The sequence below is a fragment of the Tiliqua scincoides genome, chromosome 1, assembly GCF_035046505.1.
Source record: "Tiliqua scincoides isolate rTilSci1 chromosome 1, rTilSci1.hap2, whole genome shotgun sequence".
NCBI classification, from domain to species: domain Eukaryota; kingdom Metazoa; phylum Chordata; class Lepidosauria; order Squamata; family Scincidae; genus Tiliqua; species Tiliqua scincoides.
Window position 1 is genome coordinate 292,715,465 of NC_089821.1, and position 288,358 is coordinate 293,003,822.

Sequence of the window (288,358 nt, forward strand, 5' to 3'; positions counted from 1 at the left end):
CTCAGCAGTAGGAAAAGAGCATAATTTGTGGCCCAGTTAACCACATGCATAGACTCACTGCTGCTTTGAATCCATGGCAGAGAAGAAAGGAAAAAAGATTCCAAGCTGATTTTCGCTATATTTTAAAACAGCAAAAGTTGACAAGGATATATTAGCAAATAGTTTAGTGGCCCAATCCTATCCGTGAGATATGCTGGCATAACTCCACGCAGGGCCTAGAGGGGGGGGGGTAAAGGGGGTAATTTGTACCTGGTCCCAGGGTCAAAAGGGGGGCCCAGGAGCCAAAGGAGGAGGTCCAGAAATTTCCTGGGATCTTACGTTTTCCTATTACTCAGACTTGTTGCCCACATGGGATGCTTGGGTCACTACTGATGCCACATGGGTGGGTAGACCTGGGCTCCAGAGACTTTTCCAGCTGTCTGTACCATCCTTTTTTGCCCCTCCCTGCCCCTATTCCTCTTGCCCCTCACCACCCTCCCCCACACTGTTTCTCCCCTCACCCTTTGCAAAGGGGCCCCAAAGAAACTTTGTACCCCTGATAAAATTCCTCTCAGAAGCCCTGACTCCAAGTATGTCAGTGCAACAATAGCCCTGCTGGCACAGAAGCCCCTCTGCCAATGGCTGTACCATGGATGGCCAACCTGTGACATGTTGGATCTCCCAGGACAGATCTTTTGAGATGCAAACTGGATACACTGCCAGCAGAGAAGCAAAGATTTAGAGGAGAACAGAGCAGGGTGAGGGCAGGACAAGGGAGGAACTAGGAGGGGGGGTCAGATCCTAACCCCTCTCAGATGACTGACATGCCCCTGATGCCAGGAAACTGCTAGGCCAAAGACAGACCTGGTGTTTGTTGGAGGAACCCCATAGGGAACACTGGGGAAGTGAAAAATAGCAAAAGAATTCAACATCTCTCTTTGCCACAATGGAGCATAGACTACATCTGGCAGCCAAACACAGCACCCTGGATGGAGGAGGGAGCAAGTTGTCACCTGTGTGTCAGCACAGGCCCCCCCCCGCCTCCTGATAATTGGGCTCTCTAATATCTTGAAAATATGAACAAGATTTGCACATTTTCTCTTCTGTTACTTGCAGCTAATGAGTTCCTGTGTGAAAACAAGTGCTTATTTCTGGCCATCATCTGCTTAATGATGTCACTTCTGGCCCTTAGCATGTACCATGAATGCTAACTTTGGCCCTCTGTATGAAACAAGTTTGACACTCCTGTCCTAAAAGGCTCAAGACCAAGGTGCTTGATGTACCAGCTTCCATCTACCTGTATCTGCCAGGGAAGGCTTTCTGCATGTTCTGTCGCTGTCTGAAGTGCAACCTACTGGGACACATAGGATGGGGTTGCACCCCAATCTGTAAGACACTCTCCCATGGGAGGTGTGATTTGCTCCTTCCCTGTCATTATTTTGGGAATAATTTTGTTGCTGTTGCCGTCTCTGATTAATTCAATTGCTGTTTTAATCTAGCCCTTCTTGAGTTGATGTTTTTTGTCTCCATATTAGTTGGTAATTCTTTCAGTTTTTAACTGTGTGTTATTATGTTGTGAGCCACTTTGAATTATCAAGATAGACGAGACTGAAATTTTACAAATAAGTTAAAATCTATAAAATGAAACAAACCAAACTAGAGGGAAAGGTCTTTAAAGCCTGCTCATCGGGGTTTTTTTTTAAAGATCCTGGGGGAAATTTTCACTCAACAAGTGTATTTATTGGAGTCAGTAATATTACCTGCCCAAACAAGGGCAGGAGAAATGCTAAACAAATAAAATGAAATTATAAAAGTCAACACCCATAAACTGCAGTTATTCAATTGATGCAACTCAGTAATTTTTATTGCAACTGGAAGACAATACATCACAGAAACTTTATGGTAGGTTTTGGGAAAGTGTTATTTACAATAATAACTGATGAAAGAGTTTGTCTTTGGCAATATGATTACACATCAAGAAACGTAAAATGCAAGTATGCCTCTAGATCAACATTTTTTAAATATAATTTCCTAAAGATCGGCTGATTGCACTTGCCTTCCGACTGTTCATTTAGGTAAACACAAATACAACTTAATATCACTGTTTATGCCCCCATCACAGTTCTCATTTTCTGTTAATGAAACTGGCAGTTCCATACACCTAGTACAGCATAAAAACAAAAAAGGAAAAATAAAACCCAAAACAAAAAAAAGGAAAAAAAATTTGGCTTATTGCTGTACTAAATTAATCTATTGGCCAGTGAAGGTCTTATGACCCCTAAAGCATTGATATTGTACTTATTGGTCTTTTGATTGCTTCATCACTTTATTTTCTGCAAAACAAAAATATTTCAAAAATATTACAGAAGAGTATAAAAATGTACATGTTCAGAATGCTTTTCATACACAGAGAAATCATTCCTGACCCCCATCCCTTCCGACATTTGACACCAAGGCAGACTGAAGTAGTGAGTGTGTATAATACAGAAGTGAAACTGGTATCAACTCCACTGCCCCTCCCCCAACATGCTTGAGAAACATTTTTCTCAAGCTTTCTTTTTATTTTTAAAAACACAAAACACTGAATGCTCTCTCTTAACAGGAACTAGGAAAAAGCACAGGGGATTCAGGCCACAGTAAGAGAGTCCTGATTATCTACAAACATCAGCCCATTAGAAGTTCATATCCAGTAAAGCATATCAGCACAGAGCTCTCTGACAGTTGTAGCAGCTTTGATCCAATTTCTGCATATAGATCCTGAGTTGGATGGGAAACCATGCATGTAGATGGCTGCTATATGCATAGTTCCCCTTCCCAATCACAGCTTCTTAAAAAACTGAAAAGCCTATTTACTTTGGGGGCGGGGGGGGGCGGAAGCAAGGAGTCTGGATTCAGCCCCATGTGTGTCGCTTTCCTCACCAAAACGTGAGTGGTGGGATTCCAATTTTTGTTAAAATGGAATTTAAATACCTGGGCAGCCTTGGCTGCTCAATGTTGAATCAGAGCCAAACATTTAGTGGGGTTTTCACATTGCATTAATTTTAATAGAATCACAAGAACAGAACTAAGACGTATTCTCTACTCATTCTAGACACAATAAAGTGAAAAGAAAATGTATGTTAGATAAATACAGTTTTGTGTAGTAGTCAGCAGAAAATCAATGAGGACGTCTGTATTAACTTTTCTTTTGCACTTTTAGATGTAGACTAGAAAAAATACAGCACCCTAGACAGAGATTGTTGAGTTCTTTTCCTTTTGGGGGGGCAGTTAAACAAGTACTTGTTTGTTGAGCTGCAGAAAGACTGCATGGCGACGATAGTTAACATTGTCAACGATGCAACTACCCACCCCCCCAATTCAAGACAACCAGTATCAAAACAGATGCTACACATTTTCCCACCCCATTTGCCACTGATAATGAAATGACAGAGGCTTGAACAAATTGTACAAGAAAATTTCATACAGACAGTGGCACAGTATAAGGTGTGACTACTGATAAAATCCAGCTCAAATAAGAACCAATAGCAAAATGATACACTGATTGATGAATTGTCTGCAGAGGATAAATTAAGAAGATGGTAATTACAACTTTTTATTTCCTACAACAGAAAGCAAAAAGACAGTCAGAGGATGACCGAAGGCTATCATTGTAGCAAAGTGTAAATATACATTACACATCAGTATAAATAAGGTTATTTAAATTAGATCACAGTGCTACATTTATGTGCATAACAGTGTTTTACAAATTACAAAGAGGGTAGGGAAGAACACTATCAGACTTAACTGCTGCTCAGCTGAGTGTATGTAGGATTCTGATCTGGGAGGTGGAAGAATACTTTTTATTTTTTAACCAAACCTGGAACTAATTAGCTATTGTATTAGCAGGGCAACTGGGCCCAATCTAGCTAATTTTCTTAATGAAATTCATTACCTTTGTATATGAAAACCATAATTCATTGGTGACACTAAAGATGACAGTGCCTTTTTGCAGGGATTACAATGCTAAAAAAATCTGCTGGTGCAATGTGGTGTTGTCCCATTTATTTTAGTAAAAGTGCCTTAATTTACTCCAGTAAGTGACTCCGCTCCCAAACAATCTCTCTGTTCCCCAACTGGAAGGCAGACCATCTAAACTACTGAAACATCACTGGCAAGTATGTGCAATTGAGAATAGCTTCTCTGCGACCAATGCCCATGATCATCCATGCTAGCTGAATTTTCAGACAGGTATATCATCTTGCTGACCAACGAAAAGTCCATGCAAATGCCAAGGCAATAAGGACAATGCATGGAACAAGCTCTTCATGAGGAGAGGTACATGTATATAGAGGAGTCTCTATACACATGTACCTCTATGCAAGCAGAGGCTATGGTGATTAACTTTTGTGTGGGAGACAGCACAAACAGCGTGGTTTTGACCATTTGGGAGTGGGATGAGACAACCCTTGGTAGTAAGAATTTCAGCACTGCTGCATATAGGAGCCCTTGGGGAACAATTAGGGCAATTGTCTCTAAAAGGAAATCAGATCATGTGATTAAGCGGGACACTTGTGTAAGGTTAGCAGCAGGCCAGCTCACAGAAAGGTCTACCAAATGCTCTGCTTATATGCCATTAAATGCCAGCTACAAAAATAGACTTACTGAGAATGTTCAGCCAGAATCTGATAAAACAGGGAACCCCATAGAGATTGTAATACATTAAATGGTTTACTGTTTTTAAAGGCAGAAAGCTCTCAATCAATGTGATTTCATAAACAAAATAAAAACCAACTAGGACATGATTCAGCCCCCACAGAAGTGTGTGCAAAGGGTCTGTAAGCATCCAAGCTCACTGGAAGGAGCATGTGGGTGCATTTGTCCCAATCCAATAGTCAGTTACAATGCAGCTACAGAGAGACATTCTGTGCTGGTGCCCCTAAATAAATCACCTAGAACGTCCAAGTGAAAGAAGGCTGTAGGCTGGGTGTAGTCCTCACCTCACTCATGCCCCAAAACAGGAAGCAGGTATGACCAAACCCTCAAGAGCTAACTTACTGGGCTATTTCTAGTGCACTAGAAGGCACACATAGGAAGGGTCCAGGAAGATAATCTGCCTAGTGGCAGTTTTGATCCTGCACACGTGCTGGATGCAAAGCTCAGAGGTACATTGCATGCCTCTCTCCCCAATTCTCTTCTGCTCCCTTCTAGTCTCTGTGCGTGATCTAGTAAATCTGTAGCTTCCCAAGACCATTTCCCAAGCTCTTGCCTTAAAATACCCTCTGTGTTGGCATTGGGGGGGGGGGGGGCTGGATCATATCCCATGGTTTTCAGGACACAAACAGTGAATTCTCATCATCTATTTTCAGCTCTACTAAAATTTCTGGTTCACAGTACTTGCCACAATTTTAAATGGCTACACAAACAAGAATTGACAACCTATACCACCCAGGAAATGAACACGTGTCATGAATTCTGGTACCTTTAGAGTTTTTTTTTGTTCCCTATCTAAACACAAAGCATTAGCTTGATATTTAATAATATTGCAAAAATAGGAACACAGATATATTCCCATTACCCTCCTTCCTTCCACCGTTTTCAAAAATAGTTGTGGCACAAAGGTAAGGGACGCAATCCTCCAGGTACTGAACAGCAGTTCTAAAGTATCAGTGCAGCTGAAGACAATAGTTGGACCCAATGGCTTTAAGTTCGGTTTGGCATTAAGGAAAGAAATTGGCACCACAGAATCTAATGATAGTTTGGGGCTTTTTTAAAAAACCAAAGTGTTGGAAATGGCTAGGTATTTTGCAGTTACATGATAGACATGCCAAAATTTCAGCAGCCCTTTGATGTTTCAAAACCACTTCCAATAATAACACATAAGCAATATATCCCTTGCATCCAGAACAGAGTAACTTGATATGCTATTTTACGAGATCAACTGTATTTTACTTTCCTTAGGGATAGCCAAACTAACAAGGCATTCGGCATAAACATTTTTTTTTTAACTTGGCAAATGTGTTTTTAAATCATGAGCCAGGCGTAATTCAGCCAAAGTTCAGCACTTTTAAAAACCTCATTGATTTTAGGGAAAAAGAAGAGCACTGGTTTAATTCTCCAGTTTAGATCAATGGGACAGTGTTTAACTTTGGCTCCTTCATGTTCATGTCTCCTGTTTTACAAAATGCTTTTGCTGATGGTTATTTGCCCTAGTGGATTAACCAGCGATATCAACATTGCATATGATTAGAAGAAAAAAAATCCACACATAAACTTATATATTTACCGCTAAGTGTGGACAGCACAACTGAGAGCTCATTTAAATGTTCTTTAATGGAATGCAATTAGTCCCAAGCCTGGATGCATATATGGTTGTGTTGCATGAACAAAAACGTTAATTTGAATATTTCACAGGGAACAGTTTGTAAGGTCCAAGATTATTCAATGTTTCTGTAACTGAATGTTACAGAAATAATTATGATAGTCATTCACATGGTGGACCTTGAATTCTGATGGTTTTTAAATGTCTCCCTAAATAGTGGCCAATCTTTAAATTGTTTTGTGGGTAATGCTTTATCAGAAAAAAAGGTAACTAGTAACGTCAGCAATTAAAAATCCAGTATATAGACATACTTTTTTCTGCACTAAACCTCAACTGATTGCACATTCAGAAGAAACTACTCAAGAAAGCAAAGTTGTTCTGGGTTTACCCCTGTTTTACAGGAGTGAAATGCTTGAATGGCATGCTTTCAGGTCAAAGGAATATAACAACACTGAGAGTGACATATAAATGGTTTAAAATGCACTTAAGGCATGAACAGCCAGCTACTAATCAAACCTAATCAAATTGAAATACTCCTATAGAAACCTCATTGAAATGAATGGAACTTGGGAAAGAGCACAGCTGGCTTAAAGGTTTGCACACTTTCAGTTAATTTCACTGCAGCTTATGCAGGGAATTGTCCCAAGGTATGCATACGGAGAACAGGTAGGTGCAAGCAATGGTACTCAGATTTGTACCTGAACTTGCAAAAACCTCTGATTGCAATTAAGCAACTGTAAGCACATACCCACTTCCTGGATCTAGCCCAGTTCAACACCAGTAGTATGTGTGTGGTTTTTTTCCCCTTCCATTGTACCAATTCCCAGTTTTTAACAGTTCAATTAGTAATTCAGAAAAGATTTTGGGTCACAATATAGGCTTCAATATGCTGTATCATGTTGCACTCCACTGATCTCAGTGTACCAGGCATCACAATCTTGACATAATCAATAATACTCAGACTTCAGAATCTTTCCAGTTCTTGACCTACATGGTAGAATATTTATTTCATTTCACTCAACAGTCAACCACATCTCTTCACCCTTTGCAAGATATACTCATGCCTACTACACCTCCATACTCAAGAAAATAAAGACGTATACTGGCACGCTTGTTTGTGAAGGAGATTCTGACATTCATAGCACTTTCTTTTCTTTTTAATTGTTCTTGTTTCTTAGTCAAGTGCTACCTTTGTAATTATTTTTGCAGATACAGAATTTTTCTTGTACTGAAAATGTATTGACAGAAATGGTAACACACAGGTCGAACTTATGGACAGATCTCTGCAATTCAAAGACAATTTGGCGTTTTGCGTTTCTCAAGTCTGTTGACAGGCAGACCATTATTTGTTTTCTGGAGTATAACTCTAGTGTATGCCCCATATTTCAATTCCCTGCCTCCAATGTTCCAGTTGCATGTACAGAGCAACTGAAAGTTCATTGAAGCCTGTGGCTGAATCCACAGAGCCCTGACACACACCGAAGGTGTACACAGAGAGGATGTCAATTTGCTCTTCTGATGACAGCTCACCTTTGTGTGTGAAGAACTATAATGGGAACAGGAGTCCTGAAAAGACTTGAAGCACGTGGAGCCCTTTGGATGTGGCCTATAGCTCTGGAAGTAGTCTCAAGGTTATGGCCTTTGATACTAACAGTTTTGAAAGCTGGAAGAAGTAGCCTTATTGCAAAGTCTTCCATCTGTTTACAAGGCCATTTGCTTGCAAAGCAGGTATGGCCATAAACAAATCTTGTCTTTACCATCTAATTGCCCTGCAAAAAACAATAGAAGCCCTTCAGAATTTATTTTCTTGTGGTGGATTTTGTGGTCATGGTCTCCCCTGAACCAACATTACAAGTTGTTTGCACCCCATAGTTTTTTTGCGCCTCCTGGAGCCCCTAATCATACACACTCACTACTTGCCTTGCCCTCAAAATTATTGCGTAATGTTAATACATGTAAAGACAAAGAAAGGACAAACGTGTTCAAAAAACAGAGAAGTAGGAGGAGGGGGCTGAATGTGCAGACAAGGCAATATTAATTCAACCATCCAAGCCCTACCCGAGCATGAAGTTTTATTTTATTTTTTTAATATTGCAGAGTAAGTTCCCCAACAGTCAGTATTTGTCCCTGAAAAAGGTTAAACCTTAAAACCTTAAAATTAAAAAAGGAAAAAAAAAATCCAAAACAAAAACAAAATCCAAAAAACAAACTAAGCCTAAGGGCTTAAAAATTAGAGGCATAGCCTTTTCTCTATTTTTCTATATTTATATGAAAATAATTCATGCTTCATGCTAAATACATTATTTACCTTACAAGAACTTTTGTTATCTTTGAATTAAAAAAGGGTTTTATTTTATTTTTTTATTTTGTACTCCCGAGTCCCTCCCAGAAGGAATCCATGCAATGTGGATCACAATTTTCTGCTGGCTACACTGGTTAAAACTGGAAATACATTTGTCATTTTTGCACAGATGAATCCTGACTGACATGAACTGGGTAATCCATTTTGAGAAGCACTACAGAAGGAGCTCTAAGTAAGATTATGTTGTTTTCCCAACCAACGTGGATTTTTTTATTCTTATTTTAAAAAGCGACATAATACTAATGGCAGGTTCTGTAGCATTTGTGTGTTTTTTTCCCCCTAGCAAGATCAAATCTTTGTGACCTACAGAAAAGGTTTCCTTATTTTGATCCTCAAATATCTACTCATAATAGTTTTCTTTAGACTTGATTGCTTTTCACTCAGGCAGTTAAGAACTCATAGCTTGTTTTCCCAGAATATTTTTGCAGGCAGTGCCAATCTTCAGGCTTATGGCTTTTTAAAAAACATTCTTTTAATTTAAATATAGAAGACAATTATAATTGATTAAACAATATCACTAATCCCCCCCACCACTTTCTCCTTATTTCACTGACACTCATTGCATACACAGTTCGGTTTTCCACAATTTAAAAGTTATATTTTCATTTTATGAGCCTTATACAGGACATGAAACTGTAAGAGCTCATGTCTGTAGGAGCACCTGACTCCAGTGGCTATTCCAAAAACTTCTATGGCACAACTGCAAGTGAATGCCACTCTGTGATCCTGGGTTTGAGGACAAATGTGTGTGCCTCTTACTTCCCCTCAAATCTCTAGACACAATCACATAGAAACCCAATCATAAGGCCTTTAAATAAAATAAATTCTAAGAGCCTGGCCTGAATGATTACCAAATTATCTAATTATTTTTTCCTAGGTATCAGAAAACTTCAAATTTATAATCCTCTCACATTAACTGGTGACGTCACAGTATACTCAAACCATGCGTTTCTGACAAAGCTAGAGAAACCAATGGCAATTTTGGCTTTTATTCTTTTTTCTTTTGTCTTCATGTCATGAAAAGCTTTTGTAAAATTAGTTGAGTATCAGTATGAGTTCTATGGCTTCAATCTCCTTTAAAACAAAATATTAAGGGTTCCCCAAAAAAAAAGAATCAAAAAGAAACAAAACAAACAAAAAAAACATATAGGGGGGAGGAGAGAAAGAAAATTGAAAAAAGAAAATATCTGTTGATATTGCCACAAATCATTAGAATTCACCTGACGTGCTGAAACGAAATTGTTTTATAAGTTCAATCAATGGATTTGTTCTCATTTTTTGTGGTGTCCTTTTGCTCTTTCTGCCCCTTTGCCGTCCGATTGGTGATGTTGTTCAAACAAGACCGAATTCCTGCCAAATGCAAGAGGGATCCAGCGGCTTCTTTCATCTCCTCATCGTCACTCTCTGGGGGTTTCTCTGTACGTCTCTTTTTAAGAGGCAGTGTGTCACTCGGTACTTTTTTTGCCTTCAGTAAATGCGGGCGCTTCTTGTGCTGAGAGGCGTACCCACTGTCGGCTAAAGAATCCTTGGTCTCTTTCCGGTTCTGCCTTTTGTCCTCCTCCTCTGCCTCACTATGGCTCTCGTGGCTGTGGAAGCTGACTTCACTGCCCTCGCTACTGTCCCGGCTGCCTTTCGTAACAAATTCATAGTGGTCATCGGCAGAGGAAGAGGAAATTGAGTCACTAGTGGGCGATGTGCTCCTGTGGTTGGAAGATTTGGCACTGCTATAGTTGTGATCATCCTTTGGGTCACCACTGACCACTGGAGAGCCACAGGACTGTTCACTCTCTGTCCGCATCCGGCAGTTTGCTATTCCATTCCTGGAAAGAGAATAAAAAATACAAGATTAAAGACTCTTAAAAAAAATCACACCATATTTTTCAGGCCAAGGTCAGAAAGGGACTGGAAGAGCACCATGTGGAGTGGTCAAGATGGGGTAGTTTCCCTGGTGCTCTTCTAGAATCAATCTGCCTAATCTGCATTTTAGTGCCACTACATTGGCGGGGGGGGGGGGGGGAGAGGTATGGATAGGGTTGGGCTATGGATCGGGTTGGGCTCTCACAGTAAATTTTAAAGTGACTGAGCAAGTTGCAATTTGGGAAGCTGAGAGTGAAGGGTAGCTACGTGTATACATCATTTTTGCTCTGACTGATTTCAGAGCAAAACCAACCAGAATACAGAATGAAAAAGACTGGTACAGATTTATTATCTAACAAAATTTCATCTTCATCTAAATTTATTTTTTATTCAAAGTTTTATTCAAGTGGCAATCCTGCTTATTGTGTGCTCAGAAGCAGGACACTGGATGCTTTTAAATACTTCAATGTATTCACATTGAAATCAACTGAATGTGTACTGAGAGCAGCCAGGTCCAAGGACTGCTGTTTAAACTGGGTTGTGAATCAAGATTCAAAACACATTTTGAAATGCGACTTGCAATCATATGTTCGAAGTTTGCTGTGCCAGGAAAAGAGTGCCTCAAAAAGGGAAATTGTCTGCTGTATAAGCTAGCGCAGGAGGTCTAGTCTAGAGGGTAGAGCCTCCGTCTGCCTGAAGATAACATCCACAAGGTCGCCGGTTCGAGGCCACCGGCACCGTGCGACCTTGGAGCAGCTGACAAGCTGAAGCCGAGCAATTCCATCTGCTCTGAGCGTGGGAGGATGGAGGCCAGAATGTGAAGCCAGATCGGAATGAAACACCTTGAATGTAGTCGTTCTTGAAAGAAAGAACCTTCTTTGAAATTGTAAAAATCCCTATTTAATAGGGATTTAATAAAGCCTGCCTATGTAAACCGCCTTGAATAAAGTCTTGAATAAAGACCAAGAAAGGCGGTATATAAATACCTGTTACTATTATTATTATTTAGCGCAACATCACAAGATGTGCCTGCTCATTATACTGTACTATAACGTCATATGTTGGCCCAAAAATTAGATTGTTGGTATACTCTCTCTCTCTCAATTCAGCTTTATTTCCATATTACAGATACACTCTTCCGCATGCATGGACTTCCTATTCTAGGAGGGGAATGTTCTGCAGACTCACAGGGGACTTTCCATTGTACATGCAGAGTATTTTGTTGCTCACATGAGAACATGTGGACTCGCAGCTCCTGCACTCGCAGCTGCTCCTGGATTCCCAGGTGGCGGCTGTGGCTAGGGGGGCCTTTGCTCAGCTTCGGCTGGTGCGCCAGCTGCGACCGTACTTGGATCGTGCAGACCTGGCCACGGTGATCCATGCCACGGTGACATCAAGGTTAGATTACTGTAACGCGCTCTATGTGGGGCTGCCCCTGAAGACGGTTCGGAAACTACAATTAGTACAGAATGCGGCAGCCCGTGTGGTCACCGGAGCCAGGCGGTTTGACTCTGTCAGTCTGCTTCTCCGGGGGCTACATTGGCTGCCCATTCGTTTCCGGGCCCAATTCAAGGTGCTGGTTTTGACCTTTAAAGCCCTATACTGCTCTGGGCCAGGATATCTTAGAGACCGCCTACTCCCGTACAATCCGGCTCGCCCTCTCAGGTCATCAGAGAAGGCCTTTTTGCAAGTGCCGCCACCCAAGGAGGTACGTGGGGCGGCAGCAAGAAATAGGGCCTTCTCAGTAGTGGCACCAAAGCTATGGAACTCCCTTCCCCTTGACTTAAGAATGGCTCCCTCTCTTGAGAGTTTTCGGCGAGGCCTGAAAACACTGTTGTTTAAACAAGCCTTCTGATTTCTGGCCTTCTTAACATTTTTATACATCTTTTAGTTTTTCACAGGCTTGATTCCTTGGTGACTTGCTCTTTTATTCTGTCTTTTAATCTGACTACTGTTTTTATGGCCTCTGTAATGTGTTTTTAAATGTTTTTATCTGCTATGTATTAATTTTTTTAAAATCTGTTTTTTTATTATGTTGTTAGCCGCCCTGGGTCCCGTTAGGGAGAAGGGCGGGATAAAAATAAAGTTTTATTATATTATTATTATTAACAAAGACACTCCTGAGCATAAGGAGCTCAGTAGGCCATTCAGAAGTGCTGGGATGACAGGCTGTCTCTCCACAGGCATTTAATAACTAAGAGAGTTCTGAGTTTACTGGTCAAAGTTGCCCCTTTTTAAAAGTAAAAGCAGCACAAGTGTGCTTCACATTGCATGTACAACAATGAGCATAAAGTAAGGGAAAAATGCTATTTTGCTATCACATTATTATTTTACTTCTTAGATTTATCTCTCACCTTTTTTCCACTTTGAACTTATGTTGGAAAACAGTCACCCATCCAAGCACTCACTGAAACTAAGCCCTGCTTCGTTTCTGCACAGCGGCTGGATCGGCTGCCCTGAGATTATATCCTGGGACATAGTTCCATTGATGTGTTCTATTTTATGTTCAATAATTGTATCCTTGTTTTTAAATTTGTGTCATCAATCACCCTTGGTATTCTCTCCCCCCCCCCCCGTGACTGAACAGAAAAGCAGGATATAAATACTGTAAATAATTTTAAAAATTCTATTTTGAGAAAAGACATGGATTTCAGCTAAATATCAAAAGCATTATGAAGAATATAAGGACATAAAGAAAAGTGGCTCACCCCAAAAGCCCATTTAAGTTCTGCTTCTCAGGGGGAGGCCTGAAGGAAGGCTCAAAGGTCAAAGCCTGTCCTCCCACTGTTGATCCCCAGCAACATTCATTTATTAAATGATTATATCCCCAAATTCAGTAACCTGAGAGGTATCAATAAAATATATCATTTTTATTCTGTTGACATTAATGCAGAACTGTCTTCTGTTTACAAGTTTGCACCTAGAGACAGAAGGCAGTTCTGCATTAATAATTAAGGTGGGGCTTCTACCCAAAGCAGGGGTCCCACTGCTGTCCATAATACAAAATAATCCTTAAGGACCTGTTGATGCTTCAGTTTGACTCAGGAGGATTTTCCTTGCGCGCAGAGGAGAATATATGCTCTCTATCAAGTCAGTTTAATGAAGTGAGGCCCCATGATTTACAAGTGCCCTTAGTCTCTGCCACACTTGATTCTTCATTCTCACTAGACTAGATAACTAATCATTGAAGATATAAAAATGCAAGACATTTCAATGGCACTTGAGAAACCACTCCAAGCCCCAGTATCTCATTATCAAGAGTGTTGTTGAAGATGATTAGAACTACTGCACTAGATCAGAGCACCAGCTGGGCCTACTATTGTCTGTATCTAGAATCAGCCCTTACCAACAATCATAGGGCAACAGTAGAAGAATTCAAGAGAAAATTAAGGAGGAGCTACAGCTCAGTGACAGAATACCCACTTTGCTCTTTGTCTGGGTTTATCCAGGTAGGGCTGGGAAGCTCTTTAATCCTTCCCAAAGGAGAATAGGTTGAAGAAGTGAGAATGGCAGGGACATTGCATAATGCAACCATGTCAGCTTGGAATTCTCAATAATGAGGGCAAGGAAAGCTATGGGTAATCAGATGTGTACCTTGGATTTCAGGAAAGCTGATTTTAGTGGGCTCAGAGGAAAATTTAAGTCTTATCTCATGGTTTGAACTTCTATAGGAGAAAACAGTTCATGAAAAGTAGGATATTTCAAAAAGCAAGATAATGAAGGCAGAATCGCAAACAGTTCCCTTGAGAAGTTGAGAAACATCCCTACCTAAAAGAGGGGGAAAAGATAAGCTATAGACTGGTCAGCATGACATCAATACCTGGAAAGAGCATAAGTGGAATGTCTGTGAATACTTAGAAAATAATGGATGATTTCAGGGAGTCAGATGTGTTTGTCAAGAACTAGCTGTGCCAGACTCATCTCTTTTCTGAGTGAACAATCTAGCAGAACTTGGGAATGCCATTGATGTTCGCCAGCTGCGACCATACCTGAGCTGTGCGGACCTGGCCGCAGTAACCCATGCCCTAGTGACATCTAGATTAGATTATTGCAATGCGCTCTACGTGGGGCTGCCTTTGAAGACGGTCCAGAAATTAAAACTAGTACAGAACGCGGCTGCTCGTGTGGTTGCAGAGGCACGGCGGTTTGACTCTGTCGAGCCGTTGCTCCGGCGGCTGCACTGGTTGCCGGTTCTGTTCCAGGCCCAATTCAAGGTGCTAGTTTTGACTTTTAAAGCCCTTTACGGCTCGGGGCCGGGGTATTTGAGGGACCGCCTCCTTCCCTACAATACGGCCCGTGCTCTTAGATCTTCTGGGGGGGCCCTTTTGACTGTGCCACCACTAAGAGATGTGAGAGGGGTGGTGGCCAGGAAGAGGGCCTTCTCGGTGGTGGCCCCCGAACTGTGGAATATCTTCCCCTTAGAACTGAGAACTGCTCCCTCGTTGCTAACATTTCAGCGTGGACTGAAGACCTTTTTATTTCAAAAAGCTTTTAATTGTTGACAGGCTGGCTGGTGTTCTTGCTTTTTATATGAAAATCCACGGGGTTTGTTTTGTTTTTAGCTTTTTAATCATTGTAAATTGTTTTTAACTGTTTTTCATGTTGTATTTTTAAATTGTTTGTTAGCCGCCTTGTGTGCCCGTTGGGCAAAAAGGCGGGGTACAAATTAATAAAATAAAAATAAAAATAAAATAATAATAATAATAATGTAATGTACCTAGATATCAGCAAAGCATTTGGCCAAATCTCCCATGGTACCCTTCCAGATAAAATGGTAAATTGTGAGTTAGATGATACAGTGGGCACTCCATATCTGCAGATTCTGAACCCGCAGAATTCATTATCCATGGATTCTGAACCCAGGGAAAAACCCACTGAAGACCTCCCAGACATGATAGGTAATTCACATCTGGGAGGTATGTGGCCTCTGCAGGCCTCAGAATGCCACCCAAAGCAGTTTAAAGGCATCTTTATGTTTCTGACAAAAATACCAGGTTTTTGACCATGAAAGGCCTCTGCGGGCCTTGGAAGGGCTCCAGACATTATTAGAACCTTGTTCTGGTTGTGTTCAGACACTCCAGGTGCCCAAATCCACAGATTCCAACATTTGCGTATTTCAGTATCCGCAAGGATTTTGGGCACAGTACCCCTGTGGATAGCAAGGGCTGCCTTGTATCACTGTTAGGTGGGCTTAAAGGTGATTGAACAGCCATTCCCAATGAGTGCTAATGAATGACTCCATGTCAGCCTCGAGAGAAGTACTAAATGGTGCATCACAGGCTTCTAATTTGGGTTCTGTGTTGTTCAACATTATTATACATGACCTGGATGAGGGGATGGTTATTTGCAGATGATTGGAGGTTGGCAGGAGGGTGTGCTATGCTGTGGAAGTTTTTTTTTTTGGGGGGGGGGGGTCAATTATAAGTAGGGCTATTACGGGATGTGAGCCCCCCCCAGCAACATGATGTGCCTTGTCAATTGTCCAAAAACCGATGGTGTGCCCTGACAAATTTTAGCACCTTGTCAGTTTGCCATGAGATGAAAAAGGTTGAAAATTGCTGGAAAAGGTTGAAAATGTAATGCTTTTTTGTTGCAAATGTTCAAGCAGAGGCTGGATGGCCACCTGTTAAGGATGTTGTAGCAGTTCTCTGCCCTGAGAAGGGGGCTGGACTAAATTACCTCCAAAGTCCATTCCAACTCTTACATTTATGATTCTGATCCTGGAGAACTACTGCCAGTCACTGTGAAGTACAGGTTGAGACTAATTATTCGCATGGGTTCTGTTCCAAGCACTAAAAAAAAGTGCACTATAGCAAATCAATTTAAAAAAACAAAGTTTCTTTGCTCCAGTGATTGAAAAACAGCCTCGCTGACCTTTTCTCTAAGATAAGAGTCATTAAGAGGACAATCCGTCAGCACTTCACTCAGTCCCTCCCTTCACCAATGCAAAATGATCACTTTCACATTTCTTTCACTTGCTGGGGGAAGGGAGGGGTCCGAAGGAGAGAGAAGGATTGATGGATTGGTAGCCTGCTGCCCTCTCTCTCTCTCTCTCATTAAGGAGGCTGTTGTTAAAGGACTGTTCAGTTTTTAAAACTGATTTTAAAGGGATGCATTTTTCCCCTTCTCCAGGGATCAGCACATTCTTTCTCATTTGCAGGGGCCATTCATGTTGAGTCAAATCCGTGTATAAAAAATCTGTGTATAAATAGGCTAGACCTGTATAGGCAAGACTGAGCTGGATGGATCAGTGGTCTGACTTTATATAATGCAGTTTCATATCTAGGGAACAATCCATTCCGTGTTATCTACTTTCATCTTACAACTACCACTCATAAGGAAAAGCATGATGATGAAGCAATATTCAATTATCTGTCTAAAGTAACAGATATTACGAAGCATGTTTATAATGACACCACACAATGATGCTGCGGAGAAGAAAGAACATTTTCTGGAGAAGCAGTCTCTAGTGAACCGGATGCTTTACAACAATAAAGAAAGTAAATTCCAGCTGGGGAGCTAAGGCTGAGAGGAACTGGCTTGCCTAAGGTCACTAAGGGTCCAATCCTATCCAGCTTTCCAGCACTGATGCACTTATGCCAATGGGGCGTGTGCTGCATCCTACAGTTGGTGGAGGGGGTTATGGAGGCTTCCTCAAGGTAAGGGAACAAGGTAAGGGCTATGTTATGGCTGCATTGGTGCTGGAAAGTTGGATAGGACTGGGTCCTTAGTTAATGCCAAGATTCGAAGTGAAGAAGCCCCAATGCATCGTCTCTACATCAATTCTCAACACCTGCTATTAAGACAGGTACAAGGTATGCTACCTTGTACAGATTCCATCAAACGGAGTCCTAAGCTGTAGGGTTTTATTTCTGCCTATTTTTAAAGGACAGTACAGTGAGATGCACCTGATGTTAGAGGCAAAGCACCAAATGGTTAAGGAAGCTTAACTATGGGTTTGTGTGATGCTCAAAATCACAAATCATAGTTTGCAACCAGCATCAGAAACAAATGGTTTGCAGTGGACTTGTAAATGAACCACTGGTTATGACTTATGGCCTGATGTGATACTAAGAGCACAATCCAGATGTGCTCTTCATCCGGCACAAGGCCTGGAGGTTCGCAAAAGTGCCATAAAGGTGCCACCTCAGGAGTCGGGAGGCCAAATCCAGCACTCCTGCGCTGGCAGAATGGTGAGTTCACGCTGGCCAGGTCAGGCCAGTGCAGGAGTCTGGGGAGGGTGTTGTGTGAGTATTCTGGACCAGGGGGAAGGCAGGTGGCAGGCAAGCCGGTGGGATGACCAGGCCTGGGCGGGGGGGTTGAAGCCATGATCCGGCACTTCCGCTGGATCCTAACCCCCTCCCAGGTGGTCCAGCCTTGCAACAGGTCGCTTGGATCTGCGCCACCTCTTTAGATGGCTCAGATCCAAGTAGCTCCAGAGGGACAATATCTGCACAACACAGAGTAAGGGGAATGCATTCCCCTTCCTCCAAGTTCTGCTGCAACCCAACCCAGACCTGCTCTGGATGCAGTGAAGGCCAGCCAGCCTGCCTTCTCCAAGGCATATTAGGAGAGAGAAAGTAAACATTTAAAACCCTCACAAAATCTCCAAAATTTTCACCCTCTTTCACTCAATAAATTTTTTTTTTCCTGGATGCCAGGAAGTGGTTTATAATCCATAAATTATATGCAGAACCCAGCAGGAGAAAAAAAGACAAAGACAAAGCTCTTTCAATTATTAATAGCTAAATGCAATGTCATTCATGATTGTGCAGCAAGCCAGCTGCATTCACTCTGAGATGGTGTCACCACTGCAGGGGTTGTCATTAAACGATGCCAAATGCTTAAAAGAAGAAGTCATCCATATTCAAAACAGTTGTACGGTGAATTTATAACCAGCTCCTGAAAACCATTCATTAAGGAGGAAGCATGTGCTGCCTTTGAAGTGGCAAATTTTTGTAGTTTTTAAGCTAAAGCTTTACATTTGAAGAAGATGCTGAAGAATGCTACAATTTAGGGAAAGGACTTAAGTGATTTGATTCCTGCCCCCATTACTACTAATAGGATAGTGCTGAAGTAATGTAGCATTACTGTACATTCCCCTGGGGGCTGGGGCTAAGAATAGGCACTCAGTTTGGCTGTATTTGTTGTAAGAGGCGGCTAAACAGCCACCGGGTAGATGGGACTCAATAGCCTGGGAAGGCAGCTCATCTGAAAGAAGGAAAACTCTGATCCCAAACCTCCACTGCCTTGTGGTTGCATCCCGTTATGGAAAAGGCTTCAGGAGTCAACCTCGAGGCAAAATCCGGAGCCGGAGTCCCTAAGACAGTTCATGGCTGAACACAGTCACATTCTGGCAACTCCTGCGACGCCGCTGGGACCAACCGTATTGGCTTCTGCCTTTCCATTGGACCATTTCAGTGACATGGAGAGGGGGGATTTGCTGCATGGGTAACAGTCTATCCTCCATATATACTTTACCCAGGCTTTGCGCACTGGAGAGGACACTGTTCCGGAACCACTATTCAGAGTGCGATACCATAGTCTTCCGAGACTGAAGGATGCCAACAAAGAAATGTAGCTCAATCAAGTGCATGTGCTGCTGAAACCAGCAGTTGTGTGAAACTAGCAATAACAGAGTTGCTTTAAGGAAACAAAGAGTGAGCACAATAGGTGGGAAATCACACAGCATGGCAGAACTCTTAGCAAGCGAGGCACGGCAAGCTTTGCAAACTGATCTGCATATTTTTCTTTTACCAAACTTATTTAGACAGCAAGTAATTTTTTTTTAAGAGTGCCAACTGGCCTTCTTAAATCCAAAACTTTATAGTCTCTTTTTACAAAGGTGGATAATCTGGAGCAAGTATTTCGGCTGTTTCTACAAATGCTGAGCAGAGGTTGGAGAGATAAACTCTGATCCAAGGAGAGAGAGAGCAGTAGGAAGAAGCTTGCCTTCTGCCAAGCTCACAAGAGGTCCTTCCATCCTGTCCCCCATTGTGCTGAACAGATTAGGAGTCAGGCAGCAAGTATCACCTGTTAGACCATCAGGATGGGAAAAACAGGGTGACTGGACTGACAGCAATAATGTGTTGTGAGACATGAAAGACCCAGGTGCTTGATGTGGGGCAGTTCTCGAAGCACTCTTTATACTGGCAGTTTCTTCTTGCAGAGGACCTAGAGCAGGGAAATATGTTTGCCATATGAGTTATTCTCTGCTGAAGAATATCTACAAAGGAAGACAACTGAACAGCATCATGGAGGAACATGAAGAGCAAGCTGGTTTTGCTTTCCGATATAACATTTTCCTTGCACTGACACTCTTTCATAGAGGAAACCCATTACATTGAAACTAGAGTGCCTTACTGTCACTTTTGCAGTCCAGCAGTAAATTACAGTTGTATAATAAGAAGCTGTACATAAGAAGAGGGCTGAGGATTTCAAACAAAGCCACAGAGTGTATGGCAGGATCTTAAGAACTTCCATTTCTTCTAATCCTACTTCCAGGTGTGATGTTAGCCAGACAGGAGCTGAAGCACCTATAATGGATGCATCCTTAGAAACAGTGGATGGAGAGAATAAAACCTTTAACTCCAGGCTGTCAAGAGTTGGAAGTTTCTCAAGGTATAACAAGTGAACATCCAGCTCTGCTGGACCAGTCCAAAGGTCTGTCTAGTCCAGCATCCTGTTTCTTTCAATAGCCAGAGGTTACTTTTAGGAAGCTCATTAGGTCAGGGGTGTGAAACATAAGGCCCGGGGGCCAAATGCGGCCCCCCGGAAGCTTTTTATCTAGCCTTCAGGCTCTCAGCTACTGAGCAGTGCTGAGGTGTTACTGCTGAAATGGCAGCCCACATGAAAATTGTGCTTTCCCGTATCTTGAAATATGATCAAGATTTGCATATTTTCTCTTCTGCCATTTGCAGTTAATGAGCTTCTATATGAGAACGAGGTGCTGATTTCTGGCCATCGGCTGCTTAGTGATGTCACTTTCTGCTTAATGACATCACTTCTGACCCTCAGCAGGCTCCCTGAATGCTAACTTCGGCCCTCTGTATGAAATGAGTTTGACACCTCTGCATTAGCTTCTGCATGGAAGCAATTGTCACTATCGCCTTGTCACAAAAAGGGCTTGTTTGGGGTTTTGAAAAATATGGTGGCTTCTCATTGCTGATTTTAGTTAAGTGTGGTGTGCTGGAGCAGGACAAGTATTGCTATTCTGAAGGAAGGCATGAAGATTGCAGCTTTATTCTTCAGGCAAAATTGGGAAGTGTGTGGCTTTGCTACTGTGTCCACAGCCCACTAGCATAACTCGGTCTTCTTGCACCTGGGACCATGTCTTAAGATGCCACCCCCTCCCTGATATGGAAGTAATTGCGGTGATGTGATGATGTCACCACAATTACTTCTGGTATGCTTAGAGCGTTTGCATACTGCTCTAAGTGGCCATGCGCTTTCCTTGCTTGGGAAAAAAAAGTGGGTGGCCGCTCAGAGCAGTGGGCAACCACCCTGAGAGGCTGTGAGGGGTGGCAGGAGAAGGTACTGTGGTGGTGAGCCTCCTTGCCGCTGCTGCACCATTTCCTGCACCCCTGAGCCACTCTGAGAGGCCACCTGCTTCTTTTGCTTTTTTCCCAGCTTGGGAAAAAAAGGAAAGAAGCGAGTGGCTGCTTAGAGTGGTATGCAACTGCTCCAAGTAGCTACGAGAGGGGCAGGTTTTCCTGATGACCACGGAAGCAGGCAGCCTCAGAGAAGAGGGAGAGGAAGACACACAGAGAAGGATTTAAGGCAGGTAGGTCACGTGGTATGGTGGGATCACCACGGGACAGTGAATGCTGCCCAGGCCCTGTACGCCCCAGTCCCCTCCTTAGTTATGCTAGTGCTGCAACCCTCAATATTTTTCCTTAAATATTTCTGTATAGTGGTATGGAAAACCAGTCTATTCCATTTCAAAGCAGTAAAATTGTTTCTGAGGCACCTCTGCTACAATGGGAGTAATTTAATGCTAAGCAGTATTCCCTGGCATAATCAGGTCCTATCCGAGCAGGTCAAGGAGCGCAAATCAATGCAACCAAGTCCATTGTACTATTGGCAGGAACACTTACAGGAGGGATTTCACATCATAATTATACATGCAAAGCACCACAGTAAATGCAGGCTGTGTAATGATCTGCTAATACAACAGTGCTTGTCTATGATCAGAACAGATGTAGAATTAATGCAAAAGGTGTGTGCTGTCAATGAAGAAGTTCAACTCTGAGAACATGTGCATATTTCTCACATCTTATATTCCCAATGGTAAACTCCACATTGTAACCTAGATACATATTTTTATTGCACAAGGAAGGTCTTTTCATGTTCAGGCTTTATTTTAGATTTACAAAAATAAATTTTCTGGGTTTCTTGTTTGGCAAACTGTGGTCTCCCACAGATGGTACAGCACCAAAGACTGGCACCTAAGCTATGTGCTGTGATTGCTAATTTCGCTCCAGTACTACTGGATGAAGTGGACAATTTAAAAAAACCAGCATGTGACTCAAGGTCACAATAATGCCTTTGTTGTCAGAGCTATTTTCCTTATCTATGAACTAATGCTGAATCAGGGATGAACTGCCTCCATCTGGCTGCAGCAGAGGGATAGGTGAGACAGCAAAGCTCCCTCCATCAGTTCAACTGGGACTGATGGCAGAAAATTCATTTACAAATGTAGTAAATAAATACATTAAATAATATATAAGAATCTACTGTAGGCATCAGCTACTAAGACTCCCTTAGCCAAATATGTGCCCCTGCTACCAACCCACAGGTGAAACAGAAACACTACTGAGGCAAAGAGGCTTTCTGGCAAATTATTTTGATGTGAAGAAGTTGGAATTTGGGCTATCCAGTCATGCTCTGGAATAACTAATTGCTGACTGCAGCTCTGCAGTCTGGAAAAAATTGGACAGAAGATTTTGACCAAACTTCTGCTGGTTCAACCCCCTTAAGCAGGACAAACCGGATTCTTGCACAGCTTTTTCACTTGCATCATTATACGGGTTCAAGTTGAGGCTTAATGAAGTATAAGGTATTTTGGGGTACCCCCAGGATTCAGATAATAAAAAAGATGTTTTCCTAACCACACACCTGTGTACAGAGGTCCTCATTATAGCACTGTATCTACTGTCTGAAATTACAAAAAGATAGAGAAGTGTACAGTATGCACACATTCTGTAATTTATGACGAGTATATTTAATCAAGCCTTATAGGGGAATATCACAATGGGGTAAAAAAAATCCACACAGACATTTTGAGTTACTTGGTCATATTCTGCTCCCATGTTATTTTCATGTTTGATAATGGAGGCAATAGTAGGGATGTTAACAAACATATGATCTCATCCTGTCATTATTGGAATCATATGACATGTTACAACCATATCAAATTTGTCCAACAGAAGCTGGGGGGGGCACAATCCATTGAGGTTTACATATAAAGGTTTACCTAAAAAGCCTCAGTGCAATGAATGGAAATTGCATTAGAACATAAGTAGAACGCCGCTGGATCAGGCCAAAGGCCCATCTAATCCAGTTTTCTGTATCTTACAGTGGCCCACCAGAAGCCTCAGGGAGCACACAAGACAACAAGAGACCTGTATCCTGGTGCCCTCCATTGCATCTGGCATTCTGAGGTAACCCACTTCTAAAACCAGGACACTGCACATACCCATCATGGCTTGTAACCTGTGATGGACTTTTCCTCCAGAAACTTGTCCAATCCTTTTTTAAAGGCATCCAGGTCAAATGCTATCACCACATCCTGTGGCAAGGAGTTTCACAGACTTAACTACATGCTGGGTAAAATTATCTTTTGTCTGTCCTAACTCTCCCAACACTCAATTTTATTGGATGTCCCCTGGTTCTGGTGTTATGTGAGAGGGAAAAGAAATCCCCCTATCCATTCTATCCAGCCCCTCCATAATTTTGTATGTCTCAATCACGTTCCCCCTCAGGTGCCTCTTTTCAAAACTGAAGAGCCCCAAACTCTGTAGCCTTTCCTCGTAAGGGAGCTGTCCCAGCCCAGTAATCATTTTGGCCACTTTCTTCAGCACATTTTCCATTTCCACTATATCCTTTTGAGATGTTGCAACCAGAACTGCATAGCAACTCTTACAGTATGTACATGTTTTTCCTGTGAGTTTAGCTTAATTTTACTATGTAAAGTGCATTTTATAAGTAAGTAATTTCACAAGAATTGCAAGGACTTCAGTATGTACATTTCCCTTGTAAAAAGTGACCACAAATTCACTAAACTTAAATTGCGCTTGAAAATAATACAGCACAGTATTTCAGTGTTGATCTTCCAGAATCGAACTGAAATAATCACAGAAGCATATGCTTACCCTAATAAAAGTCACAATGGCTTAAAAAGAGAAAAATGGAACACAGGAAAGGAATGGTAGCAAATAAGAGAAAAGCAATGAGAATGTAGCAAAATAATCTGTTGGGCAGGTTTAGTGAGTGATCATGACGATTCACATGCTAAAAATAGTGTATTTCCATTTACAGATTAGTTTGGAACAAAAGACCTACTTATGTGGTTTAAACGAAACAGACAACAGCAACATAACGACATAATCTGTCCATGGCTAATCTTTATTCATGTCAAGTGGTGAATCTGTCCTGATTTTAGTATTTTTGAACAATGCACATTATGCAAACAATTCAGATCCTTTTGCATCTTGGGTTGGACATCTAAAGGTGAAATGATTGCACAAGATCACTTACTAATTGGTTCAAGGGCTGGCAGCCAAATGATTTTGTACACGAACTTGAAAACAATGCAATTCATTCATTCATTCAATTACTGTGTGAAAGTCTATAAATGGATGCAACTGTGAGATGTAATGCATTAAAACACACACACCATCCCAAAGTAGATTTCAGTGGGCTGGTCAAATACTTAGTGAAAAGCTAAAAACCTGCATTATTCATATGTTGCAAGTAAAGAAATCATTTGCAAATAAAATAAATATTCTTGTGATCAAATGAAACATGGGAATTCATCTGGCTAAATTCTTCATCAGGGCATTTCACAAATAATTCTGGAGCAGGAGAATGGCAAATACAGGCTCCAAATCTAAGGTAGGCATTAAGAATCCAGTTCATGTTTTACAGATTCACTGCAGCTTTGTACTCGTATTTAGTTTTTCCCAGAAGAAAATTGTTACCTTGGGAACTTGATAGACCCATGGTTCAAATCCCACCCTGTGACAAACATTTTTTTGTTGGGAAAGTTTTTTTTTAAAAATTAATCTGAAAGGCTGTTTTACTCATGTGCAGGCAGAATCACACTGAATAGAGAAATGACCTCTCATAGTCTCAAGGAAAAGAAAGTAAACTATGGTGGAAAAGCAATTTTTTAATCTGTCACTAGCTGCTAAATCTGTTGCAAGTTTTCAGAACCCAGTCGGAGTTTCAGTTCAGGGTTACTGCCATCTTGACTACTGCAGCGGCCATATGCCCTTGCAGGTAATGGAAAATATACACTGGAGGTCCGCCAAGATGGCCAAATGCTGTGCAGAACAGTTTTGTATTTCAGTATCCTTACCTTACTGAAGCAGCCATGCTTCCAATAGGGTTTATTGGCAGTGGTCTGACTCCCGGGAAGATCCCTCTACTCAGGATGCGAGCTCCATTTTGTATCACTCCAGGAGGAACTGAAAGCAAATCAGAAGGGGGAAAAAAAGACCAATTAGAAGGCCATAAAACTGAGCAGCTTACTGATCACCATATATAAAGAGCCACCATTTTTCTATCTACAGAACATGTTCATGTACATAAGTATATTATGATGATATAGCAGATTTCAGCTGATACACGTGATCTGCGGAATGTTAATCAAGAAAAACATATTTAATACATTCATAATTTGAGTCGGCATAACCCAAGAAAATATAAATGGTTTGTCCATAATTTTGTCATTTAAAATAGTCATCAAATATTGATACAATGTCTTCTAAAGTAGTGACATCCAAGTACACAGCATTGCTAGTCTTCAAATAATGATTCTGAGTACAGGTTGAGTATCCCTTATCCGGACTGCTTGGGCTGGGAAGGTGTCTGGATTTCAGAATAACTACATAATTGTGATGAGAAATGCTTCCTCTTGATTCACTGTTACTCATATGGGTGTCTGCTAGCCTCTTTTTCAACATCTGTACAGGTACACACCACAAAGTAGAGAACAGAACTTAAAGCCTGTTCCTGCACTGCACATGGGAACGAACACAAGACCTTTTAGTGTTCACACTAAGGAAGGCACTACACAAGTGCTCCTTGTGTTCACACTGTGTTCACACTTCATTTCAGACTAGCCCGGATTTCTGATGTCCGGATAAGGGTAATCTACCTGTACACAAAGACCACAGTAATTGACTCGACGTTCTGACAGATGTTATCTTCTCCCAGCCCAGGATCTTGTCAGTAGCAGAGGCTGCACCTGCTAAAATGCTATGCTAGGATCAAAAAGCTAAAGTTTTAAAGAAAGAATATGACTGCTACAAATTCACTCATGCTTCAGAAAGCATGGGCATTGTTAAGTTAAGGCTTTCACTCTAACTTGCACACCACACAGACAGTTAAAATGTTGGATAGTCTCACAAGTTGTGCTTGCTTATAATTTAAGCTCCATGCACCCATGCTTTGCTGCCCTCAAAGGTTTACAGTCCTGACCTGTCAGTTCTGACTTCCATTTGACCATCATGCATGGCACCCATGGCATATAAACATGACACCCGTATTCCTACATTAAATGCAGGAGGGGTGTCAGAGGTTGGCGGGGTTGGGCACTGACTAAGAGCCCATGTCAATGGTTGAATCCTCTCCACTTTACTCCCGTTTTCTGTTTCTGGGAAATATTTCTGGGAAATATTCCACCAATTTGATTTGCCTTTCTATTTTAGCATACTGGGAGTTCCAAAAGAGAGAGGATACTACATGATTTCAAATTGCATTGTATACCCAACAGCCCAGATGAGGGGGCAAGATACTCTCGGATGAATGCGATTGTGACTGCCCCTTGTCAGAACTTGAAACACCATCTTACATTTTTTTTTATCACCCAAAACATCAAATGGCAAGAGAGATTTCTAAAGAAATGGCTGTCAAAATATTCAACCCTTCCTGATGCTGCAAGGCTAAAACCTTTTAGTAGTCTTTGTAAAAACTGTACTGTAGATGTGGCAAACTTCTGTTACAATGTGTTTTCAACTTCTTAAAGAATGGCGCCTGGCCCATGGGCTATTAAACCAAATAAACTTGAACTTGAATCCTCTGCACTGATGTCAATGGATTGGTGTTCCCAATGCACCATTAAAGGATGGGCAGGAGGCAACATGGTGAGACCAGTGCAGGTGCTTTCCCCACAACCCCTAGGAAAGTGACACCAGCATAACAAGTAACAGTGTTCAAATGGAAATTGGAATCAGGGCTATAACAGTTTGTTTCTTTAACTCAATGGAACAAAGTCTAATTTTATTAACTATTTATTTACTAAATTTCTACCCCGCTTTATCTCACCAAAGGGCATACAAAGTAGTATTCAAATTATACAACAGTTATCTGCTTTTTTTCAGGCATTTTCCACCTAATTTATCTTTAGTTTGGATAGTTTGTATGGCTCACCCAAAAGACAAGTGGATGCGGGAGAACCCGTGGACATAATATATCTGGACTTTCAGACCCTCCGCGGCACACCAGTGTGCCGCGGAGGGTCTGGCTCCGCTGGGCTGACGCAAGCAGAAAAGGTAGGCTGCGGGGAGGAGGGAGGGAGGTGTTCCTAGGCGGGGGGAGGATGGGCGATGGGTGGCCCCAGGGGTGGGCAGGTGGGGAGTGGGAGGCGGGGCTGGGATCTGACCATTATGTTGGATCCCAACTCCTGTTCCCAGGGCAAATGGAGCAGCTTCACGCTCTCCTCGGACTTGCTCCACCTCCAGAGGTGGCACAAGTCCAAGGAAACCTATTGGGGCCAGCAGCCTTTACCCAGGGGTAAGGGGAAAAACTTCCCCTTGCCTCTGGCTAAGTCACTTATGGCCCCTATCCTGTGCTGGATACAGTGCAAGTCTCCTGGCTTGCCTGCTCCAGCGCAGGATAGGATTGCGCCCAAAATCAAATTTCCTACCTTTGCATGGTTAAATAATTATAATTTCATTTCATTAGATTCCATTATTCACCCCCATCTAAAAACTGAATGCGGTATAGTGTCTACTCTATACCAATGCATTATGGGGTGAAAAATGAGGAGCAAGAAACCGGGAAGTGGGTCTTTATAGCTTTTTTCCACTGATTTGGTATCCACTGAATTTTTTTATACACTGAGGGTTCCAGAACGGAACCCAAGTGGATAACGAGGCGTGACCTCTATACAAAATATTTGACTTGAGGACTAATACTCAAAAGAAACGCATGTACAGCGAAGGGAAAATCTATCAAAAGATTAGAAACATAAAGTGATAAGGTTGACATACAAGAAGATAAGTGAGGAGAAGAACAATTCTAGATAAACTATTTTAAGAAAGTTTACTGACAACGCAAGAAGAGACAGATCACCCAGGAATTTGTCTTTTTTCAAAAATACGAAGTTTCATTTCCTTCTGAACATTTAAAATTGTCATATTCATAGTGCTTAGCTAGGGGTGAACAACAGAAGGCTCTTGGGTCAAATGTGTTCCCCGCCAAAGAATGACATCTTAACCCTCACAGTCGCCTATATACGGGTGGATGAGGTTCAGAAGAGGCAGCATCTGTTGCAACACCACACACGGACAGGCCTCTCCAGGGGGCAATGGATGAAACACTGGCCCACCATGCGTTTTCTAAGTGGCTTCCTCCGCCAGTGCCCTAAAGAGACAATTCTGACATGCACACATGCCGAACATGGCACCATGTTTTTAAGTCTGAGGTAAATATCAAAAGTCTGTCACTGCAGCTCAATTTGAGAAGCCAAAGGAATCAAACTTTCAAGTCAATTTATTCTAATGTACCATTTTCATATATAGTAACCCATTTTATAGTATCAATTCTTGACACAGAAATGATAGAAAATAATTGATTTTTTAAAACAGACTAGCAGCTCCCATGCTTCTGACTTCTATTCCTCATCTCTCTGGAAGCTGCTCGGGTAGGGTCTTCTCTTTTGCTTATTCTACATTGTAAAGAACAAGAGCGCAGAGTTTATGATGGCAACTGATTATTACTAAAACCCTGAATCAAATCTTACATATTATATATGCTTTCCATAATCAATATCTTGTTCTATACTGCCGCCTCAACATTATACTATATCTAGGGGTAAAAAGAAAAGAGTAGGGGAATGAATCATATTAGGAAGCTAAAATTCTTTATAAGTTAGACTTGGGTAGGCTTTCCCCCCATAACTTTCAAAGAGAGGAAAATAAGACTTGCACAAGTGTAGCATTCTCATATATTAATTATTATTATTATTATTATTAACAGTATTTATATACCGCTTTTCAACTAAAGTTCACAAAGCGGTTTACAGAGAAAAATCATATAACTAAATGGCATATATAGTTATTTGCCATTTGCCACACACACACACACACACACACACAGCGCCACAGATAAAAAAACATATATACATGCACAGCCTGTGCGTAATGGTCCTTGGGACGACCCATCCATTTTCAACCTTGTTCATCTCACAGCACACTGAAAAGGCACTAAAATTGTCAAGGCACACCATCAGTTTTTTGACAAGGCACACTGCATTGACAGCAGGGGCTTGCATCCCCCAGTAGACCTACTAACAAATGCCCCTCCCCCAAATTCCCACGGGACACTTGCAGACCCTCCGCGGCACACCAGTGTGCCACGGCACAGTGGTTGAGAATGGGTGCATTAGGCACAATGACACGAGCTGCTGCATCAGTGACAGACTATGAGGGGAGTGAGAAGGTAGTGAATCTGGGGTGCTCTTTATCCCAAATCTGCTGCCGCCTTCCAGTCTGCTACAGAAACAATCTGCACAGATCTTCATTCTGCAGTTATAAGCAAGCAGAAAGTGGATCTCCCACCTCCTTATGCTCTAGGAGTAGTGCAGGGCTTCTGGTTTGATTTACAGGTGCCATGTGAACAAGGAGTGCCCTCATTCACACAGTTCCTTTAAATGAAACCTGAAATTTGGCATTTTTGCAACTGAAGAAACTGCACTAGGAGTGAGGAAAGCAGCTGACTTTTTTTCCCCCCAACTTTTCAGAGATGATGGACCCAAGATTGCATTGGGTGGTGTTCTGGGTCATGCTACTGCAGATGCTACTCATGTTTGCTTGTGAGAGGTTTCAATTTTCAAAATACGGCAACATAGTAGTATTCAGCCTCTCATCCATGGCTTGTTTTTTTACATATTAGTATGTAATATGGCATATGTAGTATGCCAAGCAAATTAGGTGCTGAACCTGATCTTTGGCACACAACATGCTATTTGACCAAAAATCTGAACAAGCAAACCTGCAAATTCAAATAAAAAAATGTGAAAGTGGGGGTCAACTCTACTTAGGAACAGCCATGAACAAAATTAAGAATTTAAATAAGGCAATGAATTAAGAATCACCATCCTCTCTCACATTTCCTTTGTAAAATTACGTACCCTGTGATTCAAACTGCTGTTTCACTCAAAGCAAGTTACAATTCACACTAAATAGTTTCACACTTTTTTTTTTAATTTTTACCTTGCCTTTTGCCCCAAAGGCAATGTACAGGATATGTACAAAAACAAAACAAACTCATTCAATTAAGTACAGCCTTGATTTACACACACACACACACACACACACACACACACACAGCGCCACAGATAAAAAAGCTAAAATAAAGTCAGCTTAATAACATATTCACTACAAAGTAATGCATACTTTAAAAATGAAACACAAACATACACTCATTGTGTTTCTTTTGCTAAACGCCAACAGATTAGTTCTAAGCTAGGCATTAGTTGTTTACCATCAGTGTAAGCAGCTATTGGAGCAATGATGTGACTCACACAATTTTTAAGTTCCATCTAGTATAGTTCTTATCTATTCTTATTAATGGCAGCTTTCCAGGGTCTCAGGCAGAGGCCTGTTGCCTAGTCATACCATCCAAGACCCTTTCAGCAGAAGTCAGAACCTGAGACCTTCTGAATACAAAGCACTTCCTTGACCACTATGCTAACACCTGAAGCCTAAAGGTAAAGACTGACCACCATTAGTGGTGAGGCAAGATGGTAGAAATTAATGCACTAGAAGTAGCAGATGATTCCAATATTTAAAATATTTCCACACCACTTTTCAACAAAAAGAAGCTCACAAGGCAGTTTAGAGAGCAAAAATAAACCTACTGCCTGCTTGCAATTGCTAGACATAGTGAGGTGATCTGGAACATTACATCTGCCCCAGACCACATTGGTGATGATGTCACTCACCTTAGGCATGCCAAGAGACTAGTGGAAAATACATTTAACATACTAACCCACATCTCAGTTGACTGCCATTGTGCTATCCCAAACTGGGACTTGTGCTACTAATACTCAATCCAGAGGTTCTCAATCAGGAGTAAACCTCCCAAGGTAAGTCTTTGTGGGGGCAGGGAAAAGCAGTGACACGATCACCAGGATTGCACCACTGTGGGGACAGTGGGGCTTTTTAAAAACACATCTTACCTTCTTCTGCCTGGGTCCGGGGGTGTGGAGAGCCCTACGGAGTACTCTGCAGTCTCCTCGCAGTGAAAATAGTGATTGTGACCCACTTCTGGGTTGCGATTGCGAAACCAGAAGCAGGTTGCAATCACTATTTTCACTTTTTATAAACTGCAGGGAGCTGCATAGTGCTACGGAGGCTCCCCGCATCTCCCGGACACTGGCAGAAGGTGTGTTTTTAAAAAGCCCCCCTGCCCCCGCAGTAGCACAGTCCTCGGGAATGCACAGCTGCCTTCCCCCCCTTCTGCTGCCCCTTAAGAGGGCAGAGGCCAGGGCTCTCAGGCTGGGGTGTCATGACACTCTAGTTAATGTCTGGAGACATCTCCCATAATCACCATTATTGCTCCTTTGCCCAACTCTACTTATTTTCTTGTTGCACCTTGCTTCAACTGCCTTTCATGTGCTTACTCCGTTAAATCCTTTTAAACTTATATCTTCCTTAGTTTGCCTTTGCCTTTGTTTCAACTAGCATCACTGTCACACCCGCCCCTCTCAAGAACCTCTGCATCAGCAACATGTTTACACACCTGTATCTTCTGCTTGCGTTTTGCATCTGTTTGTATCCTGTCTTCTCTTCTTTGGCAGTACGTTGTGAGGACAGGACTTTTAATGACTGCAATACCTCCCTGTTTCTGTTAACTCTTTGCCTACTGTGCATTAGTATTACAGATAAAAATGAATAAATAAAAAAAATACTTACTTTGGTGTTTAACACTGCTTTACATACCATTCAGATCTCAATACGTGAGCTAGTAGCTCCCCATAGTGGAGTAAATAGCAAGTGAAGTGGGCAGCCTGTTGAGACTTGGTAGACCCAACGATTAAGACCACAACCAAAGAAATACTGTGAGGGAGGCAAGTGTTGTTACCCTTCTGAACAGCTGCATCATTCACTCATCCCTGAAGTTGAGTTATAAGTCGCACTTACAGATTTCTTGCAATGCAGTGCATAGGGTAGTTGCTTGAATAGTGAGCTCCACTGCACAACTATAAGCTTGTGCATGTGGAAAAGGGCTTACTGGAAGGTAACCTTTAAGGTAATTTTTTTAAAGACATTGAGCTAAGCCAGCAGGATTAGAATCCTGATATAATAATGTTAAAGCAATTTCAGCCACATCCTCTGCCAATTATCTTGGGTCCTTCACAGGTCATGAGTTTTCGCGATAGAACTGTTAGTTTTGCTCACCAGCAATAACTTCCCTACTATTTTTTTTTTTTTTAAGTATGGTCATTACACTGGAATGAAAGATATCTCTGTGACTAAATGAGAGACAGGTAAGAGTTCCAGCTTACCAGAAATGGGTTAATCTCTTTCAACCGACTACTGTGTAAGCAAATGTGTAAATGTGTAAGCAAAGCAGGGACTGAAATGAGCTTTGGGGGTTTATCATATGGAAAATGATCACATAGACAATATGCTGTGAGAAGGACGTATTCAGAACTCCTTTGCCAAAATCGTTCATCTCTCTCAGTTTGCAGAAAATGTGATGCTCCTTCCGTCAGTCATTTCTCATCTCTAACACATCTGTACAAATTTCTTTAAAAGTCCTCCTTGGCCTAGTCAACTCCATTTCTCTGGTCCTCCTTTCAATATATTCCAGCCTACCTTCTTTCCTCCAACCAATGCCAACCCACCCGCAAAGACCTGAATCAAGCTTTAGCCACTTCATGAAAATGATTTAATTCTCAAAGAACAGATAAGATCTTGTATTATGAGAAATGTCTCCGATAATAGAGGCAACTCTTTCAACATACAAGGAGGTAGTACCAAGCATGGACATCCTGACCAGAACCTATCCAAATCAGGAGACAGGTTATACAATACCTTTCTTGATCTGCGGTTGTTTAATTGCTAGGGTTGAGAAACCAGTTCAAAGAACCTTGCATGAAAACACAGAGTTTTCATTCAGTTGAACACAGCATTCATATCAACCTGTCATGATACCAAGTGAATCAATATTTTCAAGCAGGCCCAACACTTTGACAAGGAAGACTCATCACCTACATAATGAACTCAAGTAACTTGCCTTCATTAGTCCAGCAGTGTAAGCTTAAGACCATGGGTGATTAATTACAGCTCCGTTTCACTGTCAAGTATGAACTCTTCCCCATCAGCTGTTTGGAACTTGATGCTCTCAAACAACGCCATCCATTCACCTTTGTTGTTCCTAATTTCTGAAACTTCCTCCCAAAACACTTCTGCCAAGAACGAGCAACTAGAGACCCCTGAACAATTTTGACATCTCCTCTAAAGAACATCATTTTCCCCTCATCCCAGTTACCAACCTAGAGTCAATCAGGGATGTAGGAGGAGTGGCATCTGTGACAATAAGACCAGCTAGCATAAATGTGTGGGGGGTGGGGAACCGGGGTATTCACCCTCTACAATTTATTTCTGTCTCAAAATGATCTGTTTGGATATTAGTTACAGGCCTACATGATGCTTCATCTCTTCTTCTACCACAATTTTCCCCCTTTCCCCCAGTCTCTCTGGATTATCCCTTAGTCCAGTGTTTCTCAAACTGTGGGTTTCTCAAACTGTAGGTGGGTCGTGAGCCAATTTCAGGTGGGTCCCCATTCATTTCAATATTTTATTTTTAACATATTAGACTTGATGTTACTGCATTTTTGGGAAATGTTACAGACCTGTACTTTTAACAAGCTATTTATATTCTTTTAACAAAGACAGTAGATGGGACTTACTCCTGGGCAAGTGTGGGTAGATTGCAGCCTAAGGTTGCTAAAAATTTTCCTGCTTGATGTCACTTCCAGTCATGACATCACTTCCGGTGGGTCCTGACAGATTCTCATTTTAAAAAGTGGGTGCTAAATATGTGAAAACCACTGCTTTAGTCAAATATTTCTCAAGCTCTTCGAACCCAGTCCCCTCTTCTAAAATTACCTTCCTAGTTCATCCTTGCCACTAAAATCCAAACCACCTCTTCAGCAGGCAAGGGTGTGCACTGTGGTTAATATGAGAACCTGTGGACTGAGGCACAAATCTAGTGCTGCCAGTTGAAATGAAGGAATAAAACCAGCTTGGACGCCTAAAACTAGCCAGAGCAAAGAGGCAAGAGCTGATATGGCAAGAAGCTTGATCATGTTCTCCAAGTCTGCAGTTTCCATGAATAGCCTAGAGATTTTGGAAGATGCAGTGCTAATTCATTGCTGTTAGGAGGAAAATACCTCCTGTTCTGCCTGATGCAAAGTTCTCTCTCACCCTAGAACTCTGCACCAGCATCCCTCCAGCTATCTTTGACTTTCCAGAGTTTGAGAGCCATTGTTTTCATTCATCTCTATTTGAAAAAGCCCAAGTTTGTGCAACTCTGTTATCCTCCCTAGTGTCAGCATTACACTGTGGACTTCTTGGGTCAGGAGCCTGCCTTCTTCACTCACTCATATTGTTCTCCAAAGCACCATGTTCACTGATGGCCAGGGGCAGATCTGGGGGAAGCATGGGTGCAAGACACTCCCCAACTGTGGCGCAAGTGAGGAAGAGCGTATGCTGGGATGGGCAGTGACCAAACACAGCTGAGAGCCCAGGTCTACCAGCCTGAAAGAGGCGGAATGGGAGCCCAGGTCTACTCAGCAGATAGATTTGGGTTCCAAGTCCGGGTGGGAGCCCAGGTCTACTTGCCCAGTAAATCTCTGCCATGGACGTCAGTTCAACCAGGAGCCCAGGTTTACCCATCCAGCAAACCTTAGCCAAAGTTCAACCAGGCTGTGAAGGTAGAGCTCATGCTCCCCCCAAACACAAACACTGGATCTGCCCCTGCTGATGGCACTATGTAAAATATAATAACAAATAATAAGCAGCAGTCCAGCAGAACTCACCCCCTCTAGGAAGCCTTCTGTAATTTGTTGTTGCCTTGCAACTGCGAGTTTCTATGCATCATAATTGAAAGTATACCTAAAGAATATTTTTGGTGCTTTGTCCATTTCTGACTTTTAAGTGACAAATGGTGTGAACTCTGACCCAAAACAGATGTGTAAAAGACAGTCTTCCTATGGACAGCTTAACTGCTTCTCCTTGATTCTGTAATCATCAACACAGCTCAAAAATTCCATGGCAGACACAGCTATGAGGGTTGAAGCCCTATTATAACACTCTTTAATCACTACGCACAAAGAGGTCAAGTGAGTTATGGTCTAATCTGTGTTGAGCAGTATTTTAATGTGTTAGAAAAATCAGTTCAGCTCACTTTTCATCTGGAGATTATCACAGAAACACTAGAATGTCAATGAAGTGTTGGGGGACATGATGGTGACTGTGTGTGTATATTCTATATAAGTATGCCTCTTAGGATATCTTTGGGGATGGACAGAGTGAATGCAGAGTAAGTTCTTCCTTATCTATCCTCTTGCTGTGATCCTGTGCATGAACCGAGGCTTATTTCATTTTGCAGATAAAAGATTCAGAGAACTATAGCCAATAACGGGGCGTTCCAACTTGTTTTCTGTCCTGCATTCCCCACCCAAGCCAATCCTGAGGTTCAGGGGACTCCTAGAAATAGCTGGGGGGACGGGGCTGCAGATAGAGAGTCAGCGAGAATTCTACCACCTTTGTGCAAACTATACCCACTTGAGTAAACACTACTTAGGATCCAACCCCATGTCTTGGATTGTCTTGGATTAAGAGTTCTGCTTGAGGAATGAAGATTTTCACTTTCTTACATTGTTCCCCTTTGCCCTCCAGGTTGCTCCCAAGGACTAAGGAGTTTTTTGGAATGGTGTGGGATGTGGCCATGGAGGCTTATGTGTAAAAGAACCAGAAGAAATTAGGCGTTCCCTCCTGCACGCGCACAAGTGTCTTTTACTAGAACTAATAAGTCTAGTTAGCTCTTAGGCAGTCTACTCCACGCCGAGTTTATGGATAAATGAAACCACATGAAATACCTTATTTCAGATTCAGAATGTTGGATCCCAAGATATTTTAACTCTTTCAGTTAATTGAAGGAATATATACAGATACGAAAAAATAAATGAGATGAATGAATATTGTGAAAGGGGAATAAGGGGAAAGATTTAAAATTATTGACAAAGTATACATTAAATTCACAGACTTCTTTCACACAACACAAAGTCAGCTCTTGGAAGTCAGAGCAGTGGTCCAAGATTCCTAAAGGAATTATTCATACCCTCAAAGGTAAGTAATTGTTCTTGATTTATTTTGTGAATTAACAACAATAAAACAAGATGATTAAGAATAAAGAAATAATTTCCTGTCCCACATGGGCTCACAATCTCAAAAGAATAAGATGAAGGGTATTTAAAAGCTGGTTTGCACAGCGTATTTATTCTAAAATCCAAACAGCTTCACAGCCTTCTTTCAGAACATGGGAACAAATGCAATGTGTGAACCAGGCAGTTCAGCAAACAACACACACTGGCACTTTTTCCAGCCACCATATTCACGACTGCCTGCTTCACACATTCTGTTCGTCCCTGTGTGCCCAGGGACAGTTGAGACTGATCATATGTAGAAGAAAATACATTGTAGGCCCTCATTCTTAAACTTTTCGATGTGTGAAAGAGCTTATATTTATAGTGTGATGAAGAGCTGTCTAGTACAGGAAGGTATTTTCCAAAAGAAGAGGGAGTAAGTGGTCTAGGAAGGTTGCTTCTCTCATTATGAAAAGAAAAAAAATCTGCTTGGATTTGCTCTAGACAAATCAAACTTTTTGATTCCCCACCCCCCTCTAGAATTGACTTAAACATGTGAGTTAAACTGAATGTTAAAGAGCTGAATATAAGTTAAATTCTTCCTCCCCAAGTTTCTGGTTCTTAAATGAATCTAATAAACCTCTTCTCCCAAAACCCCCAAAACTGAAACAAAAAGTAAATCATAATTTCTGATGGTGGCCTTGGGTATTATCTTACTCTGTCCTACAGAAGAAAAATGTCAGTTATACTACAACTTTATGAATAATAATTGTACATATCTAACACATTTCATCACATGTATATTAGATATATACAACTGCTACTCATTAAAGCATAAAATTGTATGAAGAGCAAACACCAAATTTATTCTTGGTAGAAAAAAATTAGTAATGGTCTGCTGAGAAATCATATTTCTCCATCAGGACCATGCTTTGATTTAAAAAAAACCTAGGAAGCTGTGTGCTTATGAAAGAAGATTAGGCTTACATATCTATGGTGCTATAGGCTATAGAAATATCTACTCACAACCTGCTTGTATCTCAGGGGGAGTATTCAAAAGCATCATGGCAGTGGCAGCATCAATGTCAGGATCTGGAAAAATCAACCAATAAACACATTAATTTACATGCGGGCCAATTTCTGTCCCCCCAGTTTACAGAATGAATTGAATCTCAGTGATGAACTGAACAACAGTGATAAGATTATGAAAATGTCAAATTATCAAAAAACAGGTTAGTGGGAAAAGAAACTTCTAGTATTTAGAAATGCTTGCATATGGTCCCCGTTCTACCATTAAGTATTCTGCACTCAGTTTGTCATCACTCCCAATTTTTGGGATAGACATGTTATTCTGTCATAGCAAAGAGTCCCATGTCAGCTTCAAGGCCTAATCTTCAGTTTTTAAGGTCCCACAATACAGGTGGGACGCCAGTATCCATTGATTTGACCTATCACTGATACCAAGGTTAATCTTCAGATGTAACAAGGAAGAAAGCACCAAAATCCAATTTCCTATCTTCATGCTGTTAAATAATTATACCATTCCATTAGATTCCATTATTCACCCCATCTAGTGGCAGAATGCTGTACAGTGTCTATACCAATGCATTCTGGGGTGACAACAAAGAGCAAGAAACCTGGAAGTGGGTCTTTAAAGCTATTTTTCCACTGATTTGGTATCCACTGATTTTTTAAAAATCCATTAGGGTTCTGCAACAGAACCCAAGTGGATAACGAGGTACAACCTGTACTATTTATTACATCCTTGTATGAATAGGGTGCTGTTTCATTCCTCTGAAGATGAGCAACTGAGAATTTTTGAGAACGCTTAGGATACGATCCATCACCACATGGATTTAATAGCCACACATGGCAGGATTATAGGATTCAACAGCCCTGTGTCCTCCATCCCCTGTGCTTAAGCAGTAGGCAAGCCAGCATTAGAATTGCACGGTCTCCGTCTTCACCTCTCTCATCTCCACCTAACCCTGTCTCTTGCCTGGATGCAAGTTACTTGAGCTCTACTGTAATCTGTCCAGTGTGGGTGTGCTAGTTCTGTAGGGGGAGTGGACCATGCCCTTAAGCTTTATTCCCAAGGATATGTGCAGCCGTTAGGTCACAAAGCACAAATGTAAAACAAAACTAGACTGGACAGTCCAAAGAACTGTACTCAGGTCGTACGTAAAATACAGCATTTGAACATTTTTTCCCTGCATCAACAGAATTTAAATTGTGCTTGCACAGGGAGCTCAAAAAATACATATTAAAAAAATAGACCCGGTGAAGGCATCAAAGCTGTTTGCTCCACGCCCATTGTTACTTTTCATACCAGGATCAGCACTCATTTGCGTTATCCTTAATCGGTTTCTGAATCCATCACAGGCAGTCAGTTGACAGATGGCAAGTAAAGGACACAGAGCAAAAGATGATCCTTTTATAACTATATTCACTTGTCTCTGAGAGGAGGCTACATGGCTGCTATGGAAATAGAGGTAGTCATGACAACAGTAAACAACCAAGGGCGGCCAGTGAATAAGCTGAAAAGAACATCTGCCCCAGCAAAGCGTCCCAGCTGCCCTAGGGCGAAACTTGCTAATCGTGTAGTGATGCTGCGTGACAGAGAAAGCCGCCTATGCCATGTCCAAATAAATGAAGTGTGCAATTGAAGCAGACATAAAAATGCACGCGCTTGCCGACTGCTGCCTCTGTGCTGCTAAACCGAATGACTAATGGACTTGTTTGGAGGGGAGGGGGCGGGAGAGAGACTTGTCACTATTTATACTAAATTACATACCACAAAATTCAATTTGCTGCTAATAGCTTCTTGGCACTTTATTTGGGATATTATATGTTGGAAAATTACATTTTAGTGTTAAAAATACATATTTCATATTTGTTATAAATGCTGTTCAATTTCAAGGATAATAGCGTAATGGAGTAGAAAGCCCTACAATCCGTTCATAAACACAGGCTATGCACAATGTGGGAGATCACGACGGCTACTTTTCCTGAGCAAACTTCATTCAATTTTTTGAGGGTGTTTCTCCCGAGACCCAGGCTACCCTTTAACTCCCTTTTCAACAATGCCATATAGTTTGGTTTGGGTGATCAGCTACAGGAAGTCTCACAATCACACTGTAGTCTCTCTGCTTGGTTTTGGACTCATTCCTGCTCTCAAAGGGAATGCAACTTTCCACTGTTAGCATGTATGCTCCTTTGCAGGTTCACTTTTGCTGTTCCGTCCAAAAGCAACCGAGAAGGCTGTTAGGGTCATTAGAAAAGATAGTTGGTCAAAGCTGCAATGGACCCAACAGTTAGCACCTGAAGTTCTCAAACATCACCCTGACCAAGAGAACCATTGTGGCAGCAGTGTTATGTGGACACATAGTACTTGATTTCATATGCATTTATTGTTCATCATGCTTTGTAAACCAGACTGGAAACTGTTGAAGAGCGATATAAAAATCACACAAAGTCACTCAAATAGCGCATAAACTCATTCATAGCTTTCTGCATGGGAGATCCGTGAAGGGTAATACATACAGTTTCACATAAGGTGAGTGGATTGGATTTGTCATTCTGCATGAACTTGATTCTGCACATGTGATATAGCAGATCTGTGCTCAGAATCCCATTTCTACAGCATTACCACCCCCTGTCATTTGTTAAATACAGGTGGGGCCTCCATAGCCATGAATTTGGCCCAACGCAGGTCCCCTGGACCCACATGGAGCCAGACTTGGCCCCACCTGAAACCTCTGGAGGCAACCAGAGCTGTGCTTCAGTCACCTCTGGTGAGCTTTCTGAAGCCCACAGAGGTAGCGTGCACCCACCTGTGTGGGCTTCAGAATGGCTGCTTCGGTTGAAAAAAGTGACTTCCGGTTTCCCTTGAAAAACTGGAAGTTACATTTTAATGCCATATAAGGCATTTTGAAGCCTGGAGAAGCCCTCCAGGGACAGATGCAGTGGGTGGAAATGCACTGCTTCTCCAGGCTTCAGAAAGCCCTCTGGAGGGGACAGGAGTGCAGATCTGGTCTCCTTCAGAAGGCTTATGGGGCTGAAAATCACAGATTATCTGTGATTTTTTGTATCTGAGAGGGGTCCAAGAATGGATTCCCTGTGGATTCTAAGGCCCCACCTGTTATTTCAAAAGTGCTAGGCACTGTACAAGAATAAAAGACAACATAGGACATAATCCTGCTGGCAAGGAAACACACAACACACAATGTACAGGGAAGGAGGAAAGAGACAAGAATGGAGAAAGGGGCTAGTAAAAAAAACCCTAGGTCAGAGCTATTCAAACTGAGGCATCATGATGCCCCTAGCATGACAGCCCTAGTCTTTGCCCCCTTAAGGGGCGGGGGCAAGGGGAAGCAGCGATGCAACCCCTGCAGGGCTCCCTGACGTTCCAAAAGTGAAAGCGGAGCTATCGCGCTTCACTTCTGCAAAACTGGAAGTGGAGCACGATTGCTCCGCTTTCACTTTTGGAACGTCAGGGAGCCCTGCAGATGCTCGTGCAGGGCTCCCCACACCCCCGACAGTCTGCTGCAGGGACTGGTGAGTACATTCCAGTTCCTGCAGCTCCCACTTAGCGATGTGAACCTGGGGATCACATCGCTGCCTTTAAATGTTCAGGTGTCCTATAACAATACGAATACCAAGGCAATTTTACTCAGAGGCTTTTGTTTGCTCTAAGGGCTAGGCTATTGTCCTCACCTGATGCAGCAAAAAAATAAAATGCTTATAGCATCAAGGAGTGATGCATTCATGACACTGAAGGTGCCCTACAAAACATAAAGAGGACACAGGGAATGAGAGAATATCCAGATATCTGGAGCATCATATTTCATTGCTCAGACCAAGCAAAATTAAGCTCTGTCAAACAGAACCAACACTGTACTTAAAAGTGATGCTTCTTCAAAAGCAAAAAACCAGTCAACCAACATGGTCCCAGCTAAGATATCCCCCACACTGTACACTTTGTAGACTGACTAATGATAGCCCAGATTTAATATTAGGAACTTAATATTAGGATTTAATATTACTGAATGAAATTTAAAGAATGTTCAATGTCTTTTGGGCTTGGAGATTCAAAGCCACCTGAAAACCATTCTTGTTCCCATTTAAAATTTTAATGCATGGAACAATTTTGATTTTATTAATCAAATAGCATAATATAATTTTTTTTTAAAGTGTTTGATTTCATTACAGCGTTTTTTGGGGTTAAAACCCAACAGAAACATACATTTCTTTCAAAAGAACAATCTCTTTAAAGGGATTTTCTGTTCAGATGTCAATACCTGGTGAAATATCATTTACAATTGCAGAAAAGTACATACACACTGAAAAGAAAATAATGCTTCTAATACACTTCTGATTATGAAGTTATTTTGAATTGTGGATGCTAAGCATGTAGGATACAACTCTGGTCATTCGTCTAGAGCAGCCCCCTCCAAACCCTGGGCCGCAGGCCAGATACAGGGGTCGGGAGAAGCCATCCGCTCCATGAGCAGAGTTTACCATTGTGGTGTGCTGCAACCATGTTCTCCATGTTCACCCATCGGGACAATGCGATGCTCTGGGCAGTTGCATCTGCTTGGAAATCTGGGCACAATGCCCACTGGGACACTGCACCATAGATGTGACTGCCCAGAGTGTCGTGCTGACCCTATTAGGGGACATGGAGAGTTGCAGTGTGCCAGAATGCTAAGCGCTGGTTGCACTAGGGAAGGTATTCTCCACTTTGGAGACCACTGGTCTAGAAATTTAAATGCAGACAATACCTTTAGGCTCTTTCAGTCATGTATACCTGTAGCTTTATATACGTATGCTTGGACATTTGGAAAAAAGTACAATCATTACAACTTGATGACCAGGATCCAAATAACTATTTTAGCTGCATGCCCAAATGACTTGCATGTGCCCCCTCCTATGGGAATCTCACATTTCCTCATACATATCTCAAACTGCTTCTGATAGACAGTAGTTTTTCTTTTTCCTAATAGTGATTTATCACGGGGTATGGGGGACTGTTATTCAAGAATCACGACACTTTGGGAGGGATTCATTGGATTTAACCAGCCCATGTGTTATGCTCCAACAAATCTACATGTTTGTGCTTACCTGTGGTGAAGATGCAACACTTTTAGAACTGTCCAAGACCAGCAGCCGCGGAAATTACAATCGAAAGGTACACAATATTTAATTCAGTGTTTACGCTTCTCAACATATTCATAAATCTATAACAATTCAGGAACTTTGGTTGCTTTATCCATGTACTATATGTGTAAAATCCTGTGCTTGGCACTTAGTGCATGTATATTTCTTTCCATGCTTGGGCTGGATTCTGGCTCAAACTGTATTTACTCAAACCACCAACAGAAGGTAGGATGTTCCATAAATAAAAGTCAGATTAATGAGCTGAGGTGGTTTTGAAATATGAAACACTTTGGTGCATGATATTTACAAAAGCTTCTCCAGTGGGCAGCATATTAGCAACTAAATGCAACTTTTATATACAGAAGTGCTAATGGTATATTGGATATTATTGCAAACTTAGTCCTTTAGAAAAAGAAATTAAAATGTAACTTATGCAAATATACAGAGCATCTAGCGGCAACATAAAGGACAATATTTTCCAATTGCCATTAATACCAAGAAAAATGTTCTTTTCTGGACTATAATACCAATTGGCCTCAAATTATGGCAGGTTTTACACATTTTTCATAATGATCTGCTACAAGACACTGTACTGAGAAGATACCAAGCTCGTAGACCATTAATCTTTTCTAGGACAGCAATTCCCAAGTTCAAGTGAGCCATTGTTAGTGTTTTCAGAATGGTTTTCATAAAGTTCATCACTGAACAATAAGCAACACTGATAAGAGAATTCTTTCTCCTAGTTATTTTCTCTGTTGTGTAGCAGAATTGCTGCTGAATTACATTTAGCTGGCAATAATGTTACTTTATTACTGAATTTAAAAAAGTATAAAGTTACAATGAGCACTACTAACTGAAGAAATTACCTCTCTTCCATCTCTACACTCCCTGCTTTCTCTACACTGAATTTTGCACCAGCTTACATTCACATCAACTGCCCCTCAATTATCTGGAAGGTCAAGTGAATAAAATAATCATACCAAAATCACAAAAGAAGGGATCATCACTGCTTAAGTAGATTGATGACAGATATAGCAGTGATTGGTGCATAAAATCTTTTTCAGAGAAGCAGATTGTTTAAAAATGTGGCAGATGTACGCTGAACAGAGTATATAACGAGGAATATAAACTATGGTTTTTGTAATAATCTCTACTATTCCTAACCATTTGAATTATAATACGGTTATAACCAGCCTCTTATTCCAACAATGACTAAACAGTGCATCATTTTGTATGTGGGTCATTAGGACAGTAATACTCCCTTGCTCCAGGACCCACAAACTCACTTGTATGTGCAAAATATCTAGTCCTGCTAACATAAAGTACTAGAGAAGACTGCAGTGGAACAATATCTTACTCTACCCACACAACAGTATGTGGTGTTGCAATGCTTAACCGTGGTTAGAACTAATTGCTTTAAACTTGGCAAAAGGGTTAGAACCCAAAAGATAAAGTACTAGTTCAGACAATATATTGTGAAAATCTTCCTTTTCTTTGGAAGGTTGATGGAGTTTAGTGCAGCGGTTCTCACACATTTAGCACTGGGACCCACTTTTTAGAATGAGAATCTGTCAGGACCCATTGGAAGTGATGTCATGACCAGAAGTGACATCAACAAGCAGGAAATTTTTTAACTATCCTAGGTTGCAATCCTACCTGCACTTACCCAGGAGTAAATCCCATTTACTGTTATTGTTAAAAGAATATACATAGCAGCTTGTTAAAAGTTAAGGTCCGTAACATTTCCCCAAATGCAGTCACATACCATGGTAGCATCAAGTTTAAAATATTAAAAATAAAATATTGACATGAATGGGGACCCATCTGAAATTGGCTCACAACCCACCTAGTGGGTCCCGACCCACAGTTTGAAGAACACTGTTGTAGCGAATAAGAGACTGTATAGTCAGCCCTGTTTAACTACAGATTTGGAACCTGTGGTTTTCACTATCTGCAGGTTGGTTCAACATGGACCCTCCTGAGGTGACTGAAGCTGTGCTCCAGTTGCCTCTGGAGGGTTAAAGGTGCTGAGACACGCAGATTTGATTATCCACATGTTTTGGCATCCGCAAGGGTTCTGGGAACTGAACCCCCATGGATAATGTGGGTCAGCTATACTACGAAGTACAGCAAACACTTGATTTAGCAGAACTTGATTTAACAGCCTTCGAAACAGAAGTTTTCTGCTCCATTAAAATTTATATGCGTTTTGTGCACGCGCTTCTTCACTTTTTCAAAGCATTCACATTTAATGGACTTTCAGCATTAACAGATATCCCTTCCGCACATTAGTCAGTTAAATCAAGGGTTCACAGTAGAAAGTCCTTATAATGAACTCACTTATCAGGTGCCTTTTGCAAGTCATTCTCCACCTCAGTTCTTCATCTGCATTATGGGGAAAATAATATGCATGTACCTTAAAGGATCATTGGTAGGATTATAATTATAATGCACTTTAAGTGCTTTGAAAAACTCTAAAAATGCTTATTGCTAACAAAAAGTACTCAAAATACTTAAAATGCATCAAAATTCTATTATTATAATTGTCATTATTATTCCAGCCAAGTCTATGGTCTCCTCTGCCCCTAGAAATTATCCCAAAGGGGCTGCTCCATGTTGGAGCAGTAACCACGGAGGGCCACACCACAAACAACCACTGAGGCCCAAGGGTTAGCTGCTTGAATATTTGATGAAAGTTGGCATGAGTAAAGACTCCCACTTTTCCCCATAGCTCACCAGTGCAGGCAACAATTGTTCTGAAGCCTCCTTCCCCTCACAACTGCTGTAACCTACGTTCTCATTGCCATTTCCCTTAATATGGACACTGAGCAATGACATCATCCCACTGCCCACGCCACTGTGGGTGGCTGCTAATGCACCCCAGCACTGTCTTGGAGCTGGTGTGGTGCAGTGGTTAACACAGAACCATTCAATAAGATGGCTGACTAGACACTGTTGTCTACTAATGAACTAATCCTATATTATGATAGCATATATTGTACTTAAACATATAGCAATTTCATCAAATGCATAAAGGCAGTTTCCTTTTCTAGAGTTTCAAAAACACTTGAAGTGCTTCAGACGTACAGACAAAATGGAAAGCCCTTTCCTCATTTGCAATTATGAGTAGCAAGTTCCAGGGCAGGCGATTTATTGAAACATTCCTGGTTTTATTTTTTTTAACTTTCCTTCTTCCTAAAGGAGTAGATTAAAAGCAATTAATTGCCAAAGAGTTCATCAACATAAGGTATTGTGAACTACTCTTTTAAAAGAGCCCCTACTAGCTTTATGTATAATAAGAAAGGCCAACATACCTACAGAACTTACTCCCATTGGTGACTTCACTCAAGCTTTTAAAAGGGTAATTTTAACCCATCCCCCAAAAGCCAACAGGATGAAACACAAAGTTCTTAGAAGAACAGGTACTAATGGATATTAAAGCCCATTTCCCACTGGGACATTCAACAATCCTTATATCTACGTTATGTTGGCATCCTTCAGTCTCGGAAGACTATGGTATCACGCTCTGAATGGTGGTTCTGGAGCAGAGCATCCTCTCCAGTGTGCGAAGCATGGGTAACGTAGATATGGAGGATAGACTGTTACCCATGCAGCAAATCCTCCCTCTCCACGTTGCTGAAATGGTCCAATGGAAAGGCAGAAGCCAATACGGTTGGTTCCAGCGGTGTTGCAGGAGTTGCCAGAACGTGACTGTATACAGCCGCGAACTGCCTCAGGGACTTTGGCTCTGGATTTTGCCTCGAGGTTGTCTCCTGAAGCCTTTTTCATAACTGGATGTAGCCACAAGGCAGTGGGATCAGAGTTTTCCTTCTCTCAGATGAGCTGCCTTCCCAGGCTAACAAGCCCCATCTACCCGGTGGCTGTTTAGTCGCCTCTTACGACAAGTACAGCCAAACTGAGGGCCTATTCTTGTCCCCAGCCCCCAGGGGATAATCCTCATATCACATTGCTGTAAAGCTGGTTCATGTCTGGAAACAGCCAGAGATCTTACACGTGCATTCATTTCTTGGGAGGACAGTTGCTGAGTGTTCTCCACAGGGAACAATGCTGAATAGTGCTATGATGAGTTTCATTTTTTTCTCTGTTCCTCTTAAAACAGATTAATGAACCAGAGGGGGAAGAGTGAGCAAAGTATTTTAACAAGATTGCATGGAAACACTTTCAGAGAATAGCTATCCAGTTCAGCTCAAAGATACTATTGACACAAATTTGACTTGTGAGTTGCATGAATTGTATCAGCTTCCGGTCCTACAAGGAGATTGTTCACTGGGGCTGCTAAATTTTTCATAAGGATTTTTACAAAGCCAGTTTAGAAACCCTGCAACAAAAAGCACTTTTCATTCAATATAACTTTTCTTCTTTGGTTCTCCAATGTAGGAGTCTTATGTTCTCATATGGACATCTCTTAAATTTTCTGTGGTGGGAACAAATATTAGCAATTACTCTAGTATTTCGGGGGAAAATGCAAAAGAAACAAAAAAATGATCAAAGTAATATAAAATTTATTTTTATCTGCTGTTTTTATTGATGGTATGTTCTTTCTACATAATAGCTTCAATATCATATGCAGCTTCTTGATTGGTTATTTATGGGCAGTTTTTTTTAAATCTATGTTTTATGTGAATAGCCTTGGGAGCACAAGTCAGTGCAGGACAGGCATAAATGAAGAAACAATAATTGACTTTTCTATTTATATTACAATCTGACTAGCTCACTTTTCAGATAGTAGGGGAAAAACAACTGATTTGAATGTAACTTATCCTTTCCATATATGACCGAACTATGAAGAAAAAAAAGTTTCTCCATTAATTCTAATCCAAATGTTTGACAATCATCTTGATCAAACGTATCTAACATAAAAGAATCAGAAAGCATTAAACCTTATACTTCTAAACTCACACCCTTTTGAATGCTAATCTTCAGTGATTGTTCTTTAGAGCAAATCAAATGCACTCTGAAAAGACCTCTGCACAATGGAGCGCTCTGCTAATCAGGTGACCGTTTCAGGCTATTAAAAAAAAATGAAAACTTCAATATTACTTAAAAACTATCTAAAGAAAGAAAGCAGGCCTATCTTGACAATGCCATTCCTTAGCTTCTTCATGTGTCCAGTAGGGGGTAGGAAAATCCCAAAGTATAAATAAAATATTTACATCAAGAAACTTACATTTGATTGTGCTAATTCAGCCTTTTCTCCTTTATAAAGCAAACCTAACCTGCTACCTGATACTGTGGAAGAGCAAGATGCTAAGGGAAATTACTCATTGTCTCCTGTGTCCTTTTCAGTACTCCAGAACTATTCTCTTAGTCCCAACAAATATGTTAGGAGTGCATTTTACATTGTCTTTGCCAAATATATCCCCCACTAGCAAAAGCTTCACTCTGGTATTCTTTAATTATTAAAATTATTGTTGCCACATTATATTGAAATTGATACATCTGAGGCAAAATCAGTATTGGAAGATGAAGATGATGATGATGATAACAACAACTTTATTTTTACCCCACCTTTCTCCCCGAAAGGACTCAAGGCAGCTTACAACACGTTAAAACAGATTAAAAACATAATTTAAAAACAGATAAAAGCATATTAACACATATCATAAAAACAGTAGTCAGATAAAAAGTAGTCAGGTAAAAAGAGCATAGAGCAGCAAATCATAAAAGAATCAGGCCTGTAACCAAGTATTTAAAAAAAAATTAAAAGATGTTGAAAAGATGTTTAAAAGCCTGAGAACTCAGAAGGCTTGTTTAAACAGAAGGGTCTTCAGGCCTCGCCGCAAAGTCTCAAGAGAGGGAGCCATTCTTAAGTCAAGGGGAATTCCATAGCATTGGTGCCACTACTGAGAAGGCCCTATTTCTTGTCGCTGCCCCACGTACCTCCCTAGGCGGCGGTACTTGTAAAAAGGCCTTCTCTGATGACCTAAGATAACGAGCTGGATTGTACGGGAGTAGGCGATCTCTACTGGTCTCTACTGCTGGTCTCTACTGCTCTACCCTGGCCCAGAGCAGTATAGGGCTTTAAAGGTCAAAACCAGCACCTTGAATTGAGCCCGGAAACGAATGGGCAGCCAATGCAGCCCCCGGAGAAGTGGACTGACAGAGTCAAACCGCCTACCTCCAGTAACTACACGGGCCGCCGCATTCTGCACTAGTTGCAGTTTCCGAACCATCTTCAAGGGCAGCCCCACATAGAGCACATTACAATAATCTAACCTCAATGTCACCGTGGCATGGATCACCGTGGCCAGGTCTGCACAATCCAAGTACGGCTGCAGCTGGCACACCAGCCGAAGCTGAGCGAAGGCTCCCCTAGCCACAGCCACCACCAGGAGCCACCAATCCAGGAGCAGCTGAGTCCAGGTGGACCCCCAAGCTGTGGACCTGCTCTTTCAGGGGGAGTGCAAACCCATTCAGTGCAAGCCGATAGTCCAGCACCTGCATCAAGGATTTCCGAACCAGGAGAGCCTCTGTCTTATCCAGATTTAATTTCAGCTTGTTAGCCCCCATCCAGATCCTCACTGCCTCCAGACAGTGCTCCAGGCCCTCAACCACCACCCTGGAGTCTGGAGGAAAGGAGAGATAGAGCTGGGTGTCATTGGTATATTGATGGCACCCCACTCCAAACCCCCGGATGACCTCTCCCAGTGGTTTCATGTAGATGTTAAATAGCATGGGGGACAGAATTGAACCCTGTGGCACCCTGCACCTCAAGGGCCAGGGCGTCGAACAGGCATCCCCCAGCACCACCATCTGGGACCGATCCTCCAAGTAGGAGCGGAACCACTGCAGATAGAAGGTTAGGAGCTGACAGCTAGAAGGCCTTGAAGACCCAGAGACCCATACACTGCCTGATCCATTTCATACCCATTACAGCATGTGCCAAGTAGCTCCCCATGTGATTCTGACAAACGCAAGCACATGACAGAAAAATGCTGCAAATTATGTTGCAAAAATGGCTGGAATCACACAGAATGCTGCTTCTAGTGAATAAGTTGCCAGGGAGCACAGGCTCCACACAATTGCTTGTTCCACCACCTCTACACCACTGCTTAAAGGAATGAATACTGTTGGTGGGTGGTGTATCTGACTGTGGAGGAAATGGTTTTCAACCTATTCTGCAGTGGACCAAGGATTAGGCTCACAGTCTGAGGAATACCCAGGGGCCTTTGTCTCCAGTGAAGGCTGGATGTAAGTGATCTCTGTGGCACCAAGAACCTTTCACTCACTATGGCTGATGCACTACTTGCAACCTCCTTGACAAAAGTAGCCTGGCCACAGGAATCCATGCTCTGATTACCTCTAGACTTGATTGCTGCAAGCCACTGTACTTGGGACTATCTTTGTAGATTTCTCCATAGCTTCAGTTAGTTCAGAAAACAGCTGCTAGGCTGCTAACTAGGATTGGCCGTAGGGAACAATCAATTCTGAAACAGCTTCACTGCCTGGCTGTCTAGCTTCAAGCACCGTTCTGTGACAATGATTATTTTTAATGCCAATAAGGTTTACCAAGGTACACAAAGTCATGGACAACCTCCAGTTCATGCTCAGAGACTGTAATGCAGGGAGGTGAGTCCACATCCTGAACCATGACCTGTGTTTTCTTCAGGCTGATTGTCAGTCCAAAATCTTGGCAGGCCTTGCTAAAACGATCCATGAGCATATATATATAAGGTTTATTGGGTGCTTACTCTCATGTTTTTTTTTCCAGTGCCAGACAAAGACCTTTTCATCCTCTCAGGACTTAGGTCAGCTAAATGGTTTTAGTTTGGCCCTGTTGATGCTGTTACACTTGAATCCGCATCTGCCAAGTTATTCTGGTTTTATATGATTGGTTGTTTTACTGTTTAAATTGTTTTCAAAAGATCTGCAATCCTGGCTTGGGAGTAAACATTTCACTGACAGTATGGGATAGAAATTGTGTAAGTACAAAATGAAAATGGGCCTATTTTAAATACTTTACACTGTTTCTGGATTGTTTGAATGTAAAATTTTCCACAGATAACTTTATACAGGTTTCCGCTATTTTCTGTTCTGAGGTTTCTAACAAAGGAATTTCTCTACCTGATAGTAGAATGTTTAGGTAAAGAGGGTGAGATTAGATGCCGCCCCCCAAGTTTTCCTATGGCCTCATTATGATGTCAAAATTAAGACACTCCAGCACATCTGAAAGCAATGACTGCACTTTTAGAAGCAGGCAGCAACAGTGGATCACTGTTTGGGTCACCGTTTCTTCAAGATTTCTCTGCCTAGTGCCTGCACAAGAAAACCAGGTATAATATGTTCCTGGGGATTGTGGTTAGGTGCTGCCAGGTGAAACCTCATGTTTTATACAACAAACCATGGGAAAACAAACACTGTTGCTATGTGAGTCAAATAAAAGTCAGAGCAACACAGTTGGGAATAGGAGATAATAGGGACTGTGGGCTCAACTTTCACCAACAGGTTGAACAGGTTTCAGAATTTTAAAGCCACTAAAATACACCTGCACTTGCCTTCAATTTGGTCTCATCTTGTTTAATCTCAGCACCTCATTACTTGAAATACTTTGTTTTGTAAAAGCAATGGTAGAGGAAATTCAACTTTTTAGTTACTGCTTTGCTGAAGTGTTTGTCTCTCTCAAAACACACACACAGGCTGAAGGGAAATTAACAAAATTATAAGAAGGGAAAGAAATAATGAAGAATGAATGCCTAAGTATTCATGAAACATATCAAACTTGCTGAAGTTGAAGAAAAATCCCATACTAACAAACATCAAGTAACTCATGAGAAGCTGCTGATTTCCTGGAGCAGACAGACCTCTTCCTAATACACCTTCCCTGTGCTGAAACTAGAGAACAACTAAAGCCCAATCCTACTGAGCTAATCTGCTGGCAGAACTAGCATTCCTGTTGTTGGCAACCTTCAGTCTCGAAAGACTATGGTATCGCGCTCTGAATGGTGGTTCTGGAACAGAGTCTAGTGTGGCTGAAAAGGCCAATTCAGGAGGGACACTCCCTTCCACACCGGGAGCAAGTGCAGTCTGTCCCTGGTCTGTCTCCCTGGCTATGGGCCTTCCTTCTTCGCCTCTTTGCCTCAGACTGTTGGCCAAGTGTCTCTTCAAACTGGGAAAGGCCATGCTGCACAGACTGCTTCCAAGCAGGCCGCTCAGAGGCCAGGGTTTCCTACCTGTTGAGGTCCACTCCTAAAGGCCTTCAGATCCCTCTTGCAGATGTCCTTGTACCGCAGCCTTGTGGCAGTTGTAAACACTTCTTTGGCTGCAAATGAAGCCGCACACTGCCAGAGTGCAAGCAGAGGTGCTGCAGCATCTCCACACATGGGGACATTTCGCTGAAGGTCCACTGACCTGGGTAAGGTGGAATGGGGGTGGGCACAGAGGAGGGCAGATCAGATCTGGGAAGGAGACTGGAAAAGGGTTACTGCTGCAAAACCTAACATGATTGTCTGACCCGGGTTCATGTGGACTTGTGCCAGCAAATTTGCTGGCACTGGTCCAAGTAGACCTGTCCAGGTCTCAGAGTCTGACCCCTGGGTAAAAGAACAAATGTTGCACTCCTGGACTGCCTCTTCCACAGGATGCAGCATGCAATCTCATGTCAGACAAGCAGCAGGGAGAGCAATGAGAGCTGAAAGTAAGCCAACACAGACAAAGTAGAGAGTCTAGCTGAACAAAATGAACTGGCATAAACAATAAGATGGAGAAAAAGTAACCAAAATAGGAAAGGAAATTAGAACTGGAACATACCTAGCCTCTTAGCTACAACCCAATTTATACCTGCTGAGCGAGCATCAGCCATCATGGGTTTGCCCCTTTCTCCACATATGAGATGAGTGAGCAATATTTCTGTAAAAGTGGTCTTTTCGCTACAGTGTGCAGCCTTCATTCACATGAGCTTGTCCATTATTAGCATATTGCATAATACATACTTTAATGTACCACTGTACTAAATATGGAGAAATATGTTGTTTTTCCAGGGTTGTGTAACAAATGTTTTGAGGCTAACTACTAGGAGATTTAAGATAAGCTTTTCACATTGGGGAAATCACAAGATTCCACAGAAAGTACCGTCTACTTTGCATATGTGAAACAGAACCAGAAATTGTCCCATGGCTTATTGGTTCACGGTAAGTTCAGTATGTGGCATTTCCAATAAGAGGGCCTTAAGAGACTCTCCAAAAGCTTCTTCTTTAGTCCTTGGCTGGCAATTAGCAGAGAAGGAAGCTGTCCTCTCAGCCAATATGCTGCTGTAGGTGCTGCTGGAGACCATGTGTTACTCATAATACGCTTCCACTCTTGGTGACTGGTGGCAATATTTCTAGCCTCGTCATTCACTTAGATCTTCCTCAACATGCCTGAGCCACATTTTCTTTGGAATTGCTCACTGAACCCTCCAGTAGGTAGACTGTTCTTGACAGGGAAGCAGGACTGGGAAGACCTCTACATGAGATTTAGGAGAGCTATTGCCAGCCATTGTGGACTATGCTGCACTATTTGGACCAACAGTCTCACTCACTATACAGCAGCCAGCCAGCATCTCTCTCTCTCTCTCTCTCTCTCTCTCAAATTAGAGCCACCCTTCAGGAAACAGAGAAACACCCACTAGGAAAATGACCATTTTCAACCTGTTGCAATGTTGTATTTAAATACAACAGGCTTTGCACAGCTGTGCACTAGTTTCAGCTCATGAACTCCAAATTAACAAGCATCGGGCAATTTAGGTTTGTTGTTTCACTATGTTGGGAGTTTATTTTGATTAGAATATTCAGAGCTTCAGCGAGAACTTTCAACAAATATGGAAACAGATAAATATTAAACCCCCTAAGAGCTGCCGAAAATTACAGCTTAGTTTTAAAAATAAACAACGCTAACACACATTTCAACACTAACCAAGACAGGCTCTATTTTGGGTACCGCAACAATTTTTTTTAAATTGCCACAGGGGACCGTTGCGTACCTAAATATAACCTAAAGGGAGAAGATGCTTCTTTCAGACCAGTTTATTTCCATCCATGTGCGAAAGTCACTACAATACGCCTGAGCATCCCTATGCATCATCCAGGATGTGAAAAGAAAACTATGCTTAGCCCAGGAGCAGAATGACTGGTACCTCTTCCATTATTTGGCCCTGAAAGCCCTTAACTTTCAGTTTTAAGCAATTCCTCCACTAAAACAAGTGGCGACCTGAATGCAATTCTGAATGAAGTCTTGACAAACAATGGTTGACTGTCACAAGTGACTTGGAGGTGCTTTACTACTACTGTTCCATTGCCAGTTTTTCTGGGGGAAGGGGGGGGAAGTAGCTCAGTGGTTGCCATAGGCGAGGGGTTTCCAAGACCCGGCCTGGGCACCAGATGCAGCCCGCGGCCAGCCTCTGATCCCCTGAGAGACTCTGGCCCAGTTGACCAAACACAACCAGAGTTGTGCTTGTGGTGTGGGGTAATGGGGGTCCATTTAAATGTGTGCTTTATTTCTTAGGATGTGTTGGTGCTTGGAGAAATCCTGGGCATTTGAACCAATTCATTTATTCATTCATCTAAGTTCCATCTCTAATGTATTTATTTAAATTTTATTATTTTTTTTTCCGGCCCTCGACACTGTACCAAATATTTGATGTGGCCCTTCGGCCGAAAGGTTTAGAGACCCCTGCCATAGGCCAAATTAGGCATCAGTTCCAATCAAGTCAAAAGGGAGCTACCCCCCTTCTCCTCTAGGATTGGAAGCCACTCCCAGTAAGTTGCAAGAGACGGAAACACACACAGCAAACCTCTCACAGGAATCACGTAAAATCCTTTTAATAGTATGTCAGTGCAATCCTATGCGTGTCTCCTCAAAAGTAAGTGCCATGGTGTTCAATGGGGCTTACTCCCAGGAAAATGAGCAGTGGGTTGCATAAGAACATAAGAACAGCCCCACTAGATCAGGCCATAGGCCCATCTAGTCCAGCTTCCTGTATCTCACAGCGGCCCACCAAATGCCCCAGGGAGCACACCAGATAACAAGAGACCTCATCCTGGTGCTCTCCCCTACATCTGGCATTCTGACTTAACCCATTCCTAAAATCAGGAGGTTGCGCATACACATCATGGCTTGTACCCCATAATGGATTTTTCCTCCAGAAACTCGTCCAATCCCCTTTTAAAGGCGTCTAGGCTAGACGCCAGCACCACATCCTGTGGCAAGGAGTTCCACAGACCGACCACGCGCTGAGTAAAGAAATATTTTCTTTTGTCTGTCCTAACCCGCCCAACACTCAATTTTAGTGGATGTCCCCTGGTTCTGGTATTATGTGAGAGTGTAAAGAGCATCTCCCTATCCACTCTGTCCATCCCCTGCATAATTTTGTATGTCTCAATCATGTCCCCCCTCAAGCGTCTCTTTTCTAGGCTGAAGAGGCCCAAACGCCGTAGCCTTTCCTCATAAGGAAGGTGCCCCAGCCCGTAATCATCTTAGTCGCTCTCTTTTGCACCTTCTCTAGTTCCACTATGTCTTTTTTGAGATGCGGCGACCAGAACTTGACACAATACTCCAGGTGTGGCCTTACCATCGATTTGTACAACGGCAATTATAATACTAGCCGTTTTGTTCTCAATACCCTTCCTAATGATCCCAAGCATAGAATTGGCCTTCTTCACTGCCGCCGCACATTGGGTCGACACTTTCATCGACCTGTCCACCACCACCCCAAGATCTCTCTCCTGATCTGTCACAGACAGCTCAGAATCCATCAGTCTATATCTAAAGTTTTGATTTTTTGCCCCAATGTGCATGACTTTACACTTACTGACATTGAAGCGCATCTGCCATTTTGCTGCCCATTCTGCCAGTCTGGAGAGATCCTTCTGGAGCTCCTCACAATCACTTCTGGTCTTTACCACTCGGAAAAGTTTGGTGTCGTCTGCAAACTTAGCCACTTCACTGCTCAACCCTGTCTCCAGGTCATTGATGAAGAGGTTGAAAAGCACCGGTCCCAGGACAGATCCTTGGGGCACACCGCTTTTCACCTCTCTCCATTGTGAAAATTGCCCATTGACACCCACTCTCTGCTTCCTGGCCTCCAACCAGTTCTCAATCCACGAGAGGACCTGTCCTCTAATTCCCTGACTGTGGAGTTTTTTCAGTAGCCTTTGGTGAGGGACCGTGTCAAGCGCCTTCTGAAAGTCCAGATATATAATGTCCACGGGTTCTCCCGCATCCACATGCCTGTTGACCTTTTCAAAGAATTCTATAAGGTTTGTGAGGCAAGACTTACCCTTACAGAAGCCATGCTGACTCTCCCTCAGCAAGGCCTGTTCGTCTATGTGTTTTGAGATCCTATCTTTGATGAGGCATTCCACCATCTTAGCCGGTATGGATGTTAGGCTGACCGGCCTATAGTTTCCCGGGTCCCCCCTCTTTCCCTTTTTAAAAATAGGCGTGACATTTGCTATCCTCCAATCTTCTGGCACTGTGGCCGTTTTGAGGGACAAGTTGCATACCTTAGTCAAGAGATCTGCAACTTCATTCTTCAATTCCTTAACAACCCTTGGGTGTATGCCATCAGGGCCCGGTGACTTATTGATCTTTAATTTATCAATGAGGTCTGAAACATCTTCTCTTTTAACCTCTATCTGACTTAACTCCTCGGTTAGGAGGGGCCGTTCGGGCAGCGGTATCTGCCCGAGGTCTTCTGCCGTGAAGACAGATGCAAAGAACTCATTTAATTTCTCTGCCATCTCTAAGTCTCCTTTTATCTCCCCTTTCCCTCCCTCACCATCCAGAGGGCCAACTGCTTCTCTGGCGGGTTTCCTGCTTCTAACATATTTGAAGAAGCTTTTATTATTCCCCTTAATGTTGCTGGCCATGCGTTCCTCATAGTCTCGCTTGGCCTCCCCTATCACCTTCTTACATTTCTTTTGCCACAGTTCATGTTCCTTTTTATTCTCTTCATTAGGGCAAGACTTCCATGTACGGAAGGAAGCTTCCTTGCCCTTCACAGCCTCTCTAACTTGGCTGGTTAGCCATGCGGGCACTCTCCTGGATTTAGTAGAACCCTTCTTTCTTTGCGGTATACACCTCTGCTGGGCCTCTATTACTGTTGTTTTAAGCAGCCTCCATGCACTCTGGAGAGATTGGACTCTTTATACCCTCCCTTTCAACCTCCTTCTAACCAGCCTCCTCATTTGAGGGAAGTCCGCCCGTCGGAAGTCAAGGGTTTTTGTTAGAGATTTGCCTGGTATTCTTCCCCCAACGTGCACGTCAAAACGGATCGCAGCATGATCACTGTTCCCCAATGGCTCAGTAACGTTTACATCTCTAACCAGGTCCTGCATACCGCACAAAATTAAATCCAGAGTCACCTGTCCTCTGGTGGGCTCCGTGACTAGCTGATCTAAGCCACAGTCGTTTAGCACGTCAAGAAATCCGGTTTCCTTATCGTGACCAGAACACAAATTGACCCAGTCAATATGAGGATAATTGAAGTCCCCCATGATTACAACCCTGTCCTTCCTTGTCACCTCCCTGATCTGTTTCCTCATTTCAAGGTCCCCATCAGATTTCTGGTCTGGAGGACGATAGCACGCCCCCAGTATTACATTGCTGCACAAGCCTGGTAATTTAACCCACAGAGATTCTACGGTGGAGTCGGACCCACCTTCAATCTCTACTTTGCTGGATTCTATCCCTTCCTTAACATAAAGGGCCACCCCACCTCCAACACGCTCCTGCCTGTCCCTCCTGTAGAGTTTATAGCCCGGGATTGCGGTATCCCACTGATTCTCCGCATTCCACCAGGTTTCCGTTATGCCCACTATGTCAATATTTTCCCTTGTCACCAGACATTCCAGTTCTCCCACCTTTGCTCGTAGACTTCGGGCATTCGCATAAAAGCATTTATACATGGAATGCCCCAGGATGGGCTGCTTATTCGCTCCTTTGTCCCCGCATCCTCTCATTGTGCCAAACCGTCTATCACATCCCATCACCCTACCTTTCCCAATTTCTTCTCCTACCCTGCCTTTGTCTTGTTGTTCTCTAACCTCCCCATCCTCATCCCATAGGGATGAGAAGTCCCGAACCGGATGCCCCTCGGCTCCTGTCGGCCTTCCCCCAGGGATCAGTTTAAAAGATGCTCTGCCACCTTTTTAATGTTATGCGCCAGCAGTCTGGTTCCATTCTGGTTCAAATGGAGCCCGTCCCTCTTGTACAGGCCCCGCTTGTCCCAAAACGTTCCCCAGTGCCTAACGAATCTAAACCCCTCCTCCCTACACCACCGTCTCATCCACGCATTGAGACCCCTGATCTCCGCCTGCCTAGCTGGCCCTGCGCGTGGAACAGGTAGCACTTCAGAGAACGCTACCTTTGAGGTCCTGGCTTTCAGCTTCCTGCCTAAAAGCCTAAATTTGGCCTCCAGGACCTCCCAGCTGCACTTGCCCACGTCATTGGTGCCGACATGCACCACAGCCGCTACCTCTCCCCCAGCACTGTCTACTAGCCTGTCTAGACGAGAAGTGATGTCCGCAACCTTCGCACCAGGCAGGCAAGTCACCATGCGGTCCTCACATCCGTCGCAAACCCCCCTCTCTATGTTTCTAATAATCGAATCCCCCACTACAAGAAGCCCCCGACCCCCCTCCCGCCGAGGAGTATCCCGAGTGCGCTCGGATATGGGCCCATCCCCTGGAGAAGGGGTCCCCCCTAGGGGATTGTTTCCCTCCTCTCCAGGATGACGTCCTCCAGTCCCGAGACTTCCCACCCGGGCACGCCTGAGGTTGGGACGAAGCCTGATCGTCCCCGGAAGTCTCCCCACGGTCCTCCTCTGGCTGCCTGCACTTCTCCAGGTCGGCCACCAAGACTTCAAGGGAGCGGACGCGTTCCCTGAGAGCCTGGAGCTCCTTGCACCGAGGACACACCCATGACTTATGCCCCAGAGGCATATAATCATACATGTGGCACTCGATGCAGAACACTGGATAGCCCCCACCCTGCTGCTGGCTGTCTGACTGCATAGCTTTTTTGTTGTTGTTGTTTTATTTAGGGGTCCTTTTAAAAACCGTACACTGGATAGCAGCCCTTTTCTCTAGGGAAGAGGAAGGGCAGTGTATGGGGCCCTGGCCTCCTCGCCCTGCTGCTGAACTCGCCCAGATGCTAAACTCTTGTGCCTTACCTGGCACTTAGTTCCCGAGGCACTGGGTTCCCAGAGGCCACACGCGTCTGCAGAGAGCCACACGCGATGGCCGGCCAAGCTTTATACTCCTGGCTGGCTCCTCCTCCCTCCTTCCTTCCTGATTGAAAGGGGGCTGGCCTTCCCAGGTGAGTTTACAAAAGCTCAGGAAGGCAAATGGCTGCTGATGGGCGTGACCTACTCTGCAGGCTCCTGAATGGACTGCTTGGATTAGCCTAATGGGGCTCTTAATGGGTTGGGAATTGACCCTTCCTAGGTCCTTTCCCTCCTAGTTCTGTTCTCTTAGGCTGGACTGTTTTTGTAACCTCAAGCTAGTTTTTATTTGGGTTTGTTTAATTATTTATTGCTCTCTAGATCCTGTGTCCCAATTTACTGACCTGTTTAGGTTATGTTCTAACTTAGATTAGGTTTAACCTGGGTTAAGTATAGGTTTAATTTAAACAAGTAGAAAACCTGCTTTCCACTTTATCCTCCTCCCTTCCTTCGATTAAGTGCTACCTTAGGTGCAGCTAACTTTCAACTTTGATTTAAATGCCTGACCCTTGGGCTCTTACTCACGAGTAGGACTCTGCTCCTGCTCAGAGTAGCCCTATGTACCTCCCTTAGGTGCTAACTTTCAATTTTGATTTAAGGTTGCTTTAAAGGTAAGGTTAAGGTTAGAAGACAGGGAGTTAGAAAGACAATGCGTTAGAATGAGTACACTTACCTCCTCCTCCTGCTCCTCCTCCTCTCCTTCTCCAAAACTCAGAGGTCTCCTTGCCTTCTCCTCGCCCAGATGCTAAACTCTTGTGCCTTACCTGGCACTTAGTTCCCGAGGCACTTGGTTCCCAGAGGCCACACGCGTCTGCAGACACGCGTCTGCAGCCTGTGACTGGGTAGGAACTCCATGACTTGTAGGGGAAAACTAGGCACCAGTGGTGGAGTCTGGCCCTAAACTTGTCTCCTTCTCTGAAAGCCAAACAGTCTGGCACAAGGAGCCAAGTATTCTGGCACTCCTCGGGGGCATCTAGGAGTGCCTGCTGACATCTCAGACAGAAGCTGGCAAAATTGTAAGGAGCTTCTGATACACATTCTGAGGAGTGGCACCTGAGACTTATTGGCAATTGTACACAAGTTGCAAGTGAGATGTTGGAAGTACTTGGGCGAAGGAGGAAGGAAGGTCAGACTCCATATGCACCTTTGTTCCACAAGAGGGTATTCAGAGGTGCCCACAGAGCTCATATGGAGAAGGTACAAGTTGAATTAAAGTGTGCTATGTATTCATGACAGCATCACTATGAAGATTTGAAATTTTTTAAAATCTTAATCTTTGCACTTGTTTTGCAGTACATCCAGCTCTTTCATATGGTTTCATATTACCTAGAAACCCAACAATCTCTTAGGACTCCCCCCCCCCCAAAAAAACTCTTTTCAGTCTCCCTAATGCACGAGGACACCAGAATAAGAAAAAACACTGTACATTTTGCTAGCCAGCACTAAGTGCTCTTTGGAAATTACATTTCTCACATAACTGCCAGAGGCCTTTGACTTCCTTGCTTTATGCAAGAGAGAAACTAAACCAATAAGAGCCTACCAATGCCTTCATTCTGCTACCCACTCTATTCTTTAGCTGGTCTCAATTCACTCATGACATTGTTTAGCTCAAATATAAAACTATTACCAAGATTAAGCTGCTGCAAGCATTCACTCCTATCTAGAAGTTACGTTTCTTACCAAGCAATGTCTGGAGCTATTCTGCAAATAAGAGGAAAGCTAAAGAAGAATCCATTACTAAGTTCCAAAACAAGTCCAAGTTACATTTTGAGAAACGTAATTGGATTCAAATACTTGCCAATCAGCATACGTACTTTATTTGTCCAACCTCTAATACCAAGTGCACAAGCAGGGTCCTGACCTACATGTCATCCATGAAAGAGAGGCTGATGCTGTTGAAAAAGGCAACAATCCTCCACCATAATGTTAAGAATTGCTTACTAAGGGCCCAATCCTACCCAATTTTCCAGCACTGGTGCAACTGCAATGCAGCCCCGAGGCAAGGGAACAGGTATCCCCTTCCCTTGATGAGGCCTCTGTGACTGTCCCTCCGCCGTAGGTTGCAGTGCACACCCCACTGGCACCAGCACTGGAAAATTTGATAGGATTGTGCCCTAATGATGTATTGCCATGACAGCACAGGTGAAACGTTCCTAAACATACTAGAGTGGAATTTTAGGGGAAAACTTTCTGTGGAAATTTCTGTTTATGGCAGCAGCTTGCACCAGGTGTAACATGTAGCTCAGCCTTAAGTCTTGGAAGGGGACGTATGAAGTCAGTTTAGATGGAGAGAACAGTTTCGTACAGTTTTGAGAGACACAGCAACTAAGATGCCATCTTAATTTTCTTTCATTATGCAAATGAACATATCTATTTTAAGCTCTGAAATATTATTTCAAATGAAAAAATAACTGAATGGGGGTGTGACCTTGAAACAAGAAAAACAGAGATCTTCTTCTGAATCAGGATGGTCCAACTCCAAACAGGCCGCATGACCCTGGCGTCACCCCTCAAGTGCGCAGACACGGAAGTAATTGGCAGTGATAAGATGACATCACCACCAACTACTTCTGGGTTCTGAGATGCCGAAGTTACCTGGCAGGCTCAGGCAGCTGGAGGCGGAAGTGGGTGCGGTGAGGCTTTTCAAAGGCCACCATAAAGGTCCTTGCGGGCCGGCAGCCTGTGGGCCTTGAGTTGGACTATCCTCTTCTAAGTGAACAGAGATTCTTATGCTCCAGAAAGAGCCTTGAGACTGTTAGGTACGATGCATCGTATATGATGCAGCAACTGTGCTGAAGCTAAGCTGGTCAGCACCTAGAACCCTATGTTTCATAACAGCTCTATATATGTGCAATAAATAAATTTATATCACAGGATCACAGATGTTCTTTGGAAATCTTCTGCAACCTTTTTTTAGTGCTCACCATTTCTTGACTTTTAAGATGTTTTTATAATGTATCCTATTATGCTACCCAACATCCTTTTACTGTTATTTAGGATGCTTCTGCATTGCTTCAGTTTCACTGAAATACCCATTACGCCTACAAAGCTGTGCAGAGAGACTGATCACCCCAAAGCTTTCATTCCAAGGGCCATTATTCTGCAACCTCAAGCACTATTTCTGAACAGCATGAACAAGGCCAAGCTTGGTGCTTTTGTTTGGCTACATTTTTCACACTCATTGGTCTCGCTGCCACAACAACTAAACAGCAAATAAGTGACTTGAGTTCATTTAACGGACTCCAAACTGGGAGTCTGCCTGCATCGTCTGTAGCAGGGAAATAGAAGGAGCAAACAGCTCCTTTGACTGAGAGGTTTCTGGCACACACATGTCAAGTTATGGCTGTGAAAACAAAGATACTCCTCAGAAGTAGTTTATGGTGATCTAGCTTGCCACAAGTCTCTTTGATACCATTGCTAATACCAGCTTAACCAAGGACTGGTCCACAAATCATTTGCTGAATTATCAAGGGATCATTTGCATGTGTGAATGAGCCACCACAGATGTAACTCTCATATCAATCTCAACTCAAACATACTACATTTTCCAATGGAGACACTTCACTGGCAGGAGATCATCAGGCGATGAAAGATTAACAGCACAATCCTGAAGATGTGCTCGACCGGCGCAGGACCCCTGTGCCAGCCCAAGCCTATTGTGAATGTGCTGTAAAATAGGCATTAGTTAATAAAATCTTGATCATCCTCAGATTGTTGGTTTGCATCCCTACGGTACAGTGTCAGCATAACATTCTGTAAAAAGTACTCATTCAGGTGAATGGCTCTTCTTTATGGCCACAAACCCACACTCAGTACAATACTGAAACAAGTCTTAATACCCACATGGGACAATCGGGACTCACATGTTTAGATACCAGATTTATCTGCAACGTACACAGCCTTCCTGATTTGATACAGCGATTCAGTCCTTCAAATACACAATGGATAATTTGAAGACCTAAATGTTAAATTTTACTACATTATCTACATAGCCTTCTTCTGTTCGATACATCAAGATGTTTATTCAAGCTATATTCAAGATGTTTCTATTAACAGAAATGCTCACTGTTAGAAAAGTGAAAATCCTAAGCATGCCACTGGGCAAGTCCAACATGCAGCTTGGCAAGAAGCCAGTGTAACATCACAGAAAGGAAGTGCCTATTTTCTTAAAGATATGCTGGTGTGAGCAGGACTTTAACATTTTGTTGATTTTAAACACTAAAACAAACTTTACATTAAACCATATCCTCTTTGCAAACACTTTGTGTTGGCATCCTTCAGTCTCGGAAGACTATGGTGTCACGCTCTGAATGGTGGTTCTGGAACAGAGTGTCCTCTCCAGTGCGCGAAGCCTGGGTAAAGTAGGTATGGAGGATAGGCTGTTACCCATGCAGCAAATCCCCCCTCTCCATGTCATTGAAATGGTCCAATGGAAAGGCAGAAGCCAATACGGTTGGTTCCAGCGGGGTCGCAGGAGTTGCCAGAACGTGACTGTGTTCAGCCATGAACTGCCTTAGGGACTCCGGCTCCGGATTTTGCCTCGAGGTTGACTCCTGAAGCCTTTTCCATAACTGGATGTAGCCACAAGGCAGTGGAGGTTTGGGATCAGAGTTTTCCTTCTCTCAGATGAGCTGCCTTCCCAGGCTAACGAGTCCCATCTACCCGGTGGCTGTTTAGTCGCCTCTTACGACAAGTACAGCCAAACTGAGGGCCTATTCTTATCCCCAGCCCCCAGGGGAACACTTTGTAAACAAGCAGAAAGGTTGTAGTCTCAGTACAGAAATTATATAACTCCTATACCTGGATATAGAAATTAATGCCAAATGTTTCCATCTAAACATTTTAACACACAGCCAATGTATAAACCTGTGATGCACGAATGACGTTTAAATAAAATTGCACTTAAAAAGTTGTCTAAAGTTTCAGGAACCACTCCTTTCCCTATTGTATACTCTCTGACAGCAATTAATGCAAATTAATGCTTTAAATTTGCTTTAACTACTGCTTTTAATCTGCTGCTTTAATTACTGTTTTATGATTGTACTTCATATTATTATCCCTTTATTGTTGTTGTGTTTGTCTTAATTTTGCAAGCCAACCTAAAACACTGCTGAAGGGCGGTACAGGGATGCTACAAACTATGGGTGGCACCCAGAGTAACACTTCAGTACACAGAACTGAGAACCATGAATGCAAACTCCCTCTGAGACTGGAATGCGCCTTCTGTCCTCAGTAGGATCTTGCCTTCCTAGCATTGAATCCTGAATGCCACTCGAACATTTTCAAATCCAATCTGTTTTATCCTTAACGTACAGCAAGTTTCCAATGAACTTTATCATTTGAGACTAACTGTGCACCACTTAAGTGATGTTGGGCAACAACAGTGGACACAACCCAGGCAAAGTTAAAACCATTTTCCAGTTATTTTAATGAATGTGTCTGCCTACCTGCTGGAGGCTCCAGTGTAAGTGAAGGTCTACTTGGGCCTTCCTGGGTTCACTGTCTATCAGCCCGCCAGTGGCCCTCCACCACTCAGCCTCTCTTCTCGGCCAAGCCTGCCCTTCAAGGTCTCAGAAACTGCCCTGGAAAGGGGGTTATACTCCACTATGAAGTGTTCTTCTGGGCTGGGCTCATGAGTCTCTAAGTTCAGCAGCCTGGTTGCTCTTCAGCTGGTGATTGTTCTCATCAGCCTGGCTCAGGTGTTTATATTCCCTGGATCTAATGGCTAGCCCCAACACTTCTTGCTCTTCCCCCCCCCCAGCCCTCTCACCTGCTCCTGCTTCTCCACTCAAGTGGAGATGGTCGAGCTGACTCCTTCTCCCTCCTGGTAAGTTTGTCCCCTAACAGGATGCATTCAACCTGAAAGTGCTGAAGTCCTCTTTATTTACCTCCGGCCAAATTGTTTCTGTCCAATGCAGCTCAAGAGCATGCCACTAGAGAAAGGAACTTTTGAGTGCCCCACATACCAAGGGATTGGTATGCCAAGGGATTCATCCTATGTTCTGTTCCTTCAAGACATTCAAGTGAACAAGAAGGGCCTTGTAGATTACACAGGTTGTTTCATACAAGGAAGTGGCAACCAGTCACTTCAGTGAGGCTCCACAGTTCGCATTTCAGAAACAAATCTTATTTGAATACTGCCCTTTATCTTTCTTATTTACTGCTATCCCACCTTGCCACCTTTATGGAAGCTCAAGCAGCCCACAACACAAATACAAGGCAACCCACATCACAGCCCACAACACAAATACAACAGGCAGCACACAACACAAATACAACAAAATATTCCAGAAAAACAATTTGAAAAGGCCTGTTGGAGATATTGGAAAATTTAGATTGGAGGGGGAAAATTTAGATTATTAAGATATAAAGCTGAAACTAATTAGAATATAGGTGTGCGCCACTTTACAACAGGGATAAGAATATAACAACAGCCCCACTGGATCAGGTCATAGTTCCCATCTAGTCCAGCTTCCTGTATCTCACAGCGGCCCACCAAATGCCCCAGGTAGCACACCAGATAACAAGACACCTGCATCCTGGTGCCCTCCCTTGATACGTTCTCCAATCCCCATTGTTATGCAGTTAGGTCATTAAGTGAACATTCAGTCCAATCTATTGTGTAAACAGACACTCCCTGCCAGATTGTAGCTGGCTATACAGGCTACTGGAGATAGATTGCCTCTTCTTTGCATTAAGAGTCTCTCTGTTGTGTAAACAGACACTCTGTTGCAGGCTATGGGAGATGCGATTGCCTCATTAAGAGCATCTTTATTGTGTTTTGACCACCATCATATATGCGCTCCGTAGTTAAGCGAATGGTTGTTAAGTGGCGCATACCTATATTCGACTTCACTCATGCTACACTATTAGAGGTTTTCTTTATCTATTTCTTAATGCTGTTTTTCTTTTCATTTTATTGTGTTTTCTTTTTCCTCTCTTTTTCTCTATTATAATTATAATTAAGGTAACAAGTAAACAAAAACAAATTCAACAAAAACTATCAATTCAAAATAAAACAGTAACAGCAGCCCAACATGCCAAACAGAGCCAAAAGAACACACATTAACCAAAAACTTGGTGGAACAAAAAACATACTCAAGGCTGTTACTGAAGGCCAGCAGAGAAAAGGCAGTTTTAAGCTCCAAGAGGAAAGAGTTCCAAAGGTCATGCCACCACAGAGAAAGCCCTGTTGGGTCTTTGCCACCTAAGCACTAAAAGTTGATGGCATCCACAAGCAGGTCACCTAAATTACTTTATGGAACAGGCAGATTCAGGTGAGGAGATGCAACCCTTCAATAGTCTAAGTCCCAAACCATTTAAGACTTCATAGGTTGTAACCAGCACTTTGCATTGTGCTTGGAAATCTATAAGCAGCTAATGTCTAGGAACATCACAATGTGGGAGAAATGGACATTAAGAGAAAGTCTTCCTCGAACATAAAAAATGTGAGCCTCCACAAAAAAAGAATTCACCTTTTCCTTGATTGTGTAGAGTTGGTCTATATCAGAATGATACCTAGAAATCTGACTTGCATCTTCATGGACACATGGTTGCACCATTCCCATTACATTATTTTTCTTTTAATCACTTCTATAGAACTTGTAATATTGACCATTTGCAACAAACCTCTAGGTTCACACTTTAACATGGACAGATTTCTTTTAAATGACACTTGGGGACTTGAAATTCCCTGAAATAGCCTGGAAAATAAATGCAGATACAACGTATATCATTTTTTTTTTTGGTTCTCCAAACCCACCACACCTTTAAGATGTGATGGTGGTGCTTTAGGAGAGCTACTACAAAAAGCTTTCCAAATCACACCAAGTTTACAGTACGTACTAAAAGTACAACCATGTTTAGCACTCTGCTAGATAATCACAGTTTCCATCTTGTACCAGTCAGTCCCCCAATGTGTTTATGTGAGGCAGTTGGGCAAAATGAACATAACATCTGTATTCTGTTCGCTAATGAGCAATCATCATTTCTACATTTCTCCAACCAGGGATTTTGCTGCTTGGAATACTAATGCCATTTAACAAAATTGCTCCTCTCATTAGCCCCATAGTTAACAAAATACTCATGCATATTTGGCAGAATAACCATGCCTCTATATACACACTATTTTCTAATATTTTAAGAAGCTTGGGCTACAGTCCTATACACTCACATCCCACTGGGTTCAATAGGACTTACTTCCAAGGTGACACGCATAGGATTGTGCTATTGGATTTGCTAGAACAGGTATAAATATTATGCAGGTATAAATATTCATGAAATGAATTACAGAGTTACAACACGACAGCACTTTTTCCTACATTTTGGCTTCTCTGGAAAACAGAATTGGAAGCTTTGATGGCGCAAGGCAGAAGGTTCAGTTGTTAGTGCAGCACACAGTCCATCCTTAGGAAAATTCCTATTAAAGTTCGCTTTTCGAATTGTGGAAGCGGCCAAAGCATGGCTCAGTAGAATGCAAGCACACAGTCATGGGACTCTACACTATTTCCACAATAATTTTGTTTGTTATGCAATAGATGTTAGAGACACCATTCCTTATAAGCTACTCCTGAAACATTTTTCTATGATTTCAGGTTGTTCACCCCACTCTACTCATTTTGGTTGGGCAAGTCCAATGTCTCTAAGGCAGTGTTTCTCAAACTGTGGGTTGTAACCCTCTGGGTGGGTCACAAGCCAGTTTCAGGTGGGTCCCCATTCAATATTTTATTTTTAATAGATTAGACGTGATGCTATCATGGTATGTGACTGCATTTGAGGAAATGTCACAGATCTGTACTTTAACAGGTTACTATGATATGCTTTTAACAATGATAGTCAATGTGGCTTCCTCCTGGGTAAGTGTGGATAGGATGGTAGCCTAGGAATGTTAAAATTTTTCCTGCTTCATGATGTCACTTCTGACAATGACATCACTTATAGGTTAATGACATCACCTCTGGTGGGTCCCAACAGATTGCCATTATAAGAAGTGGGTCCCAGAGCTAAAAAAGTTTGAGAACCACTGCTCTAAGGATTTATAAATCATAGAGCAGAAAGCAACATCTAATGTCAAGTACAAAAAGCAGTTTTCTTGAAAGTTTGTTCCCTTTTGTAATAAAAAGAAACTTGGGAAACTAAAAATACAGTTAGACTAACAAAATCCTGTGCAACTGCCATTTACTGTTTTGGGATACTCTAATCTGAGGTTTAGCTTCCCTTTAATATGAAGTATGCATGTGACTTGCAGTCAAACTGTCTAAAACCCTGTACCACCTCTCTTACCTATGTACAAAACTGGGCTGTTCACGATAGATACATGAACAAATACACAAACTGAAGTGCCACAGACCACTGGTTCATACTACATAAGTGCACCTGATTTCACATGTTGGATATCCATTACCTGGGCTGTGTTTAAAAAATAGAGGTCCTGCCTCGTTATTCATGGGGGTTCCATTCTGGTACTCCCAGTGGATTAAAAAGAAATCAGTGGACACCAAATCAGTGGAAAAATAGCTTTAAAGACTCACTTTTGGGTTTCCTGCTCCTCCATTTTTGCCCCAGAATGCACTGGTATAGAAGCTTTACCACATTCAGTCACTAGATGGGGTGAAGAATGGAATCTAATGGAATGAAATTATAATTATTTAGTAGCATGAAGGTAGTAAATTAGATTTTGGTGCCTTTTTCCTTTTTACAGGCATTTAAGGGTGGACCCCGGTATCAGCGGTGAGTCTAATCAGCAGATGCCAAATCAGTGGATACTGAGGTCCCACCTGTATTTCATAGCATTTTTGTAAACATTAGTAGGCAAGTAACTGGAGCCATGCAGTGAGCTATCAGGATGGGGCCAGGACAAACACAAATTTAGCTACAGTTTGGAAACGCAATATTGCTCATGTGAGCCAGAGTGTCACAGCGAGCTATTGTGTGAGCAGTTATACTCATGTGCAAGGGAATTCAGGAGTCTAGAAACTTCAGCATTGGAAGAGGCTGGTGAGCTGCAGCCTGAGAGACTATAAACCAGAAGACGGTTGCACCAGTCCAACTGTTCAGTTACAATATTTACTTTACACCAACCTAATGCTGATCTTCCTTAATTTTGATTTCTTGGGGGTGGAAGTGTTATAGCTCAGTTGCAGGCATCTGAAGAGGGTACCTGGCTGTTGCTCCATCCAGATTCTGAGTAGTATGACAAGGAACAGCTATGAAACATCTGGTGCATCTTCTACCAAGGATGGAAAGGGGGGCATGCAAGTGCATTTTGGTTTCAGAGATGCAGGCAGGTATGACAAACCACAGGATCACACAAAGCGCATAAGATTTCATCCTCACTCCTTCAACCAGTGTGGTTTCTGGGCCTTCAACAGACAACCAACACTTTTCCTTCAAGTTTTACTCCACATGAATGAAGGCTAGAAAAATATTTATTTAAAACAATTATGAACTACATTTCCATTCAATGTACCAACAGCAGCTAGCAGTAGAAGTTGAAGACACGACAAGAGAAAAAAGTAGAAACACGTTAATAGGAAAACAGCATCAAAATAATGAGGAGGTCAAAGATTTTGTCAGATTAAAATCCTGGCAGTAAAGGGAAATCACTTTGCATGTGGGGAAAAAAAAGCCATCAGAGAGTTTACAAGGTGGGCTTTACTTAGAAGAAATTGTCACGGCTAAAGAAAAGACTTTTCCCAATACACCTTTAAAAGCAAGACACAAGTTCTAAAAAATCTTTGTCCATAAACTCCATACGGAGCAGTTTAGCAAAGAGGACTAAATTCACCCTGAGAACAAGAATCTCTAAGGCCAGACTTCTACACAGCAACGATTTTTGCCCAGAGTCCATTGTGGAGTCAGGCTATTGTCTTTATTGTGAGGATATCAATCTTGACAACAGCTGTCACCCCAGACTGACAACTTTCCTTTTGTGGTGTATATGCATGCTTGCTTTGAATCTTTACAGTGAATCACGAAGCAGAATCATTTTGGTCAAGTGGATGAACTAAACAAAACTATTAAGTCCACATTAGACCAATGACATCCACCTGCTTATAAAGAATACTGGTTTTAACCTTGTGAACGACCTACTAGAAATTAATTATCAGGAACAAGAAACTACATTAAGTATTATGTGTGTGTGTGTGTGTGTGTGTGTGTGTGTGTGTGTGTGTGTGTGTGTGTGTGTGTGTGCGTGTGCTGTCGGCCACTGCGCAGAAAGCACAATGTTCTCTTATGTAAACAACAGAAAATAATACATACTGGCTAAATGCCAGAAATGTGGTCTATTAACAATTCATTTTTTTCCACAGTAAAAGCAGAGAAGTGTAACCTGCAAGGCTTGCAGTCCTTTAAAATCTAAAAATAGAACATTTAATGCACCACTTTAGAGCATGCTAGGTTGAGAAATTAAACTGGACTGGCTAGATGCGCAGAGGAGATTCTCCAAAGGACATTCTACGGTCCAATAATGTGATGCTCTGCTACAGTTTCAGTCGTTTCGCAGTTCAAGAGATCTTTGACGGTAGCACTTCCTTCCTTCGTGTAGGCCAGCTTTCTGTTGCCATGCCAACCAGTAACATTTCGCATACCACAAGCACTATATCATGTAAAACAGAGGCTGAACAGGAAATGCCACACTATACTTTCAAAAGCCACCTAACTAAAGATTACACACACACACACAAAATGCTCCACTCATATTATGGGTCCAGAGTTAGACATTACTGTTTATGTGCAATCTGCTGCTGCTGCATTTACGATCAACATTTTGTCTGCAGATCCTCAAAATGTGCTCTAATCACTTCGAAGTGTGTACTCTGCAAAAATATATAATTTTGCCTCTCTTTCCAAACAAGCAGTTGCCCCACAAGGCTTTGCTCATAAACCATTCACTTAGTTTTCCTAGCAGTAAACAGCAACGGTGACAACAGCGAAAACCCATTTTCCTCTACTGCAGCGGTTCCCAAAATGTGGACGGGGATTTGATTTTGGTTAGTCTCATAGCAGTTGAATTGTTACATACTTATTAGTGGAGAGGTTTGAAAAAGTTATTTTACTCAGAAGTAAGCCCATTGTGTTCAGTAAAACTTGTGCTATAATCCTAACTTACTCACTGGGAATAAACACCTTTACTTATTACTCAAAGGTGCACAGGCACAACGGCATTAACCCAGAAAATTCATTTGCTGGCAACCTTCAGTCTCGAAAGACTATGGTATCGCGCTCTGAAAGGTGGTTCTGGAACAGTGTCTAGTGTGGCTGAAAAGGCCGATTCGGGAGTAACAATCCCTTCCACACTGGGAGCAAGTGCAGTCTGTCCCTGGTCTGTCTCCCTGGCTATGGGCCTTCCTTCTTTGACTCTTTGCCTCAGTCTGTTGGCCAAGTGTCTCTTCAAACTGGGAGAGGCCATGCTGCACAGCCTGCCTCCAAGCGGGATGCTCAGAGGCCAAGGTTTCCCATCTGTTGAGGTCCATTCCTAAGGCCTTCAGATCCCTCTTGCAGATATCCTTGTATCGCAGCTGTGGTCTACCTGTAGGGTGCTTTCCTTGCACGAGCTCTCCATAGAGGAGATCCTTGGGGATCTGGGCATCGCCCATTCTCACGACATGACCAAGCCAACGCAGGCGTGTCTGTTTCAGCAGTGCATACATGCTAGGGATTTCAGCTCGTTCCAGGACTGTGTTGTTTGGAACTTTGTCCTGCCAGGTGATGCCGAGAATGCGTCGGAGGCAGCGCATGTGGAAAGCGTTCAGTTTCCTCTCCTGTTGTGAGCGAACAGTCCATGACTCACTGCAGTACAGAAGTGTAGTCAAGACGCAAGCTCTTAGACCTGGATCTTGGTATGTTCCATCAGCTTCTTGTTGGACCAGACTCTCTTTGTGAGTCTGGAAAACGTGGCAGCTGCTTTACTGATGCGTCTGTTTAGCTTGGTATCAAGAGAAAGAGTGTCGGAGATTGTTGAGCCAAGGTACACAAAGTCATGGACAACCTCCAGTTCATGCGCAGAGATTGTAATGCAGGGAGGTGAGTCCATATCCTGAACCATGACCTGTGTTTTCTTCAGGCTGATTGTCAGTCCAAAGCCTTGGCAGGCTTTGCTAAAACGATCCATGAGCTGCTGAAGATCTTTGGCATAGTGGGCGGTGACAGCTGCATCATTGGCAAAGAGAAAGTCATGCAGACATTTCAGCTGGACTTTGCTCTCGGTCTGGAGAGGTTGAAGAGCTTTCTGTCTGATGTGGTCTGGAGATAGATGCCTTCTGTTGCAGTTTCAAAGGCATGCTTCAGCAGGACAGCAAAGAAAATCCCAAACAAGTTTGGAGCAAGAACACAGCCCTGCTTCACTCCGCTTCGGATGTCAAAGGGGTCTGATGTTGAGCCATCAAAGACTACAGTGCCCTTCATGTCCTCGTGGAAAGACCCGATGATGCTGAAGAGCCTGGGTGGACATCCGATCTTGGGGAGAATCTTGCTGTCCCTGCTGACCAGGTCGAAAGCCTTCGTGAGATCTATGAAGGTTATAAAGAGTGGGTGTCGTTGTTCCCTGCATTTCTCCTGCAGCTGTCTAAGGGAGAATACCATATCAGTGGTGGACCCGTTGGCTCGGAATCTGCCCTGCGATTCTTGATAGATGCTCTCTGCAAGTACCTGGAGCCTCTTTAGTACAACTCGGGCAAACAGCTTTCCTACAACGCTAAGGAGAGAGATGCCGCGGTAGTTGTTGCAGTCACCCCTGTCACCTTTGTTCTTGTACAGCGTGATGATGTTTGCATCCCTCATGTCTTGAGGTACTCCACCTTCTCTCCAGCAGAGACAGAGGATTTCATGCAGCTCAGTGACGATGATCTCTTTGCAGCATTTTAGGACTTCAGCAGGGATGCTGTCTTTTCCAGGTGCCTTGCCAAAGGCAAGGGAGTCCAGGGCCACGTGAAGTTCTTCTAGGGTTGGTTCACTGTCAAACTCCTCCAGCACAGGCAGGCACTCAATGTTGTTCAGCGCTTCGTCGGTAACTACATTTTCTCTGGAATATAGCTCAGAGTAGTGCTGCACCTAGAGTTTCATCTGCTGCGCCTGGTCCTGGGTGACCTCGCCTGTGGCAGACTTCAGAGGGGCAATTTTCTTCTGTGTTGGACCTAGGGCCTGCTTCATACCATCATACATCCCCTTGATGTTGCCTGTGTCAGTTGCTATCTGTATCTGGGAACAGAGTTGGAGCCAGTAGTCATTAGCACATCTCCTGGCAGTCTGCTGGACTTTGCTGCGAGCAGCTCAGAGGACCTGCAGGTTGCGCTCATTGGGACAGGCTTTGTATGCTGCTAGAGCTCTCCTCTTTTCCTCAATGACTGGTGTCCACTCTTCAGAGTGGGCTTCAAAACAGTCTGCTGTCTTGTTGTTCTTGCAAAATATGGACAAGGCGGTGTTGTAAAAAACATTCTTGAAACGTTCCCATCTGTTGGATGCATTTGCATTGGCCGGGCCTGGAAGAATTTCCTCAAGCACTCGTGCAAATTCCTCCACTCTTCTGATCCAGGGTCTTGCTGGTGTCACTGTGAGGTCTTCCTCCCTTTTTGTCATGATACAGTCGCAGTTTCACTCTGCTGAACACCACGGAGTGGCCAGTGTCACAGGGAGCACCCTGATAACTGCGTGTGATCTTGATGCTGGAGAAGCTGGAGCATCTGGTGAGAATCAGGTCGAGCTGGTGCCAGTGCTTCGATCGTGGGTGTCTCCAAGAGACTCTGTGTTGGGGCTTCGTGTTGAAGAATGTGTTGCTGACACAGAGACTTTGATGACAGCAAAACTCTAGCAGGCGTTGGCCATTTTCGTTCATCTTCCCAGTGCCAAACTGGCCTAAGCAAGTGGGCCACGAACTGTGATCAGCACCAACTCTAGCATTGAAGTCGCCAAGGATGAACAATGACTCTTTCTTGGGGACTTTCTTGATAGTGGTGGCCAGAACGTTGTAGAATTTGTCTTTATCTTCTGCTGGAGATAGTAGAGTCGGTGCATAAGCACTGATGAGAGTGACAAATCCTGCAGATGAGTGGAACTGCAGGGACAAAATTCATTCACTTCCTGCAGTAGGTGGGATGATGGATTCCAGCAGGGTATTTCTGACCACAAAGCCAACACCATGTTCCCTGGTCTTGTTTGGTGGTTTTCCCTGCCAAAACAATGATAAATTTCTCTCCTTGACAGATCCTGAATCTGGCAGTATCGTCTCTTGGAGGGAGACAATGTCCATCTACAGTCTGTTCAGCTCCATGTCGGTGACAGCTGTTTTGCGTGCATCGTCTATTTCTTGCAGGTCGTCAGAAAAGCCAGGTGTCATTGTCCTAACGTTCCATGTGCCCAGCTTTAGGGAAGGAGTTTTCTGTTTTCTGTTGCCTGGTGCAGAGTTGTCGATCTGCTTGTTGGTTTCCACCCTAAACCCCACGCACCCCGTGAGGTTAATGGACTGTGGTGTGGCAGCACCTTACTGACTGGGGACTGCCCAGCTTAAGACAGGTGGTAACTGCCCAATGAGATGCAATGATCTCTCCCACCGTTGGAAGCAGCCCCTGGTGTCACGCTCTGCACCAATCAAGCAGTTTACTTATAACCTGTAAACTGCTGCTTCCCGTGTTGTGCCGACACGTATGGCGAAGTTGGAGTGTCCTCTCCAGTGCGCAAAGCCTGGGTAAAGAAGGTATGGAGGATAGGCTGTCACCCATGCAGCAAATCCCCCCTCTCCACGTTGCTGAAATGGCCCCATGGAAAGGCAGAAGCCAATACGGTTGGTTCCAGCGGCGTCGCAGGAGTTGCCAGAACGTGACTGTATACAGCCGCGAACTGCATCAGGGACTCCGGCTCCAGATTTTGCCTCAAGGTTGACTCCTGAAGCCTTTTCCATAACTAGATATAGCCACAAGGCAGTGGAGGTTTAGGATCCTTCCCAGGCTAACGAGTCCCACCTACCCGGTGGCTGTTTAGTCACCTCTTACGACAAGTACAGTCGAACTGAGGGTCTATTCTTATCCCCCAGCCCCCAGAGATACCTATACCCCAGGGATACCTAAACAGAATACCTAAACGCAACTACAGTATTCAGAACACCTGGCACCCCTCTCCCCCAAATACTGAGTACAGGACATGGAACTCTTGCCTAAAATAAGCAACAACCAGTGTCTGTCCTTGTGTGATAAGGTTCCCAAACCCACTTCACCAATTTGTGCTGGAAAGGATATTCCAAAAAGTCTGTCAATATACTACAAAAAACTCTTTTCATGGATCTCAGAATTCAGATTCTAAATTCTCCAGTGATTCTCTTAGTACACAGCTGCCTGAGTCAAGAGGTCTCCACAATATTGGAGACATCAGAAAAATTAAGCTAATGGTAGCCATGATTACTCTGCTGCCAACACCTGTCTATTGCAATGTCACAACCACTATCAGTGGCATTGCTATGGGGTGCAGGCCACAGACGCGATGGCCTCCTGCACTGGATGGTGCAAACCCTAGTGATGCCATTGACCACTATCATCAAGGCAAGAGGAGCAGAGATAGATTTCTTCTTAAAATGAGGAGGGAATGAAGGAGGCTTAGGAGGGAAGCTGAATCATGCTCAAGCTCCTTTGTACCAACAAGCTCTGCAAATTTGTTTACAAGATGCAGAGTGCATTTCACAGATTAGTTACTATTACACCGCTATTTTTAAAAGGCAGTCACCACATATGAAGGGCAGAGACAGAAAGGAAAGTTTCTTACCAGTCTTCACAGATTTTTTAATATATATTTTTAAAAAGTCTTGCACCAAAAGCTTCTCTCATGAGGTAAATACGCTCATATAGTTCTCAACTATGAAAAGAAGATTGTATTCCAACATTGTTTTCTCAGCCACAAACATTATTAGAAGAGGCAGCCATACTAGAAAATTCTCAGTACTGTACTGTTGACATTCTGTAATTGAATTAAAAGGAGGACATGAAAAACAAAAATTCTAGGACATTATGTAACTGACAGTGGTTTTATAACAGAAGTAGTGATGATGCAATGTTCATAGCAGCATGGCAACTACTACTTGGTAATAAAGGGTGTTTCCTTTAGCATATTATATATACACATCTTGGGCAAGCAAATATGATCTTTCCTGTGGCAGGATACCAAATGCTGATTTGACTAAGTTAACCCTGTGGGAGGGGCAAGGGTTTAGGGATCAATTTAAGCAATGACAGATTTGTAGCCCTCAAGTCCAACTTCACAAGCTTTTTTTTTTTTCCTTAATCCAATGAAAATCTTTAGAAAATAATTGTACCCAATTAAAAAAAACAACTATATGGTTTCTCTGACGGAAACAGTTTTCGCTCACTGAGTCTGTTACAATAATTTCATAAAGCTGCAGTATCTACTATTGCCGTGTCAAAATGGCAGAGTGATGATGATCTCTGACAGGAGGCATTTGTAACTAAGCTCTTTTTTATAAAATGCAGTACAATATTTCTTTGTGTGAAGGAGCTGAGCAGTAATAAAAAAAAAAACACCACACAACCCGCTCTTCTGTGTGTACTGCCAAGCAAAATGATCCCAAGAACTTGCTCTCTATTCTTTTACTGAAGGAAATACATTAAGAGAAATCCAGCACAAAGGATGTTTGGGTAGTGATTGAGCCTTTTTATATTAAATTGCACACACACAAAAAACCTGAGACATACGTTGACTGGTCTACAAATCTGTTTTTTCATATACTGTCTATATTTTGCTATAATCAAAACTAACTCTGCACTTCACATAAGTACACTGACACACACACACACACACATGAATTTATTGGACAATGAGCATTTATATACAATATCCTGCTTAACTGAATGCATGACGTGAGTTCAGTGAAGGAGAACACATTTTGAGTGGACAAGGTTCCAGGTTCAATCTCTGGCCACTCTTAAAAGAAACTCAGGTAGTCGGGAGATGATAAACTTTCACAAACCATTGCCACTGGGAGGAATGTCAGTGAGAACTGGCTGTCCATAGATGGGATCTCAGCTCAGCTCATAAGGTTGACAACTATATAATCTATCCCTATCATACTGCCAGTAACTGTACCCATTAGAGCCTGAAGGGGGAGAGGCAGCAAGATCCCTGTGGCAACTCATTGATGAGTGGGAAGACGGTAGTGAGCCGCCTCCGGAAAAATCTATGCTACGATTGTGTTCTCAGGCTCAGTCATGTTGTGATAATGGATGATGGCCGGATCCCAAAGGATCTCCTCTATGGAGAACTCGTGCAAGGAAAGCGCCCTACAGGTAGACCACAGCTGCGCTACAAGGACATCTGCAAGAGGGATCTGAAGGCCTTAGGAGTGGACCTCAACAGGTGGGAAACCCTGGCCTCTGAGCAGCCCGCTTGGAGGCAGGCTGTGCAGCATGGCCTTTCCCAGTTTGAAGAGACACTTGGCCAACAGACTGAGGCAAAGAGGTGAAGAAGGAAGGCCCATAGCCAGGGAGACAGACCAGGGACAGACTGCACTTGCTCCCGGCGTGGAAGGGATTGTCACTCCCGAATCGGCCTTTTCAGCCACACTAGACGCTGTTCCAGAACCACCATTCAGAGCGCAATACCACAGTCTTTCGAGACTGAAGGTTGCAAACAACAACAGCTGTGTTCTCAAGAACTGGTGAATTAGGATCTTGTCCCGTTTGTTACATGTGCAAGCATTTAAAAAAAATTACCCTGAGTAGATATAATTGTTGGACCCTGAAGATACTTGCAGGTTGCTGAAATAGCCTGTATCTTCTCAATTCCCTTTATAGACCTCCTACAGCATGCCATAATAAGCTATATAGGGCCCAATCCCATCCAAATTTTCAATGCTGATGCTGTAGTGCCAAGGGGGTGTGCCTGCAGCTGGGGTAGTAATGGGGGGCTCCTCAAAGTAAGGGAACATTTGTTCCATTACCTTGGAGATGTATTGTGGCTGCACTGGTACTGGAAGGCTGGATAGGGCTGGGCCATTAATCAATATGGAGCCATCAGAGTTCTGGTGTCACTTTGCCATAGTGGACCAAAGCATCCATTCTTCTGGAACAGAGCAAGAACAAATTCCAATTTGCCAAGGCTAAAAGATTAATGCTGTACCCATATACCAATGCCAGGTAGCATGAAACTTTTGGCTCTGTGCTGATTTCACTGAAACCAGATGGAGTCTTATAAATGAAAGCAGGTGTCTCTCATTGCTCCAGGGAACATCCCTTGCCAGTACTTAAAGTACTACAATGGTTGCCAATTTACAGGCACAAATCAAAGTGCTGTTTTAAACACCTAATGTCCCTTAAAAAAAGCTTGCAGCTAGGACACCTGAAAGAGTGCTAGCTCCTCTATGAACATGAACATAAGACAGCCTTCATTGTGTTCCCATCTGCTAAAACAAGGTGGGTAGCAACAAGGATCAGGATCTTCTCATTCATGAGCTCTTGCCTCTGAAATCCCCTTCCTCTGTTTGGCTGACGGGATCCATCCTTGTTGCCTTTCAGGAAGAGACTGAAATTAATGCCATTTCTCACTGCTGATGCTGATGATGTTTTTATGCTGTCAAATTTGAGATTTGGCTGACGAGTCCCATCTACCCGGTGGCTGTTTAGTCGCCTCTTACGACAAGTACAGCCAAACAGAGGGCCTATTCTTATCCGCAGCCCCCAGGGGAAGGTTTCTTCTATACCACTTTAGATAAAAACAGCTACAATTGAGGGGAATGGTGTACTAAACTGTGTCTAGATATCTCTCTAACAGGTGTGGGCACAGAAATACTACCACCAGAAGTCAATTCTCACATCTGCCTACGGTCAATTTTCTCCACTCAAACTTGAGGTTGACAATCGCTTCCTCATCTGATAATTACAAGAGAATCACCGATATTAATAAGCATTTGTAAAGTGCTTTTGACAGTACAAAGTACAAAATTCATACAGTGCATTGGGCTCTGTGACATGTGAGATCCAGTCCAGGGCCCCCTGCAGATTCCAAATTCAGCAGATGATTAAATCTGCCATTGGGCCTCAGAAGGCCTCCAAAAGTGACCGGAAGTCTCTATACAAACCAGAAGGCACTTCTGGTCACATCTCGGAGGTCCTCTGAGGCCCTCCAGCCCATAAGCTCAGCATTCGCAGATGCTGAGCCCATGGATAAGGAAGATCCATGGTATAGTCTTCTTGAAAACCTTACCATCACCCTGGATAGTATTATTATCCCCACTCTGCAGATGGAAGAGGGAATGAATGCTGAAAGAGAGTGGCTTGATCCAGGGTCACCTAGCAAGTTCATGTCAGAGGCAGCATCCAGACTAAGGCTCCCTGAATTGTAACTTAGCTCCCTTTTTAGTCACTATGCAAAACCATCTATCAGTCACTTTGCAGGGCTGCAATCCTTCAGCCAGTCCCAAACACTTGGGTAATGCTAGACACATGTAGCTGCCCATTTCATTTCCCACTGTTGTTCCATAGCCAGGTCACTCTGACACAGGCAGCTTCAACCAGCAGCCAATTCACTAGGAATCTGTTTAGAATGATAACGTGGAAGGAAGCAGGAAAGAGACAGAACAGGCTGCGAATTCATCCATTCTTATTAGCAAACGATGCTGGGGGGAAGATGGTCACTGACCTCATGTTAACATGCACAAATGGGCAAAATCACGTATTGGCAGCACAGGGTTGACTGCTGCAACAGATGTTGCAATTAAATTAAAAAGGCTGCAAAGCTACTCTTCATGTCCAGCTCAAAAGTTAATTGTTAGACTGCATTTAATGATCAGTTTGTTAGATAAGGATCAAGCCGCTGATGTCATAATAACCCTAAACCCCTCATCATTGCATAATATGCAAGGGAGAATTTATAAAGCTTACTCTCATTCAACAACACAAAAAAATCTAAGAGACACTTATTCAGTTTGCCTTGCAAAGGGACAATACTTTCCTGTATGGATGCCACTATGTACAAAAAGAGGGTTTAATATTCCAGAGTTGGGAGAGATGCCTCCCAGATATTTTGAATGGCTTTCTCTCCCCCCCCCCCCACTATATTACCAAGCCACATAGTTTGGACATCTCACAAAAATTATTAATACTCCTCAGTTATTCTGGGTATTTAATTGTGTATTGTTTTTTTTTAACAGTCTGACTTCAGTGACCTTGATGCTGTTAGTCTTAAAGAACCAGTCATTAGAATGGCTGATACTTTCTCTCTGCTTTCCAATGAACTGAGCAAACTTAGACATCCTATAGTGACTGCTGTCTGCAAACAACTATGCCACACAATAATGAAATTACACAGTTTTCAGCAGCATAGCAGAATTCTTCCACATGATTATTAGATGCGAGAACAGGGGGACATCCACTAAAATTGAGTGTTCGGAGAGTTAGAACAGACAAAAGAAAATATTTCTTTACTCAGCGTGTGGTTGGTCTGTGGAACTCTTTGCCACAGGATGTGGTGATGGCGACTGGCCTGGACGCCTTTAAAAGGGGATTGGACAGGTTTCTGGAGGAAAAATCCATTACGGGGTACAAGCCATGATGTGTATGTGCAACCTCCTGATTTTAGAAATGGGTTATGTCAGAATGCCAGATGCAAGGGAGGGCACCAGGATGCAGGTCTCTTGTTATCTGGTGTGCTCCTTGGGGCACTTGGTGGGCCGCTGTGAGATACAGGAAGCTGGACTAGATGGGCCTGTGGCCTGATCCAGTGGGGCTGTTCTTATGTGAAAACATAATGGTGCAAATTATGATAAGGAGGCCATGTTGAAAATCAGCTAGATTGCAAGAAAAACCATTTACAGTAGGTACTCCTTATCCATGGGCTTGGCATCTGTGGGAGTCAAGCCTGTGCTGTAGAGGGCCTCAGAGGGCCTCCTAGACGTGAACAAAGTGGTTTTCATTTCATCCTCCATTGACTTCTGTATCCACAAGGGGTCAGTGGATACTGAGGACTCACAGTATATCTCAATCCTAAGAATCAGCAGCTCCCAAGTCCTCCAGTAGAATCTGGGCTGCTATAATTCCTTGTGGGTAAGAGGCAGCAATGGGACTTCTGTGATCACACTGCTACCAGGGACAAATGGGCTTTACAGGGGGCAGCACCAGCCCTTTGGAAGGTGGAAGGGGCCTGCGCTCCCCTCTGCAGACCTCCCCATGCCTCAGAACTGCTCAAAAATGCAGGTGGCACCCAAGGAGAGAGACTTCCTGGTTCTGGTGCTTCACTTGTGCAACTAACTCCCCAGGGAGGCTCACTTTGTGCTTGACAGCACCATGGGCACTAAGAGAAGACCTTTTTACTATTTAGAAGGCCATTTAGAAGCTGCTGTTCTTATTGCTGTTTTAGTCAGATGGGCTTAACTTTCTCATTGTGACATTTCAACCACAGTTGTTTTTCCTGTATGCTGCTCAGTGTAGGATTCAAACAGAAAAGCAGCTCAGAAATATCTTAAACAAACAATCCATGTATAAAAAAAAAGAGCATGTCACCATCTAAACCAACAGTTCCTCTTGTAAGTTTGGATGTTGTCTTTGATGAGGAGAAAAGCCAGCAAAGAGATAAACATCACCGGCAGCTGGGTGCTGTCACTGTAAAATAAATCCCTTCATTTGAGTTTGGACAATTTGATTTGCTACAACAGCAACAGTTTTTGAAATCACTCTCTTAAAGCTCTAATTACCCAACTGCTACTGTTGTAGGTGAAGGTATTTAAGCGGCAAGTTCTTTGGTGGAGAAGAAAAGGGTGGGATGGGACCATGTTTTTAATAGCATACCCAGGCTTATGATCCAGGCTCATGGCAACCACTGTAATAAATACAACAATCATCACCCAAGATCTGATCTGAACCTTGTCTGAACTATTTCAGTCTCATTACATTACCTGAACCGTCAATTAGCTAACACTGGGCACTGCTGGCAGTTTGCTTCATAAGCTGTTTCTTTTTCTTCTCATGCTCTAGTGTTCGTCAAACTGTGGGTAGGAACCAACTAGGTTAGTCACGAGCCAATTTCAGGTGGGTCCACATTAATTTCAGTCCATTTTATTTTTAACCAATTAGACTTGATGCTACCATGGTATGTGACTGCATTTGGGGTCTTTTTAACAGGCTACTATATATATGCTTTTAACAATGTCAATGGGGCTTACTTCTGGGTAAGAGTGTAGGATTGCAACCTTTGGGATGTTTGGGGAATTTAAAAAAAAACAGATCAGTAACTACTTGGGCGAATTCCTCTTTTAAATAAATTTTTAAACCTGTACTTATTGTAAACTTTCATTTACTTAATTGATTGATTTGATTTTGTCATATGAGGGTGGTAAATGTTTTCCTGCTTGATGATGCACTTCTGGCCATGACATCACTTCCACATTAATGACCTCATTTCTGGTGGGTCCCGTCATTCTAAAAAGTGGATCCTGGTGCTACAATGTTTGAGAACCACTGCCCTGTACTAAAGAGGGATGTTTAAGGCACTTGTAATGCCACCATTCCACCTTTGTTACCTAAGGGTTTTGAAAATCTGTTGACGATTTCAGATTATTATTTTACAAGAATGATTCACTTAGTAGCATAACTACACAAAGGGCAATTGAGTTGCTATCCACAGAATTTAGGTGCAGGTTGGTCTCTCTCTCTCCTTTTTCCTTTTTAAAAAAGCCCCTCTGAAGCATCAGCCAGAAAAAATCCAGAACAGTGGTTCCTAAACAGTGTGCTACTACACCTTAAGGCAGGTGCCCCTTAATCGCGATGCCCCAGCCTGTGGACCCTGGCCTCTGCCCCCTTAAGGGAAGGGAGGAGGCAGCGGCACGATCCCCAGGATTGCGCCGCTCAGGGGGCTGCAGGGGCTTGGGTGCACTTACCCAAGCCTCCTGCAACCTCCCCCCCGGGGTGCAGGGAGCCCAGTGTGACCTTCTGCAAGGCTCCCCGCAGTTGTGAAAATAGAAGTGGAGCGATCATGCTCCACTTCCGCTTGGGAGGCGGGGCGCGATCGCTCCGCTTTCACTTTCACAGCTGCGGGGAGCCCTGCAGAAGGTCACACCGGGCTCCCAGCACCCCGGGAGGGGGGTTGCAAGAGGCTTGGGTAAGTGCACCCAAGCCCCTGCAGCCCCCCCAAGCGGAACAATCCTGGGGATTGCGCTACTGCCTTCCCCCCGCCCCCACAATCCCTTACAGTGGCTCAAACTCTGCACAAGAATTTGAAAACCACTGCCTTAAGGCACCACAGGATGTCTCTGGTCATTCCTCCCACCAGCTCTCCCAGGCACCATCTTGCATCTTATTAAATCTTGTGAGATTTGGACACTACCATCTTGGACCTCATGAGGTTTCAGGAGATCCAAAATGGTGGTGCCTGGCTGAGCCAAGAAGATTGCAGGAGTGCTGTGACCCCAGTAAGATTTGAAACCACTTGTTTAGGCTGTTGCCACAAACTATTTTAAAAGAGACAATTTTTTTCCACACACATGTGCCATTTCACACTTGTCTGAGCTCATACTTGTATATGCACAACTAAGTCTAAAACATAACTGTAAGCTTTGCTGCAGGGCTGCTTGAACCCTGGCCCGGGGGCTGGATCTGGGCAGATCTGTCTGCCTGGTGAGTGCACCTTACTGTTCCACCTGGGTGTCGTGCCAAGTCCTCCACATTTGGGGGATAGGTTAGTCATGTCTGCCCAGATGTCCTGTCGCACAACCTTCTAGGACACCCAGCAGCAAACGCCCAGAACATCCCTGTTTCCTGAATGTGGAGGACTCTGCGCTGCGCCTGGGCGGAATGGTAAGATGTGGTTCAAAAGTGGTCTGCATTGTTGTAATGCAGCGGTTATGACTTTGAGGGCCACTGCTTTACTGCATCAGTAGTGTAAAAATTGAAAAAGCTACAAATGTTCCCCCCTTCTCTTTAAATTCAGTAGCAACCATTTGTAATTCGGATTGAGTTCAGTTTATGGAAAACACCAGGGATAGATGTAAACTTACACACATTTTGAAACCACTTAGTCAGTGAACAATATGGAATACCTATCATAACTCAAGCTTCCTGATCAGAATGTTGGATATAAATTCCCTAAAACAGTGTTTCTCAAACTTTTAGCACCAGGACCCACTTTTTAAAATGATAATATGTCGGGACTCACCGGAAGTGATGCCATGTCTGGAAGTGACATCATCAAGCAGGAAAATTTTTAACTATCTTAGGCTGCAATCCTACCCACACGTACCCAGGAGTAAGTCCCATTGACTATCATTGTTAAAAGCACATACATAGTAGCCTGCTAAAAGTACAGATCTGTCACATTTCCCCAAATGTATTCACTTACCATGGTAGCATCAAGTCTAATAGATTAAAAATAAAATATTGAGAGAAATGGGGACCCACCTGAAATTGGTTCATGACCCATCTAGTGGGTCCAGACCCAAAGTTTGAGAAACACTGACCTAAAATAATAAAAGCCCCAATTAACTACAGGTCAAGAGGGCTATTATTGAAAAATGCTAGAGAGAAAACATGGTGCAAGATCTCTTTCACATGTTCCTTGGTTCCAACAACAGGTGTCAAATGGCCTTTAATTTTCTTTTAAGATCATTTTCCTCATGCACAGCAAAATATCTATTATGCAGCTCTGACTATCTGACTGCATCCCCCTCTTACTACGTAGTTGTTATTCCAAGATACAGCTATGTAAAACAGTGCTCCTGTTTAATGAAAAACAACCACATGCTCAGCTTGCACTAATTGTTTTGGCAGTTCTAGTCTTGTGAACAGATGTAGATAAATGAATGACGGGGAAAGATCGCTTATCCCGAAGGAAACACTGTTTTGTTTTTTGAACACAGTACACAGCTTCCACTTAAGTGACATCCAGACACTCCTGACTCAATATCCTTTTATAAATGAAATAGAAATAGCTTTTTCCTGTGGGGGCAAGCTATTCTTTCGCTTCCTCCGAATTATCTGACAACAGCACCTATTTGGTCCATTGCTTGTGATAGGAGGAGCTCTGCACTCTGATCTGAGATTTCACAAAGGGCAATTGCTCTAAAATTCAGCACTAAGTCCCCAAGATATGTACCGGTTCCATTCCAGAGGTATGCCAGAAGTTGGAAAGTACATGGGTCAAAACAGGTGTTTCAGATAGAGAGACAGAGAAAACAGGTGGTTGTTGCTGGCCCAGTGCTACTGCACTTGTGCAAAAGCACTATAACGAATAGATAGCGTCTGCCCGAAACTGCCAACTTGGGCATCCATAACTTGGGCACCCCGTAAATTTAAAAACAGTGTTGTAATTGTTTCCTTATGAGAAGTTTTGCAAACACACCACAGAAAGCACCAGCAGCCCAAGGCAACAACTTGTTGCACTGTCCAACAACTGCTTCAAATTGGACCCACTGATGGCACTAGTACAATATCACAAACCATAATGCTATGTTGCTCTTATAGACTCTTATGCCAGGACAAACGTTTATGAATAGAAGTGCCGTAATTTTCTGGGTTAATGGTGTTGTGCCTGTGCACCTTGAGTAATAAGTAAAGGTGTTTATTCCCAGTGAGTAAGTTAGGATTATAGCACACGTTTTACTGAACACAATGGGTTTACTTCTGAGTAAAATAACTTTTTCAAACCTCTCTAGTAATAAGTATGTAACAATTCCTCACATATATTCAAGTGAGGAACTGTCAGAATCAAAATTGGTCCTCACATACCCAAATAATCTAATTCTCAATGATAGAGACTGGTTTAGGTACTTCCAATTCCTAAACATGATACAGAGGCACCAAGCGTGCACCAGTGGCTCCTTGCCGGAGTAAATAAGTTGGTGTTGGGAGTGGTTCAGGGAAGAATCGAGGTGGTGACTAGGCCAAAACAGAGGAGGAAGAGGAAGAACCAAGTCATCAGTGGCCACCTTCAAGATCCTATCCTATCCTTTTTCCAGGCTGACATGTACCCTGAAGTTCCTCACGCCAGCTAAATAGTTGGCACCCAAAAGGACCCATTGGAGGCCAGCTCCATTGGTGGCAATACATACTATGGACTGGTAGAAGATAGGATTGAACCATAAGTTGTCTAGTCTGCTGCAAACACTCTAATGATATCAAATTATAGGACCAGGAAGGATGATCTCTTCCTTTGACTTCAGAGTTCGAAGGAGTTGGTTTTTTGAACTACAATTTTGGATTTGTGAGGCCTTAAGCACTTTGCTGTTTATGTATATTGTTAAGAAAATTTATAATAACATTTTCAGCAACAGTGACAACGAAGTTCTCAAAGTCATTTACATAGCAAATAGCTTTAGAAGATAGTTCCCAGTTCCCAAAAACTCATAACTTAGAGTGAGAAACAAGAGAAGCACATGCAACAGTGACTCATCTGTGAGGAATAGTTTTTCTTCGTCTATTAAATATAAAGAGAGCCACCACATTAAATGGGCGTCTGTGAATACTCAGTAGGGGTTCATATTGCTGCTCCAACTATCAATTTATCAACAAATACAGTTGGAGGGGAGAGTCTGGTCCAACAAGAAGCTGACGGAACATACCAAGATCCAGGTCTACAGAGCTTGCGTCCTGAGTACACTTCTGTACTGCAGCAAGTCATGGACTCTTTGCTCACAACAGGAGAGGAAACCGAACGCTTTCCACATGCGCTGCCTCCGACGCATTCTCGGCATCACCTGGCAGGACAAAGTTCCAAACAACACAGTCCTGGAACGTGCTGGAATCCCTAGCATGTACGCACTGCTGAAACAGAGACGCCTGCGTTGGCTCGGTCATGTCGTGAGAATGGATGATGGCCGGATCCCAAAGGATCTCCTCTATGGAGAACTCGTGCAAGGAAAGCGCCCTACAGATAGACCACAGCTGCGATACAAGGACATCTGCAAGAGGGAACTGAAGGCCTTAGGAGTGAACCTCAACAAGTGGGAAACCTTGGCCTCTGAGTGGTCCGCTTGGAGGCAGGCTGTGCACCATGGCCTTTCCCAGTTTGAAGAGACACTTGGCCAACAGTCTGAGGCTAAGAGGCAAAGAAGGAAGGCCCATAGCCAGGGAGACAGACCAGGGTCAGACTGCACTTGCTCCCGGTGTGGAAGGGATTGTCACTCCCAAATTGGCCTTTTCAGCCACACTAGACGATGTTCCAAAACCACCTTTCAGAGCGCGATACCATAGTCTCTTGAGACTGAAGGTTGCCAACAACAGGTGGAATAAACAAGAAGCTGACAGAACATACCAAGATCCAGGTCTACAGAGCTTGCGTCCTGAGTACACTTCTGTACTGCAGCGAGTCATGGACTCTTTGTTCACAACAGGAGAGGAAACCGAACGCTTTCCACATGCGCTGCCTCCGACGCATTCTTGGCATCACCTGGCAGGACAAAGTTCCAAACAACACAGTCCTGGAACGTGCTGGAATCCCTAGCATGTATGCACTGCTGAAACAGAGACGCCTGCATTGGCTTGGTCATGTCGTGAGAATGGATGATGGCCGGATCCCAAAGGATCTCCTCTATGGAGAACTTGTGCAAGGAAAGCACCCTACAGGTAGACCTCAGCTGCAATACAAGGACATCTGCAAGAGGGATCTGAAGGCCTTAGGGATGGACCTCAACAAGTGGGAAACCCTGGCCTCTGAGTGGCCCGCTTGGAGGCAGGCTGTGCAACGTGGCCTTTCCCAGTTTGAAGAGACACTTGGCCAACAGTCTGCAGCAAAGAGGCAAAGAAGGAAGGCCCATAGCCAGGGAGACAGACCAGGGACAGACTGCACTTGCTCCCAGTGTGGAAGGGATTGTCACTCCTGGATTGGCCTTTTCAGCCACACTAGACGCTGTGCCAGAACCACCTTTCAGAGCGCGATACCATAGTCTTTCGAGACTGAAGGTTGCCAAAACAAACAATCTGAAATCTTTAGGGTGGCCCTCCCTAAGGTAGCTCAGAGGCTGTGCATGTTAAGAAAAAAGTCACATGGTCAGAAGGGTTTCATCATGGTCTTCCCTGGTGTCACCAGGACAAGTAAAGACCCACGTCACCTCTGCCACAAACATGTACCCACCCACCCTCAGTCGTATTCCCCAGCACTGAGGCTGCGATCTCCTACTTGAATTGTTGCCCTCTTGCTTTTATTTCAAGTCCTGTATTTCAACAGAAAAGTTGTGGCCAGTTTTTATCACAGTGGAACGTAGTGGTTCATCCTTATCTGTGCAATAGCAACAGGACATTTTTACAGCACTTCTGAATGTTCAAAGTGTTCGTTGTCTTATAGCTGTCCTTACAACAACCCTGCAAGGTTTTATTAGCTCCATATTGCAGCTGGGGTACCAAGGCTGCAAAAGGAGTGGCTTGTCTAAAGCCACTTAAATAGTTCATTGAAGAGGCGAGATTCAAAGCAGGGAGTCCTCCTAGTTTTGCAGTTCAAGTCTCTTAGCCACTTCACTGTGCAAGCTCTTTATATAACTACAGAGTGTAACAACAGCACTTAACCAGTGTCTAGCATCTGAAAAGCAACACAATCCTGGCTAAAGAAGAATAAACCCTGCATAATGTTGCTATATCTAATAATAATAATAATAATAATAACTTTATTTTTATCCCGCCTTTCTCCCCAAAGGGACTCAAGGCGGCTTACAACATATTAAAAACATAATTTAAAAACAAATAAAAACATATTAACACATCATAAAAAACAGCAGTCAGAGTAAAAAATAGATAAAAAGAGCATAGAGCAACAGCAAGTCATAAAAGAATCAGGCCTGTAAAAAATATTAAAAGATGTTAAAAAGATTTTAAAAGGCCGAGAACTCAGAAGGCCTGTTTAAACAGAAGGGTCTTCAGGCCTCGCCGAAAGGTCTCAAGAGAGGGAGCCATTCTTAAGTCAGGGGGAAGGGAGTTCCATAGCGTTGGTGCCACTACTGAGAAGGCCCTATTTCTTGCAGCCGCCCCACGTACCTCCCTAGGCGGCGGCACTTGTAAAAAGGCCTTCTCTGATGACCTAAGAGGACGACCTGGATTGTACGGGAGCAGGCGATCTCTAAGATACCCTGGTCCAGAGCAGTATAGGGCTTTAAAGGTCAATACCAGCACCTTGAATTGGACCCGGAAACGAATGGGCAGCCAATGCAGCCGCTGGAGAAGCGGACTGACAGAGTCAAACCGCCTACTTCCAGTAACCACACGGGCCGCTGCATTCTGCACTAGTTGCAGTTTCCGAACCGTCTTCAAGGGCAGCCCCACATAGAGCGCGTTACAGTAATCTAATCTCGATGTCACAGAGGCATGGATCACCGTGGCCAGGTCTGCACGATCCAAGTACGGCCGCAGCTGGCGCACCAGCCGAAGCTGAGCGAAGGCTCCCCTAGCCACAGCCACCACCAGGAGCCACCAATCCAGGAGCAGCTGAGTCCAGGTGGACCCCCAAGCTGTGGACCTGCTCCTTCAGAGGGAGTGCAACCCCATTCAGTGCAAGCCGATAGTCCAGCACCTGCATCGAGGTTTTCCGAACCAGGAGAGCCTCTGTCTTCTCTGGATTTAATTTCAGCTTGTTAGCCCCCATCCAGATCCTCACTGCCTCCAGACAGCGCTCCAGGCCCTCAACCACCACCCTGGAGTCTGGAGGAAAGGAGAGATAGAGCTGGGTGTCATCGGCATATTGATGGCACCCCACTCCAAACTCCCGGATGACCTCTCCCAGCGGTTTCATGTAGATGTTAAATAGCATGGGGGACAGAATTGAACCCTGTGGCACCCTGCACCTCAAGGGCCAGGGTGTCGAACAGGCATCCCCCAGCACCACCATCTGGGACCGACCCTCCAAGTAGGAGCGGAACCACCGCAAAACAGTGCCTCCAGCTCCCAACTCGGCCAATCGGCCCAGAAGGATACCATGGTCGATGGTATCGAAAGCCGCTGAGAGGTCCAGCAGGACCAACAGGGACGCAGTCCCCCTGTCCAGTCCCCGGCGTAGGTCATCCACCAAGGCGACCAAGGCGGTTTCCGTCCCAAAGCCCGACCTGAAGCCAGATTGAAAAGTATCCAGATAATCCGCTTCATCCAAGACCCTCTGGAGTTGGGACGCCACCACCCACTCAATTACCTTGCCCAGAAACGAGATGTTGGAGACTGGCCGGTAGTTATCCAACACAGTGGAATCCAGGGAGGGCTTCTTCAGGAGGGGGTGAACCACTGCCCGTTTCAAAGCAAGTGGTAACATCCCCTCCATCAAGGAAGAGTTGACCACCCTCCCTGTCCACTCAGCCAGCCCACCCCGGGCAGCTCTTATCAGCCAAGCTGGGCAAGGGCCGAGCAGGCAGGCAGATGGCCTCACACTCCAAAGGGGTCTGTCCACATCCTCAGGCTGTACAAGCTGAAAAGAATCCCACAACACAGGACAAGCAGTTGCCAAGGGGACATCGTCAGACACTGTCAATGTGGCATCCAAGTTGTGACGAATACGATCGATTTTATCTGCAAAATGTTGCGCAAACACGTCACAGCGGCTGACCGTGTATTCCTCCTGGTCTACTAGCCTCTTTGTAATTTTCTTAATGACAGATGTCTTCTCTTATTATGGTTGAAATGTGGTTTATTTCATTTTATTTTTACTTACACTTTACTTTACTATGACAAATCATACCCAAGGCGGCAGACAAAAAAAATATGTCTCATTATAGCAAATGCAAGTTAAGAGTAACCAAAAGTATGAACAATGCCTACCACCACCACTGTCTCTCTGGCAATGCAGGCTGGTTCCTTTGTTCTGGCTCTGCAGCTGACCTTCGTACTGCTTAGGAAGCAGTATAATTAATTAAAACACACATGTGTGCCACTGGTTGAAGTTTTGCAAAGCATCACAAACTCTGAGGAAGGCTGAAGTAAATGAAGCCCAAAGCAAAGGGTATGAGAGGAACTGAACTGTGTTCACCAAATGAAGCTGCCCTGCTGCATCCATCACCACTTTGCAGGGAGAACCCATGAAGGAAGCATGGATTCATCAGCGTTCTCTGACAGAGCCTGTACTATGCCTGACCAGTATTGGGAAATTTTAGAAGTCATTGTCCAGAAAGCACAGTTCCATCAGAACATCAGCAATAGGAAATTGATTATCCTACAGCTGCAAGGGCAAAGGATGGCCTTCTCATTGCTTTGGGGTCTAGTCAAGTATATTATATAATTTTTTGGAGGGGGGTAAATGCAAGGGTAATGAATGCTTCCAAGTCACGTAGCAAAAGGACAAAGAAAACCTGGTTATTAGGAGTTTGGGAAACGTGGATCTAAGAATGACACAAACAATTGAGTTAACAAGATTCTGAAAAAATACTCAGAATTGATCCGAGATGAGCAATGAAATTGCAAACACATACCCCACACCAAGGTTCTCCAAACCCTGACCCAGGGTCCACATCTGCCTTTCTGGATGATTTTATCCAGCCCACATGATTCCCCAGCCTCTCAGGCTAAAAACAGACCAAAAGATGAACTTGTGGGTATATATTGCATTCAGCCACTAGAGGCGTTGAATGTAATGCAATGTAATGGAAAGGAGTTACAGTATTCCATTACAATGCATTACATTCAGCACCTCTTGTGGCTGAATGAGACATATACTGATGCTTAGAGACCTGGAATATTAATATAAATTATTGTATGTTAAATTTATATGAAGTAAAAACTGAGACAAAAAAAGTTTGTGATTTGCGTTGTAGGTTTGCTTGATGCTTTTTCAAAATCCATTCCCCCATTTTCCTGCGCAAATTAATTTTGCCCTCTGCTTCCCCCCTCCTTCCACCCCCACCCACTTATGGTATTCAGTCAAACTCAGCACATCGGTTCTCCATGTATCTATTATTTATTTTCCGGCCCTCAACACTGTGTCAGATATATGAGGTGGCCCTCATGTCCAAAAGTTTGGAGACACCTGCACCACACATATGTGCATGTTAGCACCATTTTCTTCAAGTCACATCCACCGATAGAAAACTGAAAGACAAGGTAGCTACCTACAAATATGGTTCAGTAGGATCAATTATCTGCAATGGAAGTTAAAAAGCATGCCACAGGTGTAACTATAAATCACATACTGTTTTAAGCACAAGTGTGATGCAAGTGAAACTGCTTAGAGAAGGGGTTAAAAATACAGTTTAAAGAAAAAAGAAAAGGAACTTGGCTCAAAAGTTTTTAAAACCAAACATCATTAGCCAATCAATACATTAAATATGGTATTTCAGATTTCTTTGAGGGCACCATTCTTCACCTTTCCCATGATCTAGGTATATAATTTTGCTTGCTTTCCAATGTTCCCTTTAGACATCTAAGGGGCTGGGCAAGGACTTGCAGAGAACAATGTTGCAATCAGCAATGCTATTTTTCAGAGTTGATTTCAGCAAAGCAAGTATTTTTCTGCTGAATGCTTCATACAGGAGTTCAGGCTTAAGGCAAACTATAGTACAAACACACCCCTACCTAATGTTTGCTGTGCACCCTGACCTGCCCTGAAGTACTGGACTACTCCCATCAGTTGCCAAGGCAAAGTAAACTAAGGCAGTAAACTGTGCCCTGAGTCATTTACAAGTGGATGTTTTATTCCTTTGATAAACAGGTTAAGTGTAAGCTGTTTTGAAATGAGCATTATGTTTTGTCTTCTACTCCAAGTGAGTACCAATCACTACCAGTGATTTTCAACCTTTTTCATCTCACGGCACACTGACAAGGCACTAGAATCGTCAAGGCACATCACCAGGTTTTTGACAATTTTTGGACAAAGGCACACCATGCTGCCAGTGGGGGCTCACATCTCCCACTGGCCCTATTAATAAATTACCTTCCCCCAATTCCTGAGGCACACCTGTGGACAACTCACGGCACAGTGGTTGAAAATGGCTGAGCTATACTATATAGACGCAACTGGTTCCAAAATGCTCTAAGCCAAGTACATGCAAAAAAGTAGCATTGTTTTTATCAGTACATTACATTCATATGATATCACATGTGAATACAGCATTTTAAAATTTGAAGACACATCCCATGACCTTGTGGTAATTCATCCATCTTCCGTATCACCTCTTCCCTCTTCAGTGAATTCAAAATTCCACTACTGAAAATTACTCCTCCATCATGACAACACCCTATCTTTGCCCTGTTTTAGTGTATAACATGATGTCCCACAAAATGTTCCTAAAAATTGTTGTGGCACAGGAAAACTTGACAAACTGCAGCTCAGGCAAACAAGAGTACATTATTCTCCACCAAACAGTAGGTACACAGGTATAAACTGCCTGCAGTAGCCATCACTCCGACATGAAATTCATTAGACGGCATTGGACCAGTCACCAAATGACAAGCCTGCATGTCTGTTTTGCCATATGGGGGTGGCGTCTGTGCTACACATACAACTGACAACAGGATCCTAAAATGTAGCAGAAAAATGCATGCTTATGATATACATACAGAGTGTTGACAGTTTCCTATACAATCCTACAATAAACCAGTGGTTCTCAGATGTTTAGTACCAGAACCCACTTTTTTAGAATGAGAATCTGTCAGGACCCACGAGAAGTGATCTTATGACCGGAAGTGACTTCATCAAGCAGGAAAATTTTTAACAATCCTAGGCTGCAATCCTACCCACACCCAGGAGTAAGTCCCATTTACTATCATTGTTAAAAGCATATACATAGTAGCCTGTTAAAAGTACAGAGCTGTAACATTTCCCCATATGCAGTCACATACCATGGTAGCATATTTAATATATTAAAATAAAATATTGAAATGAATGGGGACCCACCTGAAATTGGCTCACGACCCACCTAGTGGGTCCCAACCCACAGTTTGAGAAACACTGCAATAAACCCCTATAGAGTGAGGCAACTCTTAGGCCTTGAGTTCTTTCCTGTCACCTTTGTATGTATGCTGTTCAGCAATGACCGCCATCAAAATGTTTCACAACGGTAAAGATATCAAGAGTGCTCCAGGAAAAGTTCACACATGTTAAATGAAAGTCTGCAGTATCCCAAGGATCTAGAACAATTTATTTGAAGCATCCAATGTATTTTCTCTTGATTATGTTTGAACAATTAATGATTAAACAGTACTCAATTAAAAGTAATGAACACTGGCTGAAAAGGACAGGATATGAAAATATTTTTATATAATTTAATCATAACACCACAATTCTGCTCGAAATGGAAAATGAAACTGGGAAACGATATACTGATGAATAGAAAGAAGAGCAAGATATCCAGCTGACAGTGCAAAATTTTTTCTTTTTTCTTTTTTAAAGTCTGCGAGTGCCCTGGGCCTGATCCAGCAGGGCTCTTCTTATGTTCTTAATTCAATGTCTCATCTACAGTCACACACAATGGCAGTTATTGCAATCAAGAAGAACATATCACTGCATTTCTGTTAGTGTTAATCTGGTTATTTGAAGGCTAGAGCTTACCTGCTGGTGCTGGTAGTTGTTGAGAGACCTGCTGGAGCAGATACAGGGGCATCCAGTGCAGGGGCCGAGGAGGGCAGGGAGGGGGGGCCAATGAGGGCAGGGAGGGGATTGAATGGGGCAGTGGGAGGGCAAAATGGGGCAGGGTAGACGAAGGGTGAGATCAGTGACTCTGGCATGTGACTCATCCAAACCCCCTTTCTGGGCCTGAGCAGAGCAACACAGACTTGGGTCAGTGATATCGCAGGTGCAGGTCCAAGTCGATCCGTTGCAGCTGCTGAGGTTTGCCCACAGCCAAGGGAACAAATGACTCCTTAATCTGAGGAGACCTCCAGCAGCCAAAAATCCCCTGTGGAATGCAGCGTAGCCTGTGCTGGTGCTTCTGCATTGCTGTGCAGAGGTTCTCATTGAACGGAATTGTTAGCTATGTAAATCTGTAATTTTATCATTTTGTGGGCATGAGATTGCATAATGATATGTTGCAAAAGCAGTACAGTAAGAGATAGTACACCTAATTTTTAAGTGCACTTTAGCAATCTTACCAACATTCCTGGACGTCACTAGTATGATTTAAAGATTTCCGTATTTTTTTAGTTTTTGGTATGTCCGTTTAAAAAACAAAAAATTCTATACTTGTGCAATTTGGGCTCATTCCTAGAAAAAATACTGATGCACCACATTCCATGACACAGTACCCTGAATGAATTACAGGCATACCTCGCAAATATGGTGGGGTAGGTTCCAGACCACCGACAGAAAGCAAATACCACCTTAATGTGAATCAAAGCGTTTCCCCCCACTTGCCTTTGTATATAAAAGCCTAAAAACATATTTATACTATCATTTATTAATTGCGCAACAGTTCTAGACCTAAAAAAGATGCAAAAGTAAAAATAATAGATGCCACAGTACATGAGTGTGGGTAACAAAATAGCACCGGTCGACTCATTCAATTCAGCTCCAAGTCCGTTGGTGTGTGCGTCACTGCCGAAAACCCTCTTAAGGTAATAATAACCCCCATAAATAAGCATGAATACAATTGAAAAGTGCCATATTAGCAAAGTGTTCTAAAGTGAAGTGCCTGAAAACGAGATATGTCCGTAACTATACAAGGAGAGTTAATGCATTTTCTACTCCAAGAATTAGTAAAGACTATCCACACATTACAACTAGTTTCTGCTATGAACTTTCCAGAAAGGTCAAATAAGATTGTCAACAGGATCACCAAAATAAGACCCAATACAAGACCAGGCTTCTCTTCTCTGCCCTAATCTGTTGTGTTGAAAGGAGATCTTTGGTCCAGACAGATGTACGAATTTCACAAAACTTGCAGTGACAGTGGAAGCTACAACTGCTAAAAACCTGAGTCTTCTTTACACCCTCTAGTCCAAGTGGACCAAAATTCTGCAGTAAAATGTCCCAAATGTATTTATTCCATTCAATGAACTACTACAGAGTCATTTGTTTACATTTTCCAGATTCCACGACACCTACTCAAATCCTTACCTAGCAGCCCAAACTTTCGCTCAAATTCTACCTGCAGCTTTCATTACTTCTAGTTCAACACAGGATAAATCTTAGAGCTGTTACACATGCATAAAATACTAGTCAAAGTTGTTCTCAGCAGAAAATAAAAGTCCCAGAAAAATACACAAGGGCAAAAAAACCTTCAAAAGTCTTTTTCTTAACCAAGAATGTCTTTCTTCCAATACTGAAAAGGATGGAACAAAGATTCAAATATAAACAAAATTTAAAAAGGCAAGACTTTCTTATACATTAACCAACCAGTTGCTACTTTTTCTTGCTCTAGACCTTGCACAAAATTGTTGCAAGATGCTCAGCAGCGATGACACAACAGAGAGTAACATAAAACAGTGCTATTTTATTAAGGGCGCAATCCTAAGCAACTTTTCAGCACTGGCATAGCTGTGCCACTGGGGCATCTGCTGCATCCTGCAGTTGGGGGGTAGTCTTGGAGGCCTCCTTAAGGTAAGGCAATGTTTGTTCCCTTTCCTTATTGTTGTATTACCCTTATGTCAAAGCTGGAAAGTTGGTTAGGTTTGCGGCCTAAGCAACATAAATTGTAAGTTACGATAAAGCTTGTGTAGAATATCTTCTACTAGAATACAAATTACTCCAGAAAATTCTGCATAAATGCTGTGGACTTTGCTATAATGGGAAGGCAGGATATAAATGTATTAAATAATAATAATGAGAGGTAAAAAATAAACAATGTGCATCTTGAGGGAGGGAGGGAGAGAAAGCAGAGAACCACCTGTACAGCATATTTAACATTTTGTGATAAGTTATAAATGTTTTTTGGACAAATCCGGGCTCAAGGGAAAAAAAATACAAAGTAGAGTCAACAAGAGCTCCTTTCAAGAAAGCCTGAGAAAATATGTCAATTGTCAAAACAATTAGTGGGGGGGGGGGGAGACACAGAGAGACAAGAAGTAGATTCTATGACCTACCTTGCAGAAGGGCTCCATTTCTCTTGAAAAAGGTGCTTCCTGGCCAAATGGGTGGACCTGATGTGCTAAAAGTAATTAAAAAAAATGTGTAAAGAAAATTTCAGTCACATGTAATGATTTACAAGTCATTCCAATTATACAGCCTTTAAATTTGGTATCACTGTTGGTATGTGAACAATATGACACTTTAATTATGAAGAGCAGAGTTTATTTCCCCACTGAATAGATTTAACAAATCAAATTCTGTTCACAAGAAAATTCAGCCTCATCTCTGCCCACACACATACACTATAGCCAGGAAGAGGAAGCTAGAAACAAAAATATTTCTCCCACACATAAAATTTTTTAGTAAATTCATAGCACAGCACCCACTAAGTTTGCAAGAATCTTCAGAAAAACCAGGTGTTTCAGGCAGAGGAGGGCAGGAGGAAGGAGTTCCCGGGGGCAGGAGAGCGGGGAGTAGGAGGTGGGTCTAGGACCTGGCAATTATGTTGGTTCCTGACCCCAGTCCCGTGAGGCCCAGGGCAGTTTCGGGCTGCTTGGATTTGCACCACCTCCGGAGGCGGCACAGATCTGAGTAGCCCCATTGGGACTGCAGTGGCTCTCCTCGTTTCCCCTTGCCCCTAGCTGAGCCTCTGGCTGCCTGAAACTTGTGCTGGATACAGCGCAGGAATTGGCCTGTCTGTTCCAGCTCAAGTTAGGATTGTGTCCAAAGAGGTTCTCTCAATAGGCCAAATCACACAAGGTCCAATACATACGGCACACCACTGATGTTATACAGTAAAATAAAACACTCTTTAAAAGTGATGTCTTAATGTAATTTACCATTCCACCATTGCTGTGAAGTCTTATTTAATACAGAACAAAAATATGGGATACACTAGAATCGAGGTCATAGCTCTGACATCACATGCTCAAGAAAAAAAAAAGAAAAAAGACTACTCAAAAATTCAACACCACACACCAAACTTGCTCATGATTCTGTCAAATACTAAAGTGGTTGGTCGTTATAACAATCCTGCAAGGTAGCAAAATAAGAACTTCTACATATTACCAAATTAGGATAAAAAATAAACACAAAGAAGATAAATGGCAGCAAATTCACAGCTAAGAAGACTTGAATGGTGGTCCTCTCTGTTCATTTCATTGCTGTTATGTTATACTGGTCATAGTTTTAATCGTTGCCAGCTATGAGAAATCAGTAGCAATGCTGTTGTCTTGTAAACTACAATGAAGTCAGTGGTTCACACCTTTATTTACCCTGCTCAATTACTTGAATGTTTCTAAGTGCATTGCAGAAGGTAATTGGCTCTATCTCAGAATAGCAGTACTGATAGTGAAAGAGGGTGCGCCAGCAGAACATGTTGCATGACCAGTAGTGCAATCTGTTGCACAAAACCTCTGAAGACAAAATCCTATCCAACTTTCCAGCACCAACGCAGCTGTGCCAATGGGAATCATGCTGCATCCTGTTGTAGGTGTGCAGCCACACAGTGCTCCTCAATGTCAGGGAATATATGTTCACTAACCTCAGGGCTTCTGTAGCGACACTGGAAAGTTGAATAGGATATATGTTCCATGTGTTCCATTTTATTTAAATATAAAACATTTAAATAAAACTCTGATCCCAAACCTCCACTGCCTTGTGGCTACATCCAGTTACGGAAAAGGCTTCAGGAGTCAACCTCGAGGCAAAATCCGGAGCTGGAGTCCCTGAGGCAGTTCATGGCTGAACACAGTCACGTTCTGGCAACTCCTGTGACGCCGCTGGAACCAACCGTATTGGCCTCTGCCTTTCCATTGGACCATTTCAGTGACGTGGAGAGGGGGGATTTGCTGCATGGGTAACAGCCTATCCTCCATACCTACTTTACCCAGGTTTCGTGCACTGGAGAGGACACTCTGTTCCAGAACCACCATTCAGAGCGTGACACCATAGTCTTCCGAGACTGAAGGATGCCAACACACACAAAACATTTTTGCCTCAAAGGCAACCGGCACGCACAAAATGAAACAGGAATGTGCATTAAGTATGGATAACTACAGAGCTATATGTGCTTGTTCTGTGCTGTTATTTATGTACAATAAACCCCATTTAAGACAGGAACCATGTCCAATACTGTTCTTGAGCAGCCATGAATATCACTGGTGCTTTCTGGTTATTTGTTAAACAGATTATTTTTATTGCACACAGATACAATTCATGTTAACTGTCTCATGGCTCAAGTCTAGCCGAGAAAGCAAACATTACACTATCCCTTATTTATCACAGCCCTTCAATGTGCTTCCTGATGATTGTGGAAGATCCATGCAGCACCTATAGTTTCCAAGAATGATTCTGTAGCCAGTATTTTGTTGTTGGCAACCTTCAGTCTCGAGAGACTATGGTATCGTGCTCTGAAAGGTGGTTCTGGCACAGCGTCTAGTGTGGCTGAAAAGGCCAATTCGGGAGTTACAATCCCTTCCACAATGGGAGCAAGTGCAGTCTGTCCCTGGTCTGTCTCCCTGGCTATGGGCCTTCCTTCTTTGCCTCTTAGCCTCATTCTGTTGGCCAAGTGTCTCTTCAAACTGGGAAAGGCCATGCTGCACAGCCTGCCTCCAAGCGGGCCGCTCAGAGGCCAGGGTTTCCCACTTGTTGAGGTCCACTCCTAAGGCCTTCAGATCCCTCTTGCAGATGTCCTTGTATCGCAGCTGTGGTCTACCTGTAGGGCGCTTTCCTATAGCCAGTATTCCTGCACTACAGTATTTCCTGTAGCCAGTATTATTAGTACCGCAACAAGTAAATTGGCCTAAAGAATATTATTGGCCATAACTGTGGACTCAGAGGACAGAGAAGCTGCTTGCTGCCTTTCCTACTGAGGTGGCAACACCAAAATGCATTCCTCATTACTTTCGGAAATTGTGCCTGAAGCATAATCCCTGTGTGAAGCATGTCTGCAATACTGCTGCATTAATGAGCAGTAAAGTTAAAATGCTAAACAAATAACAGCATACATTATCTGCAATATTATCTGCAATATTATCTGCAATAACAAGTGGGAAACCCTGGCCTCTGAGCGGCCCGCTTGGAGGCAGGCTGTGCAGCATGGCCTTTCCCAGTTTGAAGAGACACTTTGCCAACAGTCTGAGGCTAAGAGGCAAAGAAGGAAGGCCCATAGCCAGGGAGACAGACCAGGGACAGACTGCACTTGCTCCTGGTGTGGAAGGGATTGTCACTCCCAGATTGGCCTTTTCAGCCACACTAGACGCTGTGCCAGAGCCACCTTTCAGAGCGCGATACCATAGTCTTTCGAGACTGAAGGTTGCCAATACATATCTGCAATATAACTTTCTGTAGCACCTGAAAATGGCAAGACCGTAGTATATTGAGAACAAGTCTCACTTTTGCTTGCAATTCCTGGTTCACTAGCAATTGAGCAATACTGACTTAAAAGAATTCCTTATGCGCATCACTGTGGATACAACTCACTGAGTGTATCAGAGTTATTTCTTCAGCTCAAGAAAAGAAAACTTCAGCTCTAAATACTTGCAGCTCCAAAGACCCAAGATAACTGGATTTCCTTCAGTTGTCTTACAACAAAGAAACAATTGGGGGAGGGGCAGTAAATAAAGATCACTAGTTCAGTAAGAAAAAGAGAAAAAGCAGAGCTGTGCGTTCAAACCCACTGGAAATGTATTTACAAAGAGTGAGTTTTAAATATGAATCTCTAAATATTGTTTTCAAAGCAGTCATGTCTTTCCTTTCAATGTATTCAAAGGACAGTAAGACATTTTGGATGAGGGTCGACAATGATAAGAGACAACCTGGACCAGTGACCAAGAACATAGCAGCAGCTTCCATAGGACATCAGGCTCGCTATGTTGGTTACACTTTCATAGAATTTCACACACAATTATTTCACATACACAATCCCCTTAATAATAAGCATTCAACCTCCATTCCATTTGACAATACCGAAGACTTAGCTTAAATTACAGCAATTTAAATTAATATATTGGAAAATATATTGTTATATTGGAAGATATATATTACTGCTTCCAAGACTTTTGCAATATTCTACAAAATATACAAGACACTTACAAGATCTTACTCCTCATATGAGAATTAAGTTGGTTCGGTCTTATGTTTATTTCTCCAGCTTGGCAAAAGACTGTGTATGGAGTAGTGAATGATTCAGTGGTTTTGTGTAGATACAATATGTAATTCAGGTTAAGGTTGCAGGACAACAAGATGGCACCCACAGACCTTTTTCACATGCAATCTGCCTTGCATCCAATCTATTTAAGTTCACTGCCACATGTGACCACCAACCATCTTGGTTTCAAGAAATCATGGATGCTCCAAAACTCCATTTCATAACACAGACCAGCACACATTTTACTTCCTTAAATGTTACACCAATTCCTGGGTATATTTGGGATGCCGATTCCAAAAATGGCATCTGTTTTGCCCTAATGTCCAGTTTTGGAGATATGGTATAGCCTCAGTGAAAGGTTCAAGCAGCTTCCTCATGAGGAAGCCTAGACCATGGCTTCCTCATGAGGAAGCTGCTTGAACCATTCACTAATGAGGTTATACTATATCTCCAAAACTAGATGTGATAGGACAAAACGGATGCCATTTTTGGAATTGTCACCCCAAATTCATATCAAGCCACCATAAAGTTTGAGAGAAACTTTTGACCCTCAATTTTGTAGGCCTGTGATCTGTCAAGTTCTAACATTCCAATTCAGAGAGGACAGTATAAAACAGCACTACTGGACGAGGGAGGGAAGTGAGCAATAGCACCAGGGATTACACTGTCAGATAAATGCCTGATACTATCAATAACTATCATGGTGGGGGGGAATATGGGAAAAGTTAGAATTCCATCCCCTCCCCCAAAAGGTTTTCAAGCTTTGATCATGATGGTCACCTCTTCAGAAGGGGAGATCATTGCGTGCAGGTGCAGAAGAACAGTCTAATTTTATATACAAAAGGTCTCTGCATAAGGGCTGCTGTGTGTCAATAAAAAAGCAATTGTCTACAAAGTGTATTGTAACTAGCAGTGGCTCTGTGTAAATGCAATGCTACTCAAACAATAAGTTTTTTTTTTACATTGTCACATAACTGGATGTAGCCACAAGGCAGTGGAGGTTTGGGATCAGAGTTTTCCTTCTCTTAGATGAGCTGCCTTTCCAGGCTGACGAGGCTCATCTACCCATTGGAGAGAGAGAGAGCAGTGTTCAGACACTGCTGAGACAAACGGTTTTTCCTGATACCCACAAACCCCTCTCTTTCCCCTCCCCCCTGCATCCCGTTTGTCTCACCACTGCTCCCTCTCCAATTTCCTGATACCCACAAACCCCTCTCTTGCCCCTCCCCCTGCATCCCATTTGTCTCACCACTGCTCCCTCTCCAATTTCCTGATATCCACAAACCCCTCTCTTGCCCCTCCCCCTGCATCCCATTTGTCTCACAAACTGCCTTTCCCAGTTTGAAGAGACACTTGGCCAACAGTCTGAGGCTAAGAGGCAAAGAAGGAAGGCCCATAGCCAGGGAGACAGACCAGGGACAGACTGCACTTGCTCCCAGTGTGGAAGGGATTGTCACTCCCAAATTGGCCTTTTCAGCCACACTAGACGCTGTTCCAGAACCACCATTCAGAGCGCGATACCATAGAGTCTTTCGAGACTGAAGGTTGCCAACACGTGATGTCACATAAGGTGGCCAGACCTTGGCCAAATCCAAATAATTTTTAATAGATAATTTCATACACTCACTTCTTAGATACCCATGTTGGAACTCAAGACAAAACACACAGGAAGTCTCCTATTCATATACTGACCAGACCTATTTAGCTTCAGCAAGATTTTTGCATCACACTTCCGGCTCTGACATCACCGTAGTTAGGAAAACTAAAATTTGTGAAAGATTTTAACTTAACTGCAGGTTTGCGAAACGCTATTAGTATTAAATCAAGTAACTAAAGATGTTTGATCCAAATGATAAACACGGCCTTGATCAGTTACTTCCTTGGCTTCACTGACATACGGAAGTTTGAAAGTTTAATCGAGCAAGCTTTATGACCTGCCACATTCCTGTTCCTATTATCTATTAATAGACAGAATAAATTGCAGTTGAGCACAAACAGTCATCAGCTTCTTAGAGAATGATCATCTAATTATTTCCAATTTGCACAAAGATTGATGATTCAGTCCTACCATTACATATCTTCATATCCTTGCTGAGGGAGCCTAATCTTCACAGCCTTGCTGAGGGAGAATCAGCATGGCTTTCTGTAAGGGTAAGTCTTGCCTCACAGACCTTTTAGAATTCTTTGAAAAGGTCAACAGGCATGTGGATGCGGGAGAACCTATGGACATTATATATCTGAACTTTCAGAAGGCGTTTGACATGGTCCCTCACCAAAGGCTACTGAAAAATCTTCACAGTCAGGGAATTAGAGGGCAGGTCCTCTCATGGATTGAGACCTGGTTGAAGACCAGGAAACAGAGAGTGGGTGTCAATGGGCAATTTTCACAATGGAGAGAGGTGAAAAGCAGTGTGCCCCAAGGATCTGTCCTGGGTCCGGTGCTCTTCAACCTCTTCATAAATGACCTGGAGACAGGGTTGAGCAGTGAGGTGGCTAAGTTTGCAGACGACATTAAACTTTTCCGAGTGGTGAAGACCAGAAGTGATTGTGAGGAGCTCCAGAAGGATCTCTCCAAACTGGCAGAATGGGCAGCAAAATGGCAGATGCGCTTCAATGTCAGTAAGTGTAAAGTCATGCACATTGGGGCAAAAAATCAAAACTTCACATATAGGCTAATGGGTTCTGAGCTGTCTGTGACAGATCAGAAGAGAGATCTTGGGGTGATGGTGGACAAGTCGATGAAAGTGTCAACCCAATGTGCAGCAGCAGTAAAGAAGGCCAATTCTATGCTGGGGATCATTAGAAAAGGTATTGAGAACAAAACAGCTAATATTATAATCCCATTGTACAAATCTATGGTAAGGTCACACCTGGAGTATTGTGTCCAGTTCTGGTTGCCACATCTCAAAAAGGATATAGTGGAAATGGAAAAGGTGCAAAAGAGAGCAACTAAGATGATTGCTTGGCTGGGGCACCTTCCTTATGAGGAAAGGCTACGGCGTTTGGGCCTCTTCAGCCTAGAAAAGAGACGCCTGAGGGGGGACATGATTGAGACATACAAAATTATGCATGGGAAGGATAAAGTGAATAGAGAGATGCTCTTTACACTCTCACATAACACCAGAACCAGGGGACATCCACTAAAATTGAGTGTTGGGACAGTTAGGACAGACAAAAGAAAATATTTCTTTACTCAGCATTATTATTATTATTATTATTATTATTATTATTAAACTTTATTTATATGCCGCCATTCTCCCCAAAGGGACCCAGGGCGGCTCACAACATATTAAAAACAGATTAAAAACATAATTTAACCACAAATAAAAACATATTAAAAACACATTAACATATACCCATAAAAACCATAGTCAGATAAAAAGTCAGATAAAAAGAGCAAAACGTAGCAAAGCAGAGGAATCAGGCCTGTAAAAATACTAAAAAGATACAGAAAAGATGTTTAAAAAGGCCATGCACTCAGAAGGCTTCTTTAAACAAAAATGTCTTCAGGCCTCGCCGAAAAGTCTCAAGAGAGGGAGCCATTCTCAAGCCAAGGGGAAGAGAGTTCCATAACATTGGTGCCACTACTGAGAAGGCCCTATTTCTTGCCGCCGCCCCACGTACCTCCCCACGTACCTTCTCTGATGACCTAAGAGGACGAGCCGGATTGTATGGAAGTAGGCGATCTCTGAGATACCCTGGCCCAGAGCAGTATAGGGCTTTAAAGGTCAAAACCAGCAACTGGTTTGATCAATACCAGCATGTGGTTGGTATGTGGAACTCCTTGCCACAGGATGTGGTGACGGCATCTGGCCTGGATGCCTTTAAAAGGGGATTGGACAGGTTTCTGGAGGAAAAACCCATTACGGGTTACACCACATGATGTTTATGTGCAACCTCCTGATTTTAGGAATAGGCTATGTCAGATGCAAGGGAGGGCACCAGGATGCAGGTCACTTGTTATCAGGTGTGCTCCCTGGGGCATTTGGTGGGCCGCTGTGAGATACAGGAAGGTGGACTAGATGGGCCTATGGCCTGATTCAGTGGGGCTGTTCTTATGTTCTCATCCACCTCTGTACAGGTTTTAATGACAATTACTGCAGGTATGTTATACAGCAGTAGTAACTTCTACAGCAGAGACATTCCATACAATCACACTGACTCCCCCTCCCCCCGCTTATATGTGTGCAGGTTAAATACTGCCTTCTACACAGAAACACACTCAGAAGATTTGCATAAGGCAGCACATTCTAAGGTCAAGCAAATTGTATTAATATTTCTCAATATGTATCTATACAGCCTAAGCTTGTAAAAAGTAATTTTATATAGAAATATATTTTCTATATTTATATAGAAGAACACACTCTACCCATCACTTAGCACGCAGAACTACAACTTGCTATAATTCAGTACCTATTGTTTCAAGGCAAGTAGCAGGATTGCTGACTGAATGTTTAAGTGCCCAGACTGATGGCAGCTACGTCGCACCCCAGAATGCCTTATGGCAGCCTTGCTGCACCCCAGAATGCCTTGCAGAGCCAGAAGGCAGAAAGCAACACAGCTGTGTTCCTTCCTGAGAAACTGCAAGTGGAAAGCATGCGGAAAGCACACAAATGGTTGAGCCAGCAAAAAAGGTATTAAGAAAGCTAGTTTGGTGAGTTCTGCAGGACCACAATCATTCAGTAGTCGGTCAGTTACTGGAATGTTACTACACAGTGTGTACCTGTATACAAATATTATTCCCTTCAATGCGATTATGCAAGGGCAGCAGATTACAAATCTATATTACTTTGGGTTTGCCCATCTGAGGAAAGCAATGCCTATGTTCAAAATGCACACATCTCTCATCAAGCGTGAAGGATGCACATGTTTAAAATAGGGTGCATGCTTCTTTAAACTAGAAGCAGAAGCCCTACTGGAGCTCCAGTTCTGGTTCCATGTATTTTAAGTGACACGTCCACAGATTGGCACAAGGTAAAAACAATTCTAGATTGTAGCTGCAGGCACTTAACCAAAAGTTGTAAGAAAAATTTTAAGTTTTTCTAAGCTATTTTTAAAAAAAAACAAACACACGACCCCAAATACTGGAGGAATATTGAGATCATTTTTCAGTATAAGGGTATCTTGCAGGGGGTGGGAACTCAAGTCAGGTGACTCGACTCAGAGTCGCCAAACTCAGCATTTTTCATTGACTTGTTTACACTCGAGTCACACACATGGAAGACTTGGAAAAACACTTGAATCAAGGGCCCTCTGACTTGGCACTTGTCCCCATGCACACTGCCTCAAGTCTATCTGGGTGTACTTGCTTACTGTTTTCGTGGCGTGAAAGACCTTCTTAGGGCCAGCATTCCAATTGGGTGAGCAGGAGGGAAGTTTCAGTAGGGAGGCAGGGAAGCGTTAATGTTTGCTTTTGCCTCTGAGAAGGAGGGGGGAGGTGAGAGCAGGCTGCTTTTCCCATCCATCATAGGAAGGAACCAATGATCATTGGAGAAAGGATGGGTATTCTGATATTTTCTTTGGCTGAGGGAGGGCAGGAGGGTGAGCCCAAGGGAGTTCCTGCCTTATGACTGGCTGAAGAAGCCCAAGGAGGGAGAAGGAGGCGGTCTGTAGCTATCGCACTTGCCAACCATATGGCATGGCTGCTGTAAGCACTGTTTTTACTTGGGAAGAGGGAGCCTCATTGAATGACTGGCTACAGTGAGACTACTTCCAAGTAGAACTACCAAGGATTGGATCATCTTGGTAAGCCTCCCAGAACACGACCCTTCTCCCTCTTGCTGCTTCTATTTCCGCTCTCAGTCTCTCCCACCCTCCTGCCTCGTTTACAAATGTGCGGGGACAGCAGAGTGATACAAACACACCAGCAGCAGCCTTGTTTTCCTCTGCAGAGCCATGACGGGCTTTTTAAAGGGGGCGACAACTCGAGTCTTTTAGAGTCGCGAAAAGGTGACTTGGAAAGTACCCCTGCTATGATTCATTTTTGAGTCGCAGGGGACAGTGACTTGTGACTCAACTCAAGACAAGCCACACTGGATTTGCCCTTCCCTGTTATCTTGCCAGCAAGCTGTAGATCTAATGTATTTTGTTCTTGACCAGAACTAATTACACAAGAAGCTTTTACCAATTGCAGTGTGCACACATGGGTCTTGCAACATCCAAAAGAGTGTCTAAGTTAATATTTAGCAAATAGAGTTCACTTGCTCATAATGAACCTCTATTTGTCCAAACTATTACTGTTACTCTACTGAGTTTTGGTTATGATGTTCAGAAAACATGTATTTATTCAAACACTCAATTACAACATAAGAGTTTTCCTTTGTTAAATAAAAGGACCTGATTATGTGACCCAAGTAGCTGTACTCAATGAGCAACTTTCAGCATTCATGGAAATGACACAAATAAAATCACAGCTAGAGTTGGAAAGTTAGTTTTACTATCCGCTGTAGTGATGCAATTTAGTTACTTCAGCCCAGGTGTGGCTTTATTTTTCATTTTCCACATTTATCTCAGAGAGCAAGTTATAATTGCCAGATTAGTTCAGGATTTGCCACTATGAAGAAGCAGGAAGAACATCCATTCCGGGGACGACGACCCTAAGCTTTTATGAGCTCACAGCTTTTTGTGAATTAAGGGTGGGGAGTAACGGACTAGGTCATCCAAGAAAGAACAAAAGTAAATACCACATTGGAAACACTTGACAGACAGATCTTTATTGGGCTTAGAGGAGGGGAAAAAAAAACTAGAGTTACCACTCTTTCTAAGAAGACCAAAACTCACCTCTCTTATCCCATTTCTGCCCGGCCCACAGGTATTCACATTAGGTCTCTGCTTCGTATATCAACAGGCAGAAATTCAACCCAGAATTGGTCAGATTGTCCATGCACAGGTACAGCACCCAATACGTCACAGCTGAACCATGAGAATGACAGTTTCACAACATGGGAGTGAATAAGGCTGTAATCCTAACCAACTTTCCAGCTCTGACATAAGGGCAATGCAACTCTCAGGTAAGGGAACAAACATTACCTTGCCTTGAGGAAGTCTCCATGACTGCCTGCCAACTGCAGGATGCAGCACATACCCCACTGGCATAGCTATGCCAGTACTGGAAAGTTGGTTAGCAAACGAACCACCTCCGTTGGGATCCTGATGACATGTCCTGAAGCATTTTTGAAACATTAACCTCAACATATATATCTTCTCGAAAGCATGAGTGTGTCATAATCACATGGTCATGTTTCAGCTCCCAATTCAGAAATCTATCCCGAGAGTAGCATGCTAGTCTGCACACAATGGTCTCTCTACTGCAGACAATTGGTGCTGTCAGGACTGGAACTTATTTGAAAGAGTAGTGGAAGGGGATAACTAAAAATGAATTCCCTCCCTGAATATCCAAAACTGTCAAAGCTAGGTGACATCCAAAACAGTCATCTGTTTAGGTGGTTGTGTGTATGGCCCCGTTCAACTAAGGACCCCAAGCTCAGAATGCCAAGTGCAGCATTTCTCTCCCGTTGCACCCCACAGAATCATTTTGCGTCTGCTGGGACAAATGCAGAAGGATATCTGTTTGCAGGAGTTGGGGGAGCTGTCATTTTCCAAACAAAACAGACAGTGACAGCTCAATTCCAGGTTTAGATATCATTATACACTCGGTATAATGATACTTTTGCACACAGTAGGAACAGAGGTATGGTTGCAGGTACAGAAACTAAGACACAGCTTCTCCACGTCAGGTTCTTCTATCCCAATGCTGTGATCAGTGCCGAGCACTTCCGTCAGTCATTTTAAAATCTGGAAAGACTTTGCATAGGAGAGAATGGGAAAGGGGGGGGAGTATGAGAGGTAGGTAGCAATTCTGCCTTCTTGGATAAGCCAATTCACAGATAGCAAATTCGCATATAAAGAGAAGTGACTGTAAAAGTTCTCTTGTATGCCGTCCTCCTTAGAGGGAGGGTGGAATATCAGTGTGAAGAATAAATAAATAGACATTCAGCAATCAGAAGAGACACCTCAAGACAATACAATACAGCCCAAAACTATTCCCCGGCAGGCTGTAGCATGCAGCTGCATCAACAGAGACTGCATTGCATGATAAAGGGGATGCTGACTAGAAGGTATAAGGATGGTAAATAAAAAAATCTTACTGCCACATAGCCTATCTGGCTGCCTATCAGACTCCAGCCAGCTATGGAGCTGGTGCAAGTCCAAGGAGGCGAAAGGAGCAGGATGGACCGGGGAAGAAGAAATAGGATCCTGGCACAAATTACTGCCACCAAGATCCACCCCCCTTCATCCCCTGAACTGCCCCATGCCCTCTCTGCTCCCTTAATCCCTGCCCACGACATGCCTCCCACTGCCAATTTACCAGAGTCGGCACAACCCAGGCTGTGCTACAGCAGGACTACAACCAGCCCAGCAGTAGCACGATTTCTGCACCATCACTGACCTTATATGACAGTGTATCAGGATATTTGGGCTGAAAATGCGGTTATTTTTAAGCCTAAAGGGAGACAGACCAGGGACAGACTGCACTTGCTCCCGGTGTGGAAGGGACTGTCACTCCCGGATTGGCCTTTTCAGCCACACTAGACCCTGTGCCAGAACCACCTTTCAGAGCGCGATACCATAGTCTTTCGAGACTGAAGGTTGCCAATACAAAGGGAACTAGTTGGAGCATTAGAAAATTTTAGGCAGGAGTCCTGAAAGGAATTGTTAATGCAGAACTGGGTAACAAGACATGCTATATTGCAGCTTTATAATTTTTAAATTAAAGATGAATATTTATGTATCGCTATAGCGTCAGTAAATTTTGTTAACAAGATAAAAGAATTTACCATTCCTCCTGACAGCTGCTGGCAGCTAATATCACAATTAGGTGTTACCTAGCAACAGCTAGCAGTAGTCTCTCTTCATTCTTTCCTTGATTTTGGAAAAGTAACTAGACTAATTAAAATTTATTTCAATATTTTTAATGTATTTATGCCAAGACATTTAGGGCACAATCCACTCAAAGTTAAGAACTATAAATAGAAGGCATTTAAGTACATGCTTTACTCTACACTGAAATTATTGGAGCCCAAAAGTGCTCAACCCAAGTTGAATTGTGCCTTGCAGATTTTAGGACATTTCTCAACTTTGCAAAACAAAACAAAAACAAATCAGATTAACAAATTCCTATAACTTGACAAAAATCAATTCAACAAATATATGTTGTTTCTTCTCCAGTTTTATAAGAGTTGACACAATGTTAAACATTTACCTTTCCTTTTCAATTTTTAAAATCTAACTCTCCTGCTGCATGACAGACCAGAGGTCCAAGCCTACTTTTCTTTGAACAACAACAACCATCACTTGTGTTACGTTTTGAACTTGTCTATTCCAAGTTTTATAAAAGGACAGCAAGACGAGACTCGCAAACAACCATTTGTCTAATCATTTAAGCCAGGCAGTTACGTAGCAAAGCAGTCAGAGGCAAACAGTTTACATCAGCGAGTAGTCCTACAACACTGAGGATGGGAGAGACCCTCTTGGTGGGCTTGAGAAGGAGGACTTTGCCAGAGACTTGCATGGGGGATGAAGACACAAAAATCATCTCCAAGGGGCTGCAGTATCTCATCTCCAAGGGACTACAAAGACATCAGTTCCGTAGCTACAGCTTGAGAACATTCTAAAGTCTGTACTACACAAAACCTGGACCTTTATGTGGGACTGCAGAGACCATCAAGAATCATCCTTCCAAAGACTTGCATGAGCAAGGAGTAGGAGGGAAAATCCCAAAGAACTATAATTTCTCGATCCCCTGCTTCCAAAGTCTTCTTGATTTTCAAATGCAACTCAGAAAAATAATCACACTATGAATACTGGAATAGATATTAACATCTGACATTAGCAAATATCCAGATAAAATCTGCCAACAACACAAACAGTGTTAAGGGTAGGTGAGTATTAACAATGTCCAATAACCAGTAAATCTCAGGGTCCAATACATTATCTCTTTTTTAGATTTCTCTTCCTTACACTCTATGTTGCAAACAATTAAAACAATGATAAACTCAAATAAAAATGTGTTTAAAAAACTAGTTCATGGGTTTTTAGCAGGCTGTCTAGTTCAAACAGTATTTGAACTAAATCTGTCAAATCTCTTCAACCTGTTCCCCAAGTACGGTTAGCTTTTCTTTGAAATGTTCCCCCCCCCGTCCCACCCTCCTTTTATATTCACTATAGAACAGAAGTATTCACAGAAAAATTGCCAAGGGAAAATTAGAATGCAAGAAGCGTTTAAAAAGGCCACGGGTTAAGTAAATGATAAAAATGGTTTTCTTCTGGAGATGTAAAGTGCAGCAAAACTTCTGCACTCTTCTACACACAAATGTGAGTGTGTTGCACACTTCATGATCTCACTCAAGTGAGATCCTTCTCCAGTCACACAGCCCTCCCCCCCTTTCCAGAATCCCATTTTCCTACTTATTCAGGGCAATGCACCATGCCTCACTCCCACTGAGAGCCGGCCCTGCCCAGCAGCTCTGTACGCTGTATTTTCATCTCTGTATTTTCAATGGCGGCTGAGCTAGGTACTACGTGACCCACCTGAAATTGACTTATGACCCATCTAGTGGGTTCTGACCCACTGTTTGAGAAATTCTGAAATAAGGAATGAGAGTAAGGGCAATGGAATAGTTTGCCATAAGAAAAAGCCACTGCTGGTAAACATTAAGCCTTGCTGAAGAAGAATCAGAATGAATTTCACACATATATGGTATTGAGAAACATCTCTCTATTTGCATTTCATAGCCATCTGGTCCCACCTACAACAGGAGTTTCAAACATAAGGCCCAGGAGTTGGATGCAGCCCGTGGAAGCTTTTTATCCGGCCCTCAGGCGCTGAGCAGTGCTGAGATGTTACTCCTGAAAGAATAGCCCACATTTCAAGATATGGGAGAGCCCAATTTTTATAAGTCAAGGTTCGAGTATTTTCTCTTTTGTCATTTGCAGCTAATGAGTTCCTAAGTGAGGAAAAAAGTGCTTATTTTTGGTTATGACCTGTTTAATGACATCACTTCTTGCCTAATGATATCACTTCCGGCCCTCAGCAGGTATCATGAATGCTATTCGGCCCTTTGTATGAAATGATTTGACACCCCTGGTTTACAATGTCAATTCCCTATCACCATGCACATACTATTTACCTATCTGCCAGCTGAGGATAACAGTGTATGTATCTGAAGAAGTGAACTCTAGTCCACAAAAACCTATGCAACAAACAATAAATATCGGTTTTTCAGATACCCCCCAGACTCCGCTAAGAAACGTATAGAAAAGAAAGAGCAGGCAGAAAAGCTACTGTTGGAGTTGTGAAAATAATGGGTTCCCTACCAACAGGTTCTAAGCAAGTTTTGCTGTCTTAGGATAATAGCATTAAGACCTGTCACTGCTTTAAAGAAAGCCAGGAAGAAAAGAGGAGGAACAAACAACCCCTCAAGATTTGTAATATGATGGATGTAATATGTAATATGATGTAATATGTAATATGATGTAATATGATGGATGCTATATTTTGAAAAGCGGTGTGCCCCAAGGATCTGTCCTGGGACCGGTGCTTTTCAACCTCTTCATAAATGACCTGGAGACAGGGTTGAGCAGTGAAGTGGCTAAGTTTGCAGACGACACCAAACTTTTCCGAGTGGTGAAGACCAGAAGTGATTGTGAGGAGCTCCAGAAGGATCTCTCCAGACTGGCAGAATGGGCAGCAAAATGGCAGATGCACTTCAATGTCAGTAAATGTAAAGTCATGCACATTGGGGCAAAAAATCAAAACTTCACATATAGGCTGATGGGTTCTGAGCTGTCTGTGACAGATCAGGAGAAAGATCTTGGGGTGGTGGTGGACAGGTCGATGAAACTGTCGACCCAATGTGCGGCGGCAGTGAAGAAGGCCAATTCTATGCTTGGGATCATTAGGAAGGGTATTGAGAACAAAACGGCTAGTATTATAATGCCATTGTACAAATCTATGGTAAGGCCACACCTGGAGTATTGTGTCCAGTTCTGGTCGCCGCATCTCAAAAAAGACATAGTGGAAATGGAAAAGGTGCAAAAGAGAGCGACTAAGATGATTTCGGGGCTGGGGCACCTTCCTTATGAGGAAAGGCTATGGCGTTTGGGCCTCTTCAGCCTAGAAAAGAGACGCCTGAGGAGGGACACGATTGAGACATACAAAATTATGCAGGGGATGGACAGAGTGGATAGGGAGATGCTCTTTACACTCTCACATAATACCAGAACCAGGGGACATCCACTAAAATTGAGTGTTGGGCGGGTTAGGACAGACAAAAGAAAATATTTCTTTACTCAGCGTGTGGTCGGTCTGTGGAACTCCTTGCCACAGGATGTGGTGCTGGCGTCTGGCCTGGACACCTTTAAAAGGGGATTGGACAAGTTTCTGGAGGAAAAATCCATTATGGGGTACAAGCCATGATGTGTATGCGCAACCTCCTGGTTTTAGAAATGGGTTATGTCAGAATGCCAGATGCAAGGGAGGGCACCAGGATGAGGTCTCTTGTTATCTGGTGTGCTCCCTGGGGCATTTGGTGGGCCGCTGTGAGATACAGGAAGCTGGACTAGATGGGCCTATGGCCTGATCCAGTGGGGCTGTTCTTATGTTCTTATGTTCTTATTTGCAGCCATATCTGCAGCCAGTGGTGACACTTGCTAACGGTACCAAACGGATACTTTGAGAGCCCAAGTGAATACTAATAAGGTGGATATGAATGTTAAACACGATTTGTTTGCTAAAATCCCAGGCAGACAAATAGCTCAAAAAGAACTCTCCGAATTGAACAAAGGACTCTATGAAACATACTTGCATACACAAACTTCCCCTTTTCTAGCCCCACCTCAGTCACAAGATCTTTTGGTCAGTATTTCTCAAACTGTGGATTGGGACTCACTTGGTGGTTCATGAGCTGATTTCAGGTAAGTCCCCATTCATTTCAATATTTTATTTTTATTATATGTATTAGACTTGATGCTTCCATGGTATGTGACTGCATTTAGGGAAACGTTACAGATCTGTCCTTTTAACAGGCTATTATATATGTGCTTTTAACAATGATAATAAAGGGAACTTACTCCTGGGTAAGTGTGGGTAGGATTGCAGTCTAGGATTGTTAAAAATTTTCCTAGTTGATGATATCACTTCCAGTTATGACATCACTTCTGGTGGGTCCTGAAAGATTCACATACTAAAAGTGGGTTCTGGTGCTAAAAGTTTGAGAACCACTGCTTTAGGTGGTTTGAAGCAAGCTACTCTCTCTCAGCCCCAGTTTGAAAACCCATGTGACTACTGCTACTTACTGTACGAGGTTGTTGCAAAAAGTGACAACAAGATGATACAAGTGCAGTGCTTTGTACACTCAGAAAACTATACAAATTTTAGGTAATACACAGTCTCCTGGCTGGAGCCACCCAAGAAAGGACTTGAAAGTATAGTATAAAGTTGACCTTACCTCAGTATGCCTCAGTAATGAAAAAGCAAAAAGTATTTAAAATAAGACATAGAAATAAGTTTTCAAATTTGGTCCTATAATTCTTTGGCACACCCATATTTAGTACAGGCATGCACCACTTAACAACAGACTGCATATACGTATGACGGTGGTCAAAGCACAATAAACATGCTCTTAATGAGGCAATCATGTCTCCCTCTGAGCAGTTCGAGTCACTCCAACTCCAAAGCGATGTAAAAATGGTAGAGAAGATACAGAAGAGAATAATTAAAATCATCAGTAAGGTTGAGGCATTCTCCATGAAAAGAGAGAGCAAGAACAAAACGGTAAATTATTCTCTTCCGAAGAAAACCCAACAGAAAAATCCCCACACGAAACAAGCATCAGATTTGTCCAATTAAGCCTACTGTCTGTCAATTTGAGTCAAACAAAAGAAATACTTCTTCACAGGACAGATAATTAGCTCACCTAATTCACTGCCACAAGACAATGGCCTCCAGTTTAGATAGCTTGAAAAGAATTAGACAAACCAATGGCATATAAATCTATTTTATTATTTGTTACATTTAACCTGCCCATCTTTGGAGCTCAGGGTGGCATACATGGCCCCCCTCGCCATTTTATTCTAACAACAATCCTGTAGATTAGAATGAAAGTCTGATCCATGCTAGAATCCATGGGGGTTGGTGTGGCGCCACAACTACTTACCTGGAAGATGCACCCAGTCCTCCAGAGGTTGTCTCAGCCTCCCTGCCTCCTCAGAAGACCACCAGAATGCTACCAGAAGCCACTTCCAGTTCATACTGGTGAATTCTGGTCACTTCTGGGAGGGATTCTGAAGTTCAGGAAGGCAGTATGCAACCTCCCTGAGCCTCAGAACACCTGTGGATGCAATAGGGAGTAGCCAATGCAAACTAGAAGCAGACCCAGGAGGCCCTCTGAGGCACGAGCTCAGTGTCTGCAGATGCACAAATCCGCTGATGCCGAGACCACAGATAAGGAGGGCCGACTGTACATGGCTGGGTTATCTCTGACAGACAGAATTCAGAATTCCACAGAGAAACACAGTGCCTAGTGTGTTTGGATGTCAGGGGCAAACCTCAGGTTGGAGATTTCCGGTCACTGTAAGTCCATCCCTCACTTCTTGGTTCTTGTTAACTATCAGGGAAGGAAACTCAAGTCAGATGACTGAGTCCAAGTCGTGAAAATCAGCGTTTTTCGCTGACTCATGGAGACTCGAGTCTTGTCCATGGAAGATTCTGCAAAATTCTTGAGTCAGGGACCCTTGACTTGTGAGTCGCCATCCACTTGGGCAACTTGAGTAACCTGCCAATGGCTACCGCTTACGTCACCTCCATCTCACCCAAAAAAACCTCTTTTGATTATCCGGAAGCCGGGTTTGCACGTACAAGGAGCAGCAACAGCAGCAGGATATGCAGCGTTCAGAGACAGGGACTGGGGGGAGGGGAGTGAAATGAAATGGTTAGTTTTGTTTGCGCTTATAAAAACATGCAGGGTCTCATGATGCAGAACTTGTAGCAGGTTTTGCAAAAATATTGATTTTACCTAGCTCGGTAATCCACATGAGGTGCCTGCATGTCTACAGAACCTGGGGGAGGGAGTTGGCTCCTCTTGTCTCAGATCATCCAGATGGAGGATGTGTCTCCGGGAGGGGGGGGGACAGGAAGAGCCTTTTCCCCCAATATGGACAAGTCATGGGTCAAGCAAACCCTCCGACACCTACGGTCCACAGTACAGGTCAGTTATGTCTCTGAGGGCACAATCCTAACCAGGTCTACTCAGAAGTAAGGCCTATTTTGTTCAATGGGGCTTATTCTCAGGAAAGTGTGGTTAGGATTGCAGCCTGAGTGGCACAACACATGCTGGCCAAGCAGCTTAGAGGAAACAGGCTGCAGAACTGGTTGTTCTCACTGCCTGTATGCTGCTTGCTTGACATGCAGAGGGTTAATCTCCCAAGTTAGGCTGCCGTTATCATGGGACGCCTGGATGGATAATGGGTACCTGAGCCCCCAAAACCCCTCCTTCTAGAAACATGCCTGAAAGTAACTGTCTGTGTCTGAGCAGGGTGTTCCCTCTGCAGCCTCCCTTGATTCAGCCTTCCTGTGCTGCTGTGTCCAGTGAAGTAACGAGCATCATCTCCCCTGGCTTACCTGTGGGCTTCCCCATGCTGTCCTGAGCCTTGCTGAGCCAAGATGCATCCTGATCACATCCAGCTGTGCCCATGATGTGAAGGGCATGGGTTTCGTCGCAGCTGAGGTGGGACAGGAAGGGATTGGTGCGTTCTTCATTGCTACCTGACAGGTGGGAAGGACAGGGACAGTAGGGGAGTGTTTAAAGGGAACCCTGAAGCACACACAGAGCCTGGCAGCCGCCCCCTTTTCTACCACGGAGCTGCAGTGAGCTTTTTTAAAAGCAAGAACTCGAGACTTGAGTCTTTGAACTGTGAAAATGTTCCAGGTGACTCGGAAAGTGCCCCCATTATGACTTGTTTGAGTCGGGTTGCGGAGGTGGAGACTCTACTTAAGCCACGCCTGACTTGCCCATCCCTGGTAACTATAGTTTGCTGCTCTGTCTGAATTAGGTAAACTCAAGATTTGTGGTTTCCACAAATCATAGCTGGTTTCCAGTTCTGACTTGGAGACAAAATTACAGTTTGTGGAAAACGGTTTCCCTGAGCCAGACAGGCATAATGACAAACTATAACAACTGGAAGCCCAAAAATGAGAAAGGAATTGGAGCATTGTGAAGAGTGGAGGGACTGTATGAGACCAGTGCAGGCTGTACCACCTGATGCAGGCCAGTGACTCAGTTATCCAAGATCATTATCAAGGGCGCGTGGCTGAAACTCCTTGGATTTATGTACTTGTGTTGTATACACCAATTTAAACTACGTAAAAAGCCCATCATCTTCACAAAATTATCTACCAGTTCCCATTAAGTTCTTTGCAAAAGTATTCTTGGTGGTATGGAATTCATAGCTGGAGAGCAAATGAAAATTATATGTGTCCTACCTATTCACTATGTTCCTAACCCTGCCTTCAAGTCCCTCTATAAAAGTTCATGTATTGTGTACACTTGCTAGCATCCTACTGCCTTGTGAAATTTATTCTTGGATAAATAAAACCAGCTACTGAATTCATTACAAAGTATTAACAAGTGAAATAACCTTTGAAGACCTTTCAACAGAAGTGAAATCCTGGATGGGTACACATGAATCTGCCTTATATCCAGAATGCACAATAGTTCTCCGAGGACTCAGAGGTGTCACTTCCCAGCCTTGCTGCTCAACTGGAGATGCTGGGAACCAAACCTCAGGATGTTCAGTGTGCAAAACCATGCATTCTGTCTTTACCAATAAGCAATTCAGAAGGACCCACTTTCTTGGTGTGCTCCAGTGGGCTTTAGGGGAAGTGCTCCTCAGGCCTCGGATGATGGAGCATGTCTCTGGAGAAGGCACTCTCCTTTGTACAAGAGCCACTGCCTGATGGGTAGTGCATTCCCATACTTTCAACGTGCATGCTTTACATGCTTCCTTTTACAGTGTATCTGTTTTTGTGTTGTGTTACTACATATTACTGTGAACAGGGGTCCTAAGGAAAAGAAGATGAAAAAACTCAAGGGAAAAGAGAAAACACAGGTGAAATGTAAGAGTTGCTCATTGCTTGCAGCTAAACCTTGACATGCTAAACCTCATTAATATGATCCTAGCAATTCTGTGACATTTTGATCATCAACTTTTAACACTTTATTGATGCAGTACAAGGTTGTTATTAAACATTTTCCTTATGGCGTTAGGTATTTAGGCTCGTTTTTGACTTTGGAACAGGTAAGAGTCTTCCCCATTGAAATTAATGTAATAAGTGTACTTCTTATCCAGATTTTTGCTATAAGGGCTGTTTAAGAAATGAACTGGGTACAGATAACAAGGGAAGAGTGCTTGGGCTTATATCAGATTTGTAATACAAATATGGAAGTAGCAAATCAGCATCCTAACACAGACACAGTATGGCTTTGTTGTTGGAACAACTTTCTCTTAAGAACATTACAAGTTCTCACCGTTCTAGTGCAACCCATGTGTAAATATATCCCAACTAAGCACCACTTAAATCAATGAGACAAGTTGACACTACCGTAAAACATTAATTTCAATGGAACTTAATTAGTAGTAAGTTTCTAAAGATACATTCCACTAGGTCACTTCCCTTGGAATCCTGTCATTTTTTAAAAATAAAGATGAAAACCTAATTTATTTTACTGTTAATAGCAGATAATCCCAGGTACACACAACTCTGCATAAATCAAGCAAATGTCACACACTGTTAAAACATGGACTATTGCTCAGATCTTTCCACCTTCCACCCAGCTCACTAGCAAAGCAGCTTGTGCTCTGTTTATATTTCAGACACATGCTTTGCATCATGTTACACCGATGGTATGCATAACCATGGTGACGGCAACTTATGATAAGTGCTACCAATCCATATTTTTTTCCTCCTCCAGAAAGCCTGCAGGGGAGGAGTGGTGTAGTACCTAAACTGAAACAAAACTATCAGATGGTCGATCATAAAAATAAGACCTAGGCCATTATCTGTGAAGGGGGGAAATCGTAGCTAGAAAATTTATATGTGCATTTCAAAGAGAACACAGTAGCACATATGCCAGGCAGGGAAGAGTCATCTGCTAAAGCCCTGGAGCCAAATGGCACAAAGCCAAAGCATTGGGGAAAGTGGGGGGGCTGCTGTGCTTTTTGGTATGGTCAGACTGCTTTCTGCAGTGACAGAGTGAGATAATATGCATGCTTTGGCGCACATTACAGGTGCCCCACTTTGGCCACCAAACTGGGACATGTGAACTTGCTCCTGCAACAGGTGATCGCATTCCACCCAGTGCCTTGGATTTGGACTTTTGGCCCTGCAGAGTCCCAATGGGCAGAGTCAGGATGGCATTTGCAGAGCACCTAGCAGCATTGTGCCTAGAGATACATTCATTAATGGGGGGGGGGGGAAACACACACACACACACACACACACACACACACACACACACACACAAAGCCGGCCCAAGAAACGGCATGTTGAATTCTAGCATAAGTGAGCCAAGCCCCTCCAGGGTGTTGGATCTTCAATCACCTACTGAATCCACCAAGGCCCAATGTGGCTAAGTAGCTTGGTATGGAATAAAATTGTTTCTGGACTGTACCATTTCAGACCACAGATGAGGATTGAGGAGGCCCCAGGAGTCAACTGGGGAGCACAGGGATGGGATTAGTAAAAAATTGGTAAGAATTGCCAGTTACTCTTCTACAAATGAAACTTCTTCCATGAATGCAAGACATTATTAGCATTCAACTCACAGAAAATAAACATGTTAGGGACATGGTTAGACTAGAGCTCTTCTGTGTCACGTTTAGTTCTAAGTGCAAGGAATTTATGAGGAAGCATCCAATGAGGATACTTCTCCCCCTTCCTCGCCAAGAGTTCTGAACCAATAACATCCAGAAAACAGTTTTACAATTAGATCTGCTTTTAATAAGTTTAAAAAAAAAAAGCCACCCCACTTTGGTTCAGTGCACACCCCAAGGTAATTAACAAATATTGCTAGAAACCCACAGCACTTTTTTCCTAAAGATAAAGCAAATCAAAGACAGAAGAGTCAACTGAGAAAATCAGTAGAGTAGCAAAAAGTTAACAGAGTTATATAAAACTCTTCTGATCCGAAGCACTTCAGGTAGGGGATGCCCAATGTGCATTTTTAAAGGAATAGAGTACAGAGCTGAATAGGAATAAAGAACCTCAAACAATGAAAGCCTCCTGACCAGTATTAGTTGTATTAATTCTCAAACCTGCTTCCAACCTGCTGAGAATGCTAAAAATCTATTTCCTAGCTAACTTCATAGCACTTTTTTACTTTTCTCAAGACAAATGACACTAAACATGCAGGTAAGACAGTAATTCATTAAACAGCAGTAACCTTTCCATAATTTATGCAGGAGCAGTCAACTTTTTCTTCATTGCCTGAAATTTTTCAGATGACTGATTAGCAAATTACCCAAAAGCAAAGAGGGGATCACAGCACCCAGTACACAAGCATCTCAACTAACCCACCTGTCTCTTAAAAAATGCTGTCATCTTGGGTTCTCTCAAGCAACTCTTTGGAAATTTCTTCCATCAACTACCAGCAGCCATCAACCCCTCTGTTAGCCTTCCCTCAAACTTGGTAGACCAGTGAAGGAACCCCAAACATATCTCTCATTTGAGAACCTTCCGAACAGCACACTTGAAAAAACACAGGGAAAAACAAGTACTGGGCAGGGGTGTACATTTTCTGCTATTCTTCAGGCATGCCAAATATGGTATTGGGGATAGATTTCAGCTTCCCAAGACTCTCAGTCTGAATGAAAAAAAAGATGTTTCTAGAAATCTCATTTATTCAAATGAAATTATTGAAATTATTGGGAAGATATACTTAAAAGTGTGTGGACAATGCCTGCTAAAATTTCAGAAACCAGATAGTTAACCAAAATGTATTTATAGCAGACAAGGACACCACCTACCTGCAGTCTGCCCACCTCCATGGGACAGTCTGCCCAACCACCAAACTCGAACAAAAAATGTAGTAGTCAAAGTGGAAGAATTATGAAAAAAAGCACGCTGCCAGTTTGCTGTATATATGAACGTTTATATGAGTTGCAGAATCTAAACTGCAGAGGGCATTTTATTTATTTATTATATGTTCAAGTGTGGAAAACACTGCTCCCCTGTCTGTGATCCACACTGCCAGTAACAGTTGGAGTGCTGGACTATAAGCCAAGTTCAAAACTCTGTTCATCCATGAAGCTCACCAGGTGGCTTTGGACCGCTTTCTTTCAGCTCAGCCTGCTTCCTTGTTGTGGGAACTGAAAAAGGGGGGGGGGCATGTGCAATGCGTAGAGTTTTATCAGTATTAAAGTAATGGTGATTATAGCAGAGACATTTCAGTAACATGATCCTTGTAAATGCCAACAGCATTAACACTTAGTTGCCTCTAGTTACTTGTGGGCAAGTCAAAAGGCAGAAAGCATCCAATCAGATGCTTTCTGATTTCAAAACTAGTACAGATCAATTGGAGGAAAGGCTTTCTCAACCCATTATAATCCCAAATCCAAACAGTTCAAGCACCAGATACCCATATAGCAATGGTTCCCAAACATTTTTGACTCCCTTGACCTACTGGGCCATTGGCCACTGGCTACAATCCTATACATTGCATAGGGAGGTGGATTTTTCACTAGGATTCAGCAGCTCCCCAGGAAGCCATGGTTCACAATTGGGGAACCACTGCCATATAGGCATATGTTGCAGGAAACATAAGACCACTGATTTGGAGAAAGATTTTCAGTCAACCCAATTTCAAGCTTATTTATATTACATAAAAATGCTAAACATTATTTTATTTACTGAACTATGCAACAAAAATGGAAGTGTGAGCTTATGAATTGTTAATAGATGCATCAGTACTTTAGGAGTTGAGTCCGGAGAGCCTTTTGAGACCTTCAGCAGGCTGAAAAGCACGACTTCCGGTTTTCAGCCAAAAACCAGAAGTTGGGCTTTTTGGCCGTCTAAAGGCCTCAGAAGGTCCTCTAAACCAAATGTAGGGTTTGGAGGGCTATAGGTAGCACATGTAGCTTCAAATACACAAGTACTAAACACACTGATACCGAGGGCGTCCTGTACCTATATTATGTATTGTACCTTCCTGTGAATTTTAGTTGTAAGTTGTAAGCTATTATGGGAACCAAGCTGGATGGGAAATTGGGGTACAAAATGTGTGGGTGTGACACACACACACACACACACACACACACACACACACCTGAGTTGATCTTGCTTGAGGTCCTATATTATAAACATATATCAATCTACACGAGTCCTCAATTGTCCACAAGCAAATAAATACTTTGATTTCTCATTTGCCAATCCTGTCCAGATCTGGCTTTATGTTTTCCTTTTGTTTTTGTTTTCCTGAAGGATAGTACCTACTCCTAGGATAAGGATTACAAGATACTGCTCCAGTAGCAGAAGTCAGAGCTATCTAACTTGGACCTTTGACTTGGGCCAATTTAGGCAAAATGCTATTTTTAAGGTCTCTAAGGACCTAATCCTATCCAACTTTACAGCGCTGATGCAGCCATGCCAACAGGGTGTGTGCTGTAACCTGGGGGGGGGGCCCAGCCTCTTCAATGCAAAGAAACATTTGTCCCTTTACCTTGGGGCTGCATCAGTGCTGGAAAGTTGGACAGGACTGGATCCCAAGACGGTTCACACCACTGCTGTTTTGTACACATTGTGAACAAGTTGCTGCAAAAACACCAGCCAACCACAAGAACATAAAGTGTTGGAACCAGTGGCGTTCATGGAGAACAACTTCAAGTTCTTTCCCTCCCTATGTCCATCTCCACCTTTCCAAAACAAAGTACTTTCCTTAAAAAGAGCAAGGTCTTTGGAGAAGACACACACTAGCCTTTTGTGAATAGCTTTGCTTACTTGTAGGAAAAAAAGGTCACAAAAAAAAAAATTGTCACAGAGAAACTCTTCATGTCAAAAGGGGGAAATCAGCTTTTTCATGTGTGTGGAAGCCACAGGACATCAATCGCACACTTAAGTTTTCTAAACTGGATTGTCGCAGCAGCTTGAACATAACTGTTGAATTCTTTCTTTAACAAAAGAATGGCACTTTCAGGTCCCATAATCTCATTTCAAATCCCTTTACCCCACTCCCTACTCTTTTTGGCCTTGAAATTGCAATCCTCTTTAAGTAATCTCAAGACTAATTGGTGCCAGCACTCCAGTCTCTCTTGCCATTTCCACCCTCCTCCTCCGTCCTTGCCTGCATTGTTTAGGCTCTGAAAAGAACAGGGTGCCCGAGCTCAGTGCCCCTGGAAAGCCTCTGTTCTCTGGGGGTGTAACTTAATAATCAGCAGAAAGAGTTTTGTTTTTCACTTTCACAGCTTGAGCACCAAGATTTTACAGAGACACACTTCACTGTCAATTAAGGGACTCTGCAAAAGCATTTTTGGCTATTTGCATGTATGAGCCACGGAAGAGTACTGGGTTTGCTGCCCCACACAAAACTACTTACTGGACGGTGTAAAGAAGCTTAATAAAACTAACAGATGCTTGTAAAGTTTGCTTTTCAAGAAGTTAAAACAGCAAAGAGGCAGTTTGAAATATGAGTGCTACTTTGGAAAACTTGTGAAGGGGGAGGAATGGAACATAGAAAAAATAGAAGATTACACTTTATGAAATGTATTTTAATTCTTTTTTAAAAAACTTGGTCTCTTTTGCTCAAATGGTCTCTTTTGCTTTCAATATATGAATACTGGTTTTCCTTGTGGTGGTGCCAGTCTGGTCCAAGTTATGATGCATGTCTCCTATCAGAAGTTCTGCTTGCCTCATCTGCTGTATCACAATATCTAGATTTTGGGGGCAAAGAGAGGTGGTAGCAGAAGGTTTGTAGGTCCAGAATCTTCAGGATTATCCTTCCGATTTCCGTTCTGGTTTTGAAACAGAAAATGCTTAAGTCAATCAGCCAAATGACCTAGGCTGAGAAACAAGGCTGGGGAGGGGAAGTGTCTGGCCTTCATTCTCTTGGACTGTCTCTTCAAGGTTTGTGATAGCAGCAAGCAAAATAGCCCACTGTGTTCTTTGGTTAGGTCAGAAGTTGGAGGTACTTTTTCCTGAAATAAGGTGATGATGTTGACTCTGAATAGCTAACTCACCCTATGGGATTCTACAAGGTTCAAATCTTTTTAACCTCTAATAAGAAAAACACATAACCATTGTATAGTAATTTGAGTGTACAGAACACATCCCATGTTAACACATGCATTCCATGTTAACACATCAGCATGTAATCCTCACAACAAGCCTGTAAGATACCATAAGTATTATTATACCCATATTGTAGCAGGAAGATTTCGGCTGAAAGGGAGAGGCTTGTCTAAGGTCACCTTAGGCGTTGATGGGAGAGGCAAAATTCAAACAGGTGCCGATTGTCCAAGCTATGTAGAGATATTAATGGGGAAGTGGTGGTGGTGGTGGTGGAGACTGATTTGAAGTTCTCCTGTTCTGAATGAGGGTTACTCATTCTGAATGAGGGTCAATGGGCGTCACAACACCCCAGCCTGAGGGCCCTGGCCTCTGCCCCTCTGCGATCCCCAGGATCGTGTTGCTAACAGGGCTGCAGGGACTGAGATGCACTCACCAGTCCCTGCAGCAACATACTGGGGGTGCGGGGAGCCCTCTGCGAGCGTCTGCAGGGCTCCCCAGCTGGTTTGAAGTGAAAGTAGAGCGATCACATTGCACTTCTGGTTTTGCAGAAGTGGAGCGTGATCACTCTACTTTCACTTCAAACCAGCTGGCGCTCGCAAAGGGCTCCCCGCACCCCCAGGATAATGCTGCAGGGACTGGTGAGTGCATCCCAGTCCCTGCAGCCCCCCTGAGCAGCCTGATCCTGGGGATCGCATCACTGCCTTCCCCCCGCTGCCTCCCTCCCCTCCCTTGCAAGAACTTACTGCACTTTTCAAACTCCCAGAGAGTTTGAAAACCACAGTCTTAAGTGATTGCAGTAGCCACAAGTGCCTGTCAGCTGACCTGCCAGTTGGTCCTACTTGTATGTAGGTGATGACCAGGCCATTGTGATTCATGCTTTTCACTATCCCACTTTTCTGAGAAACCATATCAAAGCAGCCAACAAATTTCAGAATACTATTAAAATATGCATTGATGGACAGCTAAGAAAAATGATGGGGGACACAAGCAAAAGCCTCCCCCCCCCCAGCATTCTTGGTGTTCCGCTCCCCAAGGAGAACTAACCCTGCCCCAGGAACGTGCTTTCAGCTCAGGGTTTGTAATGCTCTGTAACCTCCAAACTTTGCCACTCTCATGTGCTGGACCCAAAAACTTCAGTTAGTAGAAAATGTGGCTACCTACTTGATTACATGAACCGGAGGGGGCGCATCACACCAGAGGCAACATAGCTGCAAAGGCTTCTGATGGAACTCTGGTTTTTGGATACAGTTGAGAGGGAGCAGGCCTGTAGTTACAAAAGCCTTCCCATTTACCAGCCTCTGAAAAACACAAAGATTCTCAGAAGAAATTCCACGCTAAATACCTGCCCGGGCAAGATTAAATTGACATTGACAATGGCACAGGGCCTTCTCTGTAGTGGCACTCTGTCTTGTAGATGTTCCCCTTTCTACCTTCCTAGACCTGGAACATTCATTCCCAGGAAAAAGCATCTGAAGAAGATGGTGGTGGTGGATTGCAGGTTTTTAAACCAATTTTTAAAAAGCAAGTTTGTAATTTATTCCCTGTTTCTGCATCAGGTTTTAAATTAAACAACTCTTGGGAGAATTTTCTTGATCTCAGTTATTAGTTTAGTTAGGTTTTTTATGTAGTTGTGATAAAATCAGCGATCCTAAGAACCTAACTGGGTTCCATGAGCCAGAGTATAAAGTACTTAGCTTTTCTCTTCTGTACACGTAGGATTCTGGAAGAACACAACAGTTTGTTTCTTCGAAACACACTGGTTACTGTAGAGATTAACTTGGGGGTTGTTCTAAGAATATCAGTCCCACGGCAGCCATTTAAATAAGGCAAATGTCACAAAATGATCCAGATTCCCTAACTTTACTGAAGCCATCAAAACTACTTTAAGAAAATCCACCACTAAATAACTTTGTTTTATTAAAAAAAAGGATAAGTGTTCTAAAACAGGAGGTGAAAACTCAATTTGCATACAAATTATAGGTGCCAGTAGAAGTACTAAATTAACATCCTTTTCTCTCTCTGTCCAGGCATTTATGTTTTTTTGCATGCGCAGGAAGTTATCACAAGTACTGGCCTTGGAACAAGTGATCCAAAAGCAAATATTCCCAGATGGTGGTCCTTGAGGTGCTTAACTGTTAACTTCACAGTAAGTGGTTTCTCATTTCTAGATGCCATAAAGAGAGTATTTACAACAAGAAATTTTTTAAAATAATAAATAATAATAATAATAATAATAATAATAATAATAATAATAATAATAAAACTTTATTTTTATCCCGCCCTTCTCCCTAACGGGACCCAGTATTCTTTTCAGTACATACAATTGCTATAATTGTTCATGAATGTTTCAAAAGAACAGGCTAACTACAGAAGCAAAGCAAGTGCAATTGATTGTTACTCATAGCAGATGTTCAGTTCACACAAAAGAGTTTCCTTGTAAGCATATCTTTTCCATGCACTGTCTTGATTTATTCTATGATCTTACTCGAGCCAGTGTTTACAAGTAGTAACCCATCAAGGCGCCCATTGCTCCACACCTACAAGGTTACTCCATCATGTGCCTTCAGATTTTGCCAGTGGCCATGCTAAAGGTGATCTACACACCACATATATATTGTAGCAAGCAACACCAAAAGACATGCCATATCTATCTCAGACAGAATCTATAGCCATGTAGGCAAATCTTGAGTGGTAACCCCCAGGATTAAGCAATATGGACACAACTAACTGTTAACAACTACAGAGAATCTTGTGACATCTTAAAATCTAATAGGTGTTCTTGGATTACAGTCCACTTCAACAAACTTAAACCATGAAAGTTTATGCTACAATAAAGTAGTCGGTATTAAGGGGTTCTGGGACTCTAATTTTTGCTACAACAGACAGATGTAGCTCTAGAAGTAGTTATCTGGTTAAATAATTCCTTGAAAGAAATTTTTAAAATACTGTAGCTACTAGCCTATAGAATGTAAAATTTTTGCCAAGTAATCAAGCTCCAATTATCACTTCAATCAGGTCAATCAGAGGGCAGAGCCTTCCAACTCTGAAAAGTTTCATTTCTTGCTCAAGTGGGAGATTAGTTTCTATAGTAACTATAGTAACTTTGCTGGGAAATTCCTGCTGAAGTTAACTTTTTATTCTCCTCTGTTCCATTTATGCTGTTTGCCTGGTTCTGTTTTACAAAGGTTTTAGCAGAGATCTGCTTTTTTCAACACCAGGATCGGATCCTCCTTTCCATTTGAAGCAAAGTCCCAGGCTACAATTCAATGCATGATTACTTAAGAATAACACCCATGGAAAGCAGTGGATCTACTTCTAAGTAAAAAGGGTTGCAAATATACGCAGCTGCATCTCTCTGCTGTGAACTGAATTGCACACTCAGTTATGCGTTGCATGTTTTATCTAGAGCTTCTGGCTTAACACACCAGATACCTTAAAGGTGGATTTGATTCATGGTTCTCCTGCAGTGGTTCCCAACCTTTTTCACTTGCATATCCCTTGGCAGCCCATTTCTATATGTATATCATAATTGGGCAAGAGGCACTTTTTCAAGTGGATGCTCCTCTTTTTAGCAGGGGGAGAGTAACTGGCCCACCTCACCCCAGCAGTGTCTTTTCTAGTGGCTGTCTGCTGGTGTTCTTTTTGCATCTTTTTAGATTGTGAGCCCTTTTGGGACAGGGAGCCATTAGTTGTTTGATTTTTCTCTGTAAACCGCTTTGTGAACTTTTAGTTGAAAAGCGGTATATAAATACTGTTGTTAATAATTATTATTATTAATACCCTTCCTGTTAGCAAAATGTTGTAATTAACAATACAAGCCCTCATCTCCTCCATATGAAAACCCAGACTTCATGTATTAATCACAGTGTTTTCTCTTTTTATCTGTTTGAAGAACAGAAGACTCTGCCTTTGCACTGTTTTGCACCAGAAGTGCGCTGAGAAATTCTGGGTGATTGATCACTTTTTCAATCACTGGTTCATACATGAATTGATGATCAAAAACTAGCTATTGGTGGGGCTTTCACAGCCAACTAGCTACCTTCCTTCCTGCCTTGCTGGCCCTGCAAAGCATTCTGGAGCACGACCTGCCTTTTTCTGCCATTATGCCATTCTTTTTTAAGTACCTCCAAAGGTCCTGTTGAGTGCCCCTGAGAGTACTTAAATCCCAGGTTGGGAACCACCGTTCTACTGTAGGTTGTTTACAGTACACAGATAGTGTTTACAAGAAGGTGGTGAAGACCAGAATTTAAAAAGAATAAAAATGTATCTTATGATCTTTTACTATGTTTTTAATAAATTAGAGACTGTACAGTTCTTAGGTAACAATTAGTGGTAAGTTATTTTTCAGGACCTGGTCTCGGGTAAAATCAGTCAAAACTACAGTCAGACACCCCCCTAAGTTCAACCCCTGACTTATCCAAGGGTCACAGAAAATTCCAAGACTTCTTGCTCAAACTTGCCCTCAACTTATCTGTGAGGTCGACTTATGAGTGGGTGTCTGCGGCAGGGGTGTCAAGCTCATTTCATGCAGAACATGAACAGCATTCATGGTGCCTGCTGAGGGCCAGAAGTTATTTCATTAAATAGATCATAAGCAAAAATAAGCATTTTTCTCACTTAGGAACTCATTAGCTGCAAATGACAAGAGAAAATACACAAATCCTGATCATATTGCAAGATATGAGAGATCCCAATTTTCAGGTGGGCTGCCGTTTCAGCAGTAATACCTCAGCACTGCTCAGCAGCTGAGAGCCTGAGGGCCGGATGAAAAGCTTCTGTGGGCTGTATTCGGCCCCCGGGCCTTATGTTTGACACCCCTGTTCTATGGTACTTGTTCTGAACCATGGGTTACTTCACTAAGGCTCAAGAATTTTAGAAGCACCAAAATGAAACAGAACTTTTTTCAAACTGGAAAACAAAAAACAAAACAAAAACCAGGAAGAAAAATTGTAATCCAAATGTTCTTAACTAGACATTTATAAGTCCAGAGCAGACTGAAATACCTGCCGCCCGACCCACAATTTTACACACACACATATTCACCCTCTCTCAATAATGGATACTTGCCTTTCTTTTCTGTACAACACCCAAGGCAAATTGCTATACAAACCATTAAGAGCTATAAGAACATAGTATGCAAAAAAAAAAAAGGCCATGAACAAGGGATGCTAAAACAGAACCAGTAAACAATGAGAAACAGTCACTACTACCCTTAAAGCTACAGGATCAAAAAATATTAAGATGCAGGAGGAAACAAAAAAATTTAACACTGCAATGAACAGTTTAGCAGGTCTCACTGCTGGAGATGGGGGGGAAGGTGTTCTGTGACGGAAGTAACATTGCCAATAAGATCCCTGCTCCAGGCCAGATTCCCCTCCCCAAAAGGGCAGAACCTAGAATAAGTTCCCTATCGGGGTCAAGCTGCATGTTATTAGTATAATTCGTATAGTGCATGCTTCAATCATATCTGCTTGGTTTTTCTTAAATAGCAACCATATCAGGTCTCTGCAACAGACTGGGCCTGGGGCATGGGAATGAAGAGGATTAGTCCTTTTCCTCTGCTGCAGACCTGGATCCAGACTGGACCCCCTGTGACTTGCCCCAGAACCGAGGTTTGCAGTGAAGGCAGAGAAAGTCCCCCTCTTCTCAGTGCTGCAGTTTCCAGGACAGTCTTCTGAGCATTGTCCTCTGCTTCTAACCCATATACGAGCATTTAAGACAGAAGGTGGGGAGTGGGTTGTCTCTCCCAAGCAGTGCAAAGAGCACAGCCAATTCCTCTGGCACCTTCTCAGGCCCTGACATGCTCCCCGTCCAGGTTTGTAAAGAGTTGCGTGTCACAGAAAGTGATGCCAATTGTTGGATCTTGGCTACGGCCATTGAAAGCACTAAAGGCAGCGATTATCAACCACTGGGCCATGGCACACTGGTGTGCCACAGACAGTCTGCAGGTGTGCTGCGGGACTTTGGGGTCAATTATTATTGGGGCAACTGGGGGATTTGAGCCCCCTACCAGCAGAATGGTGTGCCTTTGTCAATGGTCAAAAAACTGACAGTATGCCTTGACCACTGTAGCAACTTGTCAGTGTACCATGAGATGAAAAAGGTTGAAAATCACTGCACTAAAGCAACCACACGTAGCTGCACCTCTTTTTAGAAATAACTTGGGCTACAGCCTAGAAGCCACTGGGACTGAGGGTTTATATAAAAAAGGCACACAAGAAGTATTTCAGTATAGCAGAAACATCAACTGTATAGATTAGGGTGGGCAAACTCCAGCCCGGGGGCCATTTGCGGCCTCAGAGCCCCCAATCTGGCCCCCAGTCTTCAATGAGCCTCTGGACGATTGATGTCAGAGACTTTTGAGGCCAAGCAGTCCCGCGACTACCGGTCACAATCGCCAGATGTGAGCTGCAGGCCGAGCTAAGCAAGGCCTTTTATAGTCTCCATGTGTTTTCTGCTTTTCCCTGCGCATTATTTTAACAACTGCCCCCCCACCTCTGAACAAATTATGTCTTCATGCATTTCTGACTTGGTCTGCATGTTTTCACAGTTCATAGTTCTCATGTGGTTCTATATGCCTGTATTATAATTCTCATGTATATTATAAATAAGCTCAGTAAGATTCATTCATTCATACAAGTTCCGTCTCTAATGTATTCATTTATGTAAATTTATTCAAATTTGAAATGTTAATTCTTTTTTTCCAGCCCCCAACCCAGTGTCAGAGAGAAGATGTGGCCCTCCTGCCAAAATGTTTGCCCACCCCTGGTTTACGTTACCATCACATAAAACTGACATAGATGTAGCAAACTTATGTTTGAGAACAAACTTTATTGCACTGTCTTCCACGAAAGTAGACAATGAGTTTTAAAAACTGAATTTTCTTTACCTTGCAAGATTCAGAAATTTCAGAGTTTTTCTCCAAAAACCATTCAACTTAAAAAAATTTGGGTGGGGTTTGAGCAATTGACTTAACTGATACCACTAAAAGTATGGAAGATCATTTTGAAAGGAGAGCATTAACAACAAAAAAGGGCAAAATTGCTGAGCACCAAGAGACCTGTAAACATTACCTAGCTGTGAGATATTCACTTTTTCAAGAATGCTCCAATATGCCTAAGGTAACAGTTAAGTGTTCCCCATCTGGTCAAGACCCAATTGGGGGGGGGGGGGAGCTCAGCATATATTCCTTTTCAGTTGGATGCCTGTTCAAAGAAAAGACTTTGCACACAGGGTCTGGTAATTTAAACATTGCTCTAGCTCAGTGATTTTCAACCTTTTTCATCTCGCGGCACACTGGCAAGGCACTAAAATGGTCAAGGCACACCATCAGCTTTTTTGACAATTGACAAGGCACACTGTGCTGGCAATGGGGGCTCACATCCCCTAATGGTCCTATTGATAAATGACCCTCTCCCAAATTCCCGCGGCACACTTGGGGACCATTTGCGGCACACCAGTGTGCCACGGCACAGTGGTTGAAAATGGCTGCTCTAGCTACACAGGAGGGTTTGCCATGTGGCTATAGTAATGTTGAAAGGGATCCTGACTTTTATTATTTTTTTCCCCAGCACAGAGACAGTAAACGTGAATAGTGCAAAAACTGAAGGAGTCTTTATTCATTAATGAGGGCTATGTCCCATGTTGCCAAGATTCTGATTAAGCACTTTTAAGGCAATAAAAAGAAATGACAGAATTCGTAACACTGCTCAAAATTAACAGATTACTTGCATGTCAATAAGGGAAATGTTAAGGTGATTGAGTATCCAGAAGAAGTCGGTAACTTTTATAACTCTTATAGTCCCAATCAGGCCACCGTTTTGAACTTTGAACTAGGATAGTAACATAAGAAAATATGAGTGGAGTACATTACACTAGCAAAGCCACACATTGCAGTTACTTTTTGGTTTATATTTTGAATTATGTGAAATCAGCAAGGATAATTTTTAAAACATCGGCTTCCTTATTAAGTGTAAGCAGGTTTTGTTTTTACAGAAGAGGAAAGAAAATGCAAGTTACCATTAAGATGCAAAGAAAACCTGGCTAGTGACTTAAAAGTTTGTTTTACCTCTGCAAACAATTTTTTTTTTAAAGGCAAAGTGTATGATCTATGGAATACATCCTGAACCAGTGTAAACATGTTCATTTCCCAGAAATGAATATACAAAATGAACCAAAAAAAGATAAAGAGACAGAGACAGCCCTTTGCTGAGTTCAGCAATGACATCAAACAACATGGAACATTCAATTATATATTTATGCTTCATTTACAATTTAAGTCAAGGAAGAAAACCTGGATGAATTTTTAAATTTTGTTCGTTTCCTAGCCTATTCTATGGAGACTTGGGGCAGGTTGCAACACTCAGAAGATTCCCTGTAGTTTCTATACTGTACTGTGGGATTCTATGTCCAAAGTGATCCTCAGAATAACTCATTTATACAACTCCATTTACGTATGTATGTATGTACTTTAGAACAGATGAAAAGACAACTGCTTGCCCCAAGAGGCTCACAATCTAGAAACAATCAGAGGAAGGAGAATGGAGTGGAGGCAGGGTCAACAGGTGAAGAGTGTCTTCTTATTTAATGTAGACATACTTATGTTTAATTGCACCAGGTTATAAGTAGCAGGGAGTTCATTTGAGAGCTTATCTGTACAGCTGATAGTATATACATTTGTTGTTGTCACTTTCAGATTTTTTTAACCTTTAGTATGCCTTCCACTCTGCCCCCCACTTTTACATTTAGATTTCAATTTTTATATTTGATTCCATGACTTTCTGACAACTTAAGCAACTTATAAGTAGAACAACAACTACTGAACTAATGAACTAAATTAAAGCATAAAACATACACAGCAGGACTTGAAACAGCATCAGCCAAAATTGTAGCTGTATTCTGTGCATGTATGGGAAGTCTCCTCACCCTGGATGTTACAGAGGACCGTAATAATAATAACAATAAATAATAATAATAACAATAATAATAACTAGGTATTTATATACCGCCTTTCGGTCATCGGATGACTCCTCTGACTTTATTCAAGGCAGTTTACATAGGCCTTCTGTTGCAGTTCCAAAGGCCTGCTTCAGCAGGACAGCGAAGAAAATCCCAAACAAGGTTGGTGCAAGAACACAGCCCTGCTTCACTCCGCTTCGGATGTCAAAAGGGTCTGATGTGGAGCCATCGAAGACAACAGTGCCCTTCATGTCCTTGTGGAAAGATCTGATGATGCTGAGGAGCCTGGGTGGACATCCAATCTTGGGGAGAATCTTGAAGAGGCCGTCTCTGCTGACCAGGTCGAAAGCCTTCGTGAGATCTATGAAGGCTATAAAGAGTGGCTGTCGTTGTTCCCTGCATTTCTCCTGCAGTTGTCTAAGGGAGAATACCATATCAGTGGTGGACCTGTTGGCTCGGAATCCACACTGCGATTCTGGATAGACGCTCTCTGCAAGTACCTGGAGCCTCCTTAGTACAACTCAGGCAAACAGCTTTCCTACAACGCTAAGGAGAGAGATGCCGCGGTAGTTGTTGCAGTCACCCCTGTCACCTTTGTTCTTGTACAGCGTGATGATGTTTGCATCCCTCATGTCTTGAGGTACTCCACCTTCTCTCCAGCAGAGACAGAGGATTTCATGCAGCTCAGTGACGATGATCTCTTTGCAGCATTTTAGGACTTCAGCAGGGATGCTGTCTTTTCCAGGTGCCTTGCCAAAGGCAAGGGAGTCCAGGGCCACGTGAAGTTCTTCTAGGGTTGGTTCACTGTCAAGCTCTTCCAGAAAAGGCAGGCACTCAATGTTGTTCAGTGCTCCTTCGGTGACTACATTTTCTCTGGAATATAGCTCAGAGTAGTGCTGCACCCAGCGTTCCATCTGCTGCGCCCGATCCTGGATGACCTCGCCTGTGGCAGACTTCAGAGGGGCAATTTTCCTCTGTGTTGGACCTAGGGCCTGCTTGATACCATCATACATCCCCTTGATGTTGCCCGTGTCAGCTGCTATCTGTATCTCGGAACAGAGCTGGAGCCAGTAGTCGTTAGCACATCTCCTGGCAGTCTGTTGGACTTTGCTGCGAGCAGTTCGGAGGACCTGCAGGTTGCACTCACTGGGACAGGCCTTGTATGCTGCTTGAGCTCTCCTCTTTTCCTCAATGACTGGTGTCAACTCCTCAGATCAGACGGAAAGCTCTTCAACCTCTCCAGACTGAGAGCAAAATCCAAAGTCCAGCTGAAATGTCTGCGTGACTTCCTCTTTGCCGACGATGCAGCTGTCACTACCCACTCTGCCAAAGATCTCCAGCAGCTCATGGATCGTTTTAGCAAGGCCTGCCAAGATTTTGGACTGACAATCAGCCTGAAGAAAACACAGGTCATGGTTCAGGATGTGGACTCACCTCCCTGCATTACAATCTCTGAGCATGAACTGGAGGTTGTCCATGACTTTGTGTACCTTGGCTCAACGATCTCCGACACTCTTTCTCTCGATACCGAGCTAAACAAGCGCATTGGTAAAGCAGCTACCACGTTTTCCAGACTCACAAAGAGAGTCTGGTCCAACAAGAAGCTGACGGAACATACCAAGATCCAGGTCTACAGAGCTTGCGTCCTGAGTACACTTCTGTACTGCAGCGAGTCATGGACTCTTCGCTCACAACAGGAGAGGAAACTGAGTGCTTTCCACATGCGCTGCCTCCGACGCATCCTCGGCATCACCTGGCAGGACAAAGTTCCAAACAACACAGTCCTGGAACGTGCTGGAATCCCTAGCATGTATTCACTGCTGAAACAGAGACGCCTGCGTTGGCTTGGTCATGTCGTGAGAATGGATGATGGTCGGATCCCAAAGGATCTCCTCTATGGAGAACTCATGCAAGGAAAGCGCCCTACAGGTAGACCACAGCTGCGATACAAGGACATCTGCAAGAGGGATCTGAAGGCCTTAGGGATGGACCTCAATAAGTGGGAAACCCTGGCCTCTGAGCGGCCCGCTTGGAGGCAGGCTGTGCAGCATGGCCTTTCCCAGTTTGAAGAGACACTTTGCCAACAGTCTGAGGCTAAGAGGCAAAGAAGGAGGGCCCATAGCCAGGGAGACAGACCAGGGACAGACTGCACTTGCTCCCGGTGTGGAAGGGATTGTCACTCCCGGATTGGCCTTTTCAGCCACACTAGACGCTGTGCCAGAACCACCTTTCAGAGCGCGATACCATAGTCTTTCGAGACTGAAGGTTGCCAATACCTTTACATAGGCAGGTGTTTCTAAATCCCTCAAGGGGATTTTTACAATCATAGAGGTTCTCTCTCTTTCAAGAATGTTCCAATATGCCTAAGGTAACAAGTGTTCCCCACTTGGACAAGACCCAATTGGGGGGGGGGGGAACTCAGCATATATGGAAGAATGGATCTTCCTGGTTTGCTCTCACTTCTGGCCTCCAGTTCTCCCATGCAGGCTGACAAGCAGCTCCATCTCTCACATGGAGGGCAGCCAAGACACTTCTTGCTCACACCAAGAGCAGGTGGAATCACTCAGCTCGGCTTGTCAGCCATTCAGGGAGCTGCCGGTGTCCTCAAACTGGCGACCTTCTTATGTTATCTTCAGGCTAATGGAGGCTATACCCTCTAGACCAGGGATGCCCAAACCCCGGCCCTGGGGCCACTTGCGACCCTCGAAGCCTCTCAATGTGGCCCTCAGGGAGCCCCCAGTCTTCAATGAGCCTCTGGCCCATTAATTCTTATAAGTTCATCTTTAATATATTCATTTATGTAAACTTATGCAAATTTATTCAAATTTTAAATGTAAATTAATCCCCCCCCCCGGCCCCTGACACAGTGTCAGAGATGATGTGGCCCTCCTGCCAAAAACTTTGGACACCCCTGCTCTAGACCAGACCTCCTGCCTCCTATAATGGAATATATTCATCATGGCCATAGTCCTCTTCCGAGTAAGTTTGGAAACATTCTGTATCAAACTTCAGTACATTTGTTTCTCTGCAAGGTCTGTTAGACACTAACAGTGGGTCAATTTGCCTCTGCGGGATCCTGCCAGCCAAGCTGTATAAACCTTGTAATTCTTTCTGTTAATCCAGTCCCCTAGAGGCATCTTAATATTGGGGGAATTAAAGTCATTCTGCATGTAGTTTATTAATTTCAGTCACTGAGCTATGTAGCCAAAGCCTTAGGTTTTCCAGTGTTTGGGGGACTGCAAAGGAATGCTGCCACACAACTTTTCTTTGAAGATAACATCTGCACACCTAAAACCACAGTTTCATTTAGCAATAACTTATAAGCTGCTGACTTGCAAGTGGGAATCTGCTCCTCCTCTGGCAATTCCCATTGTTTCTGAAAACTAGTTACGCAAGTTTCCAGCAGAAGACAACCTGGATGTCGTGCATATTTCTTGTAGGTACAGAGTTATGCAGATTAGCAAATCCATTATTTAAGAAGACAGGACTGCTAGGATTTGGTGAATGATTTCCATGCTGAATGGTGTTACACAACAGCATGAGCATTAGCGACTACAGTGATAACAATGTGCCCAGCTCACAATATGGAAATATCCCAAGATGCCCAGTTCACCCATAAGGCTCTTCCCTGACCAAAAAGCTATCCCTCTCAGAGAACCAGTTAACTGTGATATTACGCCTCCAAGGGTGAACAGAAAGGTCCTAGACAAGGGCAATCAACAAACGAGGATAAAAAGGTTAGGGTAAAAGGGATGAGTCAGAGTGCCAGACCCCCTCTAACGGATATCTCTGTAAACAAACTGCTGATGTGTATTGAATTGCCATCCTCAGATCAACATCCTGTACTGATAACATGCCGAATGTTGTTTTGGGCGTCTGCCTGTATGTTATTTTTCCCTATAAAACCTGCATGATTGCAATCCTTCTGGGTCCTCCAAGTGTGTGGAGGTCCCGTTTGCAAACAGTAAACGTTAAGAAGTTCTTTGAATTCTCCTGTCGCCTGTTTGATTGCCTCTCCAAAATCCAAAGAATCGTGTGTGTGTGTGTGTGTGTGTGTGTGTGTGTGTGTGTGTGTGTGTTCATTCGGGGTCAACAGCAAACAAGAAGTGAAGTGCTTTTGTATTCTAATGCCCTGAATACTTAATTGGTGTCTCAATCAACTGTAAGTGTTGGTTAAATTCTTCAAAACAATGGAAGGAAAGGACTTCTACAGTATTTTTTTTCAGCCTTTAGCCACTCAGTGCCTTGACTTTATGGATACGAGAACTACTCATCACACCTAAAATGGGCCCAATGCAGTAGTACAGAAATCTACAGCATGACAAAAATGCTGCAACTTAAAAGCATTCTGCAAACTGCATATGCAAGTTGGGAACTTGTATAGCAGTGTTTCTCAAACTGTGGGCCAGGACCCACTAGGTGGGTCATGAGCCAATTTCAAGTGGGTCCCCTTTCATTTAAGTATTTTATTTCTAATAGATTAGACTTTATGCTACCATGGTATGTGATTGCATTTGGGGAAATGATACTTTCAACAGGCTACTATGTATATGCTTTTAACAATGATAGTAAATGGGACTTATTCCTGGGTAAGTGTGAGTAGCATTGCAACCCAGGATTGTTAAAAAATTTCCTGCTTGATGTCACTTTGGGTCATGACAGATGAGAAAATGTGCAGATCTTGTCCATGTTTTCAAGATATGAGAACACCCAAGTACCAATCTGGAAGAACCCAATTATAACGGGGGCTGGATAAATTTCTTGCAGGGGCCGCATTCAGACTGTGGGCCTTATGTCTGACACCCTTGCTTTAATATATGAATTATTGTACTATATTGCATCTGAAGCTGAGAAGGAGCAGTTTCCCTAAGGCTACCTAGTGAGTTAATGACCAAGGCAATGTTCACACTGGATAAAGACAGAAGAGCCCCAATTCACAATTCAGTCTTTTACATGGCATTCCTGGGTAGAAGTAAGCCTTTCTGAGTTCAATGGAATTTACCCCAAATATGCATGCATAGGATTGCAACATTAGTTACTACACTATACCAGCTCTGATAGATTGATATACACATATGGATACAAAGCAAAAGAAAGCTTGCACACAGCAGAGCCAAAAGGCAAAGAAAATGCAAGAGAGCACTATCATGACTCACAACTCAATGAGAATGCCAATCCAATCAGAGTGGGTGTAACTGATTCCCAGCTAACAGCCCTGGGTAATAAATGAAGCAAAGCAAGAAAGATAGACTTAACAGTTATACTGGTTACTAAAGTCACCTAAAGCCACTCCTAGAGTATCCTGTTTACTTAAATGAATTCTAACTCAGTTAAAGCCCATTCAGAGTAGGTGAACCAGTTGCTGAACCACTTTAGATGGCTAACCCGAAAGCAAGGAAATACCCAACATTTAACTAGACAAATTTTTGGTCACCAAAACAGCAGCAGAACAATTCAGAGAGAAAAGAAAGAAGGACCTTAAAACTAAGCCAGACCATTGGTTAATCTAATCCAGCATCAACTTCAACAGATCTACTGTTCAATAATTTTTAATTGTAGGTTCCAGAGACTGAATGCAGCAGACTAAATCTACCATATATGCTCTTGTTTCTACCCACCTTGATACCAGTTATGAACACTTAACATTGTTTCACATCCGGTGGGCTCAGGTGTGGCCAAGTCCGGCTCCACACGGATCTGGGGGATGCAGAATCTGGAGATATGGAGGCCCCACCTGTATTCTTTAAACTTATAACTGTTCAGAATTCCTGTTGGGCAAACCTCTGCAGGAAGAGGCACATGGAGCAATTGCAATGCATCACCAGATGATCCCCAAAGAGGAAACAGCCTCACAAACATGCAGGGTACAATCTCTTCAGGATTTTAAAAAGGTCAAAAACCAGCACTTCAGAGCAGAGGTTTTCAACCGCACCATTGGTATTCTGCGGGAGTTTGGAGCACAGCAGTTGAAAGGTGCTGACAAACTCTTACAGATTCTGTGGCTCTGTTACTAGGGCAAGAGCTGGCAGAGAAAGACTGACAGACAATTCATTATCACAGACAGTTGCCCTAGAAACAGAGCAACAGAACCCAGAAGAGTCTCCTGGAAACCAGAAATGGCATCTCAAGATGCAAATACCACAGAGCAGAGGTTCTTAAACTTTTTAGCACCAGGACCCCTTTAAGAATGATAATCTGTCAGGACCCACCAAAAGTGATGTCATTAACCTGGGAGTTATGGCATGGCCAAAACTGACAACATCAAGCAAGAAAATTTAACACACCCCATATGACAAAATCAAATCTTATTAATTAAGGGCCCAATCCTAATCAACTTTCCAGAACCGAGGAAGGACAAGGCAGCTCCAAGGTAAGGGAACAAACATTTCCTTACCTTGAGGAGGCCTCCATGACTGCCACCCAACTGCAGGATGCAGCACCTGCCCCATTGGCACAGCTATATCAGTGCTGAAAAGTTGGTTAGGATTTGGGACTAAATAAATTAAAAGTTTACAAAAAGTTCAAAAAATTTTTTAATAAAGAACCCCTTTCCTAAACCTCACAAGCAATTGCTGATCAGTTTAAAAAAGAATTCCTCAAACATCCCAAAGGCTCCATTCCTAGCCACACTTACCCAGAAGTAAGCCCCACTGATTACCATTGTTAAAAGCATAGACATTGTAGCCTGTTAAAAGGACAGGTCTGCAACATTTCCTCAAATGCAGTCATATACCATGGCAGCATCAAGTCTAATGGATTAAAAATAAAATACATATTGAAATGAATGGGTTCCCAACTGAAATTGGCTCGTGACACACCTAGTGGGTCCTGACCCACAATTTGAGAAACACTGCCATAGAGATCAGTGTGCCATGAGAAGAAAAACTTTCAAAATATCCAATTCCAATTGTGTCTCGAAACTTAATCAGCAGCTAGCGAGATGCTTGGAGCACTGTTCTAATGTACTCACTGCAGCCAACTTGAGCAGCTATTATTACCTAAGCACTCAGTGGCTATGTTCCACATCAGGTGAAGTTTCTAAGCAATCTTCAAGAGCAACCCAAGGAGAATACACTGCATTACACAGAGCTGAGATATACATACCAAGGTGTGTATGATTGCAGCCAGTTTCTATAAAACCCTAAAATTGGATTGCTCCCTGCCTACCATGGAGACCTTCTGCTCTCTCAATATCCTGTTTCAACAACTCCATTGAGCATGCAAACATGGAACTCTAAGAGGGCAATCAGCAACGGCATCCAGAGGTACTTCCCCCAATGATGTGCTACAGCTACTTTTAGAAACACTGCAAGACCTCTCTTTGGCTCGGACTTCAAGAACCTAAGTTATGCCTGAAAACGAACATGTGAATTTTATTTTATTTGGTTTCATTTTTTAATTTGAATAATTGTGTGTGATTTTGGACTGGATGCAACCTAAACGTATGCATACGGCTGCACATGCCTGATCTCGGAAGCTATGCAGGGTCAGGCCTAGTTAGTACTTGGATGGGAGACCGCCTGGGAATACCGGGTGCTGTAGACTTATACCATAGTCTTTCGAGACTGAAGGTTGCCAACCAAGGCTACAGGTCAATCCCTAGCATCTCCAGAAATGGTCGAGAAAGGCACTAGTTTGAAACCTTGGACAGCTGCTGCTAGCCCACAGGGACAATAAGGAGTTACATGAACCAATAACTAAGACACACGTGATTGTGACCAAGTAAATAGTCACCCTATTCCTCATGTACCCTATTCCAAGGTCCTCTGAACCCATCAGTACTAAAAATGCCAGTTCAAACTGTCCTTGTTCCCTTGAACAAAGCAATTTCCAATATGAATTTGAATGGCATTCAAGGTGCATTTCAGAGATCAGATCACAGCGGAGGCATGACCCCAAACACTGTCTGATACAGGCTCAGATTCCTCAGTCCTGCCCTTTAAAAAAAATAAATGCTCACACTTCTGGGTTTCAACAACGTGTGCAAGGAGCCCAGTAAGTAGGGGAATAATCAGCTTTGCACTCAAATAATGTGAATCAGAATCTGCTTTGCACTCACTCACTCAGTCTTGGATTGATGGAGGGAAACTGCGGTAGGCCCGGGGTGATAGGTACCCCTAGTCTGCCACCCCTTTGAACACCTCTTAAATCTGCCACTGATGCAAAGTACTTCCAGCCCCAACTGTCATAAACCCCCGCTATTTCTGTTATGGCTTTACAAAGTCTGATTACAAACCAAACACTCAGCTAGCTCTTTTCATCAGAAATTATAGAAGTGGAATATAGGAAAACTATTGCAAAATCAAAACATCTATTTTTATTGGAGCAATGCGGGTGAGGACAAAGAAGATGCTTTATAAAAAAAATTAGTATTTTAAGTTAACAGCTAGTTCCAATTACTCATATTCTTCTTTACCTCCTTTTTGACACTGTACTTCAGTAAGTCCAACATTTATTTCACCTCCCAAATGACAGAAGCCCTCGTATCAAGAACTCTCAATACCATTGATTTAGATTAAAACAAGCATGAGCAGGTAAAAAAAAACACCCTAAAATTTAAAGAACAGGGTAAAAATGTTTCAAGCCACTGTAGTTGCTATGTAGGGTTATCTGTTGTCAAGGCAACAGCATATATCTTAGTACTAATGGCCTGTCCTTTTGCCAGGCAACAAACAGCCTTGTGATGCAACTGCACCTGTCTCAGCTATGCGTTGCTATGGAGACACTCTAGTTACTATGGTTACCATCACGCTAATCGCCTAGCAAGGGCAGACATATAGCCGTCTCCCATGAAAGCCCAGCTGTTCCTCCCAATCTCTGCCTGAAGATTGATTGTCTGGCCATGTGACGGAACGCACCACTCAACTGCGATGCACGAGAACTTCATTAACATTGCCGGAATGAAATTACTTTGCTGCTGCTCCTTTTTCAAAAAAGCAAGAAAAAGTGTTCTAGTCGAGAGTAGGAATTTGCAGCAATAAAAATTCCATCCAAAATACACAAGCATTGCTTATCAATCCACAGTTCTGGTAGCAGGCGTTATCCACAGTCAGAAAAAAAACAGGGATGGGAGACAAAAAAGGCTTAAACATGTATATCTAGTGCAACAGGTGAATTGTTTTAAAGGCACTGCAGTGTTCATGAGTTTCTATAACTAATTTCTTTCCAAGGTGGTTCTTGTACAAAGAATAAACTAGTTTGGTATTTCACCACTATCTCACGCCTAATTCTTCCCTTGTGTAGATTGAACGACTCCAGCAGTTTTATGATTTCACTGACATTAATTTCTAAAGCACACATTCCAGCCCTAGTTCACCTTTTTCCACAGAACAGCAGAGTCTACTTGTTTTCAAAGAATGGATCTTGACAACTGCATAACCATACAAGCTTGCCTCACAGAGCAGGTAACCACAACAACAAGACGCTTTCAATTACCTGGAAGCAAGCGTTGACACAAGATTGGATAGCTGCCTTAACAACGCAGCTTCCCAAACACCGAGCAACAAGCTAGGGAAAGAAAATTCACCAGCAAAGTGCTTTGAGAGAGGTGCACTACTGCAAGACAAAAATCTGGATTGTTATCTTCCATTTTAAAGATTCCAGACGCTGCCAAGCATACAGGAGGAGGAGATGTTTGCTAACACCTGCAGAAGCCCTGCAAACTTTACTGAAGTTACAGTGAACTTGTGGGTTCCACCAGAAATGGTAAGAAACATGAGAGATCTAAACGAGGGTTTTTGCACTAATACTTGCTATGCTTCTCACAACTGTTTTAGTTCTTTACATGGGCAGAAGTTAGAATCCAGTATGCTGGTAGACCACCTAATCCCTGTGGTTTGCTGGACTTCTTGCAAAGACTGCTGATCTGGGTAAAAACTGGTCTGAGTATTCCATCTGTATTCCCAGATGGAATGCTCATGATCACTAACAGTACAATCCTATGCATGTCTACTCAGAAATAAGTGACATCTTGTTCAAAGGAGCTTACTTTCATGTGCATATAGGACTGTAGCCTTAAACACAAATTATGGTATTATCAGTAAAGCAGCCCCAAGTGTGCATTCTTGCTTTGTAAATTTAGCACACAATGATGGACCATAAGAATTCTAGTTTTAAAAAAAAAATCAGAAAATACACACAAAGCAGACCACAGAAGAATGAATTCAGCCGACTGGTTTATGCTCCTTGTTTGGTTAAATATTCAAAAGGGACAGACACAAGTTGCTCATATAAAAGTATACAAGTCCTCTTACCTTTGATATGCCTGAGGAGATGCTGGAGGTGTGCTGAACACATGCGAATATGGGTGGTAGGGAGTCTTTTTCAAAGCCTGAATAAGGTTTTGTCTATATTCTGGGTCTATACACCATAAAGACCCCTTCCCAATACTCTGCAAAGAAGGACAGAATGCAAAAATCAGTTTAAATGACATAAGTGTATATCCAACACTTCTTAGAAAATAGAAAATTCCTTCCTCCTGAACAGGAGAACTTATTTCTTTACCATAGTTTTCAGCTCAAGGACTGCTGTTTTTCAGCTCTCATGTTTATAAAGAATCAGGGCAGTCAAAGATTATTATTACGAAGAAAATGTACGTGTTGTAATGCTCTTCAACAAGCAGTAGCTCACAAAGCTGTTTCCACAGCTAAACAAACCAAATATAATAATAGTTTTCATATAACTAAAACAGAATAGAAAACTACAGTAGCTTTCTGGAAAACTCTCTTCTCTCTCTTACACACACTTAAATGTTGCTCATGGAACAAGCAGGAAAATAAATAAGCCTCTCAGACAGGAAATAAAAAGGTTATTCTCTTTTTGCTGTATAAAAGAAAATTGGAGAAGGGTTTTAAGTGCCCTAGCAACTAATTTCAAAAATAAAGTGGTCTTAATCCTCCAGCCAGCAGGCATTCACGTTAGACTATCCCCAAGAACTTCACCCATCTACTTTCTTTCTCGCCTGATTAAACACACACACTAAAAAAAAGATAACAGTTATTAAAGCAGAGCTGGAAAAAATGTACATATTTAGGACTTATGTTCTTGTTTGGGAGATCAGGAATTTTAGTTTCTAAACAGGGAGGATCATCATCAATCAGCTTTCATCAAAGTTTACTGTTATTTTCTCTTCAAAAAGAGTTATTTCTAGATTAAAAACGCTAGAAGCGTGCAAGGGAAAAGTTTCATGATGACCCTACTGCAACTCCAGACAAGACATAAGGCATGCCTAGAGCCAGGAGGCCACATGGCCCAGCTGCCATGCTAGAGCTGACAAAGCTGTTGTTACTGGAGAGAGCAGCTGCCACAATCCACAGGGCCCTTATCACTTTCTGCCTGGGAGCCGTTGCCTGTTCCAGCTAGTCACAAGCATGTTGGTACATTGTTCAGTGTTGAGCAACCAACTAAGCCCAGACCCACTTGATGTTTCCTGTAATTCGGGACCCAATCCTATCCAAGTTTCCTCAAGTAAGGGAACATGCATGAGGCTGCACTGGTGCTGGAAAGTTGGATAGGACTGGGCCTTTAGCTGCCCAAAAATACAGCACCAGCACCATAGTTATGGTTTGTGCATAATATGTCTCACCACAGGTTTCTGACAAATCTTTTTACCAGAATAGGAGGCTCACCCCTGCATAGCAATCTGTTGCTAAACTCAGAGTATACTGAATCCCCTAAATTACTTTTTGGGATTGAAGCTTTTGCTTAGGATAGTATTAAGTACATCTTAACAGAGCAAGTGCATGAGTATACCTTATCACCCCAACAAAAATCCCGTCTGAACAGGCACATTTGGAATGGCTCCGTTTAGAAATAATGGCCATGGCTTATAGCGGTGGCAAAAAAACTTAGCATTTGTGTATGCCCTCCTCCCCAGACAGCATGCTCAGACAGCAGGGATTGAGACTAGGTCTTTCTATATGCAAAGTAAGTCCTACCACTGGGCCAAGACTCTTCCCCAACACCAATAAGTCTTCTATAGCACACTAGGCACTGTACAGAATAAATCTTCTGACAAAGGCAGTGTCAATGTCCTCACTATAAGAACCTGCCCAAGTACTAAGATAATCCACTGAAGCCTCTCTCCAGGTCTCCCCTTTCCTGATTTTAAGAGGTGATGTAAGGGCCCCATCTCTCGAACTCGCTCCCCAAGGAAGGTTCTCTGGTGTTGAGTTTGATTTCTTTTCAGTGTCAGGTGAAGATTTACTTTTTGGTCTAATCATTTTAATTTAGCTTTAACACTATTTTAATGTCAAAATACTGCTATTTGGTTATTGTTTTACTTGTTCTTGTTTCATGTACATTTGGTAAGCTGCTCTGGGAGATCTTTTCAATTGAATAGCAGGATACTAACCTAGAAGGAAGACCCATTGAACTCAGTGGGACTAATTTTTGAGGAGATATGCATAGAATTATGCTACAAGTACCTTAGATACAATGCATGCATGAGCAACTAGGCCACATAAGTAAGAATGGGGCAGGGGAGAAACAGAAGGCCACAAGCAGAAGGAGAAAGTGGATGGCTGTGAGGAGACCCCAGTAACATGACACCAAGGCCAGGGAAGAATATGAATCTTTTCATGAAAAAGAGGAACACAAAGAAAGACTGTTAAATTTTGATTTAAATGAGCAAATAAAGTTTTAATACCAGAGTTGCTCAGGAAAAGCTCAATAAAAGAGCATCATGCAAAGATATGAAATACCCTTAGCTAACAGCACAATTCTTTTAAGACGTCCCATTATATTCAATGGGGCTTACTCCCAGAAAGCTGAGTGAAGGATTGCAGCCTAAATTGACGTTAAAAAGAACAGAAGTGCTTTACATATTTTAGGTTCTTCCACCAAATCATCAGGATGGAGAGAAAGTCATTTCAGTCAGATGTGTACACCTGTGGGCTGGGCAGAAATGGGTTAATTCCAAGGAGTTCACTGGTAGGCATAGAAAACATGCAGTGGTTACAAAAGGTTGATCAAGTAACAGAATTTTCTGTTTAGAAAAGGGACATTCTCCTGACATCTCGGTCTCTCAATAAGATGTCAGAGGACTAAGAACAAAGATCCAGGCTGAAGCATCCTTATCATAGTAATAGAATCATTATTCAAGTCACGAAATACTCAAGAATTTTTTTTCCCCAAAAGCCATCATTGACAAGATTTTCTTTGATACTAAAAAGATGTGAAGAACTTCTTGGGTCTCTCTTCAGGAAGAAAGAAAAGTTACTTTTCCAAATCAGTGGAATTTAGACCAATCACTTACTGATTAATTTCAATCTTCTGACATTTGGCATGCTACTCCACCAACTCTCCAAAGCCAGAAGTCAATAGCATCCCTAATCAAAAGCCATGAGGAAGAAAGCCCTTTGATTTCATTTGTCTCCAAGGCAACAAGTGACTATAGAGTGGATTAACAACTCCCAAATAATCTCAGCAAAGGAGTGTTTCAAACTCATTCAGTGCATTTCCTCTCAAGATTAGCTGTGGTCATTTATCCAGTTGTTTTACTTTATCTTCAATTATTAACAAAAGAAAGTGTGTGCTATTACATTTCTCCTTTCTTACTACTCCAACCTCAAAAATACATCCATTAAGGTTACTAGCCCATATTGTCCATTTGCACATCGTTTTACTCAGCAGTTCCCTACAAGAAGAAACATAAGCATGTTTTATAAAGCTTCCCCTTGGTGAATAGAGACAACCACTTGCAACATAAGAACTTTACCACCCTAGCATGCAATTAACTTGGTAAACCAGAATTGCTCTCCCAAGTGGGAAAACATAAATTCATACTGTGTTTTTCTGTTTTCCAAGATTCCTGGAAGGCATTTTGAATTCCTATTCCAGCCTCTTTAAGTAAAGCCCTTCCTCTTGAACTATGCAGAGCCTCAGGCTTGCTTGCAGCAGCTCCTTCAAGAAGAGAGGTGACCCTGCCTTCCCAGACCAAAGTGGAAAAGCAGCAAAACATCCCTGAAACCCATTGAACTTCGAACAGGAACCAAGGGGGAGGAGAGAACAGGAACTTGAACAGCTGCCTAACCCATATGAACAAAGACAACCTCCTACAAGGAAGAAAAAGGAACTTTTCCCCAGGGAAGTCACCCACACAGATACACAATAAAAGGCAGAAGCCTCCATAAACAAATAAAATCTATGGAAGAAGAGGTGAGTGAATGCTCTCCAGGGGTCCTGGAGAACAGAAATTCACAGTAAATACAGCCCTTCTTCCAGGTCTCCTGGAAGGCATTCTGAATTGTCATTCCGGACTCTCCAGGATTTATGAAAGCAGTGCTATCCCCAGATAGGTCTACAGGTGAACCCCCAATCCAAGTATCCAAAACTTACTGCAAAACCTTTTCCCCCAAATGCAGCACTGGCAGAGTAGACATCAATTCTATAATGTTAAGCATATGGGCTGAAGCCCTAGTGGCTGCCTGACAAATCCAGCCCAGAAACAAAATGCCCCCCAAATTAAGAAAAAGTGAAGCTTCCCTAGCTGCACAAGCAGTAACCTCTGCCAGTGGAACTTTCCCCAAGATTTCATGGGCCACAACTCTATAGCTGTGCATGCAATGAAATATTGTAGTCCTAGACACTTTTCTACCAAGGAAGTCACCCAAAATGAAACAAACAAGGATTTGAACTGTTGAACCAAACAGATATGATTCAGGTAAAAAATGCTCCATAAATGTTTGGTCTATATCAGCGGTTCCTAAAGTGATGGGTCGTGACCCACTATGGGAACTGGACCATTTCCCCTTAAGGGGAGTGGCCCAAGATGGGCCCTGACATAATGGATACCCCAACAGCGCCACAGCAACACTGCAGGGACCCAGGGGCATGTAAATATACCTGGGGGGGAGTTGTGAGGACTCCCAGAGGGTCCTGGCGGTTCACTGCCCCCTCTGTGAGCCTCCCTGCTATAGCAGTGAGCAACCAAACATGTACATACATAGAGGAAGCTTCCTTCCGTAAATGGAAGTCTTGCCCTAATGAAGAGAATAAAAAGGAACATAAACTGTGGCAAAAGAAATGTAAGAAGGTGATAGGGGAGGCCAAGCGAGACTATGAGGAACGCATGGCCAGCAACATTAAGGGGAATAATAAAAGCTTCTTCAAATATGTTAGAAGCAGGAAACCCGCCAGAGAAGCGGTTGGCCCTCTGGATGGTGAGGGAGGGAAAGGGGAGATAAAAGGAGACTTAGAGATGGCAGAGAAATTAAATGAGTTCTTTGCATCTGTCTTCACGGCAGAAGACCTCGGGCAGATACCGCTGCCCGAACGGCCCCTCCTAACTGAGGAGTTAAGTCAGATAGAGGTTAAAAGAGAAGATGTTTCAGACCTCATTGATAAATTAAAGATCAATAAGTCACCAGGCCCTGATGGCATCCACCCAAGGGTTATTAAGGAATTGAAGAATGAAGTTGCAGATCTCTTGACTAAGGTATGCAACTTGTCCCTCAAAACGGCCACGGTGCCAGAAGATTGGAGGATAGCAAATGTCACGCCTATTTTTAAAAAGGGAAAGAGGGGGGACCCGGGAAACTATAGGCCGGTCAGCCTAACATCTATACCGGGTAAGATGGTGGAATGCCTCATCAAAGATAGGATCTCAAAACACATAGACGAACAGGCCTTGCTGAGGGAGAGTCAGCATGGCTTCTGTAAGGGTAAGTCTTGCCTCACGAACCTTATAGAATTCTTTGAAAAGGTCAACAGGCATGTGGATGCGGGAGAACCCGTGGACATTATATATCTGGACTTTCAGAAGGCGTTTGACACGGTCCCTCACCAAAGGCTACTGAAAAAACTCCACAGTCAGGGAATTAGAGGACAGGTCCTCTCCTGGATTGAGAACTGGTTGGAGGCCAGGAGGCAGAGAGTGGGTGTCAATGGGCAATTTTCACAATGGAGAGAGGTGAAAAGCGGTGTGCCCCAAGGATCTGTCCTGGGACCGGTGCTTTTCAACCTCTTCATAAATGACCTGGAGACAGGGTTGAGCAGTGAAGTGGCTAAGTTTGCAGATGACACCAAACTTTTCCGAGTGGTAAAGACCAGAAGTGATTGTGAGGAGCTCCAGAAGGATCTCTCCAGACTGGCAGAATGGGCAGCAAAATGGCAGATGCGCTTCAATGTCAGTAAGTGTAAAGTCATGCACATTGGGGCAAAAAATCAAAACTTTAGATATAGGCTGATGGGTTCTGAGCTGTCTGTGACAGATCAGGAGAGAGATCTTGGGGTGGTGGTGGACAGGTTGATGAAAGTGTCGACCCAATGTGCGGCAGCAGTGAAGAAGGCCAATTCTATGCTTGGGATCATTAGGAAGGGTATTGAGAACAAAACGGTTAGTATTATAATGCCGTTGTACAAATCTATGGTAAGGCCACACCTGGAGTATTGTGTCCAGTTCTGGTCGCCGCATCTCAAAAAAGACATAGTGGAAATGGAAAAGGTGCAAAAGAGAGCGACTAAGATGATTACGGGGCTGGGGCACCTTCCTTATGAGGAAAGGCTACGGCGTTTGGGCCTCTTCAGCCTAGAGAAGAGACGCTTGAGGGGGGACATGATTGAGACATACAAAATTATGCAGGGGATGGACAGAGTGGATAGGGAGATGCTCTTTACACTCTCACATAATACCAGAACCAGGGGACATCCACTAAAATTGATTGTTGGGCGGGTTAGGACAGACAAAAGAAAATATTTCTTTACTCAGCGCGTGGTCGGTCTGTGGAACTCCTTGCCACAGGATGTGGTGCTGGCGTCTAGCCTAGACGCCTTTAAAAGGGGATTGGACGAGTTTCTGGAGGAAAAATCCATTATGGGGTACAAGCCATGATGTGTATGCGCAACCTCCTGATTTTAGGAATGGGTTAAGTCAGAATGCCAGATGTAGGGGAGAGCACCAGGATGAGGTCTCTTGTTATCTGGTGTGCTCCCTGGGGCATTTGGTGGGCCGCTGTGAGATACAGGAAGCTGGACTAGATGGGCCTATGGCCTGATCCAGTGGGGCTGTTCTTATGTTCTTATGTTCTTAGGACTTCATGTACTGAACATTATGCCCTCACTTGTAGAAAAAAGGGGGGGACGGAAGAATGATCTGTGTGCTCATTGCGGCTAAAATTTAACGCAGTCTCACACTCAGCCACGTGGAACTGTGAGGGAATACAGGATTGTAGCCACACTTTTTTGAATTTACTGACCTGAAGACACAGAGCCACATTCAGTTTATCTGAGAATATTTCAAGGCAGGAAAACTACATAGAAAGTTCTGGTATTTGTTTATTACATGGATATCCCACCTTTCTTCCTTGCTGAATGCAAGGAAGTGTACATGGGTTCCCAAGCGCACAGGGAGCGGATGCTGGACTAGATGGACCCTTGGACTAGATGAACCTTGGTCTGAGTCAGCAAGGCTGCTATTCTTATGCTGTTTCAAACATGTTATGAGCTCTTTGAAGGGGATTACCCCTTGCAGCCAACTAATCTGCCTGTGTGATAGAGTCAACCCTGAAAGAAGAGACAGAAAATAGTTCACTGTATCCATTGGGAATCAGACAAGCAGCAATAGGTTCAAACTACAAGCAGGTAAATTTTGGCAGTAAGCCTAATACAAACTCACTTGAAATAAATTCAACCAATAACTTTGATTACACCAGCAAATACTTCTGACCCTATTCGCAGAGCAAAAACAAGATGCCCATCAAAAAATTGATTTTAGCTCATTAGCCCTGAGAACTACGATGCCTTCTGCAGGCTCTACTTTATCTATCTATCATCTGGCCTTCAATATGTACATTTCCAGGGCAGCTTACAAAAGTCACAGTAAAATCAGAATTAAAACAAGCTTTTTCATAGGTTTGCCAAGTTGCCTTGGTATTACAGCTCTACACTTTGGTTTTGAAAATGAGAGCTGGCAACTTCAACAGTTGGCACCTTATCTAAATTTTGCTCGCCAGGTTGCATATGCTTAGAGAAATATTACAGATGGTGACAGAGAGAGGAAAAAATGTTGTGCTACAATAATGCATCTTCCCCCCCCCCCATGCATCTCTTCCAAGTCAAAACGAAAGTACATTACGCCTCATTCGTTAGTTGAATCTCCTTGCTTAGTCTCAAAAGCTGCTTCACATGATATGATTTTCAACTGGTAACACCATTACAATCTGTGTAGTGTATACTGCAGAACCACACAACAGCTAGCCAGGATCCATTGTAGCTCCTCACAATGTGTTTCCACAGTGAGAGAGAGAGAGAGAGAGAGAGAGAGAGAGAGAGATGTGCCTAGGCTGATGCATTAATGCTGCAATTTCAGCAAGTCAAAAATGTGAATTTGTAGCCTTCAACCTTTCCAGGCTAGATCTACCTTTCCCCCAAACTTCTACATGGACCCTACTTTTCATTTTTACTATAAATTTTTATAGAAATGCTTTTTCTCTCTCCTTTCTATCATGAGAGAAACATCCAAATAAGCTATCAACTAATAACGTATGAAACACACTTTAAAAAAAGTCAACTGAAACAGAAAGAATGGCAAAACCGCAAGAAAAATAAATCTATAGCAGCTTTCTACACAACACTCCCATGCACTGTATTTTTCTGCTTCTCTCTCTCTCTCTCTCTCTCTATCTGCTTTTTTCCTTCTCTTTCGTCACCTCTCTTATAGTTCTGTTTTTACTTCTCAATGGAGGAAAAAGGAAAGAAAATAATGGCAATTGTGCCATCTTAACTTAGCCCACAGCCTAATTCTGGGGCCCAACCTATTAGCTCAGGGGTCTCCAAATTACAGCTCAGGGGTCACATCTGGTCCACGACAAGATTTTATCTGGCCTTCAGCAGCTTAAAATATTTTCCCTCCAACCACAGGGTCGGACAGTTAACACATGCAGTTCAGTCCACCACACTCCTTTCCATATGGCCAGCGTGGTGACTGCCTGGCCCACCCTCATTTTGAGTCATACGCTTTAAGACCTTCAAAGCATAATTATTCAATGTTCACCCCTGCTGATAAAATAAATCAGGTCTCCGCATGCTGACTTTTCAACAGTGCTATAAAACTATTGTGGTTAGGAAATAACATTTTTCCACACGTGTAAACAAATCATAACAAGCCGGGCTTCTGCAACAGATCAGACAGAGATCATGTGCCATTTGCTGTTCGCCTCCACCCTATATAAATAGGGTTTTTTTTCAGCCTGCGAAAGTGTGTAAAATATATGATGTGGCCCTTATACCGAAAAGTTTAGAGACCTCTGCGCTAGCTGAAGACTAGAATTCTAACCCACAGGGCCTGGTCTCTACCTCCTCTAGAATCTGATCTTAAATACCAAATCCAACACTTAGAATATGCAAAAAAAGCAACACAAATTATCAGAAAACATGCATATTGCCTTTTCTCTCATTCAGCTGGTTCCTAGAGATACAAGCATAGAGGGGGCCTCTTAGGGCAGGTGGCAGTCTTAGTTCATCATCCACAAATGGAACTCCTGTTATTATAAGGAATCAGGTTTTATTTGTTTTGCCAACCCCTTTCCTGTTTCTTGAACTAGTTTGCGTTATTTCAGATCCAAATTAAAAAGTTTTTGGAGACATTTTGGAACCAGAATGCAAGAAGTGTTACCGGAGAAGGGTGGACAGTGCAACTTCACCAGACACTCTCCCACAAGCACTATCACCCAATATACTACATGCAGATCCACTCTGCTTGTAGGACTTGCCCTGTAAATCAGTTCCTCACACACAAAAACTAAACCGAGATAATGTCCCTTATCAGAAGATCAGCCTTTTTCCTACTGTATAACACATTCCCTGCTCAGTCTCCAGCATCCCATGTCCCAACTCCCGACACAAAGGGCATTTCTGTTTACACAAACTTCCAATTATCTAAATCGCTTGCCAAACAGTCATCATTGGCATCCTTCAGTCTCAGGACACTATGGAATCGCGCTCTGAATGGTGGTTCTGGAACAACGTCTAGTGTGGCTGAAGAGGCCGATTCGGGAGTGACAATCCCTTCCACACTGGGAGCAAATGTAGTCTGTCCCTGGTCTGTCTCCCTAGCTGTGGGCCTTCCTTCTTTGCCTCAGTCTGTTGGGCAAGTGTCTCTTCAAACTGGGAGAGGCCATGCTGCACAGCCTGCCTCCATGCGGGACGCTCAGAGGCCAAGGTTTCCCATCTGTTGAGGTCCACTCCTAAGGCCTTCAGATCCCTCTTGCAGATGTCCTTGTATCGCAGCTGTGGTCTACCTGTAGGGCACTTTCCCTGCATGAGTTCTCCATAGAGGAGATCCTTTGGGATCCGGCCACATTCCATTCTCACGACATGACCAAGCCAATGTAGGCGTCTCTGTTTCAGCAGTGCATACATGCTAGGGATTCCAGCTCGTTCCAGGACTGTGTTGTTTGGAACTTTGTCCTGCCAGGTGATAGCGAGGATGCGTCAGAGGCAGCGCATGTGGAAAGCATTCAGTTTCCTCTCCTGTTGTGAGCAAAGAGTCCATGACTCTCTGCAGTACAGAAGTGTACTCATAAGAACGTAAGAACAGTCCCACTGGATCAGGCCATAGGCCCATCTAGTCCAGCTTCCTGTATCTCACAGCAGCCCACCAAATGCCCCAGGGAGCACACCAGATAACAAGAGACCTGCATCCTGGTGCCCTCCCTTGAGGGACACTCAAGACGCAAGTTCTGTAGACCTGGATCTTGGTATGTTCCGTCAGCTTCTTGTTGCACCATACTCTTTGTGAGCCTGGAAAACGTGGTAGCTGCTTTACCGATGTGTTTGTTTAGCTTGGTATCCAGAGAAAGAGTGTCGGAGATCGTTGAGCCAAGGTAAACAAAGTCATGGACAACCTCCAGTTCATGCGCAGAGATTGTAATGCAGGGAGGCGAGTCCACATCCTGAACCATGACCCGTGTTTTCTTCAGGTTGAATCTGGCAACCTCATCTCTTGGAGGGCGACGATGTCCATCTGCAGTCTGTTCAGCTCTATGTCGATGACAGCTGTTTTGCGTGCATCATCTATTTTGTGCAGGTCGTCAGAAAAGCCAGGTGTCATTGTCCTAACATTCCAGGTGCCCAGCTTTAGGGCAGGAGTTTTCTGTTTTCTGTTGCTTGGTGCAGAGTTGTCGATTCGCTTGTCGGTTTCCACCCTAAACCCCACGTACCGCGGGAGGTTAATGGACCGTGGCAAGGCAGCACCTTACTGGCTGGGGACTACCCAGCTTAAGGAAGGCGGTAGCTGCCCAATGAGATGCAATGATCTCTCCCACTGTCGGAAGCAGCCCCTGGCGTCACACTCTATGCCAATTGAGCGAAGACTTATAACCGGTAAACTGCTGCTTCCCGTGTTGTGCCGACACCGTATGGTGAAGTTGGAGTGTCCTCTCCAGTGCGCGAAGCCTGGGTAAAGAAGGTATGGAGGATAGACTGTTACCCATGCAGAAAATCCCCCCTCTTCACATAGCTGAAATGACCCCATGGAAAGGCAGAAGCCAATACGGTTGGTTCCAGCAGCATCGCAGGAGTTGCCAGAACGTGACTGTATACAGCCGCGAACTGCCTCGAGGACTCTGGCTCTGGATTTTGCCTCGAGGTTGACTCCTGAAGCCTTTTCCATAACTGGATGTAGCCACAAGGCAGTGGAGGTTTGGGGTCAGAGTTTTCCTTCTCTCAGATGAGCTGCCTTCCCAGGCTAACGAGTCCCACCTACCCGGTGGCTGTTTAGTCGCCTCTTACGACAAGTACAGTCGAACTGAGGGCCTATTCTGATCCCCAGCCCCCAGGGGACCTCCCTCCCCCCACAACCAAGACCAGAGAGGAAAACAAACCAGGCAAAAACACACAGCAGAGAATCCAGAACTGCCTCCAAAACAGAGGGGAGCCAGAGGCAGCCAAGCCAGGGAAACAGGGCCCTCCCCTCAACCCCCTTCCCCCACAACCAGCACTAGAGAGGAAAACGAACCAGGCAAAAACACACACAGCAGAGAATCCAGAGCTGCCTCCAAAACAGAGGCCAGACAGTATTGATAAGTGAAGCCATAGTGTGCTGTCCAATTGACTTTTTGGAAACATTGTGTCCACCAATTTTCATGTTGGGTGCCTGCAGAAGTGAAGTCCACATGTAATCATCAAAACAGAGGAGCCAGATGGATTATTCAGAGATGCTAACCACTTTGGTCTCCTATTGACTCCAGGCATTGAACTGTGAAAATTTTGGCCATGCATCTGGTGATGGGAGCACATTAAAAAGGTTGCCATGAGAACCTGAATCTACCAGCAAAGCTCATTCACCCTTCTGAGATTTTAAAAGAGTGGCAGTTTTGTGTCTCCTTATTGTCCTAACTGTATTGACCAAATCACAGCTGCCATAAAACTAATCTTACTGGCACACCAGATCCAAAAAAAGCCCCAGACTGGGATTGAGAGTCATTAATAGGCCAAAAGTCAGGAATAGATGATGCCAACATGCATTTTTTTTCAGCAATTCTTTCCCATCTAGTGTGACTTCATTACCAATATGGATGGACTTTGCCCACTGAAGCTGCATTTTTTAAGTTTCTGAAGACCTTTCCAATAATAATTTCACGATAAACACAAGCATGGGTTGTTGCACCACTACCTTTCTAAAAATGTCCATTACGGATCAAATTAAGCTTTCCAGGCAATGCAGTACAGAGGAAATTGCAGCTCTTGAATGCTTTAAGAAATGTTGCCTTCAGCTTTTCAGAGCACCTGAGGCATGCAATAATCTCTCAGAAATGCACTTTGGGGAAGGAACGCTGGCTTAAATAATGCATCTGCTTTTCACTAAAGGAAAGGATGCGAAAAAGATTTTTAAAAACACATACGCACAAAAACCCTGCACAAGATTGATTAGACGAGTGTGGATTTGCGCTTTCTGTGGTAGCATGTGCTACAGCTCTTGGAGATTTCCAGACTTAGCACTGGCACTCCTGCATATAAGCAGTTCATAGAGTGGGAATTCAACAAATCAAGCCTACTGTGACCATTTATGTCTTGTTGAATCAGCAATGCAGCCACCCAGAGGTTGCCAAGGGCAGAGAGGCTTTGCCACATACAAAAGGAACTTGTGCAGTGCTCAACACTCCTCTAAAAAGCTAGCTCTGTCCTATTGATTCTCAAAGAGAGACAGAGACAGAGAGCAAAATGTGCTTTCCTTCCAGCAATCTCTCCCCAGCTTGAGCTCCATCAACACTTAATGGTTAAGCAAGAGAGACACACCTTCTCTTCCAGGCCCATATAAAAGCTTTTAGAGAAGAAATGAGCAGACTCCCAAGTAAAAGGATGCAAGAACTTGGTGCTGGACAAAACACACAGTGAATTTCTCAGTTCAATATGACTGCCTAGACTTCACAATACAAAACCTAACTTCTAACTGTATGGAAACCAATACCATGGTTTTGTCAGTTACCATTAAAGAATGGAATTCCTCATTGATTTAGACCAGTGGTTTTCAACATTTTTTCATCTCAATGCACACTGATAAGGTGCTAAAATTTTCAGGGCACACTAGTTTGACAATTGACAAGGTACACTGTGCTGCCAGCTGGGGGTGGGCTCACATCCTCAATGGGCCTAACTAATAAAGTACCCTCTCTCAGACTCTTGTGGTACACCTGTAGACATTTGTGGCACAATGGTTGAAAATCACTGATTTAGACAATATGACAAACAATGGTTTACACAAACTGTAAACACAAATGGTTTACACCTTCCTTATGAGGAAAGGCTACGGCATTTGGGCCTCTTCAGCCTAGAAAAGAGACGCCTGAGGGGGGACATGACTGAGACATACAAAATTATGCATGGGAAGGATAAAGTGGATAGAGAGATGCTCTTCACACTCTGACATATCACCAGAACCAGGGGACATCCATTAAAACTGAGTGTTTGGAGAGTTAGGACAGACAAAAGAAAATATTTCTTTACTCAGCGCGTGGCTGGTCTGTGGAACTCCTTGCCACAGGATGTCATGACGGTATCTGGCCTGGATGCCTTTAAAAGGGGATTCAACAAGTTTCTGGAGGAAAAATCCATTACGGGTTACAAGCCATGATGTCTATGTGCAACCTCCTGATTTTAGAAATGGGCTATGTCAGAAGGCCAGATGCAAGGGAGGGCACCAGGATGCAGGTCTCTTGTTATCTGGTGTGCTCCCTGGGGCATTTGGTGGGCCGCAGTGAGATACAGGAAGCTGGACTAGATGGGCCTATGGCCTGATGCGGTGGGGCTGTTCTTATGTAGTTTAAACACCATAATTTTGACAAAATATACAAACCACAATTCATGTGGTCTCTCTTCCTTTCCCCAAAATCCCCAAGTGCTAAACCCAACCTCCAAGGACAGAACAATGTACCAAACCATTGAGTGTTGGTTTCTGATGCAATCCCAAACCACAGATTGCCCATAGTGAGTTTCACAACTAGCTTCAAGTCATGGTTTCAGATCATGATTTGTGAGTTGCCACCAAGACATTATTTTTTGGAAAGCCTTTGGTTTTTCAAATTATGGTTTGGCTGCACAAACAGTATTGGTTGAGTATCATTCCTAAGTCAGATCTTTGAATTTTAAAAAATTCAAGTATAACATTAAGACTAATTGCTGGTGCTACAAAAGATTACCATCATGAGAGATCATACCATGACCCAGCTCAGATACAATGAAAAACCATGGTTTTTCTGAGACACAAACAAGCCCTGGAGAGCCAATGCTCTGCATGTTTTCTCTTTTCTTTTCCACCATCCCAACACACCTTTACATCCACTGCTGACACAGCTGAAAATCCTGGTTTCTTTAAGGTAAAACTCCACAACTGGTGCAAAATCAAGAAACGTGGTTTTACTCTGAGTTCCAAACTCGCATTTGAATCCAACTCCATAGTATGATTTTTCACCCTTGTTTGGAAGTCAGAGTTCAACCACAGTTCCCAGTTTTACAAGAGCCACAGAGTTGTGGTTTAAGGAAGCCAGAATTGAAATGTCACAGCTCCACCAAAGACATAAGGAAAGGGAGGAAGTATAAGCCCTGGAGAGTTGTTGGTTTGTGTCTCTTGTTGGCATCTTTCAGTCTCGGAAGACTATGGTGTCACGCTCTGAATGGTGGTTCTGGAACAGAGTGTCCTCTCCAGTGCGTGAAACCTGGGTAAAGTAGGTATGGAGGATAGGCTGTTACCCATGCAGCAAATCCCCCTTCTCCATGTCGCTGAAATGGTCCAATGGAAAGGCAGAGGCCAATACGGTTGGTTCCAGCGGCGTTGCAGGAGTTGCCAGAATGTGACTGTGTTCAGCCATGAACTGCCTCAGGGACTCCAGCTCCAGATTTTGCATCGAGGTTGACTCCTGAAGCCTTTTCCATAACTGGATGTAGCCACAAGGCAGTGGGGGTTTGGGATCAGAGTTTTCCTTCTTTCAGATGAGCTGCCTTCCCAGGCTAATGAGTCCCATCTACCCGGTGGCTGTTTAGTTGCCTCTAAGAGGACAAGTACAGCCAAACTGAGGGCCTATTCTTATCCCCAGCCCCCAGGGGAAAGCCCCCAGTTGGTTTGTATAGGTACAATGGAAAGCCATAGCTTTGTTTATCTGAAACAAATGATGTTTGTAATGTTTGTCATTACAATCTTTAAGACAGTTGATCTTCAGTCTATAAGCAGCTAACTTATAAAGCAATTCTGTTTGGAAGATTCCAGCATATACTGCCTGAAGTGTGCTGTCTAATTCCCCTCAGGCAATAATCCTAAGGAGGCTGTTTAATTGGAAGCAGTCTACAGAATCAATTGGTTCTATTTCCAAGCAAATGTGTTTAGGAGTACATAATGCACAAGGCCCACCAAAGCTGCTAAGGCATTTTATCTTTCAAAATAGGAATTCATTTTAATTCAGCATTAGACAGTTCTTAGGGACTACTTTGGTAAAAAAAAAATAACTGCTGAAGAACTCTTAAAGAAAACAAATCACAAATAATTTTAATAATTACCACTAGCTACACACAGTTCAAAGCAACTGTTATCTCACTTAAAAATGACAAATAATCAGTCATAAGGTCAGCAGCAGGAACACTTTTACATAGTCTACAATGTGTTCCCCAATTTTGAAGAACAAAGTGTGTTTTAGGGAGACCATGAAAGATGATAAACATCACACACGTACATAAGCCATTTCATAAATTAGTTACCAGAGCTAATGCAGGGTGGAAAGGAGCTTCTGACTGGTTACAAAGATTTAAGTCACAGGCATACTTTCCTTGATCCTTTCAAAGTTAAACACCTAAGGATTTCATTCACACATGAATATGCTCCAAGGTACACTTTGATTACAGGCCCTCAAGAGTCCAAACACAAGTACCCACAGTTGCATCTCTGAACAATTGACTGCTTGGGACCTACTTCCTTCAGTCAATGTTTATTAGTTCATTGGGGTAGGCATTCCTTGTACCTTTGCATCACATATGATTGGAATGTCCTGTCACACCCAATGCAAAGACATAAAAGAATTACCCAATTTCAGTCTGTCTCTCTGCATTACAAATAATCCTGGCACCTATGTTGTTTCTATTTCCAAGACCAGCCTTAGGAATGTGATTTTATTGTAAGAAGTTTTTGTAAGGCACTTTGAGAGTATCATGGGGTGTGTATAGAGAGAGAATACTAAAATATACTTTAATGACAATGTCCCCTGCTTGGCACTTTAACACACCCTATTTAATACACCAACACCTTCAAGATACTTTATCATTGCTCGTGAGGTGTCAGGATTTATTCACAAGACATACTAGTATAGTACTAGTATAATGGCCAAAGACAAACCAACCAACCACCAGACACAAAATACAAGAACATACGAGATAAAGCATCTCGACAGGACTCAATCAAGACTTTAAACTGCAACACCAGCTTCACTTGTGACATGGTCTGAAGACACAGAATGTAGCAACCTTATCGAAGTTAAGCAGACCTGGGGCTTGTCAGTGCCTGAATGGGAAACTGAACATACACGGGAGGAAAGTGGGTCTAAATATAATGTTGGAAATTCCATTTCAAGGGTTCGTTTCATCCAGTAATTCTCTTCATCATTTCCAGCTGGGTTTTGGAATGCTGACAAGCCAGGTCATCCTAGTGGATGATCTGATACTGGGAGCTAGGTGGGAGACTGACTCGTTCAAACCTCTCAATAGCTCTCAACACATCAACTAATCCTGGTGCTACTGAACTGTTTGCTTTTATTTAACAGATGTTCTACCTTGCTTCAATCCCAAAGAATTCAAGGTAGCTTATAATAATATAAATTTTAAAATTCAATTTTGAAAGACTGTACAATAACAAAATCAAGAAACACTACACAGATTGTGCAATGGTGCCCATGATGATTGCTTGAGAACAGAGGTTGCAGTATTCAAGAGCCCACATCCATACACCACCAGTATTCCTACATCTGCATTTATTCTTGGTAGACTTCTAGGTAAAATTCAGGACTGGGCATTTCTGACCCTGCCATTTATTCTGCACAATGTTCTTGGTGCCTGCCCCACATTTCTGAAATTTTACCCCATTTTGCATTTGCCAAAATCAAACCCTGGTCATTTCCTCAAGCTAAGTTTTAAGGTCATTTTCCCACCCCATTTTAAGGGGGAAAATCACAGCTGCCTGTGGCTATGATTAAAAGGAAGGGACAAGGGCGGTTTGGAACTTTATCCGTCACCTCTTATGGGTTATGATTTTTGTATTTTAATGTGTTATAACTTGACTTTAAATAGTTGGAGAAGGGTGGGGATAGAAACCCAAGTATGCTGATTGGCGCACACAACTATCAGATGCTGACCTAGGAAATAAAGTACCAGGCATAAGCCAATCAAAGTAACCCTGGAGCTTATCACATACATCGAGACTTCTGCCTTACACATCCAGCAGACTATTTCAAGGCTGTCTGTGGATGGCAGATCCCAACATTAGTAGAAAAGCCCCTCCCCTTTTTATTCTAATACTTCCTGTGATGCCACCTTGAGTGAGTTATATTACTTTTCAGAATTTCAACTATTCCATTATAAATAAATGGAAATAAACCAGAGTGCTCTGGCATCTGGTGGGTCACTCTTGAGATACAGGAAGCTGGACTAGGTGGGCCTTTGGCCTGATCCAGCAAGGACAAAGATAGCCATTGCTTACCTTTACAATATGAATTTGAATGGTGCATCATGGGTCAGACCATTTGTCCACCTAGCCCCATACAGCTAGCCCACTGTGACTCTTAGCTTCTCTCCTGGATCGCAGTCAGAGGTGTCTCTCATCACCTACTACCTGAGCCTTTAAAAAGGAAGTGTCAGGTATCAATCTTGGAACCTTCTGCATGCAAGCATGTGGTTCACCACCAAGTTATGGCCCTTCCCAAATTGGCAGTCCCCAAATCATTAAATTATGTGAGTGATCAATAAGTTTATAAGTAATCAGACAAAAGGTTTCCAGGACAAAGAATTAGACACCATTCTAGCATGAAAGCACATTTTCAAGTCAAGATACCCTTACATCTTAGTGGAGTTTTAGAATTAGTGGAGACAATAGGGAAATGGAACATCATGGAATCTCGCACTGATAATTTGGACAGGAAGGAAACATCACATCTGCAGTAAGGTTAGATCCTCAACAAGAACAGTGCTTTACTGTTCAACTATTAAACAAGCACAAAGACATAAATTTACCAATCCCACTCCAACTGGTCATACTACAATTTATAGTGGAATACCAACTGTTCTTCAGGGGAGGGACCAAACTTGTTTCTAAGTGTTGCACAGAGAGAGATACAGAATGTGAAAATATTCATTTTGTACTCAACAAACCAGCTGGCCACTGAATTGCATACCTAGTTCTATGGAATGTTATCTTCTCGGTAAAACATAAAAAGAAATATTAATTTAAAGAGAGCTCAAGAAAGACTTGTCAATCTGTCCTGCCCAAAACTAGCTTTCCCTGGGAAAACTAACAAGAGAAATGAAGCAAGAAGAGGTCCCGAAAGTGTCAAAGACATCAGGTAAAGATAGACACAAGGCATTCTTACATTTAAGCAGTGGTATGAAGATGCTGTAAACCAGCTCCTTCCTCCCTTGGTGAAGTAACATGAAAGATCCCTGACCACCTCTAAGAACCTTGCACCCTGGCTTGTCCTCAGTCAGCACTGTCCTCTAGAAAACTCTGTATGGCCCAGGATCTTTCATGCCACTCCAGCAGCATGGCTAGTAGCCACACTGCAGCATCTGCCGCATCACACAGTGTTAGGAGAGGACCCTCCCCAGTGAGAAGGTCAATTTTCAAGTCATATGTTTTTATGTATGAAACACAAATGCACATATTGCATGTGAACAAATAAGGGATAGCATAACTCTATTCCCATATCACTTTCAAGCACACATATCTGTGTACCTCGTACACCAGTGGTCTTCAACCTTTTTTTGTTCAATAAATAATTGGACTGGGGACACCACCAATCCCACCCCTCCAAGTCCCAATCCCCCCACCCCATTTCCCCCTACCTCATGTGCCTTCACAACAACGCTGTGAGGTAAGCAGTCTGAAGAGGGCCAGCCTTGGGAGCTGTGGGGCAAGGTAGCAAAAAGAGGCTGTGCACGATTATACCAAGAACTAAGGCAGTCCCATTCTTGGATTGGATCCAACACCTCTCTTGCACAGGATTTAAAGGATGCTGTGACATAAGGCATCCAGGCCAGATGCCGTCACCACATCCTGTGGAAAGGAGTTCCACAGGCCAACCACGTGCTGAGTAAAGAAATATTTTCTTTTGTCAGTCCTAACTCTCCCAACACTCAATTTTAGTGGATGTCCCCTGCTTCTGGTGTTATGTGAGAGTGTAAAGAGCATCTCTCTATTCACTTTATTCTTCCCATGCATAATTTTGTGTCTCAATCATGTCTCCCCTCAGGCGTCTCTTTTCTAGGCTGAAGAGGTCCAAACGCTGTAGCCTTTCCTTATAAGGAAGGTGCCCCAGCTCAGCAATCATCTTAGTTGCTCTCTTTTGCACCTTTTCCATTTCCACTATATCCTTTTAGAGATGTGGCAATCAGAACTGGACACAATACTCCAAGTGTGGCCTTACCATAGATTTGTACAACGGCATTATATTAGCTGTTTTGTTCTCAATACCTTTTCTAATGATCCCAAGCATAAAATTGGCCTTCTTTACTGCCGCCGCACATTGGGTCGACACTTTCGTCGACTTGTCTACCACCACCCCAAGATCTCTCTCCTGATCTGTCACAGACAGATGACACCCCTTCACATCACCCATTGACAGATGACAATGATGCCATTGGAGTCACAACCCACAGGTTGAAAAACACCAATGTACACGATTGTTGATCCTGTACATAAAATTATTCAACTGACACATTCCATTTAACACACATACAACAGGTCACTCAATCTGTAGTCTATGTCTGAATGGTCCAGTCCCAATGCTTACATTTAAAATGAGCACACGGACAATCACGCACATGAAAATGTGTATGAGGCTATAGATGCCTGCATGTTCATGCAATGTACCATACCTCTGAGTGTGTGATAAGTCTGCAGAACTGCTTGTCACAGGATGTGTTTATGGCATCTGGCCTAGATACCTTTAAAAGGAGATTGAACAAATTTAAGAAAGAAAACTCCATCACAGGTTACAAGCCACGATGGGTATGTGCAACCTCCTGATTTTAGAAGTAGGCTACCTCAGAATGCCAGATGCAAGGGTCTCTTGTTGTCTTGTGTGCTCCCTGAAGCATCCAGTGGAGCTCTTCTTATGTTTCACTTGCTACCACAAGAGTCCATTATGGGCAAACTGCATTTATGCAAGTGACAGAAATTCTCCTTTAAATGTTTAGCAATCACTATTATTTAAGTTTGTTTTTAAGATAGCCTTATGTAGAATGACACAACACAATATCAAATGGAACCTACAGCATAATTATTTAGGGTCTCTCTGTCTGCTATAGGAGAAGGGTATGAGGCTGGGGGAGAAACTCACTGCGTAAAACAGTTGCAGTAGTACAAAGCTGGACAATAAGTTTGAGGAAAGGGGATTCCTTGGCAAAAGGCTGAACATCTGCATCATTTTGCAACTGTGACCTAACTTTTAAAGACACAGTAATTTTTTTCTCAGCATGGGTACAGAATAGTATAACCAGCTTTCAAATGAAAATAGCAAGGCCTTAAAAGCTCATAGAGAAGAGATGTCTCAAATAGCCACCAAACCGAAGTGCATTTCATAACAGGTGTATTCCGTGCAAACTCTCCATCAGATTTTCACAACCTGCCGTGGTAAAACATTAGCCAGATGCAAAGTGTCAGATGTTCTACAGCAAGAAGCCAAGTCTTGGCAACACAGAATCTCTCTCACTCCACTACATGCCAACACCAACACAAAGCACTCATGCACTTCTGTAGGCACATAACAGAGCCCATATGCTCAGAGTGGCAGAATCTGTTTTCAAGCAAATGTGCGGACAGCAGTCATCAACCCAACAGAGCTCCTTCCTGGTGCCATGGTAATTAAGCCCCACCTAGATACTCATCCTCTATTATACAGTTCTCCCCTTTTCCACATCATCCTGTACTTAGCCACAAACGAAACAATAATTTTGTTAAGTGGTAGCAAGATACCGAATAAGCCTTATGAAGTCAGGCGGCGGATGGGAATTAACCCATGCAAGTCTTTTACAGTTCTTTCCACTTGATGCATCCTAAAGGGTGATAGAAGTCAACTTCCGCAATAGGGGACAATTTTGAAATTGGCTCTATGGAAGTAAAACCATTTTGAAAAACAAAAAACATCCAAATGTCTATGACCTAGTTTACACGCTCTTTTGGGCCCAGACGAGGAACACAACCCTGGACACACTCAAATGCTTTTATTCGCCACAGGCTCTGAAAGGGGCTAAAAGCTTGTTGCCAAGTTCATAAACACAAGTCCAGGTCTATGTTGTCTTACAGAGCAGGTTCCATTATGAAGCAGCAGCACAAGTGCTTCAGGATTTCTTCTATACAATCTGCGATTGGCTCACACTATGATGTACCAGCCTGAAAATTAAGAACTCAGTTATAGCTTGAGGGAAGACACACTGCTTAAGCGTCAGTAGCTCCAGGCAAATTTTTCTGTGGCAGCCAGGAGCATGGTTCTCAAACAGACAGGCGGCAGCAGGCCTGTGTCCTTTGAAAAGGTCCTTTCAGCGTCTTGCTTTATTTGGGCCTTTGACTGAATAGCAGCAACTACAGCTTCCATCCTGGGTGAGCCAATGAGCACTAATTAGCAGCAATACCATACAACACCATGCTCTAGCTAGCATAGGGGACATCAACTGAAGGCAGAAGAGCCAAATCATCAGGATTCCAAAAGTACTCCCACCAACCCCCATGCCCGCTGTGCATCATTCTCCATCTTTTCCACAGATTGATCCTTCCCTAAAAGTAAATGCCCATCCAGGCTCCATTACAATGGCAAAAGCAGTTTTTAACCTTGTCCTAGGGAAGCGTTTAACAGATTGATCCTAGCTACACACAAGAGCCTAATTACTGTGGTACCAAATACCCCTTACAGGGATGGAACAGCAGAGCAGAAGGCAAATCTGTAGCCCACACATCAACTCAAAATAGAAGTTGCACCACTGCAAACACAACTATGGTCCCTTCCTCCTTTAATAAGAATTCTCGTCCATCTGAATATACTTGTAATTAGAACGCTGGTATCCTTCACTCACTGTTGATAAAATAAAACAGATGACTGACTGTTGCCGGTCATCTAAATCCACCCTCATGAGCTGAAGCCACATGTTTCATTTCCAAAAAGTTCTGACAGGTAAGGCAAAACAGAAAAAGAATTCTGCACAGAAACGCAGTTTATTTCACATATATAGTACATCTTAGGAGTTGCATCACAGGTAAAGGTCAATCACACAGAGAACGATGGAAAGAGCTCAGTCATTGTAGAGCAAGTCTGGTGTTGCAGTTCTTTTTATAAACAGCATGACATCTATCACTGATAGTGGTTCCCAAACTGTGTGCCATGGTGCCTCAGGCACAGTGGCCAATTCACAGGGGTGCTGCAAGATGTCCCCTGACAGCCTCTTTTCAGTTCTCCCTGGCACCTCCAACTTCGATCACATGAGAATGGCATGACATCTCATGTGATCTAAGACGGTAGCACCTGGGAGAGGTGGGATGAAAAGGTCACCATGAAAGAAGGGCGCCATGACAATGGTAAACTTGGGAGCCTCTACCAAAGGTCATCAAGGTACGATCAGGTCCAAGACAAAAACGGAGGTATGTTCAACATCAAGACTGCAGATATCAGCATCACAAGGCCAGAGAAGGGTCATGAACAGTTTGGGGAAGGGAACGATTAACAGGGATATACTCTGCCAATACTCCTCTTTAAAATAACTTAGGGTGTCAACAGTAAAAGAGAAGCAAGTAGAAATTCTATATAGCAAACAACCATTGAACATATTGCACAAAGTGGTTCTTTTAAATATGGCTCTTTTTCCTAAATAGGCAATTCCAAAATTGCAACTTTAACCAACCACATACACTTCTAGTGGATAACATGCTTGCTTCTCCACAAGGAGGGCAATCCAATACCTCAAACTGTGCCACTTGGAGACTATTCCACTGTTTGTGTGCTGGCCATGGCAATCCTGCCTATAACACCAAAAGTGCCTTTTTTTACAGTTTCCAACAATGAAGGTAACTACTGCTAGGACCATTGGGGAGCAACTTGATACAATACTTTATGCAGCTGTATTTCAAGTCACACTTGAAATGTGTGGCTGTTTGCATCAGTAAGCTTGGTTTGGCATGACATATGTACACATGTAATAGCTATGAGCAGAGTTGTATGGTCTGCTCCCCCACCCCTTAACTTCTCCCTTACTAGCCTCCGAGATGTTCAAATAGAACACAAAGTGGAATGGAAGCAAGTAGGGATTTGCCGAAACAAAGTTTAGGAAAAGAACTTTATTTTTTATGTTTCCTATTATTCCCTTTTGGAGAGCAGAGAAGTAAGGGAAAATTACAGAGGGAGCACCACATGTGTTGTCATCACAACAGTGCACATATGTGACAGTTTCATGTAGCAGCAAATAGCATTTAAATCATGGAAAACTGGCAGGGGCTGAACATATGAAAAAGTGCAAGGAAAAAAAGAATTCTTAAGAGGCCATCACCATTGTTTATTCTGTGAATCTGCATTTTCCATACTGCTTTTCTCCTTTCAGTTGGGGTGGAATGACCCACAAAATGAACTCCCCCCCCAAAAAAAAAAAATCAGCAAAAACTTCTAATAGGCCTTTACTAAAACTATGTAGGCTGTGAAAAATTATAGTCACAGGATCACATTCTCCTTCCCCAAGAATGTTAACTCAAAAATTACTAACACACCAATTCCATATTACTAGCTGTCAAATTTCTTTACCTGAAGAACCATTTGAAAAAAAACTATCACTGCTACTACTTGAACAGTAAACAAACCATCATAGCCATTTTATAAATTACACTATTTAAGTTCATTACTTGCATTTTTCTTTGAAGGCGAATTACCAATAATAAATAATAATAATAATAAAACTTTATTTTTATCCCGCCCTTCTCCCAAAAAGGGACCCAGGGCGGCTGGGGAGACTCATGGAGAGAATTATTTTCATACCAATCATACCAAGAGACTCATGGAGAAATTATTTTAAAAAATAGAAGAGAAATCTTGCAATAGAGCAATGTTAAAAATTATTCAACAAAGTATATTGTCATACACTACAGTTACTGTACAGGTGTACAGTAAAGGTTCACTTACAAGAAGGATGGATATTTCCTATTCCACAGGCCACAGACAAACCAGGGCTATATTGAAAGATAAATCTCTACTCTTATTCTCATGTGATAAGATGGTTTTAAAACAATTTATCTCCTTTGTTAACAAAAGGTACATACTATCCATCCTTGGAACGAAGTTTGCTTTGTAACACAAACAGCTAAACACAGTTAAAAACCAATTTTTAAAATCCACACTAAATTCAGAATTTGAGCAATATAGAACTAGTCACACCTTACTCGTTCAAGTTAAAAAAAAAGCCACATACGCCCACCACTTTATTTTTAGCACACTAAAAGCTGAGGAAGCACATGAAACTAGCAAAAATGAGTATCAATGTGTAAAAATACCAGAGTGGAAGGCTAAGATTAATCAGAAGAACAGAACTGCAGAGTTCATGTTTCTTTTCTTTTAATTACAGAAGTTTAAGCATAATTCTGATGTAAAACTGGAGAAACAACATATTCATAGACAACATTCAGCTTCACAATTTTTAAAAAATTAAGTCCCATTTTAAGTTCCCACCATCCCTAATTAAGTAAGTCTCTTAATTGAGTAAGGCTGCAATCCTGACCACACTTTCCTGAGAGTAAGCCCCATTGAACAAAATAGGACTTACTTCTGAGTAGACCTGGTTAGGATTTTGCCCTAAGCCTCAAACAGTAAGCTGGGATATGTCTAGAGTCCTACAGGGTCCAATACACTTATACACTTTTAACAACCCAATCCTATGCTTCTTCAGTGCTGGCAGAATGCATGATCTGCCAGCGCACACTGTGAAAAGTGCTGTAAAGCACTTTAACAGTGTTATTAGCTGGCACACTGTTGGGAAGGCCAGAGCCTTCCTGCATGCACCAGCAGAGTGAAGGACGCCTGCTGAACCAGGCAAGTCCAGCACTGGGGCAGTAGAATGGAGTGGGGGGCAAGGGTGGATCATGCCCGGGAGGGGGCAGGATTGGCAGCACCCACCCAGGCCCGATCCACTTGCATGGGTCAGCTTGGTCTTGCGCCTTACCCTATGTCACCTTACCCCAAAGAGATCTCCAGCAGCAGGAGCTCCCCAGTGTGATACAGTACAGTCCATTGCTGCAAGGGAATTTGGTTAGGATTGGCTTGTAAGTGAACTTTTTCACAGGTTAAAAGGTATCGCCCTTCACATGCTTTCAAGGGATCACATCACACTGAACTCAAGCTGACTTCTGAATAGACATGCTTAGAAAAGCTGATTTCTGAATAGACATACTTAGAAATACTAATTGTTTCAAGGTGTTCTAAATATTTTCCCATTAAAACGAATTTGTGGATGTGGCAAGAAAGGGTCTTCTACATCTTGAAAGAACGAGAACATTTCCAGTGCACAAACTGCCAAACAGTGGTACAATCACATTTGAATTATGGAACTAATAATAAATAATAATAAACTTTATTTATATCCCGCCCTTCTCCCTAAAGGGACCCAGGGCGGCTCAAGAGTTCTTTGCCTGGCAAGAACAACTTTACCTGCAATCTATTTAATCTGTTCTACAATCTCGTTCCTAGCACTTTCTATGCGATTTCTGACAGTTTATTATAAAATTCAACACCTAGAAACACAAAACTCTCTTCTCCTAAATCTGACCCAGTGGTGATCCTGGCACCGGCAACACCTGGGGCCACGACTGCTAGCTGCTGACCCCCCACCGGCCAAGCTGCCATCCCCCCTAGCAGCAGGCTATCACCCCATGCCTCCTTTCTAAAGGCCCAGGGAAGAAACTGGAAGTGGTGTTTTTATGCTCTTACAAGGCAGTCTGACAGCCAGAGAAGCCTCCCCAGTCCTCAGAAGGCCTTCTAAGGGCTTAAAACATTATTTTCAGTTTTAACTGTGAAACTGAATGCTTTTTGGCCCTCCAAGGCTTTTACCAGGCCTTCGGCGGGTCGGGAAGGCAGTGCGCTGCTTCCTGGCCCTCATAACGCCTCTGTCTGAAAGGCCTTGAGCACCACAAGGGGGGCGCTGTGGATGGTGAATGGCGATGCAGGATTGCTCTCTCCAGTCTGGTGCCCAGGGCATTTGTCCCCTTTGCCCCCCCATGTATGCCACTGATCTGACCTAAATTTACCATTGCCTTACCTAATGAACATGAAAGCTTCATATGCCTAGAACGCCATTCCAGAGCTCCTAAATTATGCCTCCTGTCTTAAAACCCACCTTTTTCCACAAGACCTATAGCACCTTAGCATTCACTACCCACTGTAACTAAGCTTAATTATGAGAATACCATATTCTTCCCTGGTTTCCCTTCAGCCTATCTAGACTGCAAGCCCCTTGGGACAGGGGGCAGGAATCTGTCATCTTAACCTGTGCAAAGCAGCGTGTACAGTGATAGCACTTTATGAATAATAATCATTTGAACAGTACCCTGCACCATCTAAATATCTGAAATATGCCTATGGCCTCCAAGAGGAAACCCTACTAACTCACAAGCACTTGAAAAAATTCTGCAATATCAACCATTGCTTTGATTTACTTCCCGTAATGCCCAGAAGAATCTCCCAGTGTATTTGGTTCACACACAAGCTGTTCCATGTACAAGGTCACTACATGGATCAAACTGTGAGATGTGCCTTCATTCCACCTAACACTATCAGAAATTTGTGCAGATGTAGAATTACAGCAAGGCTATGTGTGATGTTTGTTTGCACAAGAGAGCCAGCAAAATATAGGGGTTTATAGTGCAAGTCACCAGTATGAATGTCGGCTCAGTCATGAATTCACTAGGTGGTTTTAGGCAAGTCACCATTGTCAGTAGCAGCCCAGAATACTGGCCTACCTTATAGGGCAGTTTGTAAGCAATACTGAAATAATGCACACAAAGATCTCTGAACATTTAAAATGTGCTATATAATAAATGCTAATTATTTTGGTGTTTCCTAAATGGTCCAGCAATGCAGTGAGCCAAGGCATACTTTTAAGAGTCAAGGCAAGATTTACCACTAAAAGGATGAAATGCTCTATTTGTTTTTAGCTTATTAAAACTAAGAGTTATACCACTGCACTTTGTTCTTATAAACAAGATTTCGCAGAAAATCTCACCCACTTGACTGCCCAGAATAAAGTTATGCAACTCTTTTCTACATTGTGGTAAAAGAACAAACAGCTTGTCCGTACTTGACTACCTAATCTTTTTTTTCCCCTTTGAAAATGTCTCATTTATTCAGCACATATCTGAGAAAGCTGATTTTTCTTTTTGACCTATGCACTCTTGCTTGGGAGTAAGCCTGATTTAACAGTGTGATTTACTTCTGAGTAAACATATCAGGCTTTGGTATGCATCTCTAGCAAAAGCACAAGCAGCAACAGAGGACCCTGATAAATTATTATAGCTTGTGTTTGTGTTGACTGTCAGAGTATTATTAGCTAAAACTAACAAATGACTGCATGCTCTGATTTTTCAATGAGTAAGCACCTATAGAGTCTTCTGGCCCTGCAATACTGTGTCACTCGGGTAACTATGAACAAAATTATATTCGCAGGATTTTAAATATAGCTTCTTCCATCAGCACTGCTGTAAGACGAGACCTACATTATAGAATTCAACAAGGATTGAAGAAGGGACTCTCAGGTTTTGATTGTTCAGAGCAGAGAATCTAATTTAAGAAGAGTCATTCCCTAAGTAGCACATCAAGGTTCAATGTCGGTGAACAATCCACTTGACAAATTACCAAAGCACAGAGTTGCAATTCCCTCTCCACCTCCCACAACCTGGTACAGTACAATGGTTAGAACATGCCAACTGTACACACACTAGGCTGAGAACGAAAGAAGCTCTCCTTTTTCTGATTGTTAACGGGTGAATTGTGGATGTCATTCAGAGGTATGCGAGTTCTAGCTGACAGCTAAAACTCAAAAGATCACAGGCTGAGTGGTATTTGAGTGCCCTGTTTACACACACAAAAAAAGAACCCCCTCCCCTCCCTTTGAAAAAACCAAGAGAGCCAAACACCTCACTTTCTTCTGGCAAGCTACAAACTGGCTATCTGGCAAAATCAAGAACAGAGAACCCAGATTTTACTATACACACAACTGAGGAATAGCATCTGCCTGCATACTTGGTGGCACAACTGGCCTTTCCACCTCCATGAGCAAAATAATTATAATTTATAAAAGTGACTAGGCAGGCTGCAACCTGTATTCCATTTGCTGTTTTATATCAAGGATGTAGGAAGCACAGTCAGGTTGGAGGGGAAAGAAAAATTCTGGGAGACAACAAGCATGTGTGTAGATACAGAGGGATAGGGAATCAGAGAGGAGGAGGCAACATGAGTTTAGGAACTACTAACATAAGAAGAGCACCAAAGGCCCATCTAGTGCAGCTTCCTGTATCTCACAGTGGACCACCAGATGCTTCAGGGAACACACTAGACAACAGACACAATCTGCATCCTGGTGCCCTCCCCTGCATCTGGTAATCAGAGGTAGCCTACCTCTACCTTGCACGTACCCATGTCTTGTAACCCGTGATGAACTTTTCCTCCAGAAATTTGTCCAATCCCCTCTTAAAGGCAGGAATGAGATTTGCACCACTCTACTTTCAAGCATCTTGCAAAAGAAGATCTCTTCTCCCACTTTCAGCCTTCCAAAGTCAGAAATCATGAGGGCTAGAGACTTTTGTTAACAGAGAAGCTTAGTCACCCAACTATTGTTATCCCAAACTAATTTTAGTGCCCCCCCCCTTGCAGGGTGCAGGATGGGTGGACTTATGGTAAAGGAAGAGGGAGTAAAAATGAAAGGATCTGAGGTTCAGCTGTGGCAAAGGGGAAGTTTTACTTATTGTAGCTTGTTTAGAAACTCATGCTTAGATTTTTATCAAAAAGAAAAATGATAATTTTAAAAGTGTAAGCTCAGAGTCCTAGTATTCTATCCAGATTCCTATATTCTGTGATCCTAGTTGCACAGATTCTGGAGACCACATGTGCTTTATGGTTACCACTTCAAACAAGAACAAGAGACCAGCCTGGGAGTTCCAAACTGTGCATCACAAGGCATTCCACATGGTGTCATGGGCTGTCCACCTGCCAGCCAGCAATGAAATCATGACGTGCGGTTACAAAGGATGGTAAGAAGCTTGGCCTGCATGACCAAGCCCCTGACCATAGTTTTCACATGCTGGGAAAAGCCCTCCCTCCTGCCCCAAGCCTCATACTGTCCTCTGCAGTCTCTGAACCCAAAAGCAACAGGTGATGATGTCATTGTCAATCACTTCCAAGAGCCGTGCACTGCATTTGCAACGCTAGGGAGCGCTGCAGGCCCTAGAAGATTGGGAAGTGCTAGATTAGCCTTACAGCAAAAAAACTCTCAAGTCAACAAAATCCGCGACACACACACGTGTCTCCCAAAGGGAGATGTTGGTTGGGCTTTAAACAGCACCTTACAAATGCCAGTTCTCTGAGAAGCCAGTTTCCTATAAAGCAGAGGTGCCCAAATCCTGGCCTGGGGGCCATTTGCGGCCCTCAAGAACCCCCAATCTGGGCCTCGGGGAGCCTCCAGTCACCAGTGAACCTCTGGCCCACCAGAGACTTGACGGAGCCAGTGCTGGTTCAATGTGACTGCACTCAGCACAAGGGCCAACTGCTCGATCTCTCGTGCGAGCCACAAGTCGAGAGCTCCCTCCGCTGCTTGCTGCTTCACGTCTGCGATGTAGCAGTGGCAGCAAAGGCCGGCTTTGCTTTGCGCAAGGCCTTTTACAGGCCCTGAGCAGTCAGGAGATCTTCATTCATTCATATAAGTTCCATCCCTAATATATTCATTTATGTAAATACATTCAAATTTTAAATGTAAATTAATTTCATCCCAGCCCCCGACACACTGTCAGAGAAATTATGTGGCCCTCCTGCCAAAAAGTTTGGACACCCCTGCTATAAAGCAAGAGTGCCCCCCAAAAAGTGTGTGTGTATGATAGGATACAATTTAATTTCCCTTTTAAGCTAAATAGTAAACACTCAGCAGGCTTTTCAATTTATTCCCCTCACTGAACCAGAAATTCTGTGACCTATAAGCAAACTTGCTGGATTTAAACTGCCACAAGATACCATGAAGAAGCAGGATGAAGAACAGAGAGAAGCAAAATGTCATACAGGCACCAAGACAAGAAGTCCTAGAAGAAAGGGAGTCCGTAACAAGCAGGAGTCCAAGAACTGTGCTTTACGTTTATGGCTGGCAGACTCTGCCTCACAGGCTGAGCAGTGAACTCACAGCAGTAAGGTAAAGGATGTCCCCATGTTGAACTTTGTTCCTGTTTCTCACAGGCACAACCACATGGTCTCCAGCCAAGACCTTGCTACCCAAAGGCCTGAAAAGGGCAAATGCTTCAGCCTTCTCTACTCCTTCTGGAAATAAAGAGCCACAACAAAGATGCTCACAGTCTCTAGCAGCACTAGTGGGTGCAGGCACAATTATAGCAGACCTACATAATGCAATTGAACCAGACTAGCCCTTTCCTGCAAGCCCAGGATCTGCCACATCAGTAACTCCGTTGCTAGGGCAACTGCTTACTTTCCATATCAACTGCAAACTTGTTGCTATGGAGACGCATATACAAGAAAAATTCCTCTCTATAGCCAAGGACCAGATGGCAGGGACGCCAGAAGAGTCATGGGCTAAAGGGATTGAACTAAATGGGACACATACTAGGGCATTCAAATTGTGCACTAGAAAACAGGATGAAATCTGAGCAATTGGATATGTGCGTCTAGCAATAAAGGAGAGAACGAAAAGAAAACCTCCCGTGTCATGCTTAAGACACAACCATTAAGACCAGTGCTTGTTATACATTCTAACATACAATGAGCTTTGTGATGGCACCAATGCTTTTCCATTCCCCCCATCACACCCTTAAACATCAGTTCACCTTAAATTACTTTCAATCTGACTGTTTTAAAAAAAGATTACAGAAAGGGAGTCTATTGATAATGATCTAGGACTTGCAATATTCAAAAACCTGTCTGTTACCACCATAGGGAGGATACTTTAAATTGTTCTTTGGAAGCATCCAATTCCTAAATGTATATCACAAATCACAGAATAAAAGAATGTGTGCGCTGATTCTCAGTGCATCTACAGAAGAAAGTGTGCATGGGGAGAAGCCCTCTGCCTTAAAAAAAGATCCTAGTATTTGAAAAGTCATATTGAGCATCCCTCATACTGAATGCACAATGAACAGTATTTATGAATTCACAATGAACAGCCCAGTTCATAAACCAGTCAAGAGACAGTGCTTGTATGCAATGCTACTCTGAAGATCACAGTTTCATTTCCTTGGAAACTCCCTTGCAAATAATGGAAAATATAACACAACAAGCACACCATAAAGAGTCAAAATCCACACTACTTAGAAATAAGCTCTGTTGATTGTAACATAACTTGCCTAACTAAGTTGGGATCAGGGTGTGATTTGTTTTAAATTAAAACTGTTCAGTTTATTTCAACTGTCAGTGTACTGTAGCCCGCATAATAATTTGTTTTAAACCTCATGGCCCTTTAGAAATCACAAACTGCCAAAAACAAACTGCAGGAGTTAGCACAAAAATTAGTAGAGCCGTGAACAAGAGGAAATCAAAGTGGTTCTCCACTCCATTAAAAACCTCTTAAATAGGAAGACTACATTTTTTTCATAAATACTATAACTAGGTATTGATATTTTCAAAACTCAAAACTGTAAACATTATAGCCTTCTTCATGAAAGCTGCCAGAGTTTAAGAACCATGTTGGTGCATCATGTGGCAGGTGTAAAAGACTCTCTTGCACCAGTCCAGATAACTGCAAAATCACATCACTGCTATACACCCGACACAGTGTCTACTGCCCTGAGGGCACTGTACATATATGGGCCAACACCTTCTATGATTAACCTTCCATAAACAGCAATGACATACGCAAAAAAGTTTCAATGGCCTCATGTGGGGTTATAACATTTCAGTTGGCCTTTATTTTGTAAGCTAGTGCTGAAAAATGGGGGCCACAGCCAGAGACACTGTTCCGTATTGCCACCAACCTAAAACTTTCCCTATGGACAAAACTGCAAGGAGAGATCCACATTCACAGTGAGCCGCTCGTTTTCTACAGGGAAGAGGCCTTCCCACAGGTAGGCTGACCCCAATTACAGAACTAGCTCACCCACTCCAATAGTCGGGAGACAAATGCCCCCACTATGAATTCCCACAGAAGCTTGCATTTGTAACTAAGTGCAACGCATGATGCTCCAGTTTGCTCCATTTTTCCCACCAGCTCAGCAGGCTCTGGGGTTTGGTGACCGACCTTAATGTTCTTGACCGAGCACAAACAAAAAGCTGCCTTTCAATATTCCCAACTATTGTCTTCTTTGCCACCCTACAGTTTTGTATTTGTAAGTATCTCAAGACCATTTTCCCCCACTACCATCAAACCAAGATAACCAAGGCTACATCACAAGCTACAGAAAAAAAAGCCACACACATAGCTTCTAAGAATTAGGGTTTATAATTTCACTTTTACAAAAAGAAAAAGGAACGCTCACACACATTCTCACGCAAAATGCAACTGCTAACAATTGTCATAGCCCAACACAAGATTTCTCCACCACTCTTGGAAATTTTAAAACAGACTGAAATTCATAGCGAGACATTCAACACCGAGCAATAAACCCTAATTGATGGCAGTGTTTCCTCTACTTAAAGAATTCATTCAAAACACTCTGAGGAACAGAGAAAAGCCACCAAAAAAAAAAACAAGAGAGCTGTATGACTTCCTTTCGGCCATCTTACACCATTAAACCAGTCTTCTGTTTAAAGTTCTCTGTACTCCTACACTTTTACTCCTCTGGTTTACAAGCTATTGAACAAGAGGAATTAGACAAATGGAAATACCAAAACTATCTGAGAACAACAGGAAGACCCAGCAATGTTAAGCTAGGATTCTGCAAACACACACAGTGCTCAGACCACATTTTACCCACCACCACTGCTGCAGCAAGTGACATTTCAGCAAGAGTATCTCAACTGTGCTGTCATGCGCATGCTCATCTAATTTATTGCGCTGCAGAAGGTCATGCAGCCTTCAAGTAACTAGATGCTTGAGTTGCTATACTAGAACATTGTTTTGGTTGTTTGTGTTACTGCTTATGGCCTGGTATCACAGATGAGGCTGGATGAAGTGGCTGCCTCAGGCTGCAGAAGAACAGAGGTGTCCCATGTGCAACCTGCAACATCTATCCGTCACCCAGCTATTCAACAGCTCCCATCCTGGTCTAGTATCATGACAGCAGCCACCATTGCTGCCCTCTCTCTTCATACTTGCTTACCAATTTTAAGAATACTGGCAGTCTGGGAAGTGGAAAAGTTATGATGTGAAGAGAGCAGTGTGGTGGCCAACAGCACCTCCTGGGAGCAAACTGGGGTGGCCACTCAACACCGCAGGCAGGCCCCAACTGCTCAGTCTCCTGGACACCTGTAACATGCACACATCTACATCCACAATGCAAATTACAACATCAACAAGTATGCCATAATAAAGCTCACAAATGTCAGCACTACTTGAAGAAAAAAAACAAAGACAGAATATAAAAGTACCATGAGAAAAGTTGGGTAGACTTACAGGCGATTGCAATGCTGCAAAGAGGAGAGAAAAAGGCTTGAAGTTTTCAACATAATTCTCACAACTAATTGCATAAGTGCTATTTTGCATCCACTGGATTCTCTCTAAAGGTTTCAGATTATGTCAGTTGCTAAGCTCTTTTGCTGCACATTCCCCATTTCATTTATTTATTTATAGAAAATATAACTTCAGCTTCCGCAGCTTACAGCAAATGACACTAAAGGGGTTTACGCTCAGGCTGAGTGGACCTTTCCAACTTGAAGCACATGCAGGTAAGAAACCACCAGCTACAGAGCTATGCTTCTGGCTCTTCCACAGAGGCAACAACTCCTCTGCCAGGGCAAGGATCATAACTAGAGAGCAAAGGATATTCCAGCCCATTAGAAGAAAGCAAAAAAGATGGGTCTACAGTACCCCAACTCCACTCAACGCTAGTTTCACATAAGGAACCAGCAACCCAGCTTGCCCCTGAGGACTTTGTTCTTTAACACCTCTGTCTCCTGATCTCTTTACCACATGCCCATTTTCTGTCAGTTTCACCAAGATACCAAGATTCATTCAGTTTTCTTTCTCACCAGCAATCTCTCTGTGCAGCTAAACCTTATGTAGGTGACAGGTGACATAACCATGCCATATTAACATACCAAAAAGCAGGGTGGGAGAAAGTAATCCCATGAATGTTGCATACATTTAAAGATTCATCCAAGATGCTTTCTAGATATCTGTTTGGTGCATCGAAATTCAGGTCAGATTTTACCTAGCCCTTGGTAGTTTCCAGACTACACAACACTTTGGAGAAAGGAAGGGAGCAACTAGGAAATTTAAACGCCAAATTTTCTTGTTCTCTTTCATTAAATTGACCTTGGCTAATCTTAGGGACGTTTGGTCCGCTGCTAACAGATTAGGAATTTTTTTTTTTAATGGTAAGAGGGTGAAGAGAAGGCCCCAGCAGGGTGACCAATCACATCCTACAGCCAAATCACATCCTACATTGTCTCTCCTAGCATCTCTGGCCCAGTGGATTTTCCAGGGTGCTGGCAAAGTTCTGATGTGGTTGCAAGCAGCCAGACAAGTGATAGTAACATCTAAAAAGGAGTTTATTCAAAAACATAATTTTGAGATGGAAGAAAGAGGGGATATGGGGTAAAATACATCTAGTCAAGGTCAAAAAGGCAAATATACAAAATAATAAAACTTAACCATTTTAGCTGCACACCCCTAGCTAGCTACACTGTACCAGAGGTTGCTTCATTGTGCTCATTCACCACCCATGTAAGCGAGGAAATTGCTTCAAACCCTAGTGAACCACAGTCATCCTCAAGGTTCATTCTGAAAAGTTGAAGCAAAGAATCCAGAGCATCTTAAAGTTTCAATTTAAGTAAGTAACCCCAGCTGATTGGTGGATTCAAACTGACCCGAGTCTGCCAAGATGACCTCAGGTCTGTTAGGGAAGCTCAAGTGTCCAATGGCCTGGCAAATGCTTATCACAGCAGAAGGGTCTATCATCCCTCTGTCACCAGGCAAACAAGATAAGCAATTTACAAAGTAGCTGGCAGAGACAGGCCATGCAGCCACCCTTAATGGCAACTAGGGACAGCCTGATTGCGACTTCGGTCTGGGACAAAGGAAGGCTAATTCCCCTACCTTCACAAGCTCCAAAAGAAAACACTTCCTACTAGGGCTTTTCACTGTGACAACTTATAAACAGAAGACATCAGGCTTGTTCAGACCTTAGCTTTGTGTGGGGTCTGCCAGCAAGACCTGCCCTGACGTACTCCCGAAGCCCCTCCAAACACCATTTGGCAGGGTTTGGCAGACAAACCCTGCGCCCAGGGAGAGAGTGTCCCTGTGATCTCAAATTCTATGTGCGTTCACAGGGGCGGGGCTTACCTGCAAGTTCTGCCCCCACTGCTGGACTGTCAGCATGTAAAGGTAAGACTTGGACAGGCTTTATTTTAAGTGAACATTTGCTTTTTATTTAAAGTTTACTATGTATTTTGTTAGTTTCTGTTGCGAAAGGGAAAATGACTCTCCCTGCACTATAAAGGAATGGTGAATGACAACTACACAGAGTGATCACACTCACACAGAAGATTGCAACCAAGTTTCAGCTAAAAGGGAAGAACGTTTCTGAGCTGCTGAATGAACAGAGAAGCCAAAAATACATACATTTCAGACACTGGAAAGATTTAAAATGCTATGTGCAATTTAGCACTGGCTACACTTTCCTCTTCAGGAAGTTCTGGATAAGGGAGCAGACCCCAATCTGCCTGTGGAAAAAGCTTCAGACATTTTGGAAACAATTTACAAGTGAGTCGCAGAGAATATGTGCTTCAAGTTTTGAATGGAGAATCACAGGTCTAAAGGGAATTTGTTGCAACACACACACACACACACACAAACTGTGCTGCTAGATACTTGGAGTAAAGTGTCCAATTTCCATTTAAGGCATCTTTACAATGCCAAAAGCAAATCTGTGGCAATAGTGGAAAATTCTAGTTGAGTTATGAGTTAAGCACAAAGCGGGGCTGAAAGGACACACAAAACCTTGATACAAGAAAGCTCACTGGGCAAGTTGAAATAGAAATACAACTTCTAGTTACACAGAACCACAGAGCATCAGTTGTTTCTCTGCACTGTACACTTGGGGCACAAATAGTGCAAACCAAAGCTATTCGACACAAACAACAACACCTGCCATTGAAAACCATTGTGGCTAGGTCAACAGAGGAAGTGCAAACATAGCATCTTTTATTGGACCAACTGAGGCTGGAGTAGAATGGCCAGTACAGACCTCTTCATCAGGTAGGATGGAAAAAGTTATCTGAACCTCAAAAAGGATAGGCTTCCTTTCTATTCTTGTCTTAACCACCATCTACAACACAACAAGTAGTACTAACCAAATGTTCTCATCAAAGAGTGATACATTCACTTAAAAGTAGCACGTACAGCTGCTCAGCACGATGCCATTATAGGATCCACAGCACATAGTTGAATGATATGAGTATATTGTACTGCTCCTACAATCAGATGGTATAAAAAAGACCCCAAATTAGGTACTGGTAATCTAAAATAAGAAGAACAAAAAAGCAAAGCCCTAGACCAGGGCTTTTCAAACTGGGGCGTTGCAACGCCCCAGCCTGTGGACCCTGGCCTCTGCCCCAGGCTCTCCAGGGGCAGCCTGGAGGCAGGGAGGAGGCAGTGGCATGATCCCCAGGATTTTGCCGCTCAGGGGGCAGCAGGGGCTTGGGTGCACTTATCCAAGCCTCCTGCAGCCTCCCGGGCGTTCGGGGAGCCCGGTGCGATCTTCAGCAGGACTCCCTGCAGCAGTGAATGTGAAAGCGGAGCGATCGCACCCGCTTTAGCAGAGGCGGGGCGTCATCACTCCGCTTTCACTTTCACTGCTGCAGGGAGCCCTGCTGAAGATCACACTGGGCTCCCCGCTCCCCCAGAAGGCTGCAGGAGGCTTGGATAAGTGCACGCAAGCCCCTGCAGCCCCCTGAGCAGCGCAATCCTGGGGATCGTGCCGCTGCCTTCCCCCGCCCCCACACACACTTACAGTGGCTCAAACTCTCCATGAGAGTTTGAAAACCACTGCCCTAGACCCAATTTTAAACAACTGAAATGAAGCTCACACCAGAATTCTTTCTGTTTCCCTCCAGTCCCCATCCACCACTTGAGCTCACTCAAAAATCATTCATAAGATTCTGGGGACCCTTGCAAAAGGGATGGGATGTAGAATTGGGGACATCAGGTGGAGGACCAGCCCTCCACTTTTGTTCAGTCAATGTCACCACCAACCAGAAAACGGAGTGGAAAAAGCCATACCTTCTGTGCTCTATGTGTGTAATGAACTTCTAATTACTATCCAGCTGCTGCACCACATAAGATTTAGTATGCTATTCAACAAGCAATGTTTTACATATCATTTTCCAAAATAGTTAAAATGTCATATATTTAAAAGACAAGTATACCCTGCCAAGCCACATAAAGGCTTTATTTAGTTGTAAATCTACCATTGTTTAAAAGCCTGCAGCATGCAGTTGTTGTGAAGTTTAAGAAATATCAGATAATCAATAATCTATGATTATAGATCAGTCTTTTTTTTCTTTGCAATTTAAATCATGAAGTACAGGGCAACCCCTTGCATGTTTACTCAGAAGCGTCTGAGTTCAGCGGGTTTATTCTCATGATTTAACCACAGTCTGACTCATCTTGATTTTAAATAAACTCAACTTGCTGCATATATCCAACCTGGTATCTCTTTCTACAGACCTGGAGAAGGCAACGTACAGCCCATGGGCTGAATCTGGTTCACCATCCAAAATCATCCAGCCTGTAGTCCCAACAAGACATATCCACCTGGCCAGCAGTGGTAAAGAAGAACTGAGCAATTATTTCTCTGTGTGGCTTACAGTGTAAGCAGTCCAATGGCAGAAGCATCCTTGGAGCATCATTCTCTACCTGGGCATGCATCTCTCCACACCGTACCCATCTCTTTTTTCTTTGCTATATGGCCTCACCAGGAGATTCACACAAGCGTTCTTACTATTGACAGACCCAATGTTGGTCGTGAGGTGGGAATGGGGGAGCCAAAGAGTACTGAAGTATAAAATTAAGGCAAAGTAAAGCTTACTCCATTTATGTTCAAGGCTATATTATATTCCTTCTAACGGAAGAATTTGAGAACAAACTATACACCACCAGTTTTCATAAATTCTCATGCTATAGTCGTTTTTAGTTCTTATTACCTCATCCGCTTTGAGTTTAAAGCATGTTATGCACAAAGTGCAGCTCTATACAAAACTTTGTTGTTGTTCAGTCATTAAGTCATGTCTGACTCTTTGTGACCTCATGGGCCACAGCACGCCAGGCCCCCCTGTAGTTGAAACTAAACTTCCGGAGTTTGTCCAAATCTATACAAAACTAGATCATACCTAAAAATTGGGACTAAATCCCCAATAATGCACAATCAAGAACTTCCAGAGTCACGTTCCACCTGCATAAGTTTCTTTTTCCTGACAGTGTCACATATCCAGTGAGTCAGAGAATACAGTACATACTGCAGCAACAAACTTCAGGTCTGCAGAGGTAAGTTGATATCATATCAAATGCTCCACTTCTTTTTGGTGTGGGAGACGCAACAAATGCCTCACAAGCCAATTCCAGTTTCTCGTACATTGGAAACAGGAAGGGAAAGTGCATACTCAGCCAAAGAGTAAAGTCAATGGTTTTTAAGACGGCTGCTAATTCTTATACAATGGTGCTTGATTATTTACAAGTACAGGCCGTGGGTTCATTTGATTTTCCCTACCATCTATTGCACATACACCATAAAGAGAACGTCATAAAAGTTTGCTGGAAGTGAAACAAACAAGAGATCCAGTAGTTGCACAGACATCAACTACTCTGCATTTGTGGCTCTTTGAAGAGTCATCCTTAAAACTAAATGGCATATGTTTCTAACATTCTGCACAGTGACCTCCTCAAACAGTCACCCAGATTATACAAACAAGAGATCCATGCAACAGATACGGCCTTCTTACAACTGTACCATCAGAAAGATCCACAAGCAAATGGCAGGTCATGATGGTGGCCCAGGGAAAGTTCAAAAGGCACATGATATGGCTCAGCTGCTAAAGCCAAGGGGATCTTGATCCTGAGCAGTGCCAGACAGGAGATCAATATGTATGCCACAGCAAGGTATAAATATATGATTGTTACTTCAAGGAGGTAAGTGAAGCAGGCAGGTATACTTTTTCTTCTGGAGCTACCAGATTTACCTCACCCCAACGCACATTTCAACTCAGGCAAGCAAAAGAACAAGGCAAGGCCTTATTCCCCCCTCCCCCCCCCCCAAGTAAGACCTACTGATTCCAACAAAGAAAAATTTGAGAGAGATGGGGCCAACGAATGCATAGAAGTAACTGAGGCTGCAGCTCTGCTGGAACTAAGGAGATATGGGCCCGCTTAGTCCCTGGAATGGGATACCATAGGAGCTCAACATAAAGGTTATATGGAACAAACTGCAGACACACAGTCACCCAGATGCCAAAGAAAGCTGGTTCAAATGACATTCACAACTGATGAGGAGTGAGTGCACACACCTCTCTGTTTTAGCACAATCCCTCCACACAGCTGGGCTAGGGTAAGATGCCCAAATTACACAAATGGAACTACAGTTATGTTGTATTTTTCTTGTTCATCCCCTACTGATATGTCACAAGAGTACAGGGGTAGAAATGCATCCCATATTATGTGCTGGAGAATGATTTGGTGCCGATTGGACAAATCAGCCCCAAGTTTTAATTCTAGAAACAACGAATTGGAAGTATTTTTTTTAAGCCCTGCCACTACATTTTACCAACACTTAGCTATAGCCTGACCATCAGAAAACAAAATGTATAGAATTGCCATCACAGTAAAGGACAGTGTACAACACACTCAGCGGAACTGTAAGTATCTTGTACAGATGGAAATTACTAGTACAACATAGTAACTACATACTGATAATTTTTAAAAAACCATTTATACAAATAAACAGCACTTAGCAGTCGAGACGAGGATTTCAATGCTATTAAAAATGATCCCTCCAAGAGCTGGGTTTCCTAATGTCATCGACTAACATTGGGAGTCTGGACTATGTTCTGTTAAACTAGATCAAATATGTGAAGAGGATTAAATGGGTCATACACACAGGCAAAGTAGCATTGTGCCAGCCTTACCTGACTTCTGTCTTTGTCCACCTTCTTAAAACACTTATTCAATGACAGATTATGCCTCACAGAGTTTTTCCATCCAGTGGGGGCGTTTGCAAAATAAGGGAAGTGTTCCAAAATCCAGTTGTATATATCCTTTACAGGCAGCCTTTTGGTTGGAGAGTCCTCAATGGCCATAAATATGAGGCAGCTAAAAGAGTACGGTGGTTTGCAGTTGGGGTTCTGCTTGGCATCATAGGGCATATCGGCATGAGCAGGAGATGGGGGGGTGTCATCATCAATGTCCTGCACGGGGCTAACACTTCTTAAGACCGAGTCCCCAAAACTTTTCAGCAAGTTCTTGCTCTCATGCAACCAGTTCAAGTTGGTGAGTTCTTCATCCTCCATGGGCCCTTTTTCCAACCGGAGATCAGGTAAAGAAAAGTCTAAGTCCTCGTCATCGTGAAGCGTCTTTGATAAGTCACTATCCCGGAAACACTGGCTCAGTCCACTGGAAACGCTAATTCCCGAGCCCTCCGGCTTCTTACTGGGAGGCATAACTGGGCCCATTTAGGCAGAGGCTCCTGGTGAGATAAATCCAAAAAGTTTAAAATGTGTTAGCTGGAAAATAGAAAGACAGCATCATAACATCCTGACAACTTCTACCCAGTCTGTAATTTAGTCTTTTGAGATCCACTGTCAGCATTTCCCCCCCCCCCAAAGACAGAATCTCTCTCTCTCTCTCTCTCTCTCTCTCTCTGAACACTTTGGAGTTTTTGTCTATATACAAAGCTTTATTCAAATAGGAAGAATGGCACATGCATAGTCTAGATCTGTGGTTCCCAAAAACTTTTTCAACTCCCATGACCTACTGGGAGCTCCCATGGCAGCTCCCATGACCTACTGGGCCACTGGCCGTGGCTCCCCATTAGAGCTACAATCCTATACATTGCATAGGATGGCAGGTTTTTTTGTGAGGTTTCCATGGCTCCCCTGGCTGGTTTCTGTGGCTCCCTGAGGTGGCATGGCTCATAGTTTGGGAACCACTTTTCTAAATGTAATAATTAAGGCTGCAACCCTTTTCATATCTGCTTGAGGTATAAGTACCATGGAAGTCAGTGGGCCTTCCTTCTAAGCAAGCATGCATTAATTTAGACCACAAGTGTAATATCACTGACCATATCACTCCTACTGCTTGTAATAAGAACAAAAAATTGGAAGCTTAAAACCAGTTGCTTCAGATAATGTTCAGCTGTTTCACTTCCAGTACAAACACAGCCACATCATAATTATAGGCTCTCCAGCACTAGCTGAATGCGCAAGCAGCCATAACTCCATGTTTACACACACACTCACTCACTGGTGCTCACTCGCTACAGCAATCAACATGTTGCTTTCAAAAGTACAAAAGGGCAGCTTTTGAGTCCAGCATCAAGATCGAGAGATGTAGGCACAAAAGTACAAAACACAAAAAGTTCAGAGGGAGGGCAGGACACATACAAAAAAAAAAAGATATTCCATTCCAGTGATGCAAATTTTGCTGAAATGAAGGTGAACTATGAAAAGGATAAGCATGACATACATTAAACACCAATCAATGTAAGTTGTTGTTGCTATACTGGTCCCAGTGAATAATATGCAAGTAACAGAGTAAAATTTTAAATATTTTTAAGTACATGTATTTATATTTTTTTAAAAATCCAGACATCAATGCTTCAGAACAAGTACACACATACAAGTTTGAATTTATAACATAATACAATAAAAAAATCAATTCCCAAAACATTGTAATTCCTCCCTAAATAGCCTTTGTCAAAACTCTGCTGTAAACACAAAGTCCAAATTTCACTCTCAGAATTGGCCAAGAAAAGCTATAAGCTACCTCAGGGTTTTTGTCTCGCTCAGTACCAACCTGATCCACGACAGCAAAGGCCTACCATGAACAGCTTGCTTCTTCAAGGAAAAAAAAAGTTGGGGAACCAAATGCAGCCAAGCTGCCTGATCATAAATTCCATTCAACTTTAAAGTTCACCTTAACCTCACACCAACAGCAATCACACAAATGAAATGCATCAGCTTCAAACTGTAGGAAGAGTTAACAGGAAGTGAAACGTCCACGTACATTTTTAAAAACTAAAAATGGCAAGAGAAAGATTTTCAGCAAATGCACTTGAAAGGAAGGGGAAGGTTTTGCTTTATCGGGTTTTCAGGGAAAAAGCAGCCAAGAAGTGAAACTTGCATTTTAAAACATACAAGTAAACCTGTGGGCAGGGGAGATGTTTAACTGAACTTTCCATTTGAAAATATTGCATTACTGTTTTCAAGAGTACAGATTATTGAACACAGGTTGAACATATGATCAAGGCGATACTTTGAAGCAACAAGAGGAAACTGTAATCACATATGAGGTCATTAAAGAGAGAGTAGACCCTGAGGGGGCAGGTAGCTTGAGAATTAAAAAAGACTGGGGCAAAAGATGGACAAAAAGGGGAAATCATTTGAAGGAAGATATAAACATCTATTGTATAGGGGCAAGCTATATTGACATTTTTTCACTCTGGTGTTGAGTATGGAAAAGACATTAAAAATTCTGTAAAACCAAGTTACACAAGTGAAAAACAAACAAGTAATTTATTTTATGGTGGCTCTTAAAGTCTGCAGTGTGGCATTTTAAACCTGCAATTCTATGTGCACTTTCCTGGGAGGAAGCCCGGTTAAGCACAGCAAGACTGACTTCAGAATAAACATGCTTAGGAATGCGCCACAATTACTACAGAACTTAAGAACTACAGACCCTAGTTCCCCTCCATCTTAAAAATACACATTTCTGAGCCACGTGGACTTTATGGGGTTGTTATGAAATGTTGTGTAAAGAGAAAGCCTTTTCACTATTAATGTGAAGTGGCGTGAAAGAATTGGGGGGGAGGTGCACAGGGCAATGGATCCTGAATGATACTTTCTCTTCCCCCCCCCCCTCAAGCTGGGAACACTGTAGCCAAGTGAGTTCACTGCAAACAGAACTTGTGTCCCAGGAGCAAGCTTTTAAATAGGAAAATTATATCATGGCTGACAACATAATTTAATTGCCATGTTGCTATGACAACATGCTGCTCTCTTTCAGTTTAATTTGCTTACTTGCCAGCCTTCTCCCAAAGGGCGATATCGTACCATCAATTTTCACACACAGAAAAAACTAGCTATTTCTCTTTAAAAGCTTTATGGTTGATGGCGAGAGCAACCGTGGCTTCCATCTGCAGCACCCAGAGATCAAGCTTAACCACATTCGTCCAATATTTACTTGAGTCAGAAAACCTGTAGCCCTCAACCCATTTACCTTCAAAGCAGCAGACACAACAGCTTTCACCACATATGTACTGCTGTCAGCAAAGGCTTAAGCAGAACCAACCCTAAGCACACTTTTTAGCAGCAAATGCCATTCAATTCAATAGGGGCTGACTTTTAGCATCCTGCCACAGATCCCAGTAAGAATATTTTAAAACTACTGGGAAATACTATATATGTTTTTTAAGCCTTGTGCCTAACCATTTAAACAATCTTGTTATGCAGTGTGATCTAGTCATGTTTACTCAAAAATAAACCCACTCTGCCTAATTGGGTCAAAGTAAGAGTAGGTCACCCTACCTCCTCACAAGGTAGGATTGCAGCATTTGCTTGGTCCCCATTTTGATTTCCACATCACTGAAACAATTCAAGTACAAAATGTTCCTGTCATGCTGCAGGAAGATTTGAACTTCTACACACTAAAGGATGATTTCTTTTCCTAGAACTTATCCCAAAAAGTGGCTGAACTTTTTCCACCTTTGTCCCAACCTTGAAATTCAGGCTCCTCAAATCACAACACAGGACATGGAAAGTTCCCAGCACCTTGCAAGGAATGGCAGACCGCTCAGCAGAAGTTACAGTAAACAGAAAAACCTGGCTTGGATTTCATGAAAAGGAAGAAAAGGAAGAATAAAGGGGAGGGAGGAGTGGCTTTCCACCAGGTTCCTGCCATGAAGTCTTTCCTGCACTTTGTATGGTAGACAAATCACACAGAGGTGCTGCAGTTAAGCAAATGTTTTGTGATCTGCTGCCAATTAAGTAGCGCCATCAGATATGAAAGTAGCTGCTTATGGGCCAGGGGAAACAAACTTTACTGTATTAGAGATCTGCACACATGCATTTCCAGTTGTGAAAACTGACATGACAGACAGACAGAAAATAAAAGTGGAAGACATTAAATCAATCACCATTTATCCATGTTTCTCAGAGTACTTGGCATACATGCACAACACCCTGCAGATCAGACCTAAATAAATGTCCTCTCTTTTTCTGTAAGGAGAGAGACATGCAGATGCAGCAGGGCCCTCCTTCTGAAGGGAAGAACAACAGAGAAGGAGGAAGGAAAAGGGCAGTCAGCCAGAGACAGTTTTCTTGCTGCACTTTGCAACCCTCCCTCCTGTACTGATCATTAGAAAAGGTATTAAGAACAAAATGGCTAATATTATAATGCCATTGTACAATTCTATGGTAAGGCCACACCTGGAGTATTGTCTCTAGTTCTGATCACCACATCCCAAAAAGGACACAGTGGAAATGGAAAAGGTGCAAAAGAGAGCGACTAAGATGATTACTGGGTTGGGGCACCTTCCTTATGAGGAAAGGCTAGGCGTTTGAGTTTCTTCAGTTTAGAAAAGAGGGGCCTGAGGGGGGACATGATTGTGACATACAAAATTATGCAGGGGATGGACAGAATGGATAGAGAGATGCTCTTTACACTCTCACATAACACCAGAACCAGGGGACATTCACTAAAATTGAGTGTTGGGAGGGTTAGGACAGACAATAGAAAATATTTCTTTACTCAGCATGTGGTTAGTCTGTGGAACTCCTTGCCACAGGATGCGGTGACGGCATTTGGCCTGGATGCCTTTAAAAGGGGATTGGAAAAGTTTCTGAAGGAAAAATCCATTACAGGTTACAAGCCATGATGTGTATGTGCAACCTCCTGATTTTAGAAATGGGCTATGTCAGAAGGCCAGATGCAAGGGAGGGCACCAGGATGCAGGTCTCTTGTTAGCTGGTGTGCTCCCTGGGGCATTTGGTGGGCCGCTGTGAGATACAGGAAGCTGGACTAGATGGGCCTATGGCCTGATCCAGTGGGGCTGTTCTTATGTACTGTACAGTACTTGTCAAAAACATTTGAAGGGGAGAAGGAGCGCGCACATTGGCCAGGCTTGGAATCAATCAATGGCGTTGCTAGGAGACTGCAAAACTGCACTTCTTGCCTAGACAGTGCCATTTGCAGCAGGACATACCTTCAATGCTGCTGGTCAGATGTCATCAACCCTGCACTGGCTTTGGCAAGATCAGGCCAGGAAAAGCAAAAAAAAAAAATGTGTGAATATACATCAGAAACCCAAAAGGCTCCTGAGACACTCCTGGATGTGTGGAGAGGGATTGAGCCTGGCCTACAAGGAAGCCATGAAAGGAATTTAATAGTAGTAATAGTAGTAGTAATAATGAGGATGATGATGATGAACATGCCCCAAGAGTCTTCCAAAAAAAGGGGGGGAAGGGCTCTTGCAGCAATTGTGAGAGGTCAGGCCAGTCGTTCCAAAGGCTGGAGCACCATTTTTGGCCCCCCTCCTAACTTTGTCAAAGACCACGCCAACTCCAGTCTTCGGAAATCAAACAGCAACAACGTCGCACAGCCTGGGATCGTGCCTGCAACTCTGTGCTCCTCAAAAAGAGGAGGAAGCGAATGGCTAGCGGCCCAGTTCCAGCCACACTTTCCTGGGAGTAAGTCCCATGAACTCTAATGGGACTCTTCTGAGTAGACACGCACAGCCTGCCAGACAACACTGGGGGTGGAAATCTCTCCCGTTTTAAAGGCAATCCGGAGCCCGAACGTGGTTTCCAGATCCCCAATGATGCAGTTGGGGGTCGGGCTGATCCGCGGGGTTTACTCCTTCTTTCTTTCTTTGCGAAGGTTTTCCAATGCAGAGGATCTTACGCAATCTTTCCAACAAGGGACTTACACACACACACACACCGAGCAGAGAGGGGGACGCCCCCTACACAGACACACAGAGCAGGGGGGACCCCCCAAAAAACTCACCTGGCTTCGGACAGCTCGCCCTTTTCACTGCTGCCTCCCCATGATCACCAGTGCAAACTTTTCATCCGATTGAACAACGCATCGCTTCCTCTCTCCCCCCCCTCCCCAGCCTGGAGCCAACAATGTGGCCGAAGGGAAAGGGGGGGAGAGAGAGGGGAATCCCAGAGCAGGAGAGGAAACCCGAGCAGAGCATAGGATGCCTCTGCTGCAATGCCCCCCCTCCCGCTTTGCTCTCTCTCCCCCGTCCCTACTACTCCGCCTGATGAGTAGCGCTTCACAGAGGAGCTGGCAACAAGCAGGCTAAATTGTTTCCACTGCATACAAAAAAAAATGGTAACACATGACCAGGGGAGGGCGGGGGGGAGAGAGAGCAACGTGGGCAGGGCCAGCCGAGACGAGCCGCCCCACTGGGAAGGAGGGAGAGGCCAGGGGAGCAGGGAGGGGGAGAGGAGGAGGAGGGCCCTTTGCTTTTATTGCACCGCGATCCTAATAGCACTCCTAGCAAAAAGGGGGTGGGGGCTTGCAAGCAGGCAGATCCACACCCCCCACACCCCCCACCCCAGCAAAGCCAGCAAGGTGCCTCCTCTTCCTCCCCCCAAGGCCTGTGATCATCACTCACTGCACATTCCCAGGCTTGCGTCGCCGCCTTCGCCCTTCTTTGGCTCTCTCCGCCACTTGGGAGAGTCTGGAATGTTGCACAGAGATCCCCCCCCTCTGGCCAGCGGACGTGGATGCGCTAAAAAGTCACTCTGGAGCAGTGGCGTAGCTAAAGGGGGGGCAAAGGACTAAGTTTTGCAGGGAGCCTCCCCCCAGTGTGCAAGCAGCCCCCCCCCAGCCACTCTAGGCATTCGATTTGTTCCCCCCCCCGCCCGGAATGGCTCCGAGAGGGAGGGGCCGCTTGCACGAGGCTCCCTGCAAAACTTAGTGCATTGCCCCCCTCTAGCTACGCCACTACTTTGGAGGGAGTTTGTTTCACCACTTCAGATGAAGGGGGGGGGAAACACCCATTGATCACGTTTGCATTTGCAGCGATGGTGTTGGAAAGTCTACTCTCTCTCTCTGTCTCTGAAAACAAGAGAGGAGGAAGGAAAACAACCTTCTTGCAGCAGTCTGAAAACTTCACAGCTTTTACTGGAGCATAAGCTTTCCTGGACTTAGAAGGCTTCCTCAGATTCATGAAGTATCTCCAGTTTGCTTTTTTCTCTGAGAGAGACTGACTTGTGAGTAAATAATAGAGTCAAGGTTGGCCCAACTATGAGGTTGACCAACAGCCCAATCCTGTGCACCACTACTCAGAAGTAAGCCAGAAGTCAATGGGCTTACTCCCAGAATCCCAGGTAAGTGCGGATAGGATTGCAGAACCCAATCCTAGGCATGTCTACTCAGAAATAAGTTCCATTATAGTCAGTGGGGTTTACACCCAGAATCCCGGGTAAGTGCGGATAGGATTGCAGAACCCAATCCTAGGCATGTCTACTCAGAAATAAGTTCCATTATAGTCAATGGGGTTTACTCCCAGAATCCCAGGTAAGTGCGGATAGGATTGCAGCCTGAGGATCCAATCCTAGGCATGTTTACTCAGAAGTAAGTCCAATTATAGTCAATGGGGCTTACCCCCAGAGTCCCAGGTAAGTGTGAATAGGATTGCAGCCTGAGGATCCAATCCTAGGCATGTTTACTCAGAAGTCCAATTATAGTCAATGGAGCTTACCCCCAGAGTCCCAGGTAAGTGTGAATAGGATTGCAGCCCAGGAGCCCAATCCTATGCACATTACTCAGAAGTAAATCCCATTATAGTCAATGGGGCTTACTCCCAGGTAAGTGTGGATAGGACTGCAGCCTAGGAGCCCAAGCCTATGCATGTCTACTCAGAAGTAAGTCCCATAAATCAATGGGGCTTACTCCCAGGTAAGCATAGATTGTGGCCTAAGACAGCTGACTTCTGGCAACAGATTAGCAAGGCAGCACTCACCTCCATTTGCCTGCTGGCCCCCACTGCTGCTGTTGCTCCTCTTCCAGCACTTTCTGGATTGCAAAGGGGTGCCAAGTGGAAGAGGAAGCCTCTAATGCTCTATAGCCCACCTAATTCCTCTTCTCTACACTTCCTCTTCCACCCCCTCCTTCCTTTTCCAACTCAGATATCAGGAAGTGCATAAGCTGGCACCACACCATGTAAGGGGAGGCAGGACAGTATTTGGCATGCCTCCTTAAGCACCAGGGGATCTTGGCTGAGGGGAGTCAAATGGCTATAAAATGCAAGAGATGTGTTACAGTTCTGTGAAAAACTAGCTGAGAATAGTTCATGTTAAATATCATTAATTTCTTTTTTCTCCCTCCAAAGCTGTACTTTTAAAGTACAGCTAAAAAACATAGAAGTCATTGCATGCTTCACATTATCCTACTCCCCAAAACTCAAGGATTAATTTCCATGTTGGAAAAAAGTGTGTTATAGTTTATAAAGTGAAAGGACCTTTTCTGCCTCTGGAAAATGGCTCAGAAAGCTGATACATGTTAAAATGTTCCAAAGTCATGTATCATGGAACAACAGAAAAATATTCCACTACCCCAAAATGCTAACACCTTCGGCATTTTGACTCAAAAAGAAAACCTGATCAGCTCAGTGGGCCTTACTCCCTAGTTTGCCGGCAGAGGGTTGTAGCCCTAATCTCTGTGTATGTGTTGGAGAAGATAACCACTGAAGTGGCAGAAGTCTTCCATTCTGTCTCACCAGAGATAATAAAAGACATTTTGGTGCCTAAAGAAGACATTTGAATGACATCCACCACAGTGGTAATAATAGACCAGTGGTTCTCAAACTTTTTAGAGGCCCTGGAGGCTGCTAACTTATAAATGCCAAGGGCTGTGGCTATAATGGTGATTGGAAGCAGGAAGCAGCTTGTTTAACCCTTGATGCACATAGCCTAACCTGACCTATCACTTTTGCAAACCACCAAAAATTGGCTCATGACCCACTGGTGGGTTCCAGACCCACAGTTGGAGAACCACTGAATTAGATAATTGCTTCACTTTAACAAGTACTCCATCACAGTAGGCAAGCTTTCTACTGAGATAGCTAGGTTTGTGCCTGAAGAAGAGATCTGTATAACACAAGTTTGCAGCACACTTCATAAGCCAATATGTTTAATCTATTGTATTTATTTACTTATTTATTATAACATTTCCTACCTTTCTTCCAAGGTGGAAATCAAGGTAGAAGATATAGGGTTGCTCATCTTCCACCTAGGCATGGACCAGACCTAGACCTGCTGAGTTGCAGCAAAGTGACTTCATTAGGTACCCTCTGATCATATTATGGATTCATTTTTTCCAGCCCAGGTTCTGTTGACATGGCCAGATAGACTTAGGGCCCAATCCTATCTAACCTTCCAGTGCTGATGCAGCCTCAGTGCAACTCTGAGGTAAAGGAACAAACATTCCCTTACCCTGAGGAGGCTTCTATGACTGCCCCCCCCACACTGCAAGATGCAGTGCATGCCCCATTGTCACAGCACTGGAAAGTTGGATAGAATTGGGTCCTTAGATGTTGTGTTGACACCTCCCAATCTGTCACTGTTCCACAGTACTCCATCTCTGCCTTTTGGGATTTATGAAATATCTTAATATATGGTACAGTTCTACCATCCTGAGTTGCACAGCAGGCTGCAGGATCCGGTAGTGAACATAAAACACCCATATTCAGGTGACACCTAGGCTCTGCGTTCATTGTTCAGAAAAAAAAAAAAACATTTCCAAAGCCTTCCCATGGATGTCTGAAGTCATCACATGCTTTTCCATTTCATGTGCAAATTGAGCTTTCTCTCTAGTCCCCCTTTCTCCCCTCCCCAAAGAAGAAGCACCATGACCAGCCTTTTCCCCTCTCACCACAATGAGTACAAAACAGGGGGCATACTGTAATTCTTAGTTACCCGTGTTGAAAAATAAGTGGACAGGTAGCTTAAATTGCTGCACTGAACCTTTCTTGCCATACAGGGGCTACAACTATCATAGTAGATACTGCATTTTATTAGGCTACAGTCCACCTCAGGCACATTCACAAGCAGCAAGATGGAATATCAATCTTTTAAATAAAGAAATAAAATCTCCCAAAGCTGTGCTACAAGCCAATATTTCACAGGTATTCTTGGAATCAATTACACATCTTAGCATCTGTTTTCAACAAAGGTGATGCAAAAGTGTTGAGATAATGGCATTCAGCCCTATGTTTAGGTGTCTTTTGCCCAAGGCCATAAAAAGCAGGAATCCAGTCTGCTATTCACATATAGCCTAATACAAAATATGCCTCTGCAAATTTTGGGATGAATTTATTCAGAATGCACAGGATCCAGCCAATGTTAAGCACTCAGGGCTGCAATCAGATCCCTCCTTACTTGGGAGGAAGTCACACTGAATATAGTGAACCTTCCAAGTACATAGGCCTTTCAGCATAATCCTATGCACTTGGTTGGCAACCTTCAGTCTAGAAAGACTATGGTATAAGCCTACAGCACCAGTATTCCCAGGCGGTCTCCCATCCAAGTACTAACCAGGCCTGACCCTGCTTAGCTTCCGAGAACAGAGGAGATCGGGCATGTGCAGGGTAACAGTTGAATACTATGTGCATCTACTCAGAAATAAGTGTCGCTGAGTAATTCAAAGGGAATTACTTTTAGGTAACTTTTGATTGGGCCCACTGTGTGTAATGCAAAAAAAGAAAGACACACTCAGCTAAATCACACAAAGTAGTTTGACACACCTCCAGTTCTTCTCTATTATACACTTGTTGCACAGACAAGTATAAATCTACACATACACACATTGTACAAGCCAAAGCAAGGTAAGTATCTGAGCTACATACCTGCTGTCACATACCTACCCGCATACAAAATTGAAATTTCACATTCAAGCATTCTTTATGGGGGGGGGAGGGACTGACACCCTTGGGTGCTAAAACAAATTCTTGTACCCAAGACTCCTCTAGGAGAAACTGTGTACTGGGGAATCTAGATGACTCCTAATATACTCATAACAATCTAATTACTCAACAGAGAGCTTCTTCATTTTGAGAATTCTTTTAAGTCAAAGACCAGGATGACAATGACCGACTTGGGATAGTTGGAGGGAGAAGAAAATATCCTTTCTCTTCCATCAACCACCATAGACTAATAAGACCATCTCATCATGTAAGAGCCCAAACACATCAGTACTTTTAATTATTTTATAGATCCAGAACAACGATTGAAGCTTTCCCTGAACATGATACTGCAAAATTCTCATCCTAACCAAGCTGTATCCTACCTGTGGCAGGAACTAATAATTAAAATGGTGGCCCTTATAAAGGAAAATATCATTGTTCTTTTATTCTTTCTTGCCCTGGAAGCATGCCCTTTTAATGCTAAAGCAGACCTTGAATTAGTAAGCCAAACAGCTCTTATCTCATGGCCATTTTGTTGTTTTAAAAACTCAACCCAAGTTACCAAATGCTAACCCTGCTCACAGAATTGCATACACTCAAAGAACTCTGAGAGTTCTTTCAGAGAGAGATAAGTAGGTAAATCAACAAAAGAGGAGACATTCTCCCTCTATTTGCCATGGATGTCAAAAGTCAAGTGTCTCAAAAACATGTAGGTCAATTTAACCATCACTGTTTTCCGTGGCAATAAACAGCAGTTCTTCTGGGACAGTTGGATTTTTTTTAAAAACTGCATAACTAGGAAAGAGAAAAGTCCTGTTTATCCAAGAACCAGATCTATGTCAATGATAGATCTATGTTAAAGATAAAACTGTCATTTCATTTTAACAGGCTCAATAGACTGGGAGGAGCCTTAATGGTGATTAAGTCACACCCATTTCCAGTTTTGATTGAATCAGTCCTATGACCTTCAGCCTAGAAAAGAGACGCTTGAGGGGGGACATGATTGAGACATACAAAATTATGCAGGGGATGGACAGAGTGGATAGGGAGATGCTCTTTACACTCTCACATAATACCAGAACCAGGGGACATCCACTAAAATTGAGTGTTGGGCGGGTTAGGACAGACTAAAGAAAATATTTCTTTACTCAGCGCGTGGTCGGTCTGTGGAACTCCTTGCCACAGGATGTGGTGCTGGCGTCTAGCCTAGACGCCTTTAAAAGGGGATTGGACGAGTTTCTGGAGGAAAAATCCATTATGGGGTACAAGCCATGATGTGTATGCGCAACCTCCTGATTTTAGGAATGGGTTAAGTCAGAATGCCAGATGTAGGGGAGAGCACCAGGATGAGGTCTCTTGTTATCTGGTGTGCTCCCTGGGGCATTTGGTGGGCCGCTGTGAGATACAGGAAGCTGGACTAGATGGGCCTATGGCCTGATCCAGTGGGGCTGTTCTTATGTTCTTATGTTCTTATGACCTTCAAATATCCAAACTGCTCACAGTCATCTCTGCAGTTCAGTCAAACATTCCAGGTACGCCCCCATGAATGTACACACGTGCCTTTTAAGATACACTTACTTCTGTCTTGGCACATTTGAACATACAGACAACTTACCCTACTGGCTCATTCACCAATGTAATTTTACCGAAGGCCATTTTCACACAAGAAACTAAGAAGTGCCTTTCTGCCTCTCTTCTATGTGCTATTTGAGTCACTTGCAAATGTTGCTAATGTCAGAAAGAGTACAGAAGATAATTTGAATGGAAAACCTAGAAAATAGAATTATACTACAGAAGGCAACAGTATAAAAGGTGCGTTAGCTCTTCCTCCTTCCTTCTTCACTCTATATATCCTAGAGTTGATCAGCCGGAAGAAAATAATAATGCTGTATTTGCTGTTAACAGCAGCACAGAGCTTTCCAGACAAAGCATGATTTTGCAGAAAAAGATGTGGAATTGCTGCTCTTTGTTGTTCTTAGCTTGGAAGATCCATCCCTCTTATGGCTGCAACTTTTGCTATGTGGGTATCACATTTTTGCAGCGTTCAAATGATAATACTCTGATGCTGGGAAAATGCAATTCTTCGCCTGGCTATCACAGTGGATGCAATTGTGTGGGATGTGGTCACATGAATGTCAACAGTACCTTACTTTTTTCAGAGCTAGGCACTCCTGCAGCACCATGAAGAAACCTCCATTTTACCTTGCCAGCAAGGTGCTGGGACCGGTGCTTTTCAACCTCTTCATCAATGACCTGGAGACAGGGGTGAGCAGTGAGGTTGCAAAGTTTGCGGACGACACCAAACTTTTCCGAGTGGTGAAGACCAGAAGTGATTGTGAGGAGCTCCAGAAGGATCTCTCCAGACTGGCAGAATGGGCAACAAAATGGCAGATGCACTTCAATGTCAGTAAGTGTAAAGTCATGCACATTGGGGCAAAAAATCAAAACTTTAGATATAGGCTGATGGGTTCTGAGCTGTCTGTGACAGATCAGGAGAGAGATCTTGGGGTGGTGGTGGACAGGTCGATGAAAGTGTCGACCCAATGTGCGGCGGCAGTAAAGAAGGCCAATTCTATGCTTGGGATCATTAGGAAAGGTATTGAGAACAAAACGGCTAATATTATAATGCCGTTGTACAAATCTATGGTAAGGCCACACCTGGAGTATTGTGTCCAGTTCTGGTCGCCGCATCTCAAAAAAGACATAGTGGAAATGGAAAAGGTGCAAAAGAGAGCAACTAAGATGATTATGGGGCTGGGGCACCTTCCTTATGAGGAAAGGCTACAGCTTTTGGGCCTCTTCAGCTTAGAAAAGAGACGCCTGAGGGGGGACATGATTGAGACATACAAGATTATGCAGGGGATGGACAGAGTGGATAGGGAGATGCTCTTTACACTCTCACATAACACCAGAACCAGGGGACATCCACTAAAATTGAGTGTTGGGAGAGTTAGAACAGACAAAAGAAAATATTTCTTTACTCAGCGTGTGGTTGGTCTGTGGAACTCCTTGCCACAGGATGTGGTGATGGCAACTGGCCTGGATGCCTTTAAAAGGGGATTGGACAAGTTTCTGGAGGAAAAATCCATTGCGGGGTACAAGCCATGATGTGTATGCGCAACCTCCTGATTTTTGAAATCGGCCATGTCAGAATGCCAGATGCAAGGGAGGGCACCAGGATGCAGGTCTCTTGTTATCTGGTGTGCTCCCTGGGGCATTTGGTGGGCCGCTGTGAGATACAGGAAGCTGGACTAGATGGGCCTATGGCCTGATCCAGTGGGGCTGTTCTTATGTTCTTAACTTTACAAGGGAAATGAAATTGACATAGCCTGCTTTACAGCCCAATCCTGAGCTACCCAGGCCTCCCGCTGGATCCTGAGCCTCCCATGCTACCGCAGGAGGCTTCTTGGGAGAAGGGGACGTTTGTCCCCTTCCCCCGAGTAAGGGAAGCAGTCCCGCAATGGGATTGTTCACCTTAGCGGCGACTGTTTGGTTGCCGCTAAAGTGAAGGCGCTCGTGTAGGGCAAGCAGCCCTCCACGAGCACCCGGGATCCTGCGGAGCTTGGCTCCGTGGACTCGCCTCTCCCCCGCCCCCGGAAACACCTCCCCCTCCTCGGAATGCCTCCCCCACGCCCCCGGGAACGCCCCCATTCCACAGCCTGGCAGTCACGGAGACTGCCGAGCTGCAGAACCTGGGGGCCCGCCGAGTGGTGGCTCAGTGCTGGCCGGAGCTGAGCCACCTCCGGCGGGAGCCCGGCAGTAAGCCCTGCAAACGGGTCTTACGGCACGATTGTGACTGTGGTCCATGCTGGGAAGGCGCAGTGCGGACCATAGGATTGGGCTCTCAGTCTTCAACTTAGCAAAGAGTCCCAACTGTGGGGTTTACTAGACTTTAGCTGGATATACAGTATTATAGGGTTAGAGGACATGTTTATACTATAGACTTAAATGTGTGAACCAATTTTTCTTCTTCCCAGAAGATTCTGGAAATATTAATTCAATGATGGATATGTATCATGGATATCTAAAAGAGTATTTTCAACAAAATTCCAAAGATTCTTTGAGGGAAGATGACAAAGGATATAGTTTGATGTGGAGACTGTAAATTTCACATCCTTATTTGTTAGCAGAAGTTAAACTGACAAACTTTACTTAAATGCGAGAAAGAAGAATGTGTTTCCCTTCTCCAGGATTGGACACCATACCTATGTCTACACACGCTTTAAGGCAGTGGTGCATGAGATCAAGTGAAATTTGGGTCCCGCCATCTTGGATTGCGCAGGGTCTTGTGATATTTGGGCACTGCCATCTTGGATCACATGAGATTTGGGCATTGCCATCTTGGATCATGTGAGATTTGGGTATTTCCCTTTTGGATTGTGTGAGATTTCACACAATCCAAGATGGTGCCACCTGGCTGAGCCAGGAAGAAGAGGCTGCATGGGTGCTGTGACCCTGGTAAGTTTGGGAACCACTACTTTAGGGAGTATAGAGTGACACAGCAGTTCTCCCCACCAGTCCTGGAAACACAGAAAGACATTTTTCACAGAAAGACATTTCTCCTTTTATTGTAAACCAATAATTCTACGAAAGAGTTGTGAAAGAATCAGGAAGAGAAGTGAGCTGGTATGGTTTATTTAGTCATATGTTACTACATCCAGGCAGCCCCGAGATTTCAGAAGGAAAGAAGAAAGTGGAGCTCCTACATTCAAATGCACTAGGTCAATGTTTCTCAAACTGTGGGTCGGGACCCACTAGGTGGGTCGTGAGCCATTTTCTGGTGGGTCCCCATTCATTTCAATATTTTATTTTTAATATATTAGTCTTGATGCTACTATGGTATGTGACTGCATTTGAGGAAATGTTACAGATCTGTACTTTTAACAAGCTTCTATGTATATTCTTTTAACAATGACAGTAAATGGGACTTACTTCTGGGTAAGTGTGGGTAGGTAGAAGTGTGGGTAGGGTAAGTGTGGGTAGTGAGGATGTCACTTCTGGTCATGACTTCCAGTGGGTCTTGAAAGATTCTCATTCTAAAAAGTGAGTCCCAATGCTAAATGTGTGAGAACCGCTGCACTAGGCGGGTGCTGCTGGAAATAATGTATATAAGGCGCACGTGTGACATGTGAGGGTCTCCAACAGTGTGCTATAGCACACCCAGTAGTATATTCAGACTAACATGTATTATATATGAAGATTGTGGTATCCCAGGAACTCTTCCTAATCAAATGCAGTTTCTTGACGTAATGCCTGTCTTTGGATCACTTTCCTGACAAATGAGTACATAAATGAGGTTATACCAATCACCCTTTTGCTTTCTCCTAAGAGCCATTTAAGCTTTCATTTACACTTAAGTGGTGTTATAGTTAAAAACATCAGAGATCTGAATCTACTGAGGCAATCAGCATTTGCCATGATGCTCCACAATAGTCCGCTGGGTTAACAACTATCAAGGAAAGAAAATTATATCCCTGTGGTTCTGTATATTTTTGAAAATATGACTTTCATGCAAGAAAAGACACTGTGAAGTGCTTTACATAAAAGTCTCCTTATAACAACCAACTGAGATGGATTTTGCTATTCTAGTTACAAGTGCCTTGCACTTAAGATGAAAGCTGTACACTTTTGCCCTAAGATTATATACTTCTGGCACCATGTCAGTAAACATTAAGAACCTAATCAAGAACATATTGACCCAGGAATGGTAGGAAAAGCACATGCAAGTGTTTTCAGGATTGAAAGAGCACAGAAATTTTTTAAAAAAGAAAAAAGACAAATCATACAGGTTGTTGTCAAAGCACAATGCTTGCCTATATGCAGGTTTTGCCAAAAATAAAATTTTGAACCTTTTGCTTTTGCAGGTTTTATTTCCTTCACTTTTTAATAATGTGGGGGAAAGTCTTCTGGAGAGATGTTATTTCATTCAGGTAAACTAATATACAAAATGAAACATTGATGCAGTATTCAGTGTCCAGAAGTATCTGAATTCTTATTCCAGACACATAGCCATATTTGTGCGAGCTCACACACATGCATGGCGGTGACATGTACATTCCGAAGCACCTTAAAGACAAACAGATTTATTGTGGATATACTTTTGTGCACTGGAGTGCTAATGATAATGAGCTTCTAGCCTACAATGTTACTTGGGGCCCAATCCTATCCAACTGTCCAGTGCTGATGGAGCCATACCAGTAGGGCATGCGCTACATCTTGCAGTGGGAGGGGACAGTCATTTGTTCCCTTACCGTAGGGCTGCCCTGTGGCTGCATCAGTGCTAGAAAGCTGAATAGGACAGTAGTGTTAATGTGTTTTTATTTGTTTTTAAATTATGTTTTTAATATGTTGTAAGCCGCCTTGAGTCCCTTTGGGGAGAAAGGCGGGGTAAAAATAAAGTTATTATTATTATTATTATTATTATTAGTGTTCCCAGGAGAGGGGAACAAAATGGTACCATGCCATGTAAGTGCCCCCTTGCCTTTGGAGCCCTTCCGGGTAGTAAGAGCAACGCGGAGGTGTTTCCACCCATTACTCTCACTACCCAGAATACTTCCGAGGTAAGGGGGACAAGGCATGTTGAGGCATCATTCCCCCCCTCAACTTATCATTTTGTCCCCATCTCCCCCCCCCCCAGAATACCACTGGGATAAGATGGGGCCCCAAGTGTGGTTTAAGCATATTAACATGCACAGAGCATACATTTATCTCATGTCCTGAGACCATGTGTTAATGGCACAGCTCAATGGTTTGGTGGGGAATAAAGAGGAAGGCAAGGGTGAAAGGTGCAACAAACAAGCTTTTTACTGTGGGTATAATTTTAGCATTAATTCAGAAGGAGCATCAAAATAAAGGAATTAAAAGAAAGTCCACATTTAAATACTTTATAGGTTCTCATAAGGTATTAATAAATTTGGCCTTATTTTGTTCAGAGCCCATGACACAAAATCAGACTATTGCTCTAATCTTAAAACACACTACGTTTCACAGCAACACTGCCCATCACAATCATTTGTGCTGTCTCAGATTTGTCTCAGTATACTCACACCTGGATAATGTCTTTCCTCTAAACCAGATGTCCCCAAAACCCAGCCTGGGGGCCACTTGTAGCCCTCAAGGACTCCCAATCCAGCCCCCAGGGAGCCCTCAGTCTCCAATGAGACTCTGGCCCTCCAGAGACTTGCTGGAGCCTGCACTAGCCTGACGCAACTGCTCTCAGCATGAGGGTGACTGAACAACCTCTCGTATGAGCTGTGGGACGAGGGCCCCCTCCACTGCTTGTTGTTTCATGTCTGTGATACAGCAGAGGCAGCGAAGGAAAGGCCAGCCATGCTTTGTGCAAGGCCTTTTATAAGTCTTGAGCTATTGCAAGGCCTTCATTCATTCATATAAGTTCCATCTCTAATATATTCATTTATGTAAATTTATACAAATTTGAAATGTAAATTAATTATTTTTTGTAAATTAATTATTTTTTTTCCCCGGCCCCCGACATAGTGTCAGAGAGATGATGTGGCCCTCTTGCCAAAAAGTTTGGACACCCCTGCTCTAAACCAATGATGGCCAACGTTTCAGTTTTTGTGCTCCTTCTTGTTGGTAACCTTGATGGCAACTAAGTTGATTACGGCGCTGGGGCACCTTCCTTATGAGGAAAGGCTACGGCTTTTGGGCCTCTTCAGCTTAGAAAAGAGACGCCTGAGGGGGGACATGATTGAGACATACAAGATTATGCAAGGGATGGACAGAGTGGATAGGGAGATGCTCTTTACACTCTCACATAACACCAGAACCAGGGGACATCCACTAAAATTGAGTGTTGGGAGAGTTAGAACAGACAAAAGAAAATATTTCTTTACTCAGCGTGTGGTTGGTCTGTGGAACTCCTTGCCACAGGATGTGGTGCTGGCGTCTAGCCTAGACGCCTTTAAAAGGGGATTGGACAAGTTTCTGGAGGAAAAATCCATTATGGGGTACAAGCCATGATGTGTATGCGCAACCTCCTGATTTTAGAAATGGGTTATGTCAGAATGCCAGATGCAAGGGAGGGCACCAGGATGAGGTCTCTTGTTATCTGGTGTGCTCCCAGGGGCATTTGGTGGGCCGCTGTGAGATACAGGAAGCTGGACTAGATGGGCCTATGGCCTGATCCAGTGGGGCTGTTCTTATGTTCTTAACCTTCAGTCTCGAAAGACTATGGTATCGTGCTCTGAATGGTGGTGCTGGAACAGCATCTAGTGTGGCTGAAAAGGCTGATTCGGGAGTGACAATCCCTTCTACACTGGGAGCAAGAATAGTGTGTCCCTGGTCTGTCTCCCTGGCTATGGGCCTTCCTTCTTTGGCTCTTTGCCTCAGTCTGTTGGCAAAGTGTCTCTTCAAACTGGGAAAGGCCATGCTGCACAGCCTGCCTCCAAGCAGAACGCTCAGAGACCAAGGTTTCCCATCTGTTGAGGTTCATTCCTAAGGCTTTCAGATCCCTCTTGCAGATATCCTTGTAGCGCAGCTGTGGTCTACCTGTAGGGCACTTTTCCTGCACAAGTTCTCCATAGAGGAGATCCTTTGGGATCCGGCCACAGTCCATTCTCACGACATGACCAAGCCAATGCAGGCGTCTCTGTTTCAGCAGTGCATACATGCTAGGGATTCCAGCTCGTTCCAGGACTGTGTTGTTTGGAACTTTGTCCTGCCAGGTGATACCAAGGATACGTCGGAGGCAGCGCATGTGGAAAGCGTTCAGCTTCTTCTCCTGTTGTGAGCAAAGAGTCCATGACTCACTGCAGTACAGAAGTGTACTCAAGATGCAAGCTCTGTAGACCTGGATCTTGGTATATTCCGTCAGTTTCTTGTTGGACCAGTCTCTCTTTGTGAGTCTGGAAAATCCTTTAACAATTGTGCAGAGGAGAGAATTTCAGCAGGTGCACTTGTCATCTCATCTGCTGAAATTCCCTCTTCTACCTAATTGTTAAAGGTCTAGGAGCTCTAGAGTTGTAAGGTTGGCCACCACTGTTCTAACAATGGAGCCACCCTGAAGAAGACACCATCTACAAATCTCTATGAGCCAGTTTCTTTCTCTAGTCATTCACCTGCCTAGCCTGTTCAGCCACGAGATTTGCCAAAGTCTGTCTTCAGCTTCTTATAGGTCATTTCCATTGGCCAAGTCAGCCAGTTCGATAAGCACCATCTTAAGTATTTATTTGCTGATGCTAAAGGTTTTAAGAGTTGGCCTTAAAGTAGATCATCATACAACCTTAGGTTTAATGGCAGTTTATGAGTTATTAAAAGGCAAGCATGTCTTCTTTTTAAGTTCTAATCCTCAAACAAGTTGCTTCTGTTAATCAAGATTAACTAGAGGGTGCAGCCAATTTGGATTAAAGCAAAGCAGATTATATCTTCTGTTCAAATTAGGAACACTTTTTCAATTTTTAAAAAGATTTTTTGTATGTGTGTTTTTTAAATGAAACAAATGTAAGTTTGAGAGACCTTAACTTCAAATCAAGAGTGTTCACACCAGAACTCTTCCACATTTAATTATAAATTAAGTACAAAGTTAATGCTGAGGGAATAAAGAGTAAAGTTACAGATTCCATGCAGAAAAATCTTTAAAGTTACAAAGGTCACATAATACCATTTCCTCACATCCTCCACAGTTTTAATTCTGAAGCAGTAACCCCCTGATTTGTACAATAGCTACAGCAGTATGTTCAAGTCACCATAAAGTCTGCATATAAAATCCAAATTATTTTTACCAGTTCCCTTAACCTGACACAAGTTATCCTGTTATTGGTTCTTAGGATCAAAGTGTCTGTTTTACATGGGTGTCATGACCAAACATCCCAACATGGTTTAATAACCAGAATAAGCCATTGTATCTCTTCACAGTTCTGTTCTATTTAAACATATACAGTACGCAAATGTCTTACAAACTAACATAGAAACACTACTGTATACTTGCACCACTCCTATCTAGTTATTTATAAAAATAAGTACACCCTGCTTTTTGGTCCTGAAACCTACCCCCATGGCAACTTAAAGCAATTCACAAACAACAAAAAAGAAAACTCCCATTAAAAACCAGAGAATCACGGGGAGAAAAAGGGAAGCCAGCCCAAACGTGCCATGCTAATATGGTTGGCAACCTTCAGTCTCAAAAGACTATGGTAGAAGCCGACAGCACCCGGTACTCCCAGGTGGTCTCCCATCGAAGTACTAACCAGGCCTGACCCTGCTTAGCTTCCGAGATCAGACAAGATCAGGTATCTGCCCCACAAAAGCACCAGAACACTAACAAAGAGGGGGCCAGCCCTGGGTTAGGAGTTCCATAACCTGGGTGCCACACCTGACAAGTCCTGTGCTCCCTACCAGCCACACCTCTGATGACAGTGGGATGCAAACCAGAGCCTCCATTCATGACCTCAGGGAGTAGTGAGGATCAGTGGTGTCACTAGGGCTTGCGCCACCCATTGCGGGAGGCCAGTGTGTCATCCCCATGATAGATCTCCTCCCAGGCAGTGGGTGGGGCAATGCCCTGGGCGGTGGGCATGGTGATGAACCACCACCCCATCCCCGCTGGTTTTTTTACTATAACTTTTGATAGAATAGAGATATTTCAACGCCGTTTGTTTCACTGCATTCTGCATGAAATTATGCATTGAATGATATATAACATGATGGTATTATTACCCTGCACATGCCCAATCTCGTCTGATGTCAGAAGCTAAGCAGGGTTAGCCCTGGTTAGTACTTGGATGGGAGACCGCCTGGGAATACCGGGTGCTGTAGGCTTATACCATAGTCTTTCGAGACTGAAGGTTGCCAACCATTATTCAAAAATACCAAGATTTGAAAAATTTTGGCCAGCAGTGGTGTCACCCCCTTTGTGCATCACTTTGGCCTGTACCCCCTAGCAACATCACTGTCAAGATGCACCTTGTCCTACAGATTCTATTTCTCATCATTGCCAGCTTCTTTCCTCTGGGAAGCCCACAAGCAACCAGCAGGCACTAGGCAGTCCACCAGAAACTGAGCAGTGCTCCGCCAGTAAATAGCAATCTACCTTCTAATGAAATATATCCCAGCATGAATCCACCTCACTCTTTTTCTTGGGCTTTTTTTTTTGCCAGTACTATCTCACGCCATGGAATTATTTTTTAATAACTCTGGAGCATTTACATAACTAGTTTTTAGAGAATTATCAATAATGAAATACAGTTTAAGGCAGGCCCATAGAACATTTAAATCTCGTTGGTACAAGACTGTGTAAAGAAAGCGCTGAGGTTCAGACACTTTTGGTACACTGAAATCATAATTTGAGAAAAGAAAAGAAATCAGCACAGTATTCCTAAATGGACTAGAGTGAAAGTTGATGCGAGATTTCACAGAGCCTCAGGATTAAGCAGCTCTCTTGCATGTCTAGCATACCATTCCTCGGCTCCAGTCACAACACTGTACAAATACGAGAAAGTAGAAAACTCTTTTTTGTTGTTGCTTGGCTTAGCGCTCAAGTTATTGGTTGGGGATTTTCCTCAGTTGGGGAGTAAAGGTCCTATAAAAATCAGCCCCATGCTATTTGTAAATCATACAGTCAAAGGGGGGGGCAGCACCACCAGCGCACCTCCCCCATGACAAGTAACTCACTTCCAATCCCCATCCCATTACTGAATCTATGATTACATTACTTTACATTACATTACATTAATTGTGATTACTTGAAGGAAAGAGCTAGCAGGGCTATGTGCGCTTATTTGGGAGTAAGCCCCATTGAATTCCACGACTACACAGTTGGCAACCTTCAGTCTCGAAAGACTATGGTATTGCGCTCTGAATGGTGGTTCTAGAACAGCATCTAGTGTGGCTGAAAAGGCTGATTGTGACAATCAGGCTGAAGTGACAATCCCTTCTGCACTGGGAGCAAGTGCAATCTGTCCCTGGTCTGTCTCCTGGCTATGGGCCTTCCTTCTTTGCCTCTTTGCCTCAGCCTGTTGGCCAAGTGTCTCTTCAAACTGGGAAAGGCCCTGCTGCACAGCCTGCCTCCAAGTGGGCCGCTCAGAGGCCAGGGTTTCCCACCTGTTGAGGTCCACTCCTAAGGCCTTCAGATCCCTCTTGCAGATGTCCTTGTATCGCAGCTGTGGTCTACCTGTAGGGCGCTTTCCTTGCACGAGTTCTCCATAGAGGAGATCCTTTGGGATCCGGCCATCATCCATTCTCACAACATGACTGAGCCAACGCAGGCGTGTCTGTTTCAGCAGTGCGTACATGCTAGGGATTCCAGCACGTTCCAGGGCTGTGTTGTTTGGAACTTTGTCCTGCCAGGTGATGCCGAGAATGCGTCGGAGGCAGCGCATGTGGAAAGCGTTCCACGACTATAACGTTCAAATAAACTTGCCTAGGCTCTGTACAGGTGGTATTTTTGCAGAGAGGTGACTACACCCTTGCCCTTCACTTCCAGCAGGTGGTATGTGCCACTATTTTTTCCCCTTGTATTTCATGGTGTCTCAGCTATTTGCTAAAAGTCAGCAGTTTCTAGATGAAGGGAATGAACCGCAGTGTGTGCCACTATATTCAGGGCCAGCCCATCCATTAGGCTGACTGAGGCAGTCAGTTCAGGGCAGTGGTGTAGCTGGACAGTGTGCCACACCTGTGTGCCACACCGGCTGCTCCTCTGCCTCCTCCAACCCCACCCACACCCTCCAACCCGGAACTAATTGCAGTGGCATGATGACGTCACCGTAACAACTTCCAGACCGCTATGGAGGAGCAGTCATTCCTGTGGCACAGCCACTGGGAGTGAGGTTGGCCGGCCTCACTCTCAGCGGCTGCACTGTGGGAATGACTGCTGTGGAGGTGGCAGGCAGGTCCTCCTGCTCACTGGCCCCCAGCATTTCTTGGCACAGTCAGCCTCACTCCCAGCCACTGTGCCGGGAATGACTGCTGCAGAGGCGGTGGGTAGAAGGACCTGCCCTCTACCTCCCCAGCAGTCATTGGAGTAACCATGCCAAGAACCATTTCAGGGTGGCAAGCAGGAGGACCTGCTGCCCCCCCCCGGGGAGACCTGAAGTGCCCCCTGGTACCATGTGGTACTGTATGGCACTATGGAGCTACGCCACTGGTTCAGGGGCAGATTGGTGGGGGGGGCACCTGCCTTTAAGAACATAGGAAGAGCCTTGCTGGATCAGCCCAAGGGCCAATTTAGTCCAGTTATTTGTATCTCACAGTGGCCCACCAGATGCCTCTGGAAGCACATAAGGCATCAAGATACTTGTATCCTGTTGCCTGTCACCTCTGACACCCAGAGGATGCATACAGTCAACATGATTTGTAATCTGTGGTGGACTTTTCCTCCTTAAATCTGTTTAATCCCTTTCTAAAGGCATCCAGGTCAGGTGCCATTACATCATCCTGTGGCAAGGAGTTCCACAAATTATCTATTTTTCACATTTTCATGCCGCCCATCCTCCGAGGAGCTCAGGGTAGTGTAATAAATAATAATAAATAATAAACTTTATTTATATCCCGCCCTTCTCCCTAAAAGGGACCCAGGGCGGCTAACAACATATAAAAACAAATTTAAAACATAAATTAAAACAAATAGCAGATAAAAACATTAAAAACACATTAACAGCGACCTTAAAAAACAGTAATCAGATTAAAAAGACAGAATAAAAAGAGTACAAAAGAGCAAGTTACAGAGGAATCAGACCTTTAAAAACTACAAAAAGTGTAAAAAATGTTAAAAAGGCCAAAGAATCAGAAGGCTTATGTAAACAGCAGTGTCTTCAGGCCTCACCGGAAACTCTCAAGAGAGGGAGCCATTCTCAAGTCAAGGGGAAGGGAGTTCCATAATGTTGGTGCCACTACCGAGAAGGCCCTATTTCTTGCAGCCGCCCCCCAGACCTCCTTGGGTGGTGGCACTTGTAAAAAGGCCTTCTCTGATGACCTGAGAGGGCGAGCCGGATTGTACGGGAGTAGGCGGTCTCTAAGATATCCTGGCCCAGAGCAGTATAGGGCTTTAAAGGTCAAAACCAGCACCTTGAATTGGGCCCGGAAACGAATGGGCAGCCAATGTAGCCCCCAGAGAAGCGGACTGACAGAGTCAAACCGCCTAGCTCCAGTGACCACACGGGCTGCTGCATTCTGCACTAGTTGCAGTTTCCAAACCGTCTTCAGGGGCAGCCCCACATAGAGCACGTTACACCGTCTTAGAGCGTTAGTGTACACAGTCTTCCCTCCTTTTTTCACAACAACCCTGTGAGACAGGGCTTTGGGAACTGCTGGTCTAACCTACTAGTATTTTGGGACTGCACTAAGTTGTTGTGGAGGTTGGGTGGGAGCAGCGGTGTGGCCCTGACAGCGCCACAGTGATCACGGTGCTGCAGGGACCCAGGAACATTGTAATGTACCTGGGGGGCATTCTGCAACATCTTGGAGGGTCCTAGAGGCTTGCAGCCCCCTCTGCGTCCTACCTTGCAGCTGCACTGAGCGCCAATCTGTTATCAGAGCTCACTTCTGGTTTATGTGATGAAGCAGTTGGTAGTGTATCACTGCTGCTACTCATCCTGGTGAATAGGCCCTCCCCTGAAATGTTTTGCATTGGGCCCCACAGCTACTAAGGCTGGCCCTGATTTCACCCTTAAGTTCCTTAAGAGCTTTTGGATGGATGCCATCTGGACCCCGATGACTTGTTAATCTTTAATTTGTCAATAATTTGTCAACAGGGGGCTGTGGATCAGTTAACCCAGTGTGGCTTGGGTGGCACCCTTGTACTGCAACACTTAGCAAGGCTTGCTAGGGAAGCATCTGCACTGCTAGAGGCCAGGTGCTTGGTTCTGACTGCTGGGTGCTCTGAGTTGAGGCCAGACACATAAGGGCACCGTATCAAGCCAGACACATAGGGACATCTCTCTTAATTGCTGCTGTTCTGCTGCAGAATGTACAGTCAACTCCCCTGAGCAGGACAGAGATTAATACCTGTAGTCCCCCCTTACTAAACCTGGGTGCAAACCTGTACCCTACTGTCCATGTGCATTGGGGCAGAGAAATAGTTGCCTAGAGTTTGAAGTTGATGGCTTGCTACTGGCCCCAGCTCCAGGGCCTTTCACAACCATGTGTCATATAGAAATGTAGCTGATGAAGCTTTTCTCATCATCTCTGCTCAGAAAAGTGTCACTTTTCTAGAAAGTTTGCTGCTAAAAGCACAGGGGCAGGGCTAGTGAAGAAGTTGGCAACCCTCCTCAGTTGGTTTTTCAGATGCTTAGCAGACTTCTAACACCACTTCCATTCCTAGGAATAAAGCTTTTGGATCTGTACTCCTTTGGAATTGCTGGATCAAATAGCCTTCAGGATCACCCAACAAAAGAGCAAAGTTTTTAACTGGCAGGAAGGCTGGCTCTCAAGGCCCATGTCATCATGCCAGCTCGAGGCACCACTTCTTTGCTGGGAAGCAGCCTGTGGCCTGAAAGTTAGCGGACCAGCGCTGGGCAATAGAAAGGGGGATTGAATAGCACACAAAAGCAAATCCAGTTCTGAAAAGAGGCAGCCTACCCTACTACAAGCCAGCCAACTGCCAAACTGTCATTTTGCCGTGCGGCTGAACAGAAGGCCCATGTAATGACAACCACCAAACTCATTTAAACACTGAAAAGGTGACTAATGAGCTCTTTCATGCCGCCTATAAATTATTCACTCCAACGCTGACCCCACTCAAGGCAAACAGCAAAGTAAACTTTCAACACAGAACTCCCAGACTCCTCCCGATCAACCCGGGTGCAGAGCCAGACAATAAAAGAGAGACCAATAAAATAGAGACGAGGCTCACTTCTGTGGCTTTGTCGGGAGTCGCTCTTATGTTTACATTTGTTTGTGCCCTTAATCAAGTTAAAGCAGACCCAGCTGTTACACATTTCTCTCTCAGTTGCCACTGGAGAAGGCCTTTCCACCCTCTCCTCCCTATTAGTTATTGCAGGCAATCGTACAGCTCTATAAATAGCTTTAAATTATATTCTCCAGAAATTGAAGGCTGACCTTAAAATGAAACCCAGTTCTACAGATGCAAGAATTCCAATACGCACTTGATGAGCGAGGAGCCCTGTGACCAAGAGGAAAAGGATGAAAGTGACAGTCACTTTCAATTATTTCAGCACTTGATTACCCATTTTGCATTTGCTTCCAAGCGGCCTATTGGTGGCAAAAAGAGCATTAGACAATGTGCCACCCAAGCTTGGGTGGCTCTAATTTTTCACGATAACTTGCAACATGAAAAAATATGAAGATAAATTTTTTTCACTGCACCTTTGTTTTTATGGCACTGATAATAAAGCACACCAACAGTTTTTTTCTTCCTTGCCCCACCCCTCCAGGGCATCTCATTAATAAATACAGTTTGCTTCCACCCACTGAAGTTAAAGGAGGTGTTTGTACACTTGATATCATTAATGGTAGTAAGTAGATGTCGCGGCAACGGTTCTGCTGCAACAAACTGACAAGGCTATTCCTCTGGAAGTTATACGGTAGATAGTTGCTTAACTGGGACTTTGCTCATCTCTGCACGTCAGTTCCAACCTCTTGTGCTAGCCCAGACAAGCTGCTCACGTGGCTTTGGAAACTGCCGTTTAAAACCTTGTGGACGTTAGCGTTGGAATGAACGTAGGAGTTAAAAATGAAACCAAGAGCCACATTCCACCGTCACTGTGCTGTTTTCCCCAATGTGAAATCAATGGGACCTGCACTCCTCTGTCAAACACCACCCTTTACTCAGCAGATCAGAAATAGCCCTGATAAAAGTGAAAGAGTCGAAACCATTTCAAGGAAGTTTCGCAACATGCTACAGGATTCCAAAGTACAACAGGGATTGTGTAATCCCTTATGTGCCTTATGTGCCTTATGGCACACACTGGGAGAAGTTTCACACCCACACTTAAATGCACCCGCATTATAAAAGTAACTGACCTATTTTGTCCCCCCAAAGTGAAAATCTTAACATACTGTTGCAATGAAGAATATATTGTCACCTACCAAAACCAAGTAGCTATGCCATCATGTTGTGCTCCTAACACAGCTGCTTCTGTCTGGACCCCAGTAAAACATTTTGAAAGCCTTGTTCTCCTGGTGATCTGCAGGAAGGGGACGTGGAGGGGAAATATCCAGGCAGTAGCAGCCAAGCCTGACGCATACAAGTCTTAGCTTATCGGAAGTCCTCTGCCCAACAATATTTTTGCATCTCCCATAGCTGAAGGGTGTTGGCAAAAGGCTGATCTGAAACTGTCACATGCTCTCCCCTACTAACCTGTCTGACCAGCAAAGTTCAACTCCCATCCAGTGGTGGGAAATGGAGAAGCTTCCTCCCACACACCCTCCCCACCCAGCTTCTCTTTTCCCAAATGACAACTGATGTCAGTTTTGCCCTAGGACAGTCTGAATAACAAGTGCAAATTCAGCAGGAAAAGAGAGTTGGAACAAATAAACTGGACTGAAAGTGATATGCAAAGGGAAGCACACTTCATAGGAAGCTAGAAGGTGCATATGTTAAAGCAGTATTTCACAGCAGCCCTGACATCATATATATTTGAGAATAAAAATCAGAGATTAAATCCAGGTTCAACAGCTACTAAGCCCTGAAAAAGAAAATTCTAGAAGAAAGCACAGAGGACAACATTCCAGTCTAGCCGCTTTCAATATAGAGTCACCAACTTTAATAAAGAGTCACCAACCAAATAAATTGTTCCAGTGTATTTAACAGCAGCCTAACATAAAGAAATTCAATAAGTAAAGCTTTTGCCAACACTCCAGCTAGTGCCAGGTATATATTCATCCCACAAGTGCCTCTCCAGTCAATAGGTTATGAAGGCTTTCAGATTGCTTCAAAAACCTGCAAAATCTGTTAGATGAGAAGAGACAGTGAAACAAAAGAAAAGTGTCCCAGAAAACAGACCTATTACCTCTCTGGCTTTTACATAAGTGCCAAGAAAAGTTTCCACTTCTTAATTTGTTTGTATCAGTTTACTAAATTTTATTTGCTACTGCAAATATTAATACACAGCCGCAAACCTCATTTTTTTCCAAGAAGCAAAATGCATCGTCTCACAGCGCAATCCTATCTTGCGCTGGAACAGGCAGGCCAGGAGGCCTGTGCTGTATCCAGCGCAAGATTGGCTCAGCCAGAGGCGAGCGGAAATTCTTTCCCTTACCCCCGGGTAAGCCATCACAGCCCTAATAGGTCTCCTCAGATTTGTGCCATCTCTGGAGGTGGTGTAAGTCCAAGGAGAGCGGAGCAGCTTGCAGCCGCTCTGAGCTGCTTGGGGAACAGGGTTGGGATTTGGCATAACAGCTGGGTCCCAGCCCTGTCTCCTGCTTCCTGCCCACCCGCCCCTGAGACTGCCCTTCACCCACCCTCCCACTCTCTTAGGTCAGTGAGACTTAAAAACACAGCATAGAATGATTTTTTAAAAAAAACAGTTAAAATCTATATAATTTAAAACCAGCGAAGCAATAATAGAAAAAACCCATAGGGTGGTGACAGGTAAAAACATGTGAATACATGATAAAAACAGGTTACATAAAACACAGCCAGAAGTGTCCCACCCTTATCCATTCCCAAAAGCTAATGTAAATAAAAATGTTTAAGTCTCACTGGAAACTTTCTATTAAAGGGGTGGATTTTTGATGTTCTGGTAGTGAGTTCCAAAAAAGTGGTGCCACACATGAGAAGACCCTGTTCTTGCCACTGCACTCCTCCCATCAGCAGCACTCTTAATAGGGCCCTTTTGGATGACCTAGGAGAGTGGGAAGGATTATATGGGAGTAGGCAGTTTCTCATATACTGCGTTCCCAGACTGTATAGGGCTTTAAAAGTAACTTGAATTGGGCCTGGAAATGAATGGGCAGCCAGTGTAGCCACCAGAGCGGTGGCTCAACTGAGTCAAGCTGTCAAGCCCCTGTGACCACATGGGCCACTGCATTCTGTATGAACTGCAATTTCCAGACTGTCTTCAGGGGCAGCCCCACGTAGAGCGTTACAGTACTCTAAATGGGATGTAACCAAAGCATGGACCACTGTTCCCAGATCCGACTGACACAGGTATGACTGCAGCTGGGAGCACAAGCTGAAGGTGGGCGAAGGCCCCCCTGGCCACCACTGTCACCTGGGCATCCAGGAGATCCTTCGGATCCAAAAGTACCCCCAGGCTGTGCACTGGATCTTTCAGAGGGAGTGCAACCTCATCCAGAACAGGTCGATTGTCTAATGCCTGTATCACCGGTTTCTGAACCAAGAGGACTTCTGTCTTGTCTGGATTTAATTTCAGTTTATTGGCCCTTATCCAGACCCCAACCCCTTATCCAGGTCCTCAACAGCCCCCCTGGGATCTGATGAAAAGAAGAAATAGAGTTGAGTATCATCAGCATATTGATGACACCCCACTCCAAATCTTCTTATGATCTCTCCCAGTGGTTTCATGTAGATGTTAAATAGCACAGGGGACAGAACCGAACCCTTATACACTCCACAAGTGAGAGGCCAGGGTGCTGAATACGGAACAACTGCAGTACTGTGCCCCCCAGCCCAAACTCAGCCAACTGGCCCAGAAGGACAACATGGTCGAAAGTTGCTGAGAGGTCCAGCGGGACCAACAGGAATGCACTCCTCCTGACTAGTCCCTGCCGAAGGTCAACCACCAGGGTGACCAAGGCTGTTTCGGTCCCAAAGTCTGGTCTGGATTGATAGGGATCCAGAAAATTAGTTTCTTCGAAGACTCTGGGATGCCACTACCCTCTTGACTTTTTTGCCCAAAAAGGGGAGGTTAGTTACTGGTCTATAGTTATCTAAAATAGTGAGATCCAGAGAGGACGTTTTTAAGAGGGGACAAATTGTTGCCACCTTCAAGTACCTTCAAGGTACTAGGTACTGTGCCCACAGTAGTGCCCCTAGCATCCCACATGGGCAGCGAGTCTGGGTGAGATTAGAAAATATAAGATCCTAGGAAATTTCTGGGCTCCCTCCTTTGGGTCCTGGGCCCCCTTTCTGACCCTGGCTCTGGGTACAAATTACCCCCTTTTACCCCCTCTCATGGTCCCTGATGTGAAGCTGGGAAGCGTGCTCTTCTTCAGTATTCAGCATAGTAACACTGCCCTAAATCATACAAGCACTGACTTGTAATATTTTCTCTATTGAGGGTTGCCAACTGTTTCTTTTTCTTTTTCTTTTCTTTTTCCTTAGCATAATAGCCCAAAATTTCAACAGCAGAGAATGCAGTTATAAAAAAAGCTTCTCCCAATGAGCTTCTGCTTCTCGCACAGCTATTGAAAGTAGAGGAGCTGGCCCGGAAAAGAAGTTGGCAACCCCATGTAAATTATATCACAACTGCATTATAGCACAGATGAGTCCGGTGAAATGCTAATGTATAAAGCCAGCACTGCCCAGTTCTTAGAGCCAGGGCCAGCATTAGAGATCAGCATCATAGGTCACCTGCCAAGTGCCCTGGACCCCCAAAGAGGGTCCACTGCCAATCCCCTGCCAATCCCCTGTGCTCACAGATTCCACAGTGATGACTTTCTAAACTACTAGCAGTGTTCCATTATCTCCAACTCCTTCCTGCCCCGTATAGAAATGGGAGCTTTCTCACAGAGGCTCTTGTTTCTCTGCAGGAAGGAAAGAAGGAAAGCTCCCATTTGTGGATGGTGGGGCACCTGGAGGAGGCAGCAACAACGCTTCATGGCTCTGTTGCTGCCTCCTCAAAACACAGAAAGACCTTCTGGCATTGCCAAGCTGTCCACAAGCTTTGGGAGGGCACCAAGTAAGAAGGGCCCAGCATGGGACAGTTTGCAAATGACCCCCTCAAACACAGAGCCAGCTTTGCTGTTAGTAAACTAGTCCAGACATCATGCCTTGTTGCTCTGATCCTGCACATCCCAATGCAGCTTCCTATGCTGCCATGTGTGGGCACCTTTTCCTTGGGTCGCCCATCCATGTTCTCTGTACAGTCCACATTGGCTTCATGGATAACCTGCAGGGAGCAAAGCTGGGACAGCTATATGGTTTTGAGTATCAGGATCATACTACACACTGTCGAGGCAATCCTAAGCATGTTTATTTGGAACCCAGTGTCTTTAGTGGGGCTTATTCCCAGCTAAGCATGCATAGAATTTCAGCCTGAATATTTTAGGAGTACAACTTAATATTTTGCACCTAAAAACAGACCAGGGAGACACCCACCTCTGAGATAATTGCTTCTCTCTCCTCCTCCAGCATTGGTAACCAATGTAACTACAGGGGAGGGAAGGGGACACATCCCTTTCTCACAGCAAATATGGCAACAAACCCCATTTTCTGAGCATTTATCAAAGAAACTGGGGCAGGGAGTGGACACAGAATGAGGGAGTATTTCAAGGATTCTGAGAAAATGTAATCTCAGAGCAGTCATTTGCCACCCAAGACCAAACATTCCCATGTACTTGTTATAGTGCCAGTAGACATACTGGTTTCTCAAGATTTCAGGAACAACCTGCTTTAACCACTAGGATATTTTTTTAAAAAATCATCCATCAGGGAAAACTGCAGCAGTGTCAGGAATTTTCTTAGCTGGTGTCTGTGTTATGGAACTTGAAGGCTTCTATTTGCACTGATGCAGCAAAATGTAGGGTGTTTCAAGAGACTCAGAGCCCGATCTGAGAGCTTACTGCCAGCACACACTGTTGCAAACGTGCTGTAAATCATATTTGCGAGGATAAGCTTCGGCCAAGCGCCGGTGCTGGCCCAGTGCAAGCCAGTACTGGGCCAGCACTGGTGGGAGGCCGGCAGTCCACCACCCAGCGCTCACCTGGACACTAGGAAGTGGGGAGATAAGTGGGAGCATGGGGGGAGGCGCTGCAGCAGCACTGTGGTAGATCATGCTCTGGGCAGCTCAGGATTGGGCTGTCAATTAGCTTAAATTAAAAAAAAAAATTCTGCATCTTCATGATGTTGCAGTGAGCTATACTATGCATGTTCTAGTCTTAGCATTACAGTTGGTGTAGTGTATGGGGTGTTCAGGAAGGGGTAGCACCTCTGGTGTAGGGGCATGTTGTGTCCTTTCTGGGTAGCTCGTCCACCTTTGGTCCCCACCTGTCACTCAGCTCTCACCTGTGGCTCCCAGTAGCTGTAGCATGCGCAGTGGCCACACCCCAGCAACAGCTTCGACAGGCTGGCCAAACCAGGTTGAGGGTAGCCGTCGGGTCATTGACCTTCGGTGAGTTAGGAATTTGTCTATCCCAAGCATGTGAAGACAGACTCCGGCGGAACGAGTGGATGAGTCCTACTAGAATAGGACCAACGGTCATGGAGGCTTTTTCTGCAAGCGACGTGATACACTAAGAACACGGCAAGACATGAAGCACGGCAACCACTGCACCCAGCCCATCTCCAACCGTCTCGACTTTTGTCCTGCCATTGGAGTAAGATGGAATCTGGGAAGAGAGAGTAAGGCTGACTATGCGCACATCTCCCTCACTGTAATCCAATTCACATGCAAGTCTTGACACCCCCCCCAACTTTTGTGGCAGAACATTCCGTGCTCGTATCGGCCTTATTAGTCATCTGCGGACACACCGTGGACAGTCCACAACCCGTTAGATGTCAAGGTCTTCTTCGAAAACGATGGACAAACATAATTTTGGTGTAGTGTAGTGAACACAATGTCAAACATAGATTGAGGAGGTTTGAGTTCAAATCCACATTCAACAGATTCATGAAGGCATCTGCCTTGTACTGATCACTGGTCCTTCTAGCCCAGTATTTTCAACACTGACTAGAAGAAGTCTACCAGGGTTTCAGAGAGGAATTTTTCCCTGCCCTACCTGGAAATAACAGAGATCAAACCTGGAATGTTCTATGTGCAAAGCAGATGCTCTTCCACTGAGCTATGACCCATCCTCATGAAATTATGTAGCAAGCAGCCCAATCCTATCCCCCTCCACCAGTGCTGATACAGATGTATCATGGTGGCGCACTTTGTATGCTATGGTGGGGGGAGATAGGAGGTCTCCTTGAATTAAGGGAACTTTTGTAGTTCCGTTGGGTAGGTCCCCTGATGACCTATGGGTCTCCTTGGACCTATTCCAGCTCTACAGCTGGCGTAAGCCTGAGAAGAGTAAGGAGGCAGCATGGGCTGTCAGGGCATAGGATCTACTGTCCCTTAGGATCTACTCACATTTGCTGCTGAGATCCACCCTCCGGCCTGCTCCCCACCTCCTGCCCTCCCCCAAACTGCCAGTTACTCCCCCTGCCCTCCCCCAAGCTCATGTAACACCTCTGCACCAGCTTATCTGCCCCAGTGTAGTCTGCCGGCTGCAGCAGTGCTTCTCTGACGCCACCACCGTTTTGCAGTGGTGGTGGCCCAGAATGCAGTGGTGCTGGCTGACAGCACACTGACCTGCTTTCATAAATGGCTTTGTGACAGCATGTGCTGCACCATAGGATTGGGCTGAAATATAAATATACGTCTTCATCAGTAACCTGACCATTTGTTTCGGATGTGAAGTCTCACCAGCACTACCTCCATACGTTGTCTGCAAGTCTTGTCCAAAAGGTGCTTTAATAAATGACATGAAACACACGCTTTTGTCCCTTATGGGGAATCTTCTGAATATTGTTGATGTGGTATGTAGTACAGCAAGCTGCCACTTATAATTCAAAGAATAGCTCTTGGAGATGCGGCTACTTAATTTAAATAATTTGATGGACATGTTCTTTTTTCCCCCTCTGTGAACATATGCTGTATTAAATGTGTGCTGCATTGGTCCATGATTTTCATTTTTTGCCTTAGGCTATAATATTAAGCATGTGGACTTTGGAAGCAAGTTCTATTGAAGTCAATGAGATTTGCATTTTTTTGCAACATATATGTAAAATTAATACAAGAAATTTAAACAGAACAAATAAATAATATTTTCTGCATGTTTATGTGTAGGATTAATACAGATCTTTTAAAAGAACAAATATATGAATATAAACATATTTTAAGATTTCAGTATCTGGGAAAAACAGCACCCAAGTTTCCTTTGTGGGATGTGGCTTTTTCCATTTTACAAAATTGGGGACGGGGTGGAAATCCAAGAACAAAAGTATTGTTTATTACATTTTATCCCACACTTTCTCAAGGAACTGAGGGAACCATATCTAAGGGCGCAATTCTATCCTGCGCTGGAACAGGCAAGCCAAAAGGCTTGCAATGTAACCAGTGAAGGATAGTGGCCAGAAGCTGCTTAGCCAGAGGTAAGGGGAAACTTTCCCCCTTACCCCTGGGTAAGGGCTACTGGCCCCTATGGGTCTCCTTGAATTTGTGCCACCTCTGGAGGTGGTACAAGTCAGAGGGGAGCGGAGCGGCTTGAAGTCACTCCATTCTCACCAGGAATGGGGGAGGCAGCACTGCCTCTCTCCCCCCGCCCTCCCATCCCCAGGGCCGCCCACTGCCCTCCCTCCCCCCTCCAAGGAACGCCTCCCCCGCCTCCCCCCCCCCCGCTTACCTTTGTGGCTTGTGTCGGCCCAGCTGGGCTGATACAAGCTTCAGAGAGTAAGCCACCGCAGAGGCTTGCGTCAGTCTCCACAGGCTGGCACTTCTCGGAGCACCAACCTGGCTTCCTGTCAAGGAGGCACACCCTCCTGGGCCGGTGCAAGGGACTTGGGCCAACCCAAATCATTTCTAGGATTGCGCCCATTAACTCCACATTTGATTTTCGGCACAGCTCTTTGACTCTCCTTTCCTGCAAATGACTGGAGGTTCTGTGTGACAATGAGAGACAGACCCAGGCTGCACTGGAACAGATAACGTGCTGGCAGGGGCAGGTCATGGGAGGTTCAGGGGAGGATTTGGGCAGTGAGCGGGGTAGGCAGAGGGTGATCCGAGGGTGGGATATTTTTGTAATAATCTTATTTACCTCTACTGGGCCATCTGGTTACCCCCCCCCCAGCATGCAGAACACGTTCTCCATCAGCATGGCTGCATAGTGCAAAATGGCAGAGGATATAACTGGACCAAAAGTTCACAACCAACTTTTATTGACTTTGGGAAAGGAAGAGAAGGAGCTGGGGGCAGAATCGGTGTTTTCACCTATCCTTATATTGACCTTTAACATAAGCTCTTTCAAGTCACCTTAAGAAAAAGAAGGATCCTAGAAGTGAACAGCTCTCTACAAAAATGGTATCATCAGAAACGGTTTGGTTTCTTGGACCATGACTTACAGACCTACTGTGAAGAACCTACTGGCAAGAGATGGTTTGCCCCTCATGAGAACTGTGATGAACTGTTCCTGTTTGGCACAAGTCTTGCTAACCTCATCCAGATGGCATTAAACTAAGGACAAGATGGGAAGGGGACAAAACCCCAGAACCAAGAATAAGGACAAGTAGTGGAGACAAGAATGCAAGAGACAAAGGAAGAAGCAGACTTGTGGAGGCAGCAATCAGAGACTTACAAGAAGCTACACTACCAATGTTTATATGCTAATATACACTATATGGGAAATAAACAGGACAAACTTGAAATCCTGATAGAGGATGGCAAACATAATTTGGCAGTTATCACATTAACTTGGTGGGATGAGATTCCTGTGTAGAATATAGTACTTGAAGGGTGTAACTTGTTTCCTCCGGAAAGAATAAAGAAACAGAAGACTCCCCAAAAAGGAAGAGGAAGTCAGTGGTGGACCTCCCCAGCCCCACGCCCTGGGGCAAAGATCCTTGATGGCGCCCCCCCATGGGATGCCGCCACCCCCTAGGCACAAATCCACCCCCCCCCATCTACCTGGAGTGCATGGAGCCTCAAGTGACTCCAGGATGCAGCTGGGAAGCTTACTGAATCTTCCCTGGGCTCTTAAACTGTGCTTCTGGCAAACCAGAAGCACAGTTTGCGACCTTGTCAGGAGCCTCAGAGAGACTTCTGTGTGGCCCTAGAGGTGTGCAAGGCTCCATGCCAGGGCATCTGCCTCTTTCCATTAATGGCAGATCCGTCACTGGAGGAAGTTGCATTATACACAAAGAATATATGCACCTGCACAGATATCCAGGAATCTGACTATGGAAGCCTGATTGAAAATGTCTGGTAAGGGTAAAAGGGGAAAGGAACAAAAGCAATAGTGCCATGGGAGTCTACTACAGACCACCTGGCCAAGCAGAAATAACAGAGCCCAGTCCTATCCATGCTTTCCTTTAAGGTCCACCCATTGACCTTAAAGGGATTTACTTCTGAGTAGACATGCATAGGATTGGGCTGTCAGGGCGTAATCCTAACCCACTTTCCAGCACCGACATAAGGACAATGCAGCTCCGAGGTAAGGGAACAAACATTGCCTTACCTTGAGGAGGCCTCCGTGATTGCCCCCCAACTGCAGTGTACCAGGGATTTCACAACAACTGATTTTAATGGGCTCAGAGCAAATGGGCTAGAACTTCTATGAGATAAAAACAGTCCAAGAAGCATGGGGTATTTTGAAAGGCAAGACACTGAAGAAGCAATTGCAACTAGTTTCCATAAGAAGGAAAATGGGGATAATCGAAAGAAACTGATGTGCCTGCATAATAAACTTTCTAAACTGTTGAGAAGTAAGAAGAGCATGTAAAAGAAATGGAAGGAGGGAGCAATAAGGAAGGAAAAGTACAGAAGGATAGGCTATACCTGCAGAGAGGGCATAAAGAAGACTAAAGCATAGAACGAGCTGCACATAATCCTGGAGAACAGGTGAAGTGACTGCTCATGCACATGGCCCTATCTTTGAAAAGTGGAAAAAGAGAGATCCAGTGAACTGTAGACCAGTCAGCTTGACGTCAATATCTGGAAAGATCCTGGCACAGATGATTAAGTGGAATTTTGTGAGCACTTAGAAAACAATGGGGTGATTTCTGGGAGCCAGCATGGGTTTGTCAGGAACAAGGTGTGCCTACATGTCAGAAGCATTTGAACAACAACTTGCTAGCACGAATGTGTTTGATGTTTTGCAGCCTTTCACTGGATGTTATTGATCACAGACCATATATGTATATATCTTATTGATGGCTTGAAAATGGGATTAGATAGATTTATGGAGGACAGGTATTTCAATGAGTATTTGCCATGATGGCGAAGAGATCCCCCAAGTTCAAAAGCAATATTCCTGCCAGTTGCTGGGGGGGGGGGGGGTGGACAACAGGAAAGGGTTGTTGCCTGAATGTCCTGCTAGTGACTTCCCAGAAACAGCTGGTTGACCACCACTGGAAACAGATGTGGGACTAGGAAGTGATCCAGTAAGGATGTTCTTATGGTACTTACTGCTTGTGGGTACAGTGGTGTAACTAACGTATGGCAAGTAGGGCACATGACCTGGTTGCCACTTAAAGGGGGACTGAATAGCAAAATAGAATGATTATGAGCCGAATACCAATATGTAGATGTTTCGAGAAAAACATCTCACAGAGCATTCACTTTTTTTGCATTTGTACTCAAGTGCCATTGCACTGGCCCAGAAAGTAATAAGTTGCTGAGTTGCTCGTGAGAAAAGGAAGCAGTGATTTGGGAAAGCTATGAGTGGTTGATCTGAAAATTGGTCACTCCAAACTTTGCCAAGTCGCTGCGCCCTGTTCTCTCAAGTACTTGCAAGAACAGGGTGCAGTGACTCAGAGAGGTCACTTCTTGGAGCAAGGAGGCAACTGCATTGCTCAGAGTAATTGCTTCTTCACTGAACTTGGAAGTGGCATCCTGTGATGCCACGACATCACGACACCACCAACCCTCCACGCTCCAGGTGCCCCAGCCCATTGTGACGCCACTATGTGGGTCTCAAACATTTAGTAAGTGGTAGTCACCAAAGACAACAGATGTCCTGATTATGAAACAAAAGAAATTACCAAGAGATAGAGCCTACTGTCAATCTCCTGAATAAGATGTCAGGGCAAAGCTGCACCAAATACATGTATGGGTTCTATTTGAATGAATGGAGCAAAAGCAAAACAACCCAGAAGGACAATAAAGGTCCTGAAAAAGATGAGCTATCACTAGAATCAGCAAACTCATTTCTTTGCATCAAAGGATTTGTACTCTCTTTTTGAACATCTGGAGAAAAGAATAAAAAGCCAGAAGAGTGAAGTGCGGCATTAATTTCTTTGTTACAGATGAAAAGAAATAAAATGAAATTAGCCAATTAGTGAGCAATGGGTATTTTGAGAAGGGAAATGCTATTATTTTCTGAAGAAATATATAGTATTTCATTGCATCTAATCTTCGGAGAGTATCCATGCCAATGTTGATGAGGAAGGTCAACTACTGACCAAGATATTCTGCATGATGATGATGATGGGAAATGCATGGGAATATGGTTTAGATACATATAACCTTTTCTGCAGGTTTTTTCAGGTTTAAAATACAATAATAAAAAAAACAACATTACAACATTTTACCTTATAGGGCAAAGTATTGGGCAGCCCAACCCTACCCAAATCCACCACCCTGCAAATGAAGCTGCACTAATGGAGCACGCGCTGTATCTGCAGGAGGGGGCAATTGGAAAGGTCTCCTCAGAGTAAGTGAATGTTTGCTCACTTATCCGGGGGAATACCTCTACCGCCACCATGGGACTCCTCAGACCTGCGCCTGCTGTACCTGTAGTGGTAAGGGAGACAGATGGAGATAAGATATCAGCACACATGAGTGCTACCGATACCTCCCCTGACCCACCACCCACCCTGCCCTTTTTCTACCCCCTCCCCCAGTCCACCCCTGCTCTACCTCATTCTACCCCTACTGCTGTCGCACCTAGGTCCAGTGGTAGGGCCTCCTGTGCTGTGCTGCTGTCTGTGGCAGTGCACCTAAAATGGCCACTGCCAGAGGCCATTTTACAACAGTGGAACCATTTCCCACTGTTGTGAAGCTCTCCACACACCAGCCCAATTGAGGCTGCATTGTGGCTGCATCAGGGATGGAAAGTCGGATCAGGCTGGGCCTAAAGGCAATGAAACTGATATCTAAGCACATGATTACTCTAAGGAAAACCCACAGAGATCTAGAATATGCCTTCTGTCATTAATCAATCATGAGGACATTTGATAATAGAGAAGCAGCAGGTTTAAAGCAAATGAAAGGATGTGTGTTTATTAAGGATCTACCGTATTTTTCGCTCCATAAGACGCACTTTCCCCCCCAAAAAAAGTGGGGGGAGAAGTGTGTGCGTCTTATGGAGCAAATACTGCAAAGCTGCAGGCGTTCTCAGGGCAGCAGAGCCTCCTTGGCAGGTGCTTCTGCCCCTGACCAGGGTCCTGCCTGCCTGCTCAATGGTAATGCAAATGCAAATGCAATGGTAATGCAAATGCAAATTGTAATGCAAATGCAGGCACTCAATGGTAATGCAAATGTAATGCTTAGTGACAATGCACTTGCAGAAAAATACTACAGTACCTCATTCTACCAGTGCAAGGATGATAAAGCAGAAAAGGCTAGCATATAAAATTCCTTTTAAACTAGAGGTAGTAAAATATGCTAAGGAGCATGGAAACAGAGCAACGGAGAGACATATTTTATTACACTATTTGGTTCAGAATATTTTTTTCCCTGTTTTCCTCCTCTAAAAACTAGGTGCGTCTTATGGTCAGGTGCGTCTTATAGAGCGAAAAATACGGCATTTTTCTTTGTAAGGATTTGCAGTATATCCAATGCACAGTTCTTGTATGGTCTATGAAAGAAATGGTGAGACTCCTATATTCCCCAGTGGAAACTGGAAACAAGCCCCAACCACTTCTAATTTGCTTTTATCAATTCATGTAAACATATGTAAATGACAAAAATGTAACTTGCCTAGCACTGAGGGCAAATCAAATCACAATAAGACCGAACTTATTGTCACAATAAGACTGCAACAGTGCCACTGCTTTGGGGCATATGAAGACTAATCATTTAGGTAGACTGCAGAGGAAGACAGAATTGTCAATGAATCTGAGCCTCAAAGGATAAACAACTTGCTCCCATCTCCTAAGCGGGGATACCATTCTTTATTCTGGGCATATGCCCCATTTTTTTGTACCCACATACAAAATGCTAGCATTCCACACGTCCATCCCTATATAGTCAAACTCCCAAGCACCCTCATATTCCCATGCAACCCCATACAAGCAAAGGTACCCCATCACCTCACACTCCAATGCATTCATATACAAACAGCTGTAGCCCCATCTTTCCCCGGTGTACCAAAGGATGCCCTCACATCACTGCACAGACTAAGGGTTCAGCTAGATGTTATTTTAAGCAAGTGATTGGGGATTGCAAGCTTGTTTTTTATTCAGTAAACAGCATCTGGATTAGACCGCCTTGTGAACTGGGACCATGGAACAGGGGGAGGGGGTGTAAACTCTGCAATGATCCTGATCCAGGGCAGCCCTTTTCCTCTTTTGCAACTTCTATTTGCTCTGGACAAAAAGCTCCCATTTTGAATAGCAGCCACAGGAAGTGGGGGAGAGGATCCAGACCTGCCCCATGGTGGAGTCAGAAGCTTAACTCCCCTCACCCACACTGCAGTCCTGAACCGTGTGTGAGGAGAGCAGTCTGGTTGCTATATATGGAATAAAAAATAAGCACAATCACCCCCATCAGGGGCTTAACGTACTGTCTGATTTGACACTAATACATGGACTTGAAAACTAAGGCAGAGTGGAGAGACAGAATCCTTTTGGTTTCAATGGGGAAAAAATAAAACAACCAGCTGCAGCACTGCCAATTCTAGAGTTCAGGGCTAGAAAACAGCATTGCCAGATTTCCCCACCTCCCTAAGAACTTCTCAGGTGCAATGCCCCAGTGCGTCTCCATGGGCACCTCTCCCAGGCCAACAAATCTTCATTGTTTTGACTGGAAGTTTAAGGACACAAGGAGCAAGTGTGAGAGACAGATTTTCCCTTATGCCCATTAAAGAAAGGCTTGAACGCAGCTTTCTAGAAGGAACGGAAGAATAATGTGGCTTCTGCACAACCCCAGTGGGGAAAAAAGGCCTTTTGAAGCCTCCTATGCTCCCTTTGGAGCTGTTTTTTCAGGATGACATTTGCTGCAGTGCGTTGCAAAGAAGGCACCCAGTAGCCTAGTGCTCTTGTACTGCTCAGTTTGACGGTGATAGACTTCAGGGATACAGTCGTTCAAAGCAACGTATACAGTCTTGGAATAAAAACTCTCTCACGCTTTGTTGTATGCTATCCATTTCCCTTCTCACTGATTGTAATGGCCTATGACTAAGACAACGATGAACTGATTGATTGATATTTGGTGCCATTCTTCCAAGGACTACACAAGAGCAAGAGAAAGAAGTTGCTGCAAAGACTAACTTGCAAAAGGAGCCAAAAACACCTTAGAACTCCTCCATAAAATCACTGTGGGAAAAAGTCATTTAGTCAGTGGTGTAACTAGAGGGGGTGCAAAGCACTAAGTTTTGCAGGTACCTGAATTCGCCATGTAAACAGGCCCCCCCCCCCCTTTTGGAGCCATTCTGGGCGGTGGGAGCAAAACAGAGGCAGATGCGGCTCTTTAGGGCGGCGCCAGGAACTCAAAGGGGAGGCACGGGATGTCCTCTCGCAGCAATACAGTCACACCCCTGGGCAGAAGACAAGCCCGTCTTCTGCCCGTCGTCTGCACTTTTTTTAAAAGCAGAAGAAATGGGAGTTGCTCAGCTGCAAGAGTGGCTGCCGCTGCCCCGCCCTCTTCTCCCTCCACTCCGAAGCTGTTGTTTGTTGTTTGCTCAGCTTGCAGTCCTTAACCCTCGCTGATCCTTGTCTGGTTGGTTCCTAGTTCCCAGCCTGGGATCGCTTCTCATCAAAGTGAAATCTCTTTGGGCCCTTAGGGCCCAATCCTATCCAATTTTCCAGGGCCAGTGCAGCAGTGTCAATGGAATGTGCACTGCATCCAGTGGTGGGGTAGCAGTCACAGAAGCCTCCTCAAGGTATGGGAACATTTGTTCCCTTACCTCGGGGCTGCATTGTGGCTGCACCAGTGCTAGAAAGTTGGATAGGATTGGACCCTCAAGGAGCAAATGTTGTCCTGAAGGTTGACTTGAAATACCTAGCATTTGCCCTGGAATAGCATATGCTGGCTCTGAGCTCTGTCATGACCTGGTGTGAGCTATGTGGCCAAGCCATTAGGGAACACAAACCATAGTGTTATCAAACTTTTAAGAGGAAAACTGCCCAGAAAATCACAATTGCATTTAATTTCAAGAGAAGAAACTCCCCCCAAATGGAGGTTAATTAAAAGGAAGTTGAATGGGAGTATCGGGGGGGGAGGGGGCGTTCAAATTTCTTCCAAATAATCCTCAAGTAGTTTAAAAACCATTAAATTATGGTATGTCAAGGACTAGTGACACCAGTTTTTTTCTCTTTCTCTCATAGCCCTAGAACTTGAGATCACCCAATGAAACAGATTGGCAGTAAATAAGGACAGACAAAAGGAAGTGCTTTTTTGCGGAGGGTGTAATTCAATTATAGAATTAACTGTGAGAAGATGTGGTGACAGACACTGGCTTAGATAGCTCTGAAAGGCAATTAGGCAAACTCATAGACACCTTTATGTATACCTCTGAGTGCCAGAAGCTGGAGATAAAAAACAGGGAAAGGCAGGTGCCTTTCTGCTTTATTTGTAGACTTCTGGGAAGTCTCTGCCTGGATATTAGTGCAAGGCTATATTGTCCTTGGTCAAAGTCAACAATCATCTTTCCTAAATTGATGTTCCTAATGAGAAACACATACATCATGGAGATGTGCATCTCCAACTGCAAGGACCTGGATGCTGCCAAACTCAACTCCCAAATATGGGTCCACTATACATCTGCCTGTATTTGGAGATGTGGAGTCTATCCTTCATGCTTTGCAAGTTCCCTTCAGGAAATCTGTTTAATGGAACACAGGAAACGGCCTTTTTCTCCAAGGTATCAGGTGTGAGGTCTTGTCCTAGAGATGCCAGCAAATTGGGCTCTCCTGAAATTGGGATCTCCTGCATGAAAAGAAGGTGCCCTTCCACAAATACACCTGCTATTGTCAAATGCAAGATCAGTACAGTTGGATTTGGAGCTCTGTCCCATCTCTTGACAGATGACGACCAGGCTCTGCAGAACTGTTATACAAACCCCAAATGTTGTGCAAAGAAAGGAAGAAGCAGTTCTGTATGTGGGATTTTCTTAAAATCTGGAATTTCAAAATGAAGTCAAATGGCAAATTCCTCTCAAGCACATTAGCTAAGTGGCAAGTCTAATCTTCATCATTTGAAAAGGCAAGAAGAAAGTTCAGGGTGGAAGATTATATTTTACAAGTCTCCTGTAAGAGAGGCACAGTTTTGGTTCCATTATTACGATTACTCCCCACCCCCAATTTTTGCCTCAGGCTTTCGCGCTCTGCTTCTGAAGAGAAATGCTCTGCCCAGACACTTCATATTAAAATGTTGCTCAATATTATTCAAGCTTAAATGGATTGTACTTAAGAGGAATAAAGCTGCAGAGAAACTCAGTTCAGACCAGCAGATTTCAGATCAAGGCAAGCAACCAGGAACAGCCAGGGGTGTCCGGCCACGTGCTTTCTTGCCTAGTGCAACTTCTCTTCATGCTTTATGCAGCATGTAAAGAAAATCTCTCTAATACAGCAAGGGAGATATGAATATCTGAATGCAAAGATCTAACCACAATACAATATTCATCCAGGCTGCAGTGAACTCTGGGAGATACTCCTCCTGATACAGATCTTCATCTAGGGTCACCAAAAATACATAACATATATACAGAATGGCCTTGAGTGACAAAGGAGATCCGTGATAAAGTTCTAATTGAGTATGTGTGTCCTGGGTGGGCACTCCTTCACCTGGAATTCTCAATTCACTAAAAAAAATCTAACTGCCCTACTGTATTCCCTATATACTGGTATACTGTATACTGGTATATAGTATACTGTATACTGGTGATGGTAACTAAGGGGGGTGGGTTAATGAGCAGAAAGTGTGGTATGGTAGAGGAGGAACTGGGAATATGTTGGGGGACAGAGGGGATGGATCCAGTGGCAGTCATGCACGCTGGATCTTATCGCCTCTTTTTAAAACCTTCCCGACCCCTTTCTCTTCTCTTACACCACCAAAATAGGTGGAACTACACCCACAAAGACTCATGGGTGGTCTGAGATATTACATGGAGGTACGTTTTTACAGTCAGACCTTGGTATCTGAGGGATCTGTTCTGGGGGGGACCCCCCCTGCCACAGATACCAAAATCCACAGATAATGAAATCCGCGGGGCACGAAAACTGGAAATGCATGTCAGGAGTCTCCGGCAGGTCTTCTAAAGCTTGGGGAGGCCGCACCCGACCTCTCCACACCTCAGAACACCTCCAGATGAACTTGAAGGCACTTCTGGTCATGTCCAGGGGTCCTCTGTGGGCCCTCCAGACAGGGGTTTGGAACCCATTTTGCGTCAAATCTGCAGGTTCCGAACTCACTGTATGTACCTCCCATTTGCGTTCAGGTCATTCCACCAGCATGGCATGGCTTTTTGGCATGGTTACATGCTACAAGATTGGTGAAAGATATAATTGGGTTCTTAGGCTGCAATCCTATACATACTTTACTTGGAGTAAGCCCCACTGAATACAGTGGTACTCATTCTGAATAGACATGCGTAGAATTGTGTTGTTACTTTGGGAGACTTGATCATTGATCTCCTGTGTCCTAAGTTGTTTGGTCTTGAACAAGAGCTTTATTGGGGCAAGAGAGCCTTAACCTATCCCTTTGTCAGGCATCTATATTCTTGTGGAAGGGACATTTTTGTGCAGAAACTGGTATGACAGCCAGATTTATTCTTTCTTTCATAATCTGCTCTCTGCACATTGATCAAGTCCTATAATAATCTCCTATCAGTTGGTTGCTACCTACACATCTCTAAGAGATTCCACATTAATCTGCACTATTGATTTCTTACAACTTTTGAAACTAATTTTCCTCATTCTAAATAAGAAGTAAAAAACACAGGCAAACTTTTGCCATATCTCAAGTAAAATTTAACACTGATCCTGGGAGCCAGTGCCTCTTGTTGATGATGCTTATTCTAAATAAGTCAAAACTTATTTGTATGTACAGTATCAGAAGACCAGACAAACTCATGTAAATGCTCAATATATTTTAGAAAACAATTTCCTGATGTCCCAACTTGACTCTGCTGGTCTCCATAAGGTCTCCAACCATCCATCATCACCCAGCCAAAACAACTCCACCCTAGATTGGTTTGATATTGTTCAGGCAGTACACCTTTCACAGATCAAGACAAAAGATAAAGACACACCCACCAGGATTACTGCAGCTTTAATCACTGATAGTGCCCTTAATCACAAATCTAAACGTCATATCCCACACTAAATGATGTGACTTTTCCTTCCTGCTAATATTGCAACACAAGTATTCTAATCTTATACCGAAACACTAGTATTCTGTTCTCCGGCCTTCCCATACAGAATGGTAGAGCTTTTAAAAAGCTGGGAGCAACGTATCTGAGATACTTGGTAAGTGTCTCCTATTTGGAAGATTCAAAACCAATCCAACACGCTGATTTAAAAACCTGATGGCCCTTTAAATAGTTTAGGTCCTGCACGCCAAAGGGAGTGTCCATGACCATTGCTTTAACTGGTACGGGTGCTCTCTACCAATGCACCATTATTCTATCCATGCACCAAGACCATGCGATGGGGGGGGGGCTACACCATTCTTATGGAACTCCCTCTCTTTACAAGGCACCAAAGCCCCCTGGATGTCATGGACAAATCACAAGATTTATTTGGGCTGGCTTACTGATGGTTTCTGTGGACCTGTTGTTTAAGGAAACAGGAAGAGACCTGCCACAAAATATTAGAGCAAATAACCAGTTGTTAAAATGAGCTATTTGTTTGCTTCTATTAATGCACAGGTAGGACAAAGCTGGTGCATACCCTGTCTTTTTGTGTATGTTTTTTTTCCTGTTCATTTTGTCCTTTGTCTTCTTGTCTTCAATCCGTGTCTCCCCCCCATTCCCAGTCCCTCTTTTCCCCTGTTTCCCATATCCTTTTGTATTTTTCTGTTTCTCTTTGTTTGCAGTGTTTTCCCTCTCTTTTTCTGTCTGCATCTCCAGCTTTAGTCCCCCTTTCCTCTCTTGGTGCCACCCCAGTCTTGATTGTTTGTTTCAATCCTTTCAGAGTAAACATGCCCTGGATCAAAGTAGTAGCTGCTGGGAGTTGATGGGAGCAGTTCTCTCTTCTCCTGTCCCCTCCCAATTTGTTCAGCTTCTTTCCACATTGAACTGAGACTGTCCCACTGGAGTCAATGGGGTTTTCTTCAGGGTAATCATACCCCCCTCCAAATCACGCAGTAAGGCTGCAGCTCTCAACCATGTATTTCCAGTCTTCTTGCTCTCTTTTCTTTCAGCCCCTTCCTCCAACAGATTGTGCTACTCAGGGTTGCCCTGAAGCCAATTTAGCCAATCTGACCAAATTGGGCCTCACACTTTAGGGGTCCCCACATCCGGGATCTTGGTGTTCAGGAGACTGGCATAGCGAGCTTAGTGTCTGCTCCTGTAGGCCCGCCCACCTCGTGTCCATTGGCCGTGATGTAATCATGTCACTGCCAACCATTGCCAGGTGCTGCGTTTTGCACATGGCACCATCAGTACTCAATTTGACACAGCAACAGTCACCGCAGCTGCATGGTGAGTGCGGGGGCTCCACAAAGAAGGTGAGGCTCCCACACAAATGCCTCTGCATTTGGCCCTGTTGCCCCTGGTGCTACTCATGGTGACAATAGACATCCTCCTGAGTGGTTCCACCTGATTCTTAGGAGGAAATGATCATGCTCAACTGTGTTTTGGAATCCCCTCCATCTCATTACTCCCTACATTCTTGAGGCAGCAAATGGAATAATCTGATTAACAGAAGAGAAAATGTGCAGTCTTCTTTCATTGGTTTGGTAAGGTTTACTCTCTTAGAGAGTTTTTAAAAAAAAATAAACTTTTGAAACTATGCATACTTCTAAGGAGAGATCTACATTTATTTATTTTATTTTTCACATTTTTTACATTTATATTTTCACATTCCTCCAAGGAGCTCAGGGTGGTGTACATGGTTGCTTCCCTCCTTTTGTCCTCACAACAATCCTGTAAGATAGGTGATGCTGATAGACAGTGATTGGCCCAAAGTCACCCAAAGGAAGTGATTGGCCCAAAGGAAGCTTCAGGGCTGAGCAATACCTCCCTTTGTCTGTGTGTGCTTCCATTTAGGCTACAGACATATTAGCACCAATGAACAAGTTCAATATTCTAGAAATACATTCTAGAAATACATTTTTTGTCCAGTTGTCATATAGATGTTGTTTTTGACTGAGTGCATGAATATATTATTGACATGTAGCCAGAGAGATGTAGACCAGGGCTGGCTTTTAGGCAATTGGGCAGATTTTGCCCAGTTGGGCCCCACACATGGTGGGACTGCTGTGGAAGGGGCAACAACAGTCAAGAGTCGGGGAGCGCTGCAGGCTGAACACACGCTCCCTCCTCTCTCCAGCTGACCTGCCAGGTGTCTATTCTGCACAACCACTAAAGGTACAGAAGTCCTATCCACTTGCACAGAAATAACAGGTTTTTTTTTCTTGGCTGGCTCCATTAAGAACATAAGAACAGCCCCACCAGATCAGGCCATAGGCCCATCTAGTCCAGCTTCCTGTATCTCACAGCGGCCCACCAAATGCCCCAGGGAGCACACCATCAAGCTAAGAGTTAAAAAAATGCATAGAGGGGGGCCCTGCAAAATTAGAGGGGTCCCCACAAAAGTGCTTCCAATTGAGCCCCACAGCTCCTAAGGCCAGCCCTGATGTTGACCATATCAGAAGACACGTATAGCAATAGTTTAAATGCAGACCAAACTTACACCGTACTCATGAGACACAATCTCAATGACCAGATCTTCAAACTCAGAAATATCTTACTAGCAAAGCACAACAAATGATGAAAAATCACTGCAGATAAGGCAATGTTCATCTTCTTATAAAAACTTATATTTTTATTATTTTTTGTCACCAAAGCAAGCTTACACACAGAAAAACAACACTAAGATGATTGTAAAAAAAAAAAAATGTCAGAAATACTGGCATTATTAAATCTGCTCCCTCAAATTGTTCCATGCATAAGCCAATATAATACTCCATGCATTAGAGAAGCTGCCATCCTACTAAATATAGGGTGATAGGGTGAATTACTAATTTGCCAAGATGAGCTAAAACTGGGCTATTGAGTATAGCATCTGGAATGGATGCATCTAAAGCATCTGGGCTGGATTGCCAGAGGAGATACAGAACAGGTTTAGATGGAATATTGTGCTGACCCATTAAAGGTTATTCCTTTAATGTTGTCAGTATTTTTGCTATATTAGCAAGAGTGCAGGCCTTGGAGGTGCTCCGAAGTCCTACCAACTGAGCATTCAGTATTCCCCATGGTAAACAAGGGCTAAGGGTACTTGGTACTTTACAAGATGAGGCTTAAGCGCACAAGTTCCAATTAAGGTATGGATAATGCATCTCCTGATGCACTTTGCTGGTTTATTTAACAAGTGCAGATTAATTATTCATAATAATACTTCACACCAACTAGTTAATGTGGTGTAAAAGTGATAAAAGTCTTCACAGGCATGAAATAAATTGTAAATGCTGCTCCAGCCACCCCTGTTTCTGGTACCTGCCTCTGGTATATCATTGTCTCTATTTTACCTTTAGGAGACATGCCCAATTAAAATGTGGATCGCATGAGTTGCTAGGGTTGTTGTTCTTCAAGGTTCACTCTCATCTCCCACCGAGGTTTCTAATGTCTCTGAGTGGGATAAAGATTTAGGGCCCAATCCTATCCAATTTTTCAGTGCCAGTGCAGCAGTGTCAATGGAAGTGCACTGCATCCAGTGGTGGGGAAGCAGTCACAGAGGCCTCCTCAAGGTATGGGAACATTTGTTCCCTTACCTCAAGGCAGCATTGCAGTTGCACTGGTGCTGGAAAGTTGGATAGGATTGGGCCCTTACTTTGCACTGCACGTGCATCCCACTGAACTGGATTGGGGAAAAATGCAGGAAAGGCTGTGGGCGTTTTGGAAACGGAAGGAGTGGCACCCAGTGCCAGTGACTTGCACTGGATGCAATCCCCTCTGAAAAGAGCCAACATGCCCACTCTTTCTCCTAAGACTTTTGTCATCTAAAAGCTGGTGCAGGTCCAGGGAGACCCACTGGTGGTTGAGGGTCCAATCCTATCCAAGTTTCCAGCACCGGTACAGCTGTAATGCGACCCCCAGGTAAAGGAACACTTGTTCCCATACCTTGAGGAGGCCTTAATGACTGCCCCTCCACCACAGTATGCAATGCACACCCCATTGGTACAATTGCACCAGTGTTGGAAAATTGGATAGGATTGGGCCCTGAGAAGCTTATGGTGGGATAAAGGAAATTTTGCTTTCTCCTTCCAAGCTTCCCTATCAGTCCCTCACCCCCATAGCATGCAGTGCAGCCTACTTCGGTATGGCTGTTCTCACATAACACCAGAACCAGGGGACATCCACAAAAGTTGAGTGTTGGGAGGGTTAGGACAGGCAGAAGAAAATATTTCTTTACCCAGCATGTAATTAGTTTGTGGAACTCCTTGCCACAGGATGTAGTGATGGCATCTTGCCTGGATGCCTTTAAGAGGGGATTGGACAAATTTCTGGAGAAAAAGTTCATTACGGGTTACAAGTCATAGTAGGTATGTGCAAACTCTTGGTTTTAGAGGCAGGCTGCCTCTGATTGCCAGATGCAGGGGAGGGCACCAGGACGCAGGTTGTGCCTGTTGTCTTGTGTGCTCCCTGGGGCATTTGGTGGGCTGCTGTGAGATACAGGAAGCTGGACTAGATGGGACTTTGGCCTGATCCAGCTTCTTATGTTCATATGTATGTTGGGGAAAAGAATAGGATTGGCCTGGTAAGCTTCATCTGAAAATGTGCACATCATTTAACTATCTTTTTCTCTGACTTTCATGTACCCCTGTGCACACAGAGGCACACATCTAGCTTTCTATTTGTTTAAAAAATTCCTCTGTTCTATACAAATGAATTAGAACTGAATTAATGTGCTTGCAATGCCTAGTCCTAGGTAACAATTTAGTAGATGTATTTGGAACTAGCAAAAAAAAAAATTCCTAAGAATTTCCTGCCAATAAGATGGAAAATACAGAAATTACAGAAAATCTGCTAGGAGTCCTAAAGGAAACAATATGAATACTCTAGCATTATATGTCTTTTAATAGAGCAGGAGGTCTGGCTCAGTTGGTAGAGCTGCTGCCTTGTATGCCTGAAGATCTGAGGCTGCCAGTTCAAAACAACTGGAAGTACCCCAGAACTGACGACATGCTGATATACTGATGAACTGACCCTAGATGGCAGAGAGGAGTCAAGTGGAGCGTGGGAGGCAAAGGGTCAGAGAGAGGCCAGACCGGGAAGGAATCCAGCTGGAAAGAGGAGTTCTATGAAAGACAAACTATTCAATTGTAAAAATCCCTATGGGGGTTTAGAACAGCCTGCTGATGTAAACTGCCTTGGATTAAAGTCTGAGGAGAAATCTGACGACCAAAAGAAAAGCGGTATATAAATACCTGTATAAATAAATAAAATTGCTGCTAAATAGAGACACCACTTATTCAATTTCTCCAAAATTTGTCAGATATAAATAATTAAATTTCATCCCACTTGACTGGAAGACAATGGACTTGGAGACAACAGAAAGAGACTTGGTGGGTCTCCCACTGAAATAATAGAAAACAGAAACAAATTGGAACATGACAATGAATTAAGTTAATAACAAAACAAACCAAGTGCACAATGAAGCAAATGAAAATGAGTTTAAAAAGTTAAACTGAAATTTTAAAAAACCAAGTCAAAATGTTAAAAACAAACAAATCCCTTTGTATATCCCTAGTAAGAATCCCGCATAATGAAACGGAGTTAAGTCCCCTAGCTACCCAACTTTGTGGGAAACCAACACCACAATTATGGAATTCACTACTGGGGCAATTAAGAACCAAAACCACCCTCATGGGTTTTCGGCAAGGGCTCACAACATTTTGGTTTCTTCTGGCATTTGGGTGATGGGTCTATGTCTGTCCTCTGTGCCTGTATGTATTGGCAACCTTCAGTCTCGAAAGACTATGGTATCGCGCTCTGAAAGGTGGTTCTGGAACAGCGTCTAGTGTGGCTGAAAAGGCCAATCCGGGAGTGACAATCCCTTCCACACCGGGAGCAAGTGCAGTCTGTCCCTGGTCTGTCTCCCTGGCTATGGGCCTTCCTTCTTTGCCTCTTAGCCTCAGACTGTTGGCAAAGTGTCTCTTCAAACTGGGAAAGGCCATACTGCACAGCCTGCCTCCAAGCGGGCCGCTCAGAGGCCAGGGTTTCCCACTTGTTGAGGTCCATCCCTAAGGCCTTCAGATCCCTCTTGCAGATGTCCTTGTATCGCAGCTGTGGTCTACCTGTAGGGCGCTTTCCTTGCACGAGTTCTCCATAGAGGAGATCCTTTGGGATCCGGCCATCATCCATTCTCACAACATGACCAAGCCAACGCAGGCGTCTCTGTTTCAGCAGTGAATACATGCTAGGGATTCCAGCACGTTCCAGGACTGTGTTGTTTGGAACTTTGTCCTGCCAGGTGATGTTGAGGATGCGTCGGAGGCAGCGCATGTGGAAAGCGCTCAGTTTCCTCTCCTGTTGTGAGCGAAGAGTCCATGACTCGCTGCAGTACAGAAGTGTACTCAGGACGCAAGCTCTGTAGACCTGGATCTTGGTATGTTCCGTCAGCTTCTTGTTGGACCAGACTCTCTTTGTGAGTCTGGAAAACGTGGTAGCTGCTTTACCGATGCACTTGTTTAGCTCGGTATCGAGAGAATGAGTGTCGGAGATCGTTGAGCCAAGGTACACAAAGTCATGGACAACCTCCAGTTCATGCTCAGAGATTGTAATGCAGGGAGGTGAGTCCACATCCTGAACCATGACCTGTGTTTTCTTCAGGCTGATTGTCAGTCCAAAATCTTGGCAGGCCTTGCTAAAACGATCCAGGAGCTGCTGGAGATCTTTGGCAGAGTGGGTAGTGACAGCTGCATCGTCGGCAAAGAGGAAGTCACGCAGACATTTCAGCTGGACTTTGTATTTTGCTCTCAGTCTGGAGAGGTTGAAGAGCTTTCCGTCTGATCTGGTCCGGAGATAGATGCCTTCTGTTGCAGTTCCAAAGGCCTGCTTCAGCAGGACAGCGAAGAAAATCCCAAACAAGGTTGGTGCAAGAACACAGCCCTGCTTCACTCCGCTTCGGATGTCAAAAGGGTCTGATGTGGAGCCATCGAAGACAACAGTGCCCTTCATGTCCTTGTGGAAAGATCTGATGATGCTGAGGAGCCTGGGTGGACATCCAATCTTGGGGAGAATCTTGAAGAGGCCGTCTCTGCTGACCAGGTCGAAAGCCTTTGTGAGATCTATGAAGGCTATAAAGAGTGGCTGTCGTTGTTCCCTGCATTTCTCCTGCAGTTGTCTAAGGGAGAATACCATATCAGTGGTGGACCTGTTGGCTCGGAATCCACACTGCGATTCTGGATAGACGCTCTCTGCAAGTACCTGGAGCCTCTTTAGTACAACTCGGGCAAACAGCTTTCCTACAACGCTAAGGAGAGAGATGCCGTGGTAGTTGTTGCAGTCACCCCTGTCACCTTTGTTCTTGTACAGCGTGATGATGTTTGCATCCCTCATGTCTTGAGGTACTCCACCTTCTCTCCAGCAGAGACAGAGGATTTCATGCAGCTCAGTGATGATGATCTCTTTGCAGCATTTTAGGACTTCAGCAGGGATGCTGTCTTTTCCAGGTGCCTTGCCAAAGGCAAGGGAGTCCAGGGCCACGTGAAGTTCTTCTAGGATTGGTTCACTGTCAAGCTCTTCCAGCACAGGCAGGCACTCAATGTTGTTCAGTGCTTCTTCGGTGACTACATTTTCTCTGGAATATAGCTCAGAGTAGTGCTGCACCCAGCGTTCCATCTGCTGCGCCCGATCCTGGATGACCTCGCCTGTGGCAGACTTCAGAGGGGCAATTTTCTTCTGTGTTGGACCTAGGGCCTGCTTGATACCATCATACATCCCCTTGATGTTGCCCATGTCAGCTGCTATCTGTATCTCGGAACAGAGCTGGAGCCAGTAGTCGTTAGCACATCTCCTGGCAGTCTGTTGGACTTTGCTGCGAGCAGTTCGGAGGACCTGCAGGTTGCGCTCACTGGGACAGGCCTTGTATGCTGCTTGAGCTCTCCTCTTTTCCTCAATGACTGGTGTCAACTCCTCAGAGTGGGCTTCAAACCAGTCTGCCGCCTTGTTGGTCTTCTTGCCGAATATGGACAAGGCGGTGTTGTAAACGGTATTCTTGAAATGTTCCCATCTGTTGGATGCGTTTGCGTCGGCCGGGCCTGGAAGAGATTCCTCAAGCGCTTGTGCAAATTCCTCCACTTTTCTCTGATCCCGGGTCTTGCTGGTATCAATGCGAGGTCTTCCTTCCTTTTTCGTGTGATACAGTCGCTTTGTTTGCAGTTTCACTCTGCTGCACACCAGGGAGTGGTCAGTGTCGCAGGCAGCACCATGATAACTGCGTGTGATCTTGATGCTGGGAAGGCTGGAGCGTCTGGTGAGGATCAGGTCAAGCTGGTGCCAGTGCTTTGATCTTGGATGTCTCCAAGAGACTCTATGTTGGGGCTTTGTGTTGAAGAATGTGTTGCTGACACAGAGACCGTGATGACAGCAAAACTCTAGCAGGCGTTGGCCATTTTCGTTCATCCTCCCAGTGCCAAACTGACCTAAGCAAGTGGGCCATGAACTGTTATCAGCACCAACTCTAGCATTGAAATCGCCGAGGATGAACAATGGCTCTTTTACAGGGATTTTCTTGACAGTGGTGGCCAGGTCATCATAGAATTTGTCTTTGGCTTCTGCTGGAGACGACAGAGTCGGTGCATAAGCACTGATGAGAGTGATAGGTCCTGCTGATGACTGGAGCTGCAGGGACAAAATTCTTTTACTTCCCACAGTAGGTGGGATGATGGATTTCAGCAGGGTATTTCTGACCGCAAAGCCAATGCCATGTTCCCTGGTTTCGTTTGGTGGTTTTCCCTGCCAGAAAAATGAGAAATTTCTCTCCTTGACAGATCCGGAATCTGGCAGCCTAGTCTCTTGAAGGGCGACGATGTCCATCTGCAGACTGCTCAGCTCCATGTCGATGACAGCTGTTTTGCGTGCGTCGTCTATTTCTTGCAGGTCATCAGAGAAGCCAGGTGTCATTGTCCTAACGTTCCAGGTGCCCAGCTTTAGGGCAGTAGTTTTCTGTTTTCTGTTGCATGGTGCCGAGTTGTCGATCCGCTTGTCGGTTTTCACCCTAAACCCCACGCACCCCATGAGGTTAACGGACCGTGGCGAGGCAACACCTTACTGGCTGGGGACTGCCCAGCTTAAGGCGGGCGGTAGCTGCCCAATGAGATGCAATGATCTCTCCCACCGTTGGAAGCAGCCCCTGGCGTCATGCTCTACGCCAATCGAGCAAAGACTTATAACCGGTAAACTGCTGCTTCCCGTGTTGTGCCAACGCCGTATGGCGAAGTTGGAGTGTCCTCTCCAGTGCGCGAAGCCTGGGTAAAGAAGGTATGGAGGATAGGCTGTTACCCATGCAGCAAATCCCCCCTCTCCACTTCGCTGGAATGGTCCAATGGAAAGGCAGAAGCCAATACGGTTGGTTCCAGCGGCGTCGCAGGAGTTGCCAGAACGTGACTGTGTTCAGCCATGAACTGCCTAAGGGACTCCGGCTCCTGATTTTGCCTCGAGGTTGACTCCTGAAGCCTTTTCCAGAACTGGATGTAGCCACAAGGCAGTGGAGGTTTGGGATCAGAGTTTCCTTCTCTTAGATGAGCTGCCTTCCTAGGCTGACGAGTCCCATCTACCCGGTGGCTGTTTAGTCGCCTCTTACGACAAGTACAGCCAAACTGAGGGCCTATTCTTGGCCCCCAGCCCCCAGGGGTTTGTGCCTGTATAATAATGCTATAATAATGATTTTGTGCAAATAGTTGCACCCCTAAAGGTTTTATTCTTGTTAATGATTTATTTTTCATCTCACATATTGTATATCTTAGTATGGAATGCAAAAATCATTTATGGTGCATTTTTAAATTGTCTGCTTCTGCTTTTTTCTGCTTTTTATCGCTCTTGGCTCTTAATAAGATTTTTAGGTTGCTCACTGAATTTTCAGAGTTTTTTTAAATATTTATATTTTTTAAAAATTTTATGATGCTTACATTTTTCATTGGAAACCACTTTGAATGCCTGGAAGGTAGATAAAACAGGGTAAAAAGTTGTAAATAAAATAAATAAATAAATAAATAAATAAATAAAAATTGCTTTGGGCAATTTGGGCAATTTCCTAAGAAATACCCAAAGGCAGGGCATAGGAAAGGCAGAGTATAAGGGCCCAATCCTATCCAATTTTCCAGCACCGGTGTAGCCACAATGCAGCCCCAAGGTAAGGCAACAAATGTTCCCATTCCTTAAGGAGGCCTCTGTGATTGCCTCTCCACCATAGGTTGTAGTGCATGCCCCATTGGCATGTTGCATCAGCACTGCAAAGTTGGATAGGATTGGGCCCTAAATCTTTAAAATAAACTCTTCTGCACCATTACAGCCAATGCAGCCCCAAGGCAAGAGAACTTTTGTTTCCTTACCTTTAGGAGGCCTCCCGACCACGGTGCAGAATGAGCCCAGCAGCATGGCTGCATTGGGGCTGGAATGTTGGATAGCATTGAGCCCTTAATGAATTATGTCCATTAGTAGAAAGTAGCTAGTGTGGAAGCAACCCTAGATCCATCTGCAGAATGATATCTCTGCATTCAGATTAGGTGTGGGGAAGTAAACCTTCATTTAACTACCTGTAGTACTCACGCAGTTAAAATTATGTACAATTGGAAGGAAGTCCCTGGCAACTTCATGTGTCTGACATCTTGGAATAAAGGTAGGAGAAAGCATGAAAGAGAAACAAACTCCAAGTCTTCATTTCTGCATCGGAGAATAAAAACATTTTAATCATGATTTCCACAATGGAAAAGAACAACACAGTTCCATTGTTCTTGCTCTCTTCCCTGGGTAGCAACCTTGTGCATAACAAATTGCTTTCATGAATTCCCCAAACCTTGACTAATGCAAAATATTGTCAAACAAGCATTTTTTTTCCCCCGAGTGCACTTTAGGAAGTGTGGTTTTGTTGAGTCATGTAACCAGTTTGCAAAGATTTTTGATGAATGATCAAGTCATACGTCTGTAGGCACTGACATCTCATTCAAAACTGTCGCAAACTATAAACATATCAAAAAGATACTTTAACCCCACTAGACAGCTGCACATAAACACAGCTATGTCCCAGTGTCATGTCAAATCTGCACTTTAATTCTCTAGGGAAACCTGAAACTAAGTTTAGCACTTATCTGGGATCAATTTTAGTGTCCTCTGATTTATAAAAGTCAGCCCTCAATGAAAAATAAACTAAAATAAAGAGGAACGTTCACTTTAGCTTTGGCTTTGCTATATTTCAAGTGCAGATATCACTGCCTGTGTTTAATTGTATCAGTTCTGTGTAGAGCAACAATCAAAAAAGGTCAAGACAGAATGACGTGAGCCAAAGTCATCCTTGGTAGAACTCACTCAATGTCAGTGCACCAGGAACAGCTATGAGCTGAATTGTTTCCGTTAAGGCAGGGGTGTCCGAACTTTTTGGCAAGAGTGCCACATCATCTCTCTGACACTGTGTCAGGGGCCAAATTAATTTACATTTCAAATTTGAATAAATTTACATAAATGAACATATTAGAGATTGAACTTGTATAAATGAATGAAGGTCTTGCAATAGCTCAAGGCCTATAAAAGTCCATGCACAAAGCAAGGCTAGCCTTTCCTTCACTGCCATTGCTGCATCACAGACATGAAACAGCAAGTAGTGGAGGGAGCCCTCGTCTCACAGGTCATGCGAGAGGTCAAACAGTCATCACACTGAGAGCAGTTGCGTCAGGCCAGCATGGGCTCCAGCAAGCCTCTGGAGGGCCAGATGGTCATTGGAGACTAGGGGCTCCCTGCGGGCCAGATTGTGAGTCCCCAAGGGCTGCAAGTGGCCCCCAGGTCGGGGTTTGGGCACCCCTGCGTTAAGGTAAGTGGGGAAAAAAGTGAACGTTGTTTTGACTTTACTTTTCAATTGATCTGTTCTGTGCGGTTTGACTGAAATCAATGGGATTATATCTGACAGTGGTGGACCTCCCCAGCCCCGCAAAGGTCTGTGATGGCGCCCCCCGTAGAATGTTGCCACCCCTGCATGCAAATCCACCCCCTCCACTTACCTGGAGCTCACAGAACCTTGTGCGACTCCAGGGCGCATCGGGGAAGCTTCTCTGAGGTTCCCCAACGTTTAAACCATAGTTCCAGAAAACCAGAAGCACAGTTTCTGACCCTGTTGGGAGTCTCAGAGAAGTTTCCATGGGTTCCTAAAGGTGCTCGAGGTTCCGACCTGGGGCATTTGCCCCATAGAATGAATGGGAAGTTTGCCACTGCTATCTGAGAAAGAGCAGAAAACAGCTAAACAGCTTTTACATGTTAAAAACTTGGAGTAGAATCCGAGCTAAATCACCGTGTGCTGTATCCTGTGGGGGGGGGGGGACGGTATTGCAGAGCTCTGCTCAAGATAAGGGAGCTTTTGCTCCCTTACCCCAGGAAAAGTCTCTGCTACCCAGATGGGTCTCTTCAGATCTGCACCAGTTCTTTTGTTGGCTCAAGTCTGAGAAGAATAAGGCAAAGGGAAGGGGACAGGGAAGAGAATTCGGATCGAGCGCATGCTGGTGCCTCAGAACTCCATCCCTTCCTCTCCTGTTCTACCTCCTGCTTGCCCCCTCCTACCAAGAAACCTCAATTCCTCTCCCCTCCCTGCCCCACTCTGCCAACCCTAGCCACTCTCCACCCCAGCACCTTTGCTGCCAGAGTTAGCCGGCAGTGAGAGTGGACCTCTGGTTTGTGGCAACAGACTCAAAATGGCCACCATGTGGCCATTTACAACAGAGGAGATGTGTTCCACTGTCACAAAGAGTAGCCCAATCCTCTTTAGGACTTGAACTTGGTTTCTTGGTTTGTAATTAAAGTCAGCAATGTAAGAAGGTAGAAGACCAAAGGCATTATTCCCCCAATACTTTCCACGTTTTAAAGGGGTGGATGTGTTTGTAACCACTATTTAAACACTATTATTTTCAGCTTTTGTGTGTAAACCACCCTAATGGACATCTTTGAGACCTACAAGAATAGGAAACAAAGGGTCACTCTCTCTGTCTGTTTTATCAGATGCATTTCATGCCAACATTTACAATTTTTAAAAAAATGTACGGGCTCTGTGAATTGGCTAGAATCTTCTGAAGTTCGTTCCCATCCATCCATCCATCCATCCATCCATCCATCCATCCATCCATCCATCCATCCATCCATCCATCCAATCTGAATTATAGCCTGCCTTTCCTGACTGAAATCACCCTAAGCAGTTAACAATTACTTAATTATACAAATACAAATAAAGCATATCAATAAAACATCCAAGCCACTTAATAATAATTTTTATTAAACAGCTAATTGCAAACTTGTTTTCATTCATTTCAAAACACCTGCTAATTGGCTAAACTGAATCAAAACACTCTCAGCTTCCATTTAAGCCAGCCAGCTATCTCCAGGATGGACATTCCAAAGTCTGGGAACACCAATCAAAAAGTCCAAAGCAGCACTTTCAATTGAGCACAGAAATGTATTGGCAGCCAGTACAGTTCATGCAGAACAGACATTAAATGACCCATTCAGCTCATTTTAAGCAGTTGCATTCTGCACTGGCTGCAGTTTCTAGACCATCTTTAAGGTAACCCCACAATGGGAACATTGCAGTCACCTGCTCTGGCTGTAACTAAAGCATGAGTGCTGAAGTCAGGCCTGTTCTGTCCAGTTATGGTGGCAATTGGCATACCAGCCAAAGCAGGGTGAAAGCATGTTTGGGAACAGTCAATACTTGGGCTTTCAGGGAAACTGGATTCAGGACTGCATACTTGATCCTTCATGGAGGGTGCAACTGCATCCAGTCAAGGTCTATCACCAGGAACCAAGTCAGCCTACCTCCCAAGTAACAGGACCGCCATCTTCTCTGAATTAGGGTTCCATTTCTTTGCTCTCATCCCTCCTAAAATTGTCTCCAAACATCAGTTGCTGTTGTCTATCTCCTCCTGGGGATCAAATGTAGCAAATGAAAGGTTGAGTGGCAATGAGAGGCAATATTCTTTTGATGACAACTCAGTGCAAACTTCCAGAAGACTTTGCTCAACTCATGTAGCTGTTGAAGATCATGGGGAACATGATGGATTGCCACAGTATCCTGAAAGCTAATGGCCATGGGGCAGAGTAGTCATCCCCCAGCACCAGTTTCTGGGACCAGTTCACCAGATACACCACAATATGCTGTCTCCCAATCCTGGACTGACAACAGAGTCACCCTCCCACTTTCTTTCCCTGGCAAAAGTCATCAGTCTGGCAACTGAGAGCCCAATCCTGAGGTCTGTGGCATGGCACGTTACTGTAATATCCACACAAATGTGTGCTTTTCCTTTCCTATACAAATTCTTACACAACAGATGTATCTTATCCTCTTAAGGTGAGCATTTGTTGATACAGTAGTGAATCTTGAGGTGCTATGGAGCAAAAGTTTGCAATGGCACTCCTTACGCGAAGCCTTCCCCCACCCCCCACGCACCTGCAGTGCAACATAGCCTTGTGCAGCTCCAGGACCGACCGGGGAAGTTGTCAGTGGCTTCTCTGCTGTCTTAAACAGTACTTCTGGTACAGTTTCTGACCACATCGGGAGCTTCAGAAGGCTTCGTGTGCGGTTCTAGAGTCGTTCCCCCCAGGAATTTGCCCCATTTGCTTAATGGTAGGTCTGCTGCTGTGCTGATATAACCTGAGTAATGTTACTTTTCAGATTCAAGTTTTATAATTTATTAATTTTTGTTCCAACATGATCTCATAATGCTTTCTACAACTGCTTGTCAGAATTAGCTTTGGCATGTACATATGTATAGAAGCAGCTGTGTTGTACAATCCTATTGTATTGGGCCTTATTGTAGGGCCCAATCCTATTGCCCAGTCCATAGGATATGATGCTGTTGCTGGGGTGTGCACTGCAAGCTGATGGGGCGACAACCAGACAGCCCAGGAGAGGTAAGTAAAAGTTTCCCATACTTAGCTCTCCATAGGCTGCATGGCCTCCAACAGATCTCCTCAGACCTATACCAGCTATTAAGCTGGTGTAAATTCTAGCCTGGAGGGGGAATCCAGGCTAGGAAAGAGGGATAGGATCTTGGCATGTGCAAGATATCCTTCCCCTTTCACCCTCAAATCACCCCTGGCCCAGGCAAGACTCCACCCTGTTCCATCTCAATCTTCCCCCAAAACACCCCCCCCACCAACCTACCTGCTTCAGTGGTGGACAAGGGAGTTTCTGCAGGCTGGCGGTACCTGCACATGGCCTCTGGCCATTTGTACCGATATCCCCAGCCTGCAGAATGACATAGTGACTTTCATGCCTTCGTTCTGGGATTTCCTCGTGCAAGGAAAGCGCCCTACAGGTAGACCACAGCTGCGATACAAGGTCATCTGCAAGAGGGATCTGAAGGCCTTAGGAGTGGACCTCAACAAGTGGGAAACCCTGGCCTCTGAGCGGCCCGCTTGGAGGCAGGCTGTCCAGCATGGCCTTTCCCAGTTTGAAGAGACACTTGGCCAACAGTCTGAGGCAAAGAGGCAAAGAAGGAAGGCCAGGGAGACAGACCAGGGACAGACTGCACTTGCTCCCGGTGTGGAAGGGATTGTCACTCCCGAATCGGCCTTTTCAGCCACACTAGACGCTGTTCCAGAACCACCATTCAGAGCGCGATACCATAGTCTTTTGAGACTGAAGGTTGCCAACAACCTCTGGGATTTATGGTAGTGGATCATGAGATTCACCACCACAAGCCACTACTGTCTGGTCTGGCAATAATTTACCAAAGTCTGAGACAGAGATCTTTCAAAGCCCTACAACCACTACCTGGAAATGCCAGGGATTTGCATGCAAAGCAGGTTCTACAGCTGAGCTACGGCCTTCCTTTGATAGTATTTGCCTTGCATTTGGTGAGTACAATTCACAGCACAGTCATGTGCCTCTTTTCTGGGAATAACATTATCCAGGATAATTTCCTCTCACTTTACAGGGGCTCCTGATTGGAGGTCCTAATAGCATCTGTTCAGAAAATTTACTTTTATATTTTCAAAAGTCCTTAACTACAACAAGGTGATCTAGGAGGCAGAGTGCAAGTCTAATGGATCACATTAATCGCAAGGAAGGTCTATTAAACTCGAATTTGTCAGATTTCGTTACTTTCAATACTAATTTTCAGTGAAGGTAATTTCCAAAAATCATTTCATTATTTGCCGTACACAGAGGTAGCTCTGCTTCCAATCCTGCTTCCTCTACAACAAATCTCACATTTGCTAACATTGTAATTGGCCTGATGGATCCCTCTGTTGTGATCCCAACTGGTGGATCACTCCTGCAACACACTTCTCCTTCAATATCTTGTTGGCAACCTTCAGTCTTGAAAGACTATGGTATTGTGCTCTGAATGGTGGTTCTGGAACAGCGTCTAGTGTGGCTGAAAAGGTCGATTCGGGAGTGACAATCCCTTCCACACTGGGAGCAAGTGCAGTCTGTCCCTGGTCTGTCTCCCTGGCTATGGGCCTTCCTTCTTTGCCTCTTTGCCTCAGACTGTTGGCCAAGTGTCTCTTCAAACTGGGAAAGGCCATGCTGCACAGCCTGCCTCCAAGCGGGCTGCTCAGAGGCCAGGGTTTCCCACTTGTTGAGGTCCACTCCTAAGGCCTTCAGATCCCTCTTGCAGATGTCCTTGTATCGCAGCTGTGGTCTACCTGTAGGGCATTTTCCTTGCACGAGTTCTCCATAGAGGAGATCCTTTTATATAATATATATAATCCATTGCAATATAATCCATTGCAAAGAGGCAGTTAGTAAGAGGAATCCAGTGTGTGTTTAGATACCCGAAATGGTGCCTCTGATGTCTCACATGCCATCCCTCCATTTCCTTTGCTGATAGCTGAACCGCTAGGCAAACCTCCCATCTTATACTTTTTTCTTGTACCCAAACTAGACATGACCCAGGAGATCCATGAACTGGCTTTCCAGTGAATCAGTAATACAGTATTAGTCATAAAACAGTAATAGCAGCCAGGCAGGATTCTTATCGAGACTGCACCACTTGGAGAGATTTTAGTGGAACTGGAAAAGGCGCAAAAGAGAGTGACCTGGGCTGGGGCACCTCCCTTATGAGGAAAGGCTACAGCGTTTGGGGCTCATCAGTCTAAAAGACAGCTGAGGGGGGACATGATCGAGACATACAAACTTATGTAGGGGTGAATAGAGTGAATAGAGAGACGCTGTTTTCCCTGTCACATAACACCAGAACCAGGGGACATCCACTAAAATTGAGTGTTGGGTGATTTAGGACAGACAAAAGAAAATATTTCTTTACCCAGTGTGTAATTAATCTGTGGAACTCTTAGCCACAGGATGTGGTCATGGTATCTGGCCTGATTGCCTTTGAAAAGGGATTGGACAAATTTATGGAGGAAAAGTCCTTCGCAGGTTATAAGCCATGATGGGTATGTGCAATCTCCTTATTTTAGATGTAGGCTACCTTAGAATGCCAGATGCAAGGGAGGGCACCAGGATGCAGGTGTCTTGTCTTGTGTGATCCCTGAGGAATCTGGTGGGCCAGTGTGAGATACAGGAAACCGGACTAGATGGGCCCTCGGCCTGATCCAATGGGGCTCTTCTTATGCTCTTTTGTGTAAAAAAAAAAAAAATCCTTCTTTGCCCTAAAGACACAATCACACAAGTCCCTGCATGGCAACTCAGTCTTAAGCCAAATTGCGGTCATACTCTCCTAGCTATGTGTGGTGATTTTATATGGCCTCTCATAAGGGATGCAACATGCAAGGATAAGAGACCCCCCCCCCCCCCGGCAAAAGTTAAATCCCAAAGAATTAAAAGGCCAACATATGTATCTGTATACTACAGATAGGGGCACATGTGATAAACATGCATAGGACTGCCCTGTGATAATATTCACATTAATTAAATAGAATGATATTGACCAAAGTGGGATCCACAGTATTGTATTGTATTGATGAAACTGGAAAGGGGGCAGGTTTGCATGCACTATGTTGGTCACTATTTTTCTTTTTTTAGCAAAAGTCATACTTCTCCAAAGCAAATCTTCAAAATAGTGCCTCTTGCACAAACTGGCTTGCACAAGCTGCCTCTTGCACAAGCTGGCTTTTCTGTAAGTGCTCTTTGGGCATGGCCTCTCCAACATATGTCCTACAGGGGAATCCTTATGTGTATGGTGTAATTCTGCAAGAGCACTGGCAAGCACAGAACGTGATAATGTAAGCGGAAGTTGGCTTCCTGAAAATTACAGCTTCCTTGCTTGCTTCAAAATGTTTATATACTGCTTTTTAACCAAAAAAAACACAACAACAACGAAAAAACTTTAAGCAAGTTTCTGGTTAGAGGTGTCACCCAGCTAAAGAAATCTTAGAGCACAATTCAGAGGCTCAGTTGGACTGGAGCAAGTCCCCAAATTTGGCTTCTGGAGCACCAGCAGCTGTGCCCAATAAGTTTGCACCGGCCTGTCTCAGGTGGCGCAGGAGTCTGGGGAGGGTGGGAGGAGAGCGGTCCGGGGGCATTCTAGGGTGGGGGGATGCTGGGTGGCAGGCAGGCCTGTGGGTGGCCCAGGCCTGGGTGGGGGGGATGGAGCCAGGATCCAGCACTTAGGCTGAATTTTAACCCCCCTCCCAGGCAGCCCAGCTTAGTGCCAGGCTGCTCGGGTCTGTGCCACCTCTTTAGGTAGTGCAGATTTGAGTCGCCCCATTCCATCCACTGCTGCATTACCTGGGGGGACTCAATTCCCCTTGCCCTGGGTTGCGCCACAGCCAGCCCCAAATCTGCGCTGGATACAGTACAGACCAGCCAATCTGCCTATTCTAGCACAGAATAGAATTGGGCTGTTAGTCAATTAATTATGAATTAATTAATTATCATTATTAATTAATTATTATTAATAATGTATTAATAATGAATATTATTAATTAATTATCAATTCGTTAATTAACAGTCCAGTCTTAAGTGAACATAAGAACATAAGAACATCATAAGAACAACATAAGAACATAAGATCATCAGACCTTAGGCCCATCTAGAACAGCTTCCTGTATCTCACAGCAGCCCACCAAGTGCCCCAGGGAGCACACCTGATAACAAGAGACCTCATCCTGGTGCCCTCCCGTGCATCTGGCATTCTGACATAGCCCATTTCTAAAATCAGGAGGTTGCACATACACATCATGGCTTGTAACCCGTAATGGATTTTTCCTCCAGAAACTTGTCCAATTCCCTTTTAAAGGCATCCAGGCCAGATGCCATCACCACATCCTGTGGCAAGGAGTTCCACAGATCAACCATAAGTGGTCTTTATGATAGCAGAAGAGCAGTTCCACTGTTGTACATGGCCCTACAGCAGTGTGTGGGGCATGCCAGTGGCAGCCATTCTGGAACTGCAGAAGAACTACCAGAAGAAGCCCAAGTAAGCTGGTGCGAAGTGGGAGAAATGGGGCAGAGAAGGGGAGGAACATGGAATATCTGGGTGGGGAGGGGGTTGGTGGGAGGCAGAATGGGGAAGCCGGCATGGATCCTGGTATCAACAGTGTGCATTAAGTTCCTAACCCTCTTCTTTCCCCCATTCCCTCGCCTCGGTATCTGTGCCAGAAAAATAGATGGCCCAGATACGAAGAGACCCATTGAGGTAGTGGAAGTTTACCCCAAGGTAAGGGAATGAAAGTTTCCTAACCTTGAGGAGACCTCTTAGACACAGCCCGTGCTCCCCTGTACTTCTCTGGCTGCATGAGCAGCTATGGCAGTGATGGAGGGGGGCGTTGAGTTAGGATTGGGTTGCAAATTTTGGTTTGACTAAAAGAAATTGAACAGAAGCAAAATGACTGTTTTCAATGTTTATAGATGATTTATGTTTAATAGCTGGAAGGATTTGAGAGGAGGCATTCCTTCCTGGCTGAGAGAGATTGGGGAGTGAGAAAAACCCCTTAAACTGGTGCTTGCCATTTAAAGTTTTTTTTTTTTAAAGTAACTGTAATACATAATAGTAATAACAAAGTGTGTGTGCGTGTATGTTTTAAATCTGGTACCCCATTCACCAGAGCCCTTTTTTAATGGATCCATTTTTTAATCTGTTAGTCTAACTAGTTAATCAATTAAAGGATGCAGCTCTGCGTCTAGTCCACTTGGCAGCAAAGAAGCAGTTGAAATCTGGGAAACACCTGCTGAAATTTCAGGACCAAATTAAATGCGACATAGGAGTTCTTAGGAACCGAACTCTGGCATTTGATACTGCATTCTGTGCTTGTCTGTGCTCCTGCAGAATGACACCATATGCCCAGCCTGTAGGAATTGTTCCATCAGCAAAAGGCATCCATAGGAGAGAGCTGTGAGTGATTTAAGGACAGCTTGGTGTTCCCAGTTATATATTTGTTCCTTAAACCAGCAACTGCCCCGCCCCAGGCAAAAGTTCCCTGCATGCATAAAAGTGCCATCCCAGATGGAAAGGTTTTATATGGATTTCTCCTGAGCATGCTATTTTTCAATGTGCATGAAAAGGTTTGGATGCTTTCTCTCTGCCTGTGCATCTCTCTCTCTCTCATCATTTGATCATACTATTGTATTGTTAGCTGTACAAATGGTGCTATAGTGACACCTAGTGACAGAAAAGAAGCATTAACACCAAAGTTTTAATATATCAAATGGGGGTGGAGGTGGAGAAAGGACTCACATGTTCTGATTTGAAAAGTCTATCCCAAGTAAACAGAAATCTGTCCTATCACCAGATACTCAAGCACAGAAAGATAACCACAAATGGGCACAATCCTAACCAGGTCTACTCAGAAGTAAGTCCTATTTTGTTCAGTGGGGCTTACTCTCAAGAGTAAGGTTAGGATTGCAGCCTATGCTGGTAACCTGCACTTTCCCAAAGAATGTATGTGTTCTCTTTAATCAGATCTAATCACTGTGAATCACCAAGAGATAACTGTGCCCAGAGATGGAAGCTGTACAGTTTATATTGTTGAATGCAGCTCTAGACAGATTGCATGGGTATCCACAGCAAATCAGTTTAGGAAACCAAATCAAAATAAAACATGCTATAAATATTTTTGGAAAGAACCAAAATTTGAGACTCATTTGTTATCAGACGCGGAACAATCTGTTAAATTGGCTTTCACACTTCCTAAACATGACATCAAACTTCATTTTGAAATGTGGAATTAAGCAAGCTTGACTTAGCCTCTCATATCTGCTGCATCCCTGTTGAAAGATGGAACTTGCAAATGTCACATATTCCAACCCATTTGTTAAAGCAAACTGTGCCAACATCATAACTTTGTGCATATAAATGTACATAAAATTATTAGAACGTTCTCTTTCACAAAATTTATTTTGCTCCCAGAACATAAGTTCGATGCACACTGAAAAGCTGGATATTGAGACAGTTTTTCTGAAACTGTTTATTAGCTGTGACTAGAAATTTACATCCATAATGTGACTTCTTTTTGTTCCCTTTGTGCAGATGACACCCTCCCCCCCCCCCCCACACACCTATATAATTTGCAGGGAGTTTCCTTCAAGCCATACAACAGGTGACTATGCTACAATCAGTTCCCTAAATGGTTAGTCTTGCCTTTGAGTCACTTGGTATTACAATAATACCTCCAATAACATTTTTCATTTAGTGCTGCTTCATTACAGCACCCTTCATCTTGGGTTGACTAACAGTTATTGCAACCAATGAGAGTAGTATATGGGGAGCAATCACTGCCAATTTCCTGCCTTATCACCTATAGCAGCATTTCTCAAGGTGTGCTCCTAGGAGCCCTGGGGTTCCCTGAGACCCCTTCAGGGACTCCACAAGCACACCGTGAGTGGCTGCCATCCACCCACTTGGCTCATCCCTCCCCCCACTAATGGCTCTCCCTCCTCAATCTGTTCCTGTTCCATCTCTTCACCAGTATTCAGTGTTCAGCTCAGCAAGGTGCCACTTTGTGCATGTGGTGGTGTTCTGGGGCCTCCCAAGACTCCATGCATGGACCAGTGGGGCTCTTTGAGATGATTTTTAGGAGTGTAAAGGACTCCAGAGACAAAACTTTTGAGAACCACTGTCCCATTGTGTCTCCTGTAGGACTGTTTCAGACAGTGCTCAGCTCTCTAGAAATACATCTCTTGCATTATTGGAGTTAGTTTTGCAACAGAAGCTTCTGTTGTGGCCACCTTTATCATATCTTGTCAATACTTAGATGGAAATTCAACACACAGGTACTGCTAACACTTATTTGGGGAAATTAAAATGTCCCACATATTTTAAGCTGGTGCTCTTTCTCAGGGCCAGAATCTATGACATAATATAGCCTCATCTGTAAAATTAACACATTGTACAAACAATTCTTATGATCCACATAAACAATATAGAACCCATTAAAATGTAATTAAAGGAATAGCACAAATTGTACATGCCAGTCATTCTACAAAATTAGAAGTATTAATGGACTCCCATTCTATATAAGGACATCAGCTTGTAATACAGTATCATAAATGTGCACAACAGAACAAAATGTAATAACGAACAACACTTTGTAAGACTTTGGGTGCAATCCTATCCTGTGCTAGAACAGGCAAGCCAAGAGGCTTGTGCTGTATCCATCACAGGATAGTGGCCAGAAGCGGCTTAGCCAGAGGCAAGGGGAAACTTTTACCCCTGAGTAAGGGCTGCTGGCTTCTATGGGTCTCCTCGGAGGTGGTGCCTCTGGAGGTGGCGCAAGTCAGAGGAGAGTGGAGTGGCTTGAAGCCGCTTCGTTCTTCCCAGGAATGTGGGTTGGGATCCAGCATAACTGCCAGATCCCGGCCCCGCCTCCCCCTCCCCACCTGCCCACTCCCGGAGCCACCCATTGCCCGCCCTTCCCTGGCCCAGGAATGCTTTCCTCCCACCTCCTCCTTGCCTCCACCCCACCTAACTTTTCTGCTTGTGTCAGCCCAGCCGGCCCGATGCAACCACCTAAGAGGAAGCTGGCACGGAGGCTTATGTCAGCCTCTGCAGGCCAGTGCTTCTCAGAGTGCCAGCCCAGCTTCCTCTCGAAGAGACACAAATGTGCTTTATGGCACATTTGCGACCCTCCCAGGCTGGAGCAAAGGGACTTGTGCCGGCCATAGTCCATTCTAGGATTGCACCCATTAACAGTTAGTTTCAGCCTTACACAAGATATATCCTATATCAAACCCATAACATGGTCAATGTCAAAAAAGCGACATGTAATATTTGACAGGATATGAGTTTTTTGAATGGACCATTGTTCTGATCCAGCAGGGTTCTTCTTACATTCAAATGGGCAATGTAAATTTAAATTTCTGGAGGAAAAGTCCATCACAGGTTGCAAGCCATGATGGGTATGTGCAACCTCTTGGTTTTATAAGTAGGCTACCTCAGAATGTCAGGTGCAAGGGAATGGCACCAGGATGCAGGTCTCTTGTTGTCTTGTGTGCTCCCTGAGACATCTGGTGGGCCACTGTGAGATACAGGAAGCTGGACTAGATGGGCCCTTGGCCTGCTGCAGTAGGGCTCTTCTTATGATCTTATGTTCTTAAAAGGATGATCTATAAAGGCAGCAAAAGCAAGCTAGATCCCTGTCCATAAAGTTCAGGGAATAGTGTGGACCACCCAGGAGGACTCTTTTTTTAATCCTGAGAAAACTTTTATCTTGCAGAACTATGTTTACCAACTATGTCTGGTAAACATAGTTCTGCATCAGCCCGAGGATCAGACAGAAAAGGATATGTAACTTTATATATTTAAATACTGACATAATTAGAACAAATAACCATGCTGTGCTTTATTGTAAAGATGTATGCTAGATAACATCAACATGAGTTGATATATCAGCAACTCCCACCCCTGTTCATGATCATCCTTCAGCCAGAGACTACAACTATGGTGTGGGTCTAGCGATATCTGGTAGTTTCCAATGCACCACATGTATATGAGTCTGCTCATGTGCGTGTCCCAAATCCAGATTCTTAGCCACCAGTCTCCAAGGCCTTATTTCTTGTGCCAACCATGTATCTGTGCCAGCCAGCCATTTGTGAACTGGTGTGATTCAGTTTTAGAGACCAAGAGTGTAATGCTGGACCAAGCCCTTACAATTAAGCCTGGTTTGACTTCAGTCAGCTTATCCTGTGGTTTTACAAAATGCTTGCCTCTAGCCTGGCAGCCTAAGCAACCTGTAAGAGTAGCAAAACAGAACTGCTTCAGTCTGCCCTCCACTGTCTCATTTAGCCCAGTTCCTCATTGCCTCACACATTGTCCTGCCTCTACTTGACTGGCTGACTTGGTGCTTGACCCAGCCCAGCACTGACTATGCTTGGGGTCTTTGGCCCTCTTCTTGACTGCAGTTGAGTAGCTGATCTTGGTCCATCCTCAACTGCACCTCCACTTCTCACCAAGTGAACCACACATCTTTACCATGGCCAGTCTCAGCCTCTATTCAAAGCATGGCACAAGTTTACTCTCAATTACATAAAATGCAGTGAAGAGAATGATAAAATTCTCACTGAACCTTGTGGAAAGGCACAAGATTTGATGAGTTAGACCAAAATCTTTCTTCTCATGTGTACACACACACACACACACACACAATAAGCATTGGCCTTGGCATCTTTAAGCAACTCCTTACACCATCTAAAACACTCCCTTAATTCCATAACCATGATGATTCCATGCGATCAGCCTTTCAGTAAGAACTTGAAAACCCACTGATGCCTCAGTAATACAGCCATGAAGATGGTAATAATTTATCATCTCTGCCGTAGTTCAATCCCAGACGTACCATTTGCTAATTTATTTCCATATGTACCTAGCAGACAGATTAATCACACATCCCGCTCGGAAACCTGGATTGCACTTTACCCCTTTATCAAGCAAGAGAGGAATAAGTATACACAACAAAACAAGAATTCCACTTAAAAGGTACTCTGTCAAGTTTACCATTAGCTAAGAAATAATGACAATTTTTTTAAGGACGCACAGCAAAACTAGTTTTCAAGTCAGCATGTACCCCTGCTATCATTTGCAGAAGCGCTTGAGCTAAAATATCAGAACATGGAAATTGATTTATTGGAGGAGAATGATGTTGCCTTGGTAGTTCCCAGGTTATGTACATTGGCAAGACCCCAGGATCTTCTTCAGTCACTGAAAAAAAATGTCTTTGATCTACCATCAGAATTCCACTGGAGCAGTAGTTGTGAATACATTTTTAATATTCTCACCAATAGTTTTTAAGGTCACTGTGGTCTTACAGCCCAATCCAATGGACCATTTATGACAATGGCTCTATTGATCCACTATTGTATATGGCCCTGTGATGGTGTAAACCAGGGGTGTCAAAGATAAGGCCTGGGGGCCGGATGAGGCCCGCAGAAGCTTTTTATCTGGCCCTCAGACTCTCAGCTGCTGAGCAGTGCTGAGGTGTTACTGCTGTAAGGGCAGCCCACAGGAAAATTGGGCTCTCTCATATCTTGAAATATGATCAAGATTTGTGTATTTTCTCTTCTGTCATTTGCAGTGAATGAGCTCCTAAATGAGAAAAAGTGCTTATTTTTGGTTATGACCTGTTTAATTACATCACTTCCTGCCTAATGACATCACTTTCAGCCCTCAGCAGGCATCATGAAAGATATTTGGCCCTCAGTATGAAACGAGTTTGACACCCCTGGTGTAAACATTGCACCACTGTCTCATAAAATGGAGCTGCTGGTGGAAACAGTCAGCAGCTCTGAGCACATGCCACAATCTCCTGGATGCTCCACCAGCCCAGGTAAGGTGATGACAGAGGCTGTTTGTGTGCAGTTCAGGGGAGGTTCAGGGTAGGGAAGGGCAGGGAGTTGACCACAGAAGGTAAGTATAGGATTGTGTTCTCATTTTTCTCAGGGCTCCACCCCATGCATACTTTTCTGGGAGTAAGACCCATGAAACACAATGGGGCTTACTTCTGAGTAAGTATGCATAGGATTGTGCACATTTTCAAACAGAAAGTGAGTTCTCTGAATCCTTTCTCTTGAGATTACAACATTTAAGACACCTCTCCTGATGGAATTTGGGGAATCAGGAGTCCTCCTTCACCATTTCTGATCACTATAGCCCCAGTGTCTTTCTACACTGGTCCCCAGCAAGCAAGATGGATACTAGCCTCATGGATGAGGTTGACTAAAGGCAAGGGCAATTACCATCCATCCTCCAGCCTCTGTGTTCCTCTGCTCCTCCTCCTGCTTGGTTTCAAAAAGAAAGAGGGGAACAGAGTGGAAGAGGAAATACGGAGGAGAGAAGAGTGGTAGGGTACAGGGCAGTGATTTTCAACCTTTTTCGTCTCATGGCACACTACTGACAAGGAATTAAAATTGACAAAGCACACCTTCAGTTTTTTGACAATTGATAAGGCACATCATGCTTTCGGTAGGGGGCTTGCATCCCCCAATGACCCTAATAATAAATGACCCTCCCCCAAACCCCCGCGGCACACCTGCAGACCATTCGTGGCACACCAGTGTGGTTGAAAATGGCTGGTATAGGGGCTCTGTGAAGAAGCGGAGCGAAGGCTGAGTAAGGGAGGCACTATTTGGCATGCCAGCTCAGATCCTGGACCAGCCCTGTCAGTCAGTCCTGGTAGATTGGCCAATGCAGAAGCTCTGCAATCCACACTGAACACTGCTGAATCTCCACGTTGAGCACTATCTCCATGGTGGACTACCCAAGGGGACCCAAATGGATCAATTCAGCCAAACTACATTCTGCAGGGAAAATGTGAAAATACTGAAATGGTCTAAAATTAATACAGAAAGTGCTTACAGTGTGCCAGCCTTATATTTTGATGTAAAATATACTCTTACTATAACTACAACAGAAAAGACAATTACACTGTCTTCTAAATAGAATATATCTATTTTTTTAATTTCATGATTGCAGTTCTATTTGAAGACCGATTCTAGTTAATGTGTATAAATATTTGGATATGTGGCTGACAGGTGATTTAGACTAGAATAGACAACTTGGTAAATCAGACTATTCTGGTGTTGGCATATTTTTCTCTTCTGCATTCTTTTTATAAACGACACATCTTCCCTGGAATTCATATTTAACTAATGGACTGTACCATGATGTAAGTCAAATTGTTAGGTTTGCCATGCAGGTGGCAAATTAAGATGGAATCAATTACTCAAACCAGGGTGTTGAACTATTTTTCCTTTGCACTGTCCATGCCGGCATTGAAATGACACAAAATGAAAAACTGCAAGGGCAAAAGTCAATTATTATTCAGGGTCAAACTGCATTTAAGCACATCTTTTGCACGTACTGGTGTCCCCCTGAATCCATGGGGAATATGATCCCGCCCCCCATACAGAAACTGCAAATAAGAGGAAACACTTATAGAAAAGTACAATACTCACTTCGCTGTGCCATCTGTGCCCCTGCACCCATTACCTTCATTTTTCGTTTTTACTGTGGCCCCAAGCAAATATGTGTCTTCCTTTTACAGAATGATAGAAAAGAAATGCGACAAGAAGGCAGGTGGTTCTGAGCACTAGAGGGACACAGCCAGAAGCTTCCTGCTTTTTGTTAACATTCTGGCTGTATCCCTCTTGCATTCAGGCTGCCAGCTGGTTTGTCGCTTTCCTCTTCTAGCATTCTATAAAAGGAAGAAAAATGCTTGCTTGGTGCCATGGTAAAGAAGACAAACAAAGAAAATGGATGTAAGGGGTGCGGGGGGCACAGAGAACCACAGATAACAGAATCCATGGATACTGGATCTGCAAATACAGGGGGACCCGGTACATAGAAGGTGGGACCTCGGTATCCACTGATATCTACTGATTTGACTCACCACTGATAACGAGGTCCACCTTTAAATGCCATGTAACAAGGAATAAAAGCACCCATTTCCTACCTTTGTGCTGTTAAATAATTACAGTTTATTTCCATTAGATTCCATTATTCACCCTATCTAGTGGCTGAATAGAGTCTATTCAGCAGTATAATGTATAGACCAGGGGTGTCAAATATAAGACCCAAGGGCCGAATGTGGACCCCCAAAGCAATTTATCCAGCCCCCTTTATAACTGGGCTCTCCCAGCTTGATAATTGGGCTCTCTCATATCTTGAAAATATGAACAAAATTTGCACATTTTCTTTTGTGTTATTTGCAGCTAATGAGTTTCAATGTGCTTATTTCTGGCCATCATCTGCTTAATGATGTCACTTTCTGCTTAATTATGTCATTTCTGGCCCTCAGAAGGCACCATGAATGCTAACTGAGACCCTCTGTATGAAACAAGTTTGACATCCCTGGTATAGACACTATACACTAATGGTATTGTGTCTATACCAATGCATTCTGGAGCATCAATAAAGGAGCAAGAAATCTGGAAGTGGGTCTTTAAAGCTATTTTTCCACTGATTTGGTATCCACTGATTTTTTTTATCCACTGGGGGTTCCGAGACAGAACCCCTGTAGATAACAAGGCATGACCTGTACTTACTGATAAATGACAGATCGATTCTCACTGGGAATCAGAAAGGGATTGCAACAGGATCACCCCCCACCATGGAGCTTATTTGGACCACCTACCCCATGGGTGCTATTTTATTGTCCCAACAAACTTGCAAAGTAGCTTATACTGCGATATAGCAACTGCCCACATTCCACCAGGGAGCTTTATGGTCGAGTGAAGATGTGAACTGGGATCTCACCAGTCCTAGTTCTACCTAATCACTTCAGAGAGCCAGTGTGGTATAGCATGGTGGTTAGTGTGTTGGACTAGGATTGGAGAGCTCTGGGTATAAATTCCTGCTCAGACATGAAGCTTACTGGGTCTTGGGCTAAGCATTCGCTCTCAGTCTAACCCACGCACAGGGTTGTGGCGAGAAGCAGGGCGGGGAACAGCCATGTAAGCCACCCTGAGCTCCTTGGAGAAAACCTTCAGTCTCGAAAGACTATGGTATCGCGCTCTGAATGGTGGTTCTGAAACAGCGTCTAGTGTGGCTGAAAAGGCCAATTTGGGAGTGACAATCCCTTCCACACTGGGAGCAAGTGCAGTCTGTCCCTGGTCTGTCTCCCTGGCTATGGGCCTTCCTTCTTTGCCTCTTAGCCTCAGTTTGTTGGCCAAGTGTCTCTTCAAACTGGGAAAGGCCATGCTGCACAGCCTGCCTCCAAGCGGGCCGCTCAGAGGCCAGGGTTTCCCACCTGTTGAGGTCCACTCCCAAGGCCTTCTCCTTCTCTTAAGGCCACTCCTAAGGCCTAAGGCCTTGGAGAAAGGATAGGATATAAATGTAACGCACACATTCACTGTGTGATGCACTTCATGATTTTGAAACCAATAAATCATTTCTGTTTATAACCATTTCATAACACTGTTTCTGTTTATATGTAGTGCTTTTTGCATGTTTTGCTAGGCCCTTTCTACACATGAAATTGTTTTCTATAACCTGTGCTACCCTGCAAAAGTTCTGCTCAAAGGGACAACTCAGGAACAAGTTGCATTGCAGTGCTTCCCTTGGATGCGACTTCACAGGGCGATGCGTCCCAAGTGTATGTGGGGGGGGGGTTTGCTATTCACTCAAAGACAGTCCTCTGCACATCACCTGACATCATGACATGATGGGAGAGATTACAGTCAGCGTGGTGTAGTTCACAGAGATAGTGTTGGATAAGGAAAGGCCCTGCACCATAAGTTGGGCAAGTGCCAGTTTTCTGTCAGCCCTAAGACAAGAGACTGCAGCATCTCCTCTCTGTGCCCTAGGAAGTGATGCGTTCTTTTTTCTCAGAAGATTTCCCACAATCAGTCCTTTCTGTGGTCTTTAATCCACTCAGGGTCTGCCCAAAGGTTGTCAGCACTGAAAGTTTACACAACTGAAAGTTTACACAACATGCACAAACATGAATCTTGCCATACTGAAAGTCCAATACTGCGATTGGGGTGTACTGCCTGAACTAGTGCAAAATGTGATACGGTATGCAGTGCGCAACCAGGTCACTGCTGAAAACAGCAAGTGGTGCTGGTCACATGGCCACAGTCCACCTGAAACCCCCGGCACCAGTAAGTCAGTAGCAGGGGTGGGGCTGTGGGCGGGCAGAGGGAGGGGTTGGGAGGACTGGGGGCATAACTAGATGGTGGGGAGAGGAACTGGGGGAGAGAGATGCAGGAGGGGGTGGATCCAGCAGCAATAGTGCACACCAGATCTTATCCCCTCAGTTTTAAATTTTCCTGCCCTTTTTCTCTCCTCAGACATACACCACCAAAAGAAATGGCATATGTCCAAGGAGACCCATGTGTGACCCCAGGACTTACACAGAGGTAAGTAAAAATAATTTTAACTTACCTCCTGCTTGCCCTTGTGCCCCTCCACCATTGGATGCAACGTGTGCCTTTTTGGCATGGCGCTGGTGGTGGGGGTTAGGATAGGGGCCTGGGTAGCATAATAATAGCCTATTAAAAGATCAAGAGTTAATCACAATATTATTTCATTAGTTATAGCCATTAGTTATTTGATTTTTCTCTGTAAACCACTTTGTGAACTTTTAGTTGAAAAGCGGTATATAAATACTGTTAATAACAATAATAGTTATTATTATTTCATCATTTTCATTTTGAACACCTGTCTTTTTGAATACTTCCCCTTTACAACTGGATGTGCTGCCCTGAGCAGCCAATGATGATCAGAAGGCTCTCACCCTCATGAATGCAGGGGATGTGGCTCATCCAACAAGTTGCTAAGCTGCCTCTGTAGGCTTCCTCTAAAAGTGCAAGCAGTAGCTTTCTCTCCAAGACATGCATATCATTGAGGTTGGGGCACTGGCACGCCAGGCAGTTGCCTAGTTTGTTTCTATGCCTGGGGTGGCCACGAATCCATCCCCTCTCTTGGTCTACTACATGCCAGTTTGGCATCAGAGAAGTAGAATTAAAGACTGTACCGGGACTGGAAGTTGGCTTGGTGGTCCCTTCAAACATCCGTGGCCCTCAAACAGTTGCTCAATCTTTCCAGGAGTTAATGCCAACTAATATTATGGAGGCGTTGTACAGTTTATGCAGATAACTCATTCAATGGCACTGACTATACAACAGGTAATCAAGATCAACATTAATTGACCAGAGAGGGGAGTAATACTGAAATTTGTAATATGCTAGATATATGGTAAGGGCTCAAGAGGGCATGTTATATTTTAACTGGGTGCCAGGGTAATCTGCTTTATATTTTAACTGGGTGCATAGCAGATCACCCTGGACTCCCAAAGCAACAAGACAACCTTGGAGATACTGTACACATCTAATCACTGCAATTACATCCCATACACCAACACACACACACGTATGATACAATGAATGTCCAAAATGTATTAATTCCAGATTAAAGTGTGTGTGCTTGTCTGCATACATGCACCTGCTTTTTGGGCACAGATGACCAAATGTTGAGAATCACACAGAGCCGACTGTCACGTCCATTGGTGTGCATCTTAGTTTTGGGGCACATGCAAAATTTGTCTGGGATAGTCAGTACTGATATACCAACTATGGACACAATCTAGTCTGTGCTCTGTGTATAGGCAGTGAAGGGGGTGGTTGGCAGTAGGGGAAATTCCCCACTTGCAGTAGTATGTCTGGGATGGGGAGGAATGGAAGCCATGAGAGACTAGATTGTGCCCTATATAATCATTTATTTCGTAGCCAGCTCTTTAAAAAAATTAAAATGATAAATGAGAAGCATAGGTTTTGTACAACAGGTACGACATATTCTGACATTAATAGAATCAGTGTACATGAAACAGCAACATACCAAATTTAATAGACCCCACATTTCAGCTGAAACCTGTAAATCCAAAACTTACTGTAATATTCATGCAGATGTGTGCACTTCCTTTCCTATACCAATTCTTATACAATTAGCAGGTATGTATCCAGCCCTCTTAGAACGTGCATTTGTTGATAGAAACACTGGAACTACATATACAATATCACTTAGCCTGTTTCTCACTATTGTCATAATACCAATATAGAAGCCAAAAAAAAAAAAAAAAAGTAATAGCAAAATCCCAAAGACAAATCAGGGTCGCCTAATGGCTAGATTACAGAGATCTGCTATTTACAAAGGCATTCAAAGGAGACAATGGAGCCCTACATCTTCCCAAATTAAGCCAGTGGTCAGCAGACAGCTAATCATTTTAATTTGCAAAGCAGCTTCACCATTCAAATATCGGACACGTTAGCGGCTGTGAAGTCCAAAGTCTTTTCAGATACAGCAGTCAACCTCTATTGTGCTATAAGACAAATGTGCCAGCTAGTTCTAGGAAACAAACAAGCAACACCACTGCTCTGCTACCCGTGCAATGACCACATGCTTCTCCAAACATCTCATTCAAAAGCTCTTTCCACTCCGTCTTCATTCAGTCGCATTTGTTCAATTTGATCATTTTTGCCCAAATCAATGCAGACGGCTTGAACAGCCTCCCGCAACTTTCAACTTTGACCAGGCATTCCAGGGCCAGAGCAGAATGCAGGGCATGGAGCCCCTTTTGCAGCTCAGCTGGTACAAAATCAATACTAGACATTTGAATTGTAAGAGCGTATATTGGTAAAATTCTTTTACACTTACTTAAGATAGTGTATGTGCAGCTTGCCCACTGATGCGATATCAGAAACCTGCAAGCTACTATTTCTGCAACTGTGTCACTGTAGATAGTCTGAAACATGTACGTAGCTGTTGCCATGGTAACAAACACAGCTAGGGTAGAGTGCCAAGCTGTGTTAATTCCTTCAGCCATGAACCCCAGGGGAACACTAACATTCATCTTCATTCTCCTTTTGTCTCTCACCGCTTTCATTTTTTTCCCTCTTCCTATTATCAAATGTATTGTATCGATATAGATATATGTATATGTCGGCACCTGAAACTGCCCGTTGATTGAACAGCACAAGCCTCCTGTGTTAAAATAACAGGCAGAAGTACCATCCTCGAACACCTGGCAAAAACTTCACTTGGGGAGATGCTAGAAACAAGTTCACTTTCTGTGGGGGACAAAAAGGTGGGACATAGGGCTAAAAGAAGATGCAACCTCCCCAAACAGTACAGTACAATTTCTAGAGCAACAGGAACAACTATGATGTTATGATGGGAGATGCCAACTGTGGGCAGGTACTGTCACTCAATGTAAGAACAGTTGCTTTGCAGACTGGAGGTACCAGGTTCAGTTCCTCCAACTTGAAGGATCTCAGATAGCAGCAGGGCAAAGAAAGACCTCAACCGGTGTCCCAGGAGAGCTGCTACCAGTCAGAACTGATAACATGGTATTAAACAGACCAACATATGACAGTTTCATATGGTCAATGGAAGATTGGTCTGGCATCTCAACAGAGGATTCAAGAATATCTGAGAGAATCCAGACTGTCACCTCACCTGCCATCCCCAAGTTCTAAAGGAAAAGTGCTGAACAGTAAACATCTGCATGCTTTTATGAGGGTTGATCTCACCAAAAGATAATACATGAAGCACTATATATTTTACTGGAGAAACTATGTCTTTTTTCAAAAAAGGATTTCCTTATAGCTCTGTTCTAAGAACATAAGAACAGCCCCGCTGGATCAGGCCATAGGCCCATCTAGTCCAGCTTCCTGTATAATAATAATAATAATAATAATAATAATAATAATAATAATAATAATAAACTTTATTTATATCCCGCCCTTCTCCCTAACGGGACCCAGGGCAGCTAACAACATGTAAAAAAACAACAACAGATTTTAAAAAACATTAAATACATAGCAGATAAAAACATTTAAAAACACATTACAGAGGCCATAAAAACAGTAGTCAGATAAAATACAGAATAAAAGAGCAAATCACAGAGGAATCAATCCTGTAAAACGCTAAAAGATGTATAAAAATGTTAAGAAGGCCAGAAATCAGAAGGCTTGTATAAACAACAGTGTTTTCAGGCCTCGCCGAAAACTCTCAAGAGAGGGAGCCATTCTCAAATCAAGAGGAAGGGAGTTCCATAATGTTGGTGCCACTACTGAGAAGGCCCTATTTCTTGCAGCCGCCCCCCGGACCTCCTTGGGTGGCGGCACTTGTACAAAGGCCTTCTCTGATGACCTGAGAGGGCGAGCCGGATTGTACAGGAGTAGGCGGTCTCTAAGATATCCTGGCCCAGAGCAGTATAGGGCTTGTATCTCACAGCGGCCCACCAAATGCCCCAGGGAGCACACCAGATAACAAGAGACCTGCATCCTGGTGACCTCCCTTGCATCTGACATAGCCCATTTCTAAAATCAGAAGGTTGCACATACACATCATGTCTTGTGTATGCCCGTAATGGATTTTTCCTCCAGAAATTTGTCCAGTCCGCTTTTAAAGGCATCTAGGCCAGATACCATTACCACATCCTGTGGCAAGGAGTTCCACAGACCAACCACATGCTGAGTAAAGAAATATTTTCTTTTGTCTGTCCTAACTCTCCCAACACTCAATTTAGTGGATGTCCCCTGGTTCTGGTGTTATGTGAGAGTGTAAAGAGCATCTCTCTATCCACTTTATCCTTCCCATGCATAATTTTGTATGTCTCAGTCATCTCAGGTGCCTCTTTTCTAGGCTGAAGAGGCCCAAATGCCATAGCCTTTCCTCATAAGGAAGGTGCCCCAGCCCAGTAATCATCCTAGGGCATAATCCTAACCCCTTATGTCAGTGCTTTCCAGCACTGACAAAAGGGCAATGCAGCTCTGAGGTAAGGGAACAAACATTCCCTTACTTTGAAGAGCCCTCCGTGAGTGACACCCAACTACAGGATGCAGCACATGTCCCATTGGCCTTGCTATGCCAGTGCTGGAAAGCACTGACATAAGGGGTTAGGATTGCACCCTTAGTTGTTCTCTTTTGCACCTTTTCCATTTCCACTATGTCCTTTTTGAGATGTGGCAACCAGAACTGGACGCAATACTCCAGGTGTGGCTTTACCATAGATTTGTACAAAGGCATTATATTATTAACTGTTTTGTTCTCAATACCTTTTCTAATGATCCCAAGCATAGAATTGGCTTTCTTCACTGCCGCCACACATTGGGTCAACACTTTCATCGACCTGGCCACCCCCCCCCCCAAGATCTTTCTCCTGATCTCTCCTGTCACAGACAGCTCAGAACCCATTAGTCTATATGTGAAGTTTTAATTTTTTGCCCCAATGTGCATGACTTTACGCTTACATTGAAACACATATGCTATTTTGCTGCCCATTCTGCCAGTTTGGAGAGATCCTTCTGGAGCTCCTCACAATTCACTTCTGGTCTTCACCACTCAGAAAAGTTTGGTGTCATCTGCAAACTTTGCCACCTCACTGCTCAACCCCATCTCCAGGTCATTTATGAAGAAGTTGAAGAGCACTGGTCCCAGGACAGATCCTTGGGGCACACCACTTTTCACCTCTCTCCATTGTGAACATTGCCCATTGACACCCACTCTCTGTTTCCTGGTCTTCAACAAGTTCTCAATCCATGAGAGGACCTGACTGTGGAGTTTTTTCAGTAGCCTTTGGGAGGCACCATGTTGAACGCCTTCTGAAAGTCCAGATATATAATGTCCATGGGTTCTCCCACATCCACATGCCTGTTGACCTTTTCAAAGAATTCCAAAATGTTCATGAGGCAAGACTTACTCTTACAGAAGCCATGCTGATTCTCCCTCAGCAAGGCTTGTTCGTCTACGTGGTTTGAGAGTCTATCTTTGATGAGGCATTCCACCAACTTACCCGGTATAGATGTTAGGCTGGCCGGCCTATAGTTTCCCGGGCTCTCCCTCCTTCCCTTTTTAAAAATCGGTGTGACATTTGCTATCCTCCAATCCTCTGGCACCGTGGCCATTTTGAGGGACAAGTTTCATATTTTAGTCAAGAGCTCAGCAACTTCATTCTTCAATTCCTTAAAAACTCTTGGATGGATGCCATCAGGGCCCGGTGACTTATCGATCTTTATTTTATCAATGATGTCTGAAACATCTTCTCTTTTAACTTCTATCTGACTTAATTTCTTGGTCAGGAGGGGCCATTCAGGCAGCGGTATCTGCCCGAGGTCTTCTGCTGTGAAGACAGATGCAAAGAACTCATTTAATTTTTCTGCCATCTCTAAGTCTCCTTTTATCTCCCCTTTCCCTCCCTCACCACCCAGAGGGCCAACCGCTTCTCTGGCGGGTTTCATGCTTCTAACATATTTGAAGAAGCTTTTATTATTCCCCTTAATGTTGCTGGCCATGTGTTCCTCATAGTCTCTCTTGGCCTCCCGTATCACCTTCTTACATTTCTTTTGCCACAGTTTATGTTCCTTTTTATTCTCCTCATTAGGGCAAGACTTCCATTTACAGAAGGAAGCTTCCTTGCCCTTTACGGCCTCTCTAACTTGGCTTGTTAGCCAGGTGGGCACCCTCCTGAACTTAGTCAAGCCCTTCTTCCTTTGTGGTATACACTTCTGCTGGGCCTCTATTACTATTGTTTTAAACAGCCTCCATGCACTCTGGAGAGATTGGACTCTTTTCACCTTCCCTTTCACCCTCCTTCTAACCAGTCTTCTCATTTGAGGGAAGTCCGCTCATCAGAAGTCAAGGGTTTTTGTGACAGATTTGCCTGGTATTCTTCCCTAGACGTGCATGTCAAAACTGATCGCAGCATGATCACTGTTTCCCAATGGCTCCGTAACATTAACATCTCTAACCAGGTCCTGAGTACCGCACAATATTAAATCCAGAGTCACCTGTCCTCTGGTGGGCTCCATGACTAGGTGCTCTAAGGTACAGTTATTCTAAGATACAAAAGATACATAAACAGAATACATAAACTGTTTATGTATTCTAAGATACATAAACAGGCGAAATTGTCCACATCCATCCAATTTCTGTTTCGCTGCTACAGAATCAAACAGAAGGAGTTTGTCCCTCAAGAGGAGGTCTACTGGGGTATAGGGGGAAATGCTGGGATCAACAAAACACAGGTCCATGTCAAACAGGCAGGTGACTAGTCTCAATTCAGTTTAGAGCAATTGTGGTTTGCCTGTGCACTCCCCAATGAACATGCAAGACATGTCACATTGATATGGGTGAACAGATATGGTGAATGGGTGTCCCAGTATGATAGATAGATAGATACTTTATTAACGGTCATCCGACCAGCTAGTCACAAAACAACACAACAAAATACACAAAATTAAAACCAACATCCCTTTACACATATATAAAATCATAAAATCATCAATTTATACTCTCAGTTTTCTTTCTTATCAACTGTGCAGCATGACAGAAACGGGCCACCCTGAGCAATATATCAGGATTTACATCAGACAGCAGAAAGGCAAGCTGCTCCTCCACCTGCATCCCCATTACAGCGCCAAAGATCGGGAAAATAAATTTAAATCGCAAATCATCATACTTTGGACACTGCAGAATAATGTGGGCAGTTGTCTCCACCACATTATTATGGCAGGGGCACAGTCTCTCTGAATAAGGACGCTTTGCGTAACGCCCCAAAAGAACTGCTGATAGGAGTGCATTGCACCTGGCTTTAGTAAAAGCAATCCTGAATTTTGGAATAACGATGTTATAAAAATACCTGGCAGGAGAAAGCGTAAGAGCTTGATCCCCAAGAAAAACATATGTAGAAAGTCTGGCTCTTGCAGATCTCATTTCAAGATCCACCAACCTCTGACGCAAAATTTCTTTTGCGTCTCCCAGGCTCATCATCATTAAAGACTCAGGGGAAAGATCGCAAAAATTAAAGTAATCCAGGCACCTCTTTTCCCAGGAGCCTATAAAAGGATCCAAAAAGATCAAATGAGTAAAATTACCCTGTTTCAAGAGAATCTTCAAAAAATAATGCAAGGCATTTAGCCACATCGACATCTCTATACTTGGGGTACCAGATTCCAGCCTAACCACAGTATTCGGCACGCATCGGGGGACATACATCAGTTGACGCAAAAATTTGGTCTGGATCACCTCTAAAGACCTGGTGTTTAAATATGGGGCGATCTCAGAACCATAAAGCAATTGAGCCCTAGTTTTAGCATTATGCAGCCTTAGAGCCGCAGGGAGAAATTTGGCGCCTTTAGATGAATAAAAACGATAAATGGCACCAGATGTTTTCTGTGCTGATTGACCGACATAGTTTTTATGGGCCAAACGGCCACCTTGATAGTGAAAAATCACCCCCAGGTATTTTATTAATTTAACCTGCTCGATGGGTTTCCCATTTAGGAGCCATTGATAGGCCTTATAGCGTCTGGCAAAAACCAACACCTTTGTTTTATCAGAATTAATTATCAATTTCTCCTGTGAGCTAACCAGGGCTAAATGGCGAAGGGCCCTCCTCATGCCGACCTGTGTTCTCGATAATATAAGTACATCGTCAGCATATGCCAGAACAGGGACGTGACGATCAGCAAGCTTTGGAGGATGTAAAGCCAGATCATCAAAGGAGGTAATCAGTGAATTTATGTAAAAATTAAATAAAAGGGGGGGGGGACCCAGTATGACCCCCTCCCCAAGTTCCAGGTCCTATATAACAAAATGCTGGGTCAGTAATGAATATTAATAGGGTGATTTCACACCCTATTTGGGGAATTTGGTCTGATTATTACAGTGTATAATGGCTCTGCACCTAGTTGCTCCAGAAGAGCCAATCTGGAGCAGGTTTCTGATATAGCACATTTATTTATTTATTTATTTATTTTAAGGCATTTATACCCTGCCTTTCCCATGCCAAAGCAGACGTCCAAGGCAGACCAAAATGTCCAAGGCAGACCAAAACCACCAAAGGGTTGAAGAAACTCTAATGGTTGACTTACATAGAATATTTGGTTCATAGGATAGAGTGGGGATGCGATAGAGTGTACATAGACAGAGTGGGGATCCTGTTAGCATACTGCCTTCTGCTACTGCTTAACAATCTCTGAAGCTGAGCTGATGGAGGTGATACTGAGAACTTGCTCTCCTGAAGGATTTCAACTTCTGTACCTAGGTGTCTTAAGGGGCATGGCTCAAGAGTTCACAACTATTGACTTATTCCAGTGTCTATCTGGTCCTATACATGCTGCAGGTCATACTCTTGATCTAATCTTTTAACAAAGATGTAATCTTAAATAATAATAATACAGGTATTTCTATACCGCCTTTCTTGGTCCTCAGATTTCTCCAAATCTGATTTCTCCTCAAATTTCTTGTTTCTTAAAATAAGCTGGGTGTGCTCTGTGGATATACCATCCAGAGCTATTTCCACTGTCATGGAATGGATTGTCATATGGCAAAGGGTGCATTTTTATCGTGTATTTTTGTGTACCTCAAATAAACAAAAAAAATTTGTTTAAGCTCCAAAACCTCTCTTGAGAATAAGACACTATACAATAAGTACCCATACACAGCAGCACCAAAAGGTATACATATCTGTGACAGTAACTGCTGGTCTTAATTCTGGGTGAAAGTTCTAGTATTTCCAAGATGCCATCTGAAGCACCTGTAGAAGTAGGACAACTAGATAACATCTGTATAAGGCAGGGGTGTCAAACTCATTTCAGATAGTGGAACGAATAGCATTCATGGTGCCTGCTGAAGGCTGGAAGTGACATCATTAAGCAGGAAGTGACATCATTAAGCAGATGATGCTTAATGCTCACATAGAAACACATTAGCTGTAAACAATAGAAGAGAAAATGTGCAAATCGTGCTCATTTTTTCAAGATACGAAAGAGCCCAATTTTCAAGCTGGGAGAACCCAATTATAATGGGGACTGAATAAAATGCTTCCAGGGGCTGCATTCGGCATGCAAGCTTTTTGTCTGACACCCATGATCTAGCTAACTGATCACCCATGATCACTGCTAACCCAGAATAACGTATACTATCTGGTTGTTCACTTGTGTTTTTGACATAGAGTAGAATTCATAAAAATGCACTGGAAGATTATGAAGATTTGACATATTAATGTACTGTATAATGGGATGCTCAGCATATCCTGCATTACCGTAGAAATTGCCAGAGAAATTGCTTTCAGGGGCCGTATCCAACCTGCAGGCCTTAAACACCCTGCAGGCCTTCATCCTGGTCTGGCATCTCAATCTGATTATGTGGATTGGACCCCTGGTATAAGGGGGTTCCAGTTCACATAATCAGATTAAGATGCCAGACCAGAAAGATTTCGTCCCCCGAGTCTTGCTTCATTGATCCACCACTACTTAAGTGATGGAAAAGATGTAACCATTGAGGAATCTCTCACTATGCAAGAATGATAGTGTGGATTGTTAATCCCCATATGCTGTCCTCTCAAAGCTACAATAAATCAAAGAAGATGAGCCTTGATCAATTCACTCTCTCCATACTGTCCATTCCAGTATCAGGGCATTCCATTATCACTTTATTACTTGGTGGGGCAGAGAAAGAAGAGGGTGGGGCATCACAACACTGAGGAATGTTGTTGCTCTGTCTTGCAATGTATGATCCCACAAGTAAGATTGCCCAAATCCAAAGAAAAAAATGCAGTGAAGATGAATTATATATACAAAAGCACCCTCTCTCTGACTGTCACTCTCACTTTCTTAGGTAACATGCATTAACAATCTAAAAATGAAAATCTTTAATCCCAATACTGTTCAACATATTGTGCCAACAGATCTCTCTCTCTCTCTCTCTCTCTCTCTCTCTCTCTCTCTCTCTCACACACACACACACACACACACACACACACCCAATAAGCAATGGTCCTCCAAAACTGGGAACCCTGATATACCTCATTAGAGCCCTCACTTCAGCTCCAGTGTCTCTTCCATCACGCTCAGTGTCTCAGGAGCATCTGTGACAATGATCAGGTTGATTTTAATCCTTTTTCACCTCATGGCACACTGAAAAGGCACTAAAAATGTCAGGGCACCCCATCAGTTTTTGAAAATTGACAAGGCATGCTGCATAGCCTGGAGGAGGGGGAGCTCACATCTGCAAAGGTCCTGCTAATAAATTATCCTCCTCTAAACTCCAGCAGCACATCTGCCAACCATTCACGGCACACTAATGTGTCATTGCACACCAGTTGAAAATCGCTGCTCTAGCCTGCTGCTCTATGATGCTGCATCAAGGGACATTGTTCCCATGGGACGCTGGGACATTGGAACTCTGTTCCCCCATCACTGTGGCAAAATGTTACAGCCTAAGGAAGTAGACCGGGGGGGGGGGGGATGGACAGACACCACAATGAACTTATCAATAATGAAGAAAAAAACCATGGTATACCATTACAGCATTTCAGAGGATAACACTTTCTGGTACACACCTCTTTGGATACCTGCCTGATTCTTGAAGGTGCTTAATTGGATTTGACTGAATTATCCCTTGTGTGCATTGATGGTGCTAAATACCTCGATGAATGTCCAATGCCAGGCAAATCTTGCCAGTGTCCAAAACTCAGAGCAACATGAGGGAATGTCAAGAGCTATCAGACGGGATCGCCAACATTCACTGGTGTATGGCCAATGTCTGAGGAAAGATCAGTGTGTTTGGAAATTCACAAAGGACCCAATTCTATCCAGCTTTCCAGGACTGATGCAGCCATACCATGCCATCCTGAAGTGGGGGGAGGGGGGCAGTTATAGAGGCCTCCCCAAGGTAAGGGAATATTGTTCCCTTACTTCAAGACTGCATTAGTGCTGGACATTTGGATAGGACTGGGCCAAAAAGTTGTCTGGATTATCACTTTCCACATCTGAATGCTATCGTTTCAGGAGGTCTGGTCTAGAGGGTAGAGCCTCCGTTAGCCCGAAGATAACATCAGAAGGTTGCCAGTTTGAGGACACCGGCAGCTCCCTGAACGGCTGAGAATGTTGAGACCTTGAAGCAGCTGACAAGCTGAGCTGAGTGATTCCACCTGCTCTTGGTGTGGGTAAGAAGTGTCTTGGCTGCCCTCCATGTGAGAGATGGAGCTGCTTGCCAGTCTGTGTGGGAGAACTGGAGGCCAGAAGTGAGACCAAACCAGGAAGATCCATTCTGAAATGTTATTGGTTCTTGAAAGAGAGAACCTCTATGATTGTAAAAATCCCCTTGAGGGATTTAGAAACGCCTGCCTATGTAAACCGCCTTGAATAAAGTCAGAGGAGTAATCCAATGACCAGAAAGGCGGTATATAAATACCTAGTTATTATTATTATTATTAGTATTGTTTGCTATAAAAATGAATAAATAAATAAATAATGTGGATAGGTCTTTCATTTTTTGGTTAACTAGGGAAGATTTCTGGTTATGCAAATATTTAATGTAAAAATAAATTCTGTGTGTGTGTGTGAGAGAGAGAGAGGTGGGGAGGGAGGGGGAGAGAGAGGTTTTTCCTTATTAAATGTTTAACACTTCAGTTCTGGGGAAATGAAGTCCCTGTTCACCTTACATCCCCTTTCATCTTGCATTACTAAGGAGTCTGGAACCAAATGAAGAAGTCAAGCTCTTGTAAAAGTTAATCTTATATGGAAAATAAAGCAGTAAAAATATTTTAAGCACACAAAATTCTTCCCCCTTCTGCAATTTATTTATCTGCAACTTGCCCTCACTGAATTGGATAGAACATGCACTGGATTTCAACATAATTCGGAAAAGCATGAGTCATTAGTCCGATGGCTCTCCACACTGGATTATTTTAATTGCAGATTTCTTCACTTCACTTGCCAACTAGTTAACTTGGCTCTTGCTGCTAATATGACCACATCCAAGGCATTAAATGAGCCATTTGAATGACATCAAATCTTCCCACTGCACCCTTCACAGTAATTTTAAACAAGAATTACTGTCATCAGTTTTACATAAAGTTACTATCCGAGTACTAGCAAAAAAGTTGTAATTTAGTCGTAATATTAGTCATAATAACATGCTGTAATTTTGCAACAAGCTAAATATAAGGGAGGGGAAGGGAAAGGAATAGAAAATCAAGACTTACAGGATTGATGGTAATGCTAGCAATGGATAAAGAGAGTGAATGAGAAAATATAGGCGTGGAAAAACAAGGAGTTCAGTCTTAGACACTCTGCCACTTCTCTGTCCTGCCTTGGGCGCTGCCTGCGGTGGTGAGTGGCCACTGGAGAAAGGAAGATCTCAGATTTCATGGGCAACTTTCTCTTGGAAGAATCTGGCTCTGATGGTGCTAGCTCTGAGGGTCCCCATTCAAGAGTCTCTAGCTCAAGAAGTTCCCAGCTGCCCAACTCAGACTGTCAGGGCTTGGGGTCTGGGTCTAGTACCTCTGTGACTTGCACTACTAGCCCTCCTGATCTGGCTGGCTCCTCCCCTCTATGTCCGAGTTTTGGCAGCTGCTCAACATTGGAGTTACAATGGCCTACTTCACTGCAGTGGTGTAGCAAGTGGGGGGTTGTACACCCCAATTGCCAGGCCAGAAGGGGGTACTGCATGGCTGCAACAAGGCCATGCCTGAGCTCCAGAATTTTAAAGAATCTTCTTGATAGAAATGACTTGGCCAAGTGGATGGGCCCAAAGCAGCCAAAGACAACCAAGGCCAAAGACGGGTGATACCCCTCCCTCCCTGATCTGGGCAAGTCACAAAGCTGCTGCCACCGCTGCCTCTTCCTCCTCCTCCTCTTCATGTTTTGGTGGTTTTGTGACCTGGCCTCCTCCTCCTTTCTCCTCCTCCTTTGGAGACTCTCAATGAGAGAGTCATCTCCTCTTCCAAGAGAACCCAGAAGTCATGTGACAATGTCATGGGACAACATTATGTGATGTCACGATGTTGTTTCTGCCATGTTTCTGCTCCTAGCGACACCGCTGCCCCATTGCATCAAATTTCTCCATGCAATTGTAGCATGAATTTTGTACACAAAGGTCTATGCTATGGGTACATGAAAAAGTTGTTCCACCTATTTCAGAGCAGTCTTCCTTCCCACAGTCACATACAGAGTCATACGTAGAAATTCGGTACTATGAATTGTGCATTGTAAATCCCATATACATAAGAAAAATACATTTTTACACTTGAACGTATAAATAAAACATTTCTTCTATAACTTCCTCTAAGCATACTGAAATAAAAGTAGGGACTTTTTTTTTTAATAGAAAGGAAATCTCTTGTCTTCTTTTTGAATGTTTAAATGCAAATGTAAAAAAATAATCTTTGGGGAGTGCATATGAACAATTGCATGTTGTACTTTCCAATGACAGCAAGAATCTATTTCAGAAGACTGCTGGCACTGAGGGCTGTTTCTCATGTTGGTTTTTAATGTGTTCATATAAAACATTTTGTGTGTGCATATAAAAACTCTGTGTATGTGTGTGTGAGTGAGAGAGCGAGAGAGACATGGAAAGGAAAAGGGATTAGCTATAACTCAGTGAGTTCAATCCTATCCTCCCCCACTCTGCTATAGCCCAAACAGATAGCGTTGTATGCTATGGTGTTGGTGGGGGAAAAAGCTTGGGAGAGGAAAGCCTCTTACCTTGCCATAAGTCTCTCAATCACCAATGGGTCTCCTTGGTGCTGAGCTCGCTATATAGCTGATGCAAGTCCAAGGAGAGAATGGGATGTGGCGGGAGGCTTCAGATAGCATCCCGGTTGTTCATGCTGAGTACACCCCCTCCCACTTCTGACACAGCTCCCACCCTCCCTCCATCCACAAAACGCCCCCCCCCCCAATGCAGCAGGACCAGTGAAGCCTCTCCTGGCTACTGCTGTGCTCAGTGTGTTACTCGCTGTCTCTGGCAGTGACCTGGAAGTGTGCGACAATGCACTCTATTGCAGTGGTTTTCACAAATTTAGCACCAGGACCCACTTTTTAGAATGAGAATCTGTCAGGACCCACCAGAAGTGATGTCATGACCAGAAGTGACATCATCAAGCAGGAACATTTTTCACAATCCTAGGCTGCAATCCTACCCACACTTACCCAGGAGTAAGTCCCATTTACTTTCACTGTTAAAGAATATACATAGTAGCTTGTTAAAAATACAGGTCTGTAACATTTCCCCAAAAGCAGTCACAAACCATGGTAGCATCAAGTCTAATATATTAAAAATAAAATATAGAAATGAATGGGGACCCACCTGAAATTGGCTTGCAATCCACCTAGTGGGTGCCGACCCACAGTTTGAGAAACACTGCTCTATTGGAACAACATTTGAGACACCATAAAGCATGTTGCCAGAATGCTAGTTCTGGCAGCAGAGCCTGCCAATAGGATTGGGCAATTATGTCTATTACTTGACTTGCTCTAGCCTATTGGATGTAAAGAAATTTCCTGTTGAGAATGGCTCATTACCCTGCAGGTCTCTCCTTTGGCCTGACCTGACTGTTGGGAGTCATGTTGAATCCCTGACTGACAATCTTCAGGTCACCATTTCAAGACCCTGGGTAGACTTGAGTCCTCACACTAATACTTGGGAATATATCTGTCCATCTCAATCTAGAAATTATAGACCAAGACCTACAACTTTCCTAGCTGCTTCCACCAGCTCTTCAGTAGAGCTGAACATTGCCCTGGCAAATGTTCATTCCCAGCAATGCTCTCTTCTGTCAATCTAATAATCTGGACAGCAACAACAAGTTATTTTCTAGCAATTCTATCTTGGTTACAATAACAATGGCACAACATTTGAATCCAATTAAACTTCCAGAGGATGATTCATATCAACTGAACTGTGTTTAATTTGGGTTCATTATCATCACATATTCGACATGTGCTTTCGAGGGATTTTTATAGTCTGCGTTCCATCTGTAGGCTCCACAGCCCGCCTCCTACAACGTTTGCTGCGCTAAGCAAGCCACACTTAGAAGAAATTCTCTTGGCAATTTTTACTGCATGTGAAAATAAACCAGGAACTTTCAAAATATTTACATCAGCAACAAGAAGGTACTTTCAATTTGGTAAGCCAATTCACAGATAAGGATTTGTAGGGGACAAAAAAAAAAGTGGATAGCAAAAGTTATAATAATAATAATATAATATACAGTATTTATATACCGCCTTTCTTGGTCTTTATTCAAGACTTTATTCAAGGCGGTTTACATAGGCAGGCTTATTAAATCCATGCAGGGATTTTTACAAATTGAAAGAAGGTTCTTTCTTTCAAGAACCACTACATTCAAGGTGTTACACTCCGATCTGGTTTAACATTCTGGCCTCCATCCTCCCACACTCCGAGCAGATGGAACAGCTCAGCTGCAGCTTGCCAGCTGCTTCAAGGTCGCACGGTGCCGGTGGCCTCAAACTGGTGACCTTGTGGATGTTAATCTTCAGGCAAATGGAGGCTCTACCCTCTAGACCAGACCTCCTGCCCAGTTAGACCAGGTTTTTTCTCAGCCAAATGCAAAGCACTTCTTAACCTCCATCTTATTATTTATAGAGCTGAAAGCATGCATCCCCTTCAAGATTTCACAGCTGAAAACAGAGACACACAACAGTAATAATAAGAGTAATAATAAGACCTCTGTAATCTCACAGTAAGGAACACAGTCTGAGGCCTCACAGCCCATGCCCCCACTCTATTACACAGTGTTGAAGGTTCTCCCTAGCCCAGGAGTCCTAAAGCCGACCAGAGGGCAGGTGACTGGATTTGATATTGCATAATGTGATATTGTGTGGTATCTAGGACCTGGTGAGGGATGTAAATGTTATCTATCCTCCAAGGAACAGTGACCATGCAAAAATCCATTTTGACATTCATGTAATGGGGAAAAGTGCCAAGCAAATCTGGCACAATAACCCTTTATTTCCAAAGGATGGACTTCTCACAAATGAGGAGACTAGTTATAAAGAAGCTGAAAGGGAAAGTACAAGGGACAAATCTCTCCAGAGTGCATGGAGGCAGTTTAAAACAACAATAATAGAGGCCAAGCTGGAATGCATATCACAAAGGAGGAAGGGCTCTAAGTCTAGGAGGGTGCTAGCAGAGTCGGAGAGGCTATAAGGGCATTGCATTGCCCCTGAACTTCTGGGACCCTGAGTTGCAGAAGGTAAAGCACACAACAGGTGGTGTTCTCCATGTTGGAGTTGGTACAACTCTGTCTGCTGTCCAGAGGGGGTAGGATGATGTCAAACTATGGCCCCGTGATTCTAGCCTTTCTACCTGTTCTCTCTGTGATCCTTGTGGGTGTGGCCCTAACTCTTTATCCTTCCCTTCTCCTCTGAGCACTTCCTCTTGTCCTCTGACCACCGACTTGTTAAGATGTGCACACCAGGGCTCTGACGCAGGGCGAGGCAGCTCTAGGGCCTTGCCATCTCTAAGTGTTAGCTGAACCTCTGATCCTAATCAGATGCTGTAAATATGCATTCTATGGAATTGTAAGTAAAACAACTTCTTTTCTTTGGAACTTTAACAAGCCTCTTTGTCTTTTTATTGAATAACAGTCAGCCGGGTGAGGGAAGTTCCCTGGGGTGATACCCAAAGGGGGGGTCTGCTGCTTAAGCTATTCTGCTTCCCCCCAAAGAGGAAACTATTTTTAATTTCCTCCAGCACTCCATCAGGACACCTCTGAGTGAGAATCATTTTGGTATGCATTCAAAGGAGAGCAAAGTCTGAAAGGCATCATCTTTGCACCTTGACAAAATGTTTAAAGTTTAATATAAGCACACATTTATATTTGTATCACCCCTGCTATGAAGATCTGACTCCACTGTTCTCCTTGTCTAGGTCTGATCCTTGAGGAACACTGAACCACCTTCCAAGTCCCAATGACTCAATGCTATCCCTGTTCCTATCAATAGTTCTTCTTTTTTAAAAAAAGCCTGGAAATAATTTTGATCTAATTGTTGAATTTTTATGAACAACACTGATCTTTTATGCTCCTAGATGAAATAACGATGGACAACGAATAAAGTGAATTCCCTATATTACATAAAACACAGTGGTACTCTTTTCTGGCCCATGGCTCTCTTGACCCGTGGCTGTTGGCCATGACTCCCCATCATGTTTCTGAGGGCTGGAAGTAACATCATTACATAAGAACATAAGAACAGCCCCACTGGATCAGGCCATAGGCCCATCTAGCCCAGCTTGAAAGGGGGGAGTGGAAGAGGGAGGGGGTTGAAAAGAGATTTCACTTTGATAAGAAGCGATCCCAGGCTGGGAACTAGGAACCAACCAGACAAGGATCAATGAGGGTTTCTTTCTGATGGTCAGCAAGAGCAAGGACTACAAACTGAGCATACTCGGTATTTGCCAGGTGGAGGGTTGGAGTTGAAGAGCTTTGGAAACAACATGCAGCAAACACAGAAGGTGGCAGCCTCAGAGTGGAGGGAGAAGAGGGTGGGCAGAAGCAGCCACTCTCGCAGTCTCTCTCTGAGGGAGCAGCTGAAGCAACCTGTTTCTTCTGCTTTAAAAAAAAGCGCAGAAGACAGAGGAGCTGGTATTCTGCCCAGGAACGATAGTGTGAACAGCTGCGAGAGGACACCCCATGCCTCCCCTGTGCGTTCTTGGAGCCTCCCTAGGGAGTTGTGCCTCACAGTTTGAATAACACTACATCTGTGTAAAACAGATACAGTACAGGTTGAGTCTCATTATTCGCAAGGGTTCCAGTCCCAGAACTCATGTGGATGGCAAAAATTGCATTAAAGCAAATCCATTTAAAAAACCATGTCCCTTTGCTCAGTGATTTTAAAACAACCTTGCTGACCTTTGTAATTCACCAAGCGGACAATCAGTCTCTCTCCAGGAGCTTAAAAGGCTTTACTTGGAGGCAGCAATCACTATCTTCACCAGGAGCCATGGCAAGGGGGAAAGAATGGAGGAGGAGGTGATAATCACTGCCATTTAGTATTCCTTCACATGCTCAGGGGGAAGGGAGTGGTCACTTGTCTCCAAGTGAAGCCTTTCTAAGTTCCTGGAGAGTGAATGATTGATAGATTGTCAGCTGGCTGCCCTCTCTCGCATTAACAAGGCTATTGTTAAACGACTTCTTTCCTTTAATTTAAAGGGCTCTTCTCATTGTGTTGAGATAAATCCACAGGTGAAAAATCACTCAATTGGGTTATACCTGTATTTGCTGATAGTGTGCAATCTAAAAATTAGATGAAGAACAAACACCTTGCAGAGAGTGAAGGAGGCAAAGATCTGCTATGATAGAATGCAATTGTATATGTGCAACCTCCTGATTTTAGAAATGGGCTATGTCAGAATGCCAATGCAAGGGAGGGCACCAGGATGAGGTCTCTTGTTATCAGGTGTGCTCCTTGGGGCATTTGGTGGGCCGCTGTGAGATACAGGAAGCTGGACTAGATGGGCCTATAGCCTGATCCAGTGGGGCTGTTCTTATGTTCATACCAATTTTACATTTTTATCATCCCAATGGTTGCCCACAGTGGTTCATAAAGAGAGCGAGAGGATCCAAAACAGGCTCAGTGTCAAACAGGCTCCTGAAGGAAAAATAGATAAGTGTGATAAGATATACTCAATGACTCATGCAAAGAAACTACATGCTGCTGGCCAGTTGTGAGCCTCCCATAGACTTCCCGGGGGTAAATGCCCCAGCTGTCCGCTAGGACCCCATGGAAGCCTCTCTAAGGCTCCTGATGGGGGCGGATACTGTGCTTCCAGTTTGTCGGAAGCACAGTTTATAGCACCAGGGAACCTCACAGAGGTTTCCCCGGTGTGGGAGGAGGTTGCATGAGGCTCTGTGAGCCTCTGGTGAGTAAGGGGGGGGGTGGATTTCTGCGCAGAGGGGAGGCGGCGATAGCCCGTGGGGGGCCGTCATCATGGAGCTTTTACCCGGGTGCGGGGCTGCGCAGGTCGTGGCTACTGCTGGCATCCCCAGGTAATCCAGACAGGAGGAAAATTCCTTCCTGTCCTTTTCAGAAACATCAAACCTCCTATCTCCCATTCCTCTGGAGCATGGGATATTCAGCATGTTAAAAATGAGTGAAGATTGCAAGGCGTGGCCTGTAAAATTATTAAAGAAAAAAAAATCTGGATTCTTATCCAATGCGCTCAAAGGCTCAAAATCTTAATGAATGACAAAACAATATAATTAGATTTGAGATTCCCGGCTCAGAGACAACACAGAACTATTATGGAGATGCCAGATTGTGTGGTAACAGATTCCTACTGCTCCTGGTACCTTAAGTGCATTTAAAAGATTGCAATTCTTAAAGCCAAATTGCTGTTGGGCCCTGAAAGCAGGTGCACTCATTGTCTAACCAGGAACCTTTGAGGCAGCAGCTCAAGTTGATCAGGCAAAGGGATTCTCAACATTTGAGTGGGGATTATTGTTGAAAAATTAAAGCTCTCCCAAAATGCCAAAGAAAAACAGCCCGTTCCATTTCTTCTAAGCCAAATGAAGGCCAATGCTACATAGAATACAAAAGCTGGGAAGCTAACACATTCCAGACCAAAATTTCTATGTCAGTTTAGTCAATGAAATGTTTGTATCGCACCTTTCAGTTCCACAATAGAGCCTCATCCTTCTAATACTCATATAATAATAAACAATGTAAAACAATCAACTATTAGAATGGGATGCAAGTAACAAGACACAATGGGGGCATTTTGTATGTCTAAGGCCCAAATCCTAACCAACTTTCCAGCACTGGCATAGTGGTGCCAATGGGGCATGTGCTGCACCCTGCAGTTGGGTGTCACTCACAGAGGCCTCCTCAAAGTAAGGGAATATTTGTTCCCTTACCTCAGAGCTGCATTGCCCTTATGTCGGTGCTGGAAATTGTGTTAGATCCAGTCAGTCCCATTCCACAGATCCTCCCCAGTTCTTTCCCATCTTAACTGTAAAAGGAGGGCATGGGTGAACACAATTGAACCCAGGGTCTAGGAGAGAGGGGTAAAGGGGGTAATTTGTACCCTGGCCCAGGGTCAAAAGGGGGGGCCCCAGGAGCCAATGGAGGGGGCCCAGAAATCTCCTGGGATCTGACATTTTCCTATCAGACATTGCCCATATGGGATGCTGGGGACACTACAATGACCGGGGATGCTGGGAACACTACTGATGCCACATGGGTGAGTAAACCTGGGCTCCAAAGACTTTTCCAGCGGTGTCTACCCTTGCCTCACCCTGCTTTGCCCCTCCATCCCATTCTGCTTGCCCGATACCACCCTCCCCCGCTCGGTTTAATCTCTCCCCCTTTTCAAAAGGACCCAAAAGAAACTTTGCACCCCCTGATAAAATTCATTTCAGAGGTCCTGATTGAGCCATCGTGATATACATCCCATACATCCCCGCAGCCATTCTTCCCAAACCCTTTTCATCCACCCAAACACAATTTGATATCAGAGCTTGGCTCAGGAGGTTGGTTGGGGGTGTGTGTGTGTGTAAGACTCAGGTGAGAGAAGGTTCTGTTGTCCATACACCCATTTTGCTGTTAAATCAGCAAATCCCTCTGAGGCCCCTCTTTCTACAGGCAAACATGACTGTTTAAACACTCAGAACTGCACTGTGTCATAGTTTGGCCAGGGTATAAAGCTAGGAAGCTGCAGCCCAGAACTGAGGTTAAAACAATATGAAACTCACCCAACACTGCTTCTTGGTCTTGTTGCCCATGTAGGATTTGTGGCAAACCCTGATTTTCCCCTATTTTTTTAAACCTATTATAATCTTTAGTTTTTGTTTTTAAATCAAAGTACACCTTGAATAGAGACATGTTTAGAAGCCCCTGAATTCTTCTCAGTTAAACACTGAGCCTGAGAAGAATTGCCACTGGCCTGGTCGAGGCCCCCTTCAACCCAACTTTGGAGACCTTTGGGCTGGTTTGGCAGCCAGAAATATCCAAGCTCTCAGCTCCATGATCCCTGACTGCCAAAGCAGCCAGTCCAGCCATGGGTCATTGAGGCAAAAATAGCAATGGAAGGAAGCCCTTGCACTGAGGATCTGATGGGTGGGCATCACTCTTGGTTTTTGCCCTCACAGCACTTTAACTCTGCCCTCTCTTTAATATATTCTCAATCCATTATGAAAGCGATAAAATGAAGATATTGCAGAGGGGAAAAATCTACATATAATGTAATAAATCCTTTAAGTAATTATGTCATAAATCAAACATGTGATGAAGTGGCATTCAGATATCCCACCCCTGTGTGTACATGTATGTGTGGTAGGGATGGTAGTCTGGGTCAGGGGTGGCACACCCATGCGGCACGTTTATGCAGGTTGCATTAGTGGTGAAATGCAGGGGGGGTGAGGGGATGGCAGATTTGGGGTGCCCCTCACCCTGAGTTTGCCACCGCCTCCACCTGCCTCCAGCCCATCATGGACATGGGCTGCTTTCCATCAAACACATCAAACTGCTTTCCACCTGCTGAAGGTGACTGGAAAGCAGATACTTTGACTCCTTACTCTGCTCCTCAGGTGGTTTCTTCAAATGAAGAAGTGTGGGACTTCCCATTTTATGTACAGGGACCGTGTGAACGAAGCAGCTCCTTCATTCTCACGGCCCCTTTAAACAATACCAAAAGTCCCACACTTCCATATTTGAAGAAACCACCTCAGGACCACTGCCAGGAATTGTTTTTGTGGTTGTACAAAGGAGGTAGTGGTGGAACCAAGGGAACATCAGGCAGCATTCCAGTTTCTGGGTGGGCAGAGAGAACCTCTGATTGCTCATTCTTCTCTATGGGATGAGCCGGATCAGGGAAGGCATATTTTCTGAGCCAATGTTTTGTGAACTGAAGGTAAACCTCTCTTTCCTAATTTTCCATTGGTTTTTAACTCTCAATTCCCAAATACATGTGATTTATTTTAAACGTATTGGATACCCAAAGCAGCTTACAATCAGAAAGTTCAAAAACATTTAACAATTTACAACCCAAAAGACAGGACCAGCTGCTAAATGTGCTGCACTTTGCAAAGTTTGACAGAGGAGCATTATTCACTTCTAATCCACTCCACTCAGTACCTTTAATTTTTAAACAAGTTATCACAGCCATTATAACATCATAAATATTGTATTAAATTAAGGGTGCCATCCCACCTTGTTGTGGAAGTCCTACACTCCTGCCAACTTTATAGGGTGAAGAATGTTCACTACTGACTATAGGCTACTAATCAGTCTAGCAGCCCTGTTTTTTAGGTGTGGCTATGTAGGCTTCTGAGTTCCAAAGCTGAGCATCTCCTGCAGTTCAACCAACCATTTACCAGCAATTACAGGAATTAAAAGGGGTGTGTGTGTGTGAAATTTAGTCATAAGAGGCTATGCAACTGCCAAGTGCAGCAGCTGCTTAAGCAGTTGTGGCTTGTGTGTTTTATACTGATGTGATTTTGAATCAGAGTCCCTAAGTTAAGCAATTCAAAGTAACATTACATAAAATAAAATCTTCTTTGAGAATATTGTGATTGCTATATTGAGACAGAAAATATAATAGACTGAATATACAATAAGTTGCACATACTGTCTCTCATTATATGTTTTAAAATACCTTATCCAGTGGCTTCGCTAGGGGGTGTGGGAGGTGCGCACTGTCAGCTTGAGTTCTGATGGAAGCAGAACCACAGCTTACATGTTGGTTCAGGGAGCAGGTGTAGAGAGATGATTCAGCAGAATCAGCAAGCACCTGGGACAGGCACACCCTGGGTGTGACCAAGCCAGTACTGATTGGCTGAGCTGACTATATAGGGTTAGTCAGATGGAGCCTCAAGTGCAGCAGTAGGGGAGTTGATGGAGTAACTGTTAGACTGCTGCTGGTGACTGAAGAGCCTGGATACTGTATGTATATGATATTACTGACTTATGGACTGAACCTTTGACTGTGTATTATTGGAACTGATTTGGATTTGTTATACTGGAACTGACTGCTCTCTGTGCTGACTATTGGACTGTTTACTGACTACTCTGAATGTGATATACCTTGCTCAATACAACTGCTGAAAGTACTCTGCTGTATTTGATGTGTTTTCTTGAAACCTGATCACGTTGGGACAAGACCGGGAACCTACACCAATCCTCTCATAATTTTATACAGAAACCTTTAACCTTAACACGCACCACACTGGGTGAAGTGCACGGGGGTGACACCACTTCCCCATGCAGAATGCAATGAAACAAACCGCATCGAAAAACATCTATTCTATCAAAAGTTACAGCCAAAACACCAGTGGGGGGTGGGGCCATGGTGCATCACCACCCCATCACCTGGGACATTGCCCCACCCACTGGGTGGAAGGAGGTCCATCATGGGGGTGATATGCTGGCCTCCTGCATCAGATAATGCAAACCCTAGTGACGCCACTGACCTTATATTCTACAGGGGACCCATAGCCACAGATCCTGTATCCGCCAATTCACTTATCCATGGATCAAGTCTGCCCCCCAGCGCACACAACCCTGTGCACACCCTCTCCACAGGCCAGGGGAGCTCTGTTCTCTGGCCTCCAGAGGGGCCTCAGAGCTCAGCATTGGCCATCCGTCCCTTGCATCTGCCAAGCTCAGATTGAGCTCTGCAGCTATAAAAAAAGTTTCTTCAGGTTTCACGGAGTAACCAGAAGTGACATTTTTAATGTTTTATATGGCATTAGGAATAAGGCATAAGGTATCCAGAGGTGGGGGCGGCTCCCTGGGACCACAGGGACAGGCGTTCACCCATATCTGTGGTTTCAGCTATCCACGGGAGGGGTGTGTGTTCTAGAATGAAACTCCTACAGATAAGGGGTTTATAACACCCCCTGTATAATATCTGTTGGACTCGAAACAGGCATCACGAGAGCAACAGCTCTTGCATCATATTGGCGCTTGCCTATGTTACTAAAGCAAGATGATCAAGTCACAGAAAATTGGCAACTACTCTGCATTGGTAATGTATGAATTGGGTTTCAGTATGTATTGGCAACCTTCAGTCTCGAAAGACTATGGTATCGTGCTCTGAAAGGTGGTTCTGGCACAGCATCTAGTGTGGCTGAAAAGGCCAATCCGGGAGTGACAATCCCTTCCACACTGGGAGCAAGTGCAGTCTGTCCCTGGTCTGTCTCCCTGGCTATGGGCCTTCCTTCTTTGCCTCAGACTGCTGGCAAAGTGTCTCTTCAAACTGGGAAAGGCCATGCTGCACAGCCTGCCTCCAAGCGGGCCGCTCAGAGGCCAGGGTTTCCCACTTGTTGAGGTCCATCCCTAAGGCCTTCAGAGCCTCAGTTTAAATGCACAGGGTTATATTTCCTATAACTATAGCTCAGTGTAGAGCATGTACTTTGCATGTAGAGGAGATCAAATTTGGTTCCCTGCAACACCACCTGATGCCAACTCTTGAGTTGCTGTGCAGGCTTGCTAGAAAGCAACCACAAATGCCCTTAGAACCACTAATGAACCTTCTGTTGTTGTAAAATGGCTGACAATAGAGTGCGCAGTGCTCTATCGGTAGCCATTTTGCAAGCGCTGCTGTTAGGTGCAGCAGTGCCATAACTCTGCCAATGGACACCACCATGCCCACCAGATCGGGTAAAGTAGTAGTGGGGAAGGGGAGGGTGGAACGGGGGAAGGGGAGGGCGAATGAAGAAGATAGGAGGGGTGTCTACCAGAGCACGTGACCTGTGCCAGTATCCTATCTCTCTCCTCACCTCCAGACATGCCCCCTTTCTCGCCTTGAACTTCACCAGCTCTTGAGCTGGGGCAGATCCAAGGATACCAATAGGCAAGTAGAAGCTTACTTAGAGGTAAGAGAAAATATTTTATCTCAAGCTTCCCAATCTGTCATCCCCCCCACCCCGCTGGAGACAGCTCACACCTTTGTGCCGTGGTGGCATCAGCTGGGGGGAAAGGATAGGATTGGGCTCTGAGGTAGTTTTCACACATGAGGCTTCAGTTCTGTATTAACTTGATCTGTTGTCCAAACATAGAGAATGCAGATAACATAAATTCAGCTTCTCTTCTGTATTCTATCTTGCATCAGCAATATTCATACATAGTGCTTGTTGTTGGCAACCTTCAGTCTCGAAAGACTATGGTATCGCGCTCTGAAAGGTGGTTCTGGCACAGCGTCTAGTGTGGCTGAAAAGGCCAATCCGGGAGTGACAATCCCTTCCACACCGGGAGCAAGTGCAGTCTGTCCCTGGTCTGTCTCCCTGGCTATGGGCCTTCCTTCTTTGCCTCTTAGCCTCAGACTGTTGGCAAAGTGTCTCTTCAAACTGGGAAAGGCCATGCTGCACAGCCTGCCTCCAAGCGGGCCGCTCAGAGGCCAGGGTTTCCCACTTGTTGAGGTCCATCCCTAAGGCCTTCAGATCCCTCTTGCAGATGTCCTTGTATTGCAGCTGTGGTCTACCTGTAGGGCGCTTTCCTTGCACGAGTTCTCCATAGAGGAGATCCTTTGGGATCCGGCCATCTTCCATTCTCAAGACATGACCAAGCCAACGCAGTGCAACATAATGCAAGGAGCAGAAAAAAGCAACTCAGAATGTATTTTTCTAAATGGGCTAACTTTGAATGCAGCACAAGATTTCATAGACCAAATCCAGTCTTCTTTTTTCTCTCATGTATATCCTGTCCTTCCTTCTCAAGGGGCTTTCAAGGTGGCTCATGTAAAATATTTTAAAACAAATGTAAACATATCACTATAGACAATAAAAGCCGTAATCGAAAAACTGACACTGTGCTTTGGCAGGCGCATTAAGTAGACTGAGAAGGTGGTAGGGATACAAATATACCAGATGACATACAGTGAAGGATAAATCAAGTTGAAAAAGGGAGAAGTAAAGATAATGAGAGTTTAAACTAAAACTTATTGTTCGAGTTTTAAACGTGCAGACAGTGTAGACCAGTGGTTCCCCAAACTTGTGGATCATGACCCACCAGTCAGGGAAGCACCTGTCCCTGCCCCTTTAAGGGGTGGGAGGGGGAAGGCAGGCACACGATTCCCAGGATTGCGCTACTGCTGGGGATGGGAGGAGGGTTTTTCACTTACCTGCAGGTAAGTGAAACCAAGGGGTCCAGGGAGCCCTCTGCAGCCCTCCCCTTGCCTGAAAATGTCTTTAAAAAAGGAAGAAAAAAGGACTTCTGATTTTCATAAAGAGACAGGAAGTGGCTATTTCCCCCCTATTTTTTAGACATTTGCAGGCAAGGGAAGCACTTGCGGTGGGAGGAGGTGTTCCGGGGCGGGGGAAGGGCGGGCAATCGGTGGCCCCTGGGAGCAGGTGGGGAGTGGGAGTGGCCCCTGGGGCAGGCAGGTGGGGAGTGGGAGGCAGGGCTGGGATCCAGCTCTTATGCTGCATCCCAACACCTGTTCCCGGGGAGCTCGGAGTGGTTTAAAGCTCACCTCAGGAGGTGGCGGAAGTCTGAGGAGACCCATTGGGGAAAAGGTGCCTTACCCAGAGGTAAGGGGAAAAGTTTCCCCTTACCTCTGGCTGAGCTGCCTTGTGCCCCTATCCTGCGCTGGATACAGTGCAAGCCTCTTGGCTTGCCTGTTCCAGCAGAGGGTAGGATTGCACCCTCAGTCATTTGTGTGATGGGGGGATTTGGAAACTTTGGAGAAGTGAAACCGCGGACACAGGACCCGCAGATATGGGGGGGGGGCTACTGTCTTTTACAGGGACAAAAAACTGAATTCACTTGCAGCTTGATGAGCTTGCAGCTTGATGAGTCTTGTGAGAAAGTGTATGAGAGCTCTTAGGTTCATTTTACAGTAGCCTCCATTTATTTCTTAAAACATCAACAAGGAAACAAGTATTGCCATTAAAAAAAAAAAAAACAACCTTCAGTTTATCATTTCAGCTTCACTGAGGCAGCCACGGTTTCCTTCTAAGTCCGAGTGCTCTTGTCTTGTCTGCAAGACAATGTTCAGACACTCCATAAATAGCACCGACAATAGTATTGTCATTGAACGGAACTCTGCT

General features: G+C 43.7%; 1 protein-coding gene and 1 pseudogene across 3 annotated transcripts; both read right to left on the bottom strand.

Annotated features, from left to right (window-relative positions):
- Positions 1–1,813: 1,813 nt before the first annotated feature.
- FOXN3 (forkhead box N3) lies at positions 1,814–190,616 on the bottom strand. Of its 3 annotated transcripts, none has more exons than XM_066628291.1 (7): positions 190,375–190,616; positions 184,281–184,837; positions 143,346–143,482; positions 96,661–96,725; positions 37,414–37,476; positions 25,078–25,186; positions 1,814–10,459 (listed from the first exon to the last, which is right to left on the bottom strand). In XM_066628291.1, exons 2-7 carry the CDS (start codon positions 184,821–184,823, stop codon positions 9,892–9,894), a joined length of 1,485 nt encoding a protein of 494 aa, XP_066484388.1. In that variant the 5' UTR covers positions 184,824–184,837; positions 190,375–190,616; the 3' UTR covers positions 1,814–9,891. The 3 variants fall into 3 exon arrangements, with proteins under 3 accessions (XP_066484388.1, XP_066484381.1, XP_066484397.1); XM_066628284.1 differs by having other exon boundaries at positions 37,411–37,476; XM_066628300.1 differs by lacking the exon at positions 37,414–37,476.
- Positions 190,617–194,870: 4,254 nt separating this feature from the next.
- On the bottom strand, positions 194,871–194,986 carry LOC136637638 (5S ribosomal RNA; annotated as a pseudogene).
- Between the last annotated feature and the right edge of the window lie 93,372 nt (positions 194,987–288,358).

What these genes read in the sequence shown, in the direction of transcription:
- FOXN3 (XM_066628284.1), bottom strand. Translation starts at nt 184,823, where the DNA reads ATGGGCCCAGTTATGCCTCCCAGTAAGAAGCCGGAGGGCTCGGGAATT. An exon ending in TCTCCTCAGGCATATCAAAG is followed by an intron (nt 96,726 to 143,345) that starts GTAAGAGGACTT and finishes AATTACTTTTAG; the next exon opens with CACATCAGGTCCACCCATTT. An exon ending in AGCATGGCTGCTTCAGTAAG is followed by an intron (nt 10,460 to 25,077) that starts GTAAGGATACTG and finishes TTCTCTTTCCAG; the next exon opens with GAATGGAATAGCAAACTGCC.